General features: G+C 40.5%; 23 protein-coding genes and 1 long non-coding RNA gene across 30 annotated transcripts; 9 read left to right on the forward strand and 15 right to left on the reverse strand.

The window, feature by feature from the left end:
• Nucleotides 1–7204: 7204 nt before the first annotated feature.
• On the reverse strand, nucleotides 7205–9964 carry LOC122623941 (multifunctional protein ADE2). Its single transcript, XM_043803339.1, has 5 exons — nucleotides 9710–9964; nucleotides 9154–9357; nucleotides 8954–9098; nucleotides 8368–8480; nucleotides 7205–8291 (listed from the first exon to the last, which is right to left on the reverse strand). The coding sequence occupies exons 1-5, from the start codon at nucleotides 9729–9731 to the stop codon at nucleotides 7489–7491; spliced, it is 1287 nt and encodes a 428-aa protein (XP_043659274.1). The 5' UTR covers nucleotides 9732–9964; the 3' UTR covers nucleotides 7205–7488.
• Nucleotides 9965–10133: 169 nt separating this feature from the next.
• On the reverse strand, nucleotides 10134–13045 carry LOC122623940 (ubiquitin-like-specific protease 2). The gene is made up of 2 exons (XM_043803338.1): nucleotides 12942–13045; nucleotides 10134–12809 (listed from the first exon to the last, which is right to left on the reverse strand). The coding sequence occupies exon 2, from the start codon at nucleotides 12762–12764 to the stop codon at nucleotides 10704–10706; it is 2061 nt and encodes a 686-aa protein (XP_043659273.1). The 5' UTR covers nucleotides 12765–12809; nucleotides 12942–13045; the 3' UTR covers nucleotides 10134–10703.
• A 1195-nt stretch (nucleotides 13046–14240) lies between these two features.
• Nucleotides 14241–21039, forward strand: LOC122623343 (1-acyl-sn-glycerol-3-phosphate acyltransferase alpha). Of its 2 annotated transcripts, none has more exons than XM_043802436.1 (4): nucleotides 14241–14471; nucleotides 15980–16439; nucleotides 18636–18769; nucleotides 18834–21039. In XM_043802436.1, exons 2-4 carry the CDS (start codon nucleotides 16258–16260, stop codon nucleotides 19556–19558), a joined length of 1041 nt encoding a protein of 346 aa, XP_043658371.1. In that variant the 5' UTR covers nucleotides 14241–14471; nucleotides 15980–16257; the 3' UTR covers nucleotides 19559–21039. The 2 variants fall into 2 exon arrangements, with proteins under 2 accessions (XP_043658371.1, XP_043658372.1); XM_043802437.1 differs by lacking the exon at nucleotides 14241–14471 and adding an exon at nucleotides 14547–14563.
• A 531-nt stretch (nucleotides 21040–21570) lies between these two features.
• LOC122623188 lies at nucleotides 21571–32661 on the reverse strand. Its single transcript, XM_043802186.1, has 6 exons — nucleotides 32528–32661; nucleotides 32165–32225; nucleotides 30757–31287; nucleotides 25093–25241; nucleotides 24878–24958; nucleotides 21571–24825 (listed from the first exon to the last, which is right to left on the reverse strand). The coding sequence occupies exons 3-6, from the start codon at nucleotides 31136–31138 to the stop codon at nucleotides 24700–24702; spliced, it is 738 nt and encodes a 245-aa protein (XP_043658121.1). The 5' UTR covers nucleotides 31139–31287; nucleotides 32165–32225; nucleotides 32528–32661; the 3' UTR covers nucleotides 21571–24699.
• Nucleotides 32662–39468: 6807 nt separating this feature from the next.
• On the reverse strand, nucleotides 39469–141640 carry LOC122625010 (high affinity cGMP-specific 3',5'-cyclic phosphodiesterase 9A). The gene is made up of 11 exons (XM_043804819.1): nucleotides 141002–141640; nucleotides 130988–131064; nucleotides 119432–119460; nucleotides 74394–77056; nucleotides 56473–56798; nucleotides 51350–51501; nucleotides 51177–51284; nucleotides 42255–42381; nucleotides 41900–42195; nucleotides 41375–41822; nucleotides 39469–40724 (listed from the first exon to the last, which is right to left on the reverse strand). The coding sequence occupies exons 4-11, from the start codon at nucleotides 76330–76332 to the stop codon at nucleotides 39471–39473; spliced, it is 4650 nt and encodes a 1549-aa protein (XP_043660754.1). The 5' UTR covers nucleotides 76333–77056; nucleotides 119432–119460; nucleotides 130988–131064; nucleotides 141002–141640; the 3' UTR covers nucleotides 39469–39470.
• LOC122625012 (neprilysin-4) lies at nucleotides 45879–48029 on the forward strand. The gene has a single exon (XM_043804822.1). The coding sequence runs from the start codon at nucleotides 45940–45942 to the stop codon at nucleotides 47926–47928; it is 1989 nt and encodes a 662-aa protein (XP_043660757.1). The 5' UTR covers nucleotides 45879–45939; the 3' UTR covers nucleotides 47929–48029.
• LOC122625011 lies at nucleotides 101289–103517 on the reverse strand. Its single transcript, XM_043804820.1, has one exon. The coding sequence runs from the start codon at nucleotides 103415–103417 to the stop codon at nucleotides 101336–101338; it is 2082 nt and encodes a 693-aa protein (XP_043660755.1). The 5' UTR covers nucleotides 103418–103517; the 3' UTR covers nucleotides 101289–101335.
• Nucleotides 141641–141746: 106 nt separating the features above from the next.
• On the reverse strand, nucleotides 141747–142870 carry LOC122625014. Its single transcript, XM_043804824.1, has one exon. The coding sequence runs from the start codon at nucleotides 142868–142870 to the stop codon at nucleotides 141824–141826; it is 1047 nt and encodes a 348-aa protein (XP_043660759.1). The 3' UTR covers nucleotides 141747–141823.
• A 290-nt stretch (nucleotides 142871–143160) lies between these two features.
• LOC122625013 (atypical kinase COQ8B, mitochondrial) lies at nucleotides 143161–145365 on the reverse strand. The gene is made up of 2 exons (XM_043804823.1): nucleotides 143780–145365; nucleotides 143161–143713 (listed from the first exon to the last, which is right to left on the reverse strand). Exons 1-2 carry the CDS (start codon nucleotides 145210–145212, stop codon nucleotides 143161–143163), a joined length of 1986 nt encoding a protein of 661 aa, XP_043660758.1. The 5' UTR covers nucleotides 145213–145365.
• Nucleotides 145366–145630: 265 nt separating this feature from the next.
• LOC122624009 (FAD synthase) lies at nucleotides 145631–147907 on the reverse strand. Of its 2 annotated transcripts, none has more exons than XM_043803427.1 (3): nucleotides 147724–147907; nucleotides 146722–147363; nucleotides 145631–146199 (listed from the first exon to the last, which is right to left on the reverse strand). In XM_043803427.1, exons 1-3 carry the CDS (start codon nucleotides 147733–147735, stop codon nucleotides 145885–145887), a joined length of 969 nt encoding a protein of 322 aa, XP_043659362.1. In that variant the 5' UTR covers nucleotides 147736–147907; the 3' UTR covers nucleotides 145631–145884. The 2 variants fall into 2 exon arrangements, with proteins under 2 accessions (XP_043659362.1, XP_043659363.1); XM_043803428.1 differs by lacking the exon at nucleotides 147724–147907 and adding an exon at nucleotides 147444–147591.
• A 249-nt stretch (nucleotides 147908–148156) lies between these two features.
• LOC122623720 (BAH and coiled-coil domain-containing protein 1) lies at nucleotides 148157–150665 on the reverse strand. Its single transcript, XM_043803031.1, has 2 exons — nucleotides 150051–150665; nucleotides 148157–149538 (listed from the first exon to the last, which is right to left on the reverse strand). Exons 1-2 carry the CDS (start codon nucleotides 150217–150219, stop codon nucleotides 148673–148675), a joined length of 1035 nt encoding a protein of 344 aa, XP_043658966.1. The 5' UTR covers nucleotides 150220–150665; the 3' UTR covers nucleotides 148157–148672.
• Nucleotides 150666–151447: 782 nt separating this feature from the next.
• On the forward strand, nucleotides 151448–152209 carry LOC122624566 (probable 39S ribosomal protein L49, mitochondrial). The gene is made up of 2 exons (XM_043804205.1): nucleotides 151448–151608; nucleotides 151673–152209. The coding sequence occupies exons 1-2, from the start codon at nucleotides 151552–151554 to the stop codon at nucleotides 152153–152155; spliced, it is 540 nt and encodes a 179-aa protein (XP_043660140.1). The 5' UTR covers nucleotides 151448–151551; the 3' UTR covers nucleotides 152156–152209.
• Nucleotides 152210–152332: 123 nt separating this feature from the next.
• Nucleotides 152333–154008, reverse strand: LOC122624304 (breast cancer metastasis-suppressor 1-like protein-A). Its single transcript, XM_043803797.1, has 3 exons — nucleotides 153629–154008; nucleotides 153322–153566; nucleotides 152333–153039 (listed from the first exon to the last, which is right to left on the reverse strand). Exons 1-3 carry the CDS (start codon nucleotides 153816–153818, stop codon nucleotides 152698–152700), a joined length of 777 nt encoding a protein of 258 aa, XP_043659732.1. The 5' UTR covers nucleotides 153819–154008; the 3' UTR covers nucleotides 152333–152697.
• Nucleotides 154009–154499: 491 nt separating this feature from the next.
• Nucleotides 154500–156330, forward strand: LOC122624084 (protein YIPF1). Its single transcript, XM_043803519.1, has 4 exons — nucleotides 154500–155094; nucleotides 155157–155363; nucleotides 155422–155514; nucleotides 155804–156330. Exons 1-4 carry the CDS (start codon nucleotides 154624–154626, stop codon nucleotides 156107–156109), a joined length of 1077 nt encoding a protein of 358 aa, XP_043659454.1. The 5' UTR covers nucleotides 154500–154623; the 3' UTR covers nucleotides 156110–156330.
• A 25228-nt stretch (nucleotides 156331–181558) lies between these two features.
• On the forward strand, nucleotides 181559–185872 carry LOC122623726 (ELAV-like protein 2). 3 transcript variants are annotated; one of them, XM_043803040.1, is made up of 6 exons: nucleotides 181618–181691; nucleotides 181744–181983; nucleotides 182230–182274; nucleotides 182365–182622; nucleotides 182709–182952; nucleotides 184377–185872. In XM_043803040.1, exons 2-6 carry the CDS (start codon nucleotides 181785–181787, stop codon nucleotides 184699–184701), a joined length of 1071 nt encoding a protein of 356 aa, XP_043658975.1. In that variant the 5' UTR covers nucleotides 181618–181691; nucleotides 181744–181784; the 3' UTR covers nucleotides 184702–185872. The 3 variants fall into 3 exon arrangements, with proteins under 3 accessions (XP_043658974.1, XP_043658976.1, XP_043658975.1); XM_043803039.1 differs by having other exon boundaries at nucleotides 181559–181983; XM_043803041.1 differs by having other exon boundaries at nucleotides 181559–181974.
• A 124-nt stretch (nucleotides 185873–185996) lies between these two features.
• Nucleotides 185997–191353, reverse strand: LOC122623647. 2 transcript variants are annotated; one of them, XR_006326418.1, is made up of 3 exons: nucleotides 189921–191299; nucleotides 189653–189863; nucleotides 185997–189564 (listed from the first exon to the last, which is right to left on the reverse strand). It is a non-coding gene; the product is annotated as an uncharacterized LOC122623647 (long non-coding RNA). The 2 variants fall into 2 exon arrangements; XR_006326417.1 differs by lacking the exon at nucleotides 185997–189564 and having other exon boundaries at nucleotides 189712–189863; nucleotides 189921–191353.
• Nucleotides 191354–192886: 1533 nt separating this feature from the next.
• Nucleotides 192887–196212, reverse strand: LOC122623540 (calcitonin gene-related peptide type 1 receptor). The gene is made up of 9 exons (XM_043802755.1): nucleotides 196026–196212; nucleotides 195291–195591; nucleotides 194607–194697; nucleotides 194449–194540; nucleotides 194219–194345; nucleotides 194058–194159; nucleotides 193670–193788; nucleotides 193450–193523; nucleotides 192887–193380 (listed from the first exon to the last, which is right to left on the reverse strand). The coding sequence occupies exons 1-9, from the start codon at nucleotides 196210–196212 to the stop codon at nucleotides 193001–193003; spliced, it is 1473 nt and encodes a 490-aa protein (XP_043658690.1). The 3' UTR covers nucleotides 192887–193000.
• Nucleotides 196213–201119: 4907 nt separating this feature from the next.
• LOC122623542 (spore coat protein SP96) lies at nucleotides 201120–202601 on the forward strand. Its single transcript, XM_043802757.1, has 3 exons — nucleotides 201120–201415; nucleotides 201492–202321; nucleotides 202414–202601. The coding sequence occupies exons 1-3, from the start codon at nucleotides 201148–201150 to the stop codon at nucleotides 202420–202422; spliced, it is 1107 nt and encodes a 368-aa protein (XP_043658692.1). The 5' UTR covers nucleotides 201120–201147; the 3' UTR covers nucleotides 202423–202601.
• A 7805-nt stretch (nucleotides 202602–210406) lies between these two features.
• On the forward strand, nucleotides 210407–212559 carry LOC122623541 (mucin-2). Its single transcript, XM_043802756.1, has 3 exons — nucleotides 210407–210643; nucleotides 210736–212168; nucleotides 212226–212559. The coding sequence occupies exons 1-3, from the start codon at nucleotides 210415–210417 to the stop codon at nucleotides 212538–212540; spliced, it is 1977 nt and encodes a 658-aa protein (XP_043658691.1). The 5' UTR covers nucleotides 210407–210414; the 3' UTR covers nucleotides 212541–212559.
• Nucleotides 212560–213285: 726 nt separating this feature from the next.
• LOC122623921 (mucin-5AC) lies at nucleotides 213286–215988 on the forward strand. Its single transcript, XM_043803303.1, has 3 exons — nucleotides 213286–213533; nucleotides 213587–213745; nucleotides 214061–215988. The coding sequence occupies exons 1-3, from the start codon at nucleotides 213293–213295 to the stop codon at nucleotides 215968–215970; spliced, it is 2310 nt and encodes a 769-aa protein (XP_043659238.1). The 5' UTR covers nucleotides 213286–213292; the 3' UTR covers nucleotides 215971–215988.
• A 214-nt stretch (nucleotides 215989–216202) lies between these two features.
• LOC122623922 lies at nucleotides 216203–216821 on the reverse strand. The gene is made up of 2 exons (XM_043803304.1): nucleotides 216685–216821; nucleotides 216203–216622 (listed from the first exon to the last, which is right to left on the reverse strand). The coding sequence occupies exons 1-2, from the start codon at nucleotides 216694–216696 to the stop codon at nucleotides 216203–216205; spliced, it is 432 nt and encodes a 143-aa protein (XP_043659239.1). The 5' UTR covers nucleotides 216697–216821.
• Nucleotides 216822–216972: 151 nt separating this feature from the next.
• LOC122624540 (flocculation protein FLO11) lies at nucleotides 216973–218431 on the reverse strand. The gene is made up of 3 exons (XM_043804170.1): nucleotides 218056–218431; nucleotides 217832–217996; nucleotides 216973–217774 (listed from the first exon to the last, which is right to left on the reverse strand). Exons 1-3 carry the CDS (start codon nucleotides 218387–218389, stop codon nucleotides 217071–217073), a joined length of 1203 nt encoding a protein of 400 aa, XP_043660105.1. The 5' UTR covers nucleotides 218390–218431; the 3' UTR covers nucleotides 216973–217070.
• A 7607-nt stretch (nucleotides 218432–226038) lies between these two features.
• LOC122624713 lies at nucleotides 226039–226595 on the forward strand. The gene has a single exon (XM_043804393.1). It carries the CDS (start codon nucleotides 226102–226104, stop codon nucleotides 226450–226452), a length of 351 nt encoding a protein of 116 aa, XP_043660328.1. The 5' UTR covers nucleotides 226039–226101; the 3' UTR covers nucleotides 226453–226595.
• Nucleotides 226596–244320: 17725 nt separating this feature from the next.
• Nucleotides 244321–245205, reverse strand: LOC122624635 (V-type proton ATPase subunit F). 2 transcript variants are annotated; one of them, XM_043804294.1, is made up of 3 exons: nucleotides 244935–245205; nucleotides 244798–244876; nucleotides 244321–244718 (listed from the first exon to the last, which is right to left on the reverse strand). In XM_043804294.1, exons 1-3 carry the CDS (start codon nucleotides 245109–245111, stop codon nucleotides 244492–244494), a joined length of 483 nt encoding a protein of 160 aa, XP_043660229.1. In that variant the 5' UTR covers nucleotides 245112–245205; the 3' UTR covers nucleotides 244321–244491. The 2 variants fall into 2 exon arrangements, with proteins under 2 accessions (XP_043660229.1, XP_043660230.1); XM_043804295.1 differs by having other exon boundaries at nucleotides 244931–244991.
• Between the last annotated feature and the right edge of the window lie 32095 nt (nucleotides 245206–277300).

A 277300-nucleotide genomic window follows, 5' to 3' on the forward strand; every position in this document is an offset into this window, starting at 1 on the left:
TGGCGAGTGAGGCGGTTAAGTGAGAGAGCCAGTGCGTCAGAGAGTGCCCTGTGTTGTTTTTGCGCAGCTCCGCACGGCAACATCGCACAGTGGGACACGTGGCGCATATCACAAATGTATTTATGTTATATATCAAATTTTATTAATTGAATATTAATTAATTCATAAATTTAGGTAGAGTAATACATAAGCATAAGCTCGTAATTGATTATTTGAATTATAAATTTAATAAGTGATTATCGTGGCAAGCTACAGCTTGCTTTAATTAAACATTGCTCCACTGTGCAACAGTAACTGGTTCACAAGAAGAGAGAGCAAAGAGCAAGAGGGGGTTGCGAAAAAAAAGAACAGGTACCCCTGTGTTCAATTTGATGAGTTCTGTTATTTAAATTTTAAAAAATACTCGTTTTAAAATATCACAATCCCATAAAACGGCAATATTATTATTTTAATTTTGTAAAAATTATATGGCGAATCGAATTAAGATGCTTGTCCATATTTGCTTTGTATAAAATTGCAAGTGCATACATATGCATGTGTAGTCGAAAAAATTGATTTTATATTTTGCGAATTTCATAAACTAATAATCAGTTGGCTTACCAATTTCGCTACTGGGTCTCCGTTTACCGCTTGGCTGCCTCTTCTTCTTGCGCGGTCTTCTCTTCTGCACCACGTCCCACGCCATCAGCAACTCTCGATCTCTTCCTCTTCGCGTTGGTACACAAAAAAACACAATTTTTTTCGCTACAATTTGACACACAAAGCAGCTGTCTGCATAAGCTCCGCACACACACACATTGCACATACATCCATTGCATACAAACATACATATATATGTATGTACATCTTATATATCTCACGCTGTGTTGCCATAGATACAAACAGACTCACGTAATTTATATATGTGCATATATATACATTTGTATGACTGAGCGGAAGGGAGAAGAGGCTACGGTGAGCGGGAGAGGGCTATTTGTTATCTACTGCGCATTGTCTTGATGTTGTTTGCGTAGTTGTCTGTACGTATGTATGTATGTATGTATGTATGTATGCATGTTTGTGAATGCGAAGATGAAGCAGAAGTGGAAGAGTAAGAAGAAGCACGACAGCATACCAAATAACTAGCGCAGACGTAAAAGGGGAAGGAGAGAGCGAGAGAGGGAGAGCTCACAAATTAACATGACACGACCAACGTCAACGACAACAACAGCAACAACAAGTCAACAGAACAAACCGGCACATTCAACTTAAGCACACACACACACACACAAGCACTCACGCATACGAAGAGTAACAAGAAGATGATGATGATGAAGAGGGACACTGAGACGTGAGTCTGATGCGTGCGACAGAGAGGGCAACATGCGAAACGAAAAACCGAACGAAAGCGTAGAAATAAATAAAGCAAAAGGCACACGGAAAGAAAAAATGACTTGTAATATAAACCTACAACAATAACCCATAAAACTAACAATTACATTACAAGCATTAGTTTTGATATTTGAAAATACAAATTCTAATACATGACCATTAACTGTGCAACATAATTGCGCATAGCAATAACTAAACTTTTTGTCACAGTGCAGATAGCTTGCCAGCAAGGGTCTGGAAATAAGAATAACAAGAATAATAATATGAAAAGCGAAATAAAATGAAAGCATACGCAGCGTGGACTGCGAAATTCTTGGGGGTTTGGGTTTGCTTTCGGGTTTTGGTTTCTGAAGAGGTGGAGGGGTAATGGTTGGGAAGGGGCGGGCGGGGCCCGCGGCGTAGGATTCTGGCGTAACCCGAAGCTGGACATCGAAAAAAAATTGGGAGACCTGCGGCAAAAAAATGATGGTGGGGGGGGCTTGTTTTTTATCGAGTTTATAAGGTAGCTGGGGCTAAAAACGGGTCAATCAACGTGAGGGGTGGTAGTCGGGGACGGGGGGTGAAGTTGGAGGGGGTTAACGTCTCATAATCCGCTTAAGATTCAGCGAACATCAGCGGGGTGCACCACGTGCTAAAAGTTTTTTTCTATTTTTTTTCTGGTTCTTCGTTTTACCTGCCAGTTATTCCTTTCGCCTGCTCGCTGTGAATCTGGATAGCATCCCATGGCATCCAACGTATCCCCAATGACCGCCCTTCATCTTCTATTTTGGGTTCGTGACCACACGGGAGTGTCAGACTAACGTGAGTGATTTAGGTAAGGCATGTTTCTTGGTTTAGTTTTCAACTTTAAGTAAGCTGTCCAAAATGCATCAGTTGATACCGTAAGGGAGTTTGGGATAACTTAATCCTCTATAATAATGATATGTATGTGTTCGTATTAAACAACTGAATTCATGTAAATATAAACCAAATGAAAAGTAAAAACATGCATATAAATCTAATGTCTTTCATAATAACATAATACAGACAGAGATGCCAACAGCATTCCCAGCAATATCTGACGCCAAATGGATAGCAGATTACTTCATATTTATCCATTGTTGGATATCTGTTTGCCTGGAATTGATAAGTTCAAGGTCTCAAGTAAGAAAAAAAGGGGAGGTTACTTTCCAACGGAGTGTTTGACGTCATTCTGCATAACTGACATGTCTTTCATCCCCAAAGAAAAACCCTTCAATTTTTTATTCTCATGGCAAAGTCGAAATAACGTAAGCAATTTATTGGGGTTCGGATACATCTGCTTTAAATTCTAAAGGAAAGGTTTTAAATTTATTGGAAAGTTCTTTTATATATGTACACACATGTATATATTGTATGTTATACATACATATGTATATGTATATACTTATTAATGAATTATTAGATATTTAGATACATTTACTATTAGTGTTACCTATGGTAATTAAAAACCAAACTGCTTGCATTAAAGACTTTGGATCGGTGTTGCATTTATCTGAGATATTGAATTACAATGAATCGTTTGCAAAATTAAAGGATCCAATTGAAGGCCCCAAAGTGGGCTCCAATAAATAAATAAATTATGTTTGCATTCGGTGCCAGGTTCCATAGAAGTGCACACACAAATATGGTATGGACATATGGTAGATAAGGTGGAATCACACGTATATTCCCCCAATCGCAGTGGCTGCGATCATTTGCTATGAAAGTTGTCATGCCCCCCTCCCTGCGGCCATTTCCTATTTATAGCCCCCCCATCTCCCCCACTTAAATACACATGTCAGTTCGTTTCGAGTGTTGTTGTTAATTTTTGTTGATGTGTTTTTATTTAGATTTTTTATTATCGCGCGCGGGTTTTTATTTTTCGGCTTATCACTTGTCCCACCTCCCGTTTGAAACTATCTCACTCTCTTTCTCTCACTTTCTATCTCTTTCTCTCCCTCTATTTCCCCCTCCCATTTTCGCCCACAATTTAAGTTGATGTGATCTTTGTTCGCCGCGCGGCCAATTCACAGTTAAGCCATATCAACCAAGATGATTGCGAAGGGAGTGTGGAGGGGTAAGAATTCCGAAGGAGAAAGAGGCGGGAGAGCAATAAACCTAACCTGAATCTACAACAACTGGCTCTTCTGGAGGGTGACATTGCAAGAGAGAGAAGCGGAAAGCGCGAGAGGTTCGGGGAAGAGAAGAAATGAAATAAATAAATAAAGAAAAAGAGAAAGAAAGGGGGGTGTGGTGGGGGAGAGAGAGGAGGAGGAGGAGAAGCCGAATAAGCGCAAAGTAGCGGTGACAACAAAAGCAACAACAATAAAGACGACAACCAGAACAACAAACGACGGTTACAGCAACAAACAGGTACAGTGTACACCAGCTAAGTTACACAAGTGTTTCTTGTACTTAATAAAATATGTTAAAAACCAAATAGTAGTGATAGAAAATTAAATAGAATTTGTGAAAACTTACATTTTTGTAATCTCTTTAAATCAATTTCTATGTAGATATGTTATTATTTTCATGTGACCTTTAGTGCGGTGCCCACAGTTCCATCGGCTTGCCGGTTTTGCGCGCGTAATCGATGCTGCCCCATCCTCAGCCCCACTCGAAGCCCCCCACTTACCGCCCCTCCCCTCGCCGTCGCACCAATCCAGCCATATAGAAACCGCTTTACGATCTTGTATTACGTGTTGGTGTTTTGCATGTGGTCGGTCGCCCCCCTCTCTGTTGTTTTTTCCCATTTTACTCTGGTTTTTGTGTGGTGTGTGGACGGATCGGTTTGCTTCTTGGGCCGACTGAATAATCAAGTCACAGTTCCAGTTCCACCGCACTCCCCAGCCCACCCCACTGGCCCACCCCATCCCCATCGCATCCATGCCTTCGGTCAGTGGCTCGGCCGACACAGCAACAACCAGTTATATATATAGCCATACACACATACATACATATACAGTACGTACATGTGCGAGTGTACGGGACGGGGAACCGGTTTCCTTTTACTGTCTTGCATATTTTTAGCAACAAGTTGAAAGAGTTGCCTCGCCAAATGGGTACAGTGAGGCATCGCAAAACCGAACCCGAATTTATTGTCTGCAAGAACTTACTTATATGGTAGAAGGTTTTCATTAGTTATAGTTAATGTTGAAGAATGTAAATTTTTTTTAGATTTTGTTCATTTGGGGTTTTTCTTTAAAATAGCGATATAAGCTTTGGCTAATAGGCAACTGTTGAAATTAAAGAATGGGGCCTGTAACCGACGGAGTGAGGGAGATGGCAGCGGGTGTGCGGGTGGGAGCGAGAGGTCGACAGTAAAATTATAATGAAAACGTGTAGAAAGATCGACTGCGATCGGCACTCGCGCTTGTAACAAAACAGTTTTTATTCGCAAAAAATACAAAAAAAGAAACAAAAAACTAAAGAAAAATAAAACCGAATCGGCAAACAGAAAACGAGAAATACAACAAAGAAACCTCTTGCGGCTGGTGTGGGAGGGGCTAAGACGTGAGGGGCGGTGGTGGAAAGGGGGAGGGGAAGGGGGTAGACGGATGCCACAATAGCAATAGCAATAGCCACCGCAAACATAGCGCTGCGTCATTGACGTCGGCAGAGGCGCAGGCAGCGGCAGAGGTGACGCCGCAAAACAATTGCCGGCCATTGTTGTCGTTGTATTTGTATATGCCGTTGTAGTTGCTGTTGTTGTAGCCGGGACCCCTACGTCGCAGTCACTCACTTTAGCCCCAAAAGCAAAGGGCATGCTCGAATATGGACGCGGGTTCAACGCGGTTTAAATAACTGAACCTTCTAGCAGTGGAACTCGAATTGAGGCTAGGTTGAGGTTCCCTATTCGGGCGCCAATGGATTTTTTGCCAGCTTTATGTTTTATAAATAACTTTTGTATTTCTAATAACTATTGGTGATTATTGCTACATTTTTTTTTAGTACTATACAATGCATTTAAGCCACTCTTTTTTATCTAAACAAAAATTTTGTATAAATATCAACATACGTTAATGAAAGTTGTTCTCGAAAACGATGTATAAAGATATTAAGATACATATATAAAAATAAATATATGAGCACTTGTAGCAATTGTTAGTCTGATATGACTATTTCTAATATAATTACTTTTTTTTGGAAAAATAATTAACGGCAGGGTATTTTCCTATGCACCAAGCTCTTGACTTCGTTTTTTGTTTTCTTCAGTTTTCTTAACATTTTGTTACATTTGCTTTGCCATTCATATTTCTTTTTGTTTATTGTTGTTTCCAACAACAGCAGACACTTGTGAGGGGCGTTGGGGCTTTGGGGGAGGCGAGGGGAGGGGGTGGTTCTGGTTCGGTTGGAGCGCCAGAGGGAGAGGCGAAACACACAATGGCCACACTTTGACCCTGACTTTTAATGTGTACACTCGCTGTCTCACTCGCACCCCTTCCCCCCACGTCCCGCTGCCCTTATGCTAAATTATTGTTATTATTATGAATTGTGCTTCGTTGTTTGTGCTTGTGTTTGTTTGTCTGCTAAACACTAAAGTATGATTAATTGACCTGTGGTGGCCGGCGCACTTTAGCACATATTTCCCCGGTCTCGGTACTGCCCCCCTCCCTCCCCACCCCCCACAAGTCCACATCTCCATTGGATTTTCCTTATGGAATGTATTTGTACATATGCACACATCATTAGTAGTTCACTACTATCAGTAGCGTAATTTTAATAACTAAATTTTATTGTATGAATTTTATTACTACATTTTATGCATTTATTTTATCCCTTTTTATTAATGTGCTGTTTATAAGGCGAACTTAAAGCTCATTTTTAAATGCGAATAATGGTTTTTGAAGCTCGTTGGCTTACATTTTATGAATAATTATATTAACTTGAAATTTTGTATAAACTATTTATATGTTTACTATTTTCTTCGCCCCAACTGTGGTGTGCTACTCATTTTGTACGCATGTAAGCTGGTATTTAAATATTTAAGCTATACACGTGGCTAATTGTGGTACGTTTTTCCTCCCTTTTTCTCGCTTTTCCTCGGATTTTCATTTGGTTAATAGGACCAGGATCGCGTTTAAGAAAGTGCAACAGCTTAGTCACCCAATCAAGCAGAGATTTCAAATCGTCTCAGCCCAAAAGTATGCACCTAAATACTTTAAACAAACAAATTGCCAAAGAAAAGGCTTAAACTAATTTTTTGTAAGGGGTACCATCATCAAAATTTGCAAAAAATGTGAAAAAAATAGAATTTCAATTTTTGAACACAGTTCGATCGGAAATTTAAATACGAGCTCAACGAGGTATAACATTCCATATTTGGGCCACTATTTCGAATGCAGTGATAAAAATAGTGAAAATAAAGTTCGCCAAAAAACAGAAAAACGATTTTCGGCAAAAATGCAATATTTACAATTGGTATTTTCGGTATAACTTGGCCAATAATGGTCGGAAAGTTAAAAAAATTACATTTTTTTACTCCTAATTACCAATACTAACCAAAAAGTTAACTTTTGGACCGACTTTGTCAAAATAATTTTTGGCCAAATTTTCGCATTTTTTGTAAGGGGTACCATCATCAAAATTTGCAAAAAATGTGAAAAAAATAGAATCTTCATTTTTAAACACAGTTTGATTGGGAATGTAATTACGAGCTCAACGAGGTATGACATTCCATAATTGGACCATTATTTTTCATGTTTTGGGCAAAATCCGATTATTTTTAGTCGGAAAATCGGGAAATCTTCAATATGGGTACGTAATCCATGCTAAATGGTTGGTTGTAGAGCCCCCATGGAATCCAATTACAAATAAGTTAGCTCAAAATGCGTAACATTTAAAATTTAATTTTTATTATTTGTTATTTCGAGGTAACCTGTCAAGAACAAGTTGAAGTCATCCTTTCCTAATACTAACGAAAATAAAAAAATGTTTGGGTTTAAAAAAAAAATAAACGGGAGTAGAAGAATTAACAAAGAATGGGATCTGAAGATGACCCTTATGGGATTCCTGGATGATCGCCGAACGAGGATTCCTCAATGTGGCCTCCTGTTGATATCCAAAGATGATATGATACCACTAGGTGATCGGCAGTAGTTCGCCAATGGCCAACTACTAAGCATTTCGCACGCCGCGCAACTCCTTGTCGGCCTTCTTGAGGGTGATGAAGTTGTTGAGCGACTTGACACGCAGTTTCGACCAGACCATAAAGTTGCCCAGCCCCAGAATGGTGGCCGCATGCAGAGCAGCTGCCTCCGGATAGAGAACGGTGGCACAGCCCAAGCCCGATGGCAGATTCAAGCTGGACCAAACGTCCACCTGCATGCTGTCCGATTTGACGGGCGGACAATTGATCACCGGATAGTTGGTGCTGCCGGAAACGACTGGACCCAGTCCATTCGAACGGCCGGCAACGGCCACAAAGACCAGGTTGCTCATCACCGATTCGTATTCGCGGACAATGCGCAGCGTTTCCTCCGGTCCCTTGTGGGCGGAACTCACACGGAGTTCCACATTGAGGCCGAGGGATCGACAGCTGGTGGCAATCTTCTCGCTGTGCGATATATCGGAGGCACTGCCCATCAGTATCACAACCAGGTGATCCTTCTTTGGCACAATATCGGCCAGTTGTTCGGCCACCCAAATGAAGTTCCTCTTCACGGTATCCAAATCGCTGGCCGTCACCGATGCCAGATTGCGGTACACCTGTTTGTCCACCATCAAACGCTTGTCACCGGCTGGCCACAAACGCCACGAATCGGAATCAATGATGTCGGCCAGCACAATGTTGCCATCGTCGCAGATACCAAACTCCACTTTCATGTCGATTAGGGCGCAGTTCTTGGTCTGCCACGCCCGCTCCAGTATCTCGAAGACCAGCAGCGTGGTTCTACGCATAATGTCCACCTCATCTTGGCCTAGTATAAGGGCGAAAGACAGTTGGATGAGTGGTTTATTTTAATAAAAGCAAGTGGTTGAGCAAGTAGTACTCACCGATCACTAGGCCATTCAGCTCAAACTTGGCGGAGACGATCTGCTCCTCGCTCCACTGGGGATCGTGGTTGGCATCGTCCTTGAAGAACGTCTCCTGCTTGGGCGGCGAGAACCTGTAGTTTGTACATTTAAGTAGTTAATCAAGTTTCTAGTTTGCGTTACTTTCAGTATATCGTGTTCCCTAACATATCTTACAATTACTCGATGCAAAACCTCAGAGAAGCGGACTTGTTGGCACTGCTACCGCAGATCAAAGCCATAAAAGGAGCTTTTGCCTTGAAATGACATGGAAACGCCATGAATTTACACATAGATCGGCAATGCGCCTGTCGAGAATCGGACTTGAATTACATATTTTGATTGGATTTGATTGGATTTGAGTGTGCATACATCAGGGCTTATCAGCGATTGTTGACCCTGTCTCAGTGCATCGATTGCAGTTTAATTTGTTTACCGCAAGCGGACCCAGATAATCGAGATAGCAACGAATCAAATCGAATCGAATCGAATGGGGTGATAACCCCAACGAGAGGCTGCGACTGTGACTGTGGCTGTGGTTGCGACTGTGGCCTGTTATCATACCAACCTGTGGCCCTCGGGCACTCCGACATTGCGCTTGAGGAACGATCCGGTGGCCAGGCGACGGGTCACCCACTCAATGGGTATCATCTGGCATTTGCGGGCGATGAAGGCCTTGGCGCCGCACTGCTTCACATAGGCGGTGCGAATGCCTGCGGGATAATAAGGCTCATTAAAATTAGTTTAATTAGAAGTCATTTAACTTACCAGCCTCGTTGAGCAGTCGGAACACCTGACCGTTGGTGGTATTCGAGATCTCCGCCTTGCCGGCCAGATCGTGGGCCTTGACACCATCGCCGGCGGTGATGCGATCCTTGCTGAGGAGCAGGCACAGTCCTGGCTGCTCCGGCAGATCGTACACCTGCTTCGTTTTGCCCTCGATGATGACCTTGCCGAGCTTGTAGCCCTCAACTGTGGAAATTCAAGTGGCAGTATTAGGATTTACTATCTACAAGCTCTATGCATTGTCATTTGTATTTTAAGCTGAATTTAAAGAATGACAAGCCCTCTTGTTTACAGAACACACAGCTCAAAAAGCAGCAATAACAAATTAAATGATAATACTTAATGCCTGATTATCAGATCATGCAAATATTCCGTTGCTCAAGTTGTTTTTAAGAAATCCAAATATTATTTTCATTTTCCAACACATTAAGCTTGTCCTATTTAACTTACTTAAAATATAGATCTTAAAATCTAATTTGCAGTTCGAATTAAAGTTCTTTAAACTGGTGAGGATTCTGTGGATTTGGGGATAACTTACTGGATGTGGTTGTGGTGGACATCTCGTAGCTGGCACGTTGTTGTCGCTCGACTTTCTGGATCCAAATTAAACCCAATTGGCGGCTGTTGTTTCACGTGTTGCGCACTCTGCTTTATGCTCGATATTCGCTGTCTGCCTTCCCTCTCTGTCACTCGATCTCGCGCTCTCTCTGTCTTTTTCGCTCTCCCTGTCTTGCGTCGTTTTTATTACAATCCGCAAACTCCGACGTTCGTCTGCATCGAAGAATCGCTCCAAAGCAACTGAGCGTCCATAGAATCGCCGGCGCGACTTTATGGCTCGATTTTCTTATCGCCGAAACCTCAACCAATACAAAGAGATCCATGTGTGTGTGTGTGTGCGTGAGTGTGTGTGCGTGTGTCGGCTTAGAGACGAGTATAATGCTGATCGGTAATACCCTGCGTTTTTGCGCGTTGATACCCTGCAGTTGCACCATTTTGACTTTGTCCTTGCCAACGGCTGATGAATAGCTGATGAAACGTTGATGAACGCCACTGCGGGGTAGCTTACGTATAAGTAGGATTCATTTTTGGCAATCTATAAAGCTATAGTATCATGCAACTGACTGTTTTTGTGTTTGAAATGCTCCTACATCTAAAATTTACTGTGCTTCTAATCTTCAAAAGATCATTTCTCTCATATTCATTTTACTTTTTTAAGTTTCTGCTAACTGACTTTAGTAATTTCTATTTTTCGTAGCTTTTGGCCCTTTTCCGTCTCCTGGAATCATCAACAGGATGGTGATCTCTTTCTTGGTTAGCCTCTTTAACGTCTTTTTGGGCGTACTGCTCTTTTTGGTGACTTTCCCACAGTTTAACTGACTTTCGGGAACGAAATGCCTAATGTTGGTGGCCACTTGCTCCTCCTGGTGGCCCAACAAGTGCGTGTCTCGCATGGCGGCCATTTTCAGTTCTTCTATACAAATCATTTCTTATCCCGAAGCAACTACATTCCAGAACAACTTCACAAGTGGGTTTTAATTGTGCGTTGCATCAATCGTATTCCTTCGTTTCGCCGGTTGCCTAACTTTTGAATCTTCCTGCTTCGTTTGCTCCTCATCCTCATCATCCGATTTCCTGCTTGCGTAGGCTCGATCCTCATCCTTGTCATCCTCCGCCTTGCTATCGCTTTCCTTGTCCTCGTCCTCCTCCTCCTCCTCCTCCATCACCAGTTGGCCATTCAGTGTGGGAAACTTGATGACGGGCAGCATTTTGCTCTGCTGCTGCTGCTGCTGATTGCCCTCATCCATCAGCTGCTGGATAAGTTTGGCGATGTCCTCGCGCTTCTTGGTCACCGTCAGTGGATCGAACCAGTTTCTAAGCTTCCTAATGGGCAGTCTATAGTCTCTGATGGGTGTGGTGAAGAATTGCTCCACATACTGCAGCAGATAGAGGCCGCAATCGGTGAGATTCTCCTGCTGCGGCACCTCCACCCGATGAGCGGGCATGTTGTCCTTGGTGAAGATGTGCGCCTGCGCATTCGGATTCTTTGCCTGGTACTCGCACGTGAGGTAGTCCCGCAGTATATCAATCGCTCGCTGTCGTGAGTAGACCGGATACGAGTCGAAGATGAGTATTACAGGCTGTTTGATTGGAATGTCATCGCTGCGGGTGGACGACTCGGCATCATTGTATGCCACCGGGCCTCTTAGGCTGGGGAAACATATGATGGCCAGTATCCAATGGGCCTGATCGTTGAACGGTATGATGATGAAGTCCTTGTCGAATATATTCACGGTTCGCGTCCATCTCTGCACCACTTTGTGACGCTTCTGGGCCGCCGTCTGCCGAACTTTGTTGGGCAGCGTCACCGTGTTCAAACGCTTGTGAAAAAATATGCTAAAGATGTGCGTCCGTTCGCGCTGACCCTCCGGTATGATGTTATTCTTTAGCCAGCACAGATAGAAATCAATGATGACATCGTTCAGATACGTGCCGCTACTGAGGCACATGTAGTCCTTCATGCTGATGCTCAGGCCGCCGGTGCCGGTGGGCGGATACTTAAACAGGTGTAGATTCTCGTCGGCAGAGAGGCGTCGCTCCGCCGACTGTCCGCCGCCATCTGGCTTGGCCTCCTCCGTTTGGCCATCGCCGGCGGCGTTGGTTTCCTCATCCTCGCTGCTCAGCAGCACCACATCCTCGTCATCAAAGTCCCGGCTCAGTATCCACTTGCGATTCCTGCGCAGGCGACTCTGCTCTGCGCGTTCCTCGGGTGTGGGTTTAGCTGGCAAGCATGTGGATGCCACATTACTTGGCGCCCGTGACTGCGTGCCACCAGCTGTCTCCTCCGATTTCTTGCGAACATTCGACTGGATCGCATCTCCAGCTGGTTGAACGACCGGGCAACCGTTGCTCTTCTTTGCAGCAGTTGGGGTTTCGCTCGCAGCGTGGCGATTCCCCGGCTTCTTGCTGGATAAACCATTGTTGTCCTGAGCACCTGCAGCTGGATGGCCATTGTTGTCCTCCGCAGAATGACACTTCTTGCGTTTCTTGCTGCGGCGCGCATTGGCGTCTTGGTCCACCGACGATCTCTCGTGGGCGGAACGACTCTTCTTGTGCTTCTTGCTCTTGGTAGGATTGTTGGCAACCGTAGCCGTTGGTTTGCCAGCCGCAGGAGTGGATGTCTCCTCGCCAGGCGTCGTTGGGGGAGCAGCGGCTTTGGACTGATGCATCTCCCTGTAGAACTCCTCCGCCTGGGCAACCATCTGGGGATCGGTGGCACTGATATCGATGCCCACCGAGACGACCACATGGATACTGCCACCGGCGTTCTCCATGCAATCAATTGTGGTGCTGTCATCGAACTTAACGCCCATCTGCCGGAGCAGATCCTGCACCGTGCACGATGAGCTGGGCAGCGTGAACGTGATGATCTGCTGCTGTCCACTGGCCAGAACCACCAGCATCTTGGCGCTCCGTTTGTCCTGATCCCTGCTTGCCTTGCGATTGATCAGCAGTTGGCGGGAGAGGATTATATAGTCATTGAGGGCGATTCGACGTACGGCTTTCTCCTCCGAAACTGGCCCACTGCGATTCATTTTGGAGTCGGCTTCAACATATGAGCATTATGGGCACATCTGAAACTGAAGTTTCTGGAATCGATTGAAAAATTCCCGGGCTGCTCGAAAGTGTGAAGTTCACTGGGTGTCGACAAGCACACACATTACACCCGGCAAGTTGGTTTCTATTTTTGCTGTCATTTTGAAGCAATTTACCTGTATGATTTTTCGCGTTTTTTGTCTATCGAAACATTTGGTTTCTTTCCGTTTTAAAGTTTTGTAAACGGCGTCCCAAGTGCTGTATCCAAAACATCTGTGCGAGTTGTTATCGATATCGGAGTTCTGCTGTTATCGATATGTTTCAAATTGGTCTGGCTTTTGTAGTGTGTTTTTGAAACTTCTATCGATAGTCCATGCCAGATTTGAAATTTGGAAAATGTATATAAAGCAATATTTTAACTGATCTAATTGAAGTGATTTTCGTTTAGAACATGTTCAAGCGTGTTCATATTTCCAAACACACTTTAAAACTTGACTTTTTAAGTTTAACCAAAAGTGTGAGATGCATTCTGGCAAATTCTTTGTACGGAAATTTCAAAAAAATATTTTCGTAATATTTGGAGCACTTTGCAAGTGCCTAGATTATCATATTCTAGCTTTGCGTCCGTCATCGCGTCCACCTGTCCGACTTTCAGTCGTCAGCATTGAGCTCCAACACCACACGGATCGTTAGCCGATAAGCAAATCAAATGTAAACAATAATATTTTTGTGTTTTTGTTTTGTTGGCCGCCCCAGAGCGCCGTTATAAAAATATAAAACCATTTCCCGCCGCACAGACTGACTTGACACACACGTTTTCCCTTCCGCGGGCCAAAGGGCTCCATTTCAATGCATTTGCATCGGTTGCCAAGTGCGGAAAATCGCATCTAAATCATAACGTTTGTGGCTGTCAGCAAGTTTGCCAAGTCGAATTCCTTAAATCTCTGGGAAGAGGAAATGGACTGGGATTCTGGGAAACAATTCTCATTGTTTTACATTTGCATATTTACCTATAGTTTAACTACTATTTAAAATCTGTAGTGTCTGCAGCAATTCCTATTATTTAATAAAATTTTAGAAAAAACTATTTTAATGTATTTGTATATTATATACTTAGCACTCTTTATTTTAGACTAAGCATTAATACCTCATCTTTTTCGAGTAAATTTAGAACTTTTTTAGTTCCACTCTAAAGTTCATTTTCCATTGCACTCATATTAACTTTTTTTTGGTTCCAGCAAAACGTTCGCATGGTAGATGTAATGTTTAACTAATCACTTTAACTACTTTTTATAAGTACACTTGAATTTAATATTTAATTCACAATTAATATGTGAAACTACATTTTTAGTTCGTAAGCAAAGACTTGCACCCAATGCGCGTTGCATGCAGCGCGGGCGCACACCCCGCTCGCTATCGATAACCGGCCGCCGCCTATCGATTGCTGCCGCCCATCCACTCAGTTGCCACGAAAGTCGCGCGAACGCCGGTAACGGAAATTCTCGACAAACGCAGCGCAACGTCGTTCTCGCGTCGCCGTCGACGTCGGCGTTGTGTCGTCGCCGCAGCAGAAAATAAAAATAAAGGAGAAAAACAAAATTAAGAAAAAAAAAGGAAACAACTGCATGCGAAATAAATCGAAATAAAAACATAATCGCTTTTATTAAAATCCGCAACAAAACAAACGAAGCCGAAACGAAGAAAAAGTGAGCACTCATTTGTTGTTGGTGTGCCAAGCCGAATTGCACACGCAGCCGCAAATTGTATTAAATTCGAATTGTTTAATTTAATTGTAAAGGTTTGCCCACAACAAAACGTAGCTGGCGAAAATTGTATTTATTTATGTTTAATTCGTGTGCTTCTGTGTGTGCGTGCGTGTGTTTGTTGTGCTGTGTGTGTGTCTTTAACTTGATTTCTTTTGCTATTATCCTTGGCGTGTCTGCCGCTCTCTCTCCCTCTCTACCCCCCTCTCTTTGTTTGTCCGCTCTCTTGGCGCAACCCTCTATTACCGTTTTTTTTTTTTGCTTATTTTGTTTTGTGCCAGATGGGATACGAATGTTAACCCTTGATGGACCTAGTTTGCAAAATAATAAATAACGTTTTTGTCGCTATGAATAACTCTATAAACATCCTATGCCTTTGAAATATAAATAAAATGTAAAGAAAATGTTGCAATTTGTAATGTTCCGATAAGAATCTTAGTTTTGAGAGTTAATTTTGTGCACCCCTTTAATTATGTTTTATTCCCCGATGTTTAAAACATTTTTGAAATATCAATAGCTGCCCTCGAAACAAAATGACATTCAAGTGTTAAGGCAGAAAGTGGACATAGTTGCAGCGAATTAAATAAAAGAAATGGCAAACAAATAAACCATTTGCTTAGCTGTTTGTATGCAGCATTCAAATCGAAATTCAATAGCATATCAATTGATAGTATCACATAGTATCTATGAGACCCGTAAAAAAAAAAAACACAATATGGTATGCGAAATTCCCATTTCTTCGTTTCTCCCCCGTTTTGTTTTGTTTCGTTTTTTCGCCGCTGGGCGCAAATTTAAATTGATTTTTTTCTTTTTCTTCTGGGCTGCTGCACATACAGCTGCGGTCAAGACGATAGCATTTGTTCAATTCTCTATTGCATTTTTGAACAAAATAATATATTAGCAAATCTACACCTTTTTAATTGTTATTATGAGCAAGTAATTGTTCTATAATATGTAATTTTTAATTAACTGCAACTGCTTGCTATTATTTTAGCCACAACTGTAGTATGCGCATGTATGTGTGTGTTTGTGACGTTGTGGTTTGTTGCACTCGCATAATTGTCATATTAATGCTTGCATAAAAGAGAGTGCAATAAAAGTAGAGGAAGGGACAGGAGAAATGGCGTGCAACACACAGCAATTGCCTATTTCCCCTTTCCCCCCTCCTTTTATCAGCACTTAACACTTCAGTAACCCAAAACATAACAAAAGAACAGTGCTTGCAAAACTGCAAGAATTAGCCCCTTAACACCCATTATCAACTGTTCTAAGGGTGACAGATATTCGAATGGAATATACCCAATTTGAATGACATTAATGAGGTTTATAGTCTTTAAACTATGAGTTGATAAATGAAGATGGATATATTTGTATATTTAATATGGAAATTTCAAAACCGCACTCATAAATTTGTATTATTCTAATCTAAGAATTTGAAATCATTTTTCCAGCACATCGAAGGAACAACTAAAAGACCCACACACAATTCACACCTAAAAGACTGCAATCTGCCTTAACCAGAGGAAAACCAGAAAAAGCCGGAGAAAGGAAACTATAGAGGAAGTCATACAGGGTGGGAAATCGGGTGGAGAAAGCGGGAGAGCAAAAACGCAGGGAGTGAAAAAGAAAGCGGGCAGATTGACTACAGCACGAACCCGATCCGGTTCTGAATCGGTTAAAAACACTGAAACGGTAACATAATCAAAATATCAAACATCCAAACATCACCATGACTTCGTTCGTCGAGCTGCTGGGACTTTTCCTGCTGCTGATGCTGCCATTCCTCTACGAGACCAATCACATATTCCGATACTACTTCAAATTCCTGATGTACTACGGCATCGTGTCCTTCAACTCGATCGTCCTCATCCCGGCCTTCCTCACCCGTCCCTGCGATGTCCGCAATCTGCTGTAAGTGTTGCAAAATATTAACATATGTACATGTATCATAGAATCCTATACTAAACTGATAGATTATAAGACGAAATAACTACCATCAACATGAGGGAATAATGAATATTTCAAATATTAATAGGCATAATAAAGGGCAATAGCTATAGGTAAAAGCTAAATATTATTGCAAACTTCATCTGAGATTATATCCACACGTTAATTACCTGCGAAATGATGCACTTTATCATGCTTACGCGTAAACTTGACCCAAATAAAAAATCTTAATCTCATTCACCCCAATAATGTTGATGAAATGATTTAATAACATTTTAAGGGAGCACTTAACACCCAGGTCACCCCTTTAAATTGCTCACGAACCCAAATAATGTCAATTGCTTATTAACTTTTTGACAAATTCGCATTTGCAAATAAATCCACTTAATGAAACCATTTGCCTAATCAAAACCACCACAAGAAATGTGCAAGTGCTTTAGACAATCGAATTGTTGTTGAATAATGCATTGTATTGGCCTGACAGGCAGATAGATAGGGTAATTGAGTAGATCGACTTAATATCAAACCCAAAAGAAAAGGCTTATCAATGGAAACCGCAGGCGGTTCGGTTTCCTTGAGGTCCCAAGGCGAATGCGTCAATGACACATACAACTTTAATGGGCCATCAATATTAACAAGGGCCCAACTGCGGAGGAGTGACTGCAGGTGGCCGCAATGCACTCCTGGCCAACTGGCAAACTGGCCAACTGTCCAACTGGCCAACTGGCCAACTGTCACTCAAGGCCCCCGAAAGTCCGAAAAGCCACCAATTGTTGTACACTCGAACAAAACGAAAGGAGACTTTCGTATTTAAATCGTGTTATGCTTGACACCAACTAGTCAGCTTAAATCTATTAAATCTATCTATTCAATCTACCGATTGATCAATTTCCTTATGTTATGATCCTTTCCAAAGTTGCAACATCCTCCAAACTGCTGTATACCCAATTCTACCAAGCTGCTAGCAAACTAACTGAGCAAACTGAGGAACCAGCAAACAGTTCAAAGATATAGATTTATGGTTTTGATAAACCAATGTTTATGATTGTATGCGTTAGCCATTCGGGCATCGGCAATTCAATTTGTGGCGATAAGGTTTCTTTTATTGCACCCACGGCGGGCATTTGTGGCAATGATTCGGCAATCAGTGAACTGATTTTTCAGAGCAATTCAAACACTTGGCAACTATGTATGTTAACGCATTAAATAACTCATTAGTTGCTTTAGAGTTACATTGCTTTACATTACATATTGAAGCAATTATAATGGCAATGGGTATCGTGCAGTTGGGACGCTGTAAGGTATGTGACTATATTTCTTGGTGATTTGTGCTTGTGATTTTGACTGAGGCGATATTGCCCCAAGGACGAAGTTTTCGACGGGGAATTGAATCGGACTGTTGGGTGCTTGAATTACCAAGGGGGGAGGGGCACTAGAGGGGGAAGGGGAGCTGTTGCACGCTAGTGGCAAAGCCGGGAAAAACCGAATTGGGTGCCCCATGCGGTGGGTCTTTGTGTTTTTTACCCTTTTTTTTTTTTTTTTGGTATGTGGTTAGTGCAGTTGGTAGCATTGGTAGTATTTCTCGCCACCTCGGCGATTTTGCGCGACTCAAATAACCATTTGCATTAGACAGCAATGAATATTTGATATCAGGGGTGGATTACTACGCGCTCAGGTAGTCGCACACACAAATACCGCTCACCTCAATCAATTATGCCGCTGTCCAGCTACTTTATGCAGTTTATCGATCCGTTTTCCGTGGAGGTGAGCCTGGAACGAGGATTCCAAGTAAACAGTGTGCTGCCACCTCCCCTGGGATATAATTTCCACCGATTCCGAGCTGTAATTACATGTCATGACTAGCTGATTTAGCTACTAGCTACTAGCTACAAGCCACATCCACGTGGAATGGGTATCATCCCGGCGACAGGGTAGAAATCAGAGCTACGCCTCAATGGCTGTCAACTTGATTAAATAATGGTGCAATCACAATTGACTGCTAGTAGACCAAAGCTGTGGGAAATTGTTGTGGCTTTAATTGTGGGCGATGGGTTACTGGAAAACTCTATAATACTCTCTATGCATAATACCACCTCTATCAAAGAAATCCATGATTACAATGTTGCTGATGCACTTTCTCGAACACTTTATCGTTGGCAGATGGGCGAGCACCTGGTGCCATCGCGTTTCCACGCTGATCGGCCTGCGCTGGGAGCTGCGCGGCAAGGAGCATTTGGCCAAGGATCAGGCCTGCATCATTGTGGCCAATCACCAGAGCTCGCTGGATGTGCTGGGTAAGCCTCTATGATTATCAATCAATCAATCAATCAGTGTATTTAAAATGGTATCTATTCGCAGGCATGTTCAACATCTGGCATGTGATGAACAAGTGCACGGTGGTGGCCAAGCGGGAGCTCTTCTACGCCTGGCCTTTTGGCTTGGCGGCCTGGTTGGCTGGCCTAATCTTCATCGATCGGGTGCGCGGCGAGAAGGCGCGCGAAACGCTGAACGATGTGAATCGTCGCATCAAGAAGCAGCGCATCAAACTGTGGGTTTTCCCCGAGGGCACGCGTCGCAACACCGGCGAACTGCATCCGTTCAAGAAGGGCGCCTTTCACATGGCCATCGATCAGCAGATACCCATCTTGCCGGTGGTCTTCTCCTCCTACGGCACATTCCTCAATGACAAGAAGAAGATATTGAATGCGGGTCGCATTGTGATTACCACGCTGCCGCCGGTTAGCACCGAGGGTCTAACCAAGGACGACATCGATGTGCTAATGGAGCGCGTTCGCGCCCAAATGATTGAAACCTTCAAGCTGACGTCCGCGGAGGCGTTGCAGCGGTACAAGCCATTGAAAAAGGGTGGCATTCCACTCGCCCCATCAGCATTAGCAGCAGCATCATCTGCATCAGCCTCCAACGCCACAAAAACTGTGGCTTCTTCGGGAACGTCGGCCACTCCCGTTGCGGATGCGGCGGTGGCTGCCGCAGCTGCCGTGGCCAGCAATAGTTCGGCATACGGTCAGCCGCCGGGCTATGGAGCCGGTGCCGCCAAGGCCAGCTTGCTCAAGACGCTTTAGACGCGATGTAGCATTTTAATCCTTACACACAGACCCACACCCACACACTCATATCCAAAAATACCAAACACCTCATGGCGTAGCTGGAGTGTCGCGTTGGGGACTTGCAGATTAGCTTTATTTCGGGCCTATTTGGGAGTTTTATAATCTACAGTCGTGCAATTTTCGTACACGTGCAGTATTTGTTTATCATATAATGGGTTCAAGTCCCAACTGTGTTTTCCTATTATTTTACTCTATTTCATTTTGTAATTTATTTCTCCACACGTATGGTTCAAAGTATTCTTTAAGTTATCTCTTATATCCCGTATAAGAATTTCAATTTGTTTACAATTAGACTGCATTGATTGAAAAGTTAAAGCTGCTGCTTACTTGTAAATACCAAATCCATGCCACTTTAAACAACGAAATAACACTTTTAATTCGCATAGCCATATGGATTCTGATAGTGCGCTAGTCTTGTCTGAAAAGGTCAAATCCCAAATAGGAATAAAGTATACACACTTTTTCAAATCATTTTGTAGATTTCCGCACCTGCATAATAGTTTAGTCCCATCTAAATGCATACGAAATAAGTGTACTTTGAAAGCGAGTTCATGTGTTTGGCTCCTCACGTTCAACGATACCGGCTACAGTCCACGCAACAACACTTCACATCCAAATAGTTTGACTAATTCAGGCACCAAAACGAGTATTAGGAGTAGCTACCACAAAACTGCGACCCTCGACTGTCAGACTCTATTTTTTTCTTAGGCAACACATACCAAAAAACACATACCAACTAACAAACAAACCAAAAACATCAACTCTACGCTACACCCTGCAACAGGAATCGAAGAACTTGGCCAACTCGAAACGGCTTGGATTATATTGTGGGTCTAATTGGGCACTGTTAAAATCCAAGCCATTTTGGTAAGGTTTTTAAGCAACCCAGATTACGATAATTCCATGATATCCTTTGATTCTGTTGCCGCGTGTACTTGCTAGTTGATAACACCAAATAATATAAATTTAATAATAAATAAATATCTAAACATACACTGTGAATGACTAATCTTGCAAACGACATTACACACACTATGTAGGGCGAATTCTGGTTGATTTTGAAACCACACGTATTTTACTTTTACAAGACATTCCCTAACTAGATTAGGGTACCCATAAAAAAAAGGAATGTATGCCTTTATTCGCTTGTAATTGAATCCGGAGAGGAATCAACTTACTTTTTATCTTATATCACCTCATGGCATCTAAGGAATTTAAGGGATCTTTAAAACTAACAGCTAACAACTAACACCTAACACCTATTTGTGTATTGTATTCAAGTGTATTGTGAATTGTGTACCATCTGTGTGGTAAAGTGTTAACTTAACTTTGTAAATACTATGCGGTTTACTTTAACGACAAATCAAAAGCGATAGGGCGCAGGAAGGCAAAAGGAAACAATTAAATACAAGTATAATAAATATTTTTTTCAAATATTTACGATGGTTTCTTCTTCTGGCGGTCGTCTGTGTGTGAAGGTCGAGCTTTTCCCCTGGACTTTCAACTTTTGTATCTTCAAGTGGGCTTATCAAATAGTTTAGAATTATGACGCCGATTTGAAATCGTCTATGATTTGAACTTAAATGTGTCTCTGTTGCTACTTAACTTCTTTAAACTTAAAGCTGGTTATCAACAGGTAACTGGGCAGTCTGATCTTGGAGAATTCATCTTATCGCAGCTGATTAAAGAAATTAAACAACCAAATGCACATTTGATTTGGTTGAAATCTAATCGTTGGTTTCCTCATGCAACCTTTGGTTGGACCATTTCCAACTGGCTATATAGATAATGTATATTATTATTTCTGTATACCGATCCGATAACAGCGTTTTACTCATGTTCATTGACCCCCCCATCAGTTTGGCAAACATTCATTAATCAACTGATAAGTTTTAATGGTCGGTATTGATAGTTAGTAATAGTTAACCCCCAAAAAGGACACAAGTGCTGTTTATTTTAAGCTATTGTGAAAATATTTGTATATTTTTGTTAAAATTTTTCTGGTATTAGAATTAATATTATTATTATTATTATATTAAGGTATGCGTACATGATTTTGGATTTTGCATTTTCGATTTGCCTCTTCTGCGAAATTATCGGTTAACATTTTATGACATTTGCTGCCTTGTTTCTTTATTTGGAATCAATAAGTTGTCGTATTTTGTTGAAGTTTTCTCATTTCTTGTTACATCCTTGTTATAACTTTGATTTCGATAACATTAGAAATTGTCAAGTTTAATAGTTTTGTTAGCCTTTTTTTTTGGATTTGGTTTTGGTTTTTGGTAAGGTTTAAGAATTGTAAAATATTTCCTGCTCTACAGTAAGTAATATCGGTAATAAAGATGAATAATTTCCAGTCTGGAAGGCAGGATATATAGCCCAAAAGCATAAATTAGTTATGCTATCTCTATCTTTTTCGCTGCGTGTTTCACTCTCTCTCTCTCTCTCTCTCTCTCTCTCTTGCACATTGTCAGTGTTGAAACGGTTTAATTAGATCGTTTGTATTTGTTGTATCATTCCAGATATCGGAATCCTAGGAGCTCTATATCCTGCCTGTTGTCCACTGCATCGGTTATAAAAAAACATTTTATTTTCGAGGATCTTACAAGGATTTCTGCAGACGGCAAAGCGCTTAAGCTTAGGAAAAAGTTTTTTTTTCGGTTGTTTCACAACACTGCTATCTAGAACTAAAATCGTTCGAAAAGAACTCAAATACTTTTTCAGTATCAATAGCTTTGGGTTATAGTTATTAGTCGTGGTGTGATTTCTTCGTTATTAGTTGTTAATTAAAGCCAATTTGCATTTGTTAGTTGAGTCTATGTTAAAAATTGTTTAAGCGCGCTTCGAATCTGCCATTCTCAATCTCAATCTCTATCTCAATCTGAATCCCATTCTCATTATGCATACTCATTGTCATCATCGTCTTCTCTTCCGAACACTGGCTTAATTAAAATTTGTCATTTATCTTATCAGATACTTGGATTGATGTATGTATACATATCTGTTTGTATATATGTATATATATATATATATTATCTGTTATGGATCATAATTGGTCAGATGTTGTGGCATTTTGAATTGTACATTCAGTTAATTAGTTATCCTTCGTCTAATTTCCTGTCTCGCTGAGCTTCATTTCACTTTTCTTCAACTTTCTTCTCTTCTTGATTTGAATAGTTTTCTTTTTCTTTTTTTGTTTACCATATTATGGCCTATATACTTTAGTGATCATTTTAATATTTACAGTTGCGTTTATGCATTTTAAAGCAAACATAATTTCACAGCCGTACTCCACGTTTTTTCTCGGATATCCCGCATTTTTATATATTTATTATTAGTTTGTTGTTAAATGTAATTTGCTTTGATGTGCTGTCAAGTGAAAAACGAAAATGTTGACCAACTTCCTTTTGGATTGTGATTTTCATCGACTACATTTGAGTTTCACGTTTTTCCCGCTGGTCCAGCTATATATCTAATATTTTTATTTGCTACATTCATAGGTTTTATTTATATATACTCGTATATATATATATATTTAGTAGAAAGAGACGGAGATGGCTGCAGAGTCATTAGATTAGCCTAAAGTTGAAACGAGATCTATACTTCTTGAAGGGATTTTCCTACATGTCTACTAAGCTTTGTCCAATTTGGATTTTTCTTCGTTTATTGATTTATCCGAATGGGAAAATGAATGGGAAAACCTATCCAGCGAGCTAACATAGGAGTTGGTTTTCATTAGCTAGTTAGTTAGTATATTATTTTATTATTTTTTATTTTAATCGATTTACCTTAGGCAAATTCAAGTTTCTTACACAAAACATAGATTCATTACGTTTAATTGGTTAACTACACTTTTTTTTGGTTTTTTTCTTTTGCTTTCGATTACATTACCTAATTGTTAAAGAGAATTTGATTCAATATGATTGGAGGGGAGTGTGATGTGCGAATTGAGGAGTGTGTGATTTAAATTTGATTTTCTTTAGCCTACGATAAAATTAGCACCAATGCAAGAGAGTTAATGATTCATTCGTGTTGTAATATTTTGGAAAAAATGTTGCCAAGATATGTGTAATTTACTACCCTTCACTAAGATCGACACTTTTCATCGCCCTTACCCGCCATTCATAGAAATATTCAACGTGTTTTCTTTGCTGGTTAGAAAGTAACCAGAGCTGTCAAGTTTTCGCATTTAAATCCAATCGTTTCCAACGATTCCTACCCGACTATTATATAGTTTTCAATTAATTTGTAGTTCGAAACTAACAGCTGACAGCTCAAAAAAATAGATATATATGTACTAGTAGCAGTTGCTAATGTGGTGAACTGTGGTGTGTGTAGAGGTGAACATTTGTTATTGGATTAAAAAAAACCTATCTTCCTAGAAGAAGTTGCCCTCATTCAGTTAGCTAAACACTAATCAACAATTTTTGATCCGATACACAGAGCTATATACTCGTATGTACAATACGCTTACATATGTGTCCATATAGCTATGTATATATATTATATATATATATATTTCTTTTTTACTATAGAGTCTTAGGAGCTAGAGACTGTCTTATACGTTCGCTTGATGAGTTTGTTCTGGTTTCTTGGTGTTGCTGGCTTACGCATCTATACTCGTACTTATTTAGATGTAGATACATAAATGTATATGCTATATATCTGCTGGCTATATACCGATTCGATTTGGATTCGGATTCGGATACGGATCACATTGAAAGTACTCGAATATGTTCTGCAATCGGGGCGACTTTCCATGCCCTAGCTGTTTCCTGTTCCATATGTCCATTGAAATTGTATTATTGTACCTATTTGAAGTCTGGGGATATAAGTGAAAACCTACGCATCTTTGCACGCTGCACTTTGCACTTTGCATCTTTGCATCTTTGCATCTTTGCATCCATTCAATTGTTGGTCACAGATACGTGGCCCGATTTCATTTGCATTTCGCCTATTATCATTACACTGTAATAATTTGTTGGGTAGTGGGTAGTGTGTCCTACGCTTTGAGGAGCAACAAAAATGTGAATGTTGTGATCTAGCTTCGCCTTGCGTTGGTCTCCATCGCTGCCAGTTTGCTATTTGACTTCAAGTTATAAGTTCAGCAAGCTGTTGCCCAGGAAACCCAGCATTATGGTGGACATGGCGATCGGCGCGAGTTGCACATTCGAGGCTGTACTGTTGCCGGCCAATATCTCGGCCCGCTTTCGCATGCGCTCCTGTAAACAAAGTGTATAGTTATATGTTTCGTATATGTTTCTTACATATTACCTGGTACAGTTTGTCCTCGCCGGGCGGATCCAAGCACTCGAACTCACAGCAACGCTCGCCAACTCGGAAGTTTTTGCAAAACTGGTGGGAAAGAATGGGATTGCAATTAGCTGCTATGAATTGGAAACAATGGGCTGCTACACATTATAAACAGTTGCTAAACTAGAAGTCATATGAATATATATATATATATAGTAGCTAAGCTATATACTCACGTAGGGCGGATCGCAGTAGATGGCCTTGCACCAGAGTGGCTCGGAGTGATAGCAGACGCAGAGGCTGCAGACTCCTGGTCCCGGCACATAGAGCATTCCGTGGTTCACCTTGTTGCCCTGAAAGTCCACGCAGTCCTCCTCGAGTGCAGCTGCAAATAATAACAATTTTTAAATAAATAAATAAATATTTAAGTCGTTAGTTCGATGGCTATAGTAACTATGTACGTGTGTGCCAAGCCAAACTGCCAGTGCTCCACTTTAATCCGGCTAGTTTGTCGATTTGAACCCTCGGATCAGCGATTATCAATTCATGTGAACCGCGGGGTTGCGTAAATGCCAATTCAGATTCAGATTTAGATTCAGATTCAGATTCAAATTCCGAATCAAATAATACGTGTTTTTTATGTGCGCCGTTTTGCCATTGAACTGATTTCGATTGAACGACTGCATAATTAATTGCTATGCTCAGTACTTTCATGAATGAAGCTGTGAGTTTAAGTGCATATAAGTATTTCAAAGATATGGCAAACTTAAAGATACCAACTTAATAAACTTTCGGTAGCATTTTCGCTTCCAATTGCAATTGCGCACTTTGTAGGTACGCACAAGTGTTGACCGCCTTCATTAGAGAAAATAAATACCCGATGTTGCAACGCAATTGCAGGGGGCAGCAATGGGACAGTGCCACTGACAGTTGGACATTTGTGGGGACAGACAGCTGGCAGCTCTGTGGAGGGGTCACCAAGAAGGGGGGCGGGGGGTCACTCGCATAGCTTTCGAACTCAAAAGAGGGGGGAGGGGGGAGGATACTCAAAAGCTCTGCAACATTGCTGCAAGCGACATTGCTGCACATGAAGGTGGAATTGTTGCAAGTGACGTAGGCGCCGCTGGGCATTTGTTGCCGTTGCAAAGGTGCAGGTTCGACCACAACACCACGAATTGCGGATGCGGTCTTTAATGGGTCGCATGCTACACTTGCCACAATCGGGTGCAACAACATGAACAGTTCTTTACTCGAGGTTTTTCGAAACTTACTTGAGAACAAGAAGCTGGATTTAGTTTTTAAAGTATAATTTAAATGAAAAAGGTTTTCTGGCGGCAAACTTTTTCTTTTTTTCTTTACACATTTTTGGGGAAAGTTGCGGCATTGTTGAATTCGAGACTGGAAAATGGGTGGCGGCATTTGGGCGGAAGCTGCAGTTGTTTGTTCACTTTGTTTGTTTGCCCTGCATCGTCCTTTCGTCCTTTTATCCCTTCGTCCTTTCAGCGTTTTCGCATTTTCCTGCTGCCCTTCTTGCCACGAGTTTCCGCCATTGCAGCGAAAGTTCGTGGCTGCACGTGCTTTTGCTCTCGCCGGGTTTTTCCTCCGCTTTCTCTTTCCCTTTCTCTTTTGGCCATTTTCCTTTGCTTACCCCCATCACCTCAGCTCATCACCTTCGCCGCAGTCCTTTGCTGAGATCGCTGAATAATTAAAAGCAAGCGTTCAACTTTCGTGCACCAGCTGTCGCCCAAACAATTTAGCTGTGTCCTGGGTCAAAGTTTAGCAGGCCACCACCCACCGCCCACTCTCGCCACCCACTCTCTGTTTAACCTTCGCCCTTCGCTGTGGATGCCACATACTGGGCGAAAATTGCACAGAGAATTTGTAGAAAAATTCACAAAGTCTGAGGAAAACAGTTGGAGGCCTTTGCGCGTTTACAAAAGCTGCTAGTTTGTCAAAAAAACTTAATTAAAAAACACAAAAGCAGCAACATGGCATAAATCAAATTTCAGTCATATCCCGTGGTTTGCATATTGTTTTTTTTGCAGTGTTTCGTTTGTCTTTGCTGCTGGGAAGTGAAATGCATTGCGCCGCAGTGCCAGCATTGTATTACAATTATGTTTATTGCATTTTAATGCCTGGCCTTTTCTCATTTCCACCTGACCCAAGCGTGGACTTTTCTTTTTTTTTTCGGGGGAGGGGGGTGCAGGGGCTTGGGGTCATTTGGCGGGGGGTTGTTGGGTGGCGTCCAGGGCCACGGCTCACTTATAAATAGCTTTTGTTGTGACATTTTACAAGGTGCCCCTCGAGCTCTTCACAAACATCCTGTGTCAGTGTATATATCTATATATATATTGTATATATTTCCTCTTTTTGGCGGGGAAATTCAAGCGAAATGCGCTTAAATTGGTCTGGTCCTTTGTGCTATTTTCAGGGAAAATCAATTTCACACACACACACACAAGTGGGCAACTGAAAACTTCGTGACAAATTGCAATTAGATGAATTAGCACTGCATTTTGCGGCTATTTCAAGTAATTAAAGTGCCAGCAACGTGTGTAGATTGAAGGAGCTGCCAGTGAGTGCAGTCAATTGAAAAATGCTCGCTTTCAATTGCCTCACAATTTGGCTCAATTTATGTGATTGCATATGCACACATGTCTTGTCTTAAATGCCACATGAGTCTGTTTAATTTGTATTTATATATTAGTTTATTATTTGAATTATTTGAAAGCTGCTTAGCTTGGCGGCTATGTGGGAAGTTCGCTTTCAATGTCGAACGCCACACGCCGCATGCCACATGCCACATGCCACTTTCCCGAACTTGACAAGAGGAAGAATGCTTAAAAAGATTTTCCGCTTTTGCCACTCGTGGCCAATTCAAAATGCTGGCTGGCCAACAACAATGAGCCTCTTTAGCAGGAAAAGAAAAAACACACATTCTAAATGAAATGCACTGCCACAGTTGCAGTAGCCTTGTGTCGAAGCAGTTCATAAATGCCTAAGCAGCGCAAAGGAAAGCAAAACGAAAGGAAAGGAAAGGCGGTGGAAAAGCTGTGAAAAAGCAGAGGAAAATCGGGGGCAGGCCGGATGGGCGAGGGGCTGGCAAAGTGGCAGGGTCACGGCGGCATCGTCGAGTGAGTGCAGCCATCAAGTTTTCCACTTCTGCTGCCTGCCTTGCGACTCTCATTCGCCACTCTATGCACCGCAAGAAAAACACATGTAATTAACCAAATATTTTATATGCAATGAAAACAAACGCTTGTTTCGCAACTGGCGATTTGCAAACGGAAGCGCAGATTATAAAACCATGTTCAATGCCACGCTGCTGTGTAATTAGCCGGGTCACGTCCGCACCACCCCTTCAACCCCCTTCAACCCCTTTAACCCCTTCAACCCCCTGCATGCCCACTTTATCTTTTAGCACTTTACCCCTTTGTTTTGGCCTCTGTAATGTCGGCCTGTCAACGTGTCGTATGCGCAATGTGCCAAGAGGACAGCCTGCATGTAGCGTCTAAGACTGAGGCACGTGGGCCAATTGTTACACACTAAAAATCTAAGTTTATATACAATTTTAAACATTTAAAGTGCCATAAATGTTGGTGCTTGCAGTCAAAATTCCAAAGAGCATCCCTTGTTTTAAGAGCAAATTTGGGCAGCCAACGATGGCGGCCATTAGATGACCCTGACTACGCGATTTGGGCCGAGATTAGCCATTGAGTGGATCGATTGCATCGTTGAAGGCGATGGCATCTCTCGATGGAGCACACAAACCAACCAGCAAACCAACCAGCAAACCAAGCAACCCAGCAAACTCTTGTCACCACTCAACGGTCGATTGATTGCACCACCATCACCATCGAAATCACGAGGAAAAAAGTAAACGAGCACCACTTTTAGTAGCCACTGTAATTAGCTCAAACGCAATGCTCCACCATCCATCGATTGTGCCACTTTATGTAAGCCAATGCCCCACAATTCTTAAATATAAGCTTAACTTCATTTATTTTAAAAAGGAAACATCAATTTCAATTGAATCTACTTCTCTACAATTTTTCCAGCAATATTCATAGCATTTTCTGTAAGTATTTCTCATTATATTTGAATATTGTTTCTAAGCGGTACTCATCTTAACCCATTGACGCCCACAGAGGCCAGCATGCAGCTAATTAGAGGCTGTTATGTCATCGTCATGGAAAATGCCATAGAAAGCGTATCGAACGATACGATGCCCATCAATCATGAGATGGGGAATATCGTTCGATATCAATCTCAATCTCACTTGAGTTAACCCATCAGCACTTGAGCACCGGCCACATGTTCCAGTTTCTTCCTCTTCTATTCTTCTAGCCTTCTGTTCTAACATTCAAAATTGTGTGTAACCAAAGTGGTTTTTTCATTTTGCGGTTTGGGAGCAGAGGGTTAAAGCCGAACAGCCGTGTTCGTTGCATGTGCAAAGTCAAGGTTGTAGCCAACTTACTAACAACTCAAACTGCTCAATAGAGGGAACATACACGGCTAGAAAAGCCAGAGTGGTTTTGAAGAAATTTTGAAAAATATTTAACTTTGCTCTGCAATAAATATAATAAATATAATAGCTAAAATGTAACTTATTCCATTAAAATGTATCAGTTTTAGTTGCTTTTGCAGAGATCACAAATAGAAAAGTGCTTTTCCACACTTTCCATTGGAAAATAGCCCTTTTCCCACTGCAGTTGTACCCTTTTCCTGCAATCTCGAGACTTTTCTCATTCCGCTGGCAATTGTTTATGGCTCGGCTCCGACTGGCACATAAAAGAAAAACAGAATCATCAAATTTGATTGAGCACTACTGGCAAGGTGGGCTACAGTAGGCATTCGCTTTGTTTCCCAGGAGTTTTAAAGCACATGAATCTTAGATAGGAAGTTAGAAAGTTCTTTTTTTTCTTTTGGCAATGAAAACTTAACTTGCTTACTTTTTGGCAAACTAAATTATTGAACAACTTGCCGTTACAACCATTATTTGTGTTTCGCCATTTGTGGGCAGTAAAACTATTGATTTGAAAACTCGAGAGAATTATGGGTGAGCTATGCAAACTAAGTTACATTAAGCCAGCTGAATAATTGATTGCAAAACTCGTGAGATAAATGTACTTTTAATGCCAACATTAAGGCATTTGCATTATTGATTCGAAATAGGTGGGCATCCCTTTTGGTTGAATATTCACTGTAATAGGCAGATTTATTGCCGACTCACCGGCGCCTTAGAAATTGGAGTGTTGCTTGTGTTCGCAACCTTCGATATATGCAAATTTCGCAAAAAAAAAAGGGAAAATAATACTAAAAACCAACGGCAGGCTGACATTGTTATGGGCGCATTTCTGACAGTTTCGATTTCTTTTATTTTTTGCTGTGCGTACCTACAACCAAAATGAATTTTCTGCGGAAGGCAAATGTTAGTCCTGGATAATCGCGTCATTAGAGGACATTAAAACTGATTCGATTTAGGTGCGCGAGAAGAAGCGGAAGAGGCGCTGCTAACGAGGAAATGCAAATGTGTTCATTAGGGTGGACCTTGGTTTCTTTTTCCAATGAAGCTATGTTCTATGGGTATACATGTCGGATACGTGATAAAGTCTAGCATATCACTCATACGCACTGGTGACTGAGGAGTTACATATATAAGTTTGGTAAATCTAACGAGGAAATGCAAATGTGTTCATTAGGGTGGACCTTGGTTTCTTTTTCCAATGAATCTATGTTCTATGGGCATACGCGTCGGATACGTGATAAAGTGTAGCATATCACTCATACGCACTATTGACTGAGCAGTTATCTATATGTGTAAGTTAGTAAGATTGAGAAGGAGCCACCCCGATTTAGGTGCCTAATTTATGTTGCTACTGAAATTAATAGCTAATTACCTGTAAAGGGGCTGAGGCAGCCCAGCAGGCAGAGGGCCAAAAGCAGCTGGGCGAGATAGTCAGTTGGCAGCCGCCACAGCGACGTCATTGGTGGCAGCCACGCCTCCAGTCCACCGGCCGCCTTCAGGCGTTGCAATCGTTGCTGTTGTTGCTGCATTTGCTGTTGTAGCTGCTGCATGTTTCGTGTTGCCGCTGTTGTTGCTGCTGTGCAGCCTCGTTGACGTCGCCATGTCGCTTGCTGCCCATTGATTGTTATTGCTTTGGTTGCAGTTGCAGCTGCTGCTGCTGCCGATGTTGCTGCTTCTGCTGCTGCTGCTGTTTTGATTGGTGTTGCTGCTGTTATTGCTGTTGCTGCTGCTGTTGCTGCTGCTGCCTTTGTCATTGTCAGGCGTTGATTTTGAACTTGGCGGCGGCGACGGCTGTGGGAGCTGCACTGGCAGCAAATGTTGCTGTTGCAGTTGCAGTTGCTTCGTATGTTGCTGTTGCAATTATCCTTTTCCTACTGCTGCTTCTTCTTAGCCTGTCCTTGCACTTTGCGTGTGTATGTGTGTGTGTGTGTGTGTGTTTGGGTGTGTGGAGAAAGGTGATATATTATTGGAAACTTAATCAATTCCATGTTGTTATACAGTGGCTTAAATGTACTAACCCAAAAAACAACTAGTTTAGTTTTTATACTAACAATTCGGTTTTATATTATTTAAAATCAATATATTCAAAAAACGCCAAAATATGCAACTATTTTTTTGTTAGAGATTTGATTTGGTTGAGAGATTTTTGATTGAATTCAGTTGATTTGGATCAATCAACATTGCATTATATCAGCAGGCAGGTCTGCAAGTTCTGCCCACTGTTCTGTTGGCCACAAAAGTTTCGCTGCATTGTGTCGACAGACAGTTTTTGGCAGCAATTTTACCTCTGCCCCCTCTGCCTCTGTGTGTGTGTGTGTTTTTTGTGGGTGGTTGCAGGGGGTGGTGGTTGGGCGGCGGATCAGCTGTTCGGCAGCAGTTCCGTGTTTGGCAGCCGAGTTGCTTGTTTACAAAGCTTCTTGGGGCTTCTCGCTGGCATTTCTTTTCCCATCAATTTTTCACAAATATTTTGGCCCATTGCGGCTGCCAAAAACAGAAAGTTGCACACACACACACATCCGCATACAAGCAGTGTTTAATTCGAATTTTATTACTTATTATTTGCGTGCCCTGTACGCCAAAAAAAGAGAGCGACAAGTTCGAGTTTCACTTCACGTGTTTTATGGATTTTCCTTCTTACAAACACACACACACATACACACCACACACACACACACACATAGGGGCACACGCGTATCCGCATTGATTTTCCCTTTTCTATTTCATTTTTTTTTTGTTTTTTTTTTGGCTACTTTTGCTCATTTCAAGGCTCTGCTACTTACATCTCACGTAAATTGTTTAACTTTGACACCAACAAAATTTCGCACGCAAGCACTAAAAATACTTGAAAAAAAAAGAGGAAGGGAAATGTGAAAACAAAAACACAACACAACACAACACGAATTTCCCAGCCAGCGAGCGCAGCAGTAGGTAGTAGGTAGTAGGTAGAGGGCCTGCCGCCCTCTTCGTTTTTCCCCGCCCCGATTTTCCTATTTTCCCGAGTCCTTTTCACAAGCGACTGTTTGCTGATTGCTTTTTGCCCACCGTCTTTTGTGTCGCCTTTGTTGATTTTGTTGATTTTTGCTGCTGCCACTACTGCTGCTGCTGCTGCTGCTACTGCTGCTGCAACTGCAAGTGTGACGAACCACGCTCTCACTCCCAGTCCGCTTGGCAATCCGGGCAAGATTCCGATTCCGATTCGGATTGCGATTCCGATACCGATTCCGTTTCCGATTCCGGGTCTGATTCCGGCCAGAGCCACCGACTGCAGCGTGGGAGAGTCAAGAGCCAACTGACGACGTCGCCGAGGCTGCGCCCCAAACAAATGTTGCTGGCTTGGGGCAGCAGCAACATTGGTGCCCCCAACGGCAACATTCCCGTGCAACACAACGTGCTGCAAGCTTTTGTTCGATACAAATGCGTATCGCTTCGTAGCTTTTGGCAAACATGCTTAGTATTCCTTCGAACCAGCGAACAGCTTTTTTCAGTTTCTGAACTAGACATAAAAGTACTTCCGGTTTTAGGAAGGGGAATTAGCTTTTCCAAAAGCTAAACAGCTTTGTCCGGAAAGAGCACCAGAAACCAAGGTAAGCTTTCAATGAGGAATATACCCGCCAAAGGATTACATTCAAGTAATTTCAAAATGTAAATCTAGTAAAATCTAGTGCCTACTTGAATGAGTAAGCAAACCAATACAATTTATGCACATAAAAAAGATGAATTTGTTATATACATGAAATTATGTGCAGCACTCAATGAAGTTCGATTATAATAAATTATAGCATTAAAAAAAACTTCTGAAGAAATAAATATTTGAAAAATATTTAGCTTCACTTTTTGGCCCAATAAAAACGTACAGAACATTTTTAATAAGTAGTTTGGAAATGATTTTATTTCAATATATTTCATATTCATTCATTAGTTCATATTTTCTGTTTTATACTTTTACACAAAAATACTTGTGTGTGTGTGTGAGTGTGTCCGTGTGTTCGTGTTTGTCTCGTAGGTTGTGGTTCTTCTATTGGTATTGGTGTGTCCTTGAGTAGTCCTTTTGCATCGCAGTCCGTCTGTCTGTCTGTGTGTTTTGTATTTGGTATTTTGTATTTTGTATGTTGCATGTGGTTGTCTTTGTATGCCATTAATCTGAGTTGGACATAACTAGGTGTTAAATACAAGTTGAGTTATCTCATTTAAATATTTGTTTACCATTTAAATGCATTTTCGGGAAAGTTTCATTGAATTTCTCGTTTCTTAGCTGATTTATTAGTTGTACACCCATGTTGACTGTTCTGCGTGGGATACTCAGCGATATTTGATTCGTTTATTTAAGAGGGAAGGTGCCACGAGCTTTTTACATCTAAATGTTTTTCGGCTTGTATATAGGTGTGTATGTATGCATGTATATATATATATATTAACTATTACTTCACATAGAATTTGCATAGCGCTTTGTTTTTCTCTTTTTCTCATGCTCTTTGGTTGGTTTCTATACTTGTATGTATATGCATATGCACTGTATAACTTGCCTTTGGATGGTGAGAGGAATATTATCTGTGGATATTTCGGTTCTGTGAGGGGGCAGGGGGAGGGGGGGAATTTGTTTTAATGCTTGAATTTGTTTAATTTACACTCAATGCTTGCTCTTTTGCTGAGATAATATTTCCCGATCCATATTATTTGATCATCGTAAAGAATTCAACTACTTTTGGGTGTTGTGTGTCTGTCGTATTTGTGTGGAGAAATATCCTTAAGATATTTAGCTTGCTGACGATCTGATCTCGGTTGTTACTTACAAATTATAACTATTTTTATGTATATATTTATGATTCTATTTGGTATGTGTATATATCTGTGTATGTATATATCCATTTCTATTCATTGACATAAAATTTGAAAATATACTATATACCTTGTTGATGCCCCTGCAAAAGATAGTTTTTGAGGATCGTTCTTTTTTTTGGGTTTTTCCGCTATTTTGCAAGGGTATCTCCAGTACTTATGTTTTCTTTTACTTTTTCTGGTTCTTTTCACTTTTAAAAAGTCCTGCAACATGAGAGGTGAGAAAAAAAAAACAGTTCCAGTACACTGAAGAGCAAGCGGCCAGGCTTTTATGTATATATAATAGATCTTTCCTTAGTTCATATGTGTGTGGGCGTTGAAAGAGCATCTAAACTTCGGCCTGCCGAAGAATGCTGTTCAAGGATCTCTCTTACATTCATCTTGATTAAAATTTCGCTTAAAGATCTCGATTCTCTTGTTCTTTTCTTGTATATTAAAATTGTAGTCTTTGTATTTGTTGTGTGTGTTTTCTTTGAGTAAAGGCTTTGTCAGTTGTTCAGGAGGGTCACTAGTAATTACACATATATTAGTTGCTTTTTTCTTAGTTTTGTAGATGTAACGCTTTATTTACCAAGTTTAGATGACGGTCAAGGCTTTCGAGGGTTAAGCAGTTGGGTTTGGGGTTATTACGGGTTATCTATCTGGTGCAGGGTGTGGTCCATTATCGGTGGTTGGATGCCTTGCCTGGACATTTGGTTATTCGACAGACAGAGTCAATGAGTTCGAAGCCCCAATATAGAAATATAGAAATAATTAAGAATTTGTTGACAATCAAGTCAGAAAGCTTTCCGCATTTGAATCAGATGCACACTTGGTCACATCGTCGCTGTGAAGGGTCACACTAAAGTGAAAGTGAAGGAGTCTTCTCATTGACAGAGCTGCGTTTGTGTGCGTGGATTTTAGGGCGTGTGATAGGCTTGTGTTTTAGTGGAAACCGTTTAGGAAGTTTATTTTTAGTTTTCTAGTTGTTTGTCGTCTTCGGCTCAAGTTGTAAGTCACGTAGAAAAGTATAAAGTAAGATGCATGCGCTTCCTGTTCCGTTTCCAGCGTTTCTTTTGTTCCATTCCCACTGTTCCTAGGATCATAGGTCCTCGTCAAATCCGCTCTTTGTTTTTTAAGCTGATATTGTAGATCTCAATCTAGGTCGGCAAGTCGACAGGTAGTTATGGTTTAGACCTACGAGATTGTTACATACGTTGAACTGCACACTAAGACTTCTGTATTTGTATTTGTATCTGTGTCCGTGTCGGTGTCGGTGTGTCTGCGTGTGTGTTATGTTTGTACACATACTGAATCGTTATCGTTTTGCACATACATTTATACATAAATATGTTGCTGCAGGGGTTTCTTTCGGAAATCAAGGGTTATGTGTGGGGGTTTAGTCAAGTTGGTCCAAATTGCTCATATCCTTGTCTAAATATTTGATTAGGTCCGAACAAGCATTTGTGTTTTTGGAACTCGTTCTATCTATCGCTATCGGATCGCATCCGATGTATCTCTCCCATATTTAACATTCAACCAACTTTGGGAAGGGGGAAGCATTTAATTGACTGCCAAAAATTACGCTAAATAGTTACGTGATTGCCGAAAAACGATAGGAATGCCCCTGCAATGCTCTTTGGCGATTCAATCAGAGTTTCATATATATATGTAAGTAGTGTAGCTGTCAATCGTTGAATGTTTGGCAATCGTACCGATAACAGAATTATGATATCCTAATGTTATACACTCACAGGCAAATCATTTCGTTTTTTTTCGCATTATATTTTGTGTACTTTTTGCATTATTTCGACAACATAGAAAACAATTTAATAAAATCTAATTCTTAATTTATTAATTGAGATGATTTCAAAATTGTAGTCGGACTTAAAAAAATGACTTTTAGGGAAAACATGATCCAAAGTAGTAAACATCTATTATTTATTTTGGTTTTTATTAATGCGTATTCACCTATTGTCTTTACTTATTGAAATATTTTTTGATGCAATGTAGCAAGTAAGTCAATCGTTAAAAACTGTCAGCCATTTATTTGGGATTCTCTTCTTTTTTTTAAATACTTTGAATTGACTTAAAAGATTTAATTATTGATATCTGTTGATCCATTGCAAGGACATTAATATTTTCGGCCTGTCAAATTTGTTCATCCATATTGGGTTTTGGCCAACATCTGACTTGCTTTGCCATCTTTTTTGCTCGGGCTCTAAACTAGTTTAGTTATGCTTGAAATGGCTTACGTTTGGTTTTGGGTTTTGGGTTTAGTTGCCATTTGTTTTTTTTTTTGTTTTATGCATTTGTAAAACACCTAGAGTTCTTTTTTACGACTTTTGTAGTTGTAGTATCTTTAAGATAAATATTTATGTATATATATATATATTTGTATCTATATGTATAGTTGGTTTTGTTGGAAAGTTCTTTTGTTTGGTTTTTTCATATTTTTTTGTTTGTTTTGTCGATTTTGTTTAAATTCAAGTTTTAGTCTTTATGTTTTGTCATTCAAACAAGGGAAGTTGGTGGCATGGACAATATAAAACGCTGTGACCAATTGTGGAAAAGTGAGCTTTTCCGTCGCGGAGCACTCACTCACACAGCTGTAATGCAGCACAGTAGTAGTTGTAGTAGTTGTAGTATCATAAGGCAACAAATCAATTTGATGTGTTAGCTAATTTCGAGTGGTTTGTTTAGGTAGAGTCTTACATCTAGGAGTTAGCCGTCAAAGGATTTTACTTTTATATCATTTTCCATCATTTGCTAGCTTGTTTATCTGAGTGCCATACCATGCAGTCCCTGTTCGGGCGCCATGTGTAGTATAGTATATAGTGTGTCCTGCTCAGTCTATGCAGGGCCACCAACAGAAAACTGTTTGAAGTGCGGGGACTGGAAGGTACATACACGAATACATTCGATAAACTTATAATTAGGTTGCTAGTCTCAAGTCTAACTACAGAAAACACACAACGAGCGGAAATCCACACGCAGAGAATTACTTAGCTGGGCATTCACTCATGCCTTCTGGTTTACATACATATATGTATATTTATACATATATATACATATGTATATTCATATTCATATATATATATGTATATATATATATAGTTAGTACTTCATTACTTACGCACTACAACAAACGTACACAAAACTTAGAGAGAAAATGACACGTACACATCTAGGTACATACATATATGCTGCAGCTTGCAATTACAATGCACAATTAGTAAAGAGTATTTGCTGCGATTCGCTAGACATCCAAATGTACACCGAATAAATATGCCTCTTAACACCTTCATCGAATTGAACGCTCAATTAGTGCTCACTTAATTACACACATTCAAAAAAAAAATGCAACTCTTTTTATTTGTTTCAGTTAATATAGCTTTATCTGTATCCAAGGACCAGCTTGGTCTCGCCTCTGCACAATACATTCATTATTATTTCATTAACTCTGCTCCTTTTCTATTTATCTCTGCGTTGCCATATCGTAATTGAATTCGAGTTTCGTCTTCGCCAATCAGAGTCGCCCTGCAAAGTATGCAATCATTTTTGCATTGCTCTGCATTCGTGTGTCTGTGTGTGTGTGTGTGTCTGTGTTTTTAACTATGTAACATTATTACATACAGAAATGTACATTGATTAGAATTAACTTGGGTTTTTTCATATTTTCTGCATTTTTCTGGGATATGTGAATGCAGTTGGCCTCAATCGTTTCCATTTGTCGAATGCAAATTGATATTTGTTTTTTTTTTTGGTTTCTGCAGGCCCACCACCTCCCAAAGGATTCTCATTTTTGGAATCGTTTTTAGCAGCCGAGAGTTGCAGCCGGAAAAATCGTGCATAATCGAAAGAATGACAGCTCCCACAGTGCCTTCTAATTGAGTGCTGCCATCAGCGTCATCAGCAACACCAATGCCCCCGCAGCAGCAGCAACTGCAACTGCAACAGCAACAGCGGCAACATCAACAGCTGCGGCTGCAGAATCCAATCGACTGGCCATGGAAATTGCTCCTGCGGGCATCCCGCTGCATCGACTTTCCTCCCACGTGCAAAAATCGAACCAAACGAACAAAAAAATTGGGCAAAAAGCGTGAGAGAACAGCAACGAGCTGCAAGCAAATGGAATTAGTCGACTGGGACCGAATCAACAGTGGATAAAACCGGCGACCATGCCTGTTGCATACATCGATGATGTACCTAGAATGCCATGCATTTCAATGGGCGAAATTTGTTTTGCTTAATTAGACGTGAATTGCACATGAGAGCGAAACGCAAGGCCCCAAACGTTTTTGGGAGTCTGGAGTTCTGGACTCAACGCATTGTTGATTTTCTGAGAGTTCAGTGGCACGGGAAATTGCTATTTACGAGGAATTCCAGGCATCGGACTTAAATGAGCTAACAAACTTAGTTATCTTCCATTTCCATTCTCAACATGATGGGAAACTAGCCTGGGAAAATGTTAATGCATCGTTAATGCATTTACATCGGTTGCTGATCGATCTTTCATGAACGTCATTAACTGGAATGCTTTGAAATTTGTTTATGAAGCCTGCTTCTGTGCTAAACACGCAGCTCGTAGTTGTTTGCGCCCACAACAGCATATTCGATGAATAATAATAATAGATGTATATATATATTTGTGTGTGTATGCGCATGTACATAAATAAAAATACTTAAAAGGTAACAAGAGAAATATCAAATAATAATTAATAAAAAAAAAAAACAAAACAAGAGAGTAAAATCTGCGGAAACCTAATGTAGTTTGCTACGAGTTAAACTTAAAACCTAAGCTACCAGGCAAAGCCAACGGGTGTGAAAGCCAAAAGCCAAGGAACCCCCAGCTGCTAAAGTTGAGGGGGGCAGAGGGTTTGCATCTTGAATGGGTGATGGGTGTTGGGTGTTGGCTACTGGGTAGCACGTGGCACGTGGGACGTGGCACACCTATCCACCCACTTAGACATTTTCTGGTTCCGGTAATTTGCGTTCGCAGCAATGGCAGACGAGGGCGTTCAAGCGCTGACCAATCGCCGACCACACGGTCATCGACATGGAGGACACCTCGCAGCTGGACGAGGCGTCCGGCTGCTGCTGCTGCTGCTGATGATGATGATGCCGCTGCAGCTGGCGTTGCTCCTGGCGGCCATCATCGTCGTCATCGTCGTCCTGCTCCTCCTCATCGCCCTCCACCTCCTGTTGCTCCACGGCCCCGTCATAGCCCTTGCTAATGGCAACCGCATCCACCCTGGTGCTCCCCTGTTGTCAAATCTTTGGGCCCGCCTCTGATGATGAGCCGCTGGCCAGGCCCATTTCCACGCTCAAACTGGGCGGCACTCGTTGGGCAGCGACCTCTAATCCGGTGGTCAGGCCAGCAACGCCGCCGCCGCCGCCGCCACCCGCACTCTGAAGCGTATTGTTGCTGGGATGGCGACTGCTGTCGTTGGAGGAGTATCTCATCATGCCGGGCACATCCAGGCTGTAGGCGCGATGGCGCTGATGGGCATCATTTCCGGTGGTGGTCATGGTGGTCACAGCACCGCCGCCTGCGGTTCCACCTCTCGTCTCGACTTTAACGGGCGATCCAGTGCTATTGGTGATGGTGGTGCAGCACATGCCCGGTTTTATGGCACCGCCTGCTCCCAGTGCGTCCTGATTTTCACCCAAGCCATTGGCATTGTTGTTAGCCCGTCCCGAACTGGAATTGGAATTGGAACCGGGACACGGACTGCTGCGTGTGCTGCCGAAGCGCTTGTTGCTCTTATCGAAGCTGAAGCTAAAGTAATCGGAGAACTGGCGTAGTCTCGATTTCCAGGAACTACCAGAACCGGCCGATGGTCCCGGCATACCAGAGCCACCCGATCCGCCAGGTAGTCCGGAACCGCCGCGACCACTGCTGCCGCTGCTCCGTGTGCTGCCGTTGCTGGGCAGGATTTGCTCGGTGACCACCAGTGTCGGCGATATGTTACCATTCGATGATGTGGCCAGCTGCGGCATCGACTGCGGTATGACCAGCGGAATCTTCTTCTTGTCCTCCCTGCCATTGCCATCGTCACCCTCACCCTCACCCTCCGAGTCCGCCTCGGTGCGGGCCAACAGCTCCTTCAGCTGACAGCCGACCGGATGGTTGGTGTTCGCATTGGTGTCCTGCGGAATGCCAACAACCACACCGCCGGCGCCAGTGGTCTCCGTGCTGCTGCGATTGTGGCGGCCGTAGAAGACATTGCTGTCCGAGATCACCTGCGGCAGTCCGTCCGACAGGCGGCGATTGTTGCCGGCGCTGCTGTACTGATCCAAGCTGACCGCCCGATTGTTGCCAAAGTGACAGCGATTGCTGTGATAGCCGTGGATGTTGCCGTACGAGTTCCGGATCCGCTGGCCACCGCCGCTGCTGCACAGCTCGCCAATCATCGAGGGGCGCTTCTCGCGCGAGGACTTGCGGGAGGTCGAGTGCGAGGACTTGCTGCGATTGCTGCTGCCCTCGGTGTCCACCTTGAACTTGGACGTCTTCTCGGCCACCTGCAATGGCCGAACACAAATGGGAAATTCTGATTAAATTATACGGGTATGCCGTGCATAATGTAATTGTCTCAAACAAACTTCCTCGTGTCAGTTTTCAAGTTTTAAAGGTTTTAATGGAATTTCACAGCTTAATAAGATGAGAAAGTTGAGTCTGGTTGTGGAATGAACTAAAAACCAAATGTAATACACTTTACATAAGTTTCTCTTTACTTTCAATGATTTTGAGTAGAAGCATTTGTACACACATTAAAGCCTACAAAAATATATAGAGCAAAATAATAAAATGAACTACTTTCTTTAGGGGGATATATTTTTTTGTATTGGCATGAACACTAAGAACACAAACTGCATATATTTTGGCAAAAGAATGTAAGTTGAATACCATTTGGGTTTCGTTACAATATTCACTTCGGGTTTACAGACATTTTTTGTGTTCCTACGCAGGAATTGAAGTTGGCCAGTCGAAAAGATATTAAAATATTTCATATGATTTCGTTAGGTGGGTAATAATATATGTATATATTAAATAAATAATATTTTCAAAATATTTTTGTAAATATTCGTAAATATATGTTCATAAATGTATAGTTCAATATGGTTTTGTTTATATTGTTTAGTGCAGATGCAGATAGTTCTGGCCCACTTACATCAACTTCGGTGGCCGTTTCCGAGTCACCGCTCTCGCTGCCCTCCGGCAGATCGTGCAGCTCCGCCGCCATTCCGCCGGGCTCATCCACGGACGTCCTCGAGGCGGACTTTTGCGATGGAATGCTGCGTCGCGACTTGACACTGATCCCGGATCCGGAGCGCGGCATTTGCGGCGATACGCTACCGGCGGCATTGCTGCCTCCTCCGCCTCCGCCAGATCCCGATCCAGATCCAGTGCCACCACCTCCTCCTCCACCTCCTCCTCCGGCGCCGGAGCCCTGCGAATTGCCCAGTCCCTTGTCCAAGCTAAGCTTGTCGCTGGCTCCGCCCGGAGTGCTGACCATCGCCGCATTGGAGTCGATGGTGCCGCTGTTGCTGTCGGAGGTCGCGGACGTGTTGCTGTCCGCCACCGATTTGCGCGCCTTTGTCTGCGCATCGTTGAGGCGCCTAAAAGAAAACACAATGAAGAAAATATCTCAGAGATTGTATGGAATATGTTTAGTGCCGCAAGTTGAGTGTGGTACCTGTAGTACTCGAGGGCGATGCGCACGGGTATGATGATGAGCTCGGTGAGCTCCGGCACCAGTTCGCCCAGTGCCTCGAAAAGTGGCAGGAGAACGAGTCCGATGAAGCGGACCTGTGAGCCCGGCTTGCTGACCTTGTCCGGATCCATGAACGGCGTCACCGGCAATCCCTCCGACTTCTCGGCGGCACTCTGGGCAAAGAACTCCTGGAGCAGGCGGTCCAGCCAGGGCTCGGCCACGTCCATGGGTCGCGCCTCGTTCGATATGTCCGCCACCTTGATCAGGATCATGCAGAGCTGCGCCAGGAGATAAGTGTAAGTAATCCCCCTACTCATCAGGTGGTGGGTGTACTTACCAGATTGATGTGGGCACGGTTGCTGTAGTCGAAGATGGGCGTTATCTCCATGAACTGCGTGAGGATTTCATTGTGACGCGCCATGTCCGTGGCCAAAATGCAGCGGATGATGCCCTCGCGAATGTTACTGAAAAATTAACAACGAAAATAAGAGTAGTTATATTAATTATATTATATTAACCACCTTTTTATTTCATTTCACAACTAAAATGTGATGAGTGAGTGACAAAGGCTCACTTCGTATGAGTGCAATCTTAATTTGCAGCATTGCTCTGCGGAATCGAGTTGCAACAATTTGAAAAGTTTTGCCCTTTTGTTTTGGCTGAAAATTGGTTTGCCCGCCGGCGGTCTGCAACTTCAACTTAAAGTGGAGTCGAGATTGCGTTTGGCTTTTCATTTGGCTTTTGCTCTAGTGTGGGCACCGGAAAGTGTTTACGAGAAAACAAGGCCAATGAAGTGCTCTTTCCCCGGAAAAAGCGAAATAAAACATATAAACTGAAATACAAAAATACAGAGCACAGCGAACAGAGAACAGCGAACAGGCCGAGGAGAGACTGACAAATGCAGCGCGCGTTAAATATCAAATTGCATTTCGTTCTATTTGAAATTGAGGCACCCAAGACAAGAGTGTCGGGTGCAGCTAAAGAAACAGCAAAAGGAAAAGCGAGTGGAACAGCGTGCTGGAAAATTGAATTTTTCGTGTCAAGCTGCATTGGCTGCATTGGCTGCACGTCAGCTCCAAACTCCTGGTGGCAAGTTCAGCGCCTGCAACTGCCGCATTTAAACTGCAAATGGAGCAACGCATTTCACCCGCCGTCTGTCACGACTTTATATAAACTTATATATGTATGCGTATATATTTGTATCTACTTTTATTATTTTCCCAGCGCAGGCAACATCAGTTGGATTAACGCCACATTTTGCAGTGGGAATTACTACGTTGAACGGAAAATTGCATCTCCATCAATGACTAAACAACTTCTGACAGTTTGATGGGCTTCAGGTGATGGCAACAGCCTTTGCCCATTTAAACTGCAAATGGAATGGAATGGATAACCTTTACGGCTAATAACATGGTAAGCAATGTTGTCATTAATTCAGTGCGACCATGAACTATTCATGCTGCACAAGCACAAGCGTGTTTCAAGCATTCAACCGACATTATTCACTTTGCCACTTAATTGGTTCAAAAACAATCAAAATGGAGGCATCTCCGGTATGCAATGCAATGCACCTTGTAATGCCTGTCACTTAATTAATAAACTTACGCATGAGTTTGTGCCACTCAAATCGGGATTTAATTAATAACAATGCCAAATACTCGCAATTTCATAACGAAACGAAACGGAATGGAGTTTGGAGTTGCAAACAGAAATTGATTGGTGTGCGTAACAGGCGGATATGCTTCAATTAAAGAGGCAAGTGCAGTGATTATCCTTTGCCGGCATTATCCTGCCAAAGGAGCAGCAGGCAACTTCTTTTGTTCTCCGCGTTGATGATGATGAATTGTGCCAAACAGAAAATGGAAAATGGGGAATGCGGAATGGGAAATGGGAAATGGGCGAGCGGACTGCCAGATGAGCAAAGTTTTGCGCCGACGAAAACCGGCAACTATTATGCGCTAATTATGACTAAATAATTGCATGAAATGCGCCTAGCGCCAACCAAAACTCAACTCGAAACTAATTTGCAAAGCGTCGAGTGCCGAATCTGCCGCCAGCAGATCCTTTTTCTCCTCAACTCTGCACTGGGAGAAAAAATCTAAGCCATGCTTACAACATAAATAGATATTTAATACAAATCAATACTTTGTTACAATGGATGCTTTCAACAAAAAATTAGTAACTCATGAAGAGGGATTTGTACTTTGTACTTTCGACATTCAAAACTATTTGAAAATACCAACTTAATTTATATATAGCTTTTTTTTGCAGTGTTGCTCCTACTTTTTGCCTTCGCCGCTTGCGTTTTCTTGGATGATTTATTTTTGGCTCAAGTGAAGCAGCTGTTTTCAAGTATACCGCCCCGCCCCCTCAACTCGTACGCCCACATTTAAGCTTCGCACATCCTTCATCAGTTTGTTTGTGGAATTTTAATTGAACTTTTATTCCTCGATTTTGTGGCACATAAGCGACGTGGTGCGGCGGTCAGAAGTTGATCCCCAAGCAAACACGGCTGCTTGTGCCGATAGTTTACTTACTAAACAGCAAATCGGAAAATCCCAATTAGGCGACCAGAGGAGCGGAGGTGCGGATTAAATGTAAATGCGAAAAACCGATTTTCCACTCAGTCCCCTTTGCAATTTCCAAATGCATTTTCTACCCAAATTGCATTGGGGTTTTGGGACCAACTAAATGCTGCCTTAAACGGAACTGAGCCCTCCATCCCGATGAGTTTTGCAAGAAAGTTGAAATAGATACTTTGCAGGTATTCTAGTTTACACCGAATTTAAATTGATGAATTCACTTTTTTGTTGACTGTTTATAGCTGTTGATAAGTTGATGCCGAATTCCGAATTATGTAAGATACAAATAATCTATTAAACTTTACCAGGAACTTTTTTTCAGTTTGATTCGATTCTTAGCTCTACCTGTGACATGAGTCAACATTTATTCAATCTCCTGAATTTCACACAGTTACAGTCGCACAGTAATCGATCGAAGAAGCGCTAATCTGTCCTGCTTTCCTTTTCTTTTTTCCGCGCTTTTCCCTTTCATTCATTTCCGTGCAATTGTATCTGCTTCTCAGGCAGCGTGAATTTGACTCTCAACATTATTAAAATCCCAATCGCAGCGGGCTTTGTTCCCAATCGAAACAACAACTCACAGCAAGAGGACACTACACGCACAGAAGTTAGCGCCTTCAATATCAAAACTATCACGTTTAAATGTAGAAATACCTAAATAAAAAATATGTCTAATTGTGGCACAATTAACACCATTTGTTACATATGTATACTACTACTTTTGCTCATTACTACTACTATATATGTATGTGTTGTAGTTCTTTTTCTTATTCCCATTTTTCGCAGTGTACACGTGCTTGTTTGTGGGGTAAGGGCAAATCATTGAAGGTGGCCGGCTAATTTGGTTTTGCATGGCAAAGTGCCTGAAATCGAGAGACATCAAGAGAGGGGTGAGGTGAGGAGGTAGGTGGCGATGGAAGATGATTAATTGATTACGCGTGTGCTCCGATTTAACGGTAAATGCTGGGGCCCAGTGTCTTTCGAGGAGCGGCAGCAAATTCGGGTGGCATTATCTCCGGTTTCATCTCAACGATTTGGCCTTGTGACTAGCTGATTTACTACTACTACAACACACGTTTGACACGATTTCACTGGATGGAAATGTAAGTTGGCATTGGATTGGGAATATAGAGGCATTTACAATCGAAATAAATAAACTCTTATTCAGCAGCCATATAATATATAATTATCATTGGAATTTTGTGAAACGTTTTTTCCTGCGATTTCTGGTTGGGGCAAAACCCTTGGAACTCCCCTCGTTTGCCGCTGACAGCGGCGGACTCACGTTGAATGTCAGGCGCGGTTATCGGCGGCTTATCAGCGCACCGGACTTGGGCTGCGGATTGGGATTCGGATTCGGATTAGAACTTGGACTCGCGGGAGAGGAAGTCAGTAAACAAACGTCGCTGTAAGTGGAAGTGAGCTGCTGCTGCTATTGCAATGAAGGCACCATTTTCGATCACCTGGCTGATCCTGGTCGTAATGCTGCTGCAACTGGTGGCATCCCAGGACTGCCAGCTGCAGTTGGAGCACGACATGGATGCGGAGGAGAAGCCGTGCGAGAATTTTCATCAGCATGCCTGCGGAAATTGGTATGCGAGCACTTCGCAGCGCACTCTGGGTGCCCATGACATGCGATCCAAGTGGGTGGCAAATCTAAAGCTGCAGCTCATCCGATCTCTAGAGGAATCCCCACCCGTCAGCACCTTAACCTTCTCCAACACCTCCAGCACCGCAACCTCCTCTAGCAGCCTGGCAATCAACGAGTTGGCCACATTCTACAGGAGCTGCTTGTCGAGTGGCCAGTCGATAAGGACCTACACCGATGCACTGGCACAAACTGGGGCCAACTTCCCGCTGCTGACCAACAATACCGGCTCCTTCGATTGGGTGCTGGCCAATGCCGGCCTGCGCAGGTACGGAGCTCAGGGTTTTTGGAGACTCCTGGTGCTGGACAACTGGCAGTCGGCGGATCAGCGGATCTTCTACCTGCTGCCACCCAAGTTCGAGCTGCTGGGCCGCGATGATGAGCTGAATGAGTTCCTGTATCAGCGCTATCTGAAGGTTTTGCTGCTGGAGCTGGGCCTGCGAGTGCGTAGAGCTGCGCTGCTGGCCGAGAAGCTGGTTGCATTCGAGAAGAGTCTGCAGAAGCTGTTGCCCAGCGAGGAGGAGCAGACGTTGGTGCTGCGCAGGCCCGAGAGCCTCAGGGATTTGGAGCAGCAGCTGCCCGGCTTGGAGTTGAGAAGATACTTTGAGACGATCCTGCAGGGCATCGATTGGGATGCCACGAGCCTGCTGCTGGTGGCGGATGTGGACTATCTGCAGGGTCTGCAGAGATTACTGGCGGAGCACACGCTGGATCCCACGATCATGTCCACGTGGCTGCTGCTGCAGTTGCCCGCACACTTTGAATTGCGACTGCACGACGACGAGAAGCTGAGCAGCCAGCGGGAACACTGCCTGGAACAGTTGAGGAAACTAATGCCCGGGCAGCTGGGACGCCTGCAAATGCAGTTGGTGCTGGGTGACGCGTATCAGGATGTGTATGACACGGCCATACAGCAGATAGCCGTGCTCTTTCGCGATCTGAAGCAGCAATTCGAGTTGGTGCTGAATGAGACGGAGGTCTTCCACGACGATGTGGTCACCCGAAACTTGGCTCGTGATAAACTGAGGGCCATGCGATTGCTAACGCCTCGTCTGCAGGAACCCACTTCCACTCCCAATCTCAATCTGCCGGCAATGCTGCGCGGCAATTGTGATGAGAACGTATTGCAGTTGTCACTTAGCCAGGCCAAATTGGAATTCCGGCAGGTTTTCGGCGAGCCGGTGACCTCGGCGCCAGCGGATCCGCTGTCCGTGAATGCCTACTATCGCCTCAAGTTGAATCGCATTGAGTTGCCGCTCGGCCTGCTGGCCACGCCCCTCATCCAGCAGCAGTGCTCCAAGGAGGCGGACGCGTTGGCCAAACTGTCCGCCGGATTGGGCTACATCCTGGCCCACGAAATGGTGCACGCCTTCGACTACGATGGCCTTAATTACGATGCCACCGGCCAGTTGGCCAATGGCCAGTGGCCGGCCAGGGCGATTATACGCTTTAGCCTGCGAGCCGGCTGCTATTTGGGCGAACGGTACAGTAATGCCACGCTAACCGTCAACGAGAACATCGCCGATACGGAGGGTCTTCGCCTGGCCCTCGACACATATCGCCGTCGCAGTGGCGGCGCCCCCAATTTGCGCACCTTCTTCGTGGCCTTTGCCCAGAACTGGTGTGGCACGGTGGCCAGTGCGGCGGGTGGCCTGAGTCGACATGCCGGACACGCGGAGCGGGTTAATAATGTGCTCGGCAACATGCCGGAGTTCGGCGACACCTTCCAGTGCAAGGCCAGCAGCGACATGAATCCCATCGACAAGTGCCGCATTTGGTGACGCTCCAATGTCCAATCTCTAGTTTAAACTGATGTTTTAATGTTATAAACTAATCGACACAGCAATAAATTAGACTGTAGCCCGAAAGTAACGAGAAACAATGGCAACTTGTCTTCATTTTTATAGAAATTATAAATGATTATGTATGATCTATGGCAATCATGTAGCAATCATGTACGAATGTAAAAACTCTGATATGCAAGCATGTTTTTATAATCAATAGAAGTGCCATGTTTTCCACGTAAAGCCGCTGGTCAATGTAAATTTAATTATTTCTGTTGTTATTTGTCTGATATTGCACTTCAGGCACTTATTGTTTTTTTGTTGTTCTGCAATTGCCATCATCGACTTTTCAGCCACCTTTTTACATGTACACACAAGTGTAGCCATTTTTTTTTTTCGTTTTTTTGCGAAATTGGAGTTTGGCCACAATCCAATGAAATGCAACCACGCGCAGTTGAGTTTGTTTTTTGCAAAATGCCACGCCTACCACACCTGTAACGCCCACTTGGGAACTCACACACATGCACATACACCAGAGCAGCATATAAATAAAGAATCAGCCCCACAATATGCAACAAAATACGAAGAATTTGGCAGGTGTTCAAATATTTGCCATTATTGCTTTGAAATGAAATCGGTTTATGAATGTAAATACACTTTACCTGCGCTGTAGCTTATTACAGTGATGCAATTAAGTAGTGATTAATGCAGTTGTTAAATCAAATTACCTTCATTTTAATACCATGTACATATGCTGCTACGTAAGTTTGCCTAATGATTTATTCGCAATCTGTTTTTCATTACTTCAAGCAAATGTGTTAATTAAATTGCAGATATCCAATTCATTAATCCCAGCAAATGTGCTGTGAAAAACTATTTTCCTGGCCTAAGTAACTAATAGGTAGTTATTATTAACCAACTAATAGTTGTTTTGTATTTCCCTAATAGGAGAGAAGAATGCATTTTCGAAACTGCAGATATTAGTTCGTTACACGAATTGCAGCATTCGAATTGGAGATAATTCTCAGCGGTCTGACTTGTTATTGCCGAGGCAAATGGAATAATAATATTTACTTATTTGCTTGGATATTCCAGGAACAATGGCCAAATTTATGCACATGCCAAGCAATTCTCTGGTAATAATCATGCTTACTAATCGCAACGACAACTGTCTACGGATGCTTGGCAAGGGCCACACATCGATTCCCCAACCGCTTTTCACTCGCTTTTCACCACCCACGTTACACCACCCACTTTGCCACCCACGCATTTTCCGCCCGCTTTAACCACCCACTCGTCTGATGATGGCTGGCATATTGTGTGCATTTGCCAACAAGTTTCACCATCAAAAACTCCCAAAAGTATCCAATAGTTTATGCACACAAACTTGCCAAGCAAAAGGGGGTAAAAATGCGGCAAAATGTGGGAAAATGTGGAAAAGTGGGTGGATAATGTGTGTTAGAGGGCGGCAGGCGATTATGTTGTCAAGGGCGCGGCTTTCCCTTGATTGCGTTCCTTGTTCATGATGACTGCTGTGATTGGCGATGATGATGATGATGAAGTTTGATGCCAGCCAGCCAGCCTCCCGTTTTTCATTTCGCAATAGCAACAATCCCGTATCCACTATCCCGCATTTTCTCGCGATTTTCCACACTTTCCACACGCACATCTTCTCTCCATGCAAGTCAAAGTCGTGGCAAAGCATTTCGCCGGCTAATCCACTTAATTAGTGTTTGTGGAATATTTTCCAATATAAAATGCATGCAATGAATGCGGAGTAAAGAAAAAATTACGCAGAATAAATGAAATTGCAAGAAAAGCCGTGGAGTGGATGGCAGGAAAATGCGGGAAACTTGGGAAAGTGCGGAAAGCGGGGAAAGTGCGGAAAGTGGGGAAAGTGGCAAGGATGGCAAGTGAGTTTAGAATGCGAAAAGCCAGTTGCGGGGGGTCAGTTTAACAGTTAAGCGCGGAAAATGCTTCGCTAAGCCATCAAATAGCTTTATTATATAAACGTATAATCTGCGGAAAGCAAACATGGCGCTCTTCCTCGCCATTTTCATTAGCTAATCGAAACTGCTTAAAAGAAGTGATTGGATAAGCGTTAATAAGGTGAAAGTCTTTGAACTTGTAGAAACAGCATGCTAATAAGTATAACATAACATTTACATTTCATATGCACAACTAACGATTTCGTTTGAATTGTTAAATGTATAAAGATACTTTAGGGTTGTTGCAAGCTGCTCTTAACTGCAGTGTTACGCACACAACATAAATTTGAACTGACATTTTAAGCAAACGAAACCGTGAGAGATTTATATTAATTACTCGATAAATCGATGGCTGCTCAATGGCAATTGTGCGTTCGATGGACTTCAATTGCACTCGATTGGCGCTTTCTCTCGCATTAAGTTAAGTTATAAGCGACGCGCTGAACACTGGGATTATGTCGTGTACGGGCCAATTACAGCTTAATCTTCATTCGATTCCAGCCAGGCTGCATATTGTAAGCGGAAAACCGTGGGAAATCCAGCAAAAACCCAGCGAAACCAGGGAAACCAGGGAAAACCAATGGAAAAACAACAATAGCTGCATGAACATTCCGTAGAAAACTACGCTTTTCTTCTTCTGCTGCAACTTTTTTTACTTTTCGCGATACTTATTTTTAAAACCGAATGCACTTCCGTGGGGTATATAGATTTTTCAAAGTTGCAAAGTCTATAATTCTATGACTAGAATTATGCAAAATAATGCAAAATGTGCAAATTCCTATTTAAAACTAAAAATTGCCTTGTTTTGGTTTGCCTAATATATAAGGGGTATCATTCGTTCATCAGCTTTGCTGGCGCCACAGAATTGCTCAGTTTTGCGCTCTTTAAATATTAAATCAATGGATTTCGCAGTCGTGCCTTGGCATGGATTTCAGATTGGGTCAGGACAATGGGCGGTGGGCGGTGGGCGATGGAGGTCAAGTGGGGTGGCGCTGGCGTTCGCTGTGGGTGCTGGGAAATTGGAGATGGGCGTTGTGGCGTTGGATGCAGTGCAGCTGGGTAGCTGGTAGCTGGGCAGCTGGGTAGCTGGTAGCTGGAAGCTGGTAGCTGTTAATTACCACGGCAATGGGGCGAGCGTTTAATGCAATGTCATTCGGTACGTGCCGCGCATAAAGTGGATGCTTGGCAATTAATTGACCCAAAGCCACCGAACCGAATCCCCGGGCAAATAGGACCTTAAATCGAGCTGAAACTCACTTGAAGGTGTCGCGGCTGAAGTTCTTGAATATATTGCACTCGGGATGCTCCAGCAGGCGGAACGCTATCGAACAATGGTGGTTCTCCAGCGGCGAGATGTCATTGTATCTGCAAATGAAAATATAAATGTAGATATATGCATATATTTACAAATCCACAGCGGATTAACTCACCTGAGAGCCAGCTCGGTGCGGGCATTGATCTGGTAGATGTTATTGTAGCCAGGATGGTCGAGGTCGTGGCAAATGCAGGACACCAACAGGATCAGACACTCTAGATCGCCCAGGCGACTCAGCAAGTTCGCCTGGCGCGTTATGGCATACATCTGAAAAGCACAATGATTAATGATAATGGTATATATAGAAACAAGAATATTGAGCTAAAGAAAATGTACTGATTTTGTATATATATCTTATATCTCTAATCTATGCATACATTCTGATTCATAGAGTTCGAAGTAAGCTATTTAATTGTTTTACAACCCAAACTAAAAAGTTGCTGTACTTAATAGCTTCATTATTCCCCCGCCCGGCTAATTATACAGCTTTCTGTTTTCCCCCATTGAATTTGTAAGCGAAAACCAGTTGTCTGCTTCCCTCGCAAGGATGCAGCGCATCATCTGGCCCTCGAGCATCATCGATCTAGCCATTTATCTTGATGCGGCCAATTAGTCCTGGCAATTTAACATTTAAACTTATCCGCTCGAGGTTAGACAGGTGAGGTAAGCTAAGCTAAGCGAAGGTAAGGTAAGGTAAGGTGGCTGGCTTAAAGCTGCCTGGCATTTAACCATTTTTCCACCTATTTAATCCGATCCACCGTCTATAACCTTTATCGTTTGCTCCTGTCGCACCTCGAACCTCATGCTCCCCTGCTCCCTGCTTTGTGCCAACTTAATTTGTCTGCAGCGAAACCCTTGCAATTACCAGTAGAAGGACCTGCCCCAAACCCACACTCCTGCCACACTTAACCCCTTTTTTGATACCCTGTATGCTGGGCAAGCGGCAGGGCGTTTTGTGTTTGCGCAAGATTAATGAAAAGGCCATACTTAATCCAGATATTGAAAAGGGTTTACAAGTATGCAACACCATCGTTTGTTCACCAAAGACACAGATTCACAGATTCATTCCGACTTTTTTCACTGATAGAGATTACAGATTGTAGTACTTATTTTTGTGGTCCAGTACTTCGCTTCTGATTGATTGGGTAACTTCTAGTCCCATCCGTGCATTCTCGAGCTCCCTGTCCTTTCGGAGCTGCAAAGCGCTGGCTGCAAATGAAGATGACTGGGCGACGGAGACCCTCGAGGAATTTCAACAGCGTTCAATTGAAGCTCTTCGAAATGCGAAAGCAGCGCAAACTTTACTCAGCTCTTTGCACTAAAGTTGCAAGGTGGAGGGGGGGATGGAAGGGGAAAGGAGAGGGGTGTGTGCCCCATCCAAAGAGGGGGTTGGGTGGCCAAAGAGGTGAGACTTTGGGGTCTCTGGACGTAAAAGTTGTTGCACAACTTTCGCCGCCATTGCGTTTACTTTGGCATTAAGTGCGAGTGAAAGGGGCCGGGGATCGAAATTGTGAAAGAGCGAGGGCTATGCGATATGCATATATATCTATACATATCTATACATATATATATGGAGTCTATATGTATGCAGGGATATGGTGTGAAAACAAAATCTCTCTGGGAGACAAAGCGTGGGCGCAGGGGGAGGGAGTGGTGGTGCTGCTATAAATTTATGCAAATGCAAATGCTGTTTGCGTTTCGAATTTCGCAAGTTTATCTAAATTCATTGTCAACAAACAGACGCAGACAACTAACAACCCACTCAAACCAACCACCCACCACCCACCATCCACCACCCACCACCCACACTATTCCAACTCCCAAGGGTGGTGCATTTTCTGCTTGTTGGCAAACTTTTCAGCGGATAGTGGCAAAAATACACCAAGGAAATCAACTGCAGCGTCAGATGAAAAGTGCAGCCAATGGAAATTAGTCAAAGTGTGTTCGGTCACGCCCCCTTTGCGTTTGCGGGGCAGCGGCGGCTAAATTCTCGCCGGGAAAATAGGGGCAACGAATAAAAAAGAAAACAACAAACAGAGAACAGAATAAAAAACAAAAAAAAACAAGGAGTACAAGCCACCAGTCGCTTTTCGGCGGCTTCGGTTCAATAATTTAAATTTACGCTCTTGCCGCTGCCTTAATGCTCAGCAGTTTTTGTTCGCCTGTTTGTAGTTGGGGCGAAAGCCGCTTAACGGCTTGACTGTCATGTCCTGCAAACGGCTTTTAGGTCCTCACACGCACACACACACGCACACACACATATGCCCCCTAACAAGCACTCACAGCTGCGGCAAGTGGCAATAATAGAGCAGTGCAAAAATCAACAATCACGCTGAAGAAACCCAGCGCATGTATGACATTCAATTGCAATGAAAACTATTATCAAGATTCATTTCAATATCATATTTAGACATTTAGAAGACGCCACATTATATTTGACCAACTGCTGTTGGTTTTACCTAAGTTTGTTGCTATTTTTGCAACCGCAAGTGTGCCGATGGCCAAAACCCGCCTATGCAAATGGCCGTCCCCATTGAATTGTAAAATACGCAACAGCGCATATGGATCGTTGGAAAGCTATAAAAATGAATAGGGGATGGGGTGGGGTGGGTAAAAAGTGCTGGCCGGAGTTCGAAATTCAAACATTCTGCCATCGATTCGTATGCCATATTTAACAAGGAATTTTGCCAACAGCTTTTTTTGCTTTTTTTGCGTCATTGCCACACACAAACATACGATTATTTACAATTATTAGTCGCAGCTTTTCGATTTAAAGTCAAATAACTAAAACACTCTCTTTTTTGTGTTCAAAACCAATAAAGGTTTATGATTTTAATAGGATTTTGATGACCACCAAAGAATTGATTCACTTTGCTCGTTTTATTTGCAAAATAAACCAAGAACATATTTAGAAATCGAAAATAAAATAAGCTGGAAAAAAGTGAATTACTTTTGCAAGGTTAATGCAGCCAGAAAACCATGTGCAGTGGATGTTTAAATCCTCGGCAATTGGGTAGTTTTTTCGTGGCCCAAAGTGACTGCGGCAAGTGTCCTTCGGTCAGTGCAAAGTGCAATACCGTTACGCGGCCAGGACAATCATAAAAATAGTGCACACAGGTGGGGCGCAGGTGGGAACGGCAATGAGTTGGCCACCGATGATGACGGGCACGATGACAATGGGCGCTCCCCCATGTTTGTGTTTGCGTGGCCATGGTTTTTTTTTTCTTCGTCTTCTTCTATTTTTTTCCCCTTTTTTTTTTTTGCTTTTTTTTGTAGCATTCTTGTGTTTTTGTTGTTGTTTTTGTCTGGCACATAATGCGGTTTATGGCAAACATATTTAACAGCAACAACGGCGGAGAAATAATAATGCGATTGTCATAGTTGCGCTTGTGGCAGCAATTTTGCAATGGGGCAACCGTGCGTATACTTGATGCCTCGACTATCTGACTTTCTGTCGTCCTATTGTCCTCCTTCGCCACCCTTCCCCCCTCACCCCCCTCCGTCGCTCCCATATTGTTGACTTCAGCTTGCAGTCTAGCGCTGTTGCCACGCCCACGCCCTTCTTACCCGCCCTTTACCTGTTAGCCTTTGTTGCCTGCAAAAATAATTTATTAAAGTTTTCGTTTCGCTTTTCTTGTTGTTTTTTTCTTTCCCTGTTGTGTGTGTGTGTCTTTGTCTTAGTTCCTTCAAAAGTTACTGCTACAGTGGAGATCGACTAAGTGCAGCGCTTGATGGCAAAGTTTGCCATTGAAATAAGCTTGGAGTGACAATGCATTTGAATTTATTTCAGCTATTTATTTCTGCTATTTATGTTACACGAGAAGTGAAAGGAGACCTCAAAAGAAAGCAAAATAAGCTGCATTTTAAGGTGATGGAGTAGTGAAAATGGGATGTACTCTACTTGCAGATTAAACATGTAATTGAAATTGGAAAAAGTAGGAATAAACTATTATGCCAGTTTTCTAGCTTGTGGGTTATGCCCACGTATAATGCATAATAGGGTATGCATTTTGGGGCAAGTAAAATGAAAGGAGCGCGCTGCAGAAGATGCAACAACAGCCGGCAACTTTCATTTGCCAAAAATGTAGGTTACGGCAAAATATGTTCCGCTGGCACTTGAGCAGCAGCCAAGTGGGTCGCTGTTCTAAGTGCTCGGTTGGGGAGGAGGCTTCTTTTTTTTCTGTTCTGTGTTTTTTTGGGCTGGAAATGGGTGGTTTTTTTTTGGACAGTACTGGGTGAGTGACCAGTCACTCGGTCTTTCCTTTGCCACTCGCCTCTTACCGCGCACCTCTCACTTCCTGCCACACGGGCTTTCCATTTAAAAAAGAGAAACAAATTCTTCGTATCTTTCGTATCTTGGACGAATCTTGGCAGCTAAAAATAGGTCCTGCTCTAAGCCACATTTCGCACTCACAGGCATTCACACGTATCTCCTGTGTTTGTGTGTGCGTACGTGTGTTTGTGTGTGTGTACGTGTGTTTGTGTGTGTACGTGTGTTTGTGTGTGTGAGCGTTTTGGGTGAATTGCCCTTTGGCGCTTTGGTTTATTTTTGCATTGCAACAACTGGGCGCCGCTCATTGTTGGCACCCACACAATGACAAAGCGACACGCACACAGACACAGTCACACAGACACAGTCACACAGATACAGTCACACAGATACAATCACACAGATACACTCACACAGATACAGTCACACAGATACAGACACCGGATACAGTCCGCGAGATTCAGATATGGAATATAGCAGTACTTATGTGCGCCTTATAAAAATTCCCACATTATATCGATTGCAAGTTCTGTCTGTTCGCACACACACATCTACACACACATTCTACATGCATTTATTAGTGCTCTGCATCTATTATTTCTATGCCAGCTACGTTCGAGTATTTTATTAATAATTTGCGACACGAATCGGCTCGCGGTGGTGGGGGGTTGTGTAATATTATATATTAGATCACAACGTGTATGGCCCAAGGAAAGGCCATTAGGGGAAAACTACAGCGCATATCCGATTTCACTCCAAGGAATTTTCACTTGCTTGCAAAAATATTCCATATATACAAATATACCAGCTCTTCATTGTAGAAGAATACACATACATACATATTTGGTTGCTCATAATCAAGGGAAACTTAAATTGTAGCACAGAAAGTAAGAGCTTAAGGTTTATAAAGATGTCTGAACTGATATATATTATATTATAGTATAGAGTATATATGGAGTTTAGCTCACCATTTGGGCAACGCAGAAGCAGTGCCGAAAGTTGTGGAAGGGCACCTCGTTGTAGTGCTTGTAGACCTCGTAGAGCCACTCGCGCAGCGTGTCCACCGGAATGCTGAACTTCTCGATGAAGCCCAGCTCCACGAACATGGTCTGCATGAGGTGGATGACGTCGGCATCGCTCCACTCGTACGAATCGAAGGCCGGCAGGCGGAGGGCGGCCCTCACCTCCTCCGAGAAGGTCGTATCACAAATTTCCAGAAAGCGGCGCTTCACCTCCTGATGCTTTGGTAGACTGCTTTTACGATGCGGCGGGCCCAGCGGTCGCTTGGAGAGACCTGCGATTAAAGGATAACTTGCATCAGCCGGAAGTTTCATTTTCAAACAAAATGTGCTTTTTACAACGAAAATCGCTTAGATTACTTAGTTTTCTCGAAAAATGAAAGTAGCAGAGTATGGAAATCAGAGCGAACGGATTTATGTTCTATACAACATTCAAGATTTGTCCACACTTATTTTGCCCCAAACAAACTTCGAGTCCAATGGAAACGTGTCCACCTGCTCGGCGGTTCAGTTCAATAAGTAAATTAGGCAGTGGAAACAGGAAATACAGTCTAACGATTCGACCCATGGCAATTTGGATTATTGCAAATAAGTCCAGGCCAAGTGCAGATCCAGAACCAGATCCAAGTCCAAATCAAAATCACAATCCACTTGCCGGACTCGAATATGAACGGAAATACATTGGCCTGGTCTAAACCGGTGGCACAGCTTCCTTTTCTCCCTTTTTTCCCTCATTCTAAAGTTGAGGTTGGGCACTCTTCGTTTTTTCCTTGTTTTTCCTTGTTTTTGTTTATGTTTTTGTATTTTTCCCCCCAACTGGTTTTTTGTTTTTATTTCAACGCCATAGGCGGGAAATTAAATTTTCAATCGGTGGCACGCTTCAATGGCTGAAAATGAAGCACCGACCGAACCTGTGAACCTGCGGACCTGTGGACCTGTGCCAGATAGTTCGCCTTCACCGGCGGAAGCTGCCACGCCCCCAGCATCCTCTGTAACGCCAACGCCCACGCCGTCGGCCTCGGGCCAGGTGCGATCCAGGAAAAGTTGAAATGCTTTGCCTCAATTTAGCTTGCAAATGAATCAAAACATTTTATGATTGCGCCCCTTGCTCACCCTTGAGAGCGAAATGAAAATGAACTAGCCTTCATGTTTTCGACGCCTAATGAAGTTGGCCAGCAGTCCTTTTTTTTTGTGTTTTTGTTCCTTATATTTCTATGCTTTTATTTTCGGTTTCGGAGGCCAAACTCGGTTAGTGGTTGTATCGAAATTGTAGCAAGTATGCATATTAATGAGTCTGCAAAACTTGTGCCCCTTTTACAATTACCTTGATATTATTTCAAGTATCTTTTACTGCACCTGAAGTTCGCTTTAAACCTTTAAGCCTGGCCAATGTACGATTTGAGTTTATTGGGAATTTAGCATGGCGTTCCCGAGTGATTTCAGCATTGCTTCCTTCCCATCGAACGACAAAGGAAAGTCCCCATCAAAGGACATTCTTCGCCATGGGCCCCTTTCATTTGTCGTATTTCCAATTTAGAGGGCCACAGTCCAGGTCCAGGTCCAGGTCCAGATACATGGACCATGGAACACGGGACATGGGACATGGTTTATGCACATAGATCGCTTTTTGGGACAAGTTACCTGCCTCCACTTCCTGCTTTCATTCGAGCGACTTTTCCAGTTAAAGAGGGGGTGTGGAAAGGCGAAGGGATGTGGGCCAGAATTTGCAAAGATCTCATTGTAATGAGAGCTGACTTTTCCGACAGTTTTCCCCCGTTCCGTTTTCCTTGTTTCGGCAGCCGAAGGTTTTCCTCTATTCGTTTTCACCCACATCACAAGCGGTGCCACTTTTCGAAATTTGATTAAAACGCTTCCCTTTGAAGTGCAACCCCCTACTCACACACACAGACACTACCTCTCACACAGATACACACATAGACACGGCGGGGCACAAAGTAGTGGATATGCCACGCCCCCTCCCCCTGCTGACGACCGCCCACATGTGCTGCAAGCCAAACACTTTGCGGGCAACGGTTATAATTAATTTACTGCCACTTACAATTTTTAATTAAGCCGCCGTCGCGTTTCTGATATGCTGTATGTATAGAGCAAGGACACTGCTAGAAAAAAGGGGCAGCACAAAAGGTACTTTCGTTCTTATCACAGCATCAAATGTATCGAAAAATAAATATTTTAAATATAAATTATATTTTTGGATTTTGCATTGAGAGGTTTTCTTAAAACATGAATCTCAACTGGCAGATACATTTATTTTCGCAGTGTCCTTGTTGTTTGTTCGCCTTTCTATTTGCACACGAAAAAGGGAAAGTGGAAGAAAGTGGCGCTGCGAAGGGGCAAAGGGGTAAAGCGGTAAAGGGGTAATGGAAGGTTGCTTCGTTATTAACTGACAGATTGATTTACAATGAGGCTGGGGTCAGGGAAATAGATGGATAGTGAGAGACTCAGAAACTCCGTCCGCAGACGATAATTACACACGATGAGCGGTGATTCGGGTGGAAAATTCAGCCAAGGAAAATGCTGCTGATGAGCAAGAGCAAAACAAGCAAAAAAAAAACGAAAAAACATGACTGATTGTGTGTGAGAGTAATGGGAAATTTGACTGGTAATTTAATCGGCTAATTGGGCTGCTGCTCGGCAGCTAATTGCCAACTTTCAAGGACGCATAAACAACTAAGAGACTCAAAGATGGGGTAATCAAAAGAGAAATGATAAGATTAAAGTTCATTTTTGAAATAATTAATAATTATATTCATAGTCAGAGAAACAGAAACAGTGATTAATGAATTCGTTGATTAAATTTGATATCAGATCGCAGATTGCATGGCTAGCAATTTATATTTAAACTAATATTTATGAAAAGAACTGCTTCTACTGTCTGTGAGCATTGGCCTCTTTTGCCAGAAGGAAATAAAGCTCTGCCCTTCTGTTTGTGCAGGATGTGAAATTAAATTAAAATTTTTTCGATATCCGGCACACTCCGCCCCATTCGCCATCCTTTCCCATTCGGCATTTCCCATTCTCGAGGGCAGGTGACAGGTTGATCGATGAGTTCTGCCAGAGACTTATACCCGAAATCCTTTGTGCCGGAAAAGGAGTGTCTTTCAATGCAACATTGATGCATCGGAATATGCAAGTATGAATATTTGGAAATGTCACTGGGCTTTCCCTCTTATTTCCTCGCATCTCGCATATTTCCTTTCGCATTTTCCGCATTTTCCGGCAGTGCGACAGACAGACAGACAGACTGTCGCAGATGCAAATGCAAATATATGTATAAAATATATATATAAGCTGTCAATTATATTTCGCACGCTTGCAATAGGAAAATCAATGATTGATGGCAAAGTGACAATCAGACAAAGAGTAATGCATATTGATAGTAGGACTGGCCAATTTGCAATTGATTAGCAATCAAAGTAATTGTGGCAAGTGCAACGCAAATTGCAGCAAATTCTGTGGCAAAAAAGCACAAAAAATAAGCACTGTGCTTGCGTTTTTTTCAGCTCTTGTTTTTCGAGAAGCCAACAGTTTCGTTTGCCAATTTGCTGGCGGACACACACACACACACAGAGACACACACACCGTTTGCACAGAGGACTTGATAAATGTACTCGATATTTTGTGCCGGGCCGAGTCGGGCAATAAAATTTGCTGCCAAATATTGCAATTGTTGCAGTGGCTGGTGGCTGGTGGGTGGTGGATGGTGGGTGGCGATGTTAGTCCTTTGGCTCGTTCTTCCTGTTCTCACATTGCGCATACGCCATGTGGCACTCAGCTGCACTCAATTTCGTTGGGGACCACCTCATGATGGTCATTTATCAGACTGACGCTCCATTGCCACCCACTTCTGCCCCCCTTTGCCCACAAAAAAAAATAACATCCCATAGCAGTTTGGTCAAGTGACGCACATTCGCCTGGCCTGGGCCCATAATTCAATTGTTTTTACTTGGCTGCGGCCTTCGATCGGCAAGTTTCTCATCGGCGGCGGAGTTCAGTACATGCACCATGCACCATGCACCATGCAGTATGCACCATGCAGTATGCTGCATTTCACCCGGCCAGCCAATTGGCAATTGATTTTCATGGCGAACGTTAAGCGAAGCGACAGTTTGAATTATGCTTTGATGCATAATCGATGCCATCTGACAGGCGAGCGATGCTGAGTGGAAAAGTGGAAAATGCCTGGCCCAAAAATACAAAACTGTCAACGGGGAAGGGGCAGGGGGAAGGGGAAGTGCCGGGAAAATGCCGGGTTGCAAAACTAAGGAAATGTCCAGGTGAAAATGCATCGCATGAATTCATAATGAACAATGGACGTTACGTATTCCCGTCAACCTAATAAATATTCAATGTGATGGGAATGAAATTAGATAGTCGACAGTCGGCAAACCCAGGCAAGCAATTCGTTGCATTCGAATATGATTCAATATGATTGTTGTGTTGGCCAAAAAATTTAAGCTAGTTCTTCACTTTTCATGGTTGCTTTGAAGTCACTCAATTCATGCACGACATCTGCTTCATATTTAATGTGCTTGCGAGGCTAAGAAAATAGATCATAAATCGGGAGTCACTTGAAAAACATCTTTCCCTCACTACAATGCTTCAATGCATTTTTGGAATAACAGCTAAGATATGGTTTAATCTTATTCTTCATATACCTACTTCAATGGATTTTAGTATCTTAAATGATTTACAACTGAGATTGTGGTAATGCCAGTTAACTTTCTGCCAAATTCCAAATGTCAAGGTGCAAACTCATTTGGCAGAAGCCACCGAGAATATAAATCAATGCATAGAATGAACAAAAACTAACCCCGACTTTTTGCACACTCACTTTCACTTTCACATTCACTTTCACCGTATGCCATTAATTATGAAACTATGTGGGGATAATTTCACGCCTAGCAGCAGGCAATAAAATATGAGTACTGCCCACCCTCGATAGAATATTAAAAGTAAAAAAATAAAAAGGGCAGAAAAAAGGCACAAATGGTGCTGTTGATTATGGCCGCATTATGTGTACAAGCTGTCGTATCAAATGTTCCTTTTTTTTCTCCCCTCAATTTACTTTTTTTTCCTGAGGTTCTGCCAGTGTCCTTTGGTCCTCTGGTCCTTTGGCCCCTTTTCTTTTTTTTTTTTGCGGCGCTGCTTAGCCTAATGACCCCCGCTGCGTTGTCTAATTAATTAATGGATTGTAATTAATTATTTAACACAATGCTCCCGGAGTCGTGCGTACGTGTTCTGCAAGTCGCCCATTTTTATGGGCAGTTCAGTTGACTCGGTTCTTCTATCAGGACGCCCATTCAATATGCATGTTAAACGCACAACAAATGACAAATTTTGCCCACAATGCGACACGTCAACAATCCACGGAGCCCCAAATGTGTGGGCGGTGTAGCCCCGAAAAAAAGGGGGCGGGGCAATGTCAAGAAACAGATTAGGAGGATGCAAATAAAGAGTGGGAGATTAATGGATATCTTCTCTATATATATTTAACCGTAGATATGTATATATATACACTCCCTGGAATTACTAAGCGCGAAATAATTAACTCAACAGGATCAAGTCAGTGAATTACACTTTCTCTACTTTCTCTACTCTCTGCTGCCTGTAATCGTGTAATCGCCATTAATGATTGTGCCTTTTCAATTACTTATTTTGCCGCCCGTTTCTGTTAACTTATCATGGAAACACGTTGATAAATGAGTTGAGAATCGAAGAGTATAGATAATTATTCGCAAGCTCTGTTGAACTTTGCTCTCCTTTAAATACTCGTAATATAACTGATTTGATTGAACGCAGAGTCTTGGCAAAGTTGATAATATTACTGTGTTAATATCCTTCCGTTAGTATTTATAAATATTGAACAGATATATATATGCGTATTGATTTTCCACTAATGGTGATCAATATGTTTGCTTTTCCTGCCAGCAAACACTTGAGTGTGTATGGGAAATAAATCAGAGCACACGCATGACACATGAGTGGGATATACACTCGCATAACTGTAGCTTAGAGGCCGTGTTGCAGGGTTATGGCCGAAGACAAGTTTCAATTAGGGGCTCTCTCAAACACACACACACATGCATATGGACAAATGTGAAAATGGGAGACGGTGGGGAAAAGGGGGGAAACCATGAAATTGGCAATCGTAGTTGGCTGCTGATTCGTTTCCTTTTTACCCTCGTTTCAGACGACGTGCATATCTGCTCCTCCTTCTCCTGCTCCTCCTCCTCCTCCTCCTCCTGCGACATCACCAGCTGCTGTTTGTCCATCAATTTGGATCACCTGTCTTACGGATGTGCATGTATGCACATAAGAGAGTGCTGTGTGTGTGTGTGTGTGTGTGTCGAAATTCAATGCAATTGAGATGCTTTTTCCGACCTTCTCTTCCGGATATTGTCAAAGTCTTAGTATTTATGTCATACCATTTGTACTCATTTTTATTTAATTATTAGTATTTAAGTATTTTAATGTATTTTAACTATATTCATACTCCCCTATTGTGTGCACTCCTTTTTGATCACATTCATTAGGCTAGGGTATTTAAGGCTTCGACTACTTTCGGACACTTCCAACCGCTGGCTATGCGAACCACAAACGGTTTTAATGGTCCAACCGCAGCCGAAATGGTTTTGCTGGCTGCAGCGATGGATTGGCAATGGATTGTCGCATGCAACGTGTATAACGTGTCGTATGCGTAATGCGACTAGCAATTCCACGCAACACGCAACGAAAATGCCACTGCAAATAGAGCGCGCACTACTCATGGCGCAATCATAACTGCTAATGCATGGCGATGGCAACCACGGGAGCAGGGGGTCTCTATAAATAAATGCCACAAATATACACGGGGGGGGTGGGCCAAATGTGGCCTATAAATAGCCAAAGCGGCTAAGGGTTTTATGTGTAGACCATGCCATTTTCGAAACCAAACTCTCCACTTTGCTGATAATTACCATCCTGATGATGATGAATGATAATGATAATCGTGATGATGGGGGGTGGGGGGTGGGGATCATCGGATTGAACGACATTAGCTGGGCCAACAAACAAATAAACAACAAAGTGACCGAGTGACCAAGTGAACAAGCTGGCAGCACCAACATCAGATATTAATTACACGTCAACGGAGGTCAATTAAAAATTTGTGGCCGATTAAATGGGTGACACGGGGCCAGTTCACGACATGGCAAGGGTATCCATATGGTTATCCGCATGTGAATGTGGATGTGGGTATGGGAATGGAAATGTATGTATATATAAAGAGGGCAGGAGAGAAGGAGATGCCTGGCTAAAAGGTCGACGGGCCATGGGGAGCATTGTAGGCGATTTATCGGGTAATTGGGGACAGGTCAAGCTCGAATGTGTTCTAAATGGAAAATGGGCGGGACACTGGATGGCTCGCTTCACATTAAACAAGGCGCTGCTAACACGCTCATAACATAAATGGCAAGCAGAGCGCATCAAAAATGTACCATATTAACGAGGCTAAAACAAAGACAAATTATATGGACAGGCTGAGAGTAAAAATTATATTGGGAATTTCGGAATGCATGAATGTTTAGGATTGGTAAAAATACTGTTTGTAAATATATTTAATAGATATGGAGATAAGGCTTTCCTCATTAAACTTTCTTTCTAGCTTCTGTTTTTTTAATCATAGTCAACACACATTTTGTGATTCACATGCCATCGTTGGAGTTTGAACTGCGCAGTGTCACTCGCATCCTTCGCATTGCTCTCGAGTTTTTCCAGGATGTTTTGCATGCCTCGGTCGTTGCTTTTCTTTGTAAATATTCAATTGACTTGTGTAAATTGCTCTTGCCCGGCTAATACATTTTATATGTGTGTGTCATTATTTACTTTTCGGCTCTGGCGCACACACATACACATACACATACACACACGCACACAAGCCTAAGGAGTCGAGGAATCTGAATTGAAATTGGAGGTGCTTTCGAGGGCTTTGCTGCCCTTCGACCCCAAAGAGAGTCCATCAAGTTCATGATGAAGTGCATTATAACTGATTAAATTTGCACGGTGGTTGCCACGGAACCCACATGTACATATACTGTATGCTATACACACACACACACACACACAAGTACTGATTGATATGTGCTTGCTCCCTTTGCCCTTGTGTGTGTTTTATACATTTAGTGAGATTAAACGCTTTGTGCTGATTAAATGAGTTTATAGGGAGCAGTTTCCCTCTCGTTTTTCCAGCAAACACACACACACGCACGCACACACACGTTTGACATTTTCCGGTTAGCCCCAGATTTGCCCCCATCTCCTCGCCATCTTTGTTGTAAATTAATAGCTTGGCGAAAATGAAGTGGCGCTTGGCTTTCGATTTAAATCACTGGGTTTTTATTAATATTATTATTTTAAATTTTTATTCACTTCTAACAGTTTTGTATAAATTGTATTAACATATTTAAATTTTGTCCGAAATTCACTTATTTATTTATTTTAATCGTGGAGGTTTAAGCTATGAAAAATATTCACCTCACCCACTGCACATGTCACCTAATGAAAATCTAATCTATATTCTCTATACCAAAAATACTACAAAAAAAGGAAAAAAAAATACTAAAAAAAAAGACTGAAAATTTATGAGCACCTCGTCGGTTAGGTACTGACTATGAGAAGCGCATAGAAGGGCGTGCACACTGATACACATCACTTCACACATACTAAAAAAAATACTAACAAAAAATACGAACTAAAAAATACTAATTAAAAAATACTAACTAAAAAAATACTACTAAAAAAATACACAAAATACTAAAAAAAAATACTGAAAATGTATGAGCACCTCGTTGGTTAGGTACTGACTATGAGAAGCGCATAGAAGGGCGTGCATTCAAATTTGAATTTTAACGGACAATTTACTTTATTTAATCGCTTTTAATGCCTTTGCAGGCAGACTCTGTAAATTCTGTAATTTTCATTTCCAAGAATATTCGCAAATCGAATTTAGTGCAAATAAACGTATTAGAAGTCCCCAATCGGGAAAGGGGACTTTGAGATGGGATGTGGAATGTGGGGACCCAATTTAATTGCTTTAACTGTCAGTAAATGAATTATTGACGCTCTGCTGGGAAGTCGGTTGTGCAGTCAAGTTTTGACAGCTGTCAAAATTTCGTGTTGCGCCATCATCCTCGGGGAGGCGGGAAAAACAATTGTTTTATTAAATACATTTTTTTTTTACATTCTTTTCGTTTGGCCTGTTCTGCGTTTGCCAAATCCCTGAATTGTTTCGAATTCACAAAGCGCGATACAGCCAGAGGAAAGACAAAAAAATTAGCGCACATTTGTGCCCATTACATCGGTTGAGCCAAAGGAAATATAATACATATATACGAGTAGATGTTGTATGGCATCTGCCATATGTGTTACTGGCGTATATATCCTTTTGTGTCTGCTGTGTCGTCTCGTTCAGCGCTCGGCCTGATCATCAAAGTCAATTTCCTTGTTGATTTTTGCTTATTTGCGCATCTAAATGGATTTTTATCGCAATGTTTTGCAATGTCCTTCCGGCAGCAATCAATACACATGAGGGGCGTGGCCCCGCCCTGCCCGACCCGGTCCTAATTTCGCCTGATTTTCGTTTGCGCATTATTATTATTACTTTTCCTGTTCGACCTCTCCGCAATTTGTATGTGCAAAAGGGCAGATGATTGGTAAATCCTTCGTCAGCAGTTAATAAAAACAAACTGAAGGTGTCGGCCAGTGCGAGGAGTCAAGGATAAAGTGGCTCAGATATTCTTTTTTTTCGTCAACCGAAGTGCTGGCACTATTGGACTCATCGCACGTCAACAGGGTTTATACTTATGATCCCTTCTTTGGCCCCAACACAGAAATGTCCGCTATGTGAATGGATTCAACTCAACTTGAGCACTTTTTGAGTAGTTCGTTAACTACAACGAATCCAATTGTCTACGATTGGTTATATACAAACTAAGGTTCTTTACTATTTACACAATATATTTAAGGTTTTTTATGGACCTTTCATTTGAAACCCATCTTTACCTTAGCGATGGCCCGCCTGGCAGCATATGTTATCGATAAGTTCGATGTGCGAACAATCATCTGCATATTGCTGCGGCCTTTCACCTTTGGCACTTTCTCCCACCTGCACGTGTATGTACGTGTGTGTGAGTGTGTGTGTGCTTCTGTTTGCGTATGCACGGTAATTGGCAACGTATTGACTTGCCCTCCGGCTGTCGGAAAGGGGGCGTTAGGGGGCCCGTAGGGCGTGGCAGAGCAGCAGTAAATTACAAATAACAAAAAAAATACGTAAGCCACGCACCGAACTCTTGAATTTCGTTGGCTTACATTTCTTTTCCTGACTTTCCCGGTTTTTCTGCACAAAAAAAGAAAGAGATTGAAAATACAATGCTCAGAAAAACACAAAGGTTTAAAAACGGCAACCAATTTCATTTGACTTCGCTTCGTTTTGCGTTTCGTTAAAACAAACTATAAATTAAATCATAATTAAATAATAAACAAATATAACAAACAAATAGTCTGAGTTTAAAATATAATATTTTCATAAGCTACAGTTCATTAATATTGTTTTGAGCATTATTTACCTATTAATTAAAATCGGAGTACCATAAATATAATTCGCCTTGCCGAGACATTTCTTTGAATCGCTTCCTTGCTGCATCTAAATTAATCCCGTTGTGCCCTTTGGTTGCTCAACATTCCCAAAGTCTCCCCCCTTGGCTTTTTTGCTCAAAGTCTGAATAATTGGCAAGGACTTTGTTGTGCGAGACATTCAATCCAGCGGCAGCTGTGAGCTTCGTGGCGAGCGGACAGCGGGGTGTTTTGTATTTACCCAGAGCTTTTAATTAATATACTAAAACGATTTTATTGGCTGTGTTTTTGGCGGAAGAGCAAAGAGACGGGGAAGCTCGCGAAATTTAAATTCAAAACCGAGCACCTGAAGTCGAGACCACAAACAATTTTTACCGTTGACGTCTTCAAAGTGTCTAACTGGATATACTTTTTTTTTTTGGGGACTTTTATATATATTTTTTTGGACTTTCCATCCAGCTGGCTGAGCAAAAAATGAAAAGGAAATAATGGTGGGGGAAAAAGGAAAGGCAAACTGGCAATTGGCAGCTGCTGCGAAAAGTTTTGAAGGCTGGGTGGAAATATGTTAATTTGCACCCCGACCAATCCATTTTATGCTCTCTTTTTACCAATTCATAATCCTTTTTGATTGATATCAATGGAAGATATTGTGTCAGCGTGTTTTCCTTTTTTTTGTTGTTTTTGGTATTTGAATTGAGAAGTGAGGAGTCAAGAGGTTGTGGATTGTGCAGATAAATAAATATAAGTGGCTGGGTGTTTTTAATTATTTACATTTACCTAGGCAACGAAAGCGAATTTCAACTTTTATTGCGGCTTTGCCTTATTGCTTACATTTGTTTTGGACTTCCTCCACCTTTCTCCCATTTCTCCCATTTCTCTCTTCTATTTTTCATTTTATTTTTCCTGTCTCTGTTCTTTTTACTTGTTGTGTTTTGAATTCCATTTCAGTTGAAAGTGTGGGGCTGCTGCCACCGGTTGCCAGGACATCGCCGGAATGGTAATTAAAATGTGTGGCTGAAATGCTGGGAAAAATGAAAAAAAAAACAAAAAAAGAAAAAAGAAAAAGTGTCCCCTGCTGAATGCTGGAGGATTCCACGCTGATAAATGGAATGCTTTGAGCCACTTCCAAGTGGACTGATCTCATGACAGAGAACTGAAGTGCAGGCAAAGTTTGCATTTATCTACTGGATTCTTTGGAATGGCATTCACTTAAATTTATTACCGTGCGGCGCAGGGCTGAGCTGGTATATTCTTAAATTCCCGATTTATTGCTGAGAATCAGCTTAGAACGGTTGAGTTCAGGTTGAGACAAAAATGAAATGCAAAACAAATACTACTACATAAAATGTGTGCTTATTTAACTTGAATTACTCCTAAATAGGCGCTTTATAGTGCTAAAAAATTAAGCTCTGTGCTATATATACATATATGCCTAAATATACAGCAAAATGATTTAGGATTCCTATATATTTTCTAAACATGTTTTTATTTCTGGTTGCAGCGCTGCTCCTTTAAAGCTGCTGTATCCTTGGATTCTTATTGTTTACTTTAAGCCAAAAACGAGAAAACTTTCTCTGCTGCGTCATCTGACCGGCGAATATGTATCTGAATTTGTATCTCCCTTCTGAACGTGACTACATGTCAAATGTTTTAGTCCAAACATCCACACTCGCATACACACTCCTACACACACACGTGCATATATAGTTGCATTAAATTGGTATAAAATAAACAACACGTATAAATTACAACACCAACAACAATACGTCATGTGTGTTTATGAATAAAACAAAAACCCAGGAAAAGAAAGAACGAACGAGCGAACGAACGAAAAAAAAAGAAGAGAAAAATAAAGCGAAATGATAATAAATAAAATTTGTTGTATGAGCCATGAGAAATGTGGCAGGTAAGAGAGAGAGACGGCATGCGGCACACTCCACATGACAAGGCAATAAAAGAAAGAGACAGAGGACAGCGGGGTCGAGGGGAGCGAAAGAGAGGGGATAAGGTGCGTGCATAACATAAATACTCACTTTACGCATATTACACGGCAGAAATATTAAAAATAACTCACATTTCGGGCGGCTCTTTGGATATGAATACATCCGTGAGTAAACTCAGGCGTTAAAATCGAATGATTGCAAAGGATTCTCGAAGGAATCCGCAACGAAAGTTCGTAAATTGTCAAGTAAAATATCCAAATACCCTGTTTTTAATGCACATTACATTTTCAAAGATTTCTAAAACTGTTCTACATGGTGATGGAATATTTTCTTTACACACACCCTGCAAATGCAGTTGTTGGCTTAGGAATAATGTCCTTGTGTGTTTATTTTGCTACGTATCTGTTGGTGACTTGCCCCACATCCTTCGACTCCTTTTGTTTGCCGCTCGCCTGACGGCGTTGGCGTTATCTCTTTGGCCTTTGGGCCCTTGAATAAACCCTTGCTCGCGGGAAAAGTTGAAAAAGTTTGCTCATTTTTCTGGAATAATTCAAGTTAAATGCCTGTTTATCAACAGTCAAACAATGAACAATTTTTTTGGGGGGTTGGACTCGTTCTTGCCACCCCACGAAAGTTGATTTTTGTTTGGCAAGTTTAGAGGTTTAAGCATCTCGCGTTTGCACCTGCACACACACCCACACACACAAACACACACAGACACTGGTACACATGGAATATAGCAATGTGATATGCGTGTGTGTGTGTGTGTGTGCTCTAGTTTTTCCGTCTTTTCTCGCCTTCCTGCGGCCCGCGTTATTGCTTTTTGTCGCAGCCGCCGAAATTCCCACGTTTGCCCTCTTAAGTATGCAACACTTTATTGCTCATTAAAATGATTGCTTAAATATGAGTACGTCGCACACACCGCAGAAGGATAAGTCTGCGCGCGTGTGTGGGTGTACATCAAAATTTGTCACGCCCACACAGAAGTAGGTCGAAAAATAAAAAACGATTTTCGAACAGATTTCACTCGCTGATTTCACATTCACATAAAATATGGATTTGTATTTTGCCTTTTAAAAGGCAATTTCCTTCTAGGTTGACAATATAAATTGGATATTTAGTTGGGATTACATTGGAAACAAACCTTCGAGTCATTTTTGAATCAAAAACGCACTGATTAAGTTTGTCATAAATATTCCCGATAAGCATTCAATTGTTTCAATTGCCTTGCAATCCCAAACGGATTAGACTTATTGGATCTAATCAGGGAAAAGCTCAAATCGAATTTCGCCATGATTGATGGCATTTAAAGTCAATCTACTTCACTTAGATATGTATATCCATTGCCGTATGATATTGTCTGTCATCAGTTCCCTGATTTCCCATCTTAGGTAGATGCCCAATAATCTCCGTCCGCCAGTTCAGTCAGTCAATCTGTCAATATTGCGCCAATATTCGCCCATCGCACTTTTCCGGAATGTGTTCGCCTGTAGGAACGAAAAGGAGATGGAAAAGCTGGAAAAACTGGAGCGACTAATGTGCTTAATAGACGAGTCAAACGGAACTCAAGCACAATTGGTTGTTAACTGATTCAATTGCGTTTATTTTGTATATGTATATTGAACTTATTGAGATCCAGTAAGATTTTAATCCTTCAAGTCTTCAGCCAAATGTGTTGAATAGTTTATCATTGAATTTGCAGTAGATTACTTAGTTGTTTTATTGGAGAAGCCATCAGCAACAGCGTATAACTGAAGCTAAGTGAAAGAAAAAACTAGAAAACTAGAAAATGTATTGTAGCCAAAACAGTTTTCACAAATATTGTGAACAACTTTCGCAACTTTGTCAGTGTCGTGCACAAAAGTTGTCTCCTTGCGTGCACTTTAATTTGCAATAACTACACCTTTCCTGTTCCGCCCCTCCCCCCTTCCTCCCCCTCTCCTCTACATTCGCACAACAACTTTGTACACCGCCTTTGCCACTTGACGACAAGAGAGTTATTATAATTAATGAGACAAGAAAAAGTTTCGGGTACCGCAACATTTTGCTCTAGTCTGGCGCAGAAATTTCAATTAGGCAACGACCTCGCCTCATTAGCATGGCGGATATATATCCACGTGTAAATATTCATATATATATATATATATGTATATAGACATAGAAAAAACAGTGACACGTGCAGCGAGGTGGAATAGAAATAAACTTAATTCACCCGCTTTGTTGGGCAAATAATATCCACTCGCAGCCTGACTTTCACTTGTCAGCGATGAAATGGAAAACCTTCGGCATTCGAAAACTGCCATTTCGAAATGTCAAGTGCAGCCAGTTGACGACGGGATGGGGATGCCAATGATGAGGATCGCAATGGTAATGCGATGATGATGATGCAGTTCGTCCATCAACTGACAGGACATCATTCGCCCATTTGGCCGAATTTTGATTTGATTTCCAACTCCTGAGTCCCGCCCATTCACAGGACATCGTCTTCGTCGACTAGTCGTGGTGTCCTTGGCTAGTCAATCGTTTTGATTTGACAAACACTTTATCACTTAATGTTCGTTTGTGGCAATTTATTCTTTATACACCAGTTTATCTACACACCGATATGGGTGCACTGAACAAAAATCAAGTTGTATTACAACTTTTAGGTTCATAGTTTTACTAAAGTTTATATTCATTTGTATTTTCTCAAGCTTCTTAAACGTTTCGAATCCAATCTATACAGCCTGCAAGTTTTTCGCCCAGTGCACTGGTGCTCAGCTTTTCCTTCTGCTGTACGCAGAATCAGTCGCTTTTCCTTGGCTTTGTGGCTTCGCCGGTGGCCCAGCTCTTGTTAAGTGAAACAATTGAATTGTTAACTGAACAATAAAGTATTTTATTATTATTAGATTTTTGCTGCCAGACCGCCAACAAACAATCCCATTGCCATTTGCCTTTGTCACATCTCTCTAGCTCTCCAGCTCGGTCCCTGGCATTTTTCTGATTTTACCGAGTTTTTCCAGACTTTCCCGTTCCATCGGACTTTCCCCTTATCCAACGACTTAAGTGCCTTTTGAGTCTGATAGGGCTGATACGGCTCTGGGCCGATTGCGTTCGTTTTTTTTTGGCAAATGTCTCGAGTAGATTTCCGACATATTTCCCGACTCCTGTTATATGTCATTTGTATTATGTTCGGCGCTTTTCATTCTACCCCGCCCCCCGCCCGCTGTTTTGCTGCCCTTTTGGCTCTCACTTTGTGGACGGCCTTTCTTCCTGGTTCCCCTTTTGTTGCCTTTTGATTCCGTATTGCCAAAGCCATTTAGGTTTTTGAATTTATGACCATTTTGCGTTTTGTGGCTCCTTATCAAATGCTCGGGCAATTTATGATTCCTGGCCTTTTGGCACACCCGCTACTCAGTGTCTCGGTGCTTTTGATTTACGATCCGCAAATATAGGACGCCAAATGCCGAAAACAGGCAAGGTGGGCCCAGTTGCCAGCCAATCGTGGCATCCAGAAATCAAAGTCAAGCCATTTGTCTCATCGTGTCAGTGTTGGGCACGCAGCGAGGGTAATAAATAGTGTTGCAAAAGACAGATAAGTTAAATATGTTCCAAACATGGAGCTAGTAATGTCATCATTGAAATGGGTCTGCCAAGGTATACGAAACTTCTAATCAGTGTTGTAAAGTCAAATAAAAAGCAACTTGACAATAAAAATCAAGTATGAAGAGATCAAAGGTATTTCTTGGGAAAAGTACAAGCTTCTTGTTACCGGCTCAAAAGATTAAAAGGAACATTTGCTGTTAAATAATTTGCAAGGAGTGGGTGGAAAAATCCTAGCAACCAATTGAACGGAAGGCAATCAACAGGCGACCACGAAGTGGGGCAAACATTGCGGCGGCCCGGCTTCAATTTAATTGAAATGTTTAAGATGCGACGGTGTGGAAAATGTCAGAAAACTCCAGCACTTGCACACACACACTCACTGCTTATAAGTATGCTAAGTGAACTGCAAGGACGAATGGCAGGCAGAAGAAATTCGATGAAAATATCAAGGAAGCAGCAGCAGCACAAAAAGCCAAAGAGAGCGTGGTGTCGATACAACGACAACTTGTAATGCCATTCAAGAAAGTTGTGATAGTTGGTGTGCACTGGAAAATATGTGTTATATAAATTAAGTGAGCATCGAGTCTTTCTTGTTTGACATGTCACTTGATGGGCGTTAATCTTTTAAAATCTATTTTAAAGTTTAAATTGTGTACATATTCAAATGATTCCCTATTTTCTCTGTTTCAGTGCACATCGCAGTCGCTGTTCTTGTTGTTTTATATACTTTTTATTGTCCTTTGAAGGATGCGCGCTATACGTAAAAGGCGTATTGCCGTCAAAGGCCACAGGCGTTGAAGCAATCAAGTCGCCGTGGAAAGTACGGAAACTCAGTCGAAAGTTGCGACTTTTGATGAGCTACAGAAGTGCCACGATCTGTGTCCTTGCAAAAGTATTTACATCACGTGCTCGTTTCGCTCTTTTACTCTGGCGTATAGTTGTGCGCTTTATTTATGTCTATCCATATTTTATATTTAATGCAGAAAAACCATTCAAATACTAATCCACCTGCAGTCATAAGATATTAATTTACGTTTTACATGGCATTTGTCTGACCTGATTCGCTGCATCTATGCTGGCAAATGTGCAAACTGTGGAAATGCATTTCTGCCATTGAATTAAATATTTCACATTGCCAGCCAGCCAGCTAGCCGACCGGCCGGCCGCTTTTCACCCGCACACTTTTCCGGATGGAAAAGCCAATGCCCCCAGTACTAACTCCACTCCTAACTTGCATCCGTGGCATTTGTGCAGTGTTTTGAAATCACTTTTCCATTCCATTGTAGTTGGATTTAAATTTGTCCATTTGAATCCAACCCATTGTTGCATTTGCTCATGCCTCATTTGAGTCGATTACACACAACACAAAAACGCGCGTGGAGAGGAGAGTGGAGAAAGCGCAAAGCGGACCGGAAGTGGAGGTGGGTGAAAGTGGGTGGAAGCACTTGACCATTTGCACCATTTGTCAGCGAGGAATCGGACCATCAATTACTTAGGTCAAATGGGTGGTCCTCGGTACCCCACCTTCTGTAACATCATGGAACAGTTTTAAAGCCAACTTGGTTAAGTTTTAAGCTCAGGATATTACTATTTATATTGGATAGATCCATAATATATCCATTATACTTATATTAAGTAGATATTTCAGATTACTATAGCTAAAAACCCACATATGTGCATGCATATATCGAATCGAATTGATCTACTCACATAGCCAGTTCATGCGCTCCGTGTACTCGACCTTGCGCTTGAGGTCCTTGACCAGGGCGCGAAAGTCGTCGTCGTTGAAGTGGCACTGGATGATCGTGTTGTTCAGCTGCAGGATGCTGTACTCGTTGTTCCCGTTATTGCCGTTGTTGCCGTTGTTAACGTTATTCGATGCCACGATGGCATCTCGGGCGCCGTTCAATGCATTCGTCTCGATATCTGTGGCACTGGCCCGCATTTTGATGCTGCCACCAATGCCACCAATGCCGCCGCCAATCGTTGAACTCAGTGCCGTGCCCGCTGTGGCAGTGGCATCACCATCCACATTGCTGCAGGATTTGCTCAGGATAATGGTGGCACGATTTGCTATCGAATTGGCGGCCAACAGGTGCTCACCGGCGGCGCCGCAGCTGCCGCGATGGAAGGGCAGCGCCTTGCCGCAGTTGTTGTTCTTCAGCGTGATGCAGTGCAGCTGATTCTGGAGAGCGGCCTGGACCGCTGAGCAGTCGCTGGCACGGCGGCGTCGCGGATTATCGCTGCCATCGGGCAGGGAGGTGGGCTGCAAGTGGGTGGTGTTGGTGTTGGTGGTGCTCGAGGTCGCCGGTTGTTCGGCTGATGGCGTTGTTGTGGCTGCCGCAACCGCTGTGGTTGCTGCAGGATTCGACATGTTGTTGTTGTTCTGTATGCTGTTGCAATTGTTATTGTTGTTGTTATTGTTGGTGATCCTTTGCTGCTGCTGCTGCTGCTGGTGCGGCTGGTGCTGCTGATGATGATGATGTCGGATCACCGTTAGGTTGCTGCGATGATCCTGCTCCTCGTAGAACTGAATGAGCAGCTCCTCGAGCAGATTGATGTTGTTGGAGCAAAAGGACTGCGAGGCGGATGCCGAAACCGAAACGGAACCGGAAACGGTGGCCGTGCCGCTGATGGTGGAACTGCTCGAGGACTTCCGGCGCACGGTGGCCGTTGTGGTGGTGGTCACTGCAATCGCCGGCGGTGGCTCCTCCTCAATGTCGCTTCTCTCTCGCTTTTCACTGGGGTGCTCTTGCTCCTCCTCGTGCTCCTCCTCGTGATCCCCCTGATCCGGATGCTCGTGCTGCTCGTGATGATCGTCCTCCAGCTCACTGCTGCGACTCCTGCTGCTGACCGCCTCTAAGCTGATGCTGCTGCTGCCGCAGACGCAATCGATGGCCGCCAGAGGACCGGCAATTGCCGCTGTTGCCGCGGCCAAGACAATCGCCCGCTGGTGCTCCTTGCCAGGATCGAAGATCGAGTGCCGCAGCAGGATCTCCTGCAGTTGGCGCCTCTGTCGGCGGGCACTGTACGGATTCACCAGCCGGAAATCGCCGTAGTACTTGGCCAGGCAGCGCACTCGTGATGCAATATAGCCGATTTTGCGCAACAATCGCTCGTCCGCCTGTTGCAGCTGCAGTTGCAAATGTTGTTGCTGCTGCTGCTGCTGCTGGAGATTGTTGCAGCTGCGTTGCAGCAAGGCCGCATTGCCGCTGCTGCTGCTGCCGCCACTTGGCGAGGTGCCTTCCTGGGCGGTCGTCTGGCAATCGATCTCGATGTACTCGCACTCCTCGCTATCCTCGCTCTCCACCGGACTGCTGTCCTCGATGTCGCTGTTGTTGCCGGCGAGTGTTGCAAGTGTGGCAAGTGTTGCTGTTGTCGCTGCCGCTGCTGCTGTTGTCGCCGTACCGCTGGCTATAACCGTCGTTGTTGTTGTGGTCGCATGGATATCGCTATCGGTGATGGTGGTCGTTATAATCGTCAGAGTCTCGAGTGTTTCCTCGTCGCTGCTGCTGGTTGTTGCTGCTGCTGTTGCTGCTGCGGTTGCTGCTGCAGCTTCTGCTGCAGTTGCTGCTGTAGATGTTGCTGCTGCTGCACTGCTGCTGCCGCGTCGACTGCTACTGCTGCTGCAGCCGCTGTCTTGGTACATTTATAAGCAACCCTTGCTAACCGGTTTCTTCGACTCTGTTTCCTTTTTTCGGCTGCTGCTGCACTTGATTTTCCAGCCTTTTTCCCCCCAGCCTTTTCCAGCTTCTTCCAGCTTTTTCCAGCGTTTTGCCGACTTTTCTTTCCTAAACCCGGCTGTCTTAATTGTTACGGCCTGCGATTACTTTTATATTTCTTCCCTATTCGTTTTTGATTTGCTGCATAAATTAATTTTCACTTAAAGAACGGGGGTTTTGCGAGAATTTTTTGTACGTTTTTTTACGAGGCTGGCGCCGTTTTTATGACCATTGCTTCCCTTTGTTACTTGCAATTTGTTTCTTGATGTTTATGCCACGCCAGCAAAGTTATGCAAATTTCCGCCGCTCCCCCGGCGCCCTATATATCGCGTATACGTATCGCGCATACGCTCCGTATTCCGGCTGTGCTCCTGACTGAAAATCAAATCAATTCAGTGGAAAAGTTGCCGCCACTCGCATTTTTTTTGGCATGTCAACCGATTCGCCTTTTGCTATTTTTTTTTTTTTTTAGCTCCTTTAGCCCTTTGCAGCTCGTGTTCTCCGTTGTCATTTGTGTTTTACATTTTATTGTGTTTTAATTTGCATTATTCAGCCGTTTGTCCTGCCGTCCTGCGCTTCCTCTTCCTCACTTCCTCTGGCCCTTTTCCTTTCGGGCGTCACTTCCGTTTCCGTTTGTGAGCGCTGGCAAATCTGAAAGGAAAACAATAAGGGTAGGTCTATGAGTCTCCAGTAGGAATTAAGTCGAGGAATATATCTAATGGTCCGGATGAAATGTGTTTCCCATGACATTGCTAAAACTTATCGACAGATTGCGGTGCTCATATTACAAGATTTTGGAGAGAGAACAAGAATTCGCTTAGATTAATTATCGTAAATTATCTAAACTTTTCTTAGGAACGTTGTGTTGTATTGAGGCAACCCATTAAAAAGGCTGTTAAGATAATGCATTTTATTCATAAAATATCATGTATTTTGTCCATTAGATGAAAAATTATGGTCCAAATATGGAATGTCATACCTCGTTGAGCTCGTAATTACATTCCCAATCGAACTGTGTTCAAAAATGGGCCTTATATTTTTTTTCGCAATTTTTGTCATTTTTTATGATGTTACCCCTTACAAAAAATGCAAAAATTTGGCAAAAAAAAAAAAGTTTCTAAAAAGTGATTGGGATGGTCAGCAGTGGTAATTAGCTGTTAAAAACTGTAATTCTTTCATCTTTATGACAATTGTTAGCCAAGTTATGATAAAAATACTTGTAGTAGATATAGAATTTCACCAAAAGTCGCTTTTTCAAGTTTTCGTCATAAAATAATCTGTTTTTTTGCCACAACTTTAAAAATAATTGTCTGAATATGGAATGTTATACCTCGTTGAGTTCGTAATTAAATTTCCAATCGAACTGTGTTCAAAAATTGACACTCGATTTTTTTCACATTTTTTGCAAATTTTGACGATGTTACCCCTTACAAAAAATGCGAAAATTTGGCCAAAAATTATTTTGACAAAGTCGGTCCAAAAGTTATATTTTTGGTTAGTATTGGTAATTAGGAGTAAAAAAACGTAATTTTTTTAACTTTCCGGCCATTTTTGGCCAAGTTATACCGAAAATTCCAATCGTAAATATTGAATTTTTGCCGAAAATTGATTTTCTGTTTTTTTGCAATTTAAATATCAGTATTTAAATATCAGTATTTTTATCAGAACATTCGAAATATTGGTCCAAATATGGAATGTCATATCTCGTTGAATTCGCAATTAAATTTCCAATCAAACTGTGTTTACCAAAAAAAAAATTTTTTTTTTCAATTTTTTTCCAATTTTTGATGATGATTTTTGGATTTTGGTCGAAAATTGATTTTCTGTTTTTTTGCGAACTTTATTTTCTCTATTTTTATCACTGCATTCGAAATAGTGGTCCAAATATGGAATGTTATACCTCGTTGAGCTCGTAATTCGATTTCCAATCGAACTGTGTTCAAAAATTTGGATGCTATTTTTTTTACATTTTTTGCAAATTTTGAAAAAAAAATTAACAAAAAATGAAAAAAATTGGAAAAAAAATTTTTTTTTCTAAATCCTTAAAAAAGTGATTGGGATGGTTAAAATTAGTAATTAGCTGCTCAAAACAGTTATTCATTTCGATTTGTGACCATTTTTAGCCTACTTATGAAGAAAAAACCCAACGTAAATATCGAAACTTAAGCGAAAGCCTTATAACATTTTTGAACTGTTTCTGATTAAATGAATTGATTACTATAATAACCACAAATAAAGTTTTGATTAAAATTCGTCTGAAAGAAACAAATGAAAAGGCAATAAATGCCCCATAAGTTGTTTGGAGCCACAAAAATCCTTCAAAGCTGATTGCTTCAATAAATTTGATTTGGTTCAACGACCAAATACCAAATAGTAACATTGTTGTGCACTTTGATTGAATCAAATGAAAAATGCCAACGTTGTCTCTGTATAATCTGTGGAAATCTGGGATCAAGGATCCGGTACTTTAGATTGGTTTTAATTAATACAAAATCAATCAGGCGAGTGGCCAAGGAAAAACCAAGAGAGAAAAACAAGGACCCACAAATAAACAAATGGATAAATAGGAAAACAGCAACAGCAGCATTGGCAGCATTGGCAGCCGCACAACAATGTAAATATTTTATGAAATATTTTTACTACTGCCTCGGCACTCTTCGTTCTATTTTGTTGTGACAATCGATTGCAGTTTGCAGCCAGTGTTTGTGTGTGTCTGTGTTTGTCTGTGTGTGGTGAAAGTGGGGTGTTGGGTGCTGGCTGTGTTGTGGAGTGTGTGGTGTGTGGTGCAAGGTGGGCGGCCACTCGACAATCCCAATAAGCAGACGTGCTCGACCGCAGAGACAAAGGCGTTGCCCACTGGCGGTCAACCTTGCGACCGATTCACTGGTTGGTGGATGGTTGAGTGGGTGTTTGCAGTGGGTGGTGCAGTGGGGGGTGCAGTGGGTGGTGCTGGATAAACAGTGGGCAATTGCACAAAGCAACGGCAGGCGGTCAGCAGCAGCAGCAGCAGAAGCAGCAGCAACATCACCAACTGTCGCTAACTTTGACAATGACAGCAAATGTCAAACAGTCTTTTCCACTTGCCACCCCCCTCAAGAACCACCCATTCACCACCCACTATTTACCACCCAACGCCCAACGCCCCATTAAGTGCAGTGCCGCCGCAGTACTCGCTCCTTGTGTTCAGTTCATCTGTCAATCAGTTTATCTGTCTCTTTTGTTTGTCCGGCAGCAACTCGTGTGCAACTTCCACAATGCGCCGCCGAGACAAAGGGCTGCAACATGGCACTGCCGTTTGCCGGGACAGAGATGTCCTGGCATGAAGGCAAGAATTCCAGCAAGTACTCGACCACTGGACCACTCGACAAGGCTTAAAAGGATTGCAAATGGCCAAGAGTGCGGATGGGACGGCACGAGGAGGCACCCCAGTTTTTGCCCCCCCATCCCCGGAACTATATTCAAAATCAGTTTGCAAACTTCTTGGAAATGTTTACTTGTGGATAGCAAGGAGATTAATTGCAAATAATGTTATGCAGAGCTAAATAAATTATAAGCTAATGGCATGCTGTTTGATTATTGTATCAATGTTATTTTAGAAATGAAGCAATTTATTTGCAATTAGCTTGGCAACGAAGCTTTTTAGAAACTAAAACAAATATCTAAATATATTTAGAGATACAGAATTGTATATAAATCTTAATAAATAAATAAATAATAAAAATAGTATTCCCTTACTTAAAGCACCAATTGAACTTTCTTATATTGCCCACGCGGACCTTATAAATTAGTAATTTCTATTTCTTATTGCCCCAAAACTTTGGCGTGCTGAATGCCTAATTTCCACTTGTACTTTTGCTAGTTTCACACCGCAGCCTTGTTTCCTTTAAAAAAAAAAAGGATCTGCGACACACACACACTCACACATATGTACATACATAAGAACACACCGTAGCCCGAAATGGATTTTTCCAAATTCCAAACGCATTGCGAACAGCTAACGTGGCGTATCCGTTCGTGCGTTTCTGGTATGCTGACGATTCCGGCACGACAGGAAGTGGAAATGGGGAAATTGGGGTGCTGTTTGGCTTGCTGGCTTCTTGGAGTCGATGGGTGGGCCCGTTTTTCAAGAGGCCAAGAAAACGACGTCGAGAACGCTTCAAAAGATTCAACTTTGTTGCATCTAATTATGGGCAATTTGATTAGGGCTCATAAATAAACAAGGTCTCACAACACATACCTATACACTTGGGTGGGAGCCAAGCCCCCTCCCGCCACACACACACATACACAGCAAACACACACATACACAGCACACACAGACACACACACACACACATACAGAGCACCAACACACGGGCACACTCACAAGTGTCAATATGGAGCCGCAGGTGGCGCAATTGCCGACGCTGTCATGGCTGACAAAACGCAAACGCAAACATAAACCGCCGCGGCCTTGTCCCAAAACCCTCGCCAAAAAAAGCAAAAAAAAAAACACCAGCCGCCACCCATAAAAAACAAAAACGCCGCAATGGAGCCGACACCCAACGCTCTGCCCCAAAAATGTACCCAAAAACCAGACCGAATCGAAGCGAAGCGAACCGAGGCAAGACAGCCAACAACTGTTGAATGGTGGCAACAGTTTCTGGCCACCATATTTGCTGAATTTCATTTATTCACCAGCGACGGCAGGCGAAATAAAATAATTTTAATGCGCCAAGGCCTTGCAGGAACTCGTAAACAGACTGATGATTAATTAAATGGATTGCATACATTAGGTGCTTATAGAAAAGAAATTAAGGAAATACGGAATATGTTTTGAGGTCTACCGCTTAAATTGTAAATATTGAAACTGCACCTTTATGTTTATTAATCTCAGGAAACAATAAAAAAACATATTCCAATTTGCCTTTTGTTATGAAATAAATGTGTAATTAAAAACGAATTTCTATTTAATTATTAAATATAAAACGTAATTATGGCGTATCAAATTAGAACAGAGAAATAAATAAACTCCCTTCAAATATTCGTCACATTCGTTTAAAAATAAATCTATAACCGTATTGAAAGGATTTCTAATTCGCCAATTGTTTCTACTTATCCTGTTTTGTTTTAGATCAAACATTCAAATCAAACCAAAAAACGCTTATGTTCACTATTATTTCTTTGCAAATGGGCCCAATGCAGCCATTAATAAATAAACTAATTTTAATAATACAAAAGCTGTTTAACAATTTGCATTGAGCTTGTGTGTGTGTGTGCACACTGCGTTTATGGCCGAAAATGAATTTGTTATGGGAATTTGCTGGCCATTGTTGGCCATTGTTGGCGTTGACTTATCACAATGGATGCAGCCGTTTGGTTTGGAAAATAAATAAAGTGAAAATGTGCCGCCGTCGCCGACAAATTGTTGTTGTTGTCCCTGTTCCTGTCCCTGGCCATCATGTCCTGCACCCTGCCGTTCGTCGGTTGTCGCATCCTTTAAATGCATCAAAACGTGCTGCCTACTTTTAGGCCTTCACCCGCTTTTCCGCAAAACAATATAAAAAAAAATAAAAAAAAAATTCTAAAAACCGGGCTGCAACAACGACAGCGACACACATTTTGCGGTTGATATGAATATCGATTCGACCCGTTAACTGTGCCAGCTTGCCGACCCGCCCCTTCCCCGCCCTCTTTTTCCAGCCCACCCCCCCCCACAGGACCGACCCCTTTTTAGCCCTGGTATGTAAACTAGAACTTTGTATAAATTTATGTGCACAACAATGTTTATGTTGTTGAATAAACGAGCAGTTTTGCATGCGGCGAGCGCCAGGACCCTCGCTCCTGTGTGTGTGTGTGTGTTTCATTGTGCGATGGTGTATGTGTGTGTGTGTGTCTGTGTAATGGCAGGATGCAACATGAAAATGGCGTGTGGCTAGCAACGTTTTATTTGCTCGTTCTCTGGTCCTTTTCCCTTCTTTCTCTCTGACTCCATTTTGCCTTGCACTCCTGTCCTTTGAATGTATGTGAAGTGTACGTATGTGTGTAGGGCTGCACTTTAAATAGAAATATGCCACACACATCGCAACACATTGGCACACTCACACCAGAGAACTGCAGCCAGCCACCGGCACTCTAAGTGCACCCGGGTGATTGTTGACACTCTATTTGCAGCAATAACAAACACCTTCTATTTCTATTGTTCTAGCTGGCATTCAAAGTGAAATTATAATCTATAAGATAGCTGAAAGTATTACGTTACATTAAAAAGAAGTACGGAATAATACTAAATAATACTAAATACTAAATAATACTAAATACTAAACAATACTTAATACTAAATAATACTAAATACTTAATACTAAATAATACCAAAATATATGTGCCCTCCTCTGCGCTTCTCAAAAGTCCTACGTAAGCAAACCACTTTTTCGATGCAATTTTTTAAATACTAATTGTGAGTGAGTGGTGCAGTGATATGTGATATATGGCAGCTGAGGATATCAATAATGTGATTTCGACCTACTGGAGGAAGTGCCTGAGCTAGCTATTTTCCAGGAGCTACAACCAGCTGTCAGCTCTGACGTGGAAAGAGCTTGAGGAAAGGGGTGAGTACCTGGGGGGAATGGGGAGTGATTAGGGCGGCAAAAAATGCCACTCTTGCAGTTCTCTGACTCACACACTCGTGGGCAGGCAGTGAAAACATTCAATTTCAGTGCGAAAATCGCCAAACAGCCCTAAATATTGGTTAATATCTGCGACTCTGGCTCACAAAGCAATACCTTTTCCCACTGATTATCTTTCCGTTTATTTTACCTCTTCACCAGCAAAGCTAATTAGGCACATTCAATATTTACTATTTCGCCCATTTGCCAATTCTGCACGAAAATTACATACATGATTAGAGATGAGCTGGTGAAGTTCACTTGTCATGTGTTGTTTACTTTGACAGGTAATAAATCAAAACATAAATAAAATATAAATCATTAACAGAATCGAAATATGGTTAGGCTAGTTCTTTTTTAAAATGTAATTTTAAATGCAAAAGTTCGAAAAATCTTTCAACATTTCAATTTTTAAACTTTAATATAAAATTTCGCAATCTAAAAACTGTGTATGTGGAACTTTTTGTTAGCTTAAATAGTGTGACGCTTACAATTGAGTTTTAAGAGCATATATTTTGGCATCGCAGACTGCTAGCTGGCCAATGACCAACATCCAGACGCAATGTCTGATCCTTTGATTTAATGGAGTTCTCACACACACACAGTCATACACTGAAAAAGAGGAGGAAAGAGATATGGAGCCACATACTTGCGAGCGTTCAATCAAACTAAGCGCAAACAAGCCTAGAGATATGAAACAGGACGAAAGGACGAAAGAGCGGAAAACCAAGCCAACGAAGCGTACGAAAATAAACAAAAGCGTGGGAAGTCTGAGGATTTTTGAGCGGGTGCGAGAGCGAAACACCATGAGTGAGAGAGATGGCACGTGGTGTTGGGTTATGGCCGCCAGGACACCTCACACACTCACACACACGCGCACACACGCACACGCACGCAGAAAGAACTTACTTAAGCGAGTGATTTTCAGATTTTCCGCTTGGGCTTGTGCGCCTTGTGTGTGTGTGTCCCAAAGTGCTTTGGTGTGCGTGAAGGGCCATTGTGATTTTAATTTTCATGGCCCGTCAATAAAACATTGATCGCGCCATCAAAAATTACAAGCAAATTGCTGTAAAAGCCTTGTAACCTATTGATTATATTTGTTTTCGAATGATAACACGTAGTTCAGATAACCAATAATTTGTTTTTGACCTTTCCAATTAAGAACCAACTTAAACTATTTAATTTGTTGGATTTTTCCTTTACAGGTCAACGGATCTTCAAGTACTTCTACTGCTCTTAAGCATTTGTATTGCAAATCAGCTCTGGGCATTTGTCCCTTATTTGTATTCATATTCAGCGCGTGCCTGTGTGTATGTGTTAGGGTCCTCTGTGTGTGTGTGTGTGTGTGTGTTGGTTACCTTGGTGCTAGTTTGGAATCATTCATCATTCCCGGACAACATAGTTGTAAATAATGTTACCCACAAGGATTCCTCTTGGCGATTATTATGGCGATAAATCAAAGGCAACCTCCTCCGCATTTTCCTGCTCACCTTCCTTCGGATTTCCTCCTTTATCTTACTCCCCATAACCTTCCACTTATACCTTATTCCTCCTCTTTTATTAGTTCTTTCCCCCATCGGTTTCTGTGACAATATTCCTCACCTATGGCCAACGCGTTTTGTTTGTTTTTGGGCGGAGGACAGATGCCAGTCCATGGACTGTAATATGCAAATTACTGTGGTCCAGCTTTTGCGGCCTGAATAACTGAATGACCGACTGAAAGACTGACTGACGAACTGACTGACTGAAAGACTGACTGAAACACTGAGGCACTGATGCCAGGACGATTGCCATTGCTATTAAGCAGGCCAAGTTGATGGCATGTGCAAAGCCCTCTGTGGGCCAATCTATAAATAAAGTTCGCAAACAACAAGAGCGCGTTGGAAAATTTCAATCTACATCCGCCACCAATATGTAAATGCGGGGTTTTCTATGTGCGAGTGGGATATGTACACCGAAAGAATGAAAGACAACATTTGTGCATAACAGGAAGACAACAAATACTCCCCTCCGTCAGATTGTAACTATTTTTTAGCAGTGTAAATGACTTCCGGAATGTCATCAAGTGGGATTCCCAATTATGGCGATTGGCACCTACTCACATTTTTCTTTCATTTCAGAATCAGGAACTAAACAATTCTAATTAACAACTACTAAATTGCAGTTAGCTAAAAGTTTTACTTTTCGTGGACTAAACTAACTAACTAAAATACATATATTATATATGCGAGGATTTTAATGAGCATTTTTGCGGGAAACCTGTTCAAAATGTTTTTCTAAAGTTCAATATGTGCAAAATAATTAGTCACAAAAGTTGTTTCTCTAGCTAAAATTCCCTTGATTCGATGAAAGTTAAATGCCACTAACCGAAACTCCTTGCACACATTTGCTCATTCAATATTGAATGCATATGTGAGCAATTCAAGTAAATCTTCTCGCATACTTTCAATTAAATAAAAGCAGTATTAATCAAACGGACCCCGAGGGGTGTCAAGCAAAAAAAAGGAAGGATATTGAGGGGGGATTTCCGGGGGACAGGGGACAGGCAAGACAGATGGCCGGAGATGACAGGTAAGCAGTTTGCGTTTGTTTGCCGGCCACACACGTGTGCAAATAACAATAATCAGGACACACGCACACACTCGCACAATCGCACACTGTCAACGGACAAAACAAATGATGATAACTGTGAGTCAAATGAAATGTCCACGAGCCGAGAAAAACTACAAAACAAAAAAAAAAAAAAAAAAGGAAAAAAAAACAGCAAAACGAACGAAAATGAGGCAAAAAAAAACATAAAATAACAGCAAGGCATCGAGGAGCCAGAAAATAACGACAATATTTGTCAAGCCCACTTGCACACACACACACACTCACTCACACACTCACATGGCTGAATAAAAGTGCGACAAAACGATAAAAAAAAATTGTGGCGAAAACCGGATACGGAAATGGAACCCAATCCTGAATCGATTGTTGTGAAACTGTTAAGATGCAGGCAAAAGTGCACTGAGCGAAATGTAAGCACACTGAAACGATGATTTCCAGTTACATGTACACGATCTGAAAACTTTTGCACTGCATAGCTTTTCTAAAATCATATTATCATATAAGCAGGCTCTCAAATATGTTTGTTATTTCCTCATCTGATGACTTATCCTCTTTTTTTTTTACAAAATGCAATTTATTGAATCGAACAAAAGTCAGAAATTGGGAAAAAGGCAAGTGGAAGTGGGAGTGGGGAGGCCGAGGCTGCGGATAGGGTTAAAAACATATTTGCAAAGGACGTTGGTCGGACGTTGTAACCGCCGAGCAAACAGTGGGCCTAATCAAAAGTCACAAACACAGTAAAATACACACACAGAATCACACACACACACATGCAGAGGCTAAGGGAAAGCAGACACAGACACAGACGCAGCAGACACACAACGTCTTGGCCAGAAACCAAGTCAAGTCAACAAAAAGCAAACTATTTGTTTGCCAGCCTGCGAGTGCTCGGTTGTGTGTGTGTGTGCGTGTGTGTGTGCTTTTCAGCCACCCAGAGCCACCACCCACTTTGCCTCCCATTTTCCGCCCAATTTTCCCTGTCAGCCAATTTGACAGTTAGCAGTTACAACATAGTTACATCCATCCACGCACACATGCACACTGCATACATACACACGTGTGCGTGTGTGTAAGCGAAATTTGCTTGCAATTTAAATTATTGTTTAGGCCATAATGCAAGGCATTGTTATGGGCTCTCGGATCAGATCGAATATAGTCGGTCCACCATCAAACCCATTGTCCGCAAAGACAATGGTACTGTTAATATCGGGCTTACATTGGTAATCGCTCAAAACCAATTATGAGTCTCTACAGGTGCGTAAGTAATCTCTCGTCTCTTGCTTATGGAAAATGGATTTGGGAAGCCTGACGACAGCCAAGCTGGAATTCGCAGCAGCTATCCGAACACTGAAAGTTTTCAATAATTTTCAGTACAAAATCCGGTAGATTCAATGCAAAAGATTTCATGTAAAAGATTTTAATTCCCAGTGTCGCAATATACAAATTTCTGATATTTTTTTAATTCGTAATATAACAAGATTTTTGTTTCGCCATAATAAAGTTAATTGCAGAATATTTCTTGGAATCAAACATGAATGGAAAAAAAACATGCTGGATACCCAATAAATTTGAAATTTGAAAAGCACTTCTTGATTATGCAACACGGAGCCACGCGCAAAAAAGCCAAAAATGAATTTCCATTGAAATCGTTCAGGTGTAAAAAAGAACAACTTTTGTTATTTTTTGTGCGGCAGGCGGGCAAACAAAGAACAAAAAAAAAAAACAAGCAAAAAAGCAAGCAGAAGCAATGATTCATTCAAAAGAGATTGAAACGGGGCCTGAGCTGGATGGACAGACAAAATGTGTGTGGGCTGGGGAATATGGCAATAAATAATAATATTCTTTTTTTTTATCAATTTGTCAGGCGGAGGAAGTTTCGTCGCCCACAAGGAACAGACCCATCTTTATCTATACGCACTAGCCCACACATATGCGCATGCACACACGCACACACGCATACACACGCACACTGGCACACACACACCAACGCACGCACGCAGGACATACAGGACACATGCAGTTGACAGTTAATGGTCTAATGAAATGTCTTTCGGTTATCGCAGCTGTTTACCTGGCTGACCGAATCAGGGCTTTCAGACACGTTAAGCTGCCAGCTAAGTCCCAAACAATGTCCTTGCTATATGTCCTTTCCATAGGGCCTCCTTGCTGCCCACCTTGCCGTCCCCTGCAGTTTGTGCAACCCCAATTAATTGCCGCATTGGTGTGTGTGTGTGTGCGTGCACTGGCACTCTGAACGAAAGTCACCAAAAGCGTTCCCCTTCGGAAAAGGGAATTAAGGATAACTAAGGATAACGAAATTCGTCCCGAAATAGAATGTATTTTAAAAATTGTGATAATTTAAGAGCGTCAACACTTTTATTTCCATTATCTTAAATAGTAAGTTAAATTGATTCGCTTTCTAGACTTCAAGACTTGTACAGGATAAGCTTGCAGATCAGTTTAAGGAAGGGACTTGAATCCTTTTTCGCTCTGTGTTCGTTTGTGCAAGTGTGCGAGTGACTGAGTGCAGGACTCCACGAGTCACACACGTACACATATCCATGTCAGGGTGCATTTCGCAGGACTATTTACAAGTACAGCTGCAAGATGTGACAGCTGCAGCTGCAGCTACAGCTACAGCTACAGCTGCGGCAGGACATCGGAACTCAAGTTGTGGCACTTGCAGATGATAACCGGCAATTGCGGTGGATAACTGGGATAATCGTACCGCTGGCACAAAATGCAACGGACGAGGACGAAATCCTGCACTAGATCAATAATAGTCCTTGCATTTCATTTAAGCCCGCTCAACGACATTTCCAATTAAAATGCTTTATGGGCGAATGAAGTTGCATTTCGTTGGTATTGCGTCGCTATTTGTTTAATCTACCCATAAATATGTATAAAATATTATATTTGATAAGAGAGCGAACGGGAAATGGAATAAAAATGGCAATGAAAAATCAATATCAATATGCCAGCCACTTGCAGGCGAAAAATGCAAAAATTGTTGAATTGGCGAACGACGTAACACCTTGTGTATATATTTGCACAATTCACAAAATGGGGAAAGCCAATTAAATTGGCCAAGAGCGCTGTGACGAAGACAAGAACAAATTTGCATAACTGATTAAAAACTTTCCCCCCATTTTGCCGAGGCAAAGGTGAAAGCGGTGTGGAAAAGTCAAAGTGTGAACATAAATCCATAGCCCAACTTGAAGCACTTTGCCAAGGGACTAACTCAAACTGAAATTCAATTATTAATTTAACTTTTCATTGAATTTTCCTGGGCTCTTCCCCTTGCTACGCTGCTCACCACCTTTCTGGCCATTGTTCAATCTATCAATCTAAGCCTTTAGCAAACTAAAAGGGGGCTAACTCACTCATTATTAATTTGCAGTTGAACTTCCCTCTGACTCGATTATAATCTAAGGTCATGCTACGGAGAAAAGTTTCTCCGGAGAAAATTGCAATCATATATATTTTCATTTATCTGATGTTTTCCCAAGACTTTGGATATATTTAATATTGTATGAATTTAAGTAAATTAAATCCTATTACAAATACAGTAACTAGGATTAAATATATATAAAAGAGATTTTTTATTGCCTTTCTACACTTTTAAAATCCTTTAATTTTCAATACCGTGCCATCAATTTATCAAGGATTTTCTTGCGCAATCCTTATACTTTTTCATAATCTCAAACGGCATTGTCAGTGATGAACTTTAGCGCAAAACCCAACAGTCAAAGGGAGGAATGTAGTGCGCTTTAGCTTATTAAAAATCAAATTCTCTGGCAGTGATTGAATTGCCCGACAATTGAGAGATAGCTCTGAAGGAAGTCCGGGTGAAATCCTCTTAGTGGGCAATCCAGCTAGGCAAAATGCAGTAAAATCGATTAATGCCATAGAGCAAAGCAGCTCGGAAATCACAATATACCGCACCACCGACCATCCACCATCCACCATCGACCATCGACGGCAAACACCGATCCACTAGCAGGACCAGGAACACCAGCGTCATCGTCGGAGGGCGACTTCCTGCCTGTCTTCGCCTTGTGGTAATCCAAAACCAAATCCCCGCTAAAAAATGCATTGTTCGCTATTAGCGGAAATAATCGGAGGCGAACTGGCTGTGCGTATAAACGTATAAAGCATTATGGTATATGGCTGGCGCCCAAGGCTGCTAACCACTAAGCTTCGCCCTTTTGGCCCACTTCCTTGGCGAAGGGGGGCATCTAAAAATGTCGGATTAATTTAAAGTATGGCCAAGAAAGGTTTGCTCGCAAATGGCATTTAGCATTTAAGCCAAATTCAGTGATAAGTCGTTGGCACGTTTATCTCGCAATGCAAGTACAATTGTCCAATAGTTGGCAATGAAAACTGTCGCTTTGCTACAAGCTGATTTGAGTATTGCGAAAGTTCAGGATTGGAAATAAAAGTTGTAACAGATGTAAAATATGTAAGTTAAATAAGATGGGAAAATGTTCATCATTTAGAGAAATGAACAACATATTTGAATATTTTACCAAGTAAATATTACAACTCTTGCAACTGAAATGACTCTGTGGAATTATCATAACACATCCTGCGAACTGCAAAGTCTCCGTTGGCGAAAATGAAATTCTGCTCGGTATCTGAGATCTGCGGTAAATCGATAGAGAGATTAAATGTCTGTATGCCGCCCAAGCACTTGACGGATTCATTGCCCGCTCGTGTCAGCCACTTCTACTTGTCCTTGTACGCGTAGTTGTAGTTGTAGTCGTAGTCGTACTTGTCCTGTCGCCTCCAAGGACTCGGGAGGAAGGGAGACAGGGAAAAGGGCGACAGGGAAAGAGTGGGAGAGAATCAGAGACAGCAAGTGAAGGAGTCCATGACTCAATCCTGCTGTCGACGGCTGTGGCGATGTTTAAACAGAAAGCAGTTAAAAGCACTAAGCATTGTGGCCAAAATGCACTGGAAAAAATGCAAATAAGTTTACCAACTTGATTGGGAAACTCAAAAGGCTGATCTATTGAGCAGTAACACAAATTATTTGGCATAACAGAGAGTCTTCAACTACTGTTTTCTCTCCGTGTAAAGGGCGATGAAATAGGGACAAATGGGGGATAGACGAGGCAATGAAGGCGGATGAGGAGGCGCATAACGAGGCAGGAGATGAACAGCAGTTGCAGCCATAAAAAGGCAACCCGCCATGTTGTAACAGTTGTAAGTTGACAATGACAACGACAGAGATGGCAATAGCCGGCCAGAGAGAGAGAGATGGCAGCGCGTAAACAGAAAGAGATGGCTGCAAAGAAAGCGACGTAGACGGAGCACGCACAACAACAACAGCAACAACACGAGTAATAATAACAGCAGCAGTGAGTGCAAAATGTAATTGAATTTCTGTTGACAGATTTTAACGCACAATACCCTGCAGCGACAGAGCCGCAAAGGGCGACGAAATAAAACACCCAGACCAAAACAGAAATTGAAATAAAAAGTACTAAAAACGGAGATGATAAGCGGCAAACGAAGAGGTTACGAAAACTGAAAACCGAAAAACTGAAAAGCGCAAGAGCGTGAAAATTACACGGAGAAAACGAAACAGAAATGGCAACAACATGTGCAACACTCAAAATTCAATATTCAATATAGATCCCTAATACAATCGATTTGGGTCAACAGAACAATAAAAACACGCTTTACTCTACCTTGTTTGCCGCCAATAAATATTGCATATAGCCAGATTCCTGCTGCTGATTGCCAGTTTTCGCTGTTCATTCAATTATGGATGGCAAAAGAATCGACAAAGGAGTAAAAATAGCCACGGTCCCATGCAGTTTAACCATATTAAGTGATTTTTAGTGGTGGCGTTAAATTGATTGGATAGTGTTTAAACAAAAATAAAAAACATAAATAAAAGGGTAGGGGGATAAATTAATTAAACATAAAACGTGGTTTTGGAAATACCAACGAAGTATTGAGCGCTCAAAATTAGGTTATTTCATGAAGCGGGTTTTTCCTACGCATTTTTAAATTATTTATGCAGATAGCATAGTATATGAAATAATACAATTACTGCATACTAACGAATATCCTTTGTTTTAAACCCATTGGAAGGAATATTAACAACCGACTGAGTTAGAAATTAAAATATATGGATGTTTTATTACATCCAACAACTACATGAATATAAATAAATTCTCGAGTCAGGTATAAGTAAGAACGGAAAATCTGTAACATTTTCAGCAATTACAACTTGAGAACTGCAGTATTTTTAAATGTTTTCCCTGGCACTTGTCGTGTAGTTTCGAGACAAACTTTGACAACAGTCGCGGATATGTTGGGGATATGGAAATGACAAAAGTTTTCAGCGGTAGGCAGGGCGGTTTTTCACTTCCGTCTCGTTTTTCTACCCGATTTTCGCCCCGAAACAACATACAGTCGCTAAAAGTTATGCAATTCAATTATGTCCTTTTGATTGTTTTACAGTTTTTCAGTTCGACAAGAAACCGAAAGTTAAATGAAATGAATACTTTGCGTCTTCTACCATCCACCATTTAACTTGATGTGACTCACACACACACACACACATACAGTTGTGCGGTGGAAAAACGATTTTCCATGTACCCATGCAACCCAGCAACACAAGTTTTTATGTTGTCCTGTAATAACAGACATGGGAACTGGTTGACTGACTGACTGGGTGGCTGACTGGCTGGCTGGCTGGCTTGATTGACTGATTGATGAACTGACTAACTGAGCCACAGGCAAATTGCGAAAACACTCTTAATGTGCTTACATGGAAAATCAATTCGCTGCGAGACGTCAAGAGCCCCCCAAAAAAGAAAAGCAAAAAAAAGGAGAGAAGCGATAAAGCCAGCTACACTAGCAGCACTAAAAGTTATAGTAAAATCGGCTCACAAAGTATTTCTAGTTGCTGTACAAATTCTTGCCACATAGCCGACACTAAAATAACATTATTCCAAAGTAATAAAATAAGTTACAATTTATCAAAGAAACAATTTTCGTCGTCTTAATATTAATGCCAGCAAAGTATTTGTCACAGAAAAAAAAAACCTATTTTATGTTTTTTAAATGTCACACTACATATAAATTTTTATATTATATGGAATACTACTATTTGAATACAATATTTTTCTAAGTGCACTCCCACTTTCAGGTCCTTGAAAAAATGTCTGGTTTACTTTAAGGTCTGCTTGCAATAGATGGTGAAAACTCAACGCAGCTGGAGACTTCAACCGATTCGCCTTCAATTTCCTTTCGGTGGGAAAACCGCAACTTTAAAGGCGAAAGAGAACGGAAAATTGCTGGCGGGCAAACGGGGAAAACGGGAAAACTCAGCTGGATGCAAACGACAAGCCACTTTGACCCAAAGGAGCCGCAAATGTGCGTGATGTGTGCCATAAATGTGTCACCATCAACAGCGGGTTGTCAGTTAAAATTAACGCAATAGCGAAACTAGAGTGAAAATCCACACATTTCAACAACTGATTGTATTTTTATATATTCTGATAGCAAAATATACAAAAAATGCATCAAGCACGTTGAAGTGATGCTTTATATTCGATATTTTTTCGTAGAATTTCCATTATTTGCATGGCATTACCAATTCTCAGCTCATTGCATTACACATTTCAATGATTGCATTGCAATGTGATTTTAAATTTGATTTTTCAATAATGTTAATGGGAAAGTAGATGAAATATATATACGATATATATATCCACTTTATAACAGATGGATTTCCAATATAAGTAGTTGTCAATAATGATTAACAGTTCACATTGATGTATTAAAAAAAATGTGCGTGGTAGCGTAGCATAATTTATGCAAATGGAAAATGAGAGCTGATCAAGGTGGTCATAAACCAATAACATGAGATACACTAATCAAAAATGTTTTGATAAAATAGGAAGATTTTTATTATATCAAATAATATGAATAGCATGCGTAACTTCAACTTGGCTGACAATTACCACTGAGAAAAGTTCTATATTGTTGGACACGCACACTTTAAGCATATGGTAATCGGAATAGCAAGGATATGTAAATAATATTATGGCTTCCAGTCCATCTGGCTGTGGTGGTGAATTTCTTGCTTGAAAATTGTATAGATAAAAGCTGGGAAAGCAAAAGGAAAACCTTGTCGAAAGGGTGGGCAAACTAAGTTGTTGGCAGTGGAGTCCAAGGACTTTCTCTCCAACCTCTCGATGTGCGTCTGTGAGTGTGTGTGTGTTTTTGGTACTTTGGTACTTGAGTAAGGTCAGTTTAAGCGTCTGGGGAAATGGTTATTCTTATTGCATACTTTGGCAACAATGTCCTTCTTGCGAGGATGTGTGTATTATGCAAGGATACGAGCGGACTACTGAATAAAAACTCCCATATCAGTTGCTCGTCCAGTGCTCAAAGATAATCCGAAATCATGCTGAAATTTGTATTCATTTTAAACGCAACCAAGCAGTTTTAGTAGGATCTTAACTCGGCCAAATGAAAGGCTTTTAGCCATTATTAATGTGGATAATAAATTGGTAAATTGTATGCTACATTACATTTCCTGTTTAACCCGCAATTAGTTCAACGATAATCGCTGAAATGAAAACTATTCTTGGTTACCAGCATAAAATGGGGCAATATTGTTTCGAGTAGAAAAGCTTTAGCTATTGTGCGTAAAAGTTTTGCTGGATTCTTTGCAGCTTAAAAAACCAAGAGAGGCGAACAACAATTGAGCCAGTTTCCATGCTTTTTTCGAATGCCACAAAACATTCTTGCCCGCCTTTTGCCCTTTTTTTTATAGAGGCAATTAAAATTCGCTTACTTGCTGAACATTCGCAAGCTGAATACATATAAATGGAATCAAGTGGAGAATAAAATATGTACAACACAAGCGTTTAAATACACATTTCGCTTGGCTAATAATAAAGGAATTTTCTGTGCTCTCTTATTAAATTCTGTCCTTCGTTTTTCTCTTGAATAAACGAGGCATTTAAAATCTCTGTTTGCTCATGGCGAATGTGATACCTTTTGTCAAGGAAACCAAACGGAGCATTTCATTTGACAGCAAGTGAATTTTTGTAAATTTACTGGGATTTTTGGATTCATTTCCAAGTGCACACAGTTCTCCCCATTGATAATCTTTGGTCGGCGTATTACTTTGTGAAATTTCTGGCAGATTTTTACCTCTATACAATTCCAATTTCATGAGCGTGTGCGTGTGCGTATGCGTGTGCGTGTATGTTTGTGTGGGAGTAGCATTTATAAGCCACAAAAGAAATAAAAAGGACGAAAGCCTTAAGACCGTTTCAAGTTGCTGAATGTGTGCTTCCCTTTTTCTCTGTTTTTTTCTCTGTTTTTTTTTTGTTGGCCTGACTTTTGTGTATGTCCGTTTGAATTAATATTACAATGTCCTTAAGGTTTATTTGGCTTGATATTCCTTTTTATCTTTATATTTGCTGCTTCGCCTTTGACGGTTTCTGATTCTGATTCTAATGCTGATTCCGATTCCGATTTCTTTTCGCTTTTGGCTGTTTGATATTTATGCTTTCCTGGCTTCTTGGCTCGCATTGTTGTTTTATTCCTTGGCATATTAAAAATTCATACAAATGTAAAACGAAAATCCTCAAGACAATCATAAAAAAAACAGCAGAGGCAAGCGGACCCGGCAAAGGGTTTCCTTCATTTTTTTTTTTTTTCCTATGGCTTTGCCTCAGTGGGAGTCGCAAAAACGCTTGCAAATAAAAATGAAATATAATTTCAGGTCACAAATCCACGTGTCTTCTATCTCTGTGCATATGTGTGTACGTATCTGAGGGAACTAAATCAAAGCTGCTGCTGCCGCATAAAGCTGCTTAGAAAAGTGAAGGTCAGGACGCGCATTCGCCTGGCCCCAAAAAGTAGGCAACGATTCTCACTTGACGCAACGCACACTGCGTATGCGTGATATTTCGCTGTGGAAAATTATTCTAAAAACATTTTGCTGGAAACAGCTTCTATGACATAAAGTCCGCATCGAAGTGCATATACACATGTTTACTATATAAAACTAGCAATTTTTCAGATTACCAAAAGTGGAATAAGAACTAACAGAATAATTACATTTAGTGGTGTAAACAGTTTAAATAATTGTCGGATTTGATTGTCGAACAAGTCGCTCGATGTTATCATAATTACCCAGTCTCGTTTTCGCCCACAATTAAATTGACACACTTTGCAACAATAGGCATGAAACGCACTGTACTGCCAACCAGTCGTATGCGTGATTTGGTGAAACGTTTTTCGTGCCCACTTGGCGACGAACGTGCCAAGCGTTTTGGCTATTGATCTCTGCCTTTTCCAGACCGCCCTCCGCCGTACGATTTTTTTTTGTCCTTATTTCTGTGTTTTTTGTTTTTTTTTTGCTCGCTTGAGAGGAGCTCATAAAAATTCTAAAAACAATAAACGTCAATTTTTGCTTGGCAGCTAACTAGGGGAAGCTGCCTGCGGGCAGCACAAAGTGGCCTTCCACGGGAAATCTGTCGCATGGTTGGGGTTTTGGGCGAAGGCTGTGCTTTTCCTCTGAAGGATAAGCGTCGGATGTTTAACTAGGTTGACACTTCATCCAGCCCCGAGCCCTTACGATTCATACTTGTGCTGTTATTTGTCTTCTCCTCGAATCGCACACCGCTTACCTGTGAAATATATAAAACAAAAACGAGGGGAAAAACTCGATTAGACTTGTTATATTAAATGGAAATTACATAAAATAAATTACTTTATATGTGGAAGTAAAAATTATTAAATATTGTTCAATTTTATAAGGAATATTTTAAGATAGCCCTGGCCTAAAAACAGAACGCTGTGTAAATAAAATATATCCAGCTCCATATAATCACGGAATCATATTTAAGTTTCTTTAGTTCAATTCAATATAACAATACGCAAATGTATAAATATTTATACATATATACAAATAAGTATAGCTACGGCAATTATTCTGCCAGAAAGAAGGCAACCAATTGTATCCGTGGAATAAATAAATCAAAAACATATTGGCAACATATCCTACGAACGTGTGTAACAATTAAGGCTGAAAATAAAATCGATTTATTTATTTATTTAGTGGCCAATCGCATGTAAAATGCATATGGGGCTATGCGTCTGGATTTGTGTGTTCCATTTATTATTTACTCGCTTCCCTGCATTTCATTCCTCGGCACTTTAGTCCTGTTTGCACACCACCCACACCTAATTAATGCGAGTCCCATCACAGGTTTTCCACAGACGATAAAGTGTATAAAAAGGGGGTGAAAAACAGGAAAACTGGACATGGGGGGACAGGCAGACGATTATTGTTGGCGAAGGTAACTATTGAATGGTTCGGAAAAGTGAGGAAGAACTAAAAGGGTATGTCCATGATTAAGCGGCGGAATGGGAAGTAAATTGGTTGAAAAATGTATACAAAAGGGCAGCCAATTTAGAAGCGCTTTGTCAATAGTAGTTTTACTAATTGGTGCAGCATTGTAACTAATTTTGGTGCTTTGATTGCTAGTTTTGTACATGCCAAAAAGATGGCTTTTAATAATTGTAGACAGCATTTATATGGCCTAGGTAATTCTTTAAAATTTTAAAACCAAGAAAGTAAAATTCCATTTATGTCGCATGGACTGACTAACGAGCGAAGTCATCAAGTGCTTTCAGCTAAATCCACGTCCACGAAATCAAATCAGTTTGTATGTTTTTCCATCCATTTTCGTTGCTGTGCTCAATTAGTTTTGTTAAAGCTTTCAATTTACACACAATTTTGACTGGCAAAATGGGGGAGGCGTGGAAATTCGTGGGGCGTGGCAGTCTGGGAGGTGGAAAGCTGCTGTCGTGGCAAGTCGCCAACATCTTGCAAAGCCTGTATGTTCGTCTGTACAACATAATTAAGTTTAATTGACAACCGCTGACTGTTTGATTGGCTTCTCTTGTTTTTTTTTTTGTTCTTTTTGCTCTCTCGCTCGTTTTTTGTTTTTTTGTTGGTGTTATTGCTCTTTATTGTTTGTTGTTTTATTTTCATTATTGCCGTACTTCTCCTTGACTGAGTGACTGCTTCCATTTGTGCCACTTGGCCAGGCTCGACAATGACTACGACTTTATTCCCCGCCACTCAACTCAACACAACACAACTCAACTCGACCGCCCTCATTATGTACATTATTTTCGCCCAACATCCACCATACATATATTCATCATATTAAGTACAATATGCAATTGTTGCTGTGGTCACACGGGGCGTATACTCAATGTGCGCCACTGAATGGAAATGATCAGTGGAGCAACGAAGGATGGCGAAGAAGGTTGCAAAACGGCGGGGAAGGAGACAGCACTCAATAAATCATTCGGAATGAGCTTTGCTGCACACGTTAATCACACAGACAGCACCGGGAAAATACAGTCCGGATCAGGTTAGTAAGTTCCAGTGCCTCATGTTAGTTGAAGTAAATTAAATAAATGTGTTTTACACATTTAGATATATAATATATATATATATATATATTTTGATTTACACATTTTTAAATCAAATAAAACATAAAGTATCAATACTGCACAACACTGTGCCTCCAAATATTTGCAATTAGTAAAAAGTTTAGCAGAGTATTTTGTCTTTCCTCTCTGCAAAGTTTGAATCGTTGCGGTCGAGGTTTAAATTTTAAACCAAGCATTTCCCCTTGCCAAATCTCGCCATTGTGTTTAATCAATTAAAATGGATAATCCGCCGATTCCTAATGGGAATCCACTAGATTTGGTGCTCGATATGCGGCAAGGCATCGCCTCCCAGCCCCCCCATTTCCACAAGCGTTTTCCCAGGGGAGCCAACACGATTTTCCGAGGCGAGGCCATGTCTTCTGATGAATCAAGCGAACTCGTTGCGCTGACAGACGGAACATTGTTGAATGTGGCGAGCGCGGAGCCGAGCAGAAAACTTTGAAATGGATTAAATGACAGAGTGGGTGGCAAGTGGGGGTGGTGACTTGGGCCAAGCCCACAGTTCAATGGACGATTTTCATTTTGCTTGCGGTAGACAAAAGTTTCTCCTCTATCAAAGTTGCGGCTTGAGGGCATTTGGTGGCGGGAATAAGCCGGGGGCTATCGGAGGTAGTTATAGCACCGACTTGCTATACATTACCGCTAACGAGAAATATCAACTGTTAAATTGCAGAAAATGGCACAAAGCGATGAAGAAGTACAAGGAATTGGAAACAGGATACAAAAGTACTCGAGTAAGCGAAATTGAAATCATTGGAATGAACGGTTTAATGATAGGAATCTATATCATTTCAGCAATATAATGGGTATAAAATCTGGAACAACTGCTAATTACATGTGTGTTTTGAAAGTTAAAAAGAACCCAAGATGGTGTAAAATCGTCCGTGTTCTAGTCTTAAAGTCTTTCGCAGAAAGCCATATGCCTCGCATTTTACGAGCGTAATGAGTATATAAAAACTTGTCTACAAGTTTCGTGTGGATTTTCATTAGCAACGGCAATGGCCAAAAACGAAACAAATGATATAGAAATGAAAACGGACGGACTGCTGGCTCTGTTGTTCAAATCAACCTGTTGCCACACAAAAGTAATCGAAGTTCATTCTTTACTTTTGCTGCGGGTCACGAATAAATTCAGGCATTTAAGGTGCTCACGCGATTTGGCAACAATAACAAAAGGAGACTAAGGCACAGAAAGCAAAAAAAAAGAAGAAAAAAAACAACATTCAGACCATGGGGCGTATGCGTGTTACAGAAATAAAAATGGCTGCTTCACACACATACAAACACACCCACACACACTCACACACTTGGTACACATACATACACATGTGTGTGCGAGTGTACAGGCGTGTGTTTGCCATAGCTTCATTATGATGGCGTCGTTAGGTCTATTAAATTTCCCTTTGTCGCATTGCCCGACGTCTTTCATATTGTTCTCCATAATTTTAGTTACGTATTAAAACCGACGGATCCGGGTCCTTGAACTTCACACAAGTCGGATTTAACTGCGGCTTCAACAGCGACCGTTTATCTATATTAAGAGGGTATTTTCGGAAACGGAATTTTCCATTGTCAATTAGCAGTGAAGGAATTAGGCATACTTTCGGTATATAGGTAAACTATTTCTTATACTTTAAAGACTCCTTTAGACTGAGTTTTTAAATGAAAGCTCTCTTGCAAAATGTTTTGTTTTCTTGATTATGGAATCTTTTGTTTTTTTCCTTGACTTGGGAATCATGCAAAAAGATTCAAAACAATACACAACAGGCATGTAAAATCGCCCAGAAAGCCGAATAAAACCATACTTCACTTGCAATCCGAATTTGAAAACAAAACTTAAAGTCATCCAAGCGAAAATGCAAAAGTTGGCCATTATAAATGAAACCGAAAGGTGAAATTGCAATTTCAAAGAAAACTGCAGATAAGTTGGCATAAACAATAGAAGGCCATACATGTTCGCAGTACGATTGGCAGTGAGAAAACTTTGTTTTTCCGAAAACATTTCTCGAAAACATTAGACGCGCAAAGATCTCCTTCGAGGTGCCAGGCACATTGGCCAGTGTCCTGTTTTGGTTTGGTTTGTTTTGGTTTTTTTGTATGTCCTTGCGGCATCTCCTGCTTAACGGCTTATGTGCAAAGTCGCTAAAAACTTGAAAACTCGCGGCAATGCCATCTAAAATTAATGCGGCATGACCTTTTCAGCAAGCCAAACAAGTTGTACCATAAACTTTTCGGCCATAAGGAGTGAATGAGAAAAACCGTGGAAAGTGCGGTGAGATTTCGGGGGGAGAAAGTGTTGTTGGCCAAGGGAAATGCGGCACTACCTGAACTTCGACCCAATGATATGAGGGACCATGCCGGTCGTGGCCATTTAATGTGCGCATAATTGGCTTGTTGCATATTTTATCGCTTAATTGCCGCACATCGGCTGCGGAGATAGTCGCCATCATTCACCACCCACTCGAGCCAGCCACCCATTTCACAGCGAGTTAATTATGCCACAGGTGCACTGAGAACAAAATTGTTTGTCTTTTTAGCGCATAATAGTTCTCATAGATCGCTGAGCCCTTTTAAACAATATTTTGTCTGATTTATGCTAATTTCTCCTAAAGGTGCAGTGCAATGAAGAAAAATGTCCTTGGATTTAACAAAAAACTAATAATAATAATTAAAGCATAGAAACATTCAAAAAATTTTAGGTTTTTTTAAATGTATTTAATGGGTTTTTCCAAATAATTTGTATTACCTCTCAAAAATTTCAAAAATAATATAATAATATTCAAGTGTTTGTATGAAAAGAAACAGCTAAGTGCTTGCAAAACGCAAGTAAGCAAAAGGCTCTCTATGTGTGTTTTTTTTTCAGTGCAATATTTAATCAAAATGTTCTTGTTCTTGCGGCTTTGCTCGAGCTAAAAGTTGCGTTTGCCTTCTGCCAACGGATTAATCGACTTTGACGTGTGTCTTCTAAGCATTTTCCAACTCAAGGCCTCGCAGTTAGTTTGCAATTAAATAAATCATCAACATGAAGGTGGAAAATAAATGGGACGAGCATGGGTAAATACGAGCAAAAGGCCAACCATAAACCACACACTAAATGACAACTGAGAACGAAACAATGAAAGTACAAAAGGTCTATTGCCTATACAATCCAAAAGTTTTGAGTTCAAATCCTAGACTGGAAACAGTACTGATGGTGGCGATGTCGTGGCATGTCTATGGCATAAGGTCTACCTCCCATTCCTTCTCCTCCAACTCCTCCTCCTCCAACTCCGCCTCCTCCAGCTGGCCTTCCGTTCGATCGATGTTGCCTGGCCATCCTGGCTATCCGATTACTGGGATCGAAGTGCTGCTTCCTCATTTCAGCCCTATCTGCCTGATAGTTTCGATGGCGTCCCTGCGATAGCGTCTCCCCCCTAATCAAGGGTCGATGGTTTTCCAATGTTTGGCGCTCACCCGCCAATCGTGTCTTGATCCTCAGCATCAGGCAGCATTCCGATCGAGTCCTTTGAGCCATCAGCTCGCCGAAATGATGAATGGCGTTCAGGGTCAGCGACTCGATGCCCAAGTAATGGGCTGCCAGGATGAGCTCCACCAGCTGGTACAGTTCGCTGCCCAACAAACGCTCCTCCCAGGAGCAAAGAAGTAATGAAGAGTGCTTCATTCCGTTTGATTTCTTTACGCATTGATCGCCCTTGTCATTGTCACCTGCTGTACACCTTCTATTTCCATTGCTTTCCTTTACATCATCGAAATTTTGCATCGCATTTTCACGAACTAGAATTTCATCTGCACTGCCTAAATAACTGCTTTCACCTTCACAAGTTTCGATCCCCGTGCTATTCTCGTTGCCAATTTCGGTATTTTGTTCACTAATTACAGAATAATCTTGACTAATCCCATTTACATTTGTTAACTCAACACTTGCATCTTTCTTGACACTTTCTTTTAAACTTTGCCTATTTTTGTTTTCAGTGTTTTCGTTTTTTGGATTTAATTGAATAATCCCCTTACTAATGATTCTTTTTTCGCCATTTTCTACATTATCATTCGGGATTGTGCAGTTTTCGGTTTTCTCATTTTCGCATCGTTTGTATCCATTACATATCATATCTGTGGCACACTCTACCTTATAATTTTCTTGACTCTGCTCATTGTTTTCGAAACTTATTTTGGTGTCGCTTGTTTGAGAGCAGGTTGTACCTGCATTTTTGTCTAAGCTTTCATCATTTTGATTGGTGTTTTCATAGCTTTCACGGCTGTTCTCGGTATCTTCATTTCTGAGCGGTGTGTAGTCATTTCCTATTTGAGATTTCACACTTGCTGACTTGTTGAGTGTTTTCGTGCAATTATGTTTGATTTTTTCGCCGTGGATCTGACATATGGAATTTACCATGCTTTGAGAATTATCTTGAGGGTTCTGATTGAGTTGACAACTGTTCTCGCTTTTCGTACTTCCGTTTCCTTCTCGGTTGGCGCAAATACTCAGCTCCTCAACTGTAGGTGGCGCCAGCGCACTGTTCTCAGTTCCGTTGCCGCTTAGAGTCTTCTGATGCATCCACATGATGACGCGTAGCAGGGTCACCGATCGAATGTAGCGCAACTCAATGGGCTGCTCCTCCACTTCCAATTGCCTCATCCCCTCCGAATGACAGTACATCAGGGGGCTGGGCACGTTGATTAGGCGATGATCGCTGCACAAGAAGCGCATTTGTTTCATATCCGGTTGCCTTTTGCCGGCCACCAGTTCGAGCAGGCTCTTTGCGGACGTCAGATTGTCCGCGGATGGATGATCCCCATCGCCATCCTTCTCTGGAGCAGCAGGACTTGCCACCTTGATGGGTTTTTGCAATCGGGAATTGGCGTTGCAGTAGGTACTGGTGGATTTCATCAGCAAGGCGGCACTGGCTACTGGCGAACTGTGAGCCAACTGGATGCGACGAAAGGATGTACGATTGCCCCGAACTGCCGGCGGTCGTGAACGTCGCACCAGCGAGCGGATCACCGCTTCCGCTTCCGTTTCCGGTTCCGCTTTCTTGCCCACTACTTTCGGCGGCGTCTGTGTCTGCGTCTGTGTCTGTGTCTGCTTCACCAAAGCGCTCAGCGTACTGCTGATCGGCAGCGGCAAGTGGGAGCGGTTCATCGAACAGCGATTTGGTCGAGCAACAGAACGCGAATGTGGGCCATCCAGTACCGTCAGCGAGTGCCTAACGCGTTCCGGAATTCTCGACTTGAAGCTAGATGACATGTTTTTGAGGGTTTTTCGTACTTTCGGTTTGAATATATGTCGGCTTAATTTCGGGTTTTGATATCGGCTTGTGAGTGTGAGTGTGTGACTGGCATGATTTTCAACTCTATGGCAGCTCGATCGATGGCGATTCCTACATCATTATATATGTGTGTATTCATTTGAGCAAGAAATAATTTAGGTGAAAAATCTATAGTGCCAACAGCTAAATTCCAACATGGATTATGTTATTTAATCAAAACCGAATGCGATTTCGCTTTCAAAGCTGAATCACTATGACTATTGGTTTTCTGCTGATTTCAGATGGCTTTCGGGCATAACTATTATTTCTAGCCAACAAGCCTCTGCATTTGGGTAATCACTATTGATTGAATAAGCATGGGAATTGAACAGATACGAGTACAAACATATTGGTAGGCATGGAGCAAGAGTCAAACGAAATCACTGAATAAACCATTCTGCCCTTTGGCCATACACCGTACAGGTATTCCTTTGCAGGAGTTTTGAAAAAGGACGACCTCAATTAAATGCATTTTCAAACCATTTTTCAGACTTCCGTACGGGATTCGCTCGCACGTTTGTGTGCGTAGGTTTTGCTTGTGCGTGTGCGTGTGTGTCTGTGTGTGTGTTTGTGTGAGCAGCACATTAAAAAGTAATTTAAATGGAATTCCTTGGCGTTCACCACGGGGATCAGGAGTGGGGTTCGAAATTGAGATTGGAATAAGGATGGCGACATGGCGACGCACAGTGGTAGGCACTGCCTTATTGTAATTAGAGCGATGAGACAATAAATCTCAATATAGGCCAATCCGTCCGTCCATTCAGTTCAGTTCCGTTTCAATTCCATTTCGTTGTCGGGTGCGTGGATTTAAATTGCATGGAAAGGAGCAGCGGAAGGAGCAGTATCTGGGAAGCCAGCGAAGCACCATGGCAATGCATAAATCTAGCACTTCTCCCTGTATTTTCCGGAAAAATCAAACAGAGGTGTGCTGAATGTACACAAAACAAAAATCCTCAACTAATACAAAAGCTCCATATATCGGGTTGATTTTAAAAGTAATTAAAGGTTATTATTTAGACTCAGTAATCAAGATTGCAATATTGAGAGTCTTATTATTGAGTCTTAAAGTATAAGGCATTTTAAGTAATCGTACAAATTTCTCTCAGTGCCTAAAGCACCAACTAAACGATAAAAACTGAAGAAGAACTAAGGGAAAGGGTGAAGAAATGTGGCAAAAGCGGCTTCGTAGTCGCAGGAATTAGCTCAAAATTGCAAAACTTAAGCCAAATGCTGGCGCGGAAAGAGAGGGAAAAAAGTCGAAAGGGAATCGGTCTAAAAGGAAAAGCACGAAGAGGGTGTGGAAAGGGTGGATAAAGAAGAGGAAAACCACAGGAGAGGTATGTAATGTGTGGGTGAAAAAAGGGGAAAAGGGGAAAAAGAGAAAAGGGAAAATCAAAACCACGAAACCAGACGAAGGAGATGGCTCATTCTCATTCTTTGTTTTATGCCATCTACATAATAGATGGCCCAAGGAAGTAATAAACAGAGATGGCAAATGTCAGAAAGAAACGCCACGAGAAGCAGCGAAAAAGACGGCTAGCGGATAGCAACGGAAGCAAGTCAATTTGCATTCCGGCTTAAACGAACATCGCCGGGTTAGTTAATGCTGCAAAAACGGTTAAAAAACAAAAAGAAGCGAAAAAGTATAAGAATTACGACTAAGAAGAGATTTTCGGCTGCATCAACAATTGCAAATTAAACGCGAGCGTAGGGAAAAGTAATACAAATAAATACATCAGACAGCTGGCCAATAATTATCACTTGTGCTGGCCGTCCAACTTTTTTTTATTGTTTCAAAATTAGTTTAGCTTTCGACCGACGACCACTAATCAATCAACTTAGGAGGAAACTTCGATTAACTTTGCTCGACAGCAATTAACTTTAACTTTGCTAATGAATCGGACAGCAAATCAACTTGTGGGTCAAAGCAAAGCAGTTGTGGGTCACTTGCAGGGCATTCAATGGGAAAATATTCAGATGCCATATTTAAATGGTTGTACATAAATTTAACTAAGAATTTAATGTGTGCTATACAAATTGGGTACTACCAAGTATTCTCTCTTCTTAATGTTTTATTGAAATGCAAAAAATAAATTGATAAATATTTACATTTACCGATTTCTGTTTATTTCTATTTTACTAAATATTCTCAACTAAAACCCAAAACAGTTTTGATTTCACCGTGAATAGCGCGTAATGCCAATCGTTAATCGGCATACAAAAGTCAAATATCGGCGCGGAATTGTTTAATTTATTGGAATGGCAATGCAACTCCCTACGAGCCCTTGAAATAAAGTGGAAAACTCATTAAAACGCAGCTAAACTAAATTCTCAATGGAATAAATAAATATTATTGACTCTGGTTTATTGCTTTCGGCTCTGTAACTGGCATGGCTATTATAAAATTAATTAAATTACATGCTCGCACGCACCAGCACAAAAAGACTGAAAGAGATGGCCAGATGTATGGCGATAGAGATAGCGATATGCCAATTACAAAACCATAATTTCCACACGCCAGCACATGTATGCTTTTGTATCGGAATTTTTTGGCCATGGACTGCATTCAAAATGCAATTTGTTTGCAACTCTCTCTGTCTCTCGGTGTCTCTGTCGCATTTTGTCATTTAATTGTAGTACTCACTAATTGAGCGGCATGCAAATACATCTCAAATAACAGAAAAACCAATCGGAATGTATCGACATCAAATAAAAGTTTAATTAACAATTAAAACTGCCTAATACGAGCACGCAGAGAATTTTTCGATTTAATTATGGCTTACTTTTCATGGCACATTTGCAGGCTGCTGGTAAATATTTTATACACAATGCGAATGGAGTGTCGTTAATTAGTTGGAAAAACTATTGATAAACTCATTAGAATGCAATTCTGTAGCAAACTGAATTTTGTATATTTGAGACGCCATTTAGCTGAAAACTTTTTATTATACAGACATAAATAACTTGACTCATATATCACCTATTTTTCGATTGCCAAATTTTTTTTTAAAACATCTGAATTTAATTTTTGTATTGCGTGTTTGTAGATCTTTTGTTTATAGAATTTAGGAGCTCCCTTCAATTGTGTAAGACACAGTACTTGAGGGAACTTATCCCGTTGGAGGAGCAAAACTGTTGCTAAGCCCCCAAAAGGGTTCGAGCCAATCCTTTCGAGTAAATTCCATTGCCCCAAGGCAAACAAAGGCCACAGCTAATAGTGTGAAAACAAAACAGGGAAACACAAGGCAAGCTAAGAAAGGGAAATAAAAATAAAAATAAAGGAAGACGGAGGGGGGGAAATATCGTAAAATGCTAAGGTAAACAAACATTTATAAATAATGAACATTGATTGCTTATTTGAACAAAATGAAGGCGGACATGGATACACGGCTACGTATACGTATACGGTTACGATTTCACGTTCAAGGATCAATAGGAAAAAAAAAATGAACGGAAGGCGTTGAACTGCACTCCATAAAGGTAATTGTGACTGTGAATGGGTGTCTTATCATTATGGTCCTCAGAGGGCAAACTCATCGAAGGGCTTAATTGATTTGGGTGTGCGGTAAAAAGGAGAAATAGCCATTGGCAAATCGAAGTGGAATCGAAAGGCGGTAGCACATGGAAGTCCAATATTTGAACCCAAAAATATGAATCCTCAAAACAAAACTGCTTATAAAAGAAACTAGTTACTAAAAATCAAGTGAGTTGCATCTAGAAATTATTCAAAATAAATGCGGAGATCGCTGAAAAGAGCACTTTCTCCGCCTGGGAGAAAATCTGGCTGCGAAGTTGTTTGCTCCATTACTCCGTGTCTTCGTGTCTCCGCTCATTTGGCCTTCATTGAGTTGGGTTTATGGCTTTCAATTTGAGTGTTTCTGGGGCCATCTCTGTCATGCATACGTCCGAGGTGCTTAATAATTTAGGACCACCCACCTAAGGCGCGCACACAGCTGCAGTTCACCTCTACATGTGTGAGCGAAAGAGGGAGAGAGAAAGTCTTTCTCCACCCATACAATCAATGCCATTATGCGTGTGTGTGTGTGTGTGTGCCGTGCGGTATGCAATGCGAATTTAATGCACTTCTTGATGCAGCTGTGCATAAGAAATCAGATGCAACCTGCGAGACGCCAAATAGTCTTACATTTTCCACATCTCAAATGGAGGTGGAGACATCTCTGGCATTTGGTTTTTCACATTTTCTCGGAAAACTTTTATACTCGTCACATAAACAATGCCACGCCCACAAGTCCGAGTGGCCACACTCAGAAAAAAGAAAAGCTCAATATTCAAATACTATTTCGAATACTAATAATAATTTGAATGTACTATTTTGAAGGTAATAACGTGCAAAGTGCCTAAGCTCTACCCAAAAAATACTAATCTTCACCCACATCTGTGGGTTTTGCATTTAGTTTCTCGGTGTAGTTGGGTGCATTTATGAGAAGTTTGCCCTTTTTTTCGGTGTGGCCTGAACGTTGACAGCCGGCAAATGCAAATGCGGTTTTAGCATTTGCATGACGCTCCGTACGTTATTTAGAAAATGGCTAAAATGGCAACATGGCTGCCATTCACAGCTAATGACATTTTAAACAAAGACTTCCGATCTCCCTTGCCCTTTCGCACCCACCTCTCTCTCTCTCTCCCTCTTTATTTTTCTTGCTGCTTTTTTTGTTGTTTGCAAAATGCTTTCAGCGTAAAATATGAAAATATTATTAGCATTAGGATATGCTGTGGAACGGAATGGTATTGCATGGAACAGCAGGGATCGCCTCTAAGTAGCTAAGTACCTAATGCCATTTGCCATCACCCATTTTCCACTTTTACACTTGCCATTTTCCATTTCCCAGTTCCCAGTTCCCCATTTGCAAAAGGGCCACTTTCCACCATCAACACATTTCAATGAAATAATTGCCTCCAACAGAAACACTTCTGTAGCATACTTTTCAGGGCACGTACGGAGAACATTATGCATGATTTAAGGCATTCAAGGAAAAGGATTAAAAGGATTTTAATTGCTTACATTATAATCGATTAGTATAAATGCTAAACTATTTTTCACCTCCCACTAACTTGTTTTCATATTTAAAACATGCATTTTGACAAGCTCACGATTGAATGAAAAGCATTGGCAATAAACGGAAAATGCCAGCGCCTAATCCACAATCGGCATTAATTCATGCGAGTGTATAATCCACATACCCTTAACCCTCCACTGGCCCCCGGAAGCGGCATAACCCACCTCTTAACCCACATGCAGTTTGCTCCACATGGAGAGCCAGCGAAGCGAACAACTTGCGCTGTTTTCTCATTATTTATGCGCGACCTTGTTTTGTGCCACTTTTATTATTTTGCTAATTTCGCGCATTATAAAAACAACAACAAAAAATTAAGCCCTAGAATAAAACAACAGCAATAAATAAAAAAAAAGAGAGATAAGCGCAACCTAAGCATCGGTCTTGTTGGTTGAGGAAGATTTCAGCTCGGTTAAAACCAAATAAAAGTTCGCACTCAAAGCAAGGACTCATAAAAACTGTTTAAAAAGAATATTAAAAAATGAATTGGTGCTTGCAAAAATATTGAAGCCTATTTCGACACAATGTTTAAATTGGATAGGTTTTTTTTTCTTTGTATGGAATCAAAAAGGGTATATTTTTATGCGACTTTGCCCGGATTTCGTTCTCAATCTTCCGCTTTATTATTTTTCTCGTCGGTTCTTTTTTGTGGCTTAATTTTTAGAAGGAAAACTTATGGTTTGGTTGTCGTCAGTTGAGAGCTTTTAACCTATTTTCCCATTTTTGCGCAATTTATCAACAAATTAATGTAAGCATGACGCCTCACATACACATACGCATACACATGCCACTCGTGGGCGTGAGTATGTGTGAACTTGTGCGAGTATGTGAGTGTGCATGTGCTTGTGTGTGTGTGCGGCGTTGTCAAGAAAATTTGCATGTTTCTCCCACAGAGTCGAGGCCCCGTTTTTGTGTTGTTTTTGATGCATGTAATTAACTTGAAGCGGGCCTTTGCCTTCTACTTATGTAGATCTATGCTGATGTCAGAAGGTGAGGGCAGCTGTTCATCTATACGATTGTATATACCCATATATATGCATATACAATATATAACGTATACATTATATGGAGTGTGGGCGCAGGTATATCATGTCCTTGGTTTTCAAAGAAAATGTTACGGTTCGGGGTAAAGATCACATATGCCAATTTGGCTTGGTTCGCTTAGTGGTGAGTCAAGCGCGTTTTTGCTCTCAGTAATTTATGGTAAATATATGAATTATATTATTGCAAAATTAAAAGTTTGAAACATTACATTTTTTTTAAACATATTTCAATATAACTTATTCCAGGCAGTGCCCACGTTTCCCACGTAAACGCACTTAGTAATTTAGTGCTTCGTAGAGCAATAACTAAATAATTCACTAAATAAATTAGTTATGAAAAAGTTTTTGAATTCGAGCGCAGCAGAAAATTAATTTGTGCGGATGGGTGGAAAACGCAAAAATGCGTGGAAATGAAAGCTAAATATGGCAGGTTGCAATTGAAGAATTCGAAGGGAACAACTGCATCACACGTTCCCGCATTCTGGTAACTTTCTCCTTTCCATTAGCGATTTTCACAAATAACTATTTCAGTTGCTGAAACTTTGTGCGCACTTTGTACGTATGGCTGCTCAACACGAAAGTTAACTGCTCTCGCCCACTCGTCCATCACCTGTCGCCATAATAATAATGCCACGGATGTTTCTGGTATTCCTGTATTCCTGTGTTCCTGTATTTTGGCTTATTGGTTTTGTCATTTATTATCTTTAGCACGGAAATTCACGCTTGACAGCTCCTGCAGTCGCAGCAATGACAGCTGTAGCAGTCGCGTTGAAAGTTTATGACAATGCGACCCAACAACAACCCATCCGCGACCACGCCCCCTTTCCAGCTGATGACGCCCACCTGTCAGGGGGCGTGTCTACAACTGGCAACACTCAAACGCAGGGCACTGCCGAAAACGTCTAATTTTGGGCGAGCATTAAACAAGAACTCTATTTATTAGCTGTACACCAAAATAAGAGAATTTCCAAGGGTTTTAACTATATTGCAATTGTTTTTAGTAATCTTTATTCTATAATCTAATCCTAGACCATGCATGCATCATTTAAATAGTATAATAATGTACTGTAACGCAATATTTCCGATATTTTCTCTCAGTGTCAAAACATGTATAGTTGAGGTGGCCTAATCGAAGTGAGCCGCAAAATAGAAACAAATGCCAAAGTTTTGATTGGCAGTTGCCTTTGTTTGTTGGCCGGGAAATGTAGAAACTTTGCCAAGCCGCAACTTTATACAGGTGCAAAAATATAAAAACCCATTGAAAAAAAAAGGGAGAGCCGATAGAGTGGGGGGCTTATGCCCAAAAGACCCTTCCATTTCGGTTTACAGCCTGGGAAAAGTGACACCACGATGCCATAACATTAAATGCCTAACAAGTTACTCAATTTCAATGGTCAGTGGTCGATGATGCTGTCCCTGTCTGGGGCAATGCATGGCCATCTCGCTCTAATGGCCGGAAAAGGGCAAGAAAATTTCCATAATTTTATGGGCTTGACAAGCTCTCGCAGCGAAACACGGACACTGGGCCCGTAAAGTGGAATTTTCAAGAACATCGAAAACCACACGGACCTTCTCGCCTGCGTTTTAATATTTATGCATAAAAATTTATAGGTGCTAAGGTACGCATCAGTACATACGCATCATGTACATATGTATGTAGGTATGTATGTTGATATGACCATAACACCCACCGAAAATCCTTATGAGTACGTATTTTGAGTCACCTTTACGCCCAGCTACTTCAACCTCCTCTCGGCTTTTTCGCCAGCTATTCCCTCGACTTTCCTCTAGGTTTTTCCACTGCCAGCGCTCCCACTGCTGGTTGCAAAAATAAAACTATCATTGCAGCGGATCGAAAGCTTTTATGTGTCAAGTTAATGAAACCGGAGGAGCAAGTGTTCACTGGAGGGCAGATGGGCAGATGGGTAGATGGGCACTGGGGGGGATGGATTCCAACAGCTGATTGCATCGGATTCCAACTTAAGGTGACACTTTATACCGGACTGCCTTTAATCGGGGATTTAACTTTACGGCCCCGCCTTGGTCTCATTAAATTTTTATGTTTTCTCTGCGCTCTATTCCGGGTTTTGGATTTTTTTACGGATTTTTAGGAGACTGCAATGACGTTTGAGCTTCAGGTCTCAAATCGTTCGGAGCTCAAATCAGCTGACTTCTTTTAAACCGTTTTCTATTAGCATTTTTAGAGTGGTTTTAAAGAAGGATGATTTGAAAGGAATTAGTTTTCTTAGGGTTGTCGTAAGTTTGATCATTGGGTTATACCTGTTTATGATTTTTCAAGGCTGCTTTTTCTTGGGCAATCGCAGAAGAGTTGCTTGAACATTTCCCTGTCGAAATGCAAAGCGGAATTTTCCCTTCCATAAAATGTGAAAAAAGAGAGGAAGGTAAATTTAAAGCAAGAAATCTAAGCCGCAGTCCAAATAGAGCAAAAAGCATATCCTAAGGCATAGATACATCCACACACGCACACACATGTCCACACACTTTCATTTTCATAACACAAATGAAATTTTTATGCCAGTAAGTGTGTGCGTGTGTGTGCGTATGTGTGTTAGTATTTTAGCGATTCGTCGTGGTACTGGCGGAAAATCATAACTTGAAATGCGCTAAAAAATTTATAGCCTACACTTAGGCTCACATTAAATGACATGCCTGTCAAAGGCTTGTCCAAAAGCAAAGGGTATAAAATTGGCCTCGAAAGGTTGTTACAAGGACCTACACGGAAAAAAAGGTATAAGGCATACTAGAAACTTTTAGAAATAAAATAATATAGATAGATAATATATAGATTTATTTCATTGAATACTATTTGATGAGATTTTCAGTTTAATAAATACTAAAGTATTAAAAAAATGTACACTCAAGTTTCCAGACTATTTTTATTATGTGCAATATATGACTTTACACTTTTAACAGAACCCAGAGGATTATGTTTAGTGTTCAGCTTTAATGGCGAAATTCTTATCTGACTTATCTAAACTTTCTTGCAGTGTGCTCTGATTATTTAGTGGCCAAGCCCAGCCTGTCTCTGATTGCTCTTGACAGCGCTGACCCAAAAAAAAAACGAGGAAAAATAGAAAAGCTGCAAGGAAAAAAAAGAATTATGAACCAAAACGTGTGTAATGATGATGTGTATTTTAATGTACAATTTGCGGCCTTTAATAGCACTCTCACACAGAAACCAACCCACTAACTGGAACACGCAAAATGTCCCCCTTTTTTCCATGGATTTAAGAACGTAATCACAGCCTTTCATGCCGTGCATTGCATACTTTTCACATGCTCAAACCAATGACGAACAATATACGGCGAATGGAAAGCAGACATAATAGATTCAGTTTTTCTGATTAAATCAATTTTGTAAAAGTTTTTTATTCATTTGACCTGTCAGCAACAGCGAGAGCAACAGCAACAGCAACAGCAGCAGCAGCAGAGTGTGGAAAACCATAAAAAAATATTATGAAAAAGTTTGAAGAACTCATCAGCCATAAAGAGAGTTCGCGAATAAAAAGGGAGGAGCAAACCTGGTTCCGTCGTCAAAATGCAAATTATTCGTAATTATTTGCGCTTCGAATAGCTAAAGCGAATGATAATCTGGGAAATACACCGCCTTTGTCTACGGATTTTGGTCTTTGACAACGAAAATATGTTCGAATGTGTATAGAGTTTTTCGAACATTTTACAGCAGCAGATGTTGCTGATCAAACCTTTATAATTAAACCCCCACACAATTTCCACATGCCAACGACACCGCTTTTACTATTAAAATAAATCTCACACTCAGTAAAAACCAATTTGGTCAACGATAAACCAAAAACCAAGAATTTAGGTTCTTTACTCGAGACTGCATTTTTAAATGTACTAGTCTATCGATTTTAAAGTTTCAATCCTTTATTGCGAAAAAACTTAGTTCTAGACCTAAATCCCTTACACACACATAGTATACACATATGTATATATGTTTATATATATAGTATATGCTAAGTACAATCTAGAACTGCCGCAGCACTTGACTTGAATTTCTTGTTCTCGTTCTTGTTTGCGTTTGTGTTTGCACCCCTCGCCTTTGTTAATTTCTGTTGTTTGCCTTTAACCCCAACAAACAAAGGGCCAACAAAGAGGCGAGCAAAACAAAAAACCGAAAAAAAAAATGTAGAGGGAAGTCGAAAAAATAAAGCGAAAGGGGCAAAGTAAGTGTAAGGAATATCATTGTTAGATGGCACATATTACTCATACGCAGCGTGGTCACTTGCCTGGTTTATTTTCGTCAATTCGACTGATTGTGATCGATGATTCTGGTGCAGGTTTCGATTCCGATTTCGATCTCGATTTCGATGCTGATAATGATCTGTCTTTTGCCCGCCTTCCGGCCGATGATAATGGCGCTGGTCTCGCACACTTTTGGTTTTAGCACTCTTCGCTCAGATATTACACATACGCACTGTGGTAGCACCAGAAAATAATTCGCAAAAAAATTGAACAATTGAAATATCCGATATGACTGCGATTTGAACAACGATTGCCAGACAATATGAATTTGTATTTCCTCTAATTAACAATATATTTTGTATACATATACATAGATATTTTTCTTTATTTTTTGTTGGTTGCCGACGCTTTGTTTTGTTTCCTTTCGTTTAAGGACCTTCAGTCCGCTTCTTTGTTAATGTGTGGGTAGGTGTGTGTATGTTTAATGGTTCGTATTTGTGTGAGAGACTGATATATGTGAGATGCGCGCGTGTGTGCGTGTGAATAGTTTTTGTAATCCGCACAAATCCGCTGGTAAATTTGAACTGACTGAGTTCAAAAGCTAAAATGAGTTTGCATACCCCAAAAACGTACTAGCCAATAACCGAGACCGATTTCCACTACCGAAGCTATAGCCGAACTCGATTCCGAATCTAAATCCGAGAGCCTTAAGGTGGGAAAGTTCGCTCACAGCTGCGGCAAGTGAAAGTGTCCTAAATGCGGACCTCAAACTGTGCGAAAAGCTTTCACTTGGCTGGCTGTTAAGCTTGAAGGAATTTTGAAAAATCTTCGCCAAATTAAAAACTGTTTGATAACTTTTAATAATAAATATTTTAAAATATTTAAAATATCCAAAATGTTTGAAACTTTGATTCAAAACTAGGAAGTATAGAACCGGCTTTTGAAGTTTCATTCGCTGTTATACCAAGTATGTTAGTAGCACAGTTTGTAGCCCTAAGGCAGTTTTTTGGGCGCAACGTAGGAACGTTATTTGAAATTTGAACATTCGAAACTTTCAACTTTACTTTTCTGTCCCCTTTTTAGCCGGAACTTGATCTAACCCATTGTACTTCAAGATTCAGTGTATATCAAGTGAGCAAACAGTTTTAATGCAGAAAACTTAAAAAAAAAGGAGCTTGGGAAAACTTGTTCAATAAAATGTAAAATAAAATAATTGTAATTACACAAACATGAATCATTAAACCCAAACAACAACACACACCCAACACAACGGCAGTTCAATTTTTGGAAAAACACTTCCTGGGAAATCTGTTCGAGACCAACCGCTTCAAAACTCAATCGAACTGAACAGAACTGAAGTGAAGCAACAACTGAACGAACCGAGCGTTTTCAAAATCGCGAATAGCCAGCGTATAACGGATATCCAGTCAGCTGAGAGTCGCCTCAAGAGAGAGGGAGAGAGAGAAAAGCTGTGGCATCCTGAGCTTTCAAGGCTGAGAATGGCAAAAAGGAAGTTGAATGCACACGAACATAAAATGCTTGACAACAACAAAAAAAAATGCAAGAAACACTAGCCAAAAGGAAAAACAAGAACAGGAAAAAATAATTTCGGAAAATCTAAAGCTTTTCCCGCTCTCCGGGCGCCTGCGCGAAAGAGAGAGCATAAGCGGGAGAGAGTTAGAGTGAAAGAGAGAAGTAGTTGCTTCACACGTTATGCTCCTTATGCTCATGTTGTTGTTTTTGCCTGTCAATATCCTTCCAAGAAGTCAATCTGATTTGTTACCATATTCTTTTATGATAATTTCATAAATTTCAATAATTAATGAAATAGAAGGAAGGAAATAATTCAAACGATATTCAAGTTGAAAATGCAATCTATGGCAAATCAAAAGTATCTGTAAAAATGCATTACTTGCACTTAATTTTGACCTATGTATTAAAAGAGTATCCAGGAGTTACCCTACTGGCAATATCCTTTTCGGGCGTTGTTGTTGTTCTTGCTGGCGCTTCTGTGGCCATTGTTGCACACCTGAGATTTAGCGAGGACACCGCCGAGGACGAGGACGCTTTCGTGGCTTCTCGCTCCTGGTTGTTCTCGTGTGCCAGCTGATTTGTACTTTAGATTTGTATTTATTTATTGGGCAACAGACTACTCTTTCTTTTTGACTTACAGAAATAATATCAAAATAAAAACAAATGGAAAATTGGAAAGATAATTTTTGCCGAAATTGTACTTTAGAACTAAGATTTCCATTCGGATGGCCGAAAACTGCATGATATAGACATGATATCATTAGGAGTATTTCTATAGAATTAGCGGGTATTAAAATACAATTTTATCAAAATCAAGCAATTTTATTATAACTATGAAAAGGTTGAAAACTTCGTGTTGCCTTGCAAGGTTTGGACATTTTTGTACATTCAATGGTTATTATATTCACCATCGCTACTCATCGTAAGCCTGATATTTACCTTATTCGCCACAGCCCAGCAACGACAGCTAAAATAACAGGAACAACCACGGCAAGAATGGAAAATTGCGAAAGGGAAAAGCTGGAGAAACACTAGACATGGCAAAGGAAAGGAACGCACTTAGAGATGATAGCCCAGCTTTATGCTAATGTTTGCCATTGCTTTAAGTACTTATTCAGCTGGCGAGCTAGTCTGTTAGTTAAGCAGTCAGTCAGTCAGTCAGTCAGGCAGTCAGTCAGCCAGTCAGTCAGCCAATCAGTCAGTTTGGTCAGTCATTTGGGTCATTTTTTGTTTTGGCATGCAGATCCGGTGTATTTTTTTGGGGTCGGCCTTACTTTCGAATAATAATAAAACAGCTTTCATCGGAAATTGGTGAGCACACACATGTGTTTTCCAAGTATTTCTTTATGATTTTGTGTCCATTTTATCAATTCCACTTGCTGGTTAATAAAGCAGTAATATGAACCTTTGAATCGCTTGGCAACATTTAGTATCGTGTTTCTGGGTCCCTCCTCTTGGAATAAATCAATCCAAGCACAGGTAAATTAATTGAGATTTTGTTTAAATCGCCATTGAAGATTTCCCATTGCTTTCGCAAGTTTTTTACATTTCGTTATTTAAGAAAGTGTACATATCGACCGTGTAATATTCACCAATGATATCTGCTCATTGCTTATAAAGCCAATGAACTCAACACTCGAGCACTCCATAAAAGGCGATAATAATAGTCGAACCTCATGAAAATGAGTGTTATTCGGCAATAAGGCAGCGTCAAGTCACATAAGAAAATTGTGATCCCGCCGTAAACTCGGTCTTCGTGTTAATTACATGAACTCAAGCATGCCACCATTTCCATCTCCATTCCCCAAACGCCCCAATTTCCCATTTCCCTGTTCCCATTTTCCCGTTTTCCATCCCCGCCAAATTTGGAGGCTTCGTGACAGAACCTAACGACAGAAATCGACATCCATTGCGCGACCCAACATGCAAATCAAATTATTTTGGCATATAAAACGCTTATTAACAGATTATATGCTCACTCAATATTAACTGACTGACTGAGTCGCTTGAATGGCAGTCTTCTCCCTCCTCCCCTTTCCCCTCACGCCAAATACATTTATATTTTGCGAAAGTGGGCGGCATTCTGCCTTTGTTTTTCGTCTTGGATTTTAATACCCTTTGATGGTATCGGAGGCGCAATGAGTGCTAAGCACTTTGGCTCGCTTATTTATATTTATGGCCGATAACAGCCGACAGTCGACAGTCGACACTTGGTCATCAGCAAACAGACAAACGGATTTCAATATTTGTTGGCGTCTTTATCTATATCTGAACGATAGCGGCAATAGGGTATCAATGGTCTTGGGGTTCGATCAAATGCCCTCGCTTCACCCCCAGATGATTAAATTACATATTCAAGGTGTTGAAAATATTTGAAAAATACGTGTATACACATGTTTATTTGCTCAGGGCTTGCAACGAGTATTTCTATTGGATTATGCCGATTATTTGGTGATGTCTCAACTTTAATACCCAAAAACACTATCAATTTAAAAGAATTATTTTTAGTTTGTCGATTGAATATAGCTGATTTATATACATTTGCATGCCTTCTTTGCTTGTATATATGTAAGCAATATTTATGTGTATCAAAACCCATTTTACAGTGATTTTTGTATTAATTTATATAATTTATATTTTAATTCAAATTAGATATTGAATTTGTACATAATTTTCTGCAGATTCTTGAGTATTTTCTTTGAATATCTTTCAGCTTCAACTTAGTTTGCTGTTTTCTTGTGTCATCGTCGTTTTGTTCTGCTTTGCTAGAAAGCGTGTTTAGCGTCTGGCAAACTTTTTCATCACATTTACTCAAGGCTCCCCATTCAGGTGTGTTATTCAATAGTGTTCTTTGAAATCATCATGACAACGGCTTGCAGTTGTTGTTTAGTTAAGAAAAGTATGACACCATTAAAAATTAAATTCATTATTTTTTGGCACGCACGAACGACTTTATGGCAAACTGTTAAAGATATAAAACCTCTCTGCCTCTGGAAATACATTTGATTCTTTTGCCGTGTTGATTTTGGTGTTTGCTACTTGAGTTAATTATTTAAGATCATTGGCCAATGCCAGTCAAATTTAAATTTGACGAATGATGGGCTGGTTATAATACTAATAATAATAATATTAATAATTATAATCATTGGATATCCTGGCCCGCCTTGTCCATCAGGCATTTCATTTGCAGACAGCCACGCAAAACAAACCTAATTACACTTTACTTTCACTTTCTCTGCCAGCAACAGGAGAAAGTCGTGGGGGGAGCGGTTGAATGCGGGAGGGGGAAAGGGCGGTGCTAGGGACTTTGGTGAGAAAAACTTCAAAAGCTTCTGGTCAAAGCAAAGTTTGTCCGCCTTGGCATATTTTGCGTAAAATACATTTTGCTGCCGGTCGATGTATAATATTCCTGGCCTTTGACCAATTTGAAGAGCCAATAAAACCGTTTAAAGCGTTGTCACAGATTCATCTTCAATTTTTTGGTTCTTTTTTTTTTTTTGCCAACCAAACAATGGGAAAAATAAAGAAATGCAGATGAGAGCCGGCATTGACATTTATTGTTCACTTGACAACATAATGAACATTCTTATATGCAAATAAGTGTGTGCGAGAAAGTGTTATAACGCGTCTTTCAAGCGCTTATTTGTATGTTTTATATTTAAATAATAAATGGGCAGCCGCCCCCTTAGCTTCGTTCGAGGCGCTCATAAGTAGGCAATGATTTTTGCCCAGCTGCCCAACAACCACCCACCAGCCACCCACTAGCCACCCACCAGAAGCCACCCCAAAAACGAAGGGCCGTAATGAGCGTGTCATTTAGCGTAATTTCACTTGATTGTTATGGCATTACAACAATGCCCCAAGTACAATACACACGCACAACAAAAGGCGGCGAGGAGTGTGCAAGTTTATCTTATCATCGCAGGCTCCGCTCTTGGGAAAATTCCAACATTTTTCGAGGGCGGAAAATGCGGGGTGCATATGCATAAATTATGAATGGCTAGGCCATGGTATTTTGTTGATTTTGTAGCTTTTGAAAAACGCTTTGCTAATATTTTATGTGGCCAAAACTCACCTGCAGTACCGGCAATTTCACAGGCGCGCCTGAAACAAAAGCGAAAAGAACGCAGTGTTATTCGTATTTTCTTTGTACAAAAGTGATCGATAGTTATTAAAGCTATTCCTTTGACTCACTCGCACTGAAGTATGCGTAATGGATATTAAAACAACGATCGCTTAAACTAAAACTAGAAATTAATTGGATACTTTTTTCTGCTGGTGTAGAGTAGACAGAATTTTGTGCTTAGCTCACATTGAAATATATGTGACTCCATTATGATTGACTAATTTAGTTGAGTGTCTGCTGGTGCATCTGTGTGTCCATTCAGCTTGATGTTATATCGTATGTTAGCCAGTTGTTTTGTTTATTTATTTTTCCAATTCGTTAATTTGCTGCTGCTGTTTCGTATTGTCACCAAATTAATTGGCTGCTCCTGGTGTCCTGCTCATGTCCTTCTTGCTGTTCGTCTAAGTGAGTATTCCAGGGGCAGAGCTCACACAGTTCGCACACACGGCCACTCTGGCACTCTGGCACTCACACACTCTCGTGTACACCGATAGGCGTACATGTGACCCGTATTAAGCCATCAATGGGATACAAGCAATTTCGTTTAATTAAAACATGCCAATACACACACATTGCCGACCGATGATTATGACGACGGGTACTTTGCGATGACTTTGGCAATGGCCATCCGAAAAAGCCAACTCGATCGAGAAAGAACATATAGAAGAGTTGAGCAGGTCTGTGTGCCAAATGCACACTCAAATTTTATGCACGATTTGCAGCAAATTGAGCATCCCTGAGCTACCGAGGAAACGAGAACAGGACCTCAAGCATCAAGTAAAGTCGGAAACTGAAGGGATAAATCGACAGAGGCAGCTTTTTCCCATTCTCAATACGTTCAATACGGGAGTTTCTTGAAGCGAATGAAGGCTTTCCATGTTTTTTATTTTTAGCCTTACACTTATATCATTTTTACTCTTTCCCATCAGTTTTTTCTTTTTGAAGCAACAGGAGTTACATGAAAAGGGAAAGGTAAATGGCAAAAGGCCAAAAACAAAAGTGTGGAAAAGCAAAAGCTTCAGCAACTAAACACAAAAACGCGAAGAAAAAAAAAAGAGAGCATACCCAGCCTGCCATTATGACAATTTAATCGAGCGGAAATAAAGTTCTTAAGCATCATAAACAAGATTTAATGTGACAAAAAGGCAAATCACAGTTGGCAGACGAAAAACGAAACGCGAAACGCATTTTGAGGGGGTGGCAGAAAATGTCAAATGGCATTTGCCCCAAAGGGCGCCAAGAAAAAAACAACAACAACAGCAACAACCCCTACCCAGAAAAAAACCTTCCCTTCTTCGAGCCCCAAACCTATCACGAAATGCCGCGGTCTAGTTACAACTTCAAGCGTTTCCCTTTGGATTATGAAACCGTAAAAAAGTCGCCGTAATCTTCATTGACTGGATTCCCTTACACAGGTATACCCTTGTATATACATACATATGTATGCAAGTTACATATACATATGCGTGGTTGTGCGAGAATATGTATATTTGGCAAATACTTAACACATTCTACGCCTGCGAGGGGCGTTCTTTGTCAAATATATATAAGTACATCAAATAAAAAGGGGTATATCACTTCAAATTAGACCGTAAAAGACGCGGCAACTGCGAGGGTGAAGTGTGATTCAGGATATTGTTTGTTATATTTCCAAATTGATCACGCGAAATGAACCCTTTGTCACTTTGGCAATATTTATAATAGTACCCTGCCATTTACACTCATTTATGGTTTATTATTTCATTGTTCACTTAGTGGGAACAACTTCAATTTAAAATTGATTAAATTACTTTTGCAGCACAATTTAGACTTTGTAAACAAAGTTTTTGCTTGCCATATAAGTATTATTTAAAAACGAAATTAAATATTAATGTATATATGCATCTTTATCTTTTTTACGAATAAATTTTAATATTGGGTTTACTTTCTTGCACGTAAAATTCTGTAAAATCCAAATAAGAGGTACAACCTATGCCTATTCGATTTACCATGTCTTCGCCCAAGTTAGCCAAGTGTTTTGTGGTCGACACCTTTCCGGTTCATCCCAAATATTTGCGCTGCCAATGTCAATAAAGCGGAGAAGAAAACAAAAAGGGGGCGGCAAAGAGAGCACGAGGAAAACTGCGGAAAATGTGGAAATTGTGGCAAGATGAATGCCTTGGATGGCCGACACGCTGGGACGTTTGGCAATTAGAGCGACTCCGTTTTCCAGCTGGAATTTAAACCCAAAATTACAGGAAACCTAACGAAATTTTCGGCCAATATCAACCGGCAATTAATCAAAGGCAATCAAACGACGACTGCGAACATTACGCAATGTCTCGTCGCGGCGACAAGTAGCCATCTAAATAGTGTCATCAATAAATGTCTCACCCAAGTCGGGCACTCCATCAAACGTGCTATCAACTATCAACGGTAGCAATATGTACATTTAAAAAAAAAAAACCTATAGAAAAAAAAGATGTTCCGATATTGAGGGCGAAAATACTGGACAAAAAAAAAGAGTCAATAAGAGTTTAGAGTAAAGGAAAAGTGTAGGCAGTGTCAATCACGTCAATTGTCAATCGGCTTATCGCAAATGCAATCAAATCGAAATCGAGCAAAATACAAAACTTAAGGCGGAGAGGTCTTATCGCCGATAAATCAATCAAATCAAATCAAAGTCAATAATGGCAAATAACAATTAAGCTCAAGTTGACTTAATGAGCTGGGAAAATAACGCAACCCAAAACGGCAAGCAGATGCTAAATCTAAAAAATAAAATATACATTTTAAAGAGTTGCGTATTTACTAAAAGAAAATTTAAAATTGTAAATATTATTTTACCCAGTAAAATCGCACAAAAAATGTGAAAAATTCAAATGAATCACTTCTGACATCCACTAATGACCTATTTGTTCACTTCACATTCAATTTAAAATGCCAGCTTAGATTTCATTTACTTGGAATTTGGCAAAGTAGAATGGATACGTGTGAGAGGTAAACATGTTTCACTTCTGAAATATATGCAATATTTATCAAAGAGCATTTCAATTAAATTCTCGGCCGGAGCAGAGGCAAATACAAATTGATGTAGCATAATTAGAGATTGTAAATTAAATTGATGGCAATGCCGGACAATTAACAAGTCAGTTGAGTGATGTTGATTCAGCGCAAATCGTTTGGGGTGTAAAAATACACGACCCATTCCGCACTCCCCCTTCTAATTTTCCCCTCCATCCTCTCTCTAATCGATGGCAATTAGACGCGGGGCTGGCTTAAATCGTTTATTTGCATATGATTGATAGGCATCGATATGCGAGGGGAGGGGGGGAAAAGGGAAATGTGCTGAAAATAAACCCATGGAGCTGAAAAAATGAAGACATTTACATGACAACATTGTTGCTCGTCACTGTCCCATTTGTCAGTGTGCCATTGTATGAGTGTGCGAGTGTGTTAGTATGTGTGAGTGTGTGTGTGTGCGAGTGTATGTGTCTGTGTATTTGCATTTGTACCGCTGACAGTGCCTAAGCGGCCATTTTATCATGTCTTCCTTTCAGCACACACACACTCACACTCACTCACACTCTCGCTCACTCACACCCTCACATATGTGGCAGTTTTATATGACAAATGATTGGTGACACATCGTGTCTTTCCCGCTCTCGCTCCCAACTTTCTCCCATTTCGCACACCTCCCCCCGCTCTTGTTTCACATTTTCCATTTCTCCGGACTGTTTCTCACACGCCTAAAAAACACACAACCAACCAGCCGAGCTGCAGATTAAAACAGATTTTGGATTAGTGGCCAAATGGCAAGGATAAACAAGTTGAAACGGGTAGCAGGGAAATGGAAAAAGTTGTTAGATTATGCACCATTTATTATTGCCCGAAGGGTACATACCATAATAATATAAATTAAACCGACATACAAACTAACTTTCGTATTTATTTTTATTCATTTTTACCCATTGCAAATACAAAAGCACCTTTGGCAATTAAAACTGTTTTTTTGAAGCATAATTCGTAGCGACACATCGAACGAAGTTTATTTATTTGCCTTGGATGATTCTGACACATTAATTAATCGTATTTTATGAGTCTCAAAGAAATGCCACACAGTGCCACACATTGAATCTGCATACATATATTCGATGTCATCTGAAGTCGGAAAAAAGTCAACTCAAAAGAAATCGCATTTCGCATATAACTAGCAATTTCTTTAGTTTCTCTCACATCACATGCAGCTTGCAGCTTGCACTGAAAAACGGGAAAACGGGAAAACAGGGAAGATGCATGCGAAGGAAGCTTTTATTTTTCCATATCCTGTGCGACCACCTTTGACTTTTGTACCCCTTGCCGTGCCTTTAGTGTCACTTGCCAGGACCAAATGAATGCCGCGCACTTCACCTATGGGTCGGGTCACTTGCATTTTTATTTCACTTTTTCATTCCCATTTTTTTTGTCTTTTGTCTGCTGCTTCTCTGAAATGATATTGCTGCACAGATACTGGCTACTATTGCAACATTAAAGGCGGTTTAATTAAGTTAGCCGGCGGAAATTATTGAATTTTACATGAGTGCATTTTCGATTTCATTAAATGGAGGAGGAAAGGCCAGATACGCATTGCGACAAAAATAAAATCGATTTCGGCCGCGAAAGATGCAATAATTGAATGGCGCTCAACTTTTAGTGCATTTCCAAAAGGATTTGCCGTATCTGACCATCTGTAATGATTATAGTTTAGATAAGTCCCTTTTTAAACATATTTATTGACGTACATATTATAAATACCTTTGTTAATGTATACAAAAATATTCTTCTTATAACATTTATGTGGACAAATCATTTTGGTTTTCATTGAGGTTTGAAGTGGCTACCTTTCGGTTTTCACAGCTGAAAAACTGCACATTCCCAAGTGTAGAACCACGAATAATCTGTTAATGGACGCGGTCGTGGCAACGGAAAAATCGCATTACCAGATTTTAGCCCCCGATCCAAATGCAACTGAATCACCCTATCGGCATCTTACCCAAATGGAACTGGAATTCATCAGCAACCCGACGGCCGATGCCCGCGATTCCAATCTCTGCCTGCGATCTTTCGAATTTGAAATGCGGAATGCGGAATGCTAATCCGTGGGGCGAACTTTGCCAGTTTGCTGCCCTTGATTGTGGAATCCATAGCGGAGATACGGGGAAAATTTGCAATAGGATTTACAGGCGGCGGAAAATGCGAAAAGGTGGGGAATATAAAGCTGGGCATGTCATAAAATACCTGCCCTCTACGTCCAAAACAAACCAAAATAATATAAACGGAGTCCTAAAGTGTGCAACTAGGACCCACTGAATTCAGCAATTAAAAAAATACTTTTCTACACTTTTATGGGTGATTTTAAAACCCATTCTTTGTTTTACTACACGGCAAATAGAATAGATTGCAGCAGTGCAATGCGATACAAAGCGGAGTCAACAAGTCAAGTTGCAAGGACCTCCAATTAGAAATAGTTAGCTATTACGCTGCATGTGTGTGTGCGTGTAAAGGTGTGTATGTGTGTGTGCGGTGCATGTGCGCGCGTACGTGTAAGGGATTGTGTGAAATTTAGCACGCCACACAAACACATGGGGAGATACCGATTTATGCCTGGCCGTTAGCAAGGAGCCAAAGGATCGAAAAGGAGAAAGGTGCAACAGTTTCACCTTTGCGCCATATTTATGTTTGGCACCGCACACACACACACACACACGGGCGTACACACGAGCGCATACACGGGCGCACACACAAACAAGTGGCGCGCGCGAAAGAGACAGGTGGCCCAGGTGCGAAAGGGAGAGGGCCAGCACTGGCACGCGGTGACGTTGCTTTTGACCTAGTAAAATGCAACAGCGTTCAAGTCAAAGTGCAATGTTGTTGCTGCCCATAACAAATGCAATCCTCACTGCCATCTGCACCACCCACATTCAACCACCCAAGCCACCATATTTACGCTCACACGCGCGCACACACACACACACACACGCACACACACAGTGGTAGCAAATGACAGCAAATGCATAAAGCAGACAAAGGGAATTCCCACTCTCCGTTTGATATGCATAATGTGACTAAGGACTTGCCAAAATCAGGTTAAGTGAAAACGGGAAAAACTTCAACTTAAAGGTGAAGAAAAATGGTCAGAAAAGTATGCAACCACACGTAAAATTGTTGCCACTTTAAGAACGAAATACAAAGTTACTAAGGCAAATGTCTCACCTTAGTAATGCTTACAACCATTTACTATTTTCTACTTGAATTGGCAAAGTATTTCGTTTAACTGCATAGTTAAATTCATTGCATATTACAAGATGTTTTAATAAGATTAAGTTTAAGGTGTCTCATTTGATATTAACCACAGATGCTTTTTTAAATTTAAAATACGTGTGTCAAGTAGAAAGGTTAAGACGCATTAAATATTTACTTTCAGTAGAGGCAAAGGGGAGAGAAAAGAAAGTAATTACCTTCAGCAATGTTTCATGAGCCACAACTAAATTATTTAAAAACTTGTATTGTTTTCTTACATTGATATTATAAAAATAGTGGCCATCAATTTTATGAATTATTCATGTACGGTCTCCAGCTTTGATAAGGATTTTCGCACTGAACTTCCGGACAAAGTCCACTGTTTTCTTCGGTTCTCATTTTGCGAGTCGCGTGCGGCGAGGCAACCATCTTCAATGTGGCACTAACTAACTAGTTAGACACTAACAGCTGCCATTGTAGCCGGGCCTGGTGAAGCACATGCAAATTTAAAAATGCATTACATGTGAGTGTTTCCAGAGGGGGTGAAGGTGGTGTGTGGGTGGTGTGTTTGGTGGGTCAGAGGTCAGATAGTGGCAATATATATACACAAGTCTCACAGCGAAAGTGAGGAAGGAGCCCGCTCGAAGACTACGAAAACAAAAAAAAAGCACACATGAGGGTAAGAGAGGAGAAAAACAACAAGGCCACTTTCTGTGTGTCTTCATGGGTCAGGCAAATAAAAAGGGTTTTCACATGTGTGTGTGTGTGTGTGTGTGTGTGTGTGTGTGCGGAAAAGTGCCGGAAAAACGGGAAAGTGGGAAGAGACGGCCGAAAACAACCCTGACACAATGCAATGAACTTTAAACCCCACACAAATGTTTGACTTGGCCAAATATTTACCCATGTCAAAGCCAAACGAAACCTAAACAACAAAATATTATTCATTATGAAAATGTCCGAAAACGAAAAACCTACTGCATGTGAGCCAAAAATTTCACCAGTAGTATAAAAGTGGAAATCCCTCAGAGAACTTTCTAAATAAACGATAACTCTGCCAAGAATGTAAAATTAATTGACAAAACTTCAGGCAGACAACAAATTAAATGCAAAAGCACAATTAAGGTACAAAAATTCCAACACTAAACAATTTTCAACTAAAAAGGTTTAAAAATATTGAAAAGGTACTCATATAATAGGATTATTACTCATTAATTTCATAATAATAAGCCTTTTTCTTAATACAAACCAAGATTAAAGGCTGTATTCTCTGTAAAATTTTGTCACTTTAATTCAGTAAAATTTGCACCCATTGCTGTTAAATTTTCGATGAAAAAAACAAGGAAGCAATTATGTTTATGCAAACTGGTTTTTTGTTCACACAAGAGCACTTTTATTCGACGATTTTAGATGAATTTTTTTGGAGTCAGGAAGTAGGGGAAGTATCGAAAAAATCGCTGTCAAAACCACAACAAAGCAAATCTTTGATAACATAAACTCAATTAACACACACATAGGCTCCACACACACACACAAACACATGCACACACACTCGCAGAGAAAAGCACCCCAAACATTGACATGTATTAAAATACCTTTTTGCATGTCCTGTGACAGGCAGCAAAAATTAACCGAAACAACGTCACGGCTCGGTTCCTTAAATGTGAATGTGATTGTGAGTGAATAAGTGTGTGTGTGTGTGAGTGTGTGTGTGGGTGTGTTTGTGTGATCTTTGCTTGTGCATGCTTGTGTGAGTGTCGGCAATTAATGCTGTCATTGTTGGCACAATATTTTACCTGCTTTGCGTGCAGTCACAAAATGCCAATTTAACCCCAAAGGGGATTCTCAAAATATAAGCACCTTAAAAAAAGTAAACAAAATACTGAAAATAAATATCTAAGAATTCAAAGCCATTTAGTACAACTAAAGAATGGACGTTAAAGTCTGAAGTTCTGCATAAAATATAATTTACCTTCTCATATTTCATGGATTCATACTCTACAATATGAATTCCAGGACAAATCAAGAACTGAGCCAACAAGAAATATCCTTGCAAAAAAATAATCGAAATGAACTGTCTATTAATTTTCATGTTCCGGTATTTGCAATCCGATCAAAACAAGACGAATGGAATCAAATTGTTTTGGAAAAAATCCCAAATTAAACGCTCTTTGACTTTGGTTTATTTTTGTAGCACCCACCCACCCCCACACACACACCCACACACACGCACTCATATACGAGTGTTGGTGGCACACACAGACACACCATGTTTCATTAAAGTAAACAAAAGTCCAAACATTTTTGGATCCCAACATTTTTGAGGATGGCATTCTGGTTTCTGTTCTCGAGTTCTGTGTGCATTTCTTTTACCACTTTCCCTCCATTTTTCCACCCACTTTTGAACTAGTATAGTTTCTGAGCTTTTCACACACCAACACCCCCACATACGCACACACTCAAACACTGCCATCCTGCAATATCCTTTTTGCAGCAGTCACAATCAAATGGCCGGATAGAGAGATTGCATCTCTTGTGGCACAGAAATTGCGCATACGCAATGTTGTCACTGGCATTTTTCCGCAAAGATAGCTATCAGCAAACCGTAGTATACATTTATGCCATTCAATTGTTCATGATGAGCACACACACACACACATGCACACACAATAAAAGATTTCCGAAATGAACGCCAACGTTAAAATTTATTCGCGTTGGCGCTCACAACATCTCATAAAGGTAAACAAGCTAAAGAATTTCTGCGAATCTGATCGGCAAACAAATTACCCTTTACTTCGATATACTACACGGATTTTTAATGCATATTTTTAATCTCAGCGAAAAGGATTTTTTGCATGGAATATATTACATATTGGATATGATATGGATTTTCCGCCAAATATTAATATACATAGAACTCATAAAGGCAGCAAACAAATATGATATCCAGTTTTGCAGCATTAAAAGCTGCACAGCAAAAGCCCAGAAATTCATCAAAGAATTTAAAATATATTTTAATAAAGTGTTCTCGATTCGTATGAAGTGCTTTATTGGCCCAACCATATTCCCCGGGGTATTATCATCTGTCATTTGCAGCGAATCAAGGCAAACAGAAATGAGGAGTGAGTGAGGAGGTGAGGGGGTCCACATCACAGAGAGAGGTGGCTCAAAAACCGAAACCGAAATGCAAAACGTGACTTTTCCCGGACCCGTCGACTGAGGCGCTAACTGCCAGACTTGCTGACTACGGCGGACAGACTTCAGACTTTCCGGCTTCCCGGTTTCCCGTCTTCCCGACTTCCAGACAGACGGACGAACAGCCAGCCAGTTTTGTAAATTTGTTTGCCTTTCCTCGCGCGTTCTTGGCAATTATTAGCGGGGCAAGTCAACAAGCCGCAAAAAAGAAAATAAAAAGTCGGGAGGGGCATCCCCATTTCCATAACGAAAACCCCTTTTAATATCAATAAGCGAGCGAATAGAGGAAATTCCCAATTTACTGGTTTTGCTTTGATAGATGAAAAACGGGAAAACAAAATATATTCCGGCTTTTATTTCGCAAAATGTTCAGGCGAGTATATATAAAATCTTTAAATTGATAGAATAATAGATTATGATTACCGTGAGCTTATTGTTATAAATAAATTAATAGGGATTAGCAACTTTAAGGGTATTTAAAGTAATATAATACTTAAACTTAATATAATATAACTGAATTGAGGCCAACATGGAATGCTAATTGTTAGAGAATTAAGTTTTATACATTTATTAAAATTTTAATTTAATTTCAATTTGTTTGATTAAATTGGGAACAAGTTAAACCGTTGATAAATTTATGGACTGCCGCGTAAGGATTCGATTGCAAATGCTCTGGTTTCATCCGCAGCTTTTGCGTTTTTGCGTTTCATGCATATTTATTTATTTTATGGTTTGTCTGCCTTTGCTGACTGACTGCTGGCATACATATGTATGTATTTGGTTGATTGCAATCGATCTCCCACTTTCTGTGTGACCAACACCTGGACTCACCTGGAGATTCTCATCAAAATCAATTTCGGCTTTTCGTTAACAAGCAACAACAAAATACGCGAATAAAATTGCACAATCGCGGGGTGTTTTTTGTGTTTTGTGAGATTGGGTTTAAGGTTTTGTGTTTGGGTTTGGGTTTGAGTTTGGGTTTGGGTTGGGAAAACTTGAACAAAACCACAAGCCAGCCGAGTTGAAGTGTGGGTGGTGCAGATGGGTGGTTCAGTGCTGTTTAGGCGGTGGTGGTGCCTTCGAAGTGAGTTAAACCGCAAGAACCGCTGACCTGCTTACTTGAGTGCTGAACACAAAGTGGGGCCCATACTGGCTGTGTGTTCGTGCAACATGCAACACCACCGCCATCCCCCGTCTATGATGTCTATGAACACGCAACCCTACGCTGACAACAATGCAACAGACACAACCGGCAACACCAACAGAAATTGCAACACAGCAACAAAAGATAAAGACAATGGCCAAAACTTTGCCGTGACAAATTATTAAATATCAGAACCGAAAATAATATTTAAACTTTTTAAGAAAACTAATGTTAAGTTCTAAACTTGTTTACAATAAGATTTAAAGGTTTTTACTTACTTTCGAATATTGTTGGGCATTTAAAACCAGATAAAATTTTAAAATATTTGTTTACAACTTATTAAAGTTGTCTAATAAAGATGATTGGTTGCTGTTTTGTACACCTTTTATTATCACCACAGGGTGATCGGTGAGACTTCATCTCTCAATGTCACGCGCTAAGACTTAATCAGACGTATTCAAAGCGAATTTCAAAACGCCCTTGATAAATGTGTGTATTAAGGTGCATTACCACCCAACGACAACTCGATGTGTTTTCTGTTATTGTGGGCGCAACTATGTCAATCGGCGGGTTTTACTCGCTTAACGTATGCATTAGCCAAACTTAATTAATTACTTTGTCCGCGCGTAATTACAAAGTCAGTTAAGAGGGGTGTCTAACCACAAAACTCAATTGAACTGTTGAGCGAAGGTGGTGCACCAGAACTGACGACAACTTAAGTGGAAAGTTTATATTGAGAGCGATTGGTTTGGGCAAAATCAAATAAGGTATTTTAATCAATTTATTCAACGAACAATCGATTTAAAAAAAAAAATAATTAACCCTATTTACCGTTGGGCCCTCGAGTCGGATGCTAATAAATGAAGTTCAAGTATATAAAGACTTAAATCACATTTATACGGTTGACTCACCTCTAAACCTCTAAACGGTTTTCCAAGATAACATCTTTATGAACTGGCGAAATTGATAAACCCCTTCAAGGTGATAACTGAAATAAAGAACGCAAATAAGTACATTGTGTGCGTGGGTGTGTGTGTGTGTGATTACAATGCCCAACAAGTGTGCAAATAGGTATTGATTCTATTTGATTAATTGTTACAGACAATCGAAAATGTAAACAATATGTTAACAGCTTGATTATCGCACACATTCCGATATGTGGGCTTTTTGGGGGTGGCAATTCCGGTGAGACCTCTATAATTCCCGCGGTAATTAGACCAACATTTCAGTAGTACAGATAAAACCACACAAAACTGCAGAAGCCGGGGGAAAAAAAATACCCAGTTTGAAATAAAACATAAAACATAGAAGCAAAAAAATTTAGAAAAAAAAAACCCCATTTGCCATTTGGCGAATTCGACGATGCCGGCGTAATTAAAAATTTCTTATCAATTTCAATTGTTAATTGTTGTGGCTTATTCTACACACAGTAAGTACCGTGTTCAGGTATCTATATCTATTGTACATAAATTTATATGGACGCTCATACATTTACCATGCTTTATTGGTCTGAATGCGGAATATGCGAGGATAGATCGATAAAGCCAAAAAAAATCCCCCTAATACCGAAATGACCTAGCATATAAATATATTATGACACTTGCTGAATATAATTTTGACTTTGCAATGTAGTTCCAACAATTGAATACAATACATCTTATCTAGAAACCTAAAGTCACCACATTTGCTTGGCTAGATTAGTTAGGCCACGTTCTTATAGACAACATGGATTAATGGCTTCCACTGAATTACATTCCATAACCTGCCACCACTTAAACTATTTATGCAGTTTTCAAGAAACACAGACAATTGGGAATTGGAATTCCTGCTCCCAAAACGCAAATCAAAATCATAATGCTCGTCTCACTTTTCGCAGCTAAAGTAGCCTACACACACGCAAAGCATTTGGCTGGAAGCTACACAGGCAAAAACAAGTATAATATTCTTAAAAAGCAAATTTAATAACTATTATTACTATATTTAATATATAATATAGATAATTGAAACACTGCAAGCAAAAGATACAAGTGGAATTAATAAGTTGCCTGCCTTGCAACTTAGTCTAGTTTCCTATCCTGTTAATGGAACTGAAATGGAACTTGAATTTGTATTCCATTTCCCTTTTTTGATATTTTTTGGACCCACTGCTTCTAACTTACTTTCCAGTGTTCCATAAAGAGAGGAACATTAGTAGCCTTGTCTTTGGCCTGACCTCAGAACTCAGTCGCATCCCCGAGGCTAGCAAATTGAGCTAGATGTTTTCACTTGCCATTTCCGGGCTGCAACAACAAACCGCAAGCCCACACACAGGGAAACACAGGGAAACACAGGGAAACACACACTGGCCCACATCGTACAGCCATGCAAACCAACACTCTCGCACTGGGGAGAAATGAAAATTTAGGAAGGACATGGCATTGTTCCGATGAATCCTGTTGTGGCCAACAGAGAAACCAAGCCAGGCCCAGTCGAATGGCATGCGTATTCGCATTCGCTTTCGTATTCGTATGCGTATGCGTTACCATAATTACCATCATCATCTGGTTGTTATTGGAGGACTTATCGCATAAAAGGGTGAAAAGGTAGGTCGAATTGTGGGATATTAAATTAATTCATAGCTAAATGAATGGCAAACGCTTTCATTCGCCATTCGTATTTATGGGAATGTAAGATTATGTGTTTAGTTTGCCACTCTTGTAGCATAAACGGAATGGTAATGGTGGTAATGACGCATTTCTCTGGCAATTCATTTAATGAAAATTGTGTCTATTACACCAAAATATTAGGTAATAAGGAACGAGTTTATTTAGTACCAAAGTATAGTTTAAATATTTAAAAGTATTAGCAAAATTTAGTTTCTGTAGTTTTTTTTTCAGTTTGAGTAGTTTTAACTAAGAACTTCCTCAAGCTTACATTTTATTTGGCAACTATTCCATTTTATTGGCAATGACAATTGGGTTTATAATTTAGTTTGCGATTTTCGTTTTTTTTTTGTTCGTTTCGAATTAATGCCAAGGCGCCACATGATGTGCATGCAAAAGATATGGAGATGGGGGTTTTATACAACTTCGATTCCAGAGCGGCACGCGACTTTGCGCCTGCTCATTCGATTGAAATGAAAAGAGGCAACAAAAGTCGAGCGAGTTATTTGGTCGAAAATCATGCTAGTCATGTAGCGACGTCAGTATTATATTTGTTTTTTTTATTCGTACCGTATTTTCTGTAGCCGCTGACAAATTAAGCCAAAATGATAAAGCAAGCGTAGAGGTGTTAGCTTCTTTTTTTCTTCGGCTCTCAGACGAATTCCAATTTGTTAATGATCACAATAAATTCAATGTCCGCATGTGTGATCCAGACTTCTGGGTTTTATTTTTTTATGATTATTTGGATTATTTTGTGTGTGAGTGTGTGGTTTTTTTGGCGACATTATCGTTTTGTGGCGCTAATTGGTTGGTTAAAGATTCGATACATTGGGTAACTAATAGACCACGGATCTCTGAGCCGAATCCATTATCTTTCGGGCCTGTTTGTGTGGGGCAAACAATGGAGAAATATTAAATGGAAAAAAAAGAGAAAAAACGAAATAAGATCTCCAGCATTTGGCCCAAATTAAGTTCTGTTCAAACACCGTTCACGAACCTGTTATTTAAAAGCTGTTGACAACTTGTTGCCAGCGGACAAACAGCGCTAACATTTCCCAAGAATGCGAGATCACCTGTTGCCACCTCCCACACACACACACACACGCACACTTCGTTATAATTATCCATATCTTTATCTGGGTATAATATTTTTATTGGGGATATTCTTTGGGGCAGAGTCGGCCGCTTTGAAGCGAAGAGGCAAACAAAAGCATTGATCAAACAAACAAACAATCCCATCTATCTCAACTTTGACAATTCGTGACATTCCACAAATATTTACACCTTCATTCGGCCAGCCAACTATCCTCGAAATACGTTTGTTTTATAATTCATGTACTCAAAAGACAATAAAACGCAATCCCAAGATTCTAATAGTTCATATTATGGATCATACTCGTATATCCCAAATATCTCATAAAAATCAATTTTTTGTCTTTTTATTCAATCTAATGAAATGTGAAAAAATAAGGCTATAAAATTTGGTAATTAATGTTTATTTGCCCATAAGATATTTTTATTGATACTTTTTAGTCAAATATCTACAATTTCATTTAGGTTTATAGCGACTTTATTTACATTTGATGGCGTATAGTAAAAGTGTGATAAAAAACTAACTCGATTGGCGATTCAGTGCTTTTTAGCTTTTTAGTGTTGGTTATATGATAAAACTCGAACTACTGTTATTAAAATAAGTTGTTAGTAATTGAATCTGATTAAATTGACACCTAAATTAAATTGAGACCTGTGCAGTAACCATTTCCCTATTTATCACCAGATTTACCCGACCACTGACGCTTTTCAGGCAGATTGTACGACGTAGATATACCCTCTGTGTACCGAACATATATATCTAGTTCAAATTCAATTCGCAAACAGGTCGGCGACAAAACATTTGTTTGATAAAACGTTATCGGCCATGGGGGTCTCTGACACCCGAATAAAATGACTACGATGTTGAAGTTTGGGGAATGGAAAGGGAAAACGGCAATGGAGTTGGTATAAATTTAGAACTGACTTTTCGACAGTCCGTCGTTGATAATACAATTGTCTACGCTCTTTTTGTATTGTTTGTACGTTTATTTTTATATTTTTGGGTTGGCAGGTTTTTCTGCTGGCAGTGGGAACTTCTTGGTGACTTTTCTCTTCGATTTCAAGGCACAGCACGTGCAAGTTGCACTTGGCAATCTCTTTCCCCGATCCTCTCTGCGGCTCTTTCTCTTTTATGGGCATAACCAGCAGACTTGTTTGTTATTCTCGATGGCGGGGCAAAGTCCACCAAGTGATGCCAAAGTTCATCGGCTATTTTTACTATACTTACAAATATAACTATTATTTTACTTCAAATTACATTTTATTACCTTTTTGTTTTGATTATAAAAAATACATTGTAAATCCATATTCACATAGTTATTTAGAATATTCTTTATTTAAATCGTTATTGCTTGAAACAATTACTAAACGCTTTCAATTGTAAATTCATCGGAAAATAATCCTTATATTCCATACAAAACCCTTTTGTCGTGTATAGTAACATCATAGTAGTTTCCCATGTTTCACGAATACTTTTTACATTAATTGAAGTGAACTCGGGTTTTTAATCTTCCAAGGGTGAGTGTGTTTTAAATATTTCAAGACAAAATACTCTCCACTTTTTCATCGCTCTCTTTTGAAACATTTTTTTGAACTCTCCGCCCAGCAGTCTTATCAATTTATTACGTTTTTCTGGTTGACTTTTTATACATATTTTTTTGTATTTGTTGGATTTTTTGTTTGCATTACGTAGCACACTGATATGAGACGACAGGTCGTAATCAAGAGTCAAAGCCAGTCCCCCACAACCGACAAACACCGCCCACCGCCCACCTTCCACCCACTGCCCTTTTTTGAACGACCTTAACAAGCGACAAGTAGTGAACTTTTGTCGGAATTATAGCGAATTAGTGCCGCGATTAATTGCAAACAATCAGAGACGAAATGTTGAAAATCTTAGAAACGTGTAAATCTGAATTCGCTTTATGTAAGTCGCGTTTCCAGTGGAGACTGCACCGATCCAGAGTCACGAAAATAGCAACAGACCAAACCGAACCGGTTAAGAAAAAAGGCGAAAAAAACCAAAAACTATGCGGCAACAGGTCCGATCGAAAAGCATAAAGTACACAGAGAGAAATGCACGCAATTAAATAAAACAAACCGAGAACAGAGCATTTAAAAACTTAAAAGAGCTTTGCAAATACATTAATATGATTATTTGTAGTTCTGGCAAGTGAAAAGCATTTATTAAAAACTTTAGATAGTAAAGTGAGTCATATGCAAAACAAAAATTGTCGTTGTCTTCCGTTTATAACTCAAGAAATTTTCTTTGTTACAAAAACAATCATTAAAACTTTATGAGTACTTATCCGTTACACATACTCATCTTTTATTATATTTATTAGAAGCAATATCTCAGCTTGTTAGAAATGTACTTGATTGAAAGTTTCGCCAGGTGTAAGGAATGCGAAATGTGGTTTGCTCCAGTCTCCCGACTGGCCTCCCAAGACCCCCTCTTAAGGTCGTCTGTAGAACGGAACCCCGGAGACAAGAGTCCCCGGACAAAGAAAATAAAAGAAAAAACATATATACACATATATGTGAGTATATACAAGAGAGCTGGAAGGCAACAACCGGCACAACAACTTTGGCATTGCGTTATGCCAAGGCAAATCGCGATCATCATCGAGCCGGGCTTATGCCAATGGAACCCCTTTAATATGATCATCATTATTATCATTATCATTATCAGCATCATCGATGATGACGCCGGTCGAAGAATGCAACGAAAAACGAGTTTTCCCATCATCCTCGACGACCAGCGAGAAATATATGAGCACATCGCAATGCGCTCAAGTTCACCAAGATTGCAAGATCGGAGGATTGGAGGATCGGAGGATGGTATAGCATGGAATGGTATGGTATGGTATCGGGGGTATGTGGATTGCATGTGATGTGCCATCTGTTGGCTGCTCGCAGGCTAATGCAGTCAATTATGTGGTACATAGGCGGGCAATCAGGTTTAGGTTCGAGTCGCCCATGCAGCAGTGATTTCGAATCCAGACTTTAAATATAAGCAAAAAAAAAAATGATACACTTTACATGATCAGCTGAGTACCAAAAATACAGGTCCACAAAGCCTTTTTTAAATAGTTCAATTATAATGAGATTACTTTAAATGAAATGTAGTGTTGGGCGTATATAAAAATTTGAATACAAATGATTTCCCCAAGTTTTCCCGGTGACTAAATATACATAAATACAATCTAGTCGAACGAAACTCGATTAAACAGATGATTTAGCCTACGTGACTGTGGCGAATTCTTAAATATTTGCCCAATATTTGGCAGTACAAAAAAATCAGCATTTTGCAAGAGACTTGAGTGCCTCATTGTTTAAACATTTTTTGCAGTTAACAAAATACGAGTATAATAGAAAAAAAACGAAAAGGAACAAGCCGAAATATGAAAATCTAATACGTATTGGCAGAAACAAAACAAACCAGAACAAAAAACAATTTATTGTTATTAGTATTACTAAGTAATATTTTGGGAATAATTTCGCATTTTGTTTTGTTTCAGCTCCGTTTGCTTGTTTGCTTTCCTTGGTGCGGTTAAATGCAAACAAAACATGAAATTTTATTTACCATTTAACCAGCAAAGATCAGCAGATATATTTGTATACATAATAGCATACACACACTGCCATTTATGCGAATTTAATTGTTAAATTTTGGACAGCATATGATAAGTGCCAACGGATGGTGAAGGTATTGACAGGATGGATTGGTTTATCAAAAGTATTAGTTTTTGTCGATAATTTTTAATACTATAAAACTAAGGAAAGTTCATCATTCAGTAGCTGAGTTACTTGATAAACATACAAAATAAATATAATAAAAAAATTTTTTTTTTTAAATAGGAAACTTATTAAAACACTTTGACATTTTAAAAATATACTTTTTGTAATTTTCCAACATTTAAGAGGTATCTAAATGTCGCTTTGGCAAGCCCGTCAACTTCATAGATTTATTTTGCGTATCTTTGGCGCCAGCTATCTGACCACATAACCAACAACAATAATAATAATAACAAGAACAACGATAGCGGCAAGGCACCATTAAAAACATAATTTATCAACAATTTACATGCCAAGTCCAAGGCGTTTGTTCAGTGTTATTAAAAAATTACAAGCCTCGTCGTCAGCAAAGACTTTGTACGTAAGATTTCATGTGCGATGGTATCATTTTGCAGTCCTATGAATATGCATGAAGTAGAGGAAGCTGCAGCGATAGTCTTACCAATCACTAACTAATACCAGTCTGGAGGATCCAGAGCCACAATTACATATATGGGTGCCATTGCACAAGCCAAAGAATTTCACAATTACAGATCTCCCATCTGAAGACCCAGCAATTATCGATGGGCAATTTGTGTCCGAATGCGAACAACAATCAAATAGCACATCTCAATACGATCGGTAGGTTTTTTTTTCTTTTCTGTTTAAAAGATACGGATTAAATAAACAAAGATAGATCCGACAGCATGGAAAATTCGGTGGATGGGGCTAGAAGTTTCCGAAAGGTTTCTCTTATCTCTTTAAAGAAACTGACAAATTTAATAGCAAAAATTATTAGAACTTCTTACTGTCTTCACAATATATTTTTATGTGTTAACTATATGTCATGAACAAAGAACGTTGTTTAATTAGTTAAGGTCTACAAAGAAACAGGTGCTGAGATTGCTGACTACTTCCCCAACAAATCTGCCCAAATTTGGAGTATCTTATCTGCCATCGCATTCCTCACAGCCACTTGGCGAGCGATCGCTTTTTTTGGGGAGGCAAAAGACTTGAGACTTAAGAACTGGGAACTGAGATTTCGGATATTTGAAGCATTCGGCACGTGGGTGACCGGCAAATGCGGAAGCGACACTTGACGATGGCCATATGTACATAAAAGTATCTGAAACTGAATCTCAATCTCAAACTGAATCTGAATCAGATTCACGATCCCAATCTGGATCTGAATGTGGATCAGTATCTGTATCTTGCGGTGCGCATCTTCAGAGCCTCATAATCATTCAAGTGGGTGTCTTCAACATGAATGAAATGGAATTGGAATTGAAATTGAAATTGGAAGAGCAGCACAGTGGGGCCACAAAAAATCTCGTTTAGTCACTTTGCGAAAAGCACAAAACAGAGCAGAACAGCACCGACACAAATGCAGATACAAATGTGGATGTATCTTCGCATCAGCATCAGCATCAGTATCTGTAACTGTGTGCCTGCAGAGCAATCGAATCAAGAGACAAACTGGGTAATTGGTTCATTATGTAGTAGAAGCCAACGACATCCGCTCGTTAATGTAAATTACACAATAGTTTCGAATCATTCTTTTTCTTTTTTTTTTCTTGGTCTGCACTTAATTTTTTATTCCATTTTTCTTCAGCTAATTGTTTGCGAGAAAACCCATGACATCGATAAATAAATATTTTCAACATCGAAATTATCGAAGAGAATCGTTTTTCGTTCTATTTGTGCATAAGACTGTAAAATGTGAAGTGAAATGGTGGTAAACTTAAGAGACTAGACTGAAAAACGGTAGATATAAACAATTAGATCAACAGGATGTCGAATTACCCATAAATATTTAAATTTCGGTAGACATAAGCAATAACGATAACATCAAATTTCCCCAGAAACCGAAACCGTTGGACACCTCGCTGATTTTGCTTACAAAGAATATATATGCACATATGGTATGTATGAAAAGCAACAAGTAAACGAAATGCGAAGAGGTTCCAAATTTATTTGTCTAGTGATCTTAAATTTCCCCGAAGGTCTAAACCCATAATTTCCCCTCCATAATCCCGCCCGATGTAAACACAGTCTGGAAACTTTCCATTAGTCCGGGGGATCGGAGATAACAGCGAAATAATGCGCAGAGATCGCAGAAAATTGGAAATATAATAGCGATTTAGATTTATTTGTTTATCGTTCGTTTTTTTTTTTTTGGTTCGAAAGTTTGGAAACCTTGGATGAGGTTCTACTGTAGTCTAAATTTATTAAACAATTATTGGACATTTTTTGTGCTGCCTGTTCTGTATTATATTTTTTTTTTGTATTATTGTGCCCCCCCAGAAAAGAGAGTCCAGTGATCGCGAAAGAGAGGCGACGAAAGAGACGTTGATAAAGAGAGGGAGGGAGAGCGGGCTGATAAAGCAGCAGGAGCAACAACAAAAGCAAACAAATACAATGCGAATTATCAGTGGACTGCGTGATATGATTATCAAAAGGTTCCCCATTGCTGTTGTTGCTGCAGCGGCTGCTGGCAACGGCATTTCTCAGCATATATGTACATATATGTGCACATATATATGTACCAAGAAATATATAGATTTATATAGGTATATAGCCAACAAACGCACATTCGAATACATGCAAACTTGGAACAGTTTATTCATCCAATCCATATATAATTAAGACGTTTCCAACGTGCTTTGATAGCGCCAAAAAAAAACAGACAACAAACAACACATTTTTCAAGAAATATCTAAACACCTGGTGATGGAGAATGCTAACTGAAATTTATGCTAAATAAATGTCAAAGAGAAAATTTAGAAGTAACTAGAACTAACTAATTGATGATTATTAAATGCAAATCCATGACACATAGTGGTCAACTATCTATTGTTTAGTTTCCTTAAAATTTACTAGAAATTTGTTATCTTAGCACTTTGTCTATTTTTCCTAGTATTTTTCTATTTGTCCATGTAAAATATGTTCCATTTCCCTGCAGCATCATTAAAAGTTAAAAGTATAACTAATCACATTTTAAATAAAGCCCGTTTTTAATATTTCTTATTCGTAGCACATATATAAATCATGCCTATATTTTGAGAGCAATGTCAAGATAAAAATGATCCTTTTGATAGACCATCTTTAAACACCTTTGATAGATTAATCTCACATAGAATATAGATAATTACCCAAGATCACTTCAATTCCCGAATTGCGATAGTGATCGATAGAGTGATCTTTTCGATAGATGTATGGACCACCCCAGTTCGATAACAGTGCCCGGTATGCTGGGGGTTATTAACCCCTGAAGTCCCCGTCTGGCTGCGCCACTGGGCACACACACACACGCACACACTGAAAGCGAGCAACTCCCACAGTTCACTTTCATTGATAAACTCGGCTCTTCGCTCTGCTTCTTCCCCCATGCAAATCCAATTGTCTGCTACTTACTTTATTTTTTTATTTATTTTTTGTTCCGTGGTGTGTGTGACATCAATCAGCATCACTTGTTGTTTTTGGTATTGTTGCTGGTGCTGCTGCCGCTGTTTTATTTATTTATTTCATTTTTCTGTGTTGCTCGACAATTGAAGCTAACCAACATTAAACTATAACTTCCTCACAAACACATAAACACACACACGCGCACGATCTTGCACTCTCAACAAAAACAAAAAAAAAAGAACGAATTTCGTAGACTTATTATCATGCCGATTGTAATAAAATATTAAATAAAAATAGGGAGACGCGCACAATTACATTAAATTAAACGTGAGCTTACAAATATAAAAATAAAATCAGTTTATGAAACAATTTATTAGTTTGGCTTATGAAAAGAAAAAAACAACCGTTTTTTTAACCGTTGCAGTTCGGTCACTTGCACTTTCTCATTCAATTAGCTAATTGGAGACCGGCAGCACTCTTCCTGTGTCATACCCGTTATTTAGGCAACTATTGTGGTTTGTTGATTAAAAGCGATCGTGATAAGCGTACGCCGTTTGTAAAGTTTGTAAACCAACTGAAAATTAACCGTAATCCGCGCGCGCAGCCTTCGCGAAATGAAACGCGTCAGTTTGCAGTGTGACCGGCTGGCCGATCAGCGCGAAATGCAGGCACGCTTTTGGTGTGACCATGCTAAGCGCGCTGCTAAGTGCCTGTTAAGTAGCTTATGCAAATGGCATGTTAACTAACAGCGCGCTTACAAAAACTGTAACTGTTATATATTTTGAATTAAGTATTTCGTTTTTTCAAATTAGCGAAACATTGGCAAACACACTAATAGATTTTGGGAGGATTGTGCAGCATGTGCAGCATTTTGCCGTACCAAGTCTTCTGCACGGGCGGCACAACCACCGGCAGCTCGAGCAGTTCGCCGCGGGAGAACATGACGGTGCGGTAGGAACGACGCTGCCAGGTTTTGGCCTTCACCCAGACCGCTTTGCCGGGATACTCCTCAGCGCGTTTGCCCTCGCTGTGACCGGCGCCAGTTGCACCGAGACTACCCATCTTCCGGGACGTGACCGATGGCCTGGTGAAGCCCAGTGGTGCCAGGCCGAGTTCCAATTCTCGTACGCGGGCGAGCAGACTTCGCGTCGAGCCCAAGCACATCTCGTGGGCCACCGTCATCTCCTCGATTGCCTGCCGCTTGATGTCCGCATACTCCAAGCGGGTCTGGGTGCGCTCGAGTATCTTCTTGTATGCCTCCTTCAGATGGCGACCCATCTTGAAGAGCTCCCGCCAGCTGGCGTACAAGTCGCGGGCGTAGCGATAGCGCTGCAGGCACTTGCCCGCCTCCAGTTGCTTGGTCAGGTGGAAGGAGAGGACGCGCTCGTGCTCCTGGCGACCCTCGAGCAGGGCCTTCTTCTGCCGCTGGAACAGACGATCCAGTGCCGAGATGCGTGCTCTACCCAGCTCCGAGCAGCGAACTAGAGCCTCCAGTTGCCTGCGAATGCGTAGGTTATTCCATTGCAGGCCACGCACGGTCGAATCCCTGCTACCATGCATGATCATCCAGCGCGAGTCCTCCGGTTCCAGACCCTTGGTCGCCTCCTCCTCCACCTCCTCCTTCTGCCCCCTGCCACCATCCACTTTCGATGCCCGCTCCTGGGAATCGATGGCCAAGTGGGCCTGTATCTCGTCCAGCGTTCGATTCATGGCGCCCATCTCTCGCTTCATTTGCAGCCAGGGTATCTCCTCGATTCCCTCCGGCGACTGCTCCTCCAACTCCTCATCCCCCCCATCGGACACAGATCCATTCAAATGCGAGATGCAATCATGGTGGAACACCTCGACCTTCCTCCTCTTCATGCTATGAGTATTCATGAATGTCTTCTTATTTTTGGCATTCGAGACTATATGTTTTTTGTAGTGTGTTGTATTTTGGGTTTTAAACTGAAATGTGTGTTAAACAGCAGGTATTTTTCCAAACCTACTTGTTTCAAGTTCAATTGACAAGTATTCCTGCCCCAGCCAAAGATTACCACGTTGGTTAGGAACTTACCACATGTAATCTTGTAGCGAATGGCATTTACAAATTAAGCGCACTTAAGGTTTACTACTGGGATTGGGTGGGACAAAAAAAAAGAAGAGGGAGTGGACAATAGCCTCGCTTGCTAGTCCTTGAACTTCCCCAGAACGATGTCCTTGTAGAAGGGGACGCAATTCATGCGCACATTCAGTCTCGCGCACAGCAGGAAAATGCCCGAGAGCTTGCGATGAATGGAGTAAATCTCCTCGGGCGGTGGACACAATCGATGCGCCACCATTGTGGGCACCAGGGCGGCCAATCGTTCGGTGGTGTTCTGCTTTCCGAAATCAAAATCACCGTCGTAGCGGAAGATCTCGCCCAGTATCATCACCGCATCCACGTGCGCCTCCTCCATTTGCTTGGTCTCGTAGCCGGTGAGGAAGCCCATTTCGCGGGACATCTCCAGAACGCCCTGCCGATTGTTGGCAGCAGCGCTCATGATCACCTGGCGATAGTTCCGGATGAATTCGTGGCGGTAGAAGCGCGTCGAACCAAAGTCGATCAGCATTAGCCGGCGACTGGGCGCATCGTACAGAAAGTTGGACCAATTCGGATCCGTTTGCATGCACTCAATCTCGAACAGCTCCCGCAGACAGAGCTTCAGCACGGATGCGGCTATGTGGGCACGATGCTCGTAGCTGAAAGCGAGATGTCGATTAACCCACGGTGGTAATAATAATCATGGGATTGATCGATTAGCTCACCTCAAATCGAAACACTTGTCGAGCGGCACACCCGGCACCAGTTCGGTGGTCAGAACACTGGACGTGGTCAAGTCGCGCACCACGCGCGGCACATAGTACTCCGGATAGGGCGAGATCATCTCGCGGAACTTCTCCGTGTACTCCGCCTCGCGATCGTAGTCCACCTCCCATTGCAACTCGCGCTTGGCCACGCGCACCACATTGTCGATGAAGAAACCCTGGGGGAAGACATCCCACACCTTGAGCATGCCCACCAGATTGTCAATGTCGCTCTCGATGCTCTGGGCGACACCGGGATATTGGATCTTAATGGCCACATCCGTGCCATCGCTCAGAGTGGCCCGGTGCACCTGGCCAATGGAGGCGGCCGCAAAGGGTTTGTCCTCGAAACTTCGTAACCGCTGGCGCCAATCGGCTCCCAATTGGGTGTTCATCACGCGTTCCACCTGCCAATCGGGCATATAATCCGCCGCCTGACGCACCCTCTCGAATGCCTTGGCCAGCTGCGGCGACACCACGCTGGAATCTTGTATGCTCAGGATTTGTCCGATCTTCAATGCAGCTCCTCTCACTTTGCACAGCGTGTCCACGATGCGTTCGGCGTTGGCGGGACTGAGCAGGGCCTCTCGCATGCTGGTCGATCCGCCCAGGCCGAGCGCACCCTTGGTCAGCTCGTTGAGTGTTCCAATGCCCAGGCCGGCGAACAAGCCACCAAAGGAGGCCATTCTGCCGATCCGCGAGGAGGGAACCTTGCGCTGTTTGGCCACCTTGCTCAGTTCGGGCACTTCTATGGCCGGCTGGTCGGACTTCTTCTTTAGCTGCGTATCTGCTCCCTGCTCCTCCACCTTGGCGCCCGCCACGAAGCGCAGAACATTGTTCACATACTCCGTGTCCTGGTTAATGATTCCCGGATCGCTTGCATCTGCTTTATTAGGCATGGTCTGGCTGCTCTTGGTTGCTGGGGTGCGCAAGCTAACACTTCGATCTTTGTTCCTGCGCGAGAGTATCTCCTCGAACTCCTGCAGCGTTATCGAGGATATATCCAAGTTGGCGGCGTCCCAACTCGCTTGTTTTTGTGCCGTCGGTGGGGATGTTCTTGGTGCGGAGGCTTGTGCAGGTTCGGAGATGCCAGATTCCTTGCGGGACATTTGTATTTTGGTCTCCAGCAGCGAGCAAATGCCTTTGGCCACCACGTAGCCCCGTTCGCCGGTTTCTTGAAGGGATTGCTGCAGTTTTTTCAGCTCCTCGACGGGATTTTGACTGGAATGCCTCACCAGCTGCTGTGTGTGCGCGACATTCTCGGCGATTAGCTCACGTATGCTCGAATTGCTCCAAAGATGACGACCGTGGGCGAGATGCTCGCGCCCACACGCCTCCACCAAAATCCGCAGTCCCCGCAGCAGTGCCGCAACTTCTTGTGCGGATCGCGACATCGCCGGGCGAGGGAATACTGGTTTCTATGCACTGCTCTCGCGTGGGTGAGTCGGCTGGTGATCTGCGCGTAGGATTACGTAAATCTCGTAAAAATATCACAGAGAAAAAGGTCGAAAGAATCGCGTAATGTTGTGAAAATGCGGCGAAAATCAGCTGGCAAATCAGCTGACTGGCCATCTAGTGCTGCCATGCTGGCGTTTTTTTAACAGCGCCATAATAGTTTAAGCTTTTTTAGCTTTTAAAAGCCAGATCGTTGCAGTGCTGGGTTTTTGCATTGAAACCAGTGCTGTTCATTTAGCTAATCTAGCTTGTTTTGGGTTTTTTTCAAAGCTAAAAAGAATTAAACAATATTTAAATCAAATATAGTAAAATACACAATATTTAGAGCGTGAATACTCCCCCACAATAACAACGAACCTCGCTTAAGTGGCCTGCTGCACGAGGCCACATTTATTCGGCAGCCTTAGTACCTAAGGTCGTAAAAAATATTACTAGATTAAGTTTGTTTACCGAAAACCAAATCACAAGTAAATATATACACATCTATATACAGTCACAAACTAGAGTTTAAGCTACTAAATTGCACTACAGCCACTCCTGCATGCGACAGGAACTGCGATTTGTGTTGGATTCCAGAGTCTACTAGAATATAGAATCTAGAATCAGGAATCCTACTTCCTGGGCAGACGACCAGCGCGCTCCATGGTGGCATCCTGCAGCTCCCAGGCGGGTCGATAGCCACTCGGATCGCAGGAGCAGACGCTATCGGTGTTTGCTGTATCGGTATCACATGCGCACTGGGCATCGGTGCGTCTGAGATGCGGATTGGGAACTGTGTTGGAACGATTGCCGATCGAGGTGTAGCCGCGATCGTACAGACTGCAGTAGGGCACCGAGTGCATGTGGATGTAGTGCCAGACGTCGTGGTAGCTCCACTCCAGCAGGGGATTCAGACGCATCATCGGCGGCCAGTCGTTGTCCGTGGGCTAAAAATAGAAACCGAAATCAGCATTAATAAACCAGGCATTTTGGGTATTTGAAATCAGCAATTTGGAACTTCCCAAAAGCTTGCTAAATTATTACCCACAAAATAGCATTGACCTTCACAGGTTTTCTGTAAACAATTGGATCTGAAGAGCTAGGAACATAACGATTTAAACGCGTGCTACAAGTAGTTTTGTTAAGTAAAATCTACGTGCCAGATATGATAGTGGTTAGCCACCGAACTCGGTTATAAGTACGTTCTTATCTGCGGACGGACAATGACATTCGAAAATATCTTGTCACTGTGATATTTGCAAAGGGCACATACAATTCTAGATTAATTATGGTAAAACTGTGATACTAAGGCACCACAGAACAGATAATGCTTATATGCAAATGGCACGGCTTTCATAATCTACTCCTGTTGGACATATACACTTCCTTAACTCTGACTTTCTTTGTATATGCCCAACCAGCTGGAGCAGCTGTGCTTGGGGACGAAATGTGACTTTTTGTGGCTTCACCTGCATGGGCGCCAAGTGCTGGCAGTAGGGATCCGTGTTGCGGCTGCCCACGAAGACGGCCCGGATGCGCGGCATGTCCGCGGACATGTGGGTGAGTGCCTCCTTGAGCGAGCCCTCGTACTGGACCAGCTCCACGCGATAGTTGCGTACGCAGCGCTCGACGAAATCATCGATTTCCGCAAAGGAATCGCCGGATTTGATGTACAGCATGGGAATGTCACCGCTGGAGATGTTCTGCTGGCGCAGGAAACGCATGAGGAGATCGAGCAGCACGGTGCAATCCTTGCCGCCGTTGAAACAGAAGATTAACTCCGCCACGCCGTAGATTTGCAGCGTTTCGGCGAAGAAGGCGAATGCCTTATTTTGCCTCTCCTCAATCGCCAGTCGATCCTGGGGCGTTAGCTCCTGTGGATTTGGCGAATCCTGCGATGCCTTGGAGTCCTTGGTGTCATCCGTGTGGCTCGACATGCTCCTCTTCTCCAGAAACAAATGCTTTTTGCTGATGGTTTTGTCGCATAGAATGGTGTTGTTGTTCGCTGTGATGTTTGTGTTTTTCCGGCATTCGTTCATGGTGCTCGATGGGCGTAGTGTTTGTAGGAGGCGTGGCCGTGCCCTGGTTAGCAGAAACGATGACGTCACACGCTGTTAGGGTCATGCAGAAGTGGAATTAGTAACACTCAATAAAACAAACAAAAACATAGACAACTTTCACCGAAAAATACCTCTGTTGTGTGCGTGTGTGTGTGAGTATTTGTTTTATGTAATTTTCTAGGCCAATAAACTAACTTAAGCTCTGAAATGAGCGTGGTAAATGCTTCGGCGGTTGACGTGCAAATGAGTTGGCAGAGATAAGCCACCCAAAAATTACATCACATTCGTATCGGAAAAGTCAGCAAAAAAACAAAAAAAAAAAATGAAATAAAGCCAAAACCTCAGGCACTTACACACACGCACACATGGAAGCCAAACACATGGCGCACACACACAGACGCGCGCACTCACCCAATAGCTCATGTGTTTTGTTGCTGCATCGGCTATTACTGGCGCATTTAACTGATTTGCCAAAGCGACAATAATGCAATTATTCCATTTTGTTAATTGTTATTCCGCGCCACTGATTTGCTCTCCTTTTTTCGCCTTTTGCGTGCAACAACATGCGAACGGCGACGACAACAACAAATACTCGAAGCTTCGCGGCCTATCGGTACATCAGCTGTGCGCTAAATCTATCGATAGCACTCGATTAGGGCGGTTAGTAGCTAGAAATTCAAAAAAATAGCTAGGCAATAATCCATTTAATAATTTAGAAAATATGTGATTTGAAAAAATGTTTATTTTCATTTTAAACAATAATTTCGCATATCTCCGTCTCCGTCTGCTGAGAATGGAGTAAAATAAAATGTACAAAAATATAATTTTTTAAAAGTTTTATTTGACAATAACAAATTCGTGTTTGTGTGTGCTTAGCAACAACAACAATAAGAAGCGTAATTAAAGTACGCTCTACACATCTAATAAATGGGCACTGTTGGCGTTCTATCAACTGGTTGTGTTTTCTTCATTTCGTCCTCGATTATTGTGTTTTTCCTACTCGGATAGAAAAATATCACAAGACTGATGATTTATCCTGTTCAACTGGGCTTTACAAATTTCGATGTAGTTTCAATTTAGCTGCAGTGCATACAATATAAATTTCATTTACGTTCACTTAACTTAGACATAAATATTTTAAAACTAAGTTCATTGTCTAAACGTTAGCAAATAATATAATGGCCAGAATAAAATCTGAAACTGGTGAAAATGTATGTTGCGAAATAATGTTGCATTTGGTATGTGAAATATTTCCGAACAATCATCAAAATATTGCATATTGAATATTTTCATTGTTAATTTTGATAAAACTGTTTCAAAATCGAAACCGCATTCAAAGAAACAAACATAAATGTGCAAACTAGACATCTTTGTTATCCAGAATGTCGTCGATGAGTCCAACGACCTTCTGTCGAAACCTTCGATTCTGCTTGCCGCTCATCTCCTTGAGATACGGATGCAGGCTGATCAGAAACGAGTAGTCGGCATCCGGTGGCGCGGAAATGCCACCTCCTGGTCCGGCCACCAATCCGCCGGATAAGGCACTTGGGGCTGGTGTAGCCGGCGGCGGTGGCGGTGGTGTTGGTGGTGTGGGTGCTGTGGCTAACTTGTGATTCAGGTGACTCAGATGGTGAGCGCTGCCGTTGCCCTTGAACCACTGCGTCAGATCCGTCCAGTCCAGGTGGTTGCCCAGCGCGGCAGCGGGCACCGAGACCAGCGATGGATGTTGGTGGCTCACCATCCGCTCCAGCTGCAGCTGGTGGGCATTCGACGAGGGCTGCTCCACTTTGATGGCTTGCAGGCGGAGCGGCAAGCAGGCGGTGGGTTGCTCCTGTTCCTGATCCCGATCCTGATTATGCTGCTGCGGTACCTGATTGCGTCGCGCATGATTATTCTCATCCTCCTCCTCCTCGGAAACCTGCACATCCAGCGGCATTTCGCAATCGATCTCCTTGCCCGCCTCCTCGTCCTCTCGCTGACTTGGTTGCGCAAATGCGGCAGCATGGCCGGGTTTTCGGAGCACCATGCCGGGAGTGGGAGTACCAGTGGGCGGCGGCGGGGGCAGCTGCTTGTGGCAGGATCGGGACTTGGTGTAGGGTACGAGGAACTGCAGGTACTTGGACAGGTAGTATTTGCGCTTGCCGCGACCCGTTTGTGTGCGTGCCAGCTTCAGGGACCGCAGGAAGCTGCTCCTTATGGTGCGCCATCTCTCGCGGCAGTTGCGAACTAATGAAATGAAAAAAACGTTTATTTTTCAGAAGTGTGTTTCAATTTGTTTCTTGAAAATTTGGAGAGTCTGGGTTTTTCTCTCATTAACTAAGCTGTTTATTAAGCTTAAGGCGTTTTGTGTTTGTTTACGAAGGAAATCGAATAGTAGAAAGTAAGGTAAAAGAGCAATTTCACAGAGAAGATCTTCTTTTTTTTCCAGTGCTCTATGCCAGAGTGCAGCAACAGTGAGCGAAAAGCGAAACGCCAAAGCAGCAACAAAGTGCAAGTAAAAACTGCGCGACACAGTGACACACCTACACCAATGCAACAGCGGGCAAATGAAAAGCAACAACAATTGCATTAGTTTCGCACACCAAAGCGCAAAAGCTTGCATCATAGACACACACATGCACACGGACAGGGAAATGAGCACGCAATTGGCGGCGAATAAGAAGAAGAAGAAGGGAAGAAGCAGGCGCTTGATGTGGAAAATCGCCGTTGCTTTTCGCCGCGTTTCACCGCCGATTTACCCGTGTCCTTGATCTCGTTGGCCACTTGCTGCCACGCCCTCTGCACCTCCTCCTTCTTGCTGTAGCCCGGATGCGTGTAGTTCCACAAGCACGGCTGATTCTCCACGAACTGCACGAATCGCACATTGAAAACGGGATCGTCCTTGCGCGCCATTGTCAGCCAGCACATGCCTCCGTCTCGCTCGCACGCTGCCCGCTAGAACGGTGAATCGCACATGCAGTTATTCCAGGCACGCTGTGCGTCAGGTGCGGTGGGGGGGTGGTGAGGCGACCGAAAAAAATGCAAAACAAAACGTGTGTGGGGTGGCGTACAGAAGAAGAGAGGGGGGGCTCAGCAACAATTGCAACTGCAACTGCTCGCAGCAAACGCGCAACGAAAACTGCGCGCAAATTGCAAATTGCGAATAGCAAATAGCAACAAAAGCTGCAGCGCAAACACTTTATGCTGGCACAAAACAGCAGCAGCAACAACAAGTGGTAATCGCTAAGTCTAACGAACAGCAAATACCCTGCACTGAAAAAACGAAGTTTAAATCGAAGTTAGCTGATGCGAGCTATTTAGCTATTGCGATGAAGCAGCTTACATATGTATGTATTAAACAAAAAATATTTGTATTTATATTTTCGCGCCGGATAAAAATCTTTCGTAAGGACAATAAGAAGATCACCCCATTTTTCATACTATTTCCCCATATTATAAACTCAAAGTGATGATAGTAAATAAAGATTTACTTCTCTTTAATTTAATTCATTTAACTTAAATTAAATTTTTGCACATTTCAACTGGTACTCAAATAAAATCGACAAATGTTCGACTATTTCGATATACCCCGATGACTCCCCGATTACCGCATATCGAAAAACTCAACGGCGAACAACAGCTGCAATAAAATTGTATAAGCAATGCAATTCAAATGCGGCACTTGCAGCGCTTGTGTGTGTGTGTGAGGGCGCTTGTGTGTGTGCGTGTGATAAAAGCTTTGCCGATGACGTCACGCGCTGCATTTGTTGCATGCGATGCAAAAGTACTGAAGGCAAAAACAATCAAAGACAAAACGCAAATTAGGCTAAAAAAGTTTGAGTTTGTGGAAATTATACTAAACGATGTCCGTGTAGCTGAATTATTAGATCGTTTAGAGCATGATTATTCACTAAAGAGTTTATTTAATTTAATTTACTCCAAATTGGCCGGAAATAATTAACTTTTTATATATCTAGAAAATAAATAGAATTTCGGTGAGCAAAATGTAATTAAAGCTATGTTTTAAAATTAAATCAAATTGTCAAATGTTGTTATTGCTGTTAATGAATTAACTAATTAAAAATTTAAATAGTTTTTAGCTTGAAAATCGGTGTTTTCTAAATCGATAATCTGTAAGCAAGTCAAGTTAGTAATCGAAACAATTATCGATGCCACTTGCGCATCACTAACCAGCCTGTGCATATGTAACAACTCTTATTTTTATTTTTGGGTAAATCTGTTAATTTGTACCCAAAAAACATGGCAACCTGCGCAAAATTGATGCTGGGCAGCGGCCTCTGCCAAAAGCTAAGCCAGGTGAGTAGTTAAACCATAAGATTCCAGTGAAAAATCGCCCAAAATCGTTTTATATTCCACACAGTTCACCAGGCAGATTCACATGCAACCGGCGCTTTTGTCCAGTTTTCGTTCATCCCGCGAAGTTCAGGAGTTGGACAAGTATCCTGAAGTGGAGGTGGTGGCCAATCCGCCCGAGTGGCGATTTGTGGAGCGTTTGCTGCCAGCGGAAACAGTACCACAGCCGTTGGCAAAGCCAAAATATCCATCCGGCTGGCGGCCACAAAAGGAGGATGGCTCGGAACTGGGTTACTTTGTGGCCCGGACAAAGAATCACATGGTGCCCGTGTATCTGCACACCAGGTTCCGTGGCCAGCGCAGGATCACGGTGGTGCGTCGAGTACAAGGAGACATCTGGTCGCTGGAAAAGGATCTGCGAGCGGTGGTTGAGCAGTCGCGGAATGGAAAACTTTGCGCTACGAGAATCAACGAGCTGAGCGGTCAGATTCACTTCCATGGCGATTATGTGGACGTCCTGCGCGACTATCTCAAGGAGAAGGGCTTCTGAAGATCCACAAAACCCCCTTCTGTGCCGCAATAAACGCTTTCCTGTTGATTTAAATGATGTGATTTGTTGTTCTGGCTCCGTCAGTTAAGGCTAACCTACATTGTGACGTCCATTATCCAAGTGTGGATAACAAAATTGCTGGCCTTCTGCAGATGGAATCATACGCAGGCAATCGAATTCATTTCTGTCGACCGCACGCCCACTTGGCTGCAGTTCGCTTTTATTTGCACTTAACGTTTAGCATAAATTACACACATCGTCTGGATGGGGGACATAATAATCTGAGAGTGGTGCTCGTAAGGCGCTACGACTAAAATCTAGGGGAAAGGAGGTGAGGATGGGTGTGGGGGGCGCGAGCTTAGTTATCTTGACGAACTTAGCACGCATTATAAGTCTGGTTCGGGCTCGAGGGGAGCTCTGCTACGGCTGCTGCTAGTTCGCTGCAGCTGCAGCTACATCTACGTCTACGGCTGCTGCTTCCTCGGCCGAGGCCGTCAGGTACGCGTCAGGTGGGCGTAGGCGGCAGCTGCCACGCCCCACCGCTATCCGCTGGCCCCCGCCATTGCCGGCAATCCGGCCAAGCTGACGCTCACGCCGGAAGTGGGCGTTACTGTGCCGGCGGTGGCCGACGAGGAGGATCGCTTGAGGGCCTTGCGTATGATCGTCCAGTCCTCCATGATGTCCTCTTCGCGCAGCATGTACACGACGTACGGACCCGTGACGGTGACGGCCTTCTTGCGACCCGGTCCGCGCACCTTGCTCTGCCGCTTGTCGGTGCCCCAGTCGGCCCACGAGATGTCCACATTGTGGCGATCCTCCTCCAGGCGACGGATGCGCTCCACGAACTCCTCGCGCAGGTTGTCCACCGCCATGTGTTTCTCGCTCTGCAACGAAGTAGTTGTTAGTGAATTGAAGATAACATTGCTGTGATAATATTCCCACAACATCTACGTTTCAAAAGAACTCTGCCATAATTTCAATGATATCGTTAACGGAACACTATTGTTTACCAATAAATGCCCTATAAATGTGTGATATTTTGTGTTAATGAACCCCGGCAGTGGCGCCCAGTTTCTTATCAACCCAAAAGTCAATCTGATTGCGACGACATAATGGCCAATTAGCTCTTGTGATTTTTGGCGCCAAAAAGCTGGGAGTGTGCGTACCTCAAAGTGCTGGACGGCCGCTTGTTCCTCGGACTGGAATTTGTGCTCGATGTTCTGCAGGCGGTACTTGCGCAGGACATCCGCCACCTCGATCCTGGTGCGGTACACCTTGTCCAGTTCCTTTTGCGGCTGGACAAACTCCTCAGAGCGCCCCGAACGCACCTCGGCCAATTGTCGTTCGATGAGATTGATGCGCTCGAAGTAGTACTGTTCCCGCAACGTGTTAAACTGCCGCTCCAAGCTCACTGCGAACACGGAGGAGAAACTCGATAAGCAGGGCTTGTGTTAAGTGCGAGTAGATTCTTACCCAAATCCTCGATGTGTTCGGACCGCCGGCGCTCTATTTCGCTGGCATCCAGCTCGGAGGAGTCATCCGAATCGCATTCGTTGGCCTCCTCCTCGTCGGAGGTGTCGTGTGCCTGGCTGGAATTCGAGTGCTCCGATTCTCCGCCAGAAACGTCGCCTTCGCCATCGGATTCTCCATTCTTCACGGGCATTTCAGACTGGATTTAGCGGTGCTCCTTGTACTCGGCGGATTCCGATACGGCGATTAGCTGCAGCTGGGCGCCGAGATTAGCGCGATTCGTTTTTTGTTTGTTTTCCCACAATTAAGGAGTGTGTAAATTGTGGAAAACTTTGTGGAAAAACACTAAACTGCGAGCTGTAGCAAAAAAGTATGACCGCACGTAAAGGTGTTGGACAATTTAGTGTTGGTAAACGCATCTGGAGCACCAAGTGGCTACAAAATAGCTAAATCTTCTGGAGCTCTCGAAAAATATTGCTCTTTATATAAGTTTACTATTAAAATTCCTTTAAATTTAAAGTTACTTCATTACTAAAACTATTAAAAATAAGGAACACTTTTTAGTCGTCAATTGAATGTTTTTTTTTTAATGTGGGAGTTAGCTGAACTAAATACGATTGTGTAAACGTGGCTTAAACTCTTCATCATGATGAAAATTCACGAAATCAAAAAACTATATCTCAAGGTAAAATATAAATAAAGAGTAATTTTAGTGACTTCTAAGCTATAGATGGGTTTTAGTACAATGTAATGTGTACTGTTGCTAATATTTTATTCCGGTTATATATAATGTAGCCAAAAGTAGCCATTTTCGGCTGCGCAGCCAACTGCCGTCTGCCATCTCTAGCTGACGAACGCAACAGCCAGCTGATGTGTGGGGGCCTATCGATAACCGATAAGCCATCGCTGCCAGCAAATATTTTTTGGGGCCAAGACGAAAATACGTGTAATATTTACAATAAGCAAATCGAAAACAATCTAGTCGAGCCGAAATCCAAATGGAAACGCCCACGGCCGATGATCTGTTGCAGTTCCGCGACTACAGCGGCGGTGCCCCGGCCCAAATCAATGTCAATTCCCCAACGCACGGCGGATCGGGCGGCTCTGGTGGCTCCGGTGGTTCCGGTGGCGGTGGTGCCAACGCACAGCGACAGCGCGGCGATCCCCTGGCGGATCTCATCTACGACATGACCTCCTCGGCGCAGGGATTTGCCGGGGCTGCATCCCCGGACAGCTCGCAGCCGCAGAACTCCTCGCTGGACGGATCCGGCGGTGGTGCTGGCGGTGGTGCGAAACTGTCACTGTTTACGATCGAGTACTACCAGCAGTTCTTCAACGTGGACACCTATATGGTGCTCGAGCGTATCGCCAACTCCATGATACCCAAACGGGCCGCTGGCAACTATCTGCGCATGAACATCGGCGAGAATCCGGATCTGTATGGACCATTCTGGATTACCGTCACCCTGGTTGGTAGATTCAAGTTTTAAACACTCATAGTTATCAATAACTCGTGTCATTTTAATTTCAGATCTTCTCCATAGCAATAAGTGGTAACATTGCCAGCTATTTGCAGCAAGCCACTGACGGCTACAAATGGCACTACAACTTCCATCTGGTCTCCTATGCGGCTACCTCCATCTTCCTGTACGCCAACATCCTGCCGGCCGTTCTGTGGGCCCTCTTCAAGTACAGCCTGAAGCCCGTGGATTCCGCTGATGCCATCGAAACGGACAGCGTAAGTTAACTTGGCATTCCCATCCATCTATCTCGCTCATATTCGGTTTCGATTGCAGGCCAGCTATACGCCGAGTCTCTTGTCGCTGATGTGCATCTATGGATACAGCCTGGCCATCTACATACCAGTCTCCATTCTCTGGGTGATCAATGTGAGTTATTTTTTCATACATATTGTAATTGGATAGTACTTACTTGAGCTTCCATTCTGGTTTTTTGCCATGTATCGGAATCTTGTCTATATCTGTACTGCTCATTTTGCTGCTAACGTTTGTGCATAAGATATTCTTTAATTCTAGATTCAAGGATAGTTTAACGTTTTAAATTCATAAGTTTCACATCTGAGCAGATATTTTTGTATAGTTTATTTGTATATTTACATAGATACTCTTTTTGTTTTCTGAACTTATTAATGTCAATTGTTATCCCAATCTCTTGCAGATCTCTTTGCTGCAGTGGCTCCTAGTGATTACCGCCGCCTTGCTTTCGGGCACGGTTTTGATTGCCGTGCTAACGCCAGCTCTGCGAAACTCGCAGTTCTCGTTGTTCCTCATCGTGGGAATCCTGAGTGCCCATGTAGTGCTGGCCGCCGGATTTCTACTTTACTTCTTTCACAATCCCACAGTCTTGCCGCCTGAGGCAGCTGCTCCAGCACCAGCTGCACCAGTTGCACCTGCTGTTCCGGCTGCCCTGAAAGCCGTGACCCAGGCGGTTGTCAACGCAGTGCCCGGCAATCAGACCCACTAAAAAGCATTCCGCAAAAACCAGTTCGTCAACGTCGCTGACCTTTGCTGTAAATTAAGTTGTTCTTATTTTTATATTCGCTAAAGAGCTGATCGCGTTGGTTGCATCTTTCTGCTTTGTATTGACTTTCTATAACTTTTGGCGACTGTATATTTATATTAAATTAGAGGTAGAAGTATGTGTAATACCAAAAATACGAAGAAAATATCAACACAGAAACAAAAGAGTCGCTAGAACTTTTCGCTGGAGTAGTAAAAAATTAAACAAATTTGTCAAAGTTTTACGAAAGACATATGTTAATCATGCCATCATTAAAAATTGTAAATATAATCCAAAAGATCCAAAATGAGTTTTTACTTGGCTATTTCATTATAATTTGTAAATGCAAAGATTTGCATAATTTAACGGTACTCTATAGGTAAAACACATTATACTTTTCCCATCAACGGCCATATGGAGAATGTCCTTTGAGAGAAAAGAAAGTGGCATAGAAAAACATTGCAAGGAATGGGGATGCTGGATTTGGTTATGGTTTCTTTTCGGTTGGGTTGTTTTTCGACTTGCCTTTTTGGGCGCATGCATGGGTTTTTGGCCGTCGTCCACCCACCCACACCCACCTACACATACACACACACACTCACACTTATACGCAGGACTGTGAGGACGATATCGGGGACCTCGGGGGATTTTCAACGTTTTTGCTGCTGTTGTTCATGTTTCGGGCATGCTTTTGCTGAATTTCATGGGCTTGGCGTATTTATTCGAGCAATGTGGGAATTATTCGCAAAGGACGATGCCAAATACAGGGTGTTTTTTTTTCCTAGGCAGTTACAAATATTTTTCTCTGTTGGTTCTTGAGGCGCTATAACTTAATAAAGTAAAAATTTTGTATTAAGTTATCCACAATTGCTAGATCAGCTGGTATTATAAATTAATAATACTTTAAAAAATTTAAAAAAAAAAAAACACATACAAATAGTTACACATGATTATATACATTTTAAAATCTTCAAAATAATAGTATTTGTGAAGAAGGACACCCATTATAAAGTTTGGTATGTGACTCACGTACATAGGACTCTTTTACACATTTCTATGCGTGAGTGTGAGTATTTGTGTGTGTGTGTGTGAGCGGTCGTCCGCTTGCGAGAATGTGTGTGTACATGTATGTATTCAGCTGACTTGCACCCACGCACGTTTATGGAGAGAAAATTTCTCAATTTCAAATGCAAATATTCGCATAACGCATCGTTAGATTTGTCGTTTCATTTATTCTTTTCCATGCCCGTGAGTTGGGTGTACATCATCGCATTGCAAACTCACACCTTTCGCTGATTTTTCGCTGCTGAAACAAAAATCCATTTACTACATACACATACAATGTGGTGCATAGTTGGGTGTACGTGGCGTATACTTGATGTCAGCTATGGAGACACATTTGTCAGATTTTCGTTGCTCAAATGCAGTGAAATTCGCAGTTTGCTTTGTGAATGGCATCATTTTCGGAATGAATGATTTACACATTTGATAGATATTCGAATTGATATATTTATGCAAGCTGTACTAATGTGTTTCCACTGATTGCACTACATTGTAGTAGTAGTTTCTCGCAGTGTCTGTGAAACGCATAAATTTCTGTGTGCCGCATTATATATGGCCACTGATTCGATCGATTTGTGGTGGCATATAGATTAACTGATTTGCCATTCAGCTGATTAGCATTCAAGTGGGTGGCTGTGGGCGCCGGAAACGGAAGTCACTCGATGGCTGTTAAAAGTTTTTTTTTTTGCCTCGTTCTCAGTCCTTTATGATGGCTCTTTCCTTTTTCCCCCTTATTCCTCTTTTGCTCTCTATTTTCGGGGAAGGAGTGAAATTAGCTGATGTTCAGCGACTTGTGTGATTCCTTTTTTGTTGGCTCTTAAAGCAATTACGCCATCCCTTTAGCTCTGCATCCCTACTGCTTTTCTCGTTCTTTTCCCATGCAGATACATATGTACACTGGAAAAATACGTACGTAAGTTGCAATTATGCCTATTTGATTATTTGGACTTGAACAGTGCAAAATATTTGAATTCATATGCAATAGATGTTACTTTAAGATGTTAGATTGCTAGAATGAAATTAAATCTACAAATAATGCAGCCGTAATATACAAAAAATATTCGTTCAGTGTATGCGTATGCCAGTTTGAGTGTGTGTGTGTGTGTGAGTGACTTAACCCCTTTGAGCCGCCTCGTAATGCATTTGAAGCGTTAAAACGCCACTTGAGTGAGGATGTTTGGCCCCGGCAAGGAACTGCACCCTTTTTGAATCCTGCCAAGGGGAAGTGCTAGGGAGGGGGAGGGGCAGGAGCAGGAGGGCAGGGGGTCAAGGGGGCGGGGCTTAAGGGGCTGCTGGCAGAAGTGCATATGCTAATTGGTAAGTGCACGGCTCAATGAGCACCTGTTGAAGTCAGCATCTCGTTGCTTGAGAATTTCTGGATCGGATGCCGACTTGGAAAGCTGTACATGCATGTGTTTGCATACAAACATAAGTTTGTGCATATGTGTGTACATTTCCCAGTTCAGAGAACTTCTTTTGCAAGTAAATATATTTAATTAAAAGTTGTCTGGAGCCATTTTGAAGTGGAGCTGAAACCATTTTAGTCCTGCGAAAGTTTGCTTCGTCAGCGTCTCAAAATAAAACACAAACAAGCTTAGCACAAAAACATAAATTAGAAAAGTCTTATGAGTAAAATGGGTATCGAATTAAATGTATTAAAAAGGTTTGCTATAGAATTAAATGTATTAAACTAGTTTACTATTGAATTAAATATATTAAATAAGTTTGCTATAGAATTAAATGTATTAAATTAGTTCACTATAGTCTTAAATGTATTAAACTAGTTTATTAAAAAATTAAATGTATTAAATAAGTTTGCTATCGAATTAAATTCATTAAATAAGTTTGCTATGGAATTAAATTCATTAAATAAGTTTTGTATCGAATTAAGTTCGTTAAATAAGTTTGCTTAACTAATATGCACATAACTTACAAATTGCGTTAAATGTTACACACTGTAATAGATTTTCATTCCTTTCATTCCTTTATGATTTATAAATCAAGCTAAAAAATGTATTAATTTAGTATATACATATATCAAAAATGCTTTAATATTGATAAAAGATTTTACACTTCCTAGTCGAATGGTTGACTTTGAAAAGATTGCCACACAGGCCAAAGACCAGCGACTCCTTTGAATCCCATACGAATATTGATTTATTTTCTTCGCGTTCGGCTTAAGGCGGCTTAGTGTGCAGCAAGGACCTTTAAGAGGGTAAGGTGGGGGAGGGGGAAGGTGGAGGGGTATTGGTTAAATAGTTTACCGGCTGTTATTGGGTTAATTCTGCAATCCTTTTCCCCCCTTCCTCCCGCTCTGTGTGTGCCTGCGTGACTGCTCGTTCTTAGTTCCATCTATTTCGTGAATATCCTGCGGCCACACCACCACACACGTATGCAGCCCAGCAGGATGTGCCCCACCCGCCCCCCTGCCACCCCACATGCACTCAATTAAGTGGCGGCGTGTGGGTGCGGAGGGGGAGTCCTGTGTTGACTTGAGAACTTGGCACAACTTTTGCGTACGAGTTGCCCGGCTACGTGACAGAGGTTGCAAGTGCCCCAACTCCTGCTGCTTTGCGGGACCTCCTTGTTTGCCCTCAAAGGCTCTGTGTTTACCCAGCGAGACACACGCAGAGAAAAACGTGTGCATTAATGTGTCAGGAACCCACAATATTGTTTCCTGCACGGCTAGAAGACTTAGTTGTGATACAAATCAAGTGGGTGTCATAACCAAGCTTAAAATTATAGTTTTTAATAAAATAAAAATAAATAACATAAAATTAATAAAAGTTATGGAAAAAATACAAGAAGATGGTGCAAAAATACAAGAAAATGAAACTTTTCTTCTTGAAAAAATACAAGAAGTTGCTGATTTTCTTCACCCAAAAATCCCCATTGCTTTCGTTACAAGGCAGTCGTCTTAGGGTCCAAGTATCCAACTTGAACTCCAACTGTGCGTCCATTTGTGGCCATATATCTGCAAATCTGTCTCCCAATCTCCGGGTGAGTGTACGTGGCAAAGTGCGGACCATCTGCCGGCCGGCCGGTGCTTCGTGCTTCGTGCCTCGTGGTTCGTGCTTTTGGGGCGTGTTCGGCGCCCGGTTTGACACAATTTCGAATGCCGCCGCCCAAATGCAGAAATTGCTCCATTTTCGCAGTGGCGACAGAGTCTACACGGCACCGGGAAAATTCTCCAGCGGGACAGCGCCCCTACGAGAGCTTTTCCAGCGCGGCATAGCGCAGAGCTTTCCCATTGCCGCCGGCAATTGCACATCCATCGTCCTGTAAGGACATACATACGTACACACACACACATCTCATGGCAGGCCATGTATCCAGTGCTTTGGATTTGGCTTAGATAATCACCAGGATTTGTGGGGCTGCATACATAATTTCATTACTCATTTTAATTAATTGAAATTGTTGCAAAGCCCCAATGCTAAGTGCGCTCACTAATTGCAATTGACTTCAAAGTGAGTGCAAGTGAGGCAGTTCATGCAGTATGCAATATATTTGAATATATATTTCTAAGTAATATAATATTATTTGTAATAATTGGTAAAAAGATAGCACTATTACAATATCAGTTACTCGAATATGGGATGCAATTTAAATTATTTCCATTACATTTCCCATTGAAACACACAAAGTATCCACTTGCACAATTATTATTTTTGATTTTGTGGTTCATTCGCAGCCAAGAGAAATATAATTATTTGCATTTGTGGCATATCAAATTCCTGTTGAATTGCAATTTCGGGATTTTGGCTCAGCGAGGCTGTTCAAATGCAACTCATTATAAATTCATCTGCGAATATTAATATTTGATCAGCTTCTATTTCGGCAAATTGAGTCCTCAGTTGACGTGAATCGCAGTGCAAACACACTGCACCCATCTCACTCTCTCTCTCTCTCTCTCTCTCTTTCTGTCTCTCTATCCCTCTCTCTCTCTCTCTCTTTCTCTGTCTGTGCAAGGCCCGCATCCTGAGACAAAGTCTTTCAATTAATTTCAAATGGGAATGCAGCGAAGCTCAATGCAAACATTTGCACAACTTCAAATCGCTTTTGCCGCTTCTATTGCTATTGCTCTGCTTTATTTCCCACCCACTGTTTTACCACCCCAACCCCCTTCCCCCCTTTGACCCCACCATTAACGTACACAGAGGGAAAATAGTTTCCATAATTGCCGAGTGTATAAACATATATATATGTACTTATATCTGGTATGATGCCTAAAAAAAATCCAATTCCTTTGATTTTGATTAACTACTTTATATAATTTTCAATCTAGTTCGTCCTTATTGCAAGGATACAACATATTTTTACGAGTGTGCCGCTTCCTGTTGTTTTTGAGAGTTGCGAGCAGCTGAAATTACACAGATTACAAGGGATATAGACGACGAGCTGTTGGCACACATTCTGCCACATCGCCGTGCCACTTGCCACTTGCTACTTCCCACTTGCCACTTGCCACGCCCCCGGTTTGCTCGTTGAGGAAAATGCATTTTGAAATTATTTGGTAAACGCGCTTTTGGAGAGAATTTCCCGCTAGCCTGGAGAGTTTGGGTTGGGATGGGGGGAAAATCGGTGCGGAAAAGCTGTGCCGAAAAAGCTCTGCTCCTGTTCAAATTGTAGGTGCTGCTGCTGCTGGTGCTGCGTTTTTCGTGAAAAGTCTCCTCGACACAGGATGCGTTGGCGTCTCTGCCGGCGTCGCAGTGGCTGCGGAAAAGCGCCACTCTCTCTCTTTCTCATTTTCCTGGAAAAATTCAGTACGAGTCAAGCAGTCTTCGGCGCATCCAGCAAACGCGGTTCTTTTTTAAGCGCGTTTTCGTATTATTCTACTCATATGATTTATCATTTGCGTCGCTATATGATTTCTCCTTGTTTCCGTAGTATGACAAGCCACTACTACTAAAAATAAAACAAGAAACCAACAAACAACCAAATACAAAATAAACAACAACCAATATTAGGCAAACGTTTCACGATCGGCGAGGAAGAAACAGCAGCAGCAGAAGGCGGAGGAGCTCCAAAAACACACATCCTTGCTGGCCAATAAATCGTGAGAGAGCGATATATTCCTGGGGAATATACCGGCAAACAAGGACCGCCGCTGTCCTCCTTTTCACTCAGTCAGTACGTCCCCGAAAACAGCACTTTTTTATATCTTTTTGTATATGTGTGTGAGTGTGTGATTGTATGAGTGATCGCAAGTACATGAAAGCCAGAAATCTCCGCTTTCGAAACTCCCTCTCAGACCTTTGAAAAGCTCAAGCCGAGGCAGAGAATCTCTCTGATGCCGCTCAAGATAGACCCCTGAAATGGTATAGCGATTTCGTTCAGTGTCGATCAACAAAAAGTGAGTAGAAGCATTTTCACCATCTTAGAAAGCTACAAAAGTACTCACAATCTTAGAAAGCTGAAAAAGTACTCACAATCTTCACAAACTTAGAATGCTGAAAAAGTACTCATTGCATAATAATATCGCTTATAGTAATATTTATAAAATTATTTATAATAAATATCTTACAGAGAATCGTGTAACAGATATTCAAATAAAAATGAATCTGCTCGTTTAAATATAATTGGAAACCATTTTAAAATGACCCCTTTACTTTGAATGCCACAATTTAAGATGTAAAATAACTTTAAAAATAAGGACATCTTGTAGCACTTACAATATTTTGTAGTATTGGTTTTTCTTGTAAATATTTACCCTTTTTTTACCCAATTTTGTAAATAAAATTTACCTTTTCTTTTACTTGTTAAAAGAAGAAAAAAAGAAGAAAGAAGATCATATTTTGTTGCTCTTATCGTAAAAGAATCGATGTTGTAAAATATGGCTGCGTTTTTAGTGTACCTATTTTGTATGTACTTGTGGAATGGGTGTGGCATCGACCTAATTACGAGTAACCAACTTACAGATACTTAAAAAATTAGGTACCTCGATGCGGCTCAAACCGATTTTAGATTTTAATCCTTTATGCACTTCCATTTTCGTTACAGCCAATTCAAAGCGTTTTAACACAAAAGTCTGCTGGCAGCAATCAACTTTAAGCCAAAATTATCTCAAATCTTGAACGAAATCGTTAATAGAAAAGAAATTGCATTCAACTATCATCGGGATTTTCCACTGTTTCATTTTGTGTTGTTGACTGATGCAGAGATCAAAGATAAAAGACCAAAGTCGATAAGGAAAAGCAATTCTCCCACACAACAGAGTATATAATAATAATAAAAATAATAATAATAAAGAAGAAAGAAATTAATTTTGATTAAAACATACATTTGATTTGAATAAGTGTGCGCTAGATAGAATCATATATATAAACGGATAACATTTGATTACCTTCGTCGGTGAGTGTCTAGCCAATCAATCTATAGCCTATAGGAACCATATATATACCACAAGGTTTTATACTGAATTTATTAAATTTTGGGTAAGGGCGCAGTGCGCATCGAATGGCCCCATCAAGAAAAAAGCATCAACACCAAAACTCAATATAAACTAACAAAAATAACCATAAGCAAGTGTTTTTTTGTCGCATATAAATAAATTTACATATTTACACATACGAGGCGAGACGAGACGAGAAGTTAATGCAAAAGTAATATTAAAATAAAGACTTGAATTTCTCAAAGAAATAAATATTTATACAAGAACAAGCGAAGAATAACAACAAAAAAAAACGGACTTCCAACGATTTCAAAATACGACGAAAAATACGAAATATGAAATATTTTTAGAGCAAAGGGCCCTGCAAACAAAGTATGTGGTTATGACTATGACTAAATCTACGCAAATCGGTTAACAATATATTTGCCAAATCTAACATATGTATTGAATCAAAAACCAAAAAACAAATAAAACGGAAAAAACGGAAGAACAAAACCGCATACTTAATGACAAATTGACAAATTGAACGTCGAGCTACCAAGAATTTATACGGAAAACAGAGGCATCACGAGAAATTGCGGAGCAGGAAAAGTGCAAAAGCGGATTTATTGGAAAAGCTGAAGGGGAAAACTCGAGATCAACGGAGATCAGCTGTAAAGTGATATTTTATAAAAACAGAAAATATCAGTTAAGGACAACGACTTATAAGGTAAGTTTTGTTCAAAATAATTGTATATATACTAAATATAAATATTTAATTCAGAATATGCTACAAGTATGGATTTAGATTCATGGTACACGAAGTGTTGCATACTTTTTGATAGCTTTGTTGGGGATTTCAAATTGGCCCTTTGTAAAAGCTAATTGACAATGTAATCGGGGATATTATTTAATTTTCGCTTGCAACAATAGAGCCAAAATAATTGAAATGGCAAAAATGTTGAAATTTGCCGAAATTGGCGAAATTCGCAATAGCAATTTCCACATTTCGCGGCCGTTCGCCAATCGCTGTTTACACTTGAGCTCTTCGACAAGCAATTTGTGCATTAATTGTGTTCGTTGTTTCATTGATGATGATTGCCCCCATCTCCCCACTCAATCAATCATTGCACCCCCCCCCACCACCGCCCACTTCCCCCTCCCTTGTCCATCGCTCGTTGCCATGATTGCATTCACACGGACACAAGTACACTCGCACACTCGCATACACTCGATATCCTGACAGGGACACAATCACATAATGGCCGTGCAGCCATTTTTCCCGCTCCGCGTGAGCTCGCGAATTTCATGGCAATTTTATCGATTTTTAAATTGGCACAAATTAATCGGGAAAATCGCATTTGTGCAGTCGCGATTGGCAGTTACGTTGGCAAATTGCATACACTATGTCGCCTTGCCATTATTAGCTGGTTTAAAAATTCTCAATTGGAGGAAATCTGGAACGCAGTTTATTCTTTCTGTGTAAAAAAAAACACAGCAATAGGAAAAAGTTCCATACAAATAATAGTAATATTTCCATGATTCGATCTATATTATAACATATTCCTTGAGTTCATTACTAGATCATTATATTTGATTACAATACCAGTCGATGTAACTGGGTTAGAGGTGTTGGGGATTTTATAACGACTTCTAACAAATCCAACTTTTGTACGAACAATTTGGTGTGGTGATTACTCGCTTCCCTTTCCAGCTGAAAAATCAATTATTTAAATGCAACTTTTGCTGAAAGCTCAGAGTTCGATGTCAAAGGACATGGCAGGGATAGATCGTGGGAAGGGGTAAATTGCGTTTGGTATTTGCGATGACATTAAATGAAAATAAATTGGTTATTCTGTTGGGCTGGCGGTGCTGGATTATATCACAAATGGCAACTGACAATGCATATATTGCAGTATCCATATTTTATACGTACAGCTATATATAATTGAAAATGCAGCCTCCATCAGCCTCATCACCTCTTCCTCTCCCACTCACTCCCCATTCTCCATTCTCCATCTCGCTCTGTCTGTCTATCTATGTTTATCATCCGTCGCAAGGCATATAGCATTTATTATATGTACGGCATATAAAACATGTAAATGCTGGCAGAACTGAACTTTGGACGAGTGCCTGCACTTTTCTTGCCCATCCATCCACCCCAAAAACCAGATGGAACTGGCCAGGCAGCCACCACCACCATCACCACCGTCACCATTACCACCACTACCAGCAGTGGCTTGGAAACACCAACCCAGCACCACTGCCCCACCAGCATTGTCCATGTACACCAGCATCTGCATCCCCACCACCCATCGGATATCTCTCAGCTGACTGACTCCTGCAGACGAAACGGGCTTTAAGATACGTTTTCCAGATTAGTGCGGAGCCTACACACAAATATCCACAAGACTAACTCAATTCAAATGCAAAATCGAATAAAGCGCGGATAGCTTGCAATTTACTAAGAAACATTGCAGCAAGCTCATAGAGAATGTGTCTAAGGATTGTATCTAAATGATGGAGAATGTGTCTAAAGATTGTAACTGAATGTATCAAATGTATCTACAGATTGCTAAGCATTTTTCTCTAAGATCGTTGCTATAGTTTTCACTTGATTTCCATTGTATTACATTGCATTATCAGACGTTTTTCTTCCGTTTTCAGCTGCAACTGCGTGTGGAGTTCTATGTACACACATCTGCAGTCGTAGAGATTTTCCTTCTTGTCAGAAATTGAATGCCGCTTTCCACTTTGTTGCTTCCACAGTGAAATGGAGAGAAATGCCATTCGACGCTCACTTTTCTTGGCAAACGTCTTGAGATGAGATGAGATGAGTTTTCCTTTTCCTTTTTCGTTTTCCTTTGCCTTTTCCTTTTCCCATCTGGTGCGCCCTATTCTCTGGCCATTTTCTTTTTGCGGATTCTGTAAATTAAAACGCGTTGCCACGCCCACCGCCCACTGGCACTGCACTAAAGTGAAATTCTATTAGAACTTTTGCGTCGAACAAAACGCGTCGACGTCCAAGAAAATTAAGGCTTTCAGCGAAAGAAATTCAATTTCCAAAGAGTTATTTTCCCGTCTTCTCTGTCATCCCAGAATCCCCCGTTTGCTCTTTGTATTTCTCCTTAATATTCCTTTGTTTCCCTTTTTTCCTTTTTTTTGTAGCATTTTTTCTTGACTTTATGTTTTCCTGTTTGTGATTTTTCTTGAGCTCCTTTTAGGGCTTATTGTTGAGTTTCTTTGTCAATTAAATGTGTGTGCAATTCCCAAGCCAAATTGCATTTCCATTCGCATCGTGGAGAGAAAGGCCTTTCGAAGCCATTTACCATTTGCCATTTTCATTAATCTCTCTTTGTGTCCAACGTTGAATGGGAAATTTTACTGAATGATTGCCTAATTTTCAATGCAATGGCTTCAACGAGCGGTGAATCGTAATTAAGTTGCTTGGATAATTTGATAATTTGATGGATGGGCACAACGGGTCGTATGAGCAATGTCCGCGTAGAGCGTATTCAATTTCACGGGCCATTTGGGCAGGTGAAAAGTTAAGGGAAATTAAAGGAAAACGGCTTGATGTGTGGGCAAAATGGCTATGGCCATTTCGGATATTGCATTTTGGCAAATTGGAGGCTTCCCTTTGAAGTTTCGAGCCGGAAACGGCAATCAGCAATCGCCAGTGGAGGCAAAATCAATATGACGCATGCGCTGCGTTTTTCCCGCTTTTCCGCAACCACTTTTGCCATATCCCCACTATACCCCCTCACCCCCCAACGCCCTGTGGGGAAAAAAGCAGCCTGAAATTGCCAGGAAAAGTCGGAGAAAAGCGAAATGCAGGCACGGCAAAATGGCACAGATTACACACAGCTGGCAGGGAAATGCAGGCGGGCAAAAACTTTCCGGAAAATGATTAATTTTCGCGCACATATTGCATTGGCCAGGGACCGGAATGAATTTCCGCCACATGGTCATATGGAAAAGTAATTACTTACCAGTAGGTATAGTTTAAGGTTAACTTAAGTTATCGCTTTAAAAACAAAGTAGGAACAAATAAAGTAACATAGATAAAATGAATAAATATTAAACAGGATGAATTCGTTTCTATAACATAAAATGAAAGATTCCAGTTAAAGAAGTTTACAATTTGGACAGGACCCAACTTTTTGAGACACAAAAGCTGTGGAAAAACTCAAGTACTTGAGTGTTGTTTCACCTATCCAAAGGCATTATCCGCAAAACAGAAAATACATAACTAATCCACCGTTGACATCAAACAGAAGGGATTTCCGCATCGCAGAAAAGCGAAGTCTGCAAATGAAATTCAGCATTGGTGGGCAGTTTGGCCCGCCCTAAAAAGTATGCAAGGGAATAAAAGTTGATTTGCCAGCCGCTTTTGCTTTTCTTTAATTAATGCAATTGAAGTGCACTTTGGAAAAGCGTGGTTTCCACCCTCGAACCATCGTCACCATCATCACAGCAACCACCGCAAAAAAAAACAAACACCGCTGTCCAGTTACTACACAGCAAGAAAAATATTTACATTTCCCACTAACAATGGTGCGCTGTTTATTAAGTTGAATGATAACTAAAATAGCTAAGAAAATCTCAAAAGTTTGCTAACACTCAAAGATCTATGTTAGAATATGCGCGTGATTTCTCGCTGTGCAGCTGGCGGCTAGCTAAAAAAACGGAGTGCAGTGAACCACCACCAGAATGCCGAAAAAGTTGCTAAAATCCAAGCGACCACATGGATATCCATAAACAAATACTTCATTTGCCGCTAAGCTTCGGCCAGCGGCCAGCGGCGATTCGCTACACACGGAAAAATATCCCATAAATTATACATTAATATATATTATATAACTATATATATAACTATATATATAAATATATATTTAAATTTGATGTAAAGCAGAATGTATCGCTTTTAGAGTGAAAAGTGGCTAGCTTGTCCATTTTCAGGTAGCGCATTTTCTTGGCCGCCGCAGCCGCTGCATTTTCGTGATGCCTTTCGGGAGCATCAGATATTCACAAACTGACAAACAACGAAAACAGCCAGCGGACTGTTTGTGACTACACAATGGATGTAAAAATTCAAAAATTCAAAAATTCAAGCACCACTCCAGAGGGCTTCGCGTACGATAATTGAAATGGACAGCATCCGGTTGCAGTGCAAAAAAAGGGGTAGTATTTCCCAGGGGCGGGGTATTTTTGGGGGCTTTTGACATCAGACGATGTGTATCCTTGTGTTTGTTACCTAGGCAAATGGCTAGAAAAAAAGCGAAAGAAAAACAATACGTACCGAATATATATGTATATAAAGAGCAGTAGGTATATGTATAGCAACACTTATTTAGACAGAGGCACTTTTCCCGAACAGATGAAGTGCTAAACAATTAATTAGAAAAGTTTCTTTTTTTGCTTTCTTTCCGCGCCGTCCTTTGCTCTCGTTTACTGGCTGTGTAAAAAGCAATTTTAAAGTTGGCGAGCATCAACGAAAAACAAAAGCCACCACCACCCAAAATCATTTATTTGCTTTGGGTGGCGGTTGAAGGAACTTCCGTGTCTATTTATTTCTTTTTTTTCACCAGACTAGAGGGTGGTTGGGAATACTCAAATTTAACGTTTACTTAAAGTAATCTCCTGCGAAATATTGCTGCAACAGCAGTTTTATTCCCGTGACATAAAAAAACAGCAAAAAATGCTTTCAGGGGATCAAGTTTCATGGCGGAAACGCAAGTTTTATTTATTTTGGGCACAGCTGCAGATGAGGAATTCAAATTAGTTAATGCAGCTGGAGCAACAAATGTAGGAAATTATCTAAGCATAGTGTACTATTAGGTAGTGTGTTATTAAGTAGTAGGTGTGTGATTAAGTAAGTAGTAGTGTTATTTAAGTATCAAGTATAAGTACTAAGCACTTTTACTTCTTTTGATGCCTTTGCAGTTGATTTTCATTGCCTAAAAGTGCTTAAATCCTCGCTCTTTGCATCTCCAAATATAAAATTCTGCGCATATTTCTAAAAGAATTGTAAACTATACACCCATAATTTTGCAGGATATCTACTTGAGTCAACATCCTTGAAGTGTAATGCCATCCGCAATTTTTGCAGGGTGACTCGTTATCAGACTCAATTATGCAAATTAAGCTTTAATTTCTCTTGCTTTTGTTGCATTAATGTCAGGCATCCTCTTTATCATTCACATTCCCATTTCCATTCCCATTTCCATGGCGTCCGTCTCTCTCTATTTCGCATCTCACCTCTCATTCTAATCTCCCTTTGCTGTTAATGTCTGCCGCCTGGACGACAGTTAAATTCGTTTCGTTTCGTTTCTTTTCAGCTGATTTTGCTGTTTCCCATTTTTGTGGTTTTTTTTCTTTTCTTGTTTCGCGAGTTACATAGATATGCCATTTGTTATGGTATGTGAGCACCTACACAAGCAACAACACACACAAGCAGCAACAACAAAAACAACACAAACAACACAACACAAACAACAAGAGCAACAACACGTACATACACAAAAAAACATATCTGTTGCAATTTATGGCGAAAAACAAGGAAAATGGCAAGGGGGAAAAACATCAAAAACCATTTTATGTGCTAACGGAATAACAAAGCCAAAGCAAAAGCCGGTCGTTATGCTACACACACTCGCACACACACAAGCAGAGAGTCACAAAAGAATACACACACACACGCACACATCAAATGCAATGGAGCAGCTTTTTTCTCACTTTTTGCTTGATTTTCTGGTCCTTTCTGCCGCAAATTCAATTTCCGCGCTTTGTGCGCAGGACTATGCCACCCACACAACCACCCACTTGGCCACCCACTTTGCCGCTATACACACGCACACGCACACTTACATGCGCAGTAGAGAGCGCCCTCTCTCTCCCGCTCTCTCGCTGTCTCTCTTTTGCGAGAGAGAGACGCATTTCCTGGTGCTGGAAGAAACGCTGAGTTCATAGATTGCGCAATCTAGGAAAATCAAAACAACGCCCCACAAATACACACAAACCGCCAGTCACACATACAGTCGCAGAGAGCGAGAGAATAACGGTTGCAAAAAGCGAGCTAATAACATGGGGAGTCTTTGGGAGAGAGAAAAGCACACGGAGCTCTAGATGCAGTGAAAATCCATTATATGTAATAGATAGTAAGTTTATTAATTTGAATTTATTTTTAAATGAATTTGAAAAAGGTTCAAGGTATGCTTAAATTTCAACGCAGCTTCAAAAATACTTTCAAGCGACTTTTAGACTGAAACTAAGTGTGCACTTTTTCGCCAAGTGTACGCTTAGGTGGTGCAGGATGCAGGACCACTTGGCCACCGGCCGGCAATTGTTCGCCGTGTATATATAGCATTGTGTCAGAGTTCAATATCCTTCGCAGACACGCGCGGGTTAGAGAGGGATAGGGATAGGCAGCGAGGACGTGAGATGCAGTGCGAGAGAGATGCAGAGAGAGAGAGAGAGAGAGAGAGAGAGAGAGCCAGCATGCAGGTGGTGCCCGTACGTGTGCTAATGTGTTGGTGGTGGTGGGCTGCTGCGCTTTTCCTGCTCCTTCTATCGCTTTATGGTCAGGTGACGAAACGCACCACATACAAATACATATGTGGCAATAAATATGGCTGCAAAAACGATTTGAGATCGGCTCAATAATATATAATAAACCAATTAATTGAGTAATGTTCTTAGTACTAGAATTATTGCTAAGCTATCTCGGTTTTAGCAGCAAACTGCATTTGTTGTATGGAAAAACGTATTTTAAAACAGCTGCATACACAAGCACATCAGCAAGATAATTATTCAAAAATTCAATTATTATTTCATCATCTACATATCCAATTTCCATCGACTGCACACCGTTTCTGGTTGGAGAATTTTCCACGTTTAAACTCGTTAGCTGCATTAATTAACCCCAGACTGGCCGTTTGTCCAATTATGAGACAGGCGGCGTTCGTAACGTCTCATTTGCCGGCCACCCCTATCGTCGGGATATGGTTAAAAAGGATATAAAGGATATAGGATATGGGGTATGGTAAATAGGCTGCCAACTAATTACAAGGCCTGGCCAAATGAAACATTTATAATATTACAACTGCATCCACGCAGCTTATAATCATTACAAGTAGCTTACGCGACAAAACTTATATCAAATTAAAAGTGAGCGGATATCCAAGCTGTGCATATATCATATTTACAAATCGGAAACTACTTTACCTGGCTGCAATCAAAGTCGAAATAGGAAACCAATTAAAATAAAATCTCAATTGCGATTGAGTGCCGGGTGCAATGAACCCAACATACAATGCGGTTCATTTGTTGCGAATTCGGGGTGCAAATTAATTTGATGGCATTCGAAAATGCAACGCCCACCGGCAACCCTAACGCCCATTTCCTATTTTCCACATAATCGGGAAAACCCACACAAAAGGCACTAACGAGTGTTGCAACTCGAGGAATCAAAACATCAAAATCGCAATGGTGCGTGTCTCAGGGATATTTTATTTTCTTTAAATTATGTGTTAAATATTTGAAATCCCCTCTAGATTTGTATTGCATTTCTATGATATATATTTAAATGAATAACTCAAACAAATCTGCAAGTTTCCTAGGAACACATTACCATTTAACTAATTTGTATATACATTTGAAATACCTTGAAAATATTTATTTATATGCTGTATATTTTTGTTAATTCCCCTTTCCTTGCTAATTATAAAATTCTACATCTCCCCTTAAGCCCGAATTCTTGTATATCCATGTCCCCCGGGGCGCGGAAAACGTTTTTCCCCGGCTTGGAGAATCAAACCCACCCTTTTCTGATTCTGGCACGCCAGGATTACACAACGATTTTCCCAATATCTCGTTGCGTGTGTGTGTGTGTGTGCCAAAACAGAAACTGATTTTCCAAATGCCCGATTGTGCGAAATTCTAGACGTGAATACCCCAGCAAAATCGCATTGATGTCAATAAGTCGCAAGCGTCATAAATTGCAGCGGACTGATGCAAAGTTCAAGATCCTGGCGAGCAGCAGCTGCAAGGATAATGCTGCTGCTCGATCGCATTGGTGGTGGTGCAAAGCTGTGGTGGTTGTATCGGACCTCCCCCTTTTCCCGTTTTCCCTTCACGAAAGTGTTGCATAACTTGGGAAACGGGGAAATGCAAATCGATTGGTTCTGGTCCTGTTTCGGTTTTTTGTTACTTTCCTATTGTTCCATCGAACGGGTTAGCTTTACTTTTTTGTACTTTTCAAACGGGTTCTTCAGGTTTGGCTAGCTGTCCAAAAGTTTTCCAACATTTTGACACATCCTTGTCCACTTTCGGTTTGGAAAATGTTTTACGAAAATTAAGACATATGGCCACATTTTCATAACAAAGGGTTGACCTGCGTTGCAGTTCATCTTTACTTACGGGCAGGAAAAAACACTGAAAACACAGATATGGCATTCCATATTCTGACAATTATTTTAAAAATTGGAGTCAAACGACACTTGCTAAAAATTATATATTTATTTTGAGGATTTTTATCATAACTTGGCTAAAAATTGGCATATACTTGAAAGAGTAACCGTTTTTAACAGATATTTAATGCTAACGATCCCTTTCACTTTTTGGCGGATTTGGAAAAAAAAAATTTTTGTTCAGTTTTTTAATTTTTTGTAATTTTTTTTCATCAAAATTGACAAAAAATGTGACAAAAATAGCACCCCAATTTTTGGACACAGTTCGATTGGAAATTTAATTACGAACTCAACGAGGTATGATATTCCATATTTGGACCATTATTTCAAATGTTCTGATCAAAATACTGATAATTATTTACGCAAAATACAGAAAAACTGTTTTCGGCAAAAATGCAATATTTACTATTGGTATTTTCTGTATAACTTGGCTAAAAATGGTCAGAAAGCTAAAAGAATTACAGTTTTTGACTCCTAATTACCAATACCAACCAGCCATATCACTGTTTGACCGACTTTGTCAAAATAATTTTTGGCCAAATTTTCCCAATTTTTGTAAGGGGTACCATCATCAAAATTAGCAAAAAATGTTAAAAAATAGCATCCCAAATATTTTAACACAGTTCGATTGGAAATTTAATTACGAACTCAACGAGGTATTACATTCCATATTTGGACCACTATTTCGAATGCTGTGAAAAAAATTGTGAAAATAAAGTTCGCAAGAAAACAGAAAATCAATTTCCGGCCAAAATCCAAAAATCATCATAAAAAATTGGAAAAACTTTGAAAAAAAAAATATTTTTTTTGGTAAACACAGTTTGATTGGAAATTTAATTACGAATTCAGCGAGATATGACATTCCATATTTGGACGAATATTTCGAATGTTCTGATCAAAATACTGATATTTAAATCGCAAAATAACAGAAAAACAATTTTCGGCCAAAATCCAAAAATCATCACCAAAAATTGGAAAAAATTTGAAAAAAAATACATTTTTTTTGGTAAACACAGTTTGATTGGAAATTTAATTACGAATTCAACGAGATATGACATTCCATATTTGGACCAATATTTCGAATGTTCTGATCAAAATACTGATATTTAAATTGCAAAAAAACAAAAAATCAATTTTCGGCAAAAAGTCATTATTTACGATTGCTGTTTTCTGTATAACTTGGCCAAAAATGGTCGGAAAGTTAAAAAAATTACATATTTTTACTCCTAATTACCAAAACTAACCAAAAATATAACTTTTGGACCGACTTTGTCAAAATAATTTTTGGCCAAATTTTCGCATTTTTTGAAGGGGTACCATCATCAAAATTAGCAAAAAATGTTAAAAAATAGCATCCCAAATATTTTAACACAGTTCGATTGGAAATTTAATTACGAACTCAACGAGGTATTACATTCCATATTTGGACCACTATTTCGAATGCTGTGAAAAAAATTGTGAAAATAAAGTTCGCAAGAAAACAGAAAATCAATTTCCGGCCAAAATCCAAAAATCATCATAAAAAATTGGAAAAACTTTGAAAAAAAAAATATTTTTTTTGGTAAACACAGTTTGATTGAAAATTTAATTACGAATTCAACGAGATATGACATTCAATATTTGGACGAATATTTCGAATGTTCTGATCAAAATACTGATATTTAAATTGCAAAAAAACAGAAAATCAATTTTCGGCCAAAATCCAAATATCATCATCAAAAATTGGAAAAAAGTTGAGAAAACAAAAAATTTTGTTGGTAAACACAGTTCGATTGGAAATTTAATTACGAATTCAGCGAGATATGACATTCCATATTTGGACGAATATTTCGAATGTTCTGATCAAAATACTGATATTTAAATCGCAAAATAACAGAAAAACAATTTTCGGCCAAAATCCAAAAATCATCACCAAAAATTGGAAAAAATTTGAAAAAAAATACATTTTTTTTGGTAAACACAGTTTGATTGGAAATTTAATTACGAATTCAACGAGATATGACATTCCATATTTGGACCAATATTTCGAATGTTCTGATCAAAATACTGATATTTAAATTGCAAAAAAACAAAAAATCAATTTTCGGCAAAAAGTCATTATTTACGATTGCTGTTTTCTGTATAACTTGGCCAAAAATGGTCGGAAAGTTAAAAAAATTACATATTTTTACTCCTAATTACCAAAACTAACCAAAAATATAACTTTTGGACCGACTTTGTCAAAATAATTTTTGGCCAAATTTTCGCATTTTTTGAAGGGGTACCATCATCAAAATTTGCAAAAAATGTGAAAAAAATATCATCCCAATTCTTGAACACAGTTCGATTGGAAATTTAATTACGAACTCAACGAGGTATGACATTCCATAATCAGACAATTATTTTTAAAGCTGTGGCAAAAAAACTGATCATCTTATGCCGAAAACTTAAAATAACGTCTTTTGGTGGAATGCCTATGTGTTCTAAAGTTCTATCTTTGGACTTTTTGCCCACTGTTGTGGCCCACATAATCATAGTTAAGACTAAAAATAGGGAAAATGATTTAGCAAAAACTCAATTTGAAAACGGTAAAAAGATAATTAAAGTTGAGCCACGCCCCAGCGCCCAGTCATAATTTACCCAACTCAACGCAGTAACCGTTTATCTGCCTTGCGAAAAAAAAACATGAAAATAACGAACGAAAAAGTAAAGCAACATCATCATCAACTCCCATCAAATTAAACGAATTGGGTCAAAGGATAAACAGAATTATCTTCAAGAGCCTATGCAAAAAAAAAAGAAAAAAAAAAGACTGAAAAGAAGCCCCATGCAAGGAAATTCAAAGAAAATAAGGAATCAGGCAAAAAAGTACACAGTGTCCTTAAAAAAGAGCGAAGCAAACGGTTGCCACTCGAGCGAAAGGACAACCCCGCAGCAGCCCAAGCACCCCACCACCCACTAACCACCCACTAGCCACCCACTCACCACCCAAAATACACCCACCCTTTGCGAGAAGAAACCCCCCCCTCCCTCACACGAGCATTTCCCTTACTGTTGTCAAGCGAAATGTTGAAATTTCATTATTTATAACACGGAAGCTGTCTGTGTGAGAGGAATTTTCATGTGTGCTGGTGCGAGAGAGCGATGCTGTGTGTATGCGTGTGTGTGTGTGTGTGCAAAGGACTCTCTGCCGTTGTGTGTGTGTGTGTGTGAGAAGCAAGTGTATGTCTGATTAATATTCCTCGGCTGCAAGGTGCTCCCTCAACTTTTTTCCACTCCACCTCAACCCCCGAAAAAGTTTTCTCTCACCTCCTCTTTCTCCTTCTCTTCTCCTTCATCTCTCGTCCTTCTGCCTCTCGTTTCCCCGCTGCAACTCTCTGAATGAAAAGGGAAAAAAAAGAAAAGCACAGCAGGGGGAGAAAAACTTTTTCGCCTGTCTGAGTTGGATTTTCCAGAATTTATCTATCAAACTATTTGAAAAATGATGTCCATGGATTTCCAAACGATTCGTTGTGCTTCAAAGAGCTTTAATACCAAATGAAACAGCATTTTCAACTTATTTAACTTATTAAAAAATATATTATTTTAGCTATATATGTTAAAACAACAAAGATAACTCGCATACGATGTATCGCTTATCTATAGCTAATCTGTAGAATATAAAAAGACTTGCATATTAACATAAATAGTATATGTGACCATTAAATCCCTTGATTTTTTCATGTTTTCCCCGATGTGCAGACAAAAACATTGGTCGAGTTTTCGTTTTGTAGGGGGAGAGTCCTGTTCCATTATCTCAGCCTGATATAATTTGCATCATTCACATTGAGTCAAGTTCTCGTACCCCTGCTCACACCACCAGCTAAAAGTACACTTAAATATTTTTCTAGGTAAATAATACGTACATTGCAACTTAAGATCTTTATTTTTGAAATAAGGAACTAATATTTATTATGATTAGATAAGTGAAAAAGATACATTAAAAAGGAATGTGATGTAATATAATACATCAAAATAATATAATTAATCCAAATTCCCAATCTAAAATAAAGATATAATAAATTAATAATTATAAATATTCAAAAATTGCATGCTTTCTTTTTGTGCAAGGATTCTGCTGCCCCACCTCACTTGCTTGCCATCCCCCCATTTCTGGCTGCCGGTGTGCGTGTCCTGTGCTCTCTTGCCGCTCTCCCAAAAAGGGTGTGTACCGGCAGGACCTCAGAGGGAGACAGCGATTGCCAGAGAGAGCGAGAGATAGAAAGGGAGAGAGAGAGAGGGAGAGAGAGAGAGAGGGACTGGTGCAAGGATATTCGTTGGTGGTGGTAGTGCCTTTCGCTCTCTTTCATTCCGCCGGATCGCTGCGTCTCTGTTGCACCCATCGCCGCTTTGGGGGCCGGCGACAAGGATGCAAGGATACGGCTAGCTAGGATATATGTATATGAATACATCTGTGTCCATATATGTATGTATGTGTGGATATAGATGTTTCGGTCTGAAAGGCAAGTCCTGACGCCGTATTCCTCTATTCGATTCAGTCGTACGTGTTCGTCCGTTGCTTTCGTTCGGTTTGATTCCATTCGGTTGTGTTTCTCGTTCGAGAACATTCATTTATAATTTTTTACTCCTCTGCACCGGTTTTTGTGTTGTATATATACTTCTATATATGTATGTTCAGTTACGAATTTGTTGTGTTCTCGGTTTTTTACCTAAAACAAAACAAAACTAGAATACTAGAAAACTAGAAAACTAGCAAACCCAGAAAGCCTAGAAAACTAGAAACCAAACCAAGCAATAAAACCGTGCAATTCCCGGGACTCGACATCGATCATCGTGCAATATATAATTCTGTATTATAGAACTTATAGAACACTTGGCAAAAGTCGCCGCTCACAGACCCTAGTCAAATTCCGGATTCCGATTCGAATTCCAATTTTCTTTCGCATTTTTTTCGAGTGTGTGCTTCGAGTGTCTGTCTATAAACTACTACGCCGGATGCCCAATCTGCGATATATATACATATATGATATATATACTATATAGCCAGGAAATCGTTGGACAAAGGAGTGTGCAGACCGAAAAGAGAGCAAGCGAGTGAGAGAGCGAGTCGACGCGAAAGAACATACTTTTTTTTGTGCAATCAATATACATCTATTATATAGTCAGTCGGTCTCAATTCCCCGCTCCCCCCACAAACATAGAACACACTGTATGACAGTGTAACTTCTCAACCGCACCTCGCTCCCCGCAACTGTTTTCGATTTCGTCTCGCCAGCGAAGCACGTAAGTGGTTATGCTTATGCCCATGATCTAATCAACTTTATCCAGCCATCAATGTATTTATTCTTAGCCAAATGGGCCCACCGAAATAAATCGATAAGTTGGGGGCGCCATTGAAAATTTCCATGACACCTCGTATTTGTTTTCCTGGCGGCCTAAACAATCAGAATAATAATAGCTATAACAATAGCTATAACAATAGTTTCTATAATAGCTATAATTGCATTTTACATTTTATTTTTAATATTGTCAAACAAAAGGGCTATAAACTTACATGTATAAGAACCCTATTGCAATGTGACTACCCTAGGCTAATATTTCTGATATGTATAGTTTAAGTATTTAAAAAATGCAATTATTTGATAATAATAATGAGGCGCTTGAGTAATTGAAGCAGAGGCTTAGCAATACTTTAAGCTTCTAAGCAATTCTGCCTTCCGCATTCCATGTCCTGTGCATATCGCCTTTAAGGACTCTCCCATTCTGCCATTCTTCCATTCTTTTCAGGGACTTGAGGAGTCACATGTGTATCCTGACCCTCCTCAAGGCCCTCGACGAATGTCAGGCGACACACATTCGCAAATGAGGTCACAGATATCGGCGCAAAAGTGTCAATTACACATTTTTCGCTTCTCCTTCGCCGGCTTCTTTTCAGTGGGCTGTGCGGCAGGGGGTGGATGGGGGGTGGTGTGCGGGGGTCGTGTGCATTATCCTGTGCCACGCCATGCTGCACAATTAACGGATGCTACCGGCTTGAATCCTGCATCCTTGTGGACGAGGAGCAGACTCCCCCACTGCACTTCCTTTTGTTCGCCATGCCTTTTGTGCAATTTTCTTTTTATCTCGGTCCTCACCTCCTTCGCACACTGCGCGAAAAAGATGCTAGCATGGTTATTGTAATCTTCAAATGAAACAATCTGCATACGTTAAAATCTTGCTGCTCTTGTCAACCGTTGAATTCCGTTTGTTGGGCGTTTCAAAGGCTTTTCGCTCAGTGCATTTGCATTCTGGCCCAGTATTGCACCTTTTATTCGGGTTCAACGAACGCCGTAACAGCTGTTGGGAGCCAAACCCCATTAGATATGCCGCGATCCCTGCACAGAGCGAAAAAAGGCAAACAACCGGGTGTGGGCAATGTGGTGCAAAGACGCAGGCGGAAAAGTGAAAAACCGAAACCGAAACCCGGCCTCCGTTCAATGACCCCGGCCCAAACAGGACATTATGGCAGGACATGCGGCCCGTTTGTTTGTTTTTCGCGTCAGGTTTTTACCCTATTTTCAATGCAGTCCCTTCACCAACACCAACACACAGTCACACACACGCTCACTCACTCACACCAATGCCGGAGGCGGCCAGGATCTAGGAAGTCCTTCTTTACGTCCTTTCAACCCCTAACGAAATTCCTATTGGATACAAAAGTATACAAATCAGAAGGATATTTGACTATTCTAATACCAACTGGGAAATGCACTTTGTGTCCTTTTCTTTTTTTTAATAAAACAAAATGAGCTGTTCTTCAAGTGAATAAATCATTTTTTAAGATTATTTTTAACAATAGTAATAATATCTCTATAATTTAATGCCTTTGAATATGTTTGTGCAGCATTAACCAAAATGTTAGAGCATTTGAGAAATAATTCTAAAAAAGGAAAACAAACTTCTCAGTTATGTGACACATTTTTTGCTCAGCGAAACTCTGCCTTCTTTCTGTATTACCAATTTAATTTCCGCAAAGTTCATGCTATCAATGTTATTACATTTTCCCCGTTTTTTTTTTCTAATAAACTGAAGTTAGCATTTGACACGTATATTTTTGAATGCTACTTGGTAACCATTTGCCCATTGTTCTCAGTCGAGTGTGAATGTTGTGAAAGTGCGCTATGGAGGAGGGAGCACTAAATGTTCATTATGCAGGGTAAGCGTCCTTCGATTCATATCATATATCAGGACATTACACATGGGATTTCATATCACATGCAGCCAACAGCGATTTAATTAAATTCCAAGCCATTAGGCGAGCATTTTGTGCCGCTGACAAAAAAGTGGGAGAGCAAAAAATCCATTGGAGTCGCATTGTTGTTTGATAAACAGATTTCGGCTTTGACTTACCCTTGTCTCTGAAAATTCGGGGGTGGGAGTGGATGGTGTTCACTGTAGTGGCAAAGGTGGTGGTGATGGTGATGGTGATGATGGTGGTGGTGGTATTGGTGACAGTAGTCACTCGATGTCCTTGGCAAGCCGTGTGTGAAACACGCTTATCGGGCACTTTTCATCGTGATAGCAACCATATTGCCAAATTGCAGGGTCCGTGAAGAGAATTTTCTAAACTTTAAAGTGCTAAAGCACTAGTGTTATCAACCCCGAACGATGTTATCAAAGTGAGCTGCTAAATTGGAGCATTGTGTGTGTGCAGTCCACCGAAAGTAATTTAGGATAAAGATGGGCTATGCAATTATACTGAATTTGTTCTTAGCCTTTCAAACTAACATTCTTTTTGAAATCTTCTTTGCAGATTGAGTGAAAACGAGCGAGCAATCGAACAGCCATCATTTATCAGAGAAAAGAAACGGATCACCGAAAAAGAGGGATTTTTTAACCGCAGGGGAAAAGCAAACAGAACAGACGAGGCAAAAAAAGAAATAAGAAGGAAAAGTCAACAAAAACCAAACACCACCAAATAAAACCAACTACTATTAATTTAAAGCAAACATTAACGAATAATCATATTCAAGCGGTATATACATATATATACAGAGGATAACGGATAACACAACTAACTAAATATATATATATACATATATATATATATGGTATATGAATGTATATTTGAAAACCAAAGCTAAGTTCCAGTCAAAGATAAAACCAAAAACCAGCGCAAATTTAGTAAAAGTATAATAAAACGGAAGAAAACCAAATTATTGCTATCTTTTTGCATTTTTGCAATTTTATATAAAACCAAAAACAAAGAAAACGAAAAACAAAACCAAAAGACCTACAACTAAAGATCATAATAATCTTTAACATTCGGAGAAGCAAAAATAGGAAGTAAACACATTTAGCAAAATTTACTCTTTTATCTAAACGAAAACAAAAGAATACCATCAAAATAAACAAATAAAAAAACACAAATCAAAGTACGACATAATTCAAGTCAGACATAAATAAATTTTAAACGTTTTAGACAGAGAACGCTCTAAACATAACTTAAAAAGCAAATACATTTTTTTCGCGATCGTAGTTGATCTAAAACCCCCCAAAAAATCCCCCAAAAAAGCCGAAATAAAATCTGCGAAAAAAAACTAACTTTACGCGGGACTTGTGCAAAGCGCTAGAAATCCCCCCTCCAAACAAAAAACAAACGAATAAGGAGCAGCTCTAACTTGTAAGCGAAAACCAACCAAGCAGTGAGATTAGCTACTAACCACAAAAAGAAGGACTAAATCAGGACAGGAACAGGATCAGAACCACAATCACAATGACCAACGCCATGGACATAGTGAAGAACGGCAGTGCCAACGGATCCGTGGATGGCAGCAATGATGAGTCGCGCACCAATTTGATTGTCAACTATCTGCCGCAAACCATGACGCAGGAGGAGATGCGATCGCTCTTCTCCAGCATCGGTGAGCTCGAGAGTTGCAAACTGGTGCGTGATAAAGTCTCAGGTAATTTGGGTAAATATTAACCAATGCTTCTACGACTATTTCCCTATATATCCCCATGCTCCCAATCCAAGTGCTGGCTGTAAACGATGAATCAGCTGAAGCTGCAACATCTTGATAGCCAGCTCTTAAAAGTTAATCTGATATTTCGTTTAATTTAGTTCATATCAAAATCGTTAGCTCCCCCTTCTTCCCCTTTTGTTCATTGATCGTTCTAGCATAGTTAACTAAACTAATTTGTTTATGCATTCATTTCAGTCTTGCCAGCATCGTTGACCGCTCTCAACCCGGCACTGCAGCAAGGTAAGTTATCCAAAATATGTCTAATCAATATAATTATTATTATAATTATTATTATTATTATTAATATTATTATCACACGATTATTATTAGGTCAGAGTCTGGGCTATGGCTTTGTTAATTACGTCAGGGCCGAGGATGCTGAGAAGGCTGTGAACACCCTGAACGGTCTGCGTTTGCAGAACAAGGTTATTAAAGTATCATACGCCCGTCCAAGCTCAGAATCTATTAAGGGTGCTAATTTATATGTATCGGGTCTTCCGAAAAATCTATCACAACCAGACTTGGAGGGGATGTTTGCATCGTTCGGCAAAATAATTACATCTCGTATACTCTGTGATAATATTTCTGGTGAGTCCTGCCCTCCTCTATCTTCTACCACCTAATCTCCATCTATTTCCATTCCAATAATGATAAATGTATATCATTTCACGCAGGTCTATCGAAGGGCGTCGGCTTTATACGCTTCGATCAGCGCAACGAAGCCGAGCGGGCCATCCAGGAGCTGAATGGCAAGACCCCCAAGGGATATGCCGAGCCGATCACCGTCAAGTTCGCCAACAATCCGAGCAACAGTGCCAAGGCCCAGATTGCCCCGCCCCTCACCGCCTACTTGACTCCCCAGGCGGCAGCTGCCACTCGTCGCTTGGCCGGAGCTCTGCCCTCCGCCGGTCGCATTAGGTTCGTATTAAGACCCCAGAAAAGCCAAAGAAAAACCCATTTATATCTGTTGGGGAAAATCGCATCCCTAGGCTCGGTATTCATTCAGCTGCAGCAGAAAATAATTCGAAATTCAAACCCATTTTATCTGTTTCTCACGAAACAAATGACACTTAAGATACGCATCAAGCCTCTAAAGAATTTGACATTTTTATTACGTAAACTATTTCACTGAATAAATACTGAGTACTAAGGCCACAGTTATGATCTTGGTAAATATGCGCAGGTATATTTTTTTTTTAGCAACTAAGCTGTAAGGTGAATTGGAACTACAAATATTTATTATTATCCTTAAGTATAAACTTCTGAGTTTAACTTGAAACGCGTTATTTATTTGTGTTCGTACATACATATCTTTTAGCATTTCTTTGACTAACTAATTTGTATTTATTATTCAAAACATTTTGTTATTTCTTCTTTTTCTTTCTTTGTCTTTTCGAAATACATTTTATCATCATTTTTAGCATTGGAAAGAGTCCCATGTTAGCGATTAACAAGGGCCTACGAAGGTGAATTTATTGATCTTGTTCATTTTATCTGTGCGAGCTGTTTCACTTTGTTTCATGATTTCTTTAGCTGAAAATATACATAGAAATGTATTCGCAAAATATATATAAATGTCTAGCAACAATTTGAATATCCTTATACGGTGGTTGTACATACATTTTAGTTTTGTAATAACCATCTATAATTTATTTTTCTTTGCTTACATCAATTTGATTTTTTCTTTTGCATGACCGTTACCCTTGATTCCAGTTTGATGTTTGTTGTTATGATTTGAATCCTTTTTTAATATTCGAAAAACCATGGCAATAACTCAACAATATAGCGCAGTTTTTTATATAAAAGTTTATATAAATAAAGTTGAAATACATAAATATTTGATAAGGGAAGGCGTAATATATGAAATTTAATTAAATAATTAATTACTTGCGCTGTACATAGCATGTATCTTAAACATCGCGAAGTCAATTCATCTATCTTTAATCATTTTTCGAACTTAAAGATAGTTCAAAAACCTATAATACATATAAGTTTATGTGCATGCACCTTGAAAGCGCTGAGATCAAATGAAATTGTCTTAGAAGTAAATGGATTTCTTTTAATATTAAAAACTGATAGACTAACCACAGTTTTGAGCAATAGGAGAGGTCTTAACTAAAGTGTTGGTACTTGAATGAGTACCCAGTTAAAATAGATTTTGTACACTAAATTAGCATGTACTTTGGAAATTCTGCGACCAAGCGATCGATTAGTTGGGTGCAGAGAAGAAGGGCCTAGAAATTACCAAAATTCACATTGATGTCGACACACTGCACGATTGGCACATAACTAATTTAATTTCTCTTATCTCACCACCGGCTTGAATCGCAACTGCACTTTAGGTACTCACCGCTGGCTGGCGACCTATTGGCCAACTCGATCTTGCCGGGAAACGCAATGACTGGATCCGGATGGTGCATATTCGTCTATAACCTGGCCCCGGAAACCGAGGAGAATGTGCTGTGGCAGCTGTTCGGTCCATTCGGAGCCGTGCAGTCGGTGAAGGTGATCCGGGATCTGCAGACCAGCAAGTGCAAGGGATTCGGATTCGTGACCATGACCAACTACGATGAGGCCGTGGTGGCCATTCAGTCGCTGAACGGATATACCCTCGGCAATCGGGTGCTGCAGGTCAGCTTTAAGACTAACAAGACCAAGACCACTTAGGCGAACCAGCCAATCTGGACTAGACCTTTCCAATACTCCACGATCTGTTTGATTTAACAACACCTAGACTATAGATTCATCTGATCTGATCTGATAAGATATATGATATGATATGATATGATTATGATATGATATGAAATGACAAGGACAGTGTAGTCGAAATTGCGAAATTTAGCGCGAGTTTATGATATGCCTATCATTTGATTTGTACGCTAAACGAAATTATTATGATTGTAATTCTAATGAAATCTTAGTGAAAATTGATTTATTTCCATCTCTATAATTTAATTTTATTAACTAATCCAGGAAACGAAAAAAATACAAAAAAAAAAACCAAAAACAAATAAACAAATAAAGCTTGAATGAGGCATCCAAAAAACACAACACAGAAACTAAGGAAAAGTTTAGAAAAAAGTGAGGTGAGCCAGACAACTGTCTATAAATCGACAAATGGGAAAGAAATATGAGAAGGTAATATGGTCAAAAGATAAAAAAAAACAAAAAACGAAAAATAACAAATAACAAATAGAAAACCGGAAAAATATGAATGAAAATGATCTAAGTCGCAATATATAGTAACTATTTTTTTTTTTTAAACCTATGTATATGTAATTCAATTCGATTATATTCAATTAAACAAAGTATTTAAACAAGCTAACCAAATGATTTAATGTCTATTGATTTAGAAATTACCAACATAACTCTCTCAGCTTACCTAAGTACTTATTATAATGGATACGCATAAATATATTGTATTGTATTGTATTGTATTGTATTTTGTGTTCGTTATGCAAAACCTAACTTACATTACATTACATTAATTCTAGTGCTATTCAGCTCTTATATTTAAATTCGATTCGCCTTGATTTACACTCGAAGACGAAACGGAAATCGAAGATAAAGCCGCGATATATCCTCCAAACGTAACAACAACAACAAAACTCCCCAAAGCACCCAAAACACCCAAAACACACTCACTTGTAACCATTATTATATATTATATATGTAACCAGATTTAAATATCTTTTTTTCGTCGTCTAAGATTCGTATTCGTATTCGTCAAGTGCAAACCAAAGTAAATGAAACCAAGCAAACTTATTATATTATATTACATTATATATTATTACGCCTACTTATTATTCCATTTTTATAATTATTATAACTTATTGAATGCAACCAAGCGAAACCAAACAAAGGCAAACAAAAAACATAACTACAACTAAAAATATATATTTATTATTAAATAAATGTGTGACTTATTCCAAAAACTATGCAAAAAAAAAAGAAAAAACACAAAAAACTAAAACACAAAATTTGTTTTCTTTTTTCCCCCCAAATATCTACACACACACACACACGCACACCTAAACTAGAGCTGGCAAGACTTCGATCGATCTTAAGATAGAATCGATTGGATTTCTTGGAGGCCACAATAAAAGTTTATTTATTCTATGCCATCTTCTTACCATAATAAGAATAGTATTGATCGTTTCGATGACGCCATGTAGTAAATTTACTAGCGATGGCTTGCCAGCTCTAATCTGTACCCACCTGAAAATTGGCAATACAGCAGGCAACACGCTTTCGCAGTTGAAGTGATCAGTAAATAATTGGATCGGAATTGGATTGAAAATAAATCGTAATGTGGCCAGCTAAAACCGCAACTTCAGCCGTGTAAATCGATCCACACCACAAATACACAACAACAGCACTCGCATTTATACAAATATATATTTAAAATACAGATTAAGTTTCAAAGCTCTCTAACGTATAACTAAGTTTTTAACTAAGTTGTACGCCTATATAAATACATATATATAATCAAACACGAACTATATGTACGCGCATCTATATTAATTCAATTAAAGATTGTTTATTCGATTTTTCACTTCAATAATCTAGTTTTCAAATCCGAGATCATTTAGTAGAGTCTACCAACAATCAATGTGTGTGTCTGTAGTTCAACTTATGACATTTTTAGGCAAGCAAACAATTTTTTTTTTGTGTGTATTTAGGGCTGAAAGGTCAGGCCACATCTACATGGCAATGGGCCATGAGGCGGAAAACCCTAAAAAGAAATAAATACAAGAAAAAAGAATAACAAATCTTAAGCTAGAAAAACGAAAAACGAAGAAAATCCAAAAGAAAAGAACTCAAGCAAAGAGGAAGTTGCGAAAGCAAATTGAAAACACCAAATTTTTAAGTATATAACATAAATGATGTAAAATTTTTTAAACAAAGATTTATAGTAAAATTTATTAAGGTATTAAGTATGTATAACGATATATACAAAGTACACAAGGATAAGAAAATCAAGAGAAACCACTGCGGAATCGCGAAATTCAATGGAATATGAGCAAATTGAAATGTGAAATACATTAAAAAAATACCTAAAATTACCTAGAAACGCGACATCAGCAACAGACCGGAAGTCCTCGATGGACAACTGCTTGCAAGCAGTGCGGTCCATATCCGGGCTGGACAATGCAAGCAGTTTCGCCATTAGGACTGAGAACAGAGATTAGAAATGAACAGGTCTGCTGATTGCTGATTCGTTTTCCACTTCCCGGCGACTAGTTAAACTACTCAATACTCAATATGACATATGGAATAATCAAGTAATCAAGTAATATCCGCAAAATAACCGCCGCAACGCTGCTGCGCAGGCGCGTGTGTCATTCACAAAAGCAATATGGAGATGTGGCACGAGTTGGCTGTTTTGGCCCACGCTGACCTACTATATATATATATACATATGTGTATATAGTATGCGGAAGGCGACTCTATGACGCAGTTGTACAAATCGCAACTCAGCGACTCGGTCACATTCATACACGGCTCATACGCCGCCACTTACAATTTACCCGAAAAAAAAAAACGAAAATGAATAAAATCATCCATATTAACCGAAGCGTATAAGTTTAAAATTCAGCTAAATAAAGCCGAAGATAAAACAAAAAAATACACACAAACCCACACACCGATCAGTTGGCGACAGTTCTTCGAAATTCATTTCAGCAAGAAAACAAAAAACAAAAAAAAACAAATAAATAAAAACAGCAGAATGCAAAAACTATAACTGAACCCAACAATGAAAATCATCAACTAAGCATGAAATGCATTTAAAAATTAAACACAACAAATACATATTTATTTATATATATATATAGATGTACATGTCGTCTACTTGTATGGCCAGGATAGCGAAAATATGAAATATGAAATATTTAGCCCCCGAAAACAGAATCGCATCGAAAACCGTAACAGAGCAACACCAAAATGAAAATGAATTTGAGCCTAGAAAATCTTCTATACGAACGGCAACTCCAAACGAAACAAACACAAATTCCAAACAAATACCCGAAAGTGAATGAATGTAAAGCGATTTTGAAACGCCTCCCGAAGCTACACCCGAAAATCAACTTCCAACATTTTTATTGATATACACTAAAATCTAGACACTTAAGGCGATTTCATCGATACAAAAAAAACTAATCTAAGACGAGATTCAGCATGCAAGTTAGCAAATATGAAACTTCAATTTAGTGTGTAAGCAACGATAAAACGTGCGACAGATTATGCAAAACTACAGAAATAAGCGAAAAGCCAAAGAGCGTTAATATGCCAGAAATTTCAATAAAATTCAATGGTCGCCTGAGGCAGAAAACACGGTAATCAGTGTTGAGTGTTGAATTGCTTGCAACATTCAAACAGTTAGTTTAAACAAATAAGAAAAAAAAACAATAAGGAGAAGACAAGAAAATATACGTAGCCGCTTTGTCAGACGGAACGCGCCCAAACCAAACTAAGTAAATACAGCTGCAGTCAAAATAATAGTAGTGCCCACAGAGGTTTTCAAACAATCCAAAAAAACACCTTTCAAAACGTGTTCAGAAAATTTTTTTAAATTTTCAATGAAAGTTAACTCATAGTAGGTGATAATAATGAAAATTGACTTTGAAAAATGCATAAGACTTTTCAGAAAGAAATGAAAATGTTAAAATGGACCTAAATTTGATCGGTCAAAATAATAGTAGTGCATTTTTTCAAACAGCATCACAGCCAAATAAAACATTTTAAGTTTAAATGATAAAAACTATGTAATAGCCCTATATTTAATGTTTATTTTAGTATTTTGTTGAATAGCCTTTGTTGGCTATAACAGACGCACAGCGCTTATGCCTGGAATCAACTAAATTCTGGCATCTTTGCACAGGAACAGAGTCCCATGACCTTTGTACAGCTTTCCAGAGTTTAAAGCTATTACTCGGTTTTATTTCTGAGATTGCTCTCTTAACGTCACACCACAAATTCTCACTTGGATTGAGATCGGTTGACTCTGCGGGCCACTGTATGACTTCGACTTGATGGGCTGCGAACCACTCTTTGGCGAGTTTACTTGTATGTATTGGATCAATGTCCTGTTGAAAAGTCCAAACAAGTGGCATGTCCTCGAAGGCATATAGGAGCATCATCTTGTTTAAAATTTTTACATATAAATAACGATCCATGATGTATTTTACCCAATACACTGGCCCAACTCCATAATACGAAAAACTCGCCCAAATCATAATCGCTGAACCACCGTGCTTAACCGTTTTTAATGTATATTTCGGGAAAAAGTCAGACAAGGGTGGTCGTCTAACAAACTCCCGAGAGCCATTGCCTCCAAACAAAACTATCTTGGACTCATCCGACCACAAAATATTACTCCACTTCTCCAAAGGCCAATTCAAGTGCTTTCTTGCAAACTTCAAACGGAATGTTGCATAACTTGCTGCATGTTTTTTTGTTAGTAACGGCACTTTTCGTGGACTTCTTGAAATGAGGTTTTCATCTCCGAGACATCTTATTGTTTCCAAACTAAAATTAATTTTACAAGATTTTTTTTAGGGCTGCAGTGGACCCGAAAGGATTGCTTCTTGCCTGTCTTGTTAAGCGATCTACTGACCTTTTGGTCAATAACTTGAACCGACCACGAGTTTCATTTGTTGGTTCATATTTGATTGCATTTCTAATCATTGTAGAAGAGCATCCGATAATATTTTGCACCCTGACATAAGTCTTTCCAGAAAAAATCAGTTTTTTAATGAGTTACCGCCTCTCGGCATTACAGTGTTTGCCACGCCCCATATATTCTGTACCTAATTTCAAAGAAGAGTCTAAAAATGATAGAAACTGTTAAAAAACGCGCAAGAGTATTGTAAAATACCACAAACCTGGCTAAAAAGCGATTAAATTTAATTATTCTTGTCAATTTAGCTGGCACTACTATTATTTTGACTGGGTCAAACAAGTGCATCCTTGCAATTAAAGCCGAAAAAGAATGTAAAACGAAGAGAGAACCGAAAATAACTTTACGTTCTTAGAGAGCAAAGAATTAACGTCACTTGTGTGAAAAAATTATTTGAATATGTGAAGGCATAGAGGAAATAATGAGAAATAACGTGTTGCTTCACCGGCACTACTATTATTTTGACCGCAACTGTAAGTAAAAAAAGAAAACAAAACAAAAATAAATTGAAAACAAAAATCGCAAGAATATTTAAATCAATTTTGTGCATAAGAAAAATCGATAACCGTTATATACATATATATGTAAGCCAACTACATATGTGTGTGTGTGTGAGCAAGAAGAGAAGATCACAAATCAAAATAATTATAAAAATGCAATTAAAAAGTCATAACTCAACTTCAAACTTAATTAATTATTATCCATTTGATTGTGTATGCTAATTATTATTGTCTATAGCGTATCGTACAAAATATTAATATACTTTTTCGTGCAAATCCATGGGGCAGCACCTATTTATGCATTACCCTGCGATCGTACTTATCCAATTAGTTAACCATATACCGCATACCCATGTACTTACCTTACTTTTAAATATGCTTACTTACTCACATTTCGATATTGTATTCGTAGACCCTGAGTAGAACTATTTCAATTGATTTGTACACCCTCCAAGTCACACAATCCAAACCCGAAAACCCAAAAACCCGAAAAACCGCCCATCAGCTAACGAAATGCTCCAACTTAATGTCATGCATACAACAAACGTAAAATATATTGGAGGCCTGCATCATAATAAAGTGTTTTCGATCAAGAATTCATGCAGCAAACGCGAATTCAGAAATTCATAAATTTTCGTAATTATTGTGTAATTTTCTCACAAATCTAATGGATTTAATTCGCAGTGGATTCCTGCAGGCCTCTAATTTATCTAAATGGATAGGCGCATATTTGTATGTATTTACCACAAATATATCTAACTAACACAGACACAAAACGAACCGATCACACTTACACACACTCACACTTAAACTCAAACTCACACAGTGAAGGAAATGATAACGAGGTGACACAAATTTAGATGCATATTATTATATAACTTATATTGAAAAACAAAAGCGATAAGATGAAAACGTAAATTTTACTATACTCGTACATATAAATTATATGAATGTATGTAAATTATTATTATATTTGTATTTTATTGTATGTATTAGTTTTGTTCTACGCTCTTTTGCTCTTTCATAAACAAAAAACAAAAACAAAAAACAACAATTTTAAAACGAAATCCAAACGAAACTTGATAACAAAAACTAAAACCAAACAACAAAAAGCCGGCAAGCAATGGTATACAAAATAAAAATAAAAAAATATGACAAGAGAAAATCCGCAAAAAAAATGAAATAAAATTGAATGAAAAATTTACCAAAAACCCAAGTTGTTTTTATTCCAAGTATTATATTTGGCAATCAAACGATTTCTTTGCAGTTAACATGATTTATTCGCTACGTATGTATGTAAGTGTGCTGGGTTATGTTGAATAAATATCATTAATATCTGTCAGCTACATTAAAGGTCCAAACAATGCACATATGTATATATTTATGTTATCTTAACATTATTAAATATTATTATTAAGGGCCTTAGGTTCCTTAGGTACACGGGTACGTATGTTTCATTCTGCGTCTCTTTTCATATCCTTTCAGGATTTGAATATATATTTTCTATTATAAAATAAAACGCATATGATTTTGCACTTAAATCATCGGGGGAAATTTCTGTGTAAATTCTTGGCATTTGTTTCCCGCAATTTCTCTGGATATGACATAGTTAGTTTGCTATGGATAGCTTTGTGAAACCTAAATATGTGGAGGGCAATTCCCCAGGTACAAATTTAAATAACAATATATATGGCATACATAGTTTCTTGTTTTCTAGGTTCAAGCTTAGATTTTGTATATATATTTTTTTGTTTCTTAATGCTTATAACTATGCTTTATATACTTCCTCAAAAGAGTTTGAAATTAAGTTTTTATGGTAAGCGCTCAGAAGAATTTCCCAGAGAACTGCAGCAAGCCACCGGCACTCTAAGTGCACTCGCTAAACAATTATAAGTTTATGTATAATTATAATTAAGATAGCATAAAGTATTACGTTACATTAAAAGAAACTAATGAATAATACTAAATACCAAATAATACTTAGTATTAAATACCAAATAATACTAAGTATTAAATACCAAATAATACTAAGTACTAAATACTAAATAATACTAAATACTAAATAATACTAAATATTTAATACTAAATAATACCAAAATATAAGTGCCCTCCTCTGCGATTCTCAAAAGTCCTACGTAAGCTATCAACTTTTTCGATGTTTTTTTTAAATAGTAATTGCGAGTGAGTGGTTCAGTGATATGTGATAAGTGGCAGCAGAGGATATCAATAATGTGATTTCGACCTACTGGAGGAAGTGCCTGAGCCAGCTATTTCCAGGAGCTACAACCAGCTGTCAGCTCTGACGTGGAAAGAGCTTGAGGAAAGGGGTGAATACCTGGGGGGGAAATGGAGGGGCACGCTTAAGTTTCTGACTTTTGGCTGCGGCTTCTGTGGCTGCATGTTTTGTATTTTTTATCATTTTAAAAAGAAAAATTCTACATTTATAAAGTTAAACTTGCCTTCTCTGTTTTTCGTTATGAGTGGCAAATGTGATCGGCACTGCACTTGCAGTTCTCTGGTCAGCACTTTTTAAAGCAAACTATTTCTCTTTAATGGATAATTCATATGACTAGAGCTTTCAATTTGTAAATGCATTTCGGGCCTAATAACCCTGGCTAATAAATTTGAAAAAAATAAGTGTTCATTTTAAAAAGAATCACGGTGAAAACAAATCAGTTGTCATCAGGGAGTACGGAGCACAGATACGAGTATAGCAGAGATAGCACATCAAAATCTTTGCTCGACGATGCGGTCAATGTTTCGATCGACCCTCGTGTGGTACGCCTTAAACGCCCAACTCTCGGCTGGGCGTGGTCGTGGCCATCTGTCCAGTATTACTCCCGGCCGGCGGCGGAGTCACCAAGCTGGGCAGCCACTTGTTCAGCAGCGTGCGAATGGCGAAGGTGACATCGTGGTTGGCAAAGCAGAACAGAAAGGAGACCACGAAGCCCTGCAGGCTGACCAGCACCACGGATAGCATCTGGTAGAAGTGATCCAGCTGGGTGCCGGCATCCGGACGGTAGGGCAGCAGGAAGTGCTGGAGTCCGAAGAGCGGCACCAGGATAATGGTGGCCCGTACCGCCTTGCGGATGGCCAGCGGTGCCGGCTGCGCGGACTGCGGATGCAGCTTCCTCACGATCACACGCAGCACGTTGATCAGAAAAACTGTTTCAATGAAATGCAAAGAGTTTAACAACAATATATGTGTGCTTGAAAAGAAATTGTGAATATTACTAAAACTGGCCAGCAGCGACAGAGTTATGGGCACCGAGAAGATCCACAAGTAGAGACTGTCCGTTATCCAGCAGCTGCAAGAGTGTGAAATCAAATGTAACTACTATGCAAAATGGCGTATGCAATGCAAGTGTAGTTAACTGCACTGCAACATTAAATCAAGTGTTTATGACTCGAAAGTGATTGGGCAATAATGTGGCAGCCATTGGCCAAGACTCACTGTTTATTGTCCGGACTGCTAAAGTGCCTGGCCAGGCCATAGACGATGGCTATGGGAATCGGCAAGAACCAGCTGATGACGATAAACCAGCGCATCACAATCGTGTCCTTGACAAAGACCTGGCAAGTAGATGGAGAGGGGTGAGGGGATAAGTCAGCATTTGGACGGACATTCCTGACATCTCAACTTGACGCTGCAATTTCGCTCTCAGACAAATTGCTGGGGGTGAAGCGCATTGCCAAGTCGGCGGATAGTCGGATATCCACAACTGTCATGCACAGAAGTCGCTCATAAAGAATGCAGACTTGCTGCTGCTGCTGGGCAATTACACAGATTTGCATGGCCATGCCAGATGCGAATGTAATGCGAATATAAGAGTATAACTTACCACAACGAGCACCAGGTGCAGGTGCAGGCCCTCGCAGAACATCCAGAAATAGTTGACCAGCATGAAGTAGTGCACCACCAGATGCAGGCCAATGCACCAGAGCTGCAAAGTGGGGCATTATTGGGCATTTATGTACAGTTCTTTCGCCCAGTGCATCTCACCGGATTCTCGGCTATGGTCTCGGATCGCTCCACCACCAGGCGGTACCACAATATCCAGGCCACACAGGTGCAGGCCAGCGAGGCGAACAGGTGCACATGGATGCGGATGCGGGTGCAGCGCAAGGATCTGCGAAGGGAACGAAACGGAATGGAACGGAATGGAGAGGATGGGAACGGAAAGGGATATCCGCACATTAGTTTCCGAGGGGAGGGCGAGGACAAACACTTACTTGAAGCCCAAGAAAATAATAATCGATATGAGCAGGGCCAGCAGGGAGAGGGCGTACCCCTTCACGTACAGCTCGTTGACGAACTGGCGAAACTGCAGTGGCAACTTTCTTGATTAATGCCCATGCTACCAACCCACCCCACCCGCTGTTGCACTTACCTCCAGGTCCTCGTAGTCCACGCAGTTGGTGTAATTGGACCAGGTCTGATTGCTCACCGGATGGCGGTACCACGAGCCGTTCTCCAGGCATCTACGAATGCGAAATGCTTACTACGATAATTGTGACTGGCTGGGGGGTTTTTTATACCAAAAAAAGAAAAGGAAAAAAAACACGCCTGACAATGGCACATGTTAGCCAACTTTGGCCAGAGGCAACTGAGCTCAGCTGGTGCGTAAAGTGGTATGAATACGATCCATTAAATAACACAAAGGAAACATATAGTGCAAGTTTTAAAGTGAAGTGAAGCAGTACACTTAGGGAGATTATCTCTGCTGAAGAAGGATTTTAATTTCCTTGCATTACTAACTCTTTTTGTTTGTTTATGTGCATAAATATGATGCGCAAACTTTAATGTACATTTTATATAAGATTAACTGTTTGTATATTAAACTCTTATGTATATTCTATAAGAGTTTCCCTGTTTGTATCACTCGTAAATAAACATTGTCGTTTATGACACACAGCACACATTAAAGTAAATGCTGGCCATATCCGAGTTTATGTTCAAGTGAATACTACGAATGGCGAAATTTATTTGACCATGCGAAACGCTGAACGGAATGAAAATCTATGCAATCCTTGGGGGCGTAATATTCGTGCATAGTATTGGGCATTTAACTCACGTCTTGTGGGCCAGGAATTTTCTGTTGAATCCTTCGACGAAATCGGGACAATATTGACTTAGTACGGTGCCGGCCGGAGTCCTTGGCCAGCAGAGATATCCGTCAAAGTTCAGGGGGCAAAAGAGTCGGTTCTCATTGTGATTTGTGGCCATCGTGGCACTGACGACGGTGGCCATCAGCTCCTCCTTCTCCGCCAGCTCCTCGTCCACGTTCCGCATGTCAATAACGCCCTCGTTCATCGCGGCGTTCTCCAGATATCGCGGCACCGGACTGAAGTTCTCCGGCAAATCCGAATCGTAGTCTGTGCACGGCGACAAGTGCCATTAAAATGGATTTACTTTATATACATAGTATATTAATATTGCACTTTCAAAAACTTCTAATTTATCTCATAATTTATAAACGCTGGACACTTTGTGTTGAACAAATATTGTTACATTTGGTTAAGTTGTTAAGTGCTTTTAATATTTATCAATTTGTCTTGAAATTTCACTGATTTTCATTGAAAGGAAACCCCATGTTTAAATTAGCCTCCTCAAGAAGTAAGCCAATGATTTGGTGTATATCTAAATACATCTCTTTGAAATGCATCAAATGAAATCAGATGGGCTGTAATTTAATTTCATTCTCCTCTCCTCCTCGTGCCTCTTGTATTCTTTCGCTTTTGCTTTCGCTTTTGCTGTGTGCACGGGGGCATGTGGCACATCACGTATACGCCTGGTGGCCGCCACTCACCTGTTGCTGGGCCAAGTGAGAATGATGGGTCGTCCGTATCGTATGTGACATTCTGGTATCGAAACACGCACTCGGCATACAAATGCTTTAGGAATATGCGCAGATTATCCTGCGTTTGGGCCTGGGCTCCCGCATCCAAATTTCCCGACTCCGAATCTGAATCTGAATCTGAAGAGGATGTCGCCATGGTGGGCTGTTCAATGTGGTTAACTCTTGGCACGGGCTGAATGCACTGAAAAAATATAACAGAAGTATTGGTTTGAAGTTGCCATAAATTTTGAAACGTTGTAATACGTGGTAAAAATCAATCAGAGGCAATTTGAAAGCTTTAATAAAAGTAATAAAAGTATCAGTACATTTTTAACTATTTTACATTAAGATATTTACTTAATTATTAATATGATATATTCAAATACTATTTTTTTGCTGTATTTTGCCATAGGCTGTGCATTCGTGTGTGCATTTCTAATTTGGTTAGGCTTCAAAGAGTTGCCCAAGTTGGGTTTGAAATTTGAAAATTTGCGAGGGGGTCCTTCCCGCGGGGAAATGGTGCCAAAGGAAATGGAATATCCACGCGGGACATGAGCTCCGTAGGTCCTGCGACCCACACGCACACCAACAAGCCACCTGTGCGCTCCTGTGAACACATATGCTGTAAATCAGTTTATTGTCTAATTAATGGCGTTGCTTAACTGTGTCGCTATTTCTGCAACCGTGGTTGGGCGAACTTAATTGCATTTCGTCGCACAGAGAGACAAAGCAAATGCCACGGGGCAAAAACTCAAATGAAATGCACTTCGATCGCACACACACTCGCACACTCACACACTTGCATACTCACACACACTCGCACACACGTGGCCCAAAAGGCGAGATGAGCTGCAAAGTTCTAGCCTAACCTGGTTATATTTTTAATCAAAACTCATTTCACTTGATTGAGTTTCCACAGAAGCCTGCTCAAGCAGTGGAAAAGCTGGCATGCAGGATACGTGTATATACTGAGTATACATATACAAAGTAAGATGATTTTCCACGCTCGCAGGACGAAACTTTAATTTGCGGCATTAATTTACGGCACCAAACTGGGACAGTTTGCCATGATGGATATCGCCATACCTGGCTAAGCATTCTTGCATGTTATTTATTTTTGCAAGTGTCTTGGCCAGGCAATTAGCGGCAGGTGAGCGGAACCAGGACGAGCACCAGGACGTTGGCAGGACCAAGGACCAAGGACAGGAGCGCCTTTGTTGGCCATCAATTCAAATGGCCGTCTTGAACGCACTAATGAACATTAATTGCATTTACAGTCGCCCTCCTTTGAATTAAATCTATTGCAGTGTACCCGCTGTATCAACCCGCTTTGAGGCAAAACACTCGTGAAGTGGCACAGAACTCTGTGCCTATTCAACAGATTCCGCTTGTTATTCTAGTTACATATAGAAAAACAGTGTGCATAGTGGCAACATAATAGCGCCAAAACAAAAATGCTCGCAGGAACAGGCTGTTAGTAAAATAATTATGGCTTTCTTTCTTCTTCTACTGGCATAAGTAATTAGGTATTCTTTTATTTGTTGCTTAGCAAAACAAATATTCTTTTACTTTTTGCTTAGAAGTCGTAATTAAATATTCTTTTATTTTTCTTTAGCTGCCGTAATTAAATATTCTTTTATTTTTTGCTTAGAAGCCGTAAAATATATGACACTTTTTTCAATTATTTTTCATTGTAAGTAAAATAAGCATTTGCTCTCAGCATTAATGAAAAAATGTGCCACTGAAAACTAGACAACGTTTTCTCTACTATGTATTACTACTACTATTTTTTACTTTTTACTTTTGCTACAGCCAGTTTGAATAAATGTTGCATTAAATAAACTGCTTGGCTCAACTGCAAAATATTCCTCTGTCTTTTTGTTTTAACAAGAAAATCTGAAGCGCACTGTGTAACCAAAATATTCACCCCACAAAACTGAGGAAGCCCTCCAAGAAATACGCAAGCATCTGCAACATTTTTGGCAAATTGTTTTGTTTTGCATAGTTTTTTGATACTTGGATACTTGGGGATGAGGAGAAGCCATAGAAAATGGGGGAGGGGGGGAGGCGCTCATTTTGAAGCATTCATAAAACACAAATAATTGGAAAACGTTTGCTTGCATAAATTATGCACGAAATTGAAATTTATTGTCAACAATGGGTGGGGGTAAGAAAAAGGACTTGTGTTTCTTATGTTTTTTGTTTTTTTGTTTGTTTTGTTTTTGGCGACAGGACCGCCCGCTGCAAAAGATACAAATGGCCAATCAATGGGGGTGGTCGCTAAAAGCTGCCAGAGCAATAATTATATGTACACATGCTGAATATTGATGATGAATTGTTTTGTCTAGCAGGCTAGCAAAAAAAAAAAAGAAGAAAAAAAAGAAGAAAAATGGAATTAATAGAGGCGGAGGACAAAAGCCGTCAATGCGGTTAATGATGCTAGCGCCATTTGCAGGCCGGAAACGGAAATGCCACGCAAACCAACACACACACAAACAAACAAACACGCACACGAAATGAAAGCGGACATGCGAAATAATGCCACATTATTCGGCCATTCTAGTCGGATCAATTATAATAACAAATTACTTCATCCACATCGTCTGGGTCACCAAATGCAATTACACACGCCACACTGGCCACGAATCCTCCGGCATTTCAATCTACTGGGCATAAAAGTTGCCAACCTTGCGAATTATAACACTCATTTCCTTATTTCCGTATTTCCTGCCAATCACTGGCCTTATTTGCCCTGTGTAGCGCAAAAAAACTTTTCGCATTAAGGGGCTTTGGAATCGAATTATTTATTTGCACTGTGTACGCAAATATTTAATTCGATTGTTTACTTAATTAAACGGTCGAAAATTAAGTCTCATGCGGCGCACAAATTATGCAAATGATTTACTGAACTACGAGTATATATTTGTTCAAATATGTTTCGAAAATATTTTCACCTAATAATCGCATAATAATTGTCGAGAATTTACGCAAAAAACAGATGCCAACAGATCACTTACATGGAGCTCTTGTGGCAATTGAATTCATTCAATTGTTTGCCACAGCCATTCATTCATTGCAAACTTAAACAATTGATTCTGTTCCAGTTCACCGCTCGTCACGTACAGCAACAAAAAAAGAAAAAAATATTAGAAACACGGACAAAAACACGGCCTTCTGTTATCGGTATTCAAAATTGGCCGCTTCACTGCGATTCTCGCACCGCTCTGCTCCGCGTACCGCAGGCAAATGGTACGGCATCCGGCAAAAATCACCAGCCGATGTTGCTGGCGATGCCCTCATATTTTCCCCATTTTACCGCCCATCCACCCACTGCACACTGAACGAAAATGTATGAAAAAATACGAGAAAAAGAGGGTTCTTAGTATAATGTTTTGAAAAAAATATATATATTAACTTATCTTTATGTAGTCAATCATAAAACTATACATATGCCGCAAAAAAAACGAAAAAAATGTAATTATTTATGTTTTCAAAATGTGAAGCTCATGGTTTTTCAGTGCACGAGTACTGCTTTCCAAAACACTGCTTGCCATCAACAAGTTGTCGGCGCACTGCTTCATTGTCTTTGTATATGGCTTGTCGTGGGCGTGTATAACAGTTTTGCAGGTGGGCGTGGCGCGCACAGCAGGGAGCCACCGATTCTTAAGAATTCGGAATTTTGTTAACGGAATTTCACACAACTGGGTGTTTCAAAAACAATATCATTTAGTGGCTTATTTTAAATGTATTTTATGACTAGAAATATTAAAAAAGATTATTTATATGATATATGACAAATAACATAATTGAGGTCCTATAAAAGTGTATTTCACTTAAAAACTGATCAATTTAACTAACCAATTTAAAACAATGTTTACTATGAGACGACTTAAAAACTAATTTTCAGCATAGGTGTTTGTTTCACTTTGAAAGTGTAGTTAAAAGCATCTGATGCGATTGCAATGCAACTTTATTATTACTACGCAGTAACCTTCAAGATTCAACTTTGGCGAATACTTCGCTTCACTTCAATTCTAGATTCATGTAAAATATCTATCTCCGCAAACTTTCATAAAATTTATTCCTGAATAGCTGATGTGCTGCATGGCAAGCGAGTGTAAAAAGTATAAATATTTGATGCGGTTTCTCTGCCGTTTCTTTGGACGAAATTGGCATCGACTTAGGATTGATATGAAATTCTTTACAAAGTGCAAGAGAATTTCATATAAAATGCATTTTACAATTAGCCGCACACGTTGTGGTGTGAAAATTTCTGGCTTCTCGGCTCGTAAAAAGGCATGCACATAAAAGTGAATTTAAGGCAAACCGCCTTTGCAATATAATTTTCTGCACATGTCCGCAACTATATGCAAGTGCACTTAACTTTTATGAATGGTCAGGAGCAAAGTACGAGATTGGGTGCAAGTTTACACCAGGGCTTGCACTTGTTATTTGTTTTGCACATAACATAGTATCACATGGTTAGCTCACTCGTATTTAAAGTTGAATTACTGTAATTATATTAGTTTTTCCAAGGAAATTGATTTAAAACTGCTGGCTTAGTTTGTTTGTAAGTCATTTGGCTTGTGGAAATAATGAGGAACTTTTTGATTAAAATAAAAGGGATAATGTAACATATATTTAAAACATGGCTCATGTTTTTGTGTATCTACAACAACGTTGTCACTGCCACAGTCTTCCAAAGAAGAGTGGAGAAATGCCAGTAGATTAGTTGGGTCAGGTTCTATCGACATTAATCCAGTTACCCACTTTACCCGCAATCTGGCGCCAGTTGGTCGAGTTTAAAGTGCTAGTCGGAGAGTTTAAGCAGCGGCAAAGACAACGATTTTTTTGTTAGGTAATGCCATATTACTATGTCATAATGTCGCCGCTCTTCGCTCGCACGTTCCGCAGTGATAAAAGCCGGGGAGACGGGGTCTTAAACATAAAAATTAAAAATGAAAAAAAAATGCTCGAGAGTGATGTAAAGTCCGTAATCACATGCACGTTCTAGACCCCATTTCTGGAGTCGAGTCGCTGACCCATAAAAGCGGGGATCTCCATGGTCAGCGACATCAGTTCCATCGGCAACATGCAACACCCAAGTTCTCAGTCCAGCTCCTTGGCCCTGCTCCTGACTTTCGTCCTGGCGGCCGTCGGTGTTCACGGCGACTACGATTGGTATGGCGATTACTCGGGCTCTGAACTGGACTACATCTTTGCGGATGCGAACTACGATGCTGTGTGCCCGCCAGGTGGCTATGCTGTCTGCGCCACCGATGGCTACAGCTACCATCCATTCTCGAGCAAGTGCCGCCTGGATGCGCAGAACTTGAAGCTGCTGTTCGCCGGAAAGAAGGGTACGGTTCTCATTCCATACTCCATAATCCTTGCCTATTTATTATATTTTCTTTGCCTTCTCTTCTCCTTTTGCAGAACTAATCCAAACTGACCTGAGCTACTGTCCCTCGTATCCTGGCCAATCGTATGGTTCCCCAGCCCCTGCCCCTAGCTATCAGCCCCAGCCGGTTCAGGATTACGCCCCGGTTCGGTATTCCGCATCGTCTGGCCAGAACTCGTTCGCCTATGCCGCTGCCAGTGGACCTTATGGCGCCAAGGCGGTGGCTGAGGCTCCGGGTCCGTATCCAGTCGCCTCTCCCTCCTACTCCGTCTCGTATCCCGCCGCGCCGGCTGCTTATGCCCCGCCCCCTGCCAAGTATCCGTCGCCGCCCTCGTCCTATCCCGTTTACTCCAAGCCCGTGCCAGCCTATGCCGCCGTTTACAACTACGCTGGCACCACCAAGGCGCCATCTAGCGGCTCGACTACGGCCACTACAGACACCACAACAACCAGTGCATACCCTGCATACCCCACCAAATATACAACCACCACAGCGGCAACAACCGCAGCGGCAACCACTACTGCAGCAACAACTACGGCGGCAACAACTACTGCAGCAACAACCACCGCTGCAACAACCACCGCTGCAACAACTACAGCTGCAACAACAACTGCAGCAACAACCACCGCAGCAACAACCACCGCAGCAACAACCACCGCAGCAACAACCACTGCAGCAACAACTACTGCCGCAACAACTATTGCCGCGACAACTACTGCAGCAACTACTACTGCAGCAACAACCGAAGCAGCAACAACCAAAGCAGCAGCAACCGAAGCAGCAACAACCGAAGCAGCAACAACCAAAGCAGCAGCAACCACTGCAGCAACAACCGAAGCAGCAACAACCAAAGCAGCAGCAACTGTAAGTAGAATGCCAACCAATACTAGAATCTAAAAACTATAAAAATCTAAAAAATTTATTTGTATATTCATATATAACCCCCTTTTTTTTAGAACCCCTAATTAAAAGAGGACAACTATCGATCACCAGCAGCAATGAACAACGCACTAGAAAGTCCAGGAAAACCACAGAACAACCGCAGACAACCGAAGACAACAGCAAACGAAATAATCATTCTGACCACAGCAATATGTAGAGTGTTCAATTTAGCCACAATAAAGCAATCAGTACAGCACATAAACAAATTGAGTCGATCGCATCTGGGTCTTGATTTTTCCAAGGCACTGAAAAAAAATAGTAACTCTAAGATGGATCATCACTTTAAACGAAAAGTTTCTGCACTTATTAATAGCATAAATTCAAGAGTGTTTCACGCTCTCCTAGAGACATTCAAAGTTTAGTGCAACAAAAATGACATACCCATAAATGAGTTTAGTGATAATCTCTTTAGTGGCGCTTTCAAGTTTTATCATTAGATTTTTTCCATGTGAAGTGCGGTTGGGTGCTTTTTTTTTGGTGCTGCGATGTGGGCGGCAGTTATCAGCGCCTCTTGCCCCACACACGCGAACAGGTGTTTGCCATTTTTTGCTGGCCGTATAATTTTCGCTGCGGCTTAATAGAATTTTTTAAGCAGTTTGGTGCCCGCTTTTGTGCCCGCTCTTATCTTTTGACAATAAAGCGGCATTAAAAGCGGGTCGGAAATCGCTGGCGGAAGGGTCGAAACAATAGGGGCCACAATGGTTCTGATTCTGGGGCTGTGTTCATGGAAGGATCCCCCACTTTTGGCGGGAAAACGGAAACGGAAATTAACAAATGCCCCAGGCAGCACTTGGCATGCCAAACAACAAGGACAACCGCCCCGGCTAAAACAGCCATTTATATTCAAATTGTCTTAACTTGGCTCAGATTTTTGTGCCCACCAGCTAGCATTTTGTTTTTTGACATTATTTGTATTTTATTTTTGTATTTTTTCTGCCTTCGAGGGCGGCCAAAAGTTTAATGGGCAAATGTGTTTAATTAAATGATAAACATTTAATTTGGGTCGCCCAGCCTGTCAACACTTTGTTTATTTTTGCAATTTTACTATTTTATGATTTAAGAATTGGTCTTTCAATTAAAGAATTTATTAGAGGCTAAATTATAAAAATGACAGACTGGCATGATTATCGTGTATCAAATGAACTTGGTCTTATACGTGTGCAAGAAAATTTACAGGTGTTTCTTTCTTCAGCGATAAATTGCTGGAATTATCAGTTCAACATAAATAATATTTTTTTTTGTTTTGCTTTGCTGCTTTTTGTATATATTAATGCTGTCGTTGTGCAGAATGATAATTTTGCAACCTCCCCACCTCGAGTCGTGGCATAAACATTTCACAACTTGCGCATATTTTGTGTAAAATAATTTGTAAAATTTCATTTATTTGATTTGATTTACCTAGCCAGCGATGTTGTTTTTTTTTTCTTATTATACCCGTTACTCGTAGAGTAAAAGGGTATACTAGATTCGTTGAAAAGTATGTAACAGGCAGAAGGAAGCGTTTCCGACCATATAAAGTATATATATTCTTGATCAGGATCAGTAGCCGAGTCGATCTGGCCATGTCCGTCTGTCCGTCCGTCTGTCCGTCTGTCCGTCTGTCCGTCTGTCCGTATGAACGTCGAGATCTCAGGAACTACAAAAGCTAGAAAGTTGAGATTAAACATACGGACTCCAGAGACATAGACGCAGCGCAAGTTTGTTGATTCATGTTGCCACGCCCACTCTAACGCCCACAAACCGCATAAAACTGCTACGCCCACACTTTTGAAAAATGTTTTGATATTTTTTCATTTTTGTATTAGTCTTGTAAATTTCTATCGATTTGCCAAAAAACTTTTTGCCACGCCCACTCTAACGCCCACAAACCGCCCAAAACTGCCACGCCCACACTTTTGAAAAATGTTGTGATATTTTTTCATTTTTGTATTAGTCTTGTAAATTTCTATCGATTTGCCAAAAAACTTTTTGCCACGCCCACACTAACGCCCACAAACCGCCGAAAACTGTCAGTGCTGAAGACTCGCCTTCGCACTTCCACTAGCTGAGTAACGGGTATCAGATAGTCGGGGAACTCGACTATAGCGTTCTCTCTTGTTTTTTTTTGTTTTTCGCAGGCAGCTTGTGTTTTCGCTTTGCTCATTAAAACTTTGCACCGCCGTTGGGGAGAGTGCGAAAAGTGCTGAGCAGGCGAAAATATCCAGCACAATTGAATGAACTCTTTCTTTTCAGTTTTTATTATTATTTTTTAATTTTTTTTTTTTTGGTTCAATTGCGGCGCCAGTGACGCTGAATAAAACGCTGAAGTGAAACTTGAAAGACAGCTGCCCAGAGAATCGAAAGGCGTCCGAAGTTTTGATGGCCGATAGCAGATGGCAGTCACAGCATCCTAAGCCAATTATTGGCATTCCCTGGCAGCTCGCATAAATCAAAATTTGCACAGAGCCCACGAAGGAACGCGGCAGCGGCGGAAAAATAAGGGAAAATATAAAGAAAATCGCAGGAAGGAGATTAAGTCGAAGAAGCTGCTACGCAATGGCAGCACTTGAGCGGATTTACATACCAGCAGGTCTAAGATGCTGGTGAGTCCATCGAAAGTGATACTCATTCGTATTGATTTTGATATGAAATCTATTTATATTAAGTTTGTACCATACTGAGTGCTTGGTGTAAGAAAGACTCTCAATAAATTAATTATAAAATTTGTTATGCCAAATATTCCATTGTAACTCATGTTTCTTTGCCACTTTGCTTTGAATTTGTGGCAAATCGAGTGCAAAGTATTTGATGGTCGCCCGAGTGCCATAAATCACAGCTTCGCTTTTAATAAGTTTAAAGCGAAACAAGACAAGATTTGTGGTGGCTTAGCAGCGAGCAAATATTTTACTTAGCTGCCGCGCTGCCACGCCCACTGCCGCATAAATCAAATATCGCCCCTCTTCAATTTCATCTTCCTTTTATTTTGTATCCCATTTTTTTTGGAATAATTCTTTCTGGCCGCCGCGCTGCTCGAATTGATATTTATGGCCGTGAAATCGGCTTATAACATTACCCAGCCCATTTTACAATCAAACATACATATATTGGCCATATATACAACGCTTAGCCAGCCGCGCTGTTTATAATTCAACCGAAAATCGCGCCAAAATCAGATCACACTTAACGGGATGAGAGAAATGTGTTGGTTATTTTTATTGGATTTCATTTGCCCGAACTTGGTACCTGAACTTGGCCAAGAAATCTGCGGGTATTAAGGTCTCTGCCGGAAGCCAAACAACTGGGCAAATTCAATCAAATATTGATTGAAATAAGCGATGCGGTATAAATTTGGATTCCATCAAATGGGTGTAAACAGGCTCCCTATTTTTCGATTTAATTTATTGCGGGAATCTCGACCAGCTTTTCCACTTTACCGACAGCTCGCATCCAATATTCATAGATTTCAATTAATTAGCCACCTGACGATTAATGGGAATTAAGCTGCGTTAAGCACACGTTTTTATTAATGGCCCACTGGAGAGCTATTTATACAGGTATCCATTTCTTTAATTATGCTGTGTATTTTACCTTTTAACTTTTTGAAAAGAATGTTATTCCGTTTAAAAGGCTTATATGTTGTTGTACCTGAAGTTAGGAAACTCTTAAGTTTATGCAGACTGTTTCAAGTTTATTTTCTGTCAACTGGGCTTTCCTTGCTCAAACTTTTCTTTCGTCTGAGTATTTTTAGATGGCAACACAAGGGAAATGAGGGAAAGACAAATGAAGACATTAATAAATCCAACGAGCTATTTGCTATTTAAATAACAGAGAATAACCAAGTAAATGTCCATAAATAAATATGTATTAATTCAACAGCTATCAGTTATAATTGTTAGTTAATTGATTTTATTATTTGTCTACTTCAGAGTAAATTTTAAATTATTAGTTTTGATATCGGTAGATATGTTTTGGTATTTAACAAGTTATTTGTTTGGCATTCCATATCACATATTTCTATTTTAATTAATCTAAACTATCTCATCTGTTACACAAAATTGGTGCTAATCTGAATAGATCGCTGATAGCATTTTGTCAGTGGTTGGCTTAAATTTTCAACTGCTCGCGGTGACATTAGCCGAATGCGACTGCGAATGGCTTTGTTTATCCAGCTCAGCGAATATTGGTTATTAATAGGCGTTGATGGGGGAATCAGTCAATGCCCACGGCACACGGTATTAACTTATTTGAATGTCCACGGCTAATGGACGTGGAAAAAGGGAAAGAGACAGTGCCAGTCTCCATTGAATATGTTTGTTTGCAAAATTAATCAAAAGCACAACTGACAGCACAAGGAGCGTCACAGGGAAAATAAATTAAAAATACATAAGGCGCTCAATTACGAAATTCGGTACATTTAATTTGTAAGCAAGCATTTGCAAGCCAAAAACAAGAAAATAAAGACAAGAGACGGGCCGGCAAAAAAGCGGCCATAGAAACACAGTGGCCAAACGCAGTTTCACTGCCCATGAAAATGGAATCCAATTTCCATGTACTTCTTTTTTTTTTCCACCGCTGTTGCTGCCTCTGTCGCTTTTCCGTGTTTCTTTTTTCGTGATATCTTTATACTGTTGGTTTCGGTTGCCTACTGTTCCGGGGGCAATATAAAAATTTAATATTCGCCCAGAAGTCGGCTGCAATAAAATGCTCAAGAGAATGTAGTGGCGCAAGTAACTTCAATGCGGAATCATAAACCATGATCCGGAGTCCGCTGACCCCCCAAATTATGTTGTAAAAGTGGCGAAAAACAAGCAAATGACGACACTTGAGATCCCATTTCCCCAGCACTCACATTTTCCCCCAAAACAGGAAAAACAGACAGAGAAACAGAAGCCGAGGACCAGACAGACGCCTCATCATTAGTCGAATGGTCAGTGGGCCACTTTAAGAGCTACTGGTACCGAATGCCGAGTGGAGCGGGGAAAAGTCGGGAAAAAAGGCTGGAAAATTGGTCCGTGGAGTGGGTGAGTTATAGAGGTCCTATTTCGAAACGGACCGCAACTGAACAGAGCATATGCAAACTCGTTTTGGGGCTCGTGCTTGGCCAAAATCAGTCATAACTTATTTGCAGGCTTATCGAATGACAAACTCCGAGTGCAATGCAAAGGCTAAGTCTTTGTGTGGGATAACAAAAGTAAGCATATTTAGTCCAGACCTTGACCCACAAGCCAGTCTTTTATTCTAATTTCACAATGAGATATTGATTCAACTTGCCATGCCGAGAAGGAAAGTAGCACGCAGTTTATGTAAAACATTTTTGTCCAACTTTAACAGACTAAAGTAGATAATACCTGCAACTGAATATATTTAATTATGTTTTCCCTTTGCAGCCTTAGTTGAGATGGTACATTTTGTAACCTTTTGACATTTTTTAATTAACCATGAGTCTGCCATTTTAATTGGCCTGTCCATGGCGGTGTAAAACACTGGTTAGGCCAAAACATCGGCTCACATTTTGTCCGTGTCCGTGTCGACACTTGTAGGGCCTTTAATGAAGCACCTGTCATCAATGTATTTGCGGTGGGACGCGACTCCTTTGGCTCTGCGTAGTCAGCTGTCATGTACACAAGTGCTCACCCCCCACCCCACCCTCATTCCGACATCTAAATGCCCTTTGACCCCTTCGCAAAGCCCCCGCACATGTCGGCGTGTCAACATGGCCACCAACTAATGAGCCCTCGTTTAGCAGCATTTGGTATTGCAATCGGCGCCGATCCTTCAAGAGGAATATTTAAATAACAACGAGAAAAGGGAGGTTAAAAATGAGGGTAAACGAAAGGAAGCCACGTGCATCAAGGAATTCAACATGTTACTTCAAGAAATTTAAAAATAAAATGTGATAAGACATAGCCGTATCACTTTAGATAATATTTACAAAATATTCTATGCAATTTCTACTTATGCAATTTAATTGTGCAAATAATACCACTCATTTTTAAAGCTTCACTAAGTTTCTACCTATGCAATTTAATTTTGCAAATAATACCACTAATTTTGAAAGTTAGCAGAATATTCCAAATATTTCAACATTGCGACTGCATTGTGCGATGGTTGCAATGCCCGGGATGAACATGTTAAATTCGACACAATTTTCGCAGACAGACGGGAGGACATTTGCCGGAAAGCCGGCTTTGAATGAGTCTTGAAACTTGGCTGTTTGGGGGGTGGAAATTGAAATGGAAACGGAACTGAACTGAGCTGAACTGAGCTGAAATGAACTAAACTGAAGACCGTCGAAGTTCTCGCAATGGCAGCACATAAATCAGCTGGCTCCGCTTCGTGCATAACTTATTGCACACTTTGGGGCAGCTAAATTGCAATTGTTTGCTGCCACACATTTCGCACAGTCATGGGCGAATTTGTCTTGCCTCTTAGCCTTAAGCCTTAAGCCTGGTAGTAAACAAAACAAACAGATACATATACATACATGTGTGTGTGACACAAGGATGTTATTCTGCGCACTGCTAATTGAATCAGAAACCGCAGCATAAAATCAGCAAGCAAAATAAAAACGGCAACGCGGCCAACGCGGCGGATGCGCAATGTGAAATGCGAATGGGAAAAAAGGGACTATTTTAGAGCGTAGCCAAAGGATTGCCGACCAGATTGATAAATCCCCAGGCGGAATGCCTTTGACATAAAAAAAGAACGCAAAAGAGTGGGGAATACATTTATGCGATTCCTGAATAAATCATTTACTTGCAGTGACGTTCTCCTTTTTATATTCCCTTTCCATTTCAGCCCCCAAAATAAATACGCTCCTAAGTTGTGTGTTGCGTGTGTGTGCTTGGGCATTTGTATTTTGCGTGAGATTTTCGGACATGACAGGATGTCTGTTTTTTTCCAACGGAACCCATGGCGTATGGGCAATATGCGTGGCGCGTAAAATAAACAATATTCACACAGCGAAAAGCCGCACGAATTTAGCAAATTTGCCGAACAAAGCGCGCAATTAAATGTAATTTAATGTTCTCTGCTTACCTCGACGGCGGGGTGCCTGCCGTACTGTGTTTTTTCCGATCGAAGTTTACGACTTCGATAAACGATCGAATTACCGAGTTACGCGCCAAAAATCGCAACACTTGAAACCAAAAAAAAATTGAGAACTTCGGAACCCGCGAGCGTTGTGTTCGCCACAGCAACCGGTTGGCAAGTGAATACAAAAATCGAGAACGATGCTGGGAAAACCGACGCGAAGGATTCAAATGGTTAAGCAGTTCACGTCGAACTGCTTGCCGAAAACTGTTATACAACAAGGGTGCTGTTATATTTCTTTTAAATATTTCATTAAAAAAAACATAGCAGCAATAAACAACTCATTTTCAAAATCTTTTGTTGAACTGAATTCTTAATACTAAATTACTAGCTCTTTTCGTAGTTCGGAAATAAATTTTAAGTTCATTTTCATAAAATAAATGCTTGTTTTAGTAACAACAGCTATCAGCATTTATTGACGGCCAACAATTAGAGTCCCAAACAAAAGCATATTCCCAAAAAAACCCTGCTGAAAGGTATCATCGAGTTTTTCCACCAAGAACGCTGGTTTCGCTGCTTGCAGAGCTTTTGGCGCAAGCAGTGAAAGCGCTCTACAAATGTTGTTCATGCCAAGCAGTGTTTTGTACTGAAGATTGCGGGGTTTTCGATTTACAAATGCTTCATTGTACTCGGATTCAAAAAATAGGGGGCACTCAATATCTGAGCCACGGCCAGGCAACTGAGACGAGACCGAAGAAAGAAAATTCGAGAAGGTGTTTTTTATATATGCACCTTTTTTTTTGGATTTCTAGCGGTACTTACAATGTATACAATGGAAATGTTGCTCTGGCACGTATAATTATGATAGACAGACGCCGTCTGCGGGTCTTGTTTGTAGTCATTGTTGTTTCTGCAGAGATTTACCTTTTGGGAAGAACAAGTCGCTCGTATAAATAGTTGTCGAAGGGTAGGGTGAAGTCATCAGTTACACGCCAACCATTAAAATGTTGAGAGCGTTTGCCATTACTACTTTCCTGCTTACAGCATTGACCTCGTCCCAAGGACATAGGGACGATTATCTGAGATTTCCAGATCCAGGAAATATTCCCAGCTATAACCAACGACCCTGTGGGCCCCGAGTCTGTGGCAAAAGTGGGCATTGCTATCGCAGCTTTGAGAGCATTTGTGACTTTAACGATTACAATCTGAAGATGATATTCAGTGGCCAAGAATGTAAGAAATAGAATGTAAAACCTAGATGAATATTTATATGATAGCATTATTATGAAATTGTTAAATAATATGCTGTTCTTCCTTTTACATAGTATTTCAATTGACAGAGCCCACCTATTGCCAATCGTCGCCCCCACGGACAAAGCTTATTGATGTCGGCTACTATTTTAATCACCGCAGTTTGTTAGTTGCTCAACCGCAGCCTTCGACTTATTCATCGCCTATTCCACGACCCAATATTCCCCGAAATCCGGAAAATATTGAACGTTACGAGGCATATCCGTCAGCAGAATCGTATGGGCCAGTTCAAGACTATGTGCTTCCTTATCCGGTATGGGGATTTAAGCGGCCCCAAGTCCCACCAAGAAATCACCCAGTCAGTTATAGACCTCCTTATTGGTCCTATCCACCACGGCGGCCCGGAACAACCAAGCCATGCTACGAAAAAACTACAACCACCACAAAGGCTCCCGAAATCACCACCACAAATGCTCCCGAAACCACCACCACAACAACGGAGGCATCAACAACGACGACTACAACTGAACCTTCAACATCAACAACCACAACAAGCAAGCCCAAAACAACAACTACTGAATCTGCACCAACATCTACGGAAATAATAACAACAACCACCGAACTCACAACAGCAACGGAACCAGCAACAACCAAACAACCAGCAACAACCACACAACCAGCATCAACAACACAGGATATTACAACTGCAGAACCTACTACAAGCACAACTGCAGATCCAGCTAAAAGCACAACTACAGAGCCAACAACAACCACAGAACAATCTAGTACTACAGAGCCAACCACAACCACAGAACAACCTAATACCACAGAGCCAACAACAACCACAGAGGTCACTACAACCACAGGGCCAACAACAACCACAGACCCCACAACAACCACAGAGCAAACAACAACCACAGAGCCAACAACAACCGCAGAGCCCACAACCCCAGAGTTAACAACAACCACAGAGCAAACAACAACCACAGAACAAACAACAACCACAGAGCCAATAACAACCACAGAGTCAGCAACAACCACAGAACTTGCCACAACTACAGATCCAACGACAACAACGACTCTGTCAACAACAACTACTGGTTTACCAACATCCACGGAACCATCAACAACAACTACTGGTTCACCAACATCCACGGAACCATCAACAACAACTACTGCAACGACTACTACCAAATCTTTAACGACAACAGACCCAAGCTCTTCATCTACAAAAACCACGACGGTTTCTTCCACAACAACAACAAAAGATCCAGCAACGACAGAATCTTTCACAACAACTACGACAGTTCCTTCTACAACGACAACAAATGATCCAACTACACCTGCTGAAACGTCTACAGTAACAACAACCCCGGTTTCCACAACAACGACTTCGAAACCCTCCACAACTTCTTCAACAGATTCTTCTACAAGCACAACAACTACGGATGCCCCATCGACGACTACAACAACCACTGTAGCTTCTACAACAACTAACCCGGCGACTGTAAGTAAAATATATAGCGTTATAACAGCATATAATAATAAAACACTTTTCTTATAGACCAAACCTGTAACTGTGGAGGTTACCAACGAGGATGGACAAATAGTCGACTTCGAACTGGCAGCCATGGCCGTGAATCCGGAAACAGGAGAGCCAAACTGTGCGGAGCCCACCAATGTCGTGATAACCACAGGATCAAGGATCGTGTTCCAGTTCTCTGGGTGCATTGTGGCGAGGGTTGCCACCAGAGTTACCACTGAACCAACAACCTCGACCAGCACCACGGTAGCAACAACAACCCAAAGTACCCCGTACTATCAGTGGTATGGCGGTTCATCGGCCTACGCACAGTCCCAATTTCTATATGCATATTAGATCAACATTAATATATTTATAGAATTGAATTAAGAGATTGATCCCATTTTATGTAAATATTTTGTTCATTAAGAACTCAATAAAAGCCATTAAATGAATAACGAAACTCTGAATCAGAATATATTTTTAATAAACTCAAGTACAGGAAAGAAAGCTACAGCTTTCTCTGTCTAAAAATACGAAATGCAGGTAATTTGTATTTCGCTGATTGGAACGCCACATATACCAATGCATCACGTTTTCTATTTTATTTGAAATGGGAATACAAGTAAACGGCGTTAGACTTCAATGTATATCATGGGAAACGTGATCTTTGATGGTTGGCAAATGCCGCACGTGAACTGCGAATTGCCCTTCAACCCAACAAGCCGAAATCAAGTTCAAGTTCCCGGCTGTAAAATGCTATTAGCATTCTGCTGACTCATGTCTTAGCTCATTTTCTTTACGAAGAACTGCAGTTCGCAGACAAATTCACATGACTCAAGGTTGAGCCGAGCTCAACGCGGCGATAATGGTCAATAAATTTCATAATAAAGTGCAAGAGAAATTGAAAGTGGGAGAAGAGGCGTCTGCGGTGTCTGCCGGCCGATTGATACGAAATTATGAAAATAATATTATAATAACTGTGACTGAAACAGAGTCCCCGACACGTACACCCACATTGCCAGTGTATGAGCACACCGAGTGTGAGGACGTATATAAACTGGATGCCGCGGAGGTCACGGCATAGTCGCTTTCGAACCGTTCTGAAAATGACAGCTTTCCTAGTTTCCATATCCATTGCAATCGCCCTCCTCGCCGCCGCTCAGGCATGGGATTACGGAGTTCCCTACTATCCGGCACCGCACTACTTCGAGCAGCAGCAGCCATATGATCTGCGGTGTCCGCCGTCGGGTCCCGAGAGTCTGGTTTGTGCCGGAGCTCCGGGTGCCCAGCCATCCACCTTCCCCAGTCTCTGCGAGGTGCAACGTTTCCGCGCCCTAACTGGCATAAGTAAGTACTCAACTGGGATCCAAAAGCAAATCACTCAACCACTCTCTCTGCAGACTGGGAGATCATCCACGAGAATAGATGCGAAACATTGGAGGTCTGCCCGGACAACTGCCAGGATCAGTACAGTCCGGTGTGCGGAAAGTACAAGGACACCAGGCGCAACTTCAGGAGCGAGTGCGAACTGCAGCTGGTCAAGTGCCGCACAGGACATCGTGAGTACTCCGAAAGATATAAGAACATAGTCTTTAAGTAACTAAGCTTATGGCAAGCATATTGATTACCTTAAACATATTCATTTTGATTTGATGGTGGCTTTTTAAAATATACGCAAAAAGCTTTTATATAATTTAAAAAACGTCAGGAACTAAATTTGAAGTCGCAGAAAGTTAAGTTTTAGTGGCACGTCTAGCCAACCTCGAGGCATGATTTTTTATATTTTTAAAAGTTGTATACGTAATAAGCTTGGCATTATACTAAAACTGTAAGTTATGCAAATAGTTACTCAAATGATATATTTCTTATTGCAGCTTGGCGAAAGCAACACGATGGTCCTTGTGAAAGCAGGTATCCTGTTCCTCAGTCGCCCCGCGTTCAGAACTACAATCCCTATGCGATTAATCCTTACCAACCGAACACCCAAGCTCGTGGAGCCTATGGAGCCCAAGGACCTTACGGCTCTCAAGGACCTTATGGATCTCAAGGACCATATGGATCTCAAGCATCTCACGGATCTCAAGGATCTCCTGGAGCCTACGGTCCATATGGGCCGCAATCTCCCCCTCAGCCCTATCCGCCAAGTTCATTTGTGTCCCCGAAACCCAGCTATGATGCGCCCATCTATCAGCCCTATCAGATATCCTGGGAAAATCTGCCCACCGAGTATGCCGAAACCCCCAAACCCTATCCGAATCCAGCCTATGAGGCTACACCAACTGCTACTGCCACAACTGCTTATACAACTTCTTCCACAACTAGTACTACAACTGCTCCCACAACTACTACCACAACTACTACTACAACTGCTCCCACAACTACTACTACAACAGCTCCCACAACTACTACCACAACTACTCCCTCACCTACTACCGCAAAAGTCACAACTACACCTCAACCAGATGAATCAGAGACCCCAACTGCAGTTCTAAATCCCAGGCAGAATATAAAGGTGAATGCTGTGTTCGCACCCGACCAAGAGCCTCAAGAATCTACAGAGCCCAGTTCCACGGAGCCCAGTTCCACGGAGCCCAGTTCCACGGAGTACAGTGCCACCGCTCCGCCTTTGAAAAAATACGAAACTACTGCTACTCCCAGACATGCTACAACCACTGCAAGGCCCGCGAAACCTCCTCTAACGATAAACGCTGCTCAAGAACCTGAAGAGGAGGCTCAGCAGACTGAATCGCCAGCAACTGTCAAGTCTTTCAATGCTTATAATTCATATTCAGCCAACACCCCCACTGAAGCTCCTGAGGCCGAAGAGATTACGGAGTCGTCCTTTGGCAAGCTCTTCAAAGTGAATGAAGTCCAGATAAGTACTGAGAAGACAACTGAAGAGGCTGATGAGGCAACGCAGGCCACCACTCCTAAAGCGGCCCCTACTTACCCATCGTATCCAACTTATGCATCCTCAAATGCATATAAAACTTATCCAGTCTATGCTTCAACAGAAGCTTCAGAGGATGAGGAAGCTACCGAGAATTCTTTCAACAAGTTGGTCAAAATAAACAAAGTTGCAGAGAGGACTGAAAAGAATGATGATGAGATAAGTACTGAGGAGACGGCGACAGAAACTACTACGACAACTAAAGCACCAAAGACTTACGCATCGTATCCGACTTATCCAGCCTCAAAGGGATATGCAACTTATCCAACCTATAGCACCACTGAAGACCCAGAAGATGAAGAAGCTCCTAAAGTGGCCATAGACAAGTTGGTGAAAGTAAATAAAGTGCAGATAAGTACTGAGGAGGCGGAAACGGAGCCTAGCACAACCGAAGCGCCAACTACTTACCCATCATATCCGACTTATCCAGCCTCGAGTGTGTATAAAACATACAGCTCCTCTGAGACGCCAGACGATGATGATGATGACGATGACGAACAGGACGAGGAAGCCGCAAGAAGTCCATTGGACAAAGCCTTAAAGATCAACGCAGTCGCCGATCCAGAAACCAATCAGAACACACCATTGCCAGAAACCTCCAGCGATTCTGTCTCAGAAGTGGAAAAGAAACCTGAGATAGATGCAGATAGTGTGGCCAAGAGTGCAAAGACTGAATCTCCAGAAATGCCAGAAATTGTCAGGACAGAAAGCGTTAGTAAGAACGGAACGCAGGTCAACTTGGAGGTGACCTGCAAACGAGAGTCCAAGAAACTAAAGCTGGACACATCGAGCTCCGATCGAAGCAACATTTATTTCATATTTTTGGGCTGCTAAACAAGTTGTATACTGTGTTCTAGTGTAATTGTATGTTGTTAGTGTAGTACAATGCTGCTGTCAATGTTTAATGTTTAACGTTTAAAGTTTAAAGTTCAAAGTTAGGAAGTTAATATAATAATAAATGTTTGCGTTCGAAACTAAGCTAATGTTAAACGTTTAAAGTTCAAAGTTAGAAAGTTAATATAATAATAAATGTTTGCGTTCGAAACTAAACTGATTTTTCTTGGAATTAGCGCATGGCGATCAAGGTTTCGTTGGGCAGTATACGGTAGTCCCAATAGTTGTATATCTCCGTACTTGAAGTCAAGTTGCCAGAGTTGTTGGTGTCGTTGTTCTCAATGTAAGTAACTACCGTGAAGTTTTCGTTGTCCTTTTTCATCTCGATGGCATCGCCGTCCAAGTTCCTGGGTGCTGTTATGTTGTTCAGCGTATCTTCTATCATTTGCATCACGTCATAGGGCACTCCCAATATCCAACTAATCATCGCCATCTCCTTCCTCCATGCCCGCTCTTCATCGTATAGAATCGGATTTCTGTTCAAATCGATTTCCTCCAAAATCTTTGCCTGAGTCGCATTCCACATGCATTGCGGTTGGGTAATATTCATCACTCCATAGTAGAGTACGTGTATTACAAATATAAAGAGCGGCTGCAGTGCGGTGTAATTAGAAGAAGTGCTATCTTTGCTTCGTTTTTCACAAGTGCGCTTACCATGAAATTCATGTTTTCCAAAGTTTTTCTTTATTTTTCCGGCTTGTTATTGATCAGCAGTAAGGCAGTCGAAATTTTCTGAGTTATTTTGCCAGTCGAGTGAAAGTCGAGCAGAAAGAGCCTACTTTGCTGACATACCAAAGGTTTGAAATAAAAAATCAAGCATAAAAGTTACCTACTATATTATATTGTTAAAAAATAAATCGTTATAATCGAGCAAAATCTTTCAATCATCACCATCAGATTTATTTGATACTTCAAATGAGAAGAACAACCAATGCTCTTTAGTAAAGTTATAATGTTGTTTTTTATAATTTAAAGTATATTCGAAACAGCTGAATAAATATTTTCAATAAATATTAGGTTACTTTTTACATATGTAGTTCCTAAACTACTTTGGTTTGTGCAGCTGCCGTGGATTTGTGAGTGGTGCTCATTGCCTGTGTAATCGCCTCCGAATTTTCCGTGCTGGTTTCCTCGTCCATCTCCGTGGTGCTGGGCATCCGTGCAGACAGAAAGGATTGGACAGTGCTGGTGCTCAAGGGATTGATGATCCTGGTTGCGGCCAAAACGGGCTTGGGTGTTGTGGTGGAGGAGGATGTGGTGGTGCTGCTGGTTTTGGTAGTGGTGCTACTGGGCATGGAATAGGGTTCCGTGACACGACCAACTTCGGGCAGAAACATGGAGAGCGAGGAGTCGGTTATCTCGCCGTAATCGTGACCCACATCGGGTATATTGTACACATTGTAGGCGTCCACGGCCTGGGAAACGGAGACCATGGGATTGGCCAGGCTCATCAGCTGCTGGAACTGCATGGGCGAGGGACTGGTGCTGGTCTGTTTGGTGGGCCTCATCCTGGGCGTCGTCGTGATTCTGGTGGTGGTCGTGGTGACGGAGCTCCTCCTGGGCGTGGTGCTGCTGCGCCGCGGAGCAGGAGTGGCCAGCATTACGTATACCTTCTTCGGAATGCTGGCGAACTTGGAAACGGAGGCCTGGTATGTTGGTCGCTTTTTCTTGTTGCGACGCAGTTTCTTTTTGTGCCCACTTTTGGTGGGCGTCTGACAAGGACCCTTGTGCAGGATTCGCAGGACTAAGTATACATAGTACATAAAGTAAATTATAAACAGAGGTATACATGCGTACAGACCCTGTTTCGTGTGGCACTCGCGTCGTCGCATCTCACACTCGTTGGCGAACGTCTGGGGCACAGCGCCTGCGATCTCGGCCAGCGCGCAAACGGGACGCGCCACCTGGGTGCACTTCATCGTCTGGCAGGTGGGCAGGCAGCGCTCCATCTCCGTGGGCTCCAGTTCTGCAGTTCGGCAAAACACTCAGCGCAATGGGACATGAATCTACAATCAGTGCACTCACCTGTGCCATGCTGGAAGAGCATCTTCATGTTGGCCGCCTCCAAGCGGCAGTTGTTCTCGAAGTAGAAGCTATCGGTGCCATTGGTGGCACAGACTGGCACGCCGCCTGGCTGGCAATTTGGCTGATAGTCCACGTACTGGATCTGCATGGGCCCCAGGCCCTTGTGCTCCTTGTCATCCGCATCCTGGCCCAGGCCCGCTTCGCCCAGGATCTTGGCGTACTGGTCACTCGTGTAGTGCGGATCACCCATATGCCAGTTGGCAATGGGCGAGCTTTTCTGGGCCACCACTCCAGCGCCAAGGATGGCAAGAACTTGCAGCAGGATTAGAATCATGGTAAAAGCTCGTCTCTGTTTCTGTTTCTGCTGTGTTTGAACCTCGAGTGGCTTGTGACCTCCGTGGATCGCATCCAGAGCTTTATAGTGGCTCTGGAGCGGCTTATCACACGAGTGCTCTGCATTTTTGCACTGACACTGCACTTATCGCATACTTTCTTCTGCAATAACCACAATTTTATTTCGATAAGCACCCACGGCAGCAGGTGGCTCTCGGCAGAGCCATTCATAAGTGCTTATCGCACTCTCAACTGTGGGTCATTCACGTGATTGACTCTTTGGCAAATCAGACAGAGGTCATGTACTGGCCCAGTAGATTTATCAAATGACAAGACTCATTTGCAAATTATACATGCTGTAAATATTTTTGATAACTATAAGTTTAATTATAAGTTTAAGTAGCTACACATAGTATTTAACTGTAGTCAAACATTTAAAATATAGCTTTAAAAGGTAAACTTTCAAAGTTTTCTGTTGAGTATCCTGACAAAGGATGCGCTTTTAAGCTCAAAAGCATAGAAGCTTAATTTTTCGTTTGAACAGGACTTTCAATGTACAACTTTTACAATGAGTGAAGATGCCAGTTAGCTTAAAGTTTATTTTAAAGATGGCTTCTTGTGTGTTTTTTTTGAAATATTAAATAAGTACAAAATAAATAATAAATAATTATTAAGTAAACAAAACTTCGGTATTGATTTTCATTTTCTAACGAAAAGTTTCCTAATACAGCTTCTTAATAAAGAACAATTTAACATTCCTATAAAATAAAATGAATTCAAAAAAGGTAAAGGAATGTACCTCTGTAATTCATAACATTGAGAACTGAAAAACATAAAGTGCATTTGGGCGTAAGTAAATCTGTGCACCCCAAATGTGTGAAGTAAAGTACACATGCGTATATACAAAATATCCTTGTGCAAACAAATGTTTTAGAATGTCCTTGGGATCGAGCCCTTTGCCTCGTTTCAGATGTGGTGCAAAGTTTTGAAGAGCCAACTTATTTTTGGGCCAGTTTATTGCTTTGCCGTTATTGAAAATGAAAGAGCAAGGGCGTCTGCCTTGAATGTCCTGCCACATCCTTTTCCACACGTTTACCCACACACGCGCACGCACACGCACACACACACGCACACACAAGCGAAGAGTAATCTGCATATGCTTATGTGGGGGAAAGCAGAAGATACAATTTATTAAACTCTCCTCGTGCACACCCTGCTAAAAATGGCCAAAGTAAACAACAAAAGTTTCCCATTTCCCATTTCCTTGCAGGACGCAGGGTCCTGAGACATTCAAATCCATTATGCGCCCGAACAATGAATTGCTGTGGCACGGAAATAAACCAAAACACGGAAGTCATAGAAGCTGGAAGCACAGCGGAATGCAGTGGCAATCCAAATCGCAAGTCAAAAGCCATGGCAAAATTTGGGAATGAAGAAAGCAAAGCTTTAGCTTATGTGATTAAAGTGATTAAATAGAAAACCAACTTTTCATGGCCAGTCAATTCGAATGCTATGGTAGCAAAAATGTATTAAAAGTATTTATATAATATAGTATAAAATATTTTAATATAAATATAATTATTCAAAAATTTCGCAAATTTAAATAATTGAAAATTGGTATTTGTGTAGAGAGTTCCGCATTCGATGCCGAACTCCGTTGACTGTTGATTTTGCCATTCAGTTTGCCTTCTGTTTTGGTCGCGCACAAAGCACAGGGGTGCTGAGGGAGGGAGGGATTCAGGGAGGTGGGGGGGTATTGGGGTGGCTGTGGGCCAAACAATAAACAAACAAACAAGCTGCAAAAGTGTCACACATTCATCATACATTGTAATATGCCCCTGGACCGGGCCAGAACTTCCTGCAACCCACGCCTCCTGCCACAATTCGCCACTTGGCCACTTGATCACTGGTTACTGTCACCGTCACGGGCTACTGTTCACTGCTCCACTGGTCACTGCTCACTGTTCCCTGGTCACTGCTCGCTGGTCACTGCTCGCTGGTCACTGGTATCCTGTCACTGGTTAGTGGCCATTGTATTTTTTCTTTGCCGGTTTCTGGAGTTTGCAACTCGCAAGAGATGGCGCGTTGTAGGCAAACAGACAAAGGCTGCCAATCGCGGGCAAAAAAACAGAGGCACACTAAGAAAAACTATATATTTATGTTATTTCTATAGTGCACTGAACAAATGTTTAAAGATTATACGAATTAAGGATCAAATTGATTTGATGTTATATGTTATTTGTATGTTTTTGTTGAAAGTTATTGCGAATGTGTTACATTTACTTCAAGGGCAGAGTATCCGTGGTGCGCGCTTTCTTTCAGTGCATTCCGATGGGCGTAACAGGAGGAGAGGGCGTGGTCGCGCGGGGTGGTGCGGTTGCAAAACTATGGAAAAAGTGCAAAAAGGTCAGTAAATTAATGTGCAAAACAGGCGCTGGATAAACTTTGAATGTGTCGTGTTTGTGTGCAAGTGTGTGTGTGAGTGTGTTTGTTTGTTTGTGTGCTGGAAAAGCTGACGGTAGGCGTGGCTAAGCCGCCCACAGGCTGACCGTGAGAGAAAGTGGGGGGATGTGGAAAATCTGAGGGGGGGGAGGGGGGGGAGGGGGGGAGAGGAGTTTGCTTTGAGTTACGAGCGCCCCTTTTCGCAAAAGGCACTCACACAAGTAAACAAACAAGCTCACACAGATACGCACACTCACACGCACGCACATATTTCATTTACACAAATACAAACACAAACACAAGTGCAAACAGTATTCAGATTTTACCAAAGGGTTATCGGAAGGGCAAAAGAGAAAAAACATAATAAATAGAAACGACAGCCGCATTTATTTTCCAATTTATTCACCCGACGATAATGATAAATTCGTTAGCTTAGCCGCATAAATTCAATTTAAGTCGAAGCCGCTCTCGCCTTAAATTAGACGTTAAATTTTCAACTAATAAATCAATATTTTAATAATTTATACAAATTGGGTATGTTCCCGAGTTCCCCACTCCTCCCCCCACCATATCATGATCGATTACTTCATTTTTGGGGGTTGTTCTCCGAATTTGGGCGACTGATTGCTTGGTTTTTTTTTGTTTTCATTTTTTTTGGGATTTTATGTGATTATGGTTATGATGTGCGGTAGGTTGGCTGACAGGGGAATATGCACTCTATGCGAAAACAAATTACTTTCAAATTAGTTTCCACAGGTGCGACGAAACGAGTTGGAGTTGATGAGCAACTCAAAAGGGAATCCTTCATTTGTGAGTGAAAACTGTTGACATTTCGCCAGTTTATGCAAACAAGTTGCTGGAAACTTTATTAATAATGTTCCAGCCATTCATGACTATTCAACAATCCGAATGAATAAGTGAAAGTTATGTATATTTTTATGGCAAATGCAACAAATATTTGTCATCGCTTATTTCAAATGACAAGTTTCTGTTACGTTTTATAGCTTGTAATTGCAGCTATAATTTCAAATTATTATATATTCCAATTTAACTTGCTCTTGAAGCTATTTATCTAATTGCCTTGCCATTAACATTTAGTTGACACTAAGTTTTAAAGTATATACAAGTATGCTACTATATTGCTATGGCCTGCTTTTAAAGTTGACCAAATTTTCAAGTGCAAGCCAAAGGCCTTGGCAAGAAACTTTGAACCAGAAACGATGTATCCAGCTTATGTATGTCAAATGAATGTATGAAGGGGACGAGGAAGGCAGCCGGACATCTTTGCCATAACTTAAACGGAGTTTCTAATGGCACCCTAATGAAAACTTCATCGTTTTGTCAGATTCTCGAAAACAATTTGCATAGGAACGGGGGGCATGCAAAACAGCCATAAATCATTTAGCACTAAGACCCCTGGACTGTCGCCGTCTCTTTTTTTCCCCCATTCCCCTACTCCTCTATTCCCCTTGCAAACACACAACCATCTCTTTCCAATGCTGGTTGTGCTGTCTCTTTCTGCGGCTGGACGGCTGGCTGTCTGGATGCTGTTGGCTTCATTGTGCTTTTAATTCCAATTTTAATTTCACACCAAAACTTTGGTCCTGCGTTGGCGGTGAGTTTCTTCGCCCTTTTTTGTTCATGGGAAAACCCATTCCAGTTGTTACAGTTTTCTTTTGAAACTTTTCTCTTGTCCATGTCGTGTCGTTGTCCTTCCGATTGCGGTGAATGATAATGAACGCAACGCACTGCCACCCACCACTATAAATATATCCCTTAAATACATACGTATCCATTGAAAAACCCTCGGGATCCAATTAAAGAGCCCAAAAAACTGCGGCCAGGTGGGTAAACAAAACTCAGTTTTGTAATTAAGAGCAAAAATCAAATAAAGAATCCTTTGGCGATTACTCAGAGGAAATGTCCAAAATCAAATCAATTTGGCTAACAATTCGATGTCTAACTGGGTGATGGGAAAAATGTTCAGTTTAATGTACAAATTCTTGTTGACTTAATAATTCGGTAAAAGTTCAATTGAGCCCAGCTTTGATAAATATTTTATCGTTTTTATTTGTTTATCACATTGACTGAAAAACATTTCCAAGAACTTTAAGTACATCGATCGATTTTTAAAGGGCTTTACCTTATGGAAAATATGTTATACTTCCAAGAACCGACTGCTGTGCAGATTTATTTCTTTCGATTGTGTTACCAAAGTTTACAAATGAGTTCAGCCGATGGAAGGCAATTTATTCAATTAGCCGAACACGAAAATAGCCAGCATTCTCAGTGGAATTGGCGACAAAGGCAAAGTCGCGATGAATTGAAATTCACTTTAAAAGTGTCAGCAGTGGAAACTCGGAGATTTTGGGCTCAAAGGGCGGACTTAAAACGTAGCTGGCATCGGAAACGGAATCGGATTTTGGCGGTCTTAAGTGCGATTAGGCAATTAAATGTGGAACGGTACGTAAACGTATTTGTTTCCGGCACCCTTCGTTCTTTTGCGCCCAGTCAGTCGCTCTGTCAACACTTTGTTTGCCATCGTGGCATTATAATAATATATAAATATAATGGCAGTAAATTCCCCACTCCCACTCCCACAGACGCAGCAGCAGCCATCTTGCCTGCTGTCTTATAACGGTAACCACGTCCTCGGTGTGCGCTGTGTGTATAAGTGTATCAGTGTATATGAGTGCGCTGTGTGTATGTGTTTGTGGGAAACGGAAGTGCGGCATATTTTCCGCTTAAAACGCCACAATGTGCTCGACTTTGCCTTTGTGTGTGTGTGTGTGTGCGTTGTGTGCGGGGGAAAAGCTGGAAAAAAGCTGGAAAAAGATGGGCCACAGCGACAATGAGGAGTCACAATTTATTCGCATATATTTTTTATTATTTTTCTTTTTATTGTCCACAGCACAAAGCTCATGTGAGCCAACGCACACCTTGGTAATCAGACAGTCAGTCAGTCAGTCGGTCGGTCGGAGCAATTAAATGCTTTAAATGAATGTTGAATTAAAGTAACGACTGCCAATAATCGTATTCGTATATTGTTTGTGGCACATTCGAAGCCGCATTGCGGCATTCATAAAGTGCTCTTTATGAAGTGAAACTAATGTACTCCCATTCTCTAGCAGAAATATGCAGCAAATGTAATTAACAGATGAACACAACGTGGTTTTTTAAATGCTGTAATTAATACAATTACATATTAACTAGAAAATTCATAAAAAATATTAAATTCCAAGCCCACTAACTAGAATTTAATCCTTTAAAGCCAGACACTGCATTTGATTGAATTAGATTGCGTTGAGAGCTGCTTAGTTTTCAATTTTCACAGCTGTTGCTGCAGCTTATCTGCGGCAGGCTGTCAGTTCTTGACTGCATCCTGGCATCCTGGCAACCTGGCAATCTGGCATCCTGGCAACCTGGCATCCTGGCACAAAGAATTCCATTGTTCCTCTGGTTCATAATAAAGGCAAGTTATTAATCGTCAGTGGACCAAGATGCTGTTTAATCAATAGGCATTTATCATCCAATTTATCGCTGCCTGCTACTCTGCTTCAGTTTTAAGCCTGCCGAAGGAAAGCCAATATCCTGCAATTATCCTTCCGTCAAGGCACTGCAACGCCTTTTGGTCGTGCTCACTTCATTACCGGATTTGCAGCCTCTGGCAAATGGGAAATCCGTATCAAATTTCAAAATCGAAGCCTGGAATTGAGCTGATGCACCGCTGCAAACGCACACCGAGATACTTTGCATTTTGCTCAATTAGCAACCAAATGCGAATTCAAGCCAAGTGGCGATTTTAAAGTTGACTAGTCTGGTAACGAAATGCAGATAGTAGGTGCAAAATGCAAAATGCAAAATGCAGTGTGGCTATCTGCTCTTGTGTTCAGTGTTTCTTTTCAGCATTCTGGCAAACTGGCTAACGAAGTTTAGCCCGAAAATGAAGCTGCACAAATTGTTTACAAAATCCAATTAATTACGACCCCTCGCCGTGGCTTTTTATGCAGTTGTTTTTGGCGGCGACTGTGTTTTTGTCCCTCACAGAGTTTCCACTCAGTGCTTTGTGACGAAACGTTGATCTTGGTTGTTTCCCAATGTTATTCCAGGAACTATGTATGTATATATACTCACTAAGTTTTTTATTTGTACTTGCCAAGCTTTGGAGAATCGGTGTTTAAAGTTGCAGTCGATATACGCGCATCACTGGCTGCATCCTGCTGCAGACTGAATGCCATGTAATTGGTGCACGCCGCTTAATTTCAACATTATTAGACGGTAATTTTGCGAGGAATTTCAAAATGCCAGGTGCACTCGCTTGCTCTTATCGGCTGGCGTTCAAGGGGCGCCGGATTTCCACTCGGTTTTCACTGCCTGCCACTGGAATTTGATCAACAATTAATTATTTGTCTTGCGTGGGTCATAACCGCATCACATGCCGAATTTCCCCATTGTTCTCATGCGAGTCAAAAGAGCATTCAATTTCCATTGTGCGTTCTCCATTCAGGTGCATCACAATGCGGCCTTTAATTTGATTAGTGCTGCCAGGAGATTCCGACGAGCTTCACATTCTCTGAAATTAGTCCAAAAAGCCAACGTAGTTAAAGCTACTTTTTTCCTGTAATATTTGCAGGCTTTTCAAGCAGATTTACTGCAATTACTAGTTGGGTTAGTTGGAAAAGTTGAGGCTTAGATCTTACTTTAAGTATTAAATCTTTATGAAATACATCAACTTTTCATGCACCCCTCGCTGTTTAATGTTTAATATTCGTCAGAATTTGAAATAAACAAATCGAGCTATCGAATTACAATGAATTCAAATGATGACTGCGCCTCATGTCAGCAACAATCAATTTGGATATTATTTAATCAAATGCAATGCCAAAAGAATATGATATCTCGTTAATTAACGACACAATTAATTTATGGAACAACATTTATGTAAAAAGCATCAAATATGCAAAAAAAAAAAGCGAAAAAGCGCATCAAATTGTGGCTATAAATTATTTGGAGTTTTAATTAAAATTGCAAAGGCTGAGCGTAGTAAAAAACCAAAACTTGCTAAGTGAAATTGCAACGAAATTTGTCAGTTTATTAATTTCAGCTAAAACTGAAGAAGAAATGGCAGACACATCAATAATAATATTGCCTAATAAAAAATGAGGTAACTAAATAATGTAATTTAATCATTTTTTAGGACTTGTGAAGTGTGCTGTGCGATTCCATTTCGATTGCCATTGCCGTAGTGTTTCCAAATTCCCTCTACGAATCATGTCCAGCCAGCAGAAGCAAATCAATGTGTATGTGCCACCGATCAGTGGTTTTCCGGAGGCCAGTTTGCTGGGCGGCTATGGACTGCAGGATCGCATTGAGTTGCCCAAGAACACCACGGAGGTCCTGGAGGAGGTCCTCGATGAGCGGGACGCGCACTTCCTCTACGTAGTCGATAGCCAGGGACGCCTGTTGGAGCACATACGTTACTACGGGAAGGACTACCGGATGGCACTGCGTGAGGCGCTAACCGCGAATGTCCTTGACCGCCAGGATACTGCCGTGGATATCCCCATGCATCGCGAACAGCAGAACGAAGAAACATACCAGTGCACACAACAAATAAATTAACTGTTTCAATTAGAGCACTTCATCGATGCTCGATGGCCGGAAAATCAAGTACAAATTCGCCGTATTTCCCGCGGTGTTTGGTAATGATGCAACATATAAAATACATATAAAATATAGACAGTTTTCATATTTTATTCAACGAATTAAGTCTTTGCATGAAAGCCATGAGTTGATTAAACTCATTTATCACTTATAGATGATATTACCAAATAGTCTGTTTGTAAGTCGACTAAGCGGTATGTTTTTTGATGCGTTTGGAATTTTTGTAAAAGTAATTTTTCCTCTCTGGGTTCTGGCGAGCTATTTATTTCGATGCGTACATATTTGCACAACAGATGAGTCACTTCAGCGCATTTTTCCCCTTTCTGACTCACACGAATGGCTGATAAAAATATTTGTATTTACTTTCTGGTCACAATTTGTGATAAATGAATTTTTTTCATTTGGTATGATTTTTTCGGTTGAAGAATGAAATGTGGAAAACGAATTACATTTGCATCGGCATGTGTCGGGCATGCAGATGGGATCCGCATCGGTGTTTGCATCTGTATCTGCATCCTCATCCGCATCTGTATCTGCATCTGCATCTGCGCCTGAAAATGAATCCGTATCTGCAGGTATTTGCGTGAGCTACTTCATTGCATAATGGGGTTTTTATGGCCGGGGGATTTAATATGTTGCGGATTCACACTAGAAACGTGTAAAGTAATGTTTAAAGAACTGAATAAACTAAATGGAATGGAATTTGCTAGCAGTCGATATTTGTATATCATGAGTAATTAAATTATAGATTTAATAACTATGTATACTCAGTTGCAATTCACATCGAAACAGTTTATTTTAAATGTAGGTTTTGCAAACCACGCAACTAATTTAAGAGGTGTGTGCATCAATAAAATCGCTGGTGGAAATATAGAAAATAATTACACAATATTTACCAACACATTCGTGGGCAGTGGAATTCGCATGTCCCTGCTAATGCCGTTCTCGACCCTCATGCAAATTCGGATAATTGAGCCTGCACAAGTATTGTGTATTCGACCCGTTGCCACAGTTCAATTCATGTCTGCATTGCCACTGGATGCCCCCGTTTTAGGATCTCAATGGACGGGTATTATGTTAAATTTGATGTGTGCTGTGTGCTCTGTGTGTGTGCTCGCTATGGCAACTGGTCAAAAGGCCAGAAGAAGGTCGTATCTGGATAACTGGATAACTGGACTGAACACTTAATGCCTTGAGAATTTTTAAAAAAACGAAGAAAAGAATTCATTGCCATGGAAGCCAATTTGTCCATAAGTAAACACCTGAGCCCCAATAGAGTCAACTCAGCTGAATACCATTAACCAGTAACCGGCCTAATTGGATGGGTTACATGTGACTTTTGGGCGTGAATGTATCTGCATCTGGGTAGATTACCTTGTCGTCTCGTTTTGAATGAGTGCCCAAAAATCGCATATTGATTGAGCCTTCTGATGTACAAAATTCCAAAGAAACTTTACAAAACTTGCGACAAAGGCTTATCACATTAATAAGGTTTATGCCAAGTGAATAAGTTAATCTTAATTCAAGGAACTATGTTTATTGAAGCCCTCCAGCTATGCTGTTATACTCGTAGTTTCTAAAATCAAGGCGCTCATACGGACAGACGATCGAGTCGGCTATTGAACCTGAATATATGTATATATAAATATATAAATAATATTATATATATAATAAAATATATGATATAAACATGAATCAGTTTTAAAAACATTTTGAATACAGTGGTAACCAGTTACAAGACTAGCACGTAAATAGCAAAGCTTCTGATTCTGAAAAAACAACCCCACTGAAAGTGCTGAATCGTTAGGGCCAATCCTAGTGGATTCGAGGATTCTCCGCCAGATTTTGGACGCCTTCGCGTCTGGGGCATGCGCTGAATGTGCTCCGGGTGCAAGTGAGATGGCAGTCATGGTGCGAGCGGGACGGGGCAAGGCCGACGAGCGGAGTAATCGGTGTCCTTGGCTGGGGAACACGACTCGACTCGACTCGACTCGACTCGACTCGACTGGACTCGACTCAAGGCTAACCTGTTGACAAAGTGCATATTGCGCATACGCCCCGTACGGCGCACAAGTCCAACAGGTAAGCCGCTGGCGTAGGCGTTGCACATCCATCCACACAGTCAACCAAACACACACTCACACAAACACACACACACACACACAACCTTGCCGTTGGCAATCGGACCTATCAAGGCTAACAGGGCGCCAATAGCATTGATCTGCGTAAATCAAGTTACCAGAATTACTGCCAGCCCCATTCGCACTGGACACTGCACGCTGGCCACAATTGCATTGCCCCATTCAGCAGCTGCAGTCAATGGTCATTGCCACTAATGGCAGTGCAACAACAAACAACCACTTATCACTGGTCACTTATTTTAGAGATTTTCATTATAAAATGGTAGCATAAATTGAGAAACTTTCGTAGATTGAAGTGAACTACAAACTTAATACACAAACCAAATAAAAAATACAAATTGTTTATTGTACAATTATAAATAAAGAAGTTGAGTTTGTGATCTGATTCATTAAATTTGTATTTAATACTTCTTTGCAAAAGCCGAGACGGCAACAAAAGATAAGCATTTCAAGCCAAAGGCTTGGAGATCTATATTTAATCGCTCGCACAAACTGGCTTTGCCGTGACATTTGCGAAGGTGTTTCGAAAGGATTAGTCGTGTTTGAAAAGAGAGGCGCCCCACAGAAGTGCCACCAGCGGCGGCTGTTGCAACATCACAAGAAGCCGTTTGTCGTGGCTCGTGGCCTTTTCCCCTTTATCAGCGATTCAGCGAGCTGAGCTCTCATTTCCCCTCAAGTGGCAGCAACCCCAAAAAGGAAAAAAAAAACCAAAAAAAAATGAAACGAAAAGTACAAGTATTGTTAGTGCCACTCCATCGTATCACCTGGTCGCCACATAAGCCTGTTGCTGTCGCAGCTGCTGATGTTGCTGCTGTTGCTGCTGCTGCTGTTGCTGCTGCTGCTGTTTCGACTGTTGCTGCTGCTGCTGCCGCCGCCGTCGTCGTCATGGTCGTCGTTACAGTTACACACTTTCCACTTGTTGTTCCCGGGGGGCGGACTGGGCTCTCTGGGCGGTCTGGGTGGATATCTTTGGCGGCGGGGGGTGGGTTTTTAGCCGAAGTGCCGAAGCAAGGACCCGCCACACGAGGTGGCCTCGTCAGTTGGCCAACTGCGGAGCAACAGATGCTGTTCAACATCCAAGCCAAACGGTTGTGTGCCTCGCAACAGCAACAGCAACAGCGACTGCGGCAGCAACAGGAGCAACTGAAGCAACAGCCAACGTTTTACAGTTGAACATTCAACAGGAAAGAAAGAAGGAGCAACTGGGAAACGTGCAACAAGTCACAGGACAATATATTTTTTTTTCAAAGTGCCAAAGAATATATATATGAAGTGTGTTTTCTGTGTGTCGAGTTTACAATACCAGAGTATCAGAGTATTTATTTTTTTTGTGAATTTGAAAGCAATGCAATAGTTATCCGAGCACCCCCATCGAATCACTCAAATTACCTGAAAGCACCCACGGAAGTACAACAAACCAATCAGGACAAGCCACATACCTGATCTACTACTCATCATACCTATAATGCATAGCACATTGTACCATTGAGCCATTCACTGAGGACCTGACTAGCAACAGACGCTTTAACATTGATCAAAAAATCAAAGAATCAAAAAATCAAAGAATATAATACTGAAATACAAGAATACAAAGAGAAGTAAACTCTGATGCCAGGGTGATTTTAAATGCGAAAGCGGAGGGAGAAGAAATCATAAGCCAGCAAGGTAACCAAAACAGAGGAATCAAATCTCAAACGAGGCTGCAGACAGCAAAGAAGACAAATTGAACATGTAAGTTGAGAGGGCACTCTATAAAAGACACAATATACTCGTACATATTTCGGTTGTAAGTTCTTGAACATTTTGCTTATTTTTATACATTTTTATAAATTATTTTACATTTATTTGTTCCATTCACTTACATCTTTTTGTTTGTTTTTTGTTTGGCATTAATTGCTAATTGCTAAATCGCCAAGCTATTTAGCAAATTGTTTGGCCGCCGATAAATCCGAATGCCGCAATTGTTCTTGGCAATTAACATTTGAAGTTTTAGCCGCAGGCGAAGCATTCATTATATGCCAATTGTTATGCAAATGCATTAAATAAATTAGGTTGCCCGTGCAAGGACATATTTGTTTATGTTCAGCCGCACAAACCAAAAAAAAAACACAATTGAACCATTTAATTACATTTGTTTATGTCACTTTAATTAACTGAGCGCAAATGGAATAAAATAAAATATTCTTTATTAAACTGAAAGTAAATGTTAGTCCCCATTACATTCGCATAGAGTAATTTGCCCTAATTGACTCGTACAAAACTAAGTCAGCAGAGAACATGTTCTCTGTAATTTTGATGAGTTATCTTAATAAAGATAAAGACCTTCAACTCAAATTCAACTCCCCAAGTGATTTTTACTTCAAAGCCAGAGCTGATGTAAACTTTCTACTCTCCAGGGTACTTTTGCCAAACATTTCCTGGAAATCTTTTTTTTTTTTGGGTGGGGGGATAGCTGTTGCTGATGCTTAATCGCAATAATCCGAATAAAACAGGAAAAAAGCACACAAAATACAGTGAGGTCTGCTTAAAGTTGAGCCAATTTTCCGGTTAATGTTTACTTGCCAGTTGAGGTAACTTTGTTGCGAATTGGCAACAATTTAGCAACTCATCGGAAACGGAAACACGTCTCCGACATTTCGCTTAGATAGTTTCGACTTGTCTGCGAAGTTCAGATTGCAATTGCCTCAATTCTATTTGTCACTTATTGGTTTCTTCGTTCAAATTGCCATCACCTTTGCCCAGGTAAGTACATTTAATATTGTATTTCTAGCCTCAACTTAAGGTCATTAAGTGGACTAAGATTAAATGGTTTAGGCTATTTCAAAAGGAGCAGTTTATGTTTATTTTCTTCAGGGCAAGGGTTTTCAGTTTGTTTTAAATATTCCTATATTTACTTGAAGTAAAGCGGCAGCACATAAATCAAGTATCTTTAACAAATATCTTTAATAAATATCTTTTCCAACTCAATCAACTGATTGGTTTCAAAATACACCAGTCAACTGATTAGATGGCATACGCCTAGTTATTTTGACGAGCTCGGTTACTTCTTCTCTGTACATCACACATTTGGCGTGGGCCTACGACTATTGTGTTAGCCTTCTGCTTTCAGCTCTCTGCTGCCCAATTGTTAAAAACTTTGGGGGGTCTTTGGGGCAGAGCTCCAGCATTACCCCCAATGAGAGCACCTCAACGGGGGCATCGGGCATTGTTCCTGCCCCCAAAGAAATGAGCATTTATTTATAGAACCTGTTTACACAGACACACACGCCCCCCAATGATTGAATCGGCTTTCTCAATGTGTGTGTGTGGGCACACATGGGTTAAGGGGTGGGAGGGGTTGGGCATTTGTTCGACAAGCATTTGTAAAATCAGGGACATTAGGCTCCATGATGCCTGACTGCCGACGCTTTGCCACTGCTAACAATATTCCGAGATTCATTTCCCATTGGCTGAAATAATACTAGTGTCAAGGATTCAGCTTAGGCTTGAAGCATTTCTCTCGGTGTAGACACTGCTTGCTGTAGCTGCTCTGCGACGCTCATTAGTAGCACATTTACCGAGTACGTGATTTAGCTGCAGATGTGCAAAGGACCGTCGGTCCGAGTGACTGACGAAACTGAGTCGGAGTCGCCGTAGCATAATGATAACTGTTGCTCATGCTTGTTATGTATAGCCCCCCGATCCCCGCCCTGGATCAGCCCTACTATACCGAGTATCCCTTGGCATCCCATCTCCGCATTCCTGGCATACGACATGTGTACGATGGGGAATTCGTACACACATTTGCATTTCGGATTCGGATGCGATGCAGTCGGGAAGGGAAATGTGGAAATGGGAAATGTGGAAATGGGGAAACGGAAGAGGTGAATGGCAAAAGTGGAAGTGGCTGCTTTCTTACTCTCCAGCGGCTCGCAATTCACTGCCGAATGTGGTAATCATATTTCACAAGTGAGTACAGCTTGATGGAGCTGAGAAAAACGTTTGATAACTTCAATTTGTTGTTCAATTATTAGTCAAATCTTTTATTGCTGGCCTTAAAGTTTAATTATTCAATAAATATATATTTTTGTTGGATGAAAACGAAATTAGAAACCAAACAGTTAACTTGTCACACTTACAATTCTATAACTTAAACTGTGCCAGCAAGTGGCGTACCTTTTGCAAGGACAACGAGAAAGAATCCTTGCCCATAACCGACCAAAAAGGAGCTTCGCATTGTGTTTCGAGTGACAGTATCTTTTTGGGTCTCCATTCAGGCGAGGGCATTCCTTTGCCGCCAGTTAACTGCCATCGATAAGTGGCAAGGCACTTCTGCAAGAATGGCTTAAACACACACACTCGCACACACTCACTCACGCACAAGCACACACACACACAGACATGCTGGCAAACTGATCAATGGCTGTCACACTTCCGGTACATGGCAGAGTTTCCGGTGCAGAGAGAGCAAGGCGAAAAGTAGGTTTACACAGTCCCTTCCTTCCGCTGGTCACACACCAAAAAAAGGGCAAATAAAACCAAAAAAAAGAGAACACACCTACCGTGCTACACTTATGGTTCAATGAAATTTTCACTCAATTACGCTTTAAGACTTAATACTCGCAATTGAAGCAAATGTCTTCAACGGAAGTGGGCCAGTCAGTCAGCTAACTCGCACACACTCGCAGACTCACAGACAAGCCCACACACACACTCATGTTCAGAGACTACCAGACACACACACTCATGTTCAGCGACTACCAGACACACACACACACACACACGCAGAAACTAAACAAACATATTCTTTATCGTGGCTTCCTGATGCACCGCCTTTCTCTACCGCTTTCTCCCACTTTCACCGCCGTCGGTGTGTCTGTCTGTCTGTGTGTGTGAGTGGGTATTTGTATTTGCGCCATGCAATGCAGTGGTTTTCATTCTGCCCACAGGAGCATCAACAAACGCGTTCTGTTCAACAGTGCACGAGGCAAAGAACTCGACCAAAAAATGTCAAAACCTAATTATGGTTAATTGTGGAACACTGGCAGTCGACTGGTTGCGAAAGCCGCAACGTTGCGGTTCGCCAAATAGGTAGAAGTTCGCCATTTAATAATATACACACATATATCTCTGTCAGGTGTGGCACAGCCATCGATTCTAATCGAATTTCGGCATTTCGGCGTCTCATAAATCACTTCTTGATTGCTTTTCCTGGTTTGTCAACATATTGGATTAAATACAACCGCAGGAGGCATTTCGTTTCCATGGGCATACATTTAATGGATCTGCGGCATGCCGCATTTATAATTAGAGCTTATAATGAGTGTTTTTTAAAGTACTTCATGACTGAGTGTGGAAAGTAGCTTGAATGTTTACTTTATGTAAAAATGTTCTTGCAGAACAAGCACATTGATCTCGATCCGTTTGGGGATTTTTCGTTTGCTTTTAATCTCTTAGAGTTTGGAGCACTTTTGGCTTATTCAACAGCTGGCCAAGAACTACATTTATCCCCAACTGACAGACCTGGGCTCAACAATTCCCATTAAAGCACACATGTACCGACAGTCGTGCATAATAGATTTCCACACATACACACCCATGGAAAGTCGTGCAGCAAGCAGCACTTACAAGTTATTATTGCCATAGGGGAGCAGCACACACACACACACACACTTGCACACACTGGCACACAGATATGTAGCAGTCACAGGACAAGGCCAAAGTCCAGATCTCACACAATGGTTTCCCATTCGATTTGCAAATGGGCGGGAGGAGGAGGGGTCGGTGGTGGGGCACTACTGAGAGGTTTGTAAGTAAGTTATGATCGGGACTTATATGGCAGATAGTGGAAGCCCAGGAGGACCGGGGCAAAGTAATCCCTAACAACAGAAGGATTAGCCGCATTGTAAGCTCTGCAGCACATTAGCTGAAATACAACAGGCTGCCGGACTTGAAAGAACCTTCAACTGAAAATCACAGAGCAAACATTTAAAATCCGTTTCTTTTCCAGAATAGAGCATAAGTTTGTTCGTGATTTTTACTTTATAAGGAACTAGAGTTATATTTCTGGTTCTCTAAGAAACCAACCATTTCCTTGTCGAAAACACTTGAAGATGTTGCTTCAATTTCTGTGCAGATTTTATGGCATTCGAATCCATTGACTTGACTACCTGACTTTGATTTGAAATCTGATTGACATCTACCGTTTGCTGTCTTGGTAATTTCATTTGGTATTCCCCATTGAAAACTCCGAATCTGAATCCGAATCCTTTTCTCGCGCTTGCCCAAAACTCAACAACAAAAAAGTGCCAAAGTGGCCTGTAATGTTCGCGGTCCTTTGCTGGTATAAATAAATAAATAAATGAGGCAGCAGTCCCATCAATCCACCCTGTTCATTCGGCGTGCTCAGCATCCGTGGCATCCTCGACATCCTAGAAACATGATACAAAATGCACTCAAGCGTTACAATCCTATCGATTGGATGCTGAAAATAAACGACCGGGGAGACACACGTATGCATATGGGGTTAAACTCGATGGGGAAACTCGAAATGGGAGCAGCCAATGTGAATACACAAATACCCGGGAAGATCGGTTAATGACTTTTAACGTTTGGAACTCAGAAACTACAGTTCCAGGTAAAATGAGCTGAATTCCTTAGAAGATATCCTTTTTTCTTGAACTATCCTGGCAATAAGATGCGGAATGCCAAACAAATCAAGTTGTCTCCTTGCGCCTTTAATGAACATTTAATTTCCAGCAAGTAAGGACACGCGTTTGGCGCCGAATCATTCGTCCATAAATTGTTGCCCACTTGCAACCGCAGTGGGGCGCGGTGGCACAAAGGCCATGCCCGAAGGCATTTCGCAGGTGGTGGCGGTGTCGCCAGAGAACCCAGAGAACCGCAGAGAACCGCAGAGAAATTACCCGAAAAGCTGCCTGGGAAGCAGAGGCAGCACCACCACCCCCACTCCCCCGCTTTCACCAGCTTTCACCCGCCACCTTGCCATTCACAAAAGGTGTATTCAAGTGTGTGGCATAGAATTGCCAGGCTGAATGCATGTCAAGAATTGTAAAGGCTTTTGCAAACGTCACACCTGCCACGCCCCCACTGCGTTCCCACCCACCCACTCCCTCCCCCTCCCGGGCAACACAACACAGGCCCAAGGTCACCGTCATCAATGGCAGCTTAATAATAGCAATGCCAGCGATGACAGGACCAACGCCAAGGCTAATTACATATGAAATCCCAGCTTGACGGACGTAAACTTAAATCGCGCAATATGTGTTGTTGAATTTCATCAAGCTGAAGCTGCAGCTGCAGCTGAAGGACTCTGCCACTCCGATTGGTGTCAGTTTTTCCACTGTCCACTCAAGGACTTACACATTTCAACGCACATTTTCTTGACATCTCAATCCAAATGTCCATTCACAGTTGCAACAAATTAATTAGCTCTGCAATGCAAATGTTTTTCTCAAAATAACTGCTGCAAATGTATTTCGAATCATGCACATTCTGGAAGAGTAGAATGTTCAAAACCAAGAGGCCAACAAGAAGTTTATTTAAATGCAAAATGCAGTGAATTCCATTGCAAATGCAGTGAATTCCATTGCAAATGCAGTGAGTTCCATTGCAAAGCTTCATTCTGCGAATCGAATAATGTTTATGCATGGAAAAGAAAGAAATTTGCGGAGCAGCAAGTAACGTTTAATTCCTGAGCTCGTCGGGTTTAGAATGCATTTCCTGTGGCCAGCAGCAAATTATAATATTGCCCTGTCGCAAATTCCCCGATAATCCTCAGGTGGAACAACAACCATCAGGTGGGATGTTCATTGTGCACCCGTTCGGTGTTGCAATGCTGCTGTATTGGCCATTATGCCACAGGACTTACTCAACTCACACAGGACATTGGGTAAACAAAAATTCGAATAGCCAGCGAGTGTGCATGTGTGTGTGGGTGTGTGAGTGTGTGTGGGTGTGAGTGTGTGTGTTTAAACATGGGTGTTTGTATTCGGGCTCCGATGTTAATTTAGATGCTGTGTGTGGCACTTGAGATAATTACAAAATGGAGACAAAACATCTGCGACACTGCCAGCTGAGCTGCTGGGTCACAGGTCACAGGTCGCTGGTGACATGTCAAACGTTAAAACATCTCATTTTACGTGTGTTCCCTGGGCACTGCCCACCGCCACCTGTCCGCATTTAGTTGGGTGGGTTTTCCGTATGTGGAAAAGCGGTTTACAATAAGCCTGCCCCATTTGCATTCAGTGCACTCGAGCCACACTTTTGCCTTATTAACTCGATTTAAGTATTGAAATCAATTAAGCAAAGCTGTCAATTATTTGGCAAGCAAGGAATTATGCAGTTGCATATAAACAGAACTTACTGAGCTCCTAAAACCTTCAATCAATGAAAGTCGATGAAAAGGTGATAGTTAATTTTCATTTATAATGGCCACATGTGCTGTTTGTCTAGCCCATAAGGAAACATTCAATATTTACCATGTCACCTTTTCCAACACCTCATCTTTGCATTTCTAATTAAATGAAAGTTAAAAGTTAAAGAGTGTGGGCAGTGCAAAGGTGCACAAAGTTTGCACTGCGTTGCCTTGGTGAGTGAAACGAAGTTGGGGGCAAATTTCATTTGCGACGCGGTGGTTCAGAAATGAGATGGTCAATTCGAAAGGGAAATGCTGCGATGCAGGGATGCCGTGATTTCAATCAGCAGAACAAAGCGCCAGCAATCAACAGTGAAAGGGCAGCTCGATGGGAGGTCATGCGACCTCGTGAAAGGCGAAAATCAGGACTTTGTGCGTGATCCTGCGCCCAATTATGGATTTTTACTGCCCCACTGCATTCGCCATTTAATTTTTAAAAATATTTGGGTAATTTCGCCTTACTGTTGCGAATACAAGGCATTTTAAATATGCGACTAACGAGGCCGTAGTAATCGCTGGCTCACATTTTTCTTTATCATAAATCCCCGGCATGTCAGTTGGGTCAGCTGGGTGGTGGTCCTCGCCTCTGATGGTTAAAATGCCGCAAAATGCAAAATGCCAATCCGTCGTGGAAATATTTCCATGGCAGCGGCTCGCCCGCCCGACTTTGTGACAAAATATTTTGATTTAAATACTTTTGCCAGCGTGTTTTCTGTTCACTCGTTGTTTGGCATTCGCTTGACATTGCTATTATTTTTGTCACTTTTTTTTTGTTTGCCATAACATCATTTACCGTACGGTAAAGCAATATGTTTTATATCAATACACAATGCACTTATTTGTGTATGATTTTTAATATGAACTGCGGCGAATCATTTGTGTCTGAAATGCATTTCACATTTTCGTGAAATTAAATTCATATTTGAATATTTTTCCGGTTGATCGAATTTTTCCGACATATTTGCCTGTACGAGTAAAAAACCCAAATGTACCTGACATGTAATTGATGTATGAAAAGGAACTACTGATTTTAATTTGGGAAAGATATTTCGTTTTTATTCAATACTGTGTTCATTTTGACTATAAAGCATTGGCAGAAACCACAAATCGTGCTGCTCAAATTGTCGTTTAGTAAATTCTGTGAACCTATTGGTAAAAACAAATAACGATGCGTATGGGGATATGCAGCCCACTTTGAGCCAAATTGTTTGCCTTTCGTTGAAAGTGGGCAGTGGTACATATACATACATATATGCTACATATATGGTATATGGTATATTCCAATATCATTCATGTCATATCCTGGCGCCTGAGGCAAACATGCATACATGCATGTGAAATTGATGGATCAGTTTCAGTTTCAGTTCGGTGGTATATACATATATATGTATGTTTCTCTTTTTGCTTTTGTTGTCGCTGGCTATATGGCTGTATGGCTGTATAGTTGCTCTTTTCTGGCCTCCATCAAGTGGCTTCTTCTCTGATATTTGCATAACGTTGCCATGCCATGGCAGAAATTGTGACAGCAATATGAAACGATGCCGAGCCGAGAGTTCAGAGTTCAGAATTCAGCGGTCGGGGTCGGTGTCAGAGTGCCAGAGTGTCGTGTCCTATGCCGCAGCGAATACCAGCCCAGGATCGAATGCCAACGATAAAAAGAAACAAAGTGGCTTCTCGGATCTGTTTACTGACATCCAAAACAGGCCAACAGTTAGTGGTTCGTCAGGGGGAAGTTGCAAACGGATATGCAATATCTCCGCACTGTAAGCGAAAATAAGCCAAATTCCGATCTGATATGCGAAAATTGGATTTCCGAAACTCATCAATAACGACATGGGTAGTAAGCTGTTTATTAGCCGCTCCACCTTTTTTGGCCAGGTTTTTTCGTTGGCAATAAAAGTAGTTTGAAATTCATAGTGATTGGGATAGTTAGCTATGTTTATTGGCACTACAAAACAGTCTTCATTTTAGCTCTGCCACCGTTTTTGGCCAAGTTATGGAGAAAACGCCAATTTAAAATATCTGTTTTGTGGCCAACATTTATGTTTTTGATTTTTTTGATAAAAAATAATCAGTATTTCTTCGATAACAATAAAAGTAGTTGTCCAAAAGTGGAATGCCATATCTCGTTGAATTCGTAACAAAATTCCCTATCGATCCATGTGCATATATTGAAATTCTGATGGTACCCCTTATCAAAAATGCAAAATTTTGTAAAAATTTTTTTTTCGAAAATCAAAAAAAGTAGGGATAGACATAGTTAGCTATGTTTATTAGCAGCACAAAACAGTCTTTATTTTAGGTGTGCCACCTTTTTTGGCCAAGTTATGAAGAAAATCCCGATTAAAAATATGTAGTTTAGAAGTCAGCTACAATAAATAAATTAGTTATACGCTAGTCCGAAATTGAATTATTTGCACTATTAACGCTATTAACTTTCTTACATTTAAAATGCCAGCGATAAAAAGGATCTGTTTACTCACCTAGAGTGGCAATGCGTCAAGTGAATCGCAGATTATTTAATGTTCCACTTGAAGGACCTTTTTTCATGGATTATTTGTTTTGACGAAAGTGTTGCATACTTTGCAGCGGAATGCGATTGCCTTTTTAGCCACATTTTGTACATTTTTTGCTCAACTTAATTATGAAACTTTCAGTTGGTTTTAAATTGTTGCCACCGCTTTGTTCGACTTTGAACAATGTTTTTGCTTGCGGCCAACCGGCTGTAAATACGAAGGGGAAAAAATGCTGTTTTGTTCGCTAATTAAAAAGGTCAACACACACAAATGACGGTCTGTGAAAATGGGGAAAACTGGGGAAAACTGGGGAAAAGTGCGAGGTGAGCGGCAAATTAAGCTCACACAAATTGCGTCACTTTAACGGGTCCACACGGTGGTTACCTGGATGGGTTTTCGGGTGGTTCAGGTGATTCAGATGGCTCTTCTTCGGTGATTGATCGAGGGCAACCCACTCCCACATGCCCACCCTCCTCCTACTTCGCTGATTCAATTCGCCTCAACTCATGTTGAAAATCGCGTCATCGCAAAAACAGTACCAACAGGACTCCTCCAAAGAAAAAACCAAAAAAAAAGACACCGAGCGAAAAACAGGAAGTGGAACGCAAAGAGTGGTCCAAAATGCGAGGTTGTCAGTGAAGTATCCCCCCCACGTAGAAGTCCCTCCCACTCACCTGACCCCGGTTGTTAACATGTTTCTCTGCGGGCCACTGAAGGGTGTTCACCACACGGCAAGAAACACGGACAGTGTCAACATATTGGAAACTCGCAGGACTTCGCAGGACCAAATAATTCCAAAAACCCATGAGATACATTAATGCTCCAATTTTTAATATAAAAGCATTTAAGCTACAGTTAAAACGAAAGATTTACAGCTGAAACGAAAGAAATGAATGTTTCCTGGGAGGTGAAATATCTGTAGATATAGTGCAGATATAGTGATGAATATGCAGATAAGGCTATGGTTGTTCGATGTGTTCGATGTGATAGATCAAGGAGCTGTGTGCCATTTTATTTTTCCTCTCTGCATGCATCCACCCTTTGCCCTCGGCTGTTCCGCCTGTGGGTTGTCATACGAAAGGCAAATTTTAATGCCAACATTGACAGGTAAGCGGCATATGTGCGTGTGTGAGTGCGGGTGTATGTGTGTGTGTGTGTGTTGGTGCGGCAGGCAACCGAGCGTATAAGCCAGGCGAGGAGGAGGAGGAGGAGGAGGCGATAAAAAGGACTAAGGGCGCGGGGGGCAAAGGACCTCCCACGCACGACACTGTATCCAGGCACTCAGACGTCGCACAGCTTTAGAGCCAATTGTGCCAGCTGCCAGTGTGCTTGTGTGTGTGCGAGTGTTGTGTGTATTGGTGACGTCCTGTTTGTCCTGTTCACTCTGGTTGTGTCTGTATGTGCACTTGTCATTATTGGCAGCTTAGGCAGCACACGCACACACCGAATAACACACCGCCAGAGCGAAAAACAAATCGAAAAAATATTAACAACTTATTCCTTTTGATTTTTTATTGGGCCATCGGCTGTTGCCACGCTTATTCAGCTGGAATGTGTATGTGTGCGTGTCTGGATGTTCGCTTGTGTCTGTGTGTATCAGCTTATCTGTGTGGCATTTAAAAGCTCTCAATTTCACTGTTTTTTCCACTTTTTTTGCGGGCTGGCTTGAAATGGCCACTGGGCCAGCACACGTTATCCGGTCAGCTCCATTAGAAGCTGACTGGAATCTTCTTTATTTTTTTGGGAGCAAGGTATATTTGTCGCTCAAGGGCACAAATGTGTAATGCAATCGAAGAAAATGGCATAGAGTGCCATGGAAACCAGCGGCAAGTTAAATTGGTATTTTGAGGCAGTAGGATAAGTTATTGGATGCTGCGGCATTGCAAACTCAAAGCCAATTATGAGGGTTACTTAATTATTTTGAACAGATTAACCCAAGTTCAATTGTACCCAATAGTCAGCAATTTAGTAATGCATGCCTTTTAGGTATAGCATCGAATTTTTGTCCTGCTCATTCGAAAGGAATTGTGGCTCTCGTCCTGCCCCGTCATGCATACATATGCGCTCATTTCACGCCTCGTGTTAATGGCTTCATACAGGCACTTGTGATGCGGGGTGCCAGATAAAAGGGGGGTTTTGGGTGGGAAAGTGGAGCCACAGCAAACACGGGCGGGCATGAAAATTAATGATATTTTAATGTAAAAACAATACCAGCCACTTAAGCCGCATTCAGTATCAATGGCACTGCAAGTGTGAGTGTGAGTGACTGCGTGTGTGCCAGTGTGTGTGTGTTTATATAGGCTGGTGTGGGTTTAAGAATTTCAATTTCCAGCCAGAACTCGTGAGCTGAAAATCTAAGCCCGAAAAGCTGAAGAGCAACCCCGAAACAGAGCACACACACTCGCAATTTCCCCCATTTTTTGACTGCCTGGATTTGCGTTTTTATTTTTGCACTGATACCACGGCGTATACGCAATGCTACGCTCGTATTAAACTCAACGTAGTTTCGATCCGCAAAATACCATGTTGAACTACCGACTGAACGTTCTTCAAAAATCAAATTATTACTGTGCAGTTTTCTTCTTTGGCCTTTTTATTTTAGTACATACCATTCTTGCATTCCCTTGTATCCAGTAAATATGAAATATGGCCGTGGCGGAGGGAAAAAAGGTGGCTGAAATATACATTTCAAGGCTGTAATTGTTTGCTCTGGGACTTCCCCTTACCCCTCATAGCCCCGCCCCTTATTTCCCCCGACATTTTTTTGACGCAGCTTTGTTTGCCAGCCCGAGTCCTTTGTTGGATGAAATTGAAGTTGAAGCTTTGTGCAGTTTTATCTGAGTATGGCCTACGGGAAAACCTTTCTGCACAGGCACGGGCAAAATGAAAAATATACAAAATTAATAAACATAAATACGAGGCAAAGAATATATGTAAAATAGAGATAGTGCTGCAAAAGGTATGCCAATCACGAATGGGAATGGAAATGCAAATAACAAGGTGGCGTTTTCAAAGAATGCAGCTGATTGTGAATCGATATATATTTGCTATATTATTTCCAGCCACATTATTATCATTATTTCTCCTTTTCCTCTCCCATTTGCCTGTCATACCTGTTTGAACCTGGGCTGTTTGAAATCACTGCCATTTGACAAAGGCTCTCTGCTCCTCAGCCGCCAGTTGGCAACCCAATCATCGGAATTCCTTTTTAATAAAGTCCCAACTCCGTTGGCGCCTGTCGCCTGTCGCCTTGAGGCCTCTTTGAGGTGGAAACTTTGCCAAATCAGGACATGAGTTGGCTGCCAAGCAAACTTCGCCCGGGAGCATAAGTGTAATTAAATTTACGCATCCCCTGCCATCTCTCCATACTCATCTTGAGCACCTGCCCGCGAGTCTCGTACACCGCAAAAAAAAGGATCAACCAATAGGCTGCAAAAGAGATTGCGATGGGGCAAAAAAGAAAAGCAACCAAATATATATATATTTACATTAAAATGTTTAAATATTGTAAATATATGCAGCATAGTATTTTTGGTTATATTTCTCTATACCTAGTCTTTGTTTTGCGACAAGTAAAATCTCAGTTGTTGCTGTTTGTGTGTAGATGGTTTCTAGGTGTCTTCTCCAGTCTGGCACCTCATTTTTATTTTATTTTATTTTTTCCTTTTTTTTTCTTGAAGAGGCCTCAAAGAGCGCTTTGATTTTCACACGCCGATAAAATCAAAGGCTCGCAAGACAGACAGCCAGATTTACGGATTAAGGGTGCGATTTCGGATCGATTCTGGGACAAGGACGAGGACGAAGACGAGGGTCTGGCAGTTGTCCTGCTCCAGAGATTTTGCGCTAATTCACTTTGGCGCGAGTAACCAAATTAATTGCTGACAGTTTTCGCCGAGCCCCGCTGCCAATACGTGATTTCGATGTGCCTCATATTTATTTCGCCACAGAAGGCGGCGCAGAGCAAAAGCCAAAGCCAAAGGCAGTGGCAGTGGCACAGTGGCAGTGGTTGTGGCAAGAATATATATGCGCATAAATTACGAACTAGGGGATTCCGGCTGCTTGGCTGACTGGCTGCCTGGCTGCCCAACGATTCAATTATATGGCCCCGATGGCTAATCGGCCATTGCGATTGACTTCGTTTAGGATGATGAGATGCGATGCGATGAACCCCGAGTCACTTTTGCCGTCTGCGGAGGACAGGTGAAACGACCACGACATGGAGCCATTTGGCATCCGGGATCGGAATCGGGATCGGGAGTCACGATGCCCAGACGAAATCCCCTTTGAAGTGGACAACTGGTTTCAATTTGCTTCGAATTTATGGCTAACTTTTCCACACGCTGCCACTGACAGGCTACACACGAAAAGTTTTTTGGGCAACGGAAAATGGAGGTACACAAACCGAAACCGAAAAAGCCGAAAAACCGAAAAAGCCGGAAAACCATTCGCATTGAAAATGCTTTGCGGCCGTGTCAAAAACATTCGCCAACTGCAATCGAATGGATCGAAAAGGTAATTGTAATTAATTTGCCAGAGCAACTGAAACTGATAACCAGAAACCGACAACCGAAAATGGCAACAAAGCCGTAATCCAAACGCCACATTGATGTGTGCACTGATGTGCCGAGATTGTTGGAGTGCCAATCGATTTCGACAAAGTCTATTTGGTTTTCATTTGGTTAAAACTAAATGGAAGTGCATGCAATGCGAGTTTGGAAACTACGCTTTCATTAATCAACTAAACACATCAGTCTTAAGTGGATCATGCGAAATTCGTTTGGTATTCAGGCACGATAACAATGCAAATGTATAAATGGAAAGTTACTAGACCTATCTGCTATCCATTTTCGCTTCGAATTTGTCACAGCAACAGGGGGCGGTGAAAGGGAAAAAACACCTCCAAATCCAATTCGAAATCGAAATCCTAATAGGCATCCCGCTGGCGGAGTCGCCGATTGCGCTCCTTTTTGTCCAGATAGGTGGTCAGTGAGGACTTGTTGGGCACCGTGACCAGGACGGGCAGCAGCTGATGGCATCGCTGCATCACGTTGCGCAGCCTCTTCACCGTATCGTAATCGATGATGACGATGCCGATATTGGATCGCCTGTACACCGTGAGAAAGAACTGCTCCACATCCTCCTGCTGCGTTTCTGTGGAATGCACATAAGTCAGTGTGCAGTTCAGTGTGCAGTTCAGTGTGCAGTTCAGTGTTTTCAGTTCAAAACGCACCGCTTTCCACCATCATATAGTTGCGGAATCGATCCTTCTGATAGCCAACGCCAGCGAGCAGGAAACCCAAGGTCACCTCCTAGTGATTAGTATACAGTGAAAATGAGTGATTACAGAGAAATTAGTGGCTAACCCACAGGAGAAGCCATGACCGCAATTCGCAGGATATTAGGATCGTCTATGAACTGAACCAATTGGAATTCGCTGTCGCTCACATCGCTATCGCTGGCCGATTTTCCACCTGCCTCGGCCAGCATTTTCTCCTCCTGCTTTTCCGTGATGTTCTTCTTACCGGACTTTCGACTGGCTTCCATTTTGATGTACTTTTTGTTTTGCGTCTCTGCTCCCCCTGCTCTGCTTAAAAAAAAAAATAGAAAATTTGAAAAATTTGACAGAATATGAAGGGCTTAAAGGATTATACACCAAGCTTGACTAATTTATTAAACATTTTAATTTGGTTTGAAGAAGCGAGCTCTCCCCTCATTTCGATTTCCCAATCGAATCCAAGGAGTTGAGAGCCACACTGATGAGCTTTTGAGTGGCTGCCTTCCGCCTCTGCGGTGTTTTATTTTTACAACTTTTTAATGAGTTTTCAATAAAGTAAATTCGGGCAGCTCAAGTCGTAAGCCGCAGCAGACTCAATCTCAATCGCACATCTGAACTTTTTTGGGTGACAAAATTAGGTTTTTATTTGCGTTTTATTTTAATTTTTCAGCTTGGGCGCTTGGCTTTGGCTCTCGACTCTCGGGGGCCAAATTTGCGAAGCCCAAAATGAAAATTCAATTATGACATGAGCTTACATATTTTTCAGCCAGTCGCTGTGTGTGTGTGAAAATACTAAATGTGTTTTTAAAAGACTTTGTGCCCTGGGAAATATCTTTTGTCCTAATATCGGCTCATAATTACTTAATAACGCACTGAACTGTGAGCTGCTGTAATGCACTTAGCTCACTTAATACGTCAGTTTTGATGTGGTTGCCATTCAAAAGTGTTCACAATGCTGGCGTGCAGTGAATGGGGAGTTGTTTTATGGCAAAATGCCATAAGCCCTTCTCAATGGGAGCAAGCACACAACTTAAAGGTAAATACATATATACATATGAATGCAAATCCCTGGCACATCCGACAATAGGCGAATTATAGCGTTTGATGTGAGTAATGCGTTAACAGCCAGGCAAGATAAGGCCAAATACGGAAAACTGAATACTGAATACTGCCAATACATATGTATACATATCCATCTATGTTCGAACCGACATCGGAATGCCAAGAGATATGTGCAGTTGGTTTGGCCCGGCAAAAACGCAAAAATGCCACATTTCCCGCATGCTTTCCGTTTTCCGGCTGCCAGTCTGTCAGAAATCAAAACTCCATTGAATTCAGTTGAATTCAGTCGGTGCAAACAGTGAGCAAAATGATTTTTTCATACAACTCTTTACTTAGCTTCTCATGTTATTGGATATTAGCCCCGCATTTGTTTTTTTTTTTTTTAAAAAAGGGAAATGCCAGTGGCTTCACTGATTCAAAACTTGGGCAGTTTGTGGCTTGATTAGGTGAGTTTCTTGTGCATTTTAGGGGCTTCAAAATATTTTCGAATGCTATCAATTTCCATGCATGTGAGTTGGCACAACTCAACTTGGCCAGTGCAGTTTTCAGTGCAGGCCGTGTACTTAATTATTTACTGAACATTTCCATCGCACTGTTTCTTTGCCGAGAATTGCATTGTTTTCGAATACACGCCCGATTGGAACGAGGAATTCTCATTAAGGACATGTCTGTGGTGACCGCTTTCTCCCCTCCCCTCTCCCTCTGCCTCTCTACTTTTTTCTCTCTGCAGCTGCAGTTGTATGTGTGTGTGTGTGTGGCGAGTCCTTGGCCGTGCGGTCTGTTTGCCATTGGAAAAGTTAAGCCTGCTTGGCAGACACACACAAACACACACACATGCAGCGATGCACAGATGCTGCACATTCGGATTCGCATTCACATTCGCATTCACAGTGCACATTATGTTGCGAGTGGCGAGTGTCGAGTGTCCTTGCCGCACAGCTCATCCCCCGCCCACACAAAGTGCAACTTTAATAACAGCACAAATTGCGTAAGCCGCCAAAAACCATTAATAACTTTTCGTGTTCGTGTTCGTGCACCTGCAAATGGCTGACAAAGGTGAATGCCAGCTCAAAAGTTTCCATTTTCCCACGGTCCACGCGGCGTATGTGTGATGTGGCAGCAGCTGTTGCCTGTTGCCTCTTGCCTCTTGCCTCCTGCCTCCTGCCTCTTGCCTCTTACCTCTTGCCATTTGCTTTTGCTTTCCCTCGTGCGCTGCCTTTTAATTATTGATGCCCATTGCCATTGAAGTGATTAATATTTTGGGAGCAGCCAAAACGTGGCCGCAGGACATTCGCCACGGACTTTCTCTGTTTGAAGCTCCAAACGAAGGTCCCCGGACTTCGGGCTCCACAACTCGATTCCACTCAAATTCGCACAGGACCACTGGACCACTGGACAAGTGGAGTAGTGGAGCAGTGGAGCAGTGGCCAGCGGCTCAGCAAAGCGATTGCCACTGATTGTTTTATTTCGCTCCATAATTGCATTTTCTTGTCACGGCTGTACATGTACATGTATATACGCCTGTGTGCGAGGATGTGCCTTAGTGTGTGTGTGGGAGGATGTGCCTCAGTGTGTGTGTGTGTGTGAGGCAATACAAGCGAGCAAATTTGCTCAGGGAGATGGACGCACAGTTACAGTGCCTCCAATTGAGTTGTTAAGCGTCTGTCAGTGGGGAAAACAGGTTAAATAATTAAAAAACATGTTGCCTGCGTCCGAGAGGCAGTAAAAAAGATTGCCCTGGAACACGTACTAAGCGATAGCAACATGAGCTATCATTTCAACCATTTCAAAATTGTAACTTGCCATGGAAATTGTGCACTTTATATGTATACAACTTATTTAAATACTATATTGTTCTCAACCTTCAAAATGGGCCTTAAAGAAGTAAGCGCAGGTGATTTAATTAGAAGTGGATTGATTGAGTAGCTATCTGAACTTTTTGCGCGACTTAGATAGTTTATATCACTTTCATGTGTGTGCAAAAAAAACCTGGTTAATTACTTGCAACTTAAATGGCGCCCAACTGTTGCCACTTGCCGCTGATCCATCCATCATGTGGTGGATGGTGCCACGAAAAAGAAAAAACTAGAAGATGTTGCGGAATTGCGTACTATGCAACAATTTGCTCAACTCAAATGACACCGGGAAATTGGCAAAACTTTGGCAAATTTAATGCATACACAGCAAGAAAGTTGTGCAGAAATGAATAGTAAGTAAGTTTGTTTGCCTTTGCTCGTTTCCATAGCCTAGAACAACAATGTGGATCTTCAACTCTTTGACTACGCAATATTAGTGAAATACTGTGTTTATTTCTGATCTTGTTATTAGTTTTCTTTCCATGTATTATTCGGGACTTAGCCATGGGCATATGTGTGCATGTGTGGATTGGATATGGGTGTAGATTGGGTTTGCTCATTTTGGGGCGAGGAAAAGGCATCAATCTTCCTCCATCATTGTCAGTGGCCGATGACGATGGCGATGACGAAACAAGAGCGCCCACAAATACAGCATCCCCATTCCGATTTCCCAGTCCCCCCCTCTGATTTTCCAACCACCCACCGCCCACCGCCCTGTGTTTCCCTTTCACATTTCTCATTTCCGCAGTAAGCGGCGGGCACAAAGTAAATGAAATATCATCGTCCGCCTGTCATTTCATAATTTTGAAAGCCCACGCCGTATATTGCCAGTTAATATATTTTACTTATATATATATATATATAAATATATATTTGCACATATTCAGCGAACAGGCGAGTGGCTATGTGTTATTTTATATTTGCAATTCGCCCTTCCTGTTTTTGTTTGTCAGCAAAGCCGCCGCGTGAAATAAATTAATTATTCATTTGCCATCAACATCAATATTATTTAATATCTCTCTTTTTATTTTCCGCCACCGAAAAGGTGCAAAAACATTCATCAAAATTGATGGGCAAACGAAGAGGAAAAAGGTTCGAATTAGCGTACTACAAAGTACAAAATAATGACGAGGATATTAAGTCAATACTCAGGATTAATAGGGAAAAATAAACGCAGTTTTAAATAAGGAAAAATAAACTCAGATTTAAATAAGGAAAACTGAACTCAGTATTAAATAAATATAAAATAATATATTAATAAAATGCAACAGTTTAGATACAAACAAGATTTTCAAGGATAGTTACGTTTGGAAATGCCTGCAAATAAAGGAATATAAACTAAGTAGTTTTTACAGACTCCTTGGACAAGTCAAACTGAGAGCACAATGCCAAGCACAATTTAAATCCAGGCTTAGAGGAAAAGATGGAAAGGAGGAAAAGAAAAGAAAAGCAGCAGCATGAATATTTCAAATGCTGTTTGACCAACTAAAACGGTTTTGTTTTGATGGATTGGACCTGGACTCATCATTCTAATGCAATAATTCACTCATCTGTGCGCTGGATGCATAAACAAATTGAAAAACTTTGGCCCAACTTTCACTTTGCACTTCCCGTGTTTTCCCAACCCCCCCAACCCCCAACCACCGCTTTTCCCCCTGCCTTTTCCATTGCAGAAAAGCGCCCAAAGCAACCGCAGGCAGAGCTGTCCCTGTCAAGTCTCCTCTTTCCCACCCACCCACATTTTCCACAGTCAAACACACACGTGGGTAAGGGGAGGGGAGGGGGGTTGGGAAATGGTCCCACAGGCCCTTCCGAAAACAACTTATATTTGAACAGTTTTACGGCAAAAGTTTTTCGCAGCCAGCTCGAAAGTGTGTTTGGACAGGAGAAACCGCAAAAAAATCAAAAAAAAAAGGAGGAGATGACGGAAAAATCCAAAGTCCACAAAATATGAGACGAGGGTCTAATCCATGGAGTTGAGCGTTTGCTTTTGCGTTTCATTGGGCTTCCACATTGTTTTCAATTTCACTTTTTATGTTTTTATGACGAATAGTATGCGATTCGCCCACAATCTGATGCTCAACTTAAACCATACAACATTTCCAGATGCAGATGAACCACACAAAAAAAAAAAACAGAAAAAAAGTACAAAAATCGCAGCAGCGACGTGGCAAAGAAATTCCAAAATGAAAGTTTTCAGCAGAGTCTTTGTTTACCTGAACAATGGAAGCCAAAGTAAATTCTGGTGCAGGCATACAGGCATCTCAAATTTTAGACAGTTTATTAAGTTTGCCGGAAACTGCCAGGTTTCTCCATCTCTCTTCCCCATTACTCCCTCTCTCTTTCTCTCTGTCTCTGGCTCACTGTCTTTCCTTAATTTAGGCTAGCATTTGTGGTCGAAACTTTTTGGGATTCCCCAACTTTGTGCGCTTAGAACTTTGCGAATCACTTTCGCTTCGTTTACTCAAGTTTGAGAGATGATTATTCAGAGCTCACAATAAGTCAGGTTAAATAGGCTAAAGAGACAATATATTATTTAGATATTTGTTTGTTACTTGTGCTTAGAAGAATGCAAAATCAAATAGATCTTGGTGATAGCATATCACTACAATATTCCTAAAATGTTTAGTTTCTTTTACCTTCAAATACCATGAAGCCTAATGGAAATGCACTTAAATATATACTAAAAAGTACATTTTCTTTCGCTCAAAAAGCTGTTTACTATTGTATGAAATAATCTAGAAATAAATTGGAAAATCCACAGCTGAAGCATGCTTGAAATGCGTAACCGTTTTGCGGGTTCGTGAAAATGAAAACAAATTAGCCCGGCCATTAAAATGCAACTCCCAGCGAGCCGTTTGGCTAATTGAATTGTTTGCTCCACGCCACGTCACATTTTCCACCATTTTATTTTTTTTCTTCTTTTTTTTTTTGGTTTTTTGTGTACGCCCCGTGGCCAGAGTTTTGGCACTCACTGTGCGCACTGTGCGGCAGTCACCTGACAGGGCAACATTTCAACGTTTTCGTGTGTAATTTGAAATTTTGTTTACGCTCGAGCTTAGGCCACACGCTGTACAAACAGCCGGGGGAGGAAAGTGGAAGTGGATGCTTTTTGCCACTGCCACTGCCACTGCCGCTTTCAAAAAGCACCCAGAAAACATAGCCCCAATCCAAATATGCGCTGCGCACGCAACGCAGTTCGACTCCCAACTGCCAGCTCAGAATTCCCAATTCCCCATACATACCTATGTACATATATACACACATAAATATTTCTATCAAATTTCAATTTGTTCAAAAATGTTCCTTTTCCAACCCCGTGCCCGTGCCCGTGCCCGTGCCTGCCCCATTGGATTTATTTAGCATTTTTTCCGGCTGCCATGGGAAGACATAATTAAGCCGCGTTTCAAAAGAACTCCCGCCGAAAGCCCACAAAATCCCCGGCCAAGGGGCCTGTCGTAATTAGAAATCTACAAAACAAAGCCCGCCCTTTTGCCGCCACCCCCCTCCCCACATTTAAAATCCACAAAAAAAACAAAACAAAAAAAAAAAGAAAATCCAAAAATTGTTTAAGTAAAAACAAATACCAAATACAAAGCTGAAGATCTGCGGCGTTTTTAATTGCTGTGCTCTGCTCAAAATACAAAACAAAACACAAAAAAAAAGGAAAACGAAAACAAAAACAAAAATGAGGGAAATATTTTTATACATAATTAATTACCCCAGCCGGATGACGGTTACGGTTTCAGTTACGGGTGGTTGCCAAAGTAATGGCCTAGTTCATGGGCTCCCCACTCGCGGCTTGAACTTCATCGGCTGTCGGTCTATGTACACTTAAAAATATATATGTATACATATATACTAATTAGGCGGCGTGGCCATTGGGTGAATGTACAATTATGCGGCGCATTTAAGCCGCATTAGGTGCGGATTTTGTTTACTTTCCCACTCGACTAAGAGGCAGATCCAAGTGCCTAATTCGTTTGCTCAATTGTCCACCTCGTGGTTCACTTTCACTTTCACTGCCACTTCCACTGCCACACCGGATGACATTCGTATATGTATTTGGCGGAAAGCGAAGCGTAGCCCCCATGGACATGGCAACAATTGAAAGCGGAAAGCGGAAGTGGCTCGGGTCCACAATTTAATCCCTGGCAACCCAGCGATATGCCTCTGCCAAGTCAGTCTAATGATGGCCGCGGCCGGGGAAACCTATTGCCATGGCCGACACTGTAGCGGACAGTGGCCACACTGAGCGGAAAAAGTTGCAGCTCTCAACAAAAATAAAGCGGTGGTAAAAAAGGATATTACAGAGCATGTTTTTAGCCCAGTATATATATTTCTTAAAATGTTATACCATACTTAAAATTATTTAGCAACTAACTATGCTATATCTGTATCAAGTAGTACTTAATATAAAAATGTTTCCAAACTATCAAACACATTTAGAAGTTGACTTTTTTATTCATATGACTGCCACAACTTAAATGAATTAACTATAACTTCGAGTAACTAAATTTTATTGAGGAACGCACAGAAGTCCAAGCCAAGTTTTTAATAGGTACAATTATATTTGCCAAATTGAATTAAATGTTTGATGAGCAAGCCGTTTATTTTATTTTATTTGATATACAGCGCACTCGAAACAGCGTTCATCTGGGTAGCAGATGCTAATTGCTTCGTTAGCGGATTTCAGCTCACACCTGCCCCACCATCCTTGCATCATTTGAAGCATCCTTAGTATCCTTAGTGTCCTTAGTATCCTTGGCGTGGTTTTTAGCATCCTGAGGATCTGCGGAATCTGTGGCCGAGCTCGGGTTGCGGATTCAGTGAGGCATTCACTTATTTATGAGTCGGGCTACTTCTTTATTGATTGCCCACCGCCAGGATGTGTGCGTGTGTGTGGGTGTGTGTGGGTGTGTGTGCGCTTAGGGTGTGTGCCTTGTATTTTTGAGTTGTGTTTTTGAGTTAGCGAGTCCTTGACAATGACATGTTCATGGCTTTTAAGGCGCAAAATGTGGGAAAATGGGAGTGGAGTGGATCGCCGTTCCGTCTAACCGCATTTCTTTTGTGGCACACCGCCGCCTGACAGGCTCTAACTTTATTACATCGTCCTTGTCTGCGTCGAGTGGTTTTGCCATCTGTTCGCCACCAGACCCATTTTCCCCCCAACCATTTTCCCCACCCATTTTCCCACCCATTTTCAGGCCATGTTTCTGCTTCTGCTACTGGTTCTGGTTCTACTTCTGTTCGGCTCGCTTTCTGCCAAGCAACAGGCAAAATGTGTGCGGCACTGCGGCAAAATGTTCAATTTATGTATAGTAACGAAATGAAAGACCGCAAAAAATTCTGGTTTGGCGGCGGGTGCTTAGGGAAATAGAGGGTGGAAAATGGTATTGAAGTGCGGGGGAGCAGTGGGGAAATAATGTTGGCAAACATCGTTGGCAACTTGACGCCTGTTGGACATAGTTTTATGGCAGCGAATTCCCCCAACCCCAAACTCCCGACACAAATTAACATTAAAGAGCACGCGAATGTGGAAATAAAATTTGATAGCAGGCTCAAAAATTTGTTCGCGAAAATAAAGTTGGATTTGGGAAAGGAGGCCTGGGTAAAGAAGCAACAGCGAGGGGAGAAAATGTTCTGGAAAGCAAAGAAAAACAAATCTTAAGCGAAAAAATGTGAAGAGCGAATGGCCGAGTTAATAAGCTGGAAAATGTGCCCCAAAGACCGACATTACCATTAATGGCGTCAAGTTGAAAGAAAGGTCAAATGCGAGGAAATGGGATTGGATTGGAATGAATTGAATTGAATTGGATGGCTGGCTGGGACGGAAAAGCGCCTCCGGAAAAGCGTGGCGGAAAATCAAATGTATCTCCAGACTAGGCTTTAATTGGGACTAATTGATGATGGTGGCGATGGTGGGGATGGTGTGGGCATAAATTGTAAACATCCTCCAAATTAATTAAACTGACAGTTGCAGGCACTCGAATTAATATGAAAATTCCATTGCCATCCATCCATTTGCCTTTTCCTCGGAGCCCATTGCACTTGAAGGCGATACAAATCTATTATGTTTGGCTGTCTAACTGGGAACACTTCAACAAAACAGGGCTACCAATGAAGTCAAGTTGAAATGTGTTAAATAAATGAGGCATAATTTTTGCAGGCATAGCTTGTTGGCTTAAATGTTAAATTAAAATTCCATTTTATATCTAACAATAATTGTGTGTATAAATATCAGAATAGTTTGGCATTCACTTGGCTCCTTTGAGACATTTGCTTTTCGCAGTGTGCAAGACACAGCCATCCGTTTTATGGGGCAACTATAAAACGGCGGAATTGTTACGTTACGCCGGAATACGGACGCATAAACGCGGTCCGGCATTCATTAATTGCTGTCCTCGCACGTGAGTGTTTGAGTGTTTGAGTGCGATCATAAAATTTGACGATGCGCCGCAGGAGTTGAGGCAACAGCTTCTGCATGCCATATATCCACATATATAGTACGGCCCGTACGATTCTACGGCATTAAGCGCTGCACGGCGAAACACAAACACAAACGCAAACCGCGCCACAAACACAAATACCAAACACAAACACAAACAGCAATACGAACAGCAGCACGCACACAAACATACACATGCAGAGACAAAGACAACGACAACGAGAAAGCGGAAACGGAAACAATGCGGCGGAACAGAAAAATAAAAATGGAGGCGAACAAGTGCTAAGCGCGTCGGACACAGCCGGTGGCGAAATTGGCAATGGCATTAACCCATCGTTGCCGACAACGCCACCAGCCACCAGCTGCAATAATAAAAACGATTCCAGCTCACTCATTTTTACGAGCAACGAACTGGAAACGCCCTCACTGTCGTCCTAGAAACTCCATAACTTCAATCACATTCAGATACTCACATTTCAAAATGCATTTCTTATTTTTCCCATGTAGTGGCAGCCAACTTCTAATAACAGTAATTTTAATAGCTTGCTATTAATCACGAAGTTGAGGATTCTGAAAGGACAATCACTGTTAAGCCATTCAATTATTTCTTTTGAAATTGAATGCTAAATAATCCGAATTTCTCTTCTTTTGAAACAAATTCCTGCGCAGCCTTTCGTTTATTCACCTTTAATTCACATAAATTCCCATATTCATCAAGTAAAACAATTAGTTACGAACGATTTGCCTAAATAGTTTTCACTACTCGCCAGCTGCAATAAGCTGAGATAATTGTCTGAGAAATTCGTGAAATTTCCTTGATTTGGTAGGGAAAATGCTTTCAGCTAGGAAAATGCAAATGGCTATGGAATGTATGTGTGTGCATGTGAAAGTAACAAAAGCCACAGCGACAGCAGCAATAATAATAATATTTAATATTTGCGAACTTCGGGATTTTCATATCGTTTAAGCATTTCCTTCCTGCTTCGACTGATGCCTTCATTTTGCCGCTTCCCGTTGCTTTTCCACATCCTTCGACCAGCTTTTCCTAGGCACTGGCAGATGGCAGATGGCAGCTGTTGTTCCTTGTTGTTTTCTGTTTTCGCCACTTGCCGGAAACTCATCCTCTGCCATGGCAACCATTTAAAATCGTCCTTCGCCGGACGAGAAAGTTGTGGATCCCGGAGAGGATGCAGTCGAGGACAGGAAACCCACTTTTATTGGCCAGCGGAATCCACGCACATCGAAGCTAATTGGCTCGGTCTCGGACTCGGAAACATTCACCTACAGAGCCGGATTTAAGGGACTTATTACCCGGACTGGCCACTTAACACCTGTTCATTAAGGTTATGCAACATTAAGGCAAATCGATTAAGCAATTACAGCTCACGCCTGATCTGCCACAAAACCCGTAATCCCACGATTTACGGAGGCCAACGAAAATAAATACGTGTCCGCGTTTTTTCGACAATTAAATATTGCGGGAACTTTCCGGAAATGGTTAAAACTGTTCAACTGTTCAATTAAGGAAGAAATCAAAAGCTGTCGAAATCCACGGGGATTTTTGCACAATGCACAATGCTGTTTGAAATTCCCTACTTTAAAATGAAAACAGTACCTTCTTGCCATTTCAGTTCTGTCTAGGTTCTTATCTTAAAACAATATATACTAGTATTTACTAGTTACAAAAATATTTACTAGTATTTACTAGCAAGTATTTAGTTTTTAAATCCATATAGAAACTCAGTTTCTGGTTCGTTTTCTTGCCTTGTAAACTCGCCTTTTGCCTGGTTTTCATGAACTGAAATACGGCTTGAGTTTCTCGCGTTTTTCTGCAGCCTTTTCATTGGCACAAAGCATCGAGGGAAAATATCGTGAAAGGCGCTTCAGTTTTTTGTTTCAGGACTTTGCAGGAATGAAGGGCCGCACGGAAAGTCGCCTGACTGAATAGTGATGGCGATTTTCTCGTGAAGTGGCATCCAAGGGGCCCGTTCGGCCCATCGACGTTTCGCCGTTATCCATTTTCCGGCGAGTGGAAAGTGTGGAGAGGAAAATGGTGTGCAGCGGGAAATGGGGAATAGATGGGGGAGATTTGCCTGTTGACAGCTGTCAAACAATGCTCCTCGCAGTGCGAAACGCATGTGAATGCATTTTAATGGCGCGGCACAATGGGAGACTCTTAGTTTTTCCCATTCTCAGATCTCACAGCTCAGATCTCAGATGGCGCACAGATGCAGATAAGCCCGGAAAAGCGTAGGAAATGTGGAAAAGGGCTGCGGAAAGGGCACGACTGGGCGGTCGTAAAGTCGGGAAAACTGCTGCCCCCAGCGTGGCGACATTAAAAGCCGTTGTCGTAGATGTTTATTTGTCGTAAAGCAAAAGCCAGCTCAAATTGCATGCACACGCACACTATGATACAAGAAAATCCCCTAACACACACACACACACACACCACACACACAGGCACAAAAGGATATAGAGCTGTATGTATTGGTATTTAGCAATGCCATTGTCTGTGGCATAAAACACGAGTTTCGGCAGAAGGCGTTGCACATTTGGCTATCAATGAGTGGCCATAGAAAACTTTGCTGTTGTTCATGCCATAAAATACACATAATTGCTCTAAGATACTTAGTTATAATAATGCCATTTAATCATATTATCGATAAGAAAGGCCTCACAATTCGGAATTAGGCAGTGCTTTTGTTTGAAGGGAAAACACTCATTTACGCTCTATAAAGCAGAAGTTGAATGGTAAACAATGCAAAATTTCAAAGATGAAATTGAGAGAAGCCTTTAATTTATTGCAAAAAAAATACATAGTCGGATTCATTTGCTAAATGCCAAAATGATGCCTCAAAAGTGATTCAATTCCTTAACAAGCTGAAATAATTTCAAGCTGAATTCAAACACAATTATTTGGTAAATGAATTTATGTTGAATCTCGAAAGTATCTTAAGGCCAAAGTAAATTGTTTGGCTTAGGAATTTATCTCGAAAGTATCTTAACGCTGAAGTGAATTCTTGCGGAAGGCTGTGACCACTTTCCATGAATATTTATCATGAAATTATAAGAGATACTTTGTGCCTGTGGTTTTGGAATAATTCCGGCATAGTTGGCTTCATGGTCCCCCCAAATGCTCCTTCATCCACGATTGCCATTAGCAATCTCTCATCTCCATCCCCATCTTCACATCCAACCGAATAATGATGATGGTTATAAAGGAGTGGATTTATTTGCATTTAGCCTGATGGACAAGCCTGCTCGACCCATTACAATTAGCCATAGATCTTAATTATCATAATGATAATTACCTTATGGCGAGTGTTGTCGCAGTTGGTTTAGTTTTTGCGCCTATTTAATATTTGATCGTCCTGCGCGAGTCCTTGCTTTGATGTTGCCCGCTCCTAATTGGATTGCATCCTTATTAATTAGGCGGTGTCGAGATGGCAGGATGGCTGGATAACAGGATGCCAGTATGCCAGTGTGCCAGGATGACGATCTGACAGCTCCTCCTTGCTGTCTTCAGCTTGGAGCTCTCTATGCAAATCGAGTCGGAATAACAAAATAACGAAATAACAAAATAACGAAATGTCTTGGGGCCACAGCGACGAGGATGTAATTAAAATATGTTGCCAAAGACAAACAACAACAGACACAAAGCTCACAACAAAAACGCGGCCAACACACAAAAACAACAAAAACACAGCAAACAACAACAACAAACAACAACATGGGCAAAAAGCTGAGAAATTGAAACTGAAACACGCACAACAAATTGATAAATATGCAAATTTAATAGACTCGCAATCAATTTGCATAAATCTTGGCGGCTAAAAATAAATAAATAAATTGCAAATGCAAAGTAAATTAAAGAGGGTAAAAAGGCACCACAGAAATGAGAAAGTCGAGTTGTTCATACCTTGTATAACAAACAATTTTAACAATTTTATTCAGGAAAAAGATCTGCGCAAAACCCGTTAAGAACTTGAACAATTTACAAAACTCAACTGGCAAGGGGAATAACTACAAATATGTTGAGGTCAACAATTCAATTCATTATGCATTTCAATTTAAATAAAAATATGGAAAGTTCATGCTGACAATAATCGCTTGCCATGCCCATTTCGAGATACCCAGCATTCCAGGACCCCATCCGGCGAAAATATGCTAAATGGAGTTTCAGACAAAATGCAAATAAAACAAAGCATAAGAAATACAAAAACTACAGCGAAGAGGAGAGTAAAATAAATAAAATAAATAAAATAAGGGCAGCAGCGAAAACAGCTTGAACATCACGCCGTAACTGGCAATTGACTGCTAACAGTTCTGCATATAAATTGAGCAGATTGAGCTGCAAGGATACAGATACATGGGCACAGATACAGATACAGATACATTTACAGCTACAGCTACAGATACAGAATACACCGAATCATACTCAAATACACAAATGGGGTGTGTGGGGAGTGGGGGGAGAAGTGACAGCCCCGAAAACGAGATCAAGATTTGTTTCGTTTCCATTTCCGTGACCATTTGCAACCATTCTCCCCAGTGTTTATCCACCTGCCACTTTCACCGCTTTTCACTCGCCGCCCAGCTCTGCTTTCACCGGTTTTCTCGCTTTTCCCTGCTTTTCCGCCCAATTTTCCTTCCGTTTCTGTGCGTGCTTATTTGCCTGTACATTATTTGTACACACGATTGCCTTTCGCATATTAAAGACGAATTCATAATAAACACAAAGGCAGAGCAATGGTCATATCTCGCACAATAATCTGAGTGCCTGTTGAGACTTCCATCTCACAGATATGAAATTCGCTTTGTTAGCCAAAAATAAAACCTTATCATACCTGTGTTTTTGGCCATACCAAATGTAGCTTATTAATTTCTGAGGTGTTGTTAAATTTAAAAAAAAAAAACAATTGTAGCACACCACGAAATATATATAATTCCTAAAGGTCGATTCTCGGCGGACTTGTTGCCAGCTAATTTCGAGACGCCGAGCCGTTCAATTACGAAAGTTTTGCCGGCCAAGTTAATAACATTTATCGCCTTCCATAAAACATATCGTGTTCGTTGGTTGTGTGTAAGGACATCGTATCCGAAGCTGTGGAAAAGTTGCTGCAACAAGTTTAACTTTTTCTTCCGGTTCGGCAAGGTGACTTCCTTGGCCTTGTTTGTCGCCTCCTTCAAAACGGTCTTCACTTTAACTGTGCCACCAATTTTGCCCAAGTTATGGCTAAAACCCCGATTGAAAATATCAGGTTTTTGGCAAAAAAAAATTATTTGATTTTTATACAAAATAATCAGTATTTCGATAGCATTAAAAATAATTGTCCAAAAGTGGAATGCCATATCTCGTTGAATTCGTAACAAAATTCCCTATCGATCCATGTGCATATATTGAAATTCTAATTTTTGGCCATTTTTCGCAAATTTTGATGATGGTACCCCTTATCGAAAATGCAAAAAATGTGCCAAAAATTATTTTTCGAAAATAAAAAAAGTAGGGATGGACATAGTTAGCTATGTTTATTAGCAGCACAAAACAGTCTTTATTTTAGCTGTGCTCCCATTTTTGGCCAAGTTATGGCTAAAACGCCGATTGAATATATCCGATTTTTTACAATTTTTTTTTCGATTTTTTTATACAAAATAATCAGTATTTCTTCGATAACAATAAAAGTAGTTGTCCAAAAGTGGAATGCCATATCTCGTTGAATTCGTAACAAAATTCCCTATCGATCCATGTGCATATATTGAAATTCTAATTTTTGGCCATTTTTCGCAAATTTTGATGATGGTACCCCTTATCGAAAATGCAAAAAATGTGTCAAAATTTTTTTTTCGAAAATAAAAAAAGTAGGGATGGACATAGTTAGCTATGTTTATTAGCAGCACAAAACAGTCTTTATTTTAGCTGTGCTCCCATTTTTGGCCAAGTTATGGCTAAAACGCCGATTGAATATATCCGATTTTTTACAATTTTTTTTTCGATTTTTTTATACAAAATAATCAGTATTTCTTCGATAACAATAAAAGTAGTTGTCCAAAAGTGGAATGCCATATCTCGTTGAATTCGTAACAAAATTCCCTATCGATCCATGTGCATATATTGAAATTCTAATTTTTGGCCATTTTTCGCAAATTTTGATGATGGTACCCCTTATCGAAAATGCAAAAAATGTGTCAAAATTTTTTTTTCGAAAATAAAAAAAGTAGGGATGGACATAGTTAGCTATGTTTATTAGCAGCACAAAACAGTCTTTATTTTAGCTGTGCTCCCATTTTTGGCCAAGTTATGGCTAAAACGCCGATTGAATATATCCGATTTTTTACAATTTTTTTTCGATTTTTTTATACAAAATAATCAGTATTTCTTCGATAACAATAAAAGTAGTTGTCCAAAAGTGGAATGCCATATCTCGTTGAATTCGTAACAAAATTCCCTATCGATCCATGTGCATATATTGAAATTATAATTTTTGGCCATTTTTCGCAAATTTTGATGATGGTACCCCTTATCGAAAATGCAAAAAATGTGCCAAAAATTTTTTTTCGAAAATAAAAAAAGTAGGGATGGACATAGTTAGCTATGTTTATTAGCAGCACAAAACAGTCTTTATTTTAGCTGTGCTCCCATTTTTGGCCAAGTTATGGCTAAAACGCCGATTGAATATATCCGATTTTTTACAATTTTTTTTTCGATTTTTTTATACAAAATAATCAGTATTTCTTCGATAACAATAAAAGTAGTTGTCCAAAAGTGGAATGCCATATCTCGTTGAATTCGTAACAAAATTCCCTATCGATCCATGTGCATATATTGAAATTCTAATTTTTGGCCATTTTTCGCAAATTTTGATGATGGTACCCCTTATCGAAAATGCAAAAAATGTGTCAAAATTTTTTTTTCGAAAATAAAAAAAGTAGGGATGGACATAGTTAGCTATGTTTATTAGCAGCACAAAACAGTCTTTATTTTAGCTGTGCTCCCATTTTTGGCCAAGTTATGGCTAAAACGCCGATTGAATATATCCGATTTTTTACAATTTTTTTTTCGATTTTTTTATAAAAAATATTCAGTATTTCTTCGATAACAATAAAAGTAGTTGTCCAAAAGTGGAATGCCATATCTCGTTGAATTCGTAACAAAATTCCCTATCGATCCATGTGCATATATTGAAATTCTAATTTTTGGCCATTTTTCGCAAATTTTGATGATGGTACCCCTTATCGAAAATGCAAAAAATGTGTCAAAATTTTTTTTTCGAAAATAAAAAAAGTAGGGATGGACATAGTTAGCTATGTTTATTAGCAGCACAAAACAGTCTTTATTTTAGCTGTGCTCCCATTTTTGGCCAAGTTATGGCTAAAACGCCGATTGAATATATCCGATTTTTTACAATTTTTTTTTCGATTTTTTTATACAAAATAATCAGTATTTCTTCGATAACAATAAAAGTAGTTGTCCAAAAGTGGAATGCCATATCTCGTTGAATTCGTAACAAAATTCCCTATCGATCCATGTGCATATATTGAAATTCTAATTTTTGGCCATTTTTCGCAAATTTTGATTATGGTACCCCTTATCGAAAATGCAAAAAATGTGTCAAAATTTTTTTTTCGAAAATAAAAAAAGTAGGGATGGACATAGTTAGCTATGTTTATTAGCAGCACAAAACAGTCTTTATTTTAGCTGTGCTCCCATTTTTGGCCAAGTTATGGCTAAAACGCCGATTGAATATATCCGATTTTTTACAATTTTTTTTTCGATTTTTTTATACAAAATAATCAGTATTTCTTCGATAACAATAAAAGTAGTTGTCCAAAAGTGGAATGCCATATCTCGTTGAATTCGTAACAAAATTCCCTATCGATCCATGTGCATATATTGAAATTCTAATTTTTGGCCATTTTTCGCAAATTTTGATGATGGTACCCCTTATCGAAAATGCAAAAAATGTGTCAAAATTTTTTTTTCGAAAATAAAAAAAGTAGGGATGGACATAGTTAGCTATGTTTATTAGCAGCACAAAACAGTCTTTATTTTAGCTGTGCTCCCATTTTTGGGCAAGTTATGGCTAAAACGCCGATTGAATATATCCGATTTTTTACAATTTTTTTTTCGATTTTTTTATACAAAATAATCAGTATTTCTTCGATAACAATAAAAGTAGTTGTCCAAAAGTGGAATGCCATATCTCGTTGAATTCGTAACAAAATTCCCTATCGATCCATGTGCATATATTGAAATTCTAATTTTTGGCCATTTTTCGCAAATTTTGATGATGGTACCCCTTATCGAAAATGCAAAAAATGTGTCAAAATTTTTTTTTCGAAAATAAAAAAAGTAGGGATGGACATAGTTAGCTATGTTTATTAGCAGCACAAAACAGTCTTTATTTTAGCTGTGCTCCCATTTTTGGGCAAGTTATGGCTAAAACGCCGATTGAATATATCCGATTTTTTACAATTTTTTTTTCGATTTTTTTATACAAAATAATCAGTATTTCTTCGATAACAATAAAAGTAGTTGTCCAAAAGTGGAATGCCATATCTCGTTGAATTCGTAACAAAATTCCCTATCGATCCATGTGCATATATTGAAATTCTAATTTTTGGCCATTTTTCGCAAATTTTGATGATGGTACCCCTTATCGAAAATGCAAAAAATGTGTCAAAATTTTTTTTTCGAAAATAAAAAAAGTAGGGATGGACATAGTTAGCTATGTTTATTAGCAGCACAAAACAGTCTTTATTTTAGCTGTGCTCCCATTTTTGGCCAAGTTATGGCTAAAACGCCGATTGAATATATCCGATTTTTTACAATTTTTTTTTCGATTTTTTTATACAAAATAATCAGTATTTCTTCGATAACAATAAAAGTAGTTGTCCAAAAGTGGAATGCCATATCTCGTTGAATTCGTAACAAAATTCCCTATCGATCCATGTGCATATATTGAAATTCTAATTTTTGGCCATTTTTCGCAAATTTTGATTATGGTACCCCTTATCGAAAATGCAAAAAATGTGTCAAAATTTTTTTTTCGAAAATAAAAAAAGTAGGGATGGACATAGTTAGCTATGTTTATTAGCAGCACAAAACAGTCTTTATTTTAGCTGTGCTCCCATTTTTGGCCAAGTTATGGCTAAAACGCCGATTGAATATATCCGATTTTTTACAATTTTTTTTTCGATTTTTTTATACAAAATAATCAGTATTTCTTCGATAACAATAAAAGTAGTTGTCCAAAAGTGGAATGCCATATCTCGTTGAATTCGTAACAAAATTCCCTATCGATCCATGTGCATATATTGAAATTCTAATTTTTGGCCATTTTTCGCAAATTTTGATGATGGTACCCCTTATCGAAAATGCAAAAAATGTGTCAAAATTTTTTTTTCGAAAATAAAAAAAGTAGGGATGGACATAGTTAGCTATGTTTATTAGCAGCACAAAACAGTCTTTATTTTAGCTGTGCTCCCATTTTTGGGCAAGTTATGGCTAAAACGCCGATTGAATATATCCGATTTTTTACAATTTTTTTTTCGATTTTTTTATACAAAATAATCAGTATTTCTTCGATAACAATAAAAGTAGTTGTCCAAAAGTGGAATGCCATATCTCGTTGAATTCGTAACAAAATTCCCTATCGATCCATGTGCATATATTGAAATTCTAATTTTTGGCCATTTTTCGCAAATTTTGATGATGGTACCCCTTATCGAAAATGCAAAAAATGTGTCAAAATTTTTTTTTCGAAAATAAAAAAAGTAGGGATGGACATAGTTAGCTATGTTTATTAGCAGCACAAAACAGTCTTTATTTTAGCTGTGCTCCCATTTTTGGGCAAGTTATGGCTAAAACGCCGATTGAATATATCCGATTTTTTACAATTTTTTTTTCGATTTTTTTATACAAAATAATCAGTATTTCTTCGATAACAATAAAAGTAGTTGTCCAAAAGTGGAATGCCATATCTCGTTGAATTCGTAACAAAATTCCCTATCGATCCATGTGCATATATTGAAATTCTAATTTTTGGCCATTTTTCGCAAATTTTGATGATGGTACCCCTTATCGAAAATGCAAAAAATGTGTCAAAATTTTTTTTTCGAAAATAAAAAAAGTAGGGATGGACATAGTTAGCTATGTTTATTAGCAGCACAAAACAGTCTTTATTTTAGCTGTGCTCCCATTTTTGGGCAAGTTATGGCTAAAACGCCGATTGAATATATCCGATTTTTTACAATTTTTTTTTCGATTTTTTTATACAAAATAATCAGTATTTCTTCGATAACAATAAAAGTAGTTGTCCAAAAGTGGAATGCCATATCTCGTTGAATTCGTAACAAAATTCCCTATCGATCCATGTGCATATATTGAAATTCTAATTTTTGGCCATTTTTCGCAAATTTTGATGATGGTACCCCTTATCGAAAATGCAAAAAATGTGTCAAAATTTTTTTTTCGAAAATAAAAAAAGTAGGGATGGACATAGTTAGCTATGTTTATTAGCAGCACAAAACAGTCTTTATTTTAGCTGTGCTCCCATTTTTGGGCAAGTTATGGCTAAAACGCCGATTGACCCCTTATCGAAAATGCAAAAAATGTGTCAAAATTTTTTTTTCGAAAATAAAAAAAGTAGGGATGGACATAGTTAGCTATGTTTATTAGCAGCACAAAACAGTCTTTATTTTAGCTGTGCTCCCATTTTTGGGCAAGTTATGGCTAAAACGCCGATTGAATATATCCGATTTTTTACAATTTTTTTTTCGATTTTTTTATACAAAATAATCAGTATTTCTTCGATAACAATAAAAGTAGTTGTCCAAAAGTGGAATGCCATATCTCGTTGAATTCGTAACAAAATTCCCTATCGATCCATGTGCATATATTGAAATTCTAATTTTTGGCCATTTTTCGCAAATTTTGATGATGGTACCCCTTACCAAAAATGCAAAAAATGTGTCAAAATTTTTTTTTTTCGAAAATAAAAAAAGTAGGGATGGACATAGTTAGCTATGTTTATTAGCAGCACAAAACAGTCTTTATTTTAGCTGTGCTCCCATTTTTGGGCAAGTTATGGCTAAAACGCCGATTGAATATATCCGATTTTTTACAATTTTTTTTTCGATTTTTTTATACAAAATAATCAGTATTTCTTCGATAACAATAAAAGTAGTTGTCCAAAAGTGGAATGCCATATCTCGTTGAATTCGTAACAAAATTCCCTATCGATCCATGTGCATATATTGAAATTCTAATTTTTGGCCATTTTTCGCAAATTTTGATGATGGTACCCCTTATCGAAAATGCAAAAAATGTGTCAAAATTTTTTTTTCGAAAATAAAAAAAGTAGGGATGGACATAGTTAGCTATGTTTATTAGCAGCACAAAACAGTCTTTATTTTAGCTGTGCTCCCATTTTTGGGCAAGTTATGGCTAAAACGCCGATTGAATATATCCGATTTTTTACAATTTTTTTTTCGATTTTTTTATACAAAATAATCAGTATTTCTTCGATAACAATAAAAGTAGTTGTCCAAAAGTGGAATGCCATATCTCGTTGAATTCGTAACAAAATTCCCTATCGATCCATGTGCATATATTGAAATTCTAATTTTTGGCCATTTTTCGCAAATTTTGATGATGGTACCCCTTATCGAAAATGCAAAAAATGTGTCAAAATTTTTTTTTCGAAAATAAAAAAAGTAGGGATGGACATAGTTAGCTATGTTTATTAGCAGCACAAAACAGTCTTTATTTTAGCTGTGCTCCCATTTTTGGCAAGTTATGGCTAAAACGTCGATTGACCCTTATCGAAAATGCAAAAAATGTGTCAAAATTTTTTTTTCGAAAATAAAAAAAGTAGGGATGGACATAGTTAGCTATGTTTATTAGCAGCACAAAACAGTCTTTATTTTAGCTGTGCTCCCATTTTTGGGCAAGTTATGGCTAAAACGCCGATTGAATATATCCGATTTTTTACAATTTTTTTTTCGATTTTTTTATACAAAATAATCAGTATTTCTTCGATAACAATAAAAGTAGTTGTCCAAAAGTGGAATGCCATATCTCGTTGAATTCGTAACAAAATTCCCTATCGATCCATGTGCATATATTGAAATTCTAATTTTTGGCCATTTTTCGCAAATTTTGATGATGGTACCCCTTATCAAAATGCAAAAAATGTGTCAAAATTTTTTTTTCGAAAATAAAAAAAGTAGGGATGGACATAGTTAGCTATGTTTATTAGCAGCACAAAACAGTCTTTATTTTAGCTGTGCTCCCATTTTTGGGCAAGTTATGGCTAAAACGCCGATTGAATATATCCGATTTTTTACAATTTTTTTTTCGATTTTTTTATACAAAATAATCAGTATTTCTTCGATAGCAGTAAAAGTAGTTGTCCAAATGTGGAATGCCATAGCTCGTTGAATTCGTAACAAAATTTCCTATCGATCCATGTACATACATTGATATGCTAATTTTTGGCCATTTTTCGCAAATTTTGATGATGGTACCCCTTATCGAAAATGCAAAAATTTGTTAAATTTTTTTTTCGAAAATAAAAAAAGTAGGGATGGACATAGTTAGCTATGTTTATTAGCAGCACAAAACAGTCTTTATTTTAGCTGTGCTCCCATTTTTGGCCAAGTTATGGCTAAAACGCCGATTGAATATATCCGATTTTTTACAATTTTTTTTCGATTTTTTTATACAAAATAATCAGTATTTCTTCGATAACAATAAAAGTAGTTGTCCAAAAGTGGAATGCCATATCTCGTTGAATTCGTAACAAAATTCCCTATCGATCCATGTGCATATATTGAAATTATAATTTTTGCCCATTTTTCGCAAATTTTGATGATGGTACCCCTTATCGAAAATGCAAAAAATGTGTCAAAATTTTTTTTTCGAAAATAAAAAAAGTAGGGATGGACATAGTTAGCTATGTTTATTAGCAGCACAAAACAGTCTTTATTTTAGCTGTGCTCCCATTTTTGGCCAAGTTATGGCTAAAACGCCGATTGAATATATCCGATTTTTTACAATTTTTTTTTCGATTTTTTTATACAAAATAATCAGTATTTCTTCGATAACAATAAAAGTAGTTGTCCAAAAGTGGAATGCCATATCTCGTTGAATTCGTAACAAAATTCCCTATCGATCCATGTGCATATATTGAAATTCTAATTTTTGGCCATTTTTCGCAAATTTTGATGATGGTACCCCTTATCGAAAATGCAAAAAATGTGTCAAAATTTTTTTTTCGAAAATAAAAAAAGTAGGGATGGACATAGTTAGCTATGTTTATTAGCAGCACAAAACAGTCTTTATTTTAGCTGTGCTCCCATTTTTGGCCAAGTTATGGCTAAAACGCCGATTGAATATATCCGATTTTTTACAATTTTTTTTTCGATTTTTTTATACAAAATAATCAGTATTTCTTCGATAACAATAAAAGTAGTTGTCCAAAAGTGGAATGCCATATCTCGTTGAATTCGTAACAAAATTCCCTATCGATCCATGTGCATATATTGAAATTCTAATTTTTGGCCATTTTTCGCAAATTTTGATGATGGTACCCCTTATCGAAAATGCAAAAAATGTGTCAAAATTTTTTTTTCGAAAATAAAAAAAGTAGGGATGGACATAGTTAGCTATGTTTATTAGCAGCACAAAACAGTCTTTATTTTAGCTGTGCTCCCATTTTTGGCCAAGTTATGGCTAAAACGCCGATTGAATATATCCGATTTTTTACAATTTTTTTTTCGATTTTTTTATACAAAATAATCAGTATTTCTTCGATAACAATAAAAGTAGTTGTCCAAAAGTGGAATGCCATATCTCGTTGAATTCGTAACAAAATTCCCTATCGATCCATGTGCATATATTGAAATTCTAATTTTTGGCCATTTTTCGCAAATTTTGATTATGGTACCCCTTATCGAAAATGCAAAAAATGTGTCAAAATTTTTTTTTCGAAAATAAAAAAAGTAGGGATGGACATAGTTAGCTATGTTTATTAGCAGCACAAAACAGTCTTTATTTTAGCTGTGCTCCCATTTTTGGCCAAGTTATGGCTAAAACGCCGATTGAATATATCCGATTTTTTACAATTTTTTTTTCGATTTTTTTATACAAAATAATCAGTATTTCTTCGATAACAATAAAAGTAGTTGTCCAAAAGTGGAATGCCATACCTCGTTGAATTCGTAACAAAATTCCCTATCGATCCATGTGCATTTTTTTTTTTTTTTTTTTTTTTTTTTTTTTTTTTTTTTTTTCGATCCATGTGCATATATTGAAATTCTAATTTTTGGCCATTTTTCGCAAATTTTGATGATGGTACCCCTTATCGAAAATGCAAAAAATGTGTCAAAATTTTTTTTTCGAAAATAAAAAAAGTAGGGATGGACATAGTTAGCTATGTTTATTAGCAGCACAAAACAGTCTTTATTTTAGCTGTGCTCCCATTTTTGGCCAAGTTATGGCTAAAACGCCGATTGAATATATCCGATTTTTTACAATTTTTTTTTCGATTTTTTTATACAAAATAATCAGTATTTCTTCGATAACAATAAAAGTAGTTGTCCAAAAGTGGAATGCCATATCTCGTTGAATTCGTAACAAAATTCCCTATCGATCCATGTGCATATATTGAAATTCTAATTTTTGGCCATTTTTCGCAAATTTTGATGATGGTACCCCTTATCGAAAATGCAAAAAATGTGTCAAAATTTTTTTTTCGAAAATAAAAAAAGTAGGGATGGACATAGTTAGCTATGTTTATTAGCAGCACAAAACAGTCTTTATTTTAGCTGTGCTCCCATTTTTGGCCAAGTTATGGCTAAAACGCCGATTGAATATATCCGATTTTTTACAATTTTTTTTTCGATTTTTTTATACAAAATAATCAGTATTTCTTCGATAACAATAAAAGTAGTTGTCCAAAAGTGGAATGCCATATCTCGTTGAATTCGTAACAAAATTCCCTATCGATCCATGTGCATATATTGAAATTCTAATTTTTGGCCATTTTTCGCAAATTTTGATTATGGTACCCCTTATCGAAAATGCAAAAAATGTGTCAAAATTTTTTTTTCGAAAATAAAAAAAGTAGGGATGGACATAGTTAGCTATGTTTATTAGCAGCACAAAACAGTCTTTATTTTAGCTGTGCTCCCATTTTTGGCCAAGTTATGGCTAAAACGCCGATTGAATATATCCGATTTTTTACAATTTTTTTTTCGATTTTTTTATACAAAATAATCAGTATTTCTTCGATAACAATAAAAGTAGTTGTCCAAAAGTGGAATGCCATATCTCGTTGAATTCGTAACAAAATTCCCTATCGATCCATGTGCATATATTGAAATTCTAATTTTTGGCCATTTTTCGCAAATTTTGATTATGGTACCCCTTATCGAAAATGCAAAAAATGTGTCAAAATTTTTTTTTCGAAAATAAAAAAAGTAGGGATGGACATAGTTAGCTATGTTTATTAGCAGCACAAAACAGTCTTTATTTTAGCTGTGCTCCCATTTTTGGCCAAGTTATGGCTAAAACGCCGATTGAATATATCCGATTTTTTACAATTTTTTTTTCGATTTTTTTATACAAAATAATCAGTATTTCTTCGATAACAATAAAAGTAGTTGTCCAAAAGTGGAATGCCATATCTCGTTGAATTCGTAACAAAATTCCCTATCGATCCATGTGCATATATTGAAATTCTAATTTTTGGCCATTTTTCGCAAATTTTGATATGGTACCCCTTATCGAAAATGCAAAAAATGTGTCAAAATTTTTTTTTCGAAAATAAAAAAAGTAGGGATGGACATAGTTAGCTATGTTTATTAGCAGCACAAAACAGTCTTTATTTTAGCTGTGCTCCCATTTTTGGCCAAGTTATGGCTAAAACGCCGATTGAATATATCCGATTTTTTACAATTTTTTTTTCGATTTTTTTATACAAAATAATCAGTATTTCTTCGATAACAATAAAAGTAGTTGTCCAAAAGTGGAATGCCATATCTCGTTGAATTCGTAACAAAATTCCCTATCGATCCATGTGCATATATTGAAATTCTAATTTTTGGCCATTTTTCGCAAATTTTGATTATGGTACCCCTTATCGAAAATGCAAAAAATGTGTCAAAATTTTTTTTTCGAAAATAAAAAAAGTAGGGATGGACATAGTTAGCTATGTTTATTAGCAGCACAAAACAGTCTTTATTTTAGCTGTGCTCCCATTTTTGGCCAAGTTATGGCTAAAACGCCGATTGAATATATCCGATTTTTTACAATTTTTTTTTCGATTTTTTTATACAAAATAATCAGTATTTCTTCGATAACAATAAAAGTAGTTGTCCAAAAGTGGAATGCCATATCTCGTTGAATTCGTAACAAAATTCCCTATCGATCCATGTGCATATATTGAAATTCTAATTTTTGGCCATTTTTCGCAAATTTTGATGATGGTACCCCTTATCGAAAATGCAAAAAATGTGTCAAAATTTTTTTTTCGAAAATAAAAAAAGTAGGGATGGACATAGTTAGCTATGTTTATTAGCAGCACAAAACAGTCTTTATTTTAGCTGTGCTCCCATTTTTGGCCAAGTTATGGCTAAAACGCCGATTGAATATATCCGATTTTTTACAATTTTTTTTTCGATTTTTTTATACAAAATAATCAGTATTTCTTCGATAACAATAAAAGTAGTTGTCCAAAAGTGGAATGCCATATCTCGTTGAATTCGTAACAAAATTCCCTATCGATCCATGTGCATATATTGAAATTCTAATTTTTGGCCATTTTTCGCAAATTTTGATTATGGTACCCCTTATCGAAAATGCAAAAAATGTGTCAAAATTTTTTTTTCGAAAATAAAAAAAGTAGGGATGGACATAGTTAGCTATGTTTATTAGCAGCACAAAACAGTCTTTATTTTAGCTGTGCTCCCATTTTTGGCCAAGTTATGGCTAAAACGCCGATTGAATATATCCGATTTTTTACAATTTTTTTTTCGATTTTTTTATACAAAATAATCAGTATTTCTTCGATAACAATAAAAGTAGTTGTCCAAAAGTGGAATGCCATATCTCGTTGAATTCGTAACAAAATTCCCTATCGATCCATGTGCATATATTGAAATTCTAATTTTTGGCCATTTTTCGCAAATTTTGATTATGGTACCCCTTATCGAAAATGCAAAAAATGTGTCAAAATTTTTTTTTCGAAAATAAAAAAAGTAGGGATGGACATAGTTAGCTATGTTTATTAGCAGCACAAAACAGTCTTTATTTTAGCTGTGCTCCCATTTTTGGCCAAGTTATGGCTAAAACGCCGATTGAATATATCCGATTTTTTACAATTTTTTTTTCGATTTTTTTATACAAAATAATCAGTATTTCTTCGATAACAATAAAAGTAGTTGTCCAAAAGTGGAATGCCATATCTCGTTGAATTCGTAACAAAATTCCCTATCGATCCATGTGCATATATTGAAATTCTAATTTTTGGCCATTTTTCGCAAATTTTGATTATGGTACCCCTTATCGAAAATGCAAAAAATGTGTCAAAATTTTTTTTTCGAAAATAAAAAAAGTAGGGATGGACATAGTTAGCTATGTTTATTAGCAGCACAAAACAGTCTTTATTTTAGCTGTGCTCCCATTTTTGGCCAAGTTATGGCTAAAACGCCGATTGAATATATCCGATTTTTTACAATTTTTTTTTCGATTTTTTTATACAAAATAATCAGTATTTCTTCGATAACAATAAAAGTAGTTGTCCAAAAGTGGAATGCCATATCTCGTTGAATTCGTAACAAAATTCCCTATCGATCCATGTGCATATATTGAAATTCTAATTTTTGGCCATTTTTCGCAAATTTTGATTATGGTACCCCTTATCGAAAATGCAAAAAATGTGTCAAAATTTTTTTTTCGAAAATAAAAAAAGTAGGGATGGACATAGTTAGCTATGTTTATTAGCAGCACAAAACAGTCTTTATTTTAGCTGTGCTCCCATTTTTGGCCAAGTTATGGCTAAAACGCCGATTGAATATATCCGATTTTTTACAATTTTTTTTTCGATTTTTTTATACAAAATAATCAGTATTTCTTCGATAACAATAAAAGTAGTTGTCCAAAAGTGGAATGCCATATCTCGTTGAATTCGTAACAAAATTCCCTATCGATCCATGTGCATATATTGAAATTCTAATTTTTGGCCATTTTTCGCAAATTTTGATGATGGTACCCCTTATCGAAAATGCAAAAAATGTGTCAAAATTTTTTTTTCGAAAATAAAAAAAGTAGGGATGGACATAGTTAGCTATGTTTATTAGCAGCACAAAACAGTCTTTATTTTAGCTGTGCTCCCATTTTTGGCCAAGTTATGGCTAAAACGCCGATTGAATATATCCGATTTTTTACAATTTTTTTTTCGATTTTTTTATACAAAATAATCAGTATTTCTTCGATAACAATAAAAGTAGTTGTCCAAAAGTGGAATGCCATATCTCGTTGAATTCGTAACAAAATTCCCTATCGATCCATGTGCATATATTGAAATTCTAATTTTTGGCCATTTTTCGCAAATTTTGATGATGGTACCCCTTATCGAAAATGCAAAAAATGTGTCAAAATTTTTTTTTCGAAAATAAAAAAAGTAGGGATGGACATAGTTAGCTATGTTTATTAGCAGCACAAAACAGTCTTTATTTTAGCTGTGCTCCCATTTTTGGCCAAGTTATGGCTAAAACGCCGATTGAATATATCCGATTTTTTACAATTTTTTTTTCGATTTTTTTATACAAAATAATCAGTATTTCTTCGATAACAATAAAAGTAGTTGTCCAAAAGTGGAATGCCATATCTCGTTGAATTCGTAACAAAATTCCCTATCGATCCATGTGCATATATTGAAATTCTAATTTTTGGCCATTTTTCGCAAATTTTGATGATGGTACCCCTTATCGAAAATGCAAAAAATGTGTCAAAATTTTTTTTTCGAAAATAAAAAAAGTAGGGATGGACATAGTTAGCTATGTTTATTAGCAGCACAAAACAGTCTTTATTTTAGCTGTGCTCCCATTTTTGGCCAAGTTATGGCTAAAACGCCGATTGAATATATCCGATTTTTTACAATTTTTTTTTCGATTTTTTTATACAAAATAATCAGTATTTCTTCGATAACAATAAAAGTAGTTGTCCAAAAGTGGAATGCCATATCTCGTTGAATTCGTAACAAAATTCCCTATCGATCCATGTGCATATATTGAAATTCTAATTTTTGGCCATTTTTCGCAAATTTTGATGATGGTACCCCTTATCGAAAATGCAAAAAATGTGTCAAAATTTTTTTTTCGAAAATAAAAAAAGTAGGGATGGACATAGTTAGCTATGTTTATTAGCAGCACAAAACAGTCTTTATTTTAGCTGTGCTCCCATTTTTGGCCAAGTTATGGCTAAAACGCCGATTGAATATATCCGATTTTTTACAATTTTTTTTTCGATTTTTTTATACAAAATAATCAGTATTTCTTCGATAACAATAAAAGTAGTTGTCCAAAAGTGGAATGCCATATCTCGTTGAATTCGTAACAAAATTCCCTATCGATCCATGTGCATATATTGAAATTCTAATTTTTGGCCATTTTTCGCAAATTTTGATGATGGTACCCCTTATCGAAAATGCAAAAAATGTGTCAAAATTTTTTTTTCGAAAATAAAAAAAGTAGGGATGGACATAGTTAGCTATGTTTATTAGCAGCACAAAACAGTCTTTATTTTAGCTGTGCTCCCATTTTTGGCCAAGTTATGGCTAAAACGCCGATTGAATATATCCGATTTTTTACAATTTTTTTTTCGATTTTTTTATACAAAATAATCAGTATTTCTTCGATAACAATAAAAGTAGTTGTCCAAAAGTGGAATGCCATATCTCGTTGAATTCGTAACAAAATTCCCTATCGATCCATGTGCATATATTGAAATTCTAATTTTTGGCCATTTTTCGCAAATTTTGATGATGGTACCCCTTATCGAAAATGCAAAAAATGTGTCAAAATTTTTTTTTCGAAAATAAAAAAAGTAGGGATGGACATAGTTAGCTATGTTTATTAGCAGCACAAAACAGTCTTTATTTTAGCTGTGCTCCCATTTTTGGCCAAGTTATGGCTAAAACGCCGATTGAATATATCCGATTTTTTACAATTTTTTTTTCGATTTTTTTATACAAAATAATCAGTATTTCTTCGATAACAATAAAAGTAGTTGTCCAAAAGTGGAATGCCATATCTCGTTGAATTCGTAACAAAATTCCCTATCGATCCATGTGCATATATTGAAATTCTAATTTTTGGCCATTTTTCGCAAATTTTGATGATGGTACCCCTTATCGAAAATGCAAAAAATGTGTCAAAATTTTTTTTTCGAAAATAAAAAAAGTAGGGATGGACATAGTTAGCTATGTTTATTAGCAGCACAAAACAGTCTTTATTTTAGCTGTGCTCCCATTTTTGGCCAAGTTATGGCTAAAACGCCGATTGAATATATCCGATTTTTTACAATTTTTTTCGATTTTTTTATACAAAATAATCAGTATTTCTTCGATAACAATAAAAGTAGTTGTCCAAAAGTGGAATGCCATATCTCGTTGAATTCGTAACAAAATTCCCTATCGATCCATGTGCATATATTGAAATTCTAATTTTTGGCCATTTTTCGCAAATTTTGATGATGGTACCCCTTATCGAAAATGCAAAAAATGTGTCAAAATTTTTTTTTCGAAAATAAAAAAAGTAGGGATGGACATAGTTAGCTATGTTTATTAGCAGCACAAAACAGTCTTTATTTTAGCTGTGCTCCCATTTTTGGCCAAGTTATGGCTAAAACGCCGATTGAATATATCCGATTTTTTACAATTTTTTTTCGATTTTTTTATACAAAATAATCAGTATTTCTTCGATAACAATAAAAGTAGTTGTCCAAAAGTGGAATGCCATATCTCGTTGAATTCGTAACAAAATTCCCTATCGATCCATGTGCATATATTGAAATTCTAATTTTTGGCCATTTTTCGCAAATTTTGATGATGGTACCCCTTATCGAAAATGCAAAAAATGTGTCAAAATTTTTTTTTCGAAAATAAAAAAAGTAGGGATGGACATAGTTAGCTATGTTTATTAGCAGCACAAAACAGTCTTTATTTTAGCTGTGCTCCCATTTTTGGCCAAGTTATGGCTAAAACGCCGATTGAATATATCCGATTTTTTACAATTTTTTTTCGATTTTTTTATACAAAATAATCAGTATTTCTTCGATAACAATAAAAGTAGTTGTCCAAAAGTGGAATGCCATATCTCGTTGAATTCGTAACAAAATTCCCTATCGATCCATGTGCATATATTGAAATTCTAATTTTTGGCCATTTTTCGCAAATTTTGATGATGGTACCCCTTATCGAAAATGCAAAAAATGTGTCAAAATTTTTTTTTCGAAAATAAAAAAAGTAGGGATGGACATAGTTAGCTATGTTTATTAGCAGCACAAAACAGTCTTTATTTTAGCTGTGCTCCCATTTTTGGCCAAGTTATGGCTAAAACGCCGATTGAATATATCCGATTTTTTACAATTTTTTTTTCGATTTTTTTATACAAAATAATCAGTATTTCTTCGATAACAATAAAAGTAGTTGTCCAAAAGTGGAATGCCATATCTCGTTGAATTCGTAACAAAATTCCCTATCGATCCATGTGCATATATTGAAATTCTAATTTTTGGCCATTTTTCGCAAATTTTGATGATGGTACCCCTTATCGAAAATGCAAAAAATGTGTCAAAATTTTTTTTTCGAAAATAAAAAAAGTAGGGATGGACATAGTTAGCTATGTTTATTAGCAGCACAAAACAGTCTTTATTTTAGCTGTGCTCCCATTTTTGGCCAAGTTATGGCTAAAACGCCGATTGAATATATCCGATTTTTTACAATTTTTTTTCGATTTTTTTATACAAAATAATCAGTATTTCTTCGATAACAATAAAAGTAGTTGTCCAAAAGTGGAATGCCATATCTCGTTGAATTCGTAACAAAATTCCCTATCGATCCATGTGCATATATTGAAATTCTAATTTTTGGCCATTTTTCGCAAATTTTGATGATGGTACCCCTTATCGAAAATGCAAAAAATGTGTCAAAATTTTTTTTTCGAAAATAAAAAAAGTAGGGATGACATAGTTAGCTATGTTTATTAGCAGCACAAAACAGTCTTTATTTTAGCTGTGCTCCCATTTTTGGCCAAGTTATGGCTAAAACGCCGATTGAATATATCCGATTTTTTACAATTTTTTTTCGATTTTTTTATACAAAATAATCAGTATTTCTTCGATAACAATAAAAGTAGTTGTCCAAAAGTGGAATGCCATATCTCGTTGAATTCGTAACAAAATTCCCTATCGATCCATGTGCATATATTGAAATTCTAATTTTTGGCCATTTTTCGCAAATTTTGATGATGGTACCCCTTATCGAAAATGCAAAAAATGTGTCAAAATTTTTTTTTCGAAAATAAAAAAAGTAGGGATGGACATAGTTAGCTATGTTTATTAGCAGCACAAAACAGTCTTTATTTTAGCTGTGCTCCCATTTTTGGCCAAGTTATGGCTAAAACGCCGATTGAATATATCCGATTTTTTACAATTTTTTTTTCGATTTTTTTATACAAAATAATCAGTATTTCTTCGATAACAATAAAAGTAGTTGTCCAAAAGTGGAATGCCATATCTCGTTGAATTCGTAACAAAATTCCCTATCGATCCATGTGCATATATTGAAATTCTAATTTTTGCCATTTTTCGCAAATTTTGATGATGGTACCCCTTATCGAAAATGCAAAAAAATGTGTCAAAATTTTTTTTTCGAAAATAAAAAAAGTAGGGATGGACATAGTTAGCTATGTTTATTAGCAGCACAAAACAGTCTTTATTTAGCTGTTGCTCCCATTTTTGGCCAAGTTATGGCTAAACGCCGATTGAATATATCCGATTTTTTACAATTTTGTTTTCGATTTTTTT

This window comes from Drosophila teissieri, chromosome X (genome assembly GCF_016746235.2).
Source record: "Drosophila teissieri strain GT53w chromosome X, Prin_Dtei_1.1, whole genome shotgun sequence".
NCBI classification, from domain to species: Eukaryota; Metazoa; Arthropoda; class Insecta; order Diptera; family Drosophilidae; genus Drosophila; species Drosophila teissieri.

What these genes read in the sequence shown, in the direction of transcription:
- LOC122623941 (XM_043803339.1), bottom strand. Translation starts at nt 9,731, where the DNA reads ATGTCCACCACAACCACATCCA. An exon ending in CCGACTGCTCAACGAGGCTG is followed by an intron (nt 9,099 to 9,153) that starts GTAAGTTAAATG and finishes ATTATCCCGCAG; the next exon opens with GCATTCGCACCGCCTATGTG. An exon ending in GCTGAATGGCCTAGTGATCG is followed by an intron (nt 8,292 to 8,367) that starts GTGAGTACTACT and finishes CCCTTATACTAG; the next exon opens with GCCAAGATGAGGTGGACATT.
- LOC122623940 (XM_043803338.1), bottom strand. Translation starts at nt 12,764, where the DNA reads ATGAATCGCAGTGGGCCAGTTTCGGAGGAGAAAGCCGTACGTCGAATC.
- LOC122623343 (XM_043802436.1), top strand. Translation starts at nt 16,258, where the DNA reads ATGACTTCGTTCGTCGAGCTGCTGGGACTTTTCCTGCTGCTGATGCTG. An exon ending in TGCGATGTCCGCAATCTGCT is followed by an intron (nt 16,440 to 18,635) that starts GTAAGTGTTGCA and finishes TATCGTTGGCAG; the next exon opens with ATGGGCGAGCACCTGGTGCC. An exon ending in GAGCTCGCTGGATGTGCTGG is followed by an intron (nt 18,770 to 18,833) that starts GTAAGCCTCTAT and finishes ATCTATTCGCAG; the next exon opens with GCATGTTCAACATCTGGCAT.
- LOC122623188 (XM_043802186.1), bottom strand. Translation starts at nt 31,138, where the DNA reads ATGACAAAGGCAGCAGCAGCAACAGCAGCAGCAACAGCAATAACAGCA. An exon ending in TCTACTGCGATCCGCCCTAC is followed by an intron (nt 24,959 to 25,092) that starts GTGAGTATATAG and finishes CTTTCCCACCAG; the next exon opens with TTTTGCAAAAACTTCCGAGT. An exon ending in GCGAGGACAAACTGTACCAG is followed by an intron (nt 24,826 to 24,877) that starts GTAATATGTAAG and finishes CTTTGTTTACAG; the next exon opens with GAGCGCATGCGAAAGCGGGC.
- LOC122625012 (XM_043804822.1), top strand. Translation starts at nt 45,940, where the DNA reads ATGAAGGCACCATTTTCGATCACCTGGCTGATCCTGGTCGTAATGCTG.
- LOC122625010 (XM_043804819.1), bottom strand. Translation starts at nt 76,332, where the DNA reads ATGTACCAAGACAGCGGCTGCAGCAGCAGTAGCAGTCGACGCGGCAGC. An exon ending in CGCACCGAGCTGGCTCTCAG is followed by an intron (nt 51,285 to 51,349) that starts GTGAGTTAATCC and finishes TTTCATTTGCAG; the next exon opens with ATACAATGACATCTCGCCGC. An exon ending in TTCAGCCGCGACACCTTCAA is followed by an intron (nt 42,382 to 51,176) that starts GTGAGTTTCAGC and finishes TTAATTTTTCAG; the next exon opens with TAACATTCGCGAGGGCATCA.
- LOC122625011 (XM_043804820.1), bottom strand. Translation starts at nt 103,417, where the DNA reads ATGTCATCTAGCTTCAAGTCGAGAATTCCGGAACGCGTTAGGCACTCG.
- LOC122625014 (XM_043804824.1), bottom strand. Translation starts at nt 142,870, where the DNA reads ATGAATACTCATAGCATGAAGAGGAGGAAGGTCGAGGTGTTCCACCAT.
- LOC122625013 (XM_043804823.1), bottom strand. Translation starts at nt 145,212, where the DNA reads ATGTCGCGATCCGCACAAGAAGTTGCGGCACTGCTGCGGGGACTGCGG. An exon ending in GACAAGTGTTTCGATTTGAG is followed by an intron (nt 143,714 to 143,779) that starts GTGAGCTAATCG and finishes TCTCGCTTTCAG; the next exon opens with CTACGAGCATCGTGCCCACA.
- LOC122624009 (XM_043803427.1), bottom strand. An exon ending in AGCACTTGGCGCCCATGCAG is followed by an intron (nt 146,200 to 146,721) that starts GTGAAGCCACAA and finishes TTCTATTTTTAG; the next exon opens with CCCACGGACAACGACTGGCC.
- LOC122623720 (XM_043803031.1), bottom strand. Translation starts at nt 150,219, where the DNA reads ATGTGCTGGCTGACAATGGCGCGCAAGGACGATCCCGTTTTCAATGTG. An exon ending in CAACGAGATCAAGGACACGG is followed by an intron (nt 149,539 to 150,050) that starts GTAAATCGGCGG and finishes TCATTTCATTAG; the next exon opens with TTCGCAACTGCCGCGAGAGA.
- LOC122624566 (XM_043804205.1), top strand. Translation starts at nt 151,552, where the DNA reads ATGGCAACCTGCGCAAAATTGATGCTGGGCAGCGGCCTCTGCCAAAAG. An exon ending in TCTGCCAAAAGCTAAGCCAG is followed by an intron (nt 151,609 to 151,672) that starts GTGAGTAGTTAA and finishes TATTCCACACAG; the next exon opens with TTCACCAGGCAGATTCACAT.
- LOC122624304 (XM_043803797.1), bottom strand. Translation starts at nt 153,818, where the DNA reads ATGCCCGTGAAGAATGGAGAATCCGATGGCGAAGGCGACGTTTCTGGC. An exon ending in CGAACACATCGAGGATTTGG is followed by an intron (nt 153,567 to 153,628) that starts GTAAGAATCTAC and finishes CCGTGTTCGCAG; the next exon opens with TGAGCTTGGAGCGGCAGTTT. An exon ending in CGGCCGTCCAGCACTTTGAG is followed by an intron (nt 153,040 to 153,321) that starts GTACGCACACTC and finishes ACTTCGTTGCAG; the next exon opens with AGCGAGAAACACATGGCGGT.
- LOC122624084 (XM_043803519.1), top strand. Translation starts at nt 154,624, where the DNA reads ATGGAAACGCCCACGGCCGATGATCTGTTGCAGTTCCGCGACTACAGC. An exon ending in TCTGGATTACCGTCACCCTG is followed by an intron (nt 155,095 to 155,156) that starts GTTGGTAGATTC and finishes TTTTAATTTCAG; the next exon opens with ATCTTCTCCATAGCAATAAG. An exon ending in CCATTCTCTGGGTGATCAAT is followed by an intron (nt 155,515 to 155,803) that starts GTGAGTTATTTT and finishes AATCTCTTGCAG; the next exon opens with ATCTCTTTGCTGCAGTGGCT.
- LOC122623726 (XM_043803039.1), top strand. Translation starts at nt 181,785, where the DNA reads ATGACCAACGCCATGGACATAGTGAAGAACGGCAGTGCCAACGGATCC. An exon ending in TAAAGTCTCAGGTAATTTGG is followed by an intron (nt 181,984 to 182,229) that starts GTAAATATTAAC and finishes CATTCATTTCAG; the next exon opens with TCTTGCCAGCATCGTTGACC. An exon ending in ACTCTGTGATAATATTTCTG is followed by an intron (nt 182,623 to 182,708) that starts GTGAGTCCTGCC and finishes CATTTCACGCAG; the next exon opens with GTCTATCGAAGGGCGTCGGC.
- LOC122623540 (XM_043802755.1), bottom strand. Translation starts at nt 196,212, where the DNA reads ATGGCGACATCCTCTTCAGATTCAGATTCAGATTCGGAGTCGGGAAAT. An exon ending in TGCACCTGGTGCTCGTTGTG is followed by an intron (nt 193,789 to 194,057) that starts GTAAGTTATACT and finishes TCTACTTGCCAG; the next exon opens with GTCTTTGTCAAGGACACGAT. An exon ending in AGCAGTCCGGACAATAAACA is followed by an intron (nt 193,524 to 193,669) that starts GTGAGTCTTGGC and finishes ACACTCTTGCAG; the next exon opens with CTGCTGGATAACGGACAGTC.
- LOC122623542 (XM_043802757.1), top strand. Translation starts at nt 201,148, where the DNA reads ATGCAACACCCAAGTTCTCAGTCCAGCTCCTTGGCCCTGCTCCTGACT. An exon ending in GCTGTTCGCCGGAAAGAAGG is followed by an intron (nt 201,416 to 201,491) that starts GTACGGTTCTCA and finishes CTCCTTTTGCAG; the next exon opens with AACTAATCCAAACTGACCTG.
- LOC122623541 (XM_043802756.1), top strand. Translation starts at nt 210,415, where the DNA reads ATGTTGAGAGCGTTTGCCATTACTACTTTCCTGCTTACAGCATTGACC. An exon ending in GATATTCAGTGGCCAAGAAT is followed by an intron (nt 210,644 to 210,735) that starts GTAAGAAATAGA and finishes CCTTTTACATAG; the next exon opens with TATTTCAATTGACAGAGCCC. An exon ending in CAACAACTAACCCGGCGACT is followed by an intron (nt 212,169 to 212,225) that starts GTAAGTAAAATA and finishes CTTTTCTTATAG; the next exon opens with ACCAAACCTGTAACTGTGGA.
- LOC122623921 (XM_043803303.1), top strand. Translation starts at nt 213,293, where the DNA reads ATGACAGCTTTCCTAGTTTCCATATCCATTGCAATCGCCCTCCTCGCC. An exon ending in CCGCGCCCTAACTGGCATAA is followed by an intron (nt 213,534 to 213,586) that starts GTAAGTACTCAA and finishes CTCTCTCTGCAG; the next exon opens with ACTGGGAGATCATCCACGAG. An exon ending in CAAGTGCCGCACAGGACATC is followed by an intron (nt 213,746 to 214,060) that starts GTGAGTACTCCG and finishes TTCTTATTGCAG; the next exon opens with CTTGGCGAAAGCAACACGAT.
- LOC122624540 (XM_043804170.1), bottom strand. Translation starts at nt 218,389, where the DNA reads ATGATTCTAATCCTGCTGCAAGTTCTTGCCATCCTTGGCGCTGGAGTG. An exon ending in GCTCTTCCAGCATGGCACAG is followed by an intron (nt 217,997 to 218,055) that starts GTGAGTGCACTG and finishes GCCGAACTGCAG; the next exon opens with AACTGGAGCCCACGGAGATG. An exon ending in CGAGTGCCACACGAAACAGG is followed by an intron (nt 217,775 to 217,831) that starts GTCTGTACGCAT and finishes ATGTATACTTAG; the next exon opens with TCCTGCGAATCCTGCACAAG.
- LOC122624713 (XM_043804393.1), top strand. Translation starts at nt 226,102, where the DNA reads ATGTCCAGCCAGCAGAAGCAAATCAATGTGTATGTGCCACCGATCAGT.
- LOC122624635 (XM_043804294.1), bottom strand. Translation starts at nt 245,111, where the DNA reads ATGGAAGCCAGTCGAAAGTCCGGTAAGAAGAACATCACGGAAAAGCAG. An exon ending in TTGCGGTCATGGCTTCTCCT is followed by an intron (nt 244,877 to 244,934) that starts GTGGGTTAGCCA and finishes ACTAATCACTAG; the next exon opens with GAGGTGACCTTGGGTTTCCT. An exon ending in CTATATGATGGTGGAAAGCG is followed by an intron (nt 244,719 to 244,797) that starts GTGCGTTTTGAA and finishes TGCATTCCACAG; the next exon opens with AAACGCAGCAGGAGGATGTG.